Source organism: Cheilinus undulatus, linkage group 6 (genome assembly GCF_018320785.1).
Source record: "Cheilinus undulatus linkage group 6, ASM1832078v1, whole genome shotgun sequence".
Taxonomy (NCBI): domain Eukaryota; kingdom Metazoa; phylum Chordata; class Actinopteri; order Labriformes; family Labridae; genus Cheilinus; species Cheilinus undulatus.
Genome location: NC_054870.1, coordinates 43,603,970 through 43,815,846, shown reverse-complemented (window position 1 = coordinate 43,815,846; position 211,877 = coordinate 43,603,970). Strand labels below are relative to the sequence as shown.

The 211,877-nt window shown below is 40.4% G+C and overlaps 3 protein-coding genes and 1 long non-coding RNA gene across 6 annotated transcripts; 3 read left to right on the top strand and 1 right to left on the bottom strand.

Annotated features, from left to right (window-relative positions):
* Positions 1-13,995: 13,995 nt before the first annotated feature.
* Positions 13,996-168,750, top strand: mcu (mitochondrial calcium uniporter). 2 transcript variants are annotated; one of them, XM_041789271.1, is made up of 9 exons: positions 13,996-14,181; positions 87,554-87,664; positions 149,866-149,929; positions 154,210-154,380; positions 154,742-154,846; positions 154,994-155,154; positions 158,086-158,289; positions 160,233-160,349; positions 160,517-168,750. In XM_041789271.1, exons 1-9 carry the CDS (start codon positions 14,065-14,067, stop codon positions 160,595-160,597), a joined length of 1,131 nt encoding a protein of 376 aa, XP_041645205.1. In that variant the 5' UTR covers positions 13,996-14,064; the 3' UTR covers positions 160,598-168,750. The 2 variants fall into 2 exon arrangements, with proteins under 2 accessions (XP_041645205.1, XP_041645204.1); XM_041789270.1 differs by having other exon boundaries at positions 13,997-14,181; positions 87,551-87,664.
* Positions 168,751-175,656: 6,906 nt separating this feature from the next.
* Positions 175,657-194,432, top strand: oit3 (oncoprotein induced transcript 3). Its single transcript, XM_041789619.1, has 9 exons — positions 175,657-175,791; positions 180,616-180,990; positions 181,777-181,887; positions 184,014-184,136; positions 185,360-185,482; positions 186,221-186,381; positions 188,884-189,296; positions 192,165-192,264; positions 192,396-194,432. The coding sequence occupies exons 1-9, from the start codon at positions 175,704-175,706 to the stop codon at positions 192,552-192,554; spliced, it is 1,653 nt and encodes a 550-aa protein (XP_041645553.1). The 5' UTR covers positions 175,657-175,703; the 3' UTR covers positions 192,555-194,432.
* On the top strand, positions 189,896-190,653 carry LOC121511088. The gene is made up of 2 exons (XR_005992021.1): positions 189,896-189,949; positions 190,586-190,653. It is a non-coding gene; the product is annotated as an uncharacterized LOC121511088 (long non-coding RNA).
* Positions 194,433-194,443: 11 nt separating the features above from the next.
* On the bottom strand, positions 194,444-203,192 carry pla2g12b (phospholipase A2, group XIIB). Of its 2 annotated transcripts, none has more exons than XM_041789620.1 (4): positions 202,415-203,192; positions 199,180-199,268; positions 198,908-199,073; positions 194,444-197,043 (listed from the first exon to the last, which is right to left on the bottom strand). In XM_041789620.1, the coding sequence occupies exons 1-4, from the start codon at positions 203,082-203,084 to the stop codon at positions 196,925-196,927; spliced, it is 1,044 nt and encodes a 347-aa protein (XP_041645554.1). In that variant the 5' UTR covers positions 203,085-203,192; the 3' UTR covers positions 194,444-196,924. The 2 variants fall into 2 exon arrangements, with proteins under 2 accessions (XP_041645554.1, XP_041645555.1); XM_041789621.1 differs by having other exon boundaries at positions 199,192-199,268.
* Between the last annotated feature and the right edge of the window lie 8,685 nt (positions 203,193-211,877).

Sequence of the window (211,877 nt, the reverse complement as noted above, 5' to 3'; positions counted from 1 at the left end):
AATTGGACCAGGAGATAGAAAGTCTTTTACTGTCATTCATGCATGTCTTAACCGGCTCCAGCGTAAAAATGAATCAAAAGTAAATGACTCTCCTCCCAGCAGTCTGCCAGTTTTAATTGTCACCTCAACACATATTTGCTGGACTGATTGCATAATTCAAGAGGGAAATCTGAGGAGCTGCTGAGTCGGCTGGGGAAGTTTGATTGAAGACTGCAGGTCGCCAGAACTTGTCACATACCATGAAAGTTCAGGTCAGATTTCTGCTTAATGTGACTTTGCATTAATGTAAATGAGGCTACGATTAAAGAAAAGGAAAACAGAATATCAAGCTGACCAAAAGTGATGAGCTCAGCCCAAACAGAAGTGCTAGAAATATCCACGTTTAGACATCACGACTGGGAAATCAGTGTGGAAATATCTGTTTCTTACATTAAATGTTTAATCTTTATTCCAACCTGTATGACTGAAATGCTCTGAAAGGGAAAAAAACCTCCCTGACAGATCTCTAACCAATTAATTTTTCATTCACTGCCACTGACAACATTAAAGAATCCTCATTATCCTCATATTTTCCATATTCCTTGCCTCAGAGTATATTTTAAGTTATTCATAAAGTGTTTATCACTCCCATAGCACTAGCCACAGGACGGATTTGCTGTGTGAGTTATATTTCTTCGCTCTTGGCTAAGTGAAATGACTGCACACACCTAGGAACACAATAAATCTCAGGTAATAAGTCAACACATCCATGCAATCAGAGCAGTAAATGCACATTCTGTCCAAAAAGCCTGAGGGAGTAGTGTCTGAGCCTCCTCCTCCACACACTGTTTAACATCCTATTCAACACATTTTTAATGTTTTCCAACTTTGGTTGATGAATCTCTCAGAATACAAATTCACCAAATCGTGCATTACTCTGCTGTATCATATCATCAAAATCTTTTCACATTTTAATGGCTGTGACACATTTGCATAATACCAGGAGGTCAAGGCAGCTCTAGATGGATGCATAAGCCATTAATGAGCACAAATGGAACCAAAAGTTTCTCATTTGAGGATTTGTGATAAAGTAGAAGAACATGGTTTGATACTTTGTTAAACAGAGAGCATCTTGAGAAGTGAATCTGCAATTCTTTTTCAATATATTGCTTAAAGCAACACTCTTCATGTTACCTCATAGTTTTAGTCTTAAAATCGATTGATCAGTGCAGTGACCTGGAACACCAGATAAGACTGTTTCACATATCCACTGCATAGGATATATTCACATTTATTTTGGAAACCTCCATTAAAAACCGTTTGGGAAGGGTAGCATGCAGGGCTCTGGAAGTAACCTGATCCTGGCAGACAGGTGCTACGAATGGCAGAGCTTGTTGAAGAAGATCCATGCCGAGGCTGGTTGTTAGAAGTGCAAAATCATCCTACTGCCAAGAGAAGCTTTCAATGTGGCCCTGTGTTTGTTTTAATGAGGAAATGTGGCCCAGTTCTGATAAAACAGCTCCTATACTAAAGCTACATCTGAGCTACTCGCTGAACCAAAGGCAAAGGCAAACAACTGCTGACTGTTGTCTTGCTGTCTCATTCAAAACTCTATTAATCACAAATGGTGCACTTCCTGGTTTTTAGTAATCAGCTACAGATGTAGCATGAAGTGTCCCAATGCAAGCACGCTAGCCTCAGCATAAACTGGTCTTTTCCCTTGGACCAGCTAGGAGTTGTTGCCACGCTGGAACTGGTATTTCTGGCCCAGATCCAGGTCTTCAGAAAAGACAAAGTACTGCTGCTATATTTAGCACTGGCTTTTAACCAGCCCCGGGAATGAGTTGGTGGAAAAACATATCAGAGACCTATAGTGGGCACCAAAGCACACCAAACCAAATTACATACAGTTGTTAATAACATTGACAAATACAATACTGCATAGAAAGGTTGGAGGTGATCCTTAGTTCTCTGCTACAATTTCCTGGGAGCTTGTTTGCTGTTTGAAAGTTGCATCAAAAAGTCAGTACACCAGAGTAGCACTCCCTAATAAAGCTCTACCAGAGCTTTGTTAATCATTATAAGAGCAATACCTGTCCTGTGTTACAATCTGTGTATTTAACCATCAGAAACATAGATTGCACCTACTATCTCCCAGTAACTCTTCCTGTTACGCATCGCTATCTATACTCATCTCTTTGTTCTTCCTCCAGAATCTTTTGTTGAACTGATTTTTTATTCCTCCTAGCCCTTGCTCTCTCTTTCTTTCATTCTTTATCTCTTCCTCCTTTTTTAATAAGGGAGACTACTTAACTGTGCCTGCCGCCCTCCAATGCAGAGTTCATTAATGTAAGCAATTTATCACAAGAACCCTACAATATGTAATTGTCAGCTATTGAAAATTCTTATTAGATTTGAATAGCTGCACAACAGTAATAACGTCAGCATAGCCAGGGTTTCCACAATGGGGGCGCATACTTCTTTAATTTAAAGTCATTTATCTTGTTCCAAAAGATTATGGCAGCCTTTCATTATTATCATGAAATTGCACAACACCGTGGTCTTTAAACTGACCAGAAGACAAACCAGTTTGGAAGACAGACGCTACCCTCTGTAAATACACACCCAAGGTGCACACAATTTCACAACACATGCTTAAATGTCAGCCTTTGCATGTCTGAAAGGTCTAGCTAGGAGTTCGCTCATGACAAAGGTGTCTGTGAAACTATGCATGGGGTGTTTGGTTGCAGTTTCAGGTTTGGTTTCTTGGCCTGTTTAAAGTTACTCATGGGTCAACTAACAGTCAGGTTAACCTTGAGTGAAACAGCATGTCTTCCTCTGACTCAAGTTTCTACCTTTGACTTTTGCCCCCTCCATTAGTCCAACTTAATTCAGGCTGAAGGTTAAACAGCCCATGTTTATCATGCAGCTTTCATGTTAATGCACCAAGCAATCTACATATTAGCGATACATGCAGATTACACCCGTCATGTAACTGCTGCAGTGCAAAGGTGGAGCAAAAGATGAGACAGGCCTGTAGCAGAGCCTCCTCAGCGTTACCGTTTTTAGTACATAACCACAGTGTTGCTACCACTGTGACTCGTGTTTAGTTTAAGAGGGTGTCCACATCTTGAGTGCTACATTAAGAACACACTTGTAAATCCCTAGAGGAGGGCTGGCTTTACAGGGACTACAGCAGTTTCTGTGCACCGGAGACAAGTCCCCGATGAGCTGCTTGCAGAATGAAAACTACAGTGAAACTTGATCCACAAGCTGTATCTCTGTATAATGCTGAGTGATGGCTCAGGTGAGGACCTGCAGACAAAAGCAGGCTCCTGTTACAGCAGTCATATTGCTGTGTGGTGTCTGTGAGCTGATGTGTGTGTAATGTAAGCAGGAAAAGAAAGGCAGCATACACTACCTAATTAGGTCTGTGTTTACATTATTGGTGGTGTGATGAAATAGAAGCTACACACCCACGCTTGCTTGCTCTGAGCATTACCTTTTCAAAGAGCAATGGGAGGGGCTCTCTAATGCTGCTAGGAGACATTTCAGTCATGCACAGACCTGCACTAACACACATATGTGTACACAAGCATGCATACACACCTCTTTTTGTACTTTCATGACTGTGCATTGCTGATCTGGGTGTTTTAAGCATTTCTGTCTCTCATTTAGATTTATTTTTTTCAAGTTGGTGGACAAATGTGAAAAAAATGATTAGTACCGGCAAGAGAGAGATTATGTTTGAATAACTTAAATCTAGATTTGTTTGAATTTTTCATACTCATATTGAATTCCTTGAATTCAAAAGGATTTATGAAACTGGAATTTATGAGGCACAACTTTAAATGAAAAATCAGCATCCGTGAAAACTGAGCTGCACCACATTTAAAACAGCGGTGCCAGCAGTGTTTGATTTAAAGTCGTCATATAATCGGCACAATATGTGGGTAGATTTGTCCGCTTTTGTTTAATACTTTTTAGGATTCATGAAAGCGTTCTAGTTCTGTCATTTATGTTCTGGCTCTATCACCATACCTCTGTGTCCGTGGGTTCTTTCCGGCCCCTGTGCCTTGTAGTTTCATCTGGATCTTTGGCGTGGAAAACCTGCTGTTATGGACCCATCTGACTCCAACTGCTCCTCTCTTTTCTCCTCTTCTTCTTATCATACTACTATAATTAGAGACATGCCTTTCTGTCTTGATTTGCACGCCACACCATTGCTCCAGTTGTCCTTTGTACCTCTCAGAAGATTTCTTGGGTGTACTTGTTTGAAACTGCTGCCATAAAAAAAATGAAAAATATGTACAGATTTTCAAAAAAATCCAAACATTTTTCAATTTGCCCCCCTTCCTGTCCCCGTACCCCATGACATCACCTCCCCTGTATAACACATACACATACTTCAGCACAGTGCTGAAGAGGAGATGGCCTTTCCTCTCACAGGTACATTTTTTCATTATTGTTCCTGCCCTGAACAAACTTTGTTCAAACAAAGCTTAGGTTAGCAGCAATGTAGCAATTTCTTCTTGCTTTTGTGAATCCTAGGTGACATATTTATTATTACCTCCACCAAGGAGGTTACGTGATCAGCAGGGTTTGCTTGTTAGTTAGTTTGTTAGTTAGATTGTTAGCAACATAACTCAAAAAGTCATGGACAGATTTTGATGAAATTTTCAGGAAATGTCAGAAATGGCATAAAGAAGAACTGATTAGATTTTGGGAGTGATCCGGTTCACGGTCTGGATCCAGGAATTTTTTGGAAGAATTCTTTACTATTAAGAGTTAGGGCTGATGGCGGAGGTCTGCGCTCTCCTAGTGCTTTAATATTCATATTCTATTATTATTAATTCCATTATTATTATCATTATTATTATTGGTTAGACCTGCCCTCTTTGTAAAGTATCTTGAAATAAATTCGAATTGGTGCTACATAAACAAAGATTGATTTATCAATGTCTAATGACGAGTCGTCACCAATTACAAACTTTTGCTCACACACTGGCCTCTTCATTAGGTACACCTTGCTAGTATCAGGTTGATACATTGCTAAGCCGATTGACTGGCTTCAGGCAGATCCATTTTGCAAAGCTTCAGTCTTTGTTTGTGCACAGTCTGAGAAACGACCTGACCAATTAGTATAATTTGAGGAGAACAAGGTGGAAGCCATAGGTGTTTACTTGTATTCAGGTCAGACGTATTCCGATTCAACACTTGGCCATGTCCACTTTGGCCCTGTACTGCTCTGGCCTCCTGAGGGCCATCATCCAGATATCATCCCAGCTGACCCCTCCTCATCTAGTATGTGTCGAGTTGTATCAGGCCTCAGAAAGTGAACCAGGTGCCCTTAGAAGTACAGCTGCCACTCCCGTATCCAGCAGCTGACCCTTCTCATCCACACTCTTCTCAGACCGTCAGTAGTAGACATACAGTCTTGCCAATGATACCAAAAATGCGCTGAAGAGAAGCCGTCACAAAGGAGTCCAGCCGGCACCTTTGGACAAGGTCAACGCCTAGGTCTCATGAGAGTATGCCAGACCAGGAAGACCAAAGACTGAAAGACTCTGACTTTCAACTGCATGCTCAGGTACTGTGAGTGCAGTCAGCGAACCCATCACCGCAAGTGTGAGGCCAAGTCAGCATTTGCAGCCTTGCGGTTAAAGGATTGAAGGATTAAACTGCTAAGATATAGTAGTGGAGCTGCTCTAGTTGTAGTACAAATCAGTTAACAATTTGAAGAGATTGGCTTGGATCTAGCTGTAGTGACAGTTCTGAACAGTTCTTTTTAAAAGGATAGTAAAGCTCTTCTTGGTAGAAAAGACATTTTTGTGCTTTTCTATGACTAGCTTTGGCATGAGTTTGATTTACCAACTGGCTTCACTGACTGTAAACATTGATAGCGGCTACCTGTAAAGCCCTTGACATACGATGAGTCAGTTATTGTTGCCTTTCTATCTTCCTGAACTAGTTTGTCCATTCTGTGACCTCTGCCTTTGACAAAGCAATTTAGCCTAGACAACTACTGCTCACTGGATAAGCCATTCTCAGTAAACCCTAGAGAAAGGTATACATATAAATCCCATTAGATCAGCAGTTTGGGAAATATTCTGACCAGCTCATCTGGTACCATCAACCATAGCACATTCAAAGTCATTCAAATTGTATTTCTTTCCCATTCTGAAGCTCGGTTTGAACATCAGCAGATCGTTTTGACCATGTCCTACATGCCTAAATGCACTGCTGCTGCCATGTAGTTGGCTCACTAGATATTTGTGTTAATAAGAAGTTGAAAGGTGTACCTAATTAAATGGCCTGTCTGATGCACAAATAATAGATAGTAACCACATCAATGAGCTGATTACCTTGATTTCACAAGGTAAACACAATGCAGAGGACAAAAAAATCTCATGTAACCTAGTGAACAGTGGGCTTTGTTTTCACTTTACTGCAGTGTCTTTTGTTTACATTGCTGACACACCATGTGCAAACACACACAGTCAATGTACACTCACAGCCTCACTGTAAAAAACACTGTTTAGTAGTATTTGGCCCAACACAAAGATTCTCTTTGTGAATCGATGCAGCCTGCAGGCCTTGAGCAGGTCCTTGTCCATGGCTGAGAATTTGCATTTAAATTGCATCGCCCACACAGCCTGATGCTCTGCACCTGAAGAAGAACAGAAGAAACTGGGATGAATCATGAAACAATGACATATTACTACTATTTCACAAACAAACAGAAGACAGGCCGATCAACAACAAAAGGACTGAATCTGTGTTTGCTTTTTGTCTTATTTCTTATTTATCTCTTTCTCATTCTCTGCAGTTTGAGCTGAAGCAGGTTTATTAGATGAACTACTTTAGGGAGAGTTTGCTCATTTGTAAAAACTTAGGTTGTCAACATTTTTCATACTTCAGTACCTTTCAATGCCACGTTTTTAATGAACATTCACCTTGAAAAGTTCCAAAGCTTTGACGAACTGCATGAACCTCATTAGACGGTGCTTAGGAGAGGAATGGATCCATCAGATAGTGCTGCATCCTGTCTAAATTGCAAAAAAACATGTATCATACAAATATTTGTACATTTTTAGCCCATGCACAGAAGTTTGCTCTCAGTTTCTGAGAACTGTAAACAAGAATTGACCTTACATTAGTTGCAGAGGTTTTTTCTTTTATTATTATTATTATTTATTTTTTATTTTTTTTGCTGCCATGATATCAAAACAGGTCATCATATCATTTGCTTTTTTCCAGCTGTTGACCAAGATAAGAGGGGAGAGGGGGTGATATACCTTCTGGTGCCATAATGTTTTAAGGAAAAGCAGCAAAGTTGTCCCTGGCCACTGGAAAACCTTGAAAGTGTTCTCTAGGGCAGTGTTTTTTATTATTTTTTTGCCCAAGGCACACCTAAGATCAAGTCAAAATTTCAAGGCACACCAAAACCATATCTTTACAAAACAGCCTCTTAAATGTTACAGTAAATGAAGTGTATAGCGTAAGTTCAGGCAGGCCACAGAGTCGAGCACTGCAATATAACTGAGATCAGCTTGTCTCAGACAAGCCCTCATCAGCTGACAGCAAGCTAATGCATTCTAAACACACTGTAGGCAAATAGCACTCATGCTGCCATATTTAAACTGCTCTTGCCTGGCTATGCTTCTGCAAGCTTCTTTTAACAGCCTTCCTCCACCCCAGCTCCTCCTTTATTCTGCCTCTGACTTTATCAGTGTCATAACTGCTAATAAAGAAAAACTATTCATAGCCACACATCATATGTGTTTCTTGAACTTAACTGAACTTAAGTTACTGTATAGTTGTTGTAATTACTTATGGTTGTACATACTGTATTCCCACGGCACACCAAGACTTGGCTCAAGACACACTGGTGTGCCATTTAAGAAACCACTGCTCTAGGGTGCCCTTTCAAAGAACACAACATGGTAAAGTGCTCTCATGGGTACCCCTTTAAAGCACAAAATGTGGTAAAATACCCTCCAAGGGACCCTCTACACAGACAAATTATGATTAAGTGCCTTCTAGGGTGTCCTTCCAGTAGACAAAATGTACTAAAATGCCCTGTATGATGCCCATTCAGTGGGCATAATGGGTTGAAGTGCCCTTGTGGGAACCATTTCAGGGGACAAAAGGTGGTAAAGTGCCTATGTGATAACATGCCCTCACACAGATCCTGTCCACAGACAAAATACAATAAAGTTCCATCCAGGGTACTCTTCCAGTGAACAAAATATGACAAAGTGCCCTTGATTGTGCCTTTACAGTGGATGAGATGGGGTTAAGTTTCCTTTAGGATGCGCTTCGAGTGGAAAATTTTATGATAAAGTGCTTTCCATGGGACTCTTTCCACAGAAAAAAGGATAAAGAAAATGGAGAAATGCAATAATATGCTGTAAGATCCTCAGTATTACCTTCATTCTAACTGAGCTCCTTAAGTGTAATATGATTAAATAAATGGTATAATTTAATTTATTTAATTATTAATATCATTATTATGATCCATTTCCCTTTTCCTCTTATATATTTACCCTTTTTTAATTGATTTATGTATTTATTTATTGTTTATTTATTTATTTAATTATTTTTTGGGGAAGCATGCAAAAAACTGTATATGTCATCAGTGAATTTTATTTGTATATTTTGCTATTGCTAGTAAAACAATCTTTATAAAAAAGAAGAATGGTATAATAAATAATCCTTTTTTATTACTGAGATGTTGTCAGTATAATCACATAAACAGAGACATTTAATCTTAATTAACTTTTCACTGTAAATGAATGACAACTTTTTGGGTGCTGGTGCCAGCTGTACACAGGAGGGGGTCCTTAATTTCTCCAGTCCCTCAAACATCTTCCATAATGCTTTATTATTGTGACAACCCAAGAATAAACAAAACCTATTCATTATCTGGCTTCTACTTTGACCGGCACAGGTGTGGCGGACTGTATTATACGACAGGCTTGGTCAAAGATTAAGAAAAACATGTCACCGTGCATTCCCCTAAAGGGTGTCTCCTTGACATTGATTGACCAAACAGACCCATTAGCCCTGGCATTACCTGCATTTGTAGTGGTTGACTGATCCTGAAGAAAACAAATCACCTCATTCTTGGCCTGTGGCCCCTGTACTCTGCCATTTGGGGACAGAAGCTGAGAAATGCATAAAAGTGCTTGCACATCAAGAAGTAGCCTTTGCCATTTAAAAGTCACTGAAGATCACTTCAATTAGATTTGATCCTGTAGGGACATCATCACAAGAGTGAATGGAGGGCGAGCTAATATTAGATGCAGTTCTAGAGGAGTAGATGGTGTGGACAGGAAGTCTGCCAAGATGTAGCACATTACAGAGACATTCAGACAAGTCATACTGAGCCTGTCCCCTCCAAGATGGCTGGAAATCCTTTAAGTGTAAGTCAGTTCAATGAGGGCCGGGTTTGGCTGTAGCTGTTGTGTAAGTGGATATGTGCGGACACAGATGAGTAAGCACACTGTGTATATAAAAACCATAAAAACCTGTCCGATAATAAAGAAAAATCAACAATATAAAAAAATGGTCAGGGTGGCACACTCTAGGATGAAAGCACTAGAAGAACATGTCTCCATTAGTCCACCAGAATTAGACAATTCTCATCTGGATTGCCAGGGGTTCAAGCTCCTGCAGTCACTAGTAAATACACAAATATATACAAATAGCTACTTGTCAATTAGTAAGCTATAGCACAAGATTAATGGATATTACAATTTCCACTATTAAAACTTAATAATAAACTAGCTCAAAATTGCAATTTCAGCTGAAATTGCGTGGGGATGCTGAGAGCTGAATTGTGGAAGAACTGCTGAAAATAACCAAAAGCACAAAAATAGCTGAAAATAGCATAAAAATAGCATAAAATGGCATACAAGTAACTGAAAATGGCATTTAATAGCTAAAAAAAGGATTTAAAAAATAGCTGAAAGTAGCCTCAAAAAGCTGAAAATAGCATGAAAACAGCTGAAAATAGTACAAGTATACCTGAAAGTAGCCTTGAAATAGCTGAAAATTGCATAAAAATAGCTGAAAAGAGCCTTAAAGTAGCTGAAAATGACATTCAATGGCTGGAAAGCATAGTAGTAGCTTGATTAAGCATGAAAATAGCTGATTTTGGCCTAAAAGTAGCTAAAAATTGCATTCAATGACTGAAAAAGCATAGAAATAGCTAAAAAATAACATGAAAATAGCTATATTTCAAAAATGATAAAAGTTAGAAATAAGAAAAGTCATAGAAGTCGAATGACGAGGAGATAGCCAGCACGGAAGAAGAATAATAAACCAAATGGCCGACGCAAATATCAATAGTGTGGATGCTCAGCATCCCCACTAATCAATCTTGCCTTAGAAATGTTTCATATTGGTTTCAAGAGTTTTTACAAATATATCACAAGGGTTTATCATACTTTAACTGAGAAAATCAAAATAATTTTAAAGTATTTAGGCTTGCTTGTATTTAAGTACACAAGCTTGCCCCGGGAACGCATGATGCAAAGACACGGATTAAATGCAAAATTCTGCAAGAGTCTAAGCAGAGGGTGCCCATGTTAAACAAAGTTAGTCCCAGTGGTAACTCATAAAGACTCATTTAAAGAGAATTTCAATCACAGCAGTAAATAAGTGTCAAATAGAAGCATTCATACTCATACACATTGATGAACTCACGCAAGCCCCATCATTAGTTGTGATGGCAGATGAGAAGGTTTGGATTCATACTGAAGACTTTTTATAATGATTTAGTTCTTTAATTATTTTAGGTCTGTGTTAAAAGCAGGTGAAACTAAATAATCTGTGCAACCTAATACTGTACTAGAAGTACAGGCCTGTTTTATCTCCCATTGGGTTACTATCTCCTGTCATACACCTGTGTGGCTTACCACAACTATCTTACACTCTCCCACAGAGATATTATTAATAGAGGTTGTAATGGAGATAGTGGTGATAAGAAGCCCTGGAATCCTTTAGTCTTCTGTCTCTGTTTTCAGATTACTTCAGGAACATTTTAAAATATGGTACACAGAAGTTGGCATAGTTAAACAAATCAGTGACTCTACCTTGTGGTAACTAGGGCATGCATTGAGAGATAGGGTTGGCTACTCAAAATGTTGTTAAGTTAAATGGGCAGATAGTATTTCCCCATCAAATTTGATAAAGACACTGCTAACTCTTAGCTGAATTTGATCATAGCAGGTAGCTTCTAATTACTAAACTATTACTTAATGATATTTATTGTTTGCTTATTTTGAGTCCCATAAAATGTCCATGGTTGACTAGGAGTTAGTTATTCATAAGTTACCAGGTAAGTATGTAGGTTTAGTGTAGGTTTAATTACCAGCTGTATGGCTTTTCCACTATGACTTTGGCTGCACTGATCCAAACCAAGCCATGCTGATCGTCTTTTCCATCACCAGTTTGGTCTTGCAGGGCTACGCTGAGCTGCATTGAGCCACCCCCAATATACCCAAATGCACATGTGCCTCAGTGACATCAGACCAGTTCGTGATCACTCAGGGACGCGTAACGGATGTGTTGTAGTAGTTACCGCTGCACATTGAAACACCTACTGAGTAGAAGAAAAAACTTTGAAGTAAACTTTTACAATGTTTACTGAACCGAAACTATTTAACATCATCAACTCAAAATGCTGCATCATCAACACTAGACGAGCCAAACAAACTCAAACAGGTCTCTTGGTTGGGGTGGAAAAGCAAAATCCCCTGCTGCACAGGACTTCCATGCTGAAACAAACCAAGAAAAGCCCCATTAGTCACTCATGCTGTGCTAAATTTTCTTTCAAAAACTGATGCTGAAGCTGGAAATAACATTAGTAAGAGATGGTCATTCAGGTAGCCGACTTAAGTTCCTCTAAGTTTCCTTTTTATTCCAGATGACATATTAAACCATCATTATAGAATTTCTGTAATCAGATCATTTGGAATGCATCATTTGTCAACTAGTGGCAATGCCAATTTGGTGTAGGTCAACTAGCAGTGAGACAGTCACTTGTTACCCTGATGCTAGGACCATTCGGGGTGAGCTAATTAGCACATAGTGAGTGATTGATTACCTGGTAACCATGCCAATGTGGTGTTGGTTAACTAGCAGTTAGTCAGTGGTCAGTTACCTAGTAAGTAGTACACTTCCAATTTGTTATGGTTAATTTAAAAGTCAGTCAGCCATTAGCTGTCAAGTAACTATGCCCATTCAGTGTGGGTGAATTAGCATTGAGTCACTGATAACCAAGTATCTATGCTAGTTAGGTGTGGATTCACTAGCAGTGAAGTGAATCAGTAATTATACAGTCACTATGCCAATTTCATGCTGTTTAATTAGCAATCAGTTATTATTACCTAGTAACTATGCCAATTTAGGGTGAGTTAATAAGTAGTTAATGTGTCATTGCTTACCTACTATCCATACCAATTTTGTGCAGGTTAATTAGCAGTCAATGAATAACCAATTACTCAGTAACTATGCCCATTCAGTGTGGGTTATGAGCTATTAATGAGTCATCAAATTCATAGCCATCACACTGATTTGCTGTGGGTTAACTAGCAAATTGTGAGTGATCAGTTACTTGGTAACTCTGCCAATTAGTTGTGGTTTAACTAGCAGTAAGTAGTTCATTTCATAGTACTATGCCAGTTTGGTGAGGGTTAGTTAGTGTGTCGGGGGTTGATGTTTCGTCATTACCAGGTTAATTATGCCAATTTGTTATGGTTTGAAAGTTGTTAATGGGGTTATCAAATACACAGTCACCATGCAGATTTATTACAAGTAAACTGGCAGTTATTGAGTCATTTATGACCCAGTAACTATTCCATCTCAATGTAGGTTATCTAGAAGTTTATGAGCCATTTATAACCCAATAACCAGGTCAGTTTGATACAGGTTAACTGGCAGTTACTGAGTCATTGATTACCCAATAATAGTCACTTGATAACCCAGTGATAACCCAATAACCAGGTCAATTTGATGCAGGTTAACTAGCAGTTACTGGGTCATTCATAACCCACTAACTATACCAATTTGGTGCAGAGGTTAATTAGAGGTTACTAAGTCGTCAATTACCCAGTAACTATGACATTTTAGGGTGGAATAATCAGTTGTTAGTGAATGATTAGTTATGTAGTCATCATGCAGATTTGTTTCAGGTAAACTGGCATTTATTGAGCCATTGATAACCCAGTAACTAGGCCAATTAGATGCGGGTTAACTGACATTCATTGAGTCATTTATAACCCTTTAAACCAGGCCATTTCAATGCACGTTAACGCTCAGTTTTTTTAGTCACTGACAACCTTAAGCTTTTTGATGCAGGTTAACTCAGTTACTGAGTCAGTTTTTTTTAATCCAGTAATAAACTTATTGTAAGTTTGCTAATGTGGTGTGGAGATTAACTAACAGTTAGGTCCATTCAATGCTTAGTAACTATGCCACTTTGAGTATCTACTTACCCTAACAGGTAGTTCCCTGGTTCACCAACAGTCAGTAACTCAGCCTTTAAATCAGAGTGTGCCAATCTGGTGTAGGGTAGAGAGCAGTTAGTAGCTTGTGCGTCTTTAGTAGGCCAGTTTGGTGCAGGTTAATATAGCAGTAAGTCTTTCATTCATGATCAGTTTTTGTGTAGCTTGCCTTATTGTAAGCCGAAGCCCATTACCAGATAAATGTGATTACACTGAATTAATTTAACGACTCCCCTATCTAATACACCATGTCTCCTGTGATCACACATGATGTGTACTGTACCCTTTGTGCACACTTGTAGTGCATTTATGACATGATAATCACATCTTAGTGACCTTCAGTACAGTAAGAGTGATTGGTGTTGCGTCAAATGCCATGCAGCGCTTGCATGTTTTGAATTAGCCTGCACTAAAGTGGTCTATCTTTGCATACTGGTGCAACACTGGGCATGTGTACTGAAGCCGTATAGTCCAGCCCCGCAACCCGCCCACCACCCTCCCTCTTCCCTTCGGTGCGTCTCGGTCCGCCCGCAGCAGTCTCTCTCCTTCCCGGCGAGCTTTCACTACAGAGATGGCTGCGAAAGTGTGCAGATCAGTGCTGCTGTTGTCCCGGAGCAGCGGAGCGGTGGCCGGCAGCCTCCCCGCACTTGTTGTCTCTTCACAGCGACACCATCAGCACATAAGACCGGTAAGTCCCAGGACGAGTGCGCACAGGGTGGAGAGGTGTGTATGTGTAGGACCGGGCAGGCAGGCTGGACCAGAGAGAGAAAGCGGCGGTGGCGGCTGGCTGCGCTGGCTAAGGAAGTAAAGCTAACTAGCCTCAAGATTTCCCCTTCATGTTTTTTCTCCTGATTGCTCTTCACTGAAAGCTCAAGCACGAGATGAGTCATGATATGTTTGTGTCCCATCCCGTGTGGTGCTGTGGTTATTTTAATCCACGGTGGGACGGAGAGCTTTGACAGAAGAAGCACTGCAGGTTTTTTTTGGAGCGCATGCTGAAGCCCATCAACACCCCACTGGCTCTGCCCCACCAGCCTTCAGACACTCTGCTCTGCTTTCACATAATGCCCCATATCTCACGTTTTCTCCAATGCCCTTCAACTTTGCACGCGTATTATTCCAGCCTTTGAAGGTGTAGGCTAATTCCTGCAGTTTCTTGGGATTGGTTGGTGTGCTTGCCGTCGGCTAAGGATGGGTGTCTTATTTTTTGCTCTGTTGCAATGAGGATGTTTGGTGTGCGAGCTGCTTTAAAGGTTGCAGCTTCAGGAAGGTCTGGCTGTCATTACAGGACTTATGGTTCCTCTCATCTCTTTGCTTCTATGTAGGGCTGGGCAATATGGATCAGAAATCACATCTTGATATCCTTTAGGCTGAGTGCACAATACATATCTTGGCATACAAATAAATGACCTATTCTGAAAAAATATAATATTAAATAAAATAATAACTCCATATTTAAACAAACGTTTTAATTAGATTAAATTGTGGCTTATAGGAATATTAGCATTAGTGGTTCATACTGTAAACAACCCTTATACTTAGCATTAAGTCAAGGTAAACTTTATTTATATAGCGTAAGGGGTAAGGCATACAAGATATAGCACCGGTGGTTAATGTTTTCTCAAGACACATTATAATAAGAGCAGCTTTCAGCTACTCATATTTATTAAAGGTAGAAATGCTCCAGTTAGGGTCTTGAGTGCACCATTACCTCATTATCGTGTTAAAAATAGCCTTGTTACCCCAAGAAAAAGAGATAAATGAGTTAAAATACTGAGAAACAATCGAAATGTACCCACTATGACAGTCAGAGTAATATTGAATGAATGAATGTATGCCCAGTCCACTACTAGACTGTGGCTCAGTAGGGATACTCCTGCAGTTGTTAGGTTGTGGGTTCAGTCCCCAGCTCCTGCAGTCACATTCCGATGTGTCCTCGGGGGATACACTAAATCCCAGTTTGCTCCCACTGCTTCGTCAGTGACATGTAAATGTGTATGGATGTGTTTAATTGGGATAAGAATCAGTGAGTGAACGGAGTGAATGGGTAGCCCTCTGAGTAATCAGACGACTAGAAAAGTGATATACAAGCACAAGTCCATTTACCATTTAATGGCTTCACCAGTTTGTGGAGATTTTGGCACCCATTCTTGGTCCGGGCACACATATTGGATCCCCTGAAAACAGATCCATGACCCACTTTTGGGTCCCGGCCCACCAGTTGAGAACAGCTGCTTTAGAGGAAAGCTGACAGGGTTCCTAATGAATAATTAAATGCACAGTGTTAATTAAGGGATGCATGATATTATCAGCATGATATTGGTATTGGCAGTTGGGGTCAACTAGTTATCCACCTGAACGATTATTGATATTTGGCATTTTGCCAATTATCTGTACCAGCATTTTATTTTACCGATAATCAATAAAGTTAGTTAGTCAAAAGGTGTATTACTTTGGTTCAATAGTAAAGTGTGTCTTCCCTTCTGGCTTTATTTCCACTGTCCAGTCCTACTAAACAACATAATCTGATTGGCTAGATGCCATTTAAGTACTAGCCAATCACTTTAGCTTGGGTGCCACTGACACAGTAAGTGTATGGCACCACTTCCTGTTCCCAGCTTCTGCTGTGTTGCTTTATGCCGTTTCGTAAACTGATTTTGATGGGGCTTAATTGTCAACTTTCTTCCATTTTTTGATCTGATTTGCCATATTATGTACATTTTACATGTCATAATAAATGCATTTCTGTTCTAAATATCGGTTATCAGTCTAAAGAACTGCTAATTATTGGTTTTGGCCCTGGAAAACCAATGTCAGTTGACCCCTAAGCAGCAGATATCAAATTTTAGATTTTGATTTCTGTTGATATTGACAGCCGATATATTGGGGATACATATCTGCAGTATAAATCATATAGCAACCTTAGATGTTGGCAAAATGTACAACTGGTGCTACACCCTCAAGGGGACCCATAGTGAGCCCTGATCCCTTTAAATGAAGTCCCAAATATAAAACCACTTCTACACTGTCTGGTTCCCTGCTTCTCTCTCTGCACAGCAGACACCAGGTGTTTTTTTCAATAAAAAAAGGTGTCTGTATATCAATTTTGGCTAAAACAAGTTTGGAAATGTTGGGATATTTGCAAAAATCCAATATGTGCATTCCTACTGATATTAACTGCAGATATCTCAGCCATACGTAAGGACAGGATGTACAAGTGCACCATAATCCTGCACCTTATGAGGCAAAGTTTTTGGAGTTTTAAGCAGCATCATGTGTTTTTTTGATAGAGGTGTCTGATAAAATGAGTTTGGCAATGTCAGCCTATCGAATATTGGCAGAAATCCAATATTGTGCATCTTTGATTTAAGTCCACCAATAGCAGAGCACCAAGCAACATTTAGAAAAGTATAGCTGCAAGAAAGAATCACCTTTTCAGTCAGCAGAAACTTCAAGCAGAGTCATGTTGGACAGCCATCTGCTGGAACTGACAAGGGTGTGAAGGGATAAAGGGAGATACAGAAAGAGAAAGATGGGTAGGAATGAATGAACAAGATGGCAAATGTAGCCTGGTATGGCAAGATAAACCATAGCGATATAAACAGTTTGTCTTGACCTATATCTCTTGTGAAAATATGGATATATCTTAAATCTTGATGTACTGCCCAGCCCTACTGTGCAGCAGCAGCTGTGTGCTGCAGCAGCAGAAACTCAGAATAATGAATGCCTGAGCTAGAGCAGGAAAGAAACTACACTTGTGCTGGTGTAAGAGAGAGATTCAATCACTGTTTATTCATGCACACACGCACACATATGAGACTTCACAGAAACATGGAAGCCCACACTCAGATGATGTCAGACTCTCCAGCCAGCCTTCCTGCCTTCCTGCCATTCCTCCCCTCCCTTGCGGGTGTTTCCCCATTCAGCTGGGAGATCCTCGGTTTTCCTTTAAGCTGATGCAGCTCTTTTAACTGTAAAAGCAGCTTCAGATATGCTCACAACAACAGCAGGAAGGATATGTGTTTACAAAACTGTCACTACGGTGCAATAGTTGAACGTCTTGTTCCTGCTCTTGTGCTGAAACGGAGGCTTTACAGCAGGCGGCTGCTGGAGGAGGAGGTGAGGCACAGGGTGGACTTGAATACGGAAGAATGAGGAAGTCATTGCAGCCCGGGAGAGAACAGCCCCTTCACTGTAGCCTGCTGTGATATTTTCTTTTTTAGCCACACGAGTCGACTCACTCCTGTTCTGTCTTTTTAGTTCCCGTGTGATCTCTCCTTCTTGTGTTTTTCTGTTCCTCTCTTACAAACAACCTGCCACATGCCTAGTGAAATGAAATGAGGCCTTTCTTCCCCCGAAGCCGACCGGCCTGGAGGTTAAGTAGCTGTCAGAATTGACTCTGTTGGTCCACACCGGCCCCTGGTGCCATCGCCCACTGTGAACCATTACAATAGAACACATTTACCCCCGTGGAGAGGTGATATTCTCCCCTCCTCTGGATAAGTAGACCTATTTAAACCTTAAGTGATTTTACAGATGGAGTTGGGTTCTCTGTATATTGGTGGAGTCTGCTCTAATAACTTCTCATTTTCCCTCAGTCTGCTCAGGTTGTAGTTTTGTTTGCCTGTCATATTGTGTCTTCATCCATCGAAGCGTTGCTGCTGCAGCTCCCAACGCGGGCCTGTCACCGTGTGACAGCCGAGCTCCTGATTTCATTTGTGAGTCCTTCACTGCAGTGTGGAAACTCTGTTTCTACACTTGTGTCTATAAAGCTGCAGTGGGACTCATACTATTTATGAACGGAGATGTTTCAAAACCGTTTTCTCTTTCAGATAGTGGTTGTTATGAGCCCATCCTATCCTGGAAAGATAAAAATATATTGAATCATTCCAGTAATACAGTTGTAGTATTAGCAATACAAGCAGACATGCATGAGGGTGGGACACAATAGAAATAACAGTTCTTCTATGCTGGGGCCAAATTTTTTTTTTATCTTGCACTCAGAGCAGATACCGATGCCAGTTTGACTCACATCATCTCTACCTTATGACTCCTTATGTTGCTGCCTGTGATATGAATGAAGGTGACATGAATAGATGCAAGTTGGCAAAAGAAGTTGAAGACAGTAATAATGTTGGAAAGCAGGGAAAAGAAGTGAAGAGGAGAAGCATGATACGGGGTAAAACAGACACTGGATTACAGCAAATACATGCATTAATAAGAAAGAGAAAAGCACTGAGTTGTTTACTTTTCAAAAAGGACAAAAGTCGTGCACTGACATGTCTACAGATGCCATGGTTCGCAACGTTATGCAGTTCTTTAGAGCTTACTCCCTCGGTCAGGGAGCAGGCGCACAGCTCACTGGCGGCTACGTCACATGTTATGTTGCTCTGACTGACCTGTAAAGATGTGACAGACATAACGTTCAACCAATCAATCCAATAAGACTCTATGCCACATATCACAGAATCCCTGTATCATGATTGGATCATTATTACGAGGTGCATGTATTGTATTGTGAGTTACCCTGCAGTCCCCACCTCTAATATATGAGATACTATCTGGTGTATACAACAAAGATTTAATTAGGGATGTGCAGGTTGTAAAAATCAGGGCTGATGCCAATACCAGTGTTTGAAATAACAATTTAGCAAATGCCCATGTCTTTTTCATTACATCTTTTGCTGCAACACTCTGTCAATGTCAACATTTCCCTCATATTTTACCATGAAAACAGGTCAGAGTTTGTCCAACAGGCCACATCTTCTGCCCAGAAATCTCTTCTCTAAGTCAGTAGTTAGGTGTGCTAAATGCAGGCCTTCAACTGATTTTACAAAACAGATGAACATCTGCCACTGACATCTGCTCTTGTCTGCATTATTTACCTATAGCTGATGTTTGTCAAATGTGCCCACATCAGCTGATACTGATGTCAAACCCATGTGACTGTGCATCTCTACTTTAAAGAAGAGTTGCTGTTGCTCCTAAACGCTTCCACTTTCTGATATTATCACTTTCAGTTGACTGTGGAATATCAAGCAGGGATGAAATTTTATGAGCTGTCATATTGCAAAGGTGGCAGCCTGTCACAGCTAGGGTGGGGTATTCTTTGGATTCTATCTGATACCAGTGCTAAATCGTTACTTTTTTAAAGGTGCCATTGCCTAATCAGTGCCTGAACCTATACTTCTGAGAGAAAGTGTGTTGAAATTCAGCAGGAGAATAAAAGTTGTCCAGGTATTGTAAATGATTTGCAGAAATGTTCTTTAGAAGATGCCAGTTGAATATGGGATAAGAAAAGTGGCTTTCATTGTGGGTGACATTGGTGAGGCAGGGTATTTAAATGGAGTATTGACATCTGTGTTGTCGTGCAGTCTGGTAGGTATCGGTCATGCTAGTACCCGTACCGGACTTTGATACTCATCCCTAATTCCAGTACCACGTTTGAGGTCACTGAGTTTTTCAGAATGACGATTTTGTATCACAAATGTTTTTATATGGAGACTGCATGGCAAAGTGCTTGATTTTCTACACCTGCGGCAACTAATCTGATTGAAACACCTGAATTCAATAATAGGTGTGACCAAATACTTTTGTCCATATAGTGTAGGTGCAAGCATGTGGAGTCATCACCATCACCCGTATGTGATTGCAAAGTTACTCCCATTCATATGTATTGTAAACGGAGACACTTTTTAACAGCTTTTCTCCCTCATTAGGTCACAATCCTGTGTTTAAAAAAGAAAATGGGGGTTGCTGTTTAGTAAATAAACTTTGTAGAGGGCTACTTTGATTGAAAAGCCAACAAGAGGACAAGTGGAGGTGGGCAGCACATCTCCTGGACTGTGAGTCTGGCTCTGAACACTCACCTCATGCTGGGAGATCAGCTACTGTACTGTAGCATGAACATGCACAAACTCCATACAGCTAAAAAAGATGGTGCTAGAAGAGCCACACAGCTGCATGGAGTCGCACGTTATGGACCTTAAACAAAATGGAAATTAGAAATTTTTACACCAGGACAGTTTGAAATGTTATTCCTGTGAGAGACTCCAAAATAATGACTGCAGCTTATATATCAGGGTGACTGATATTCCAGATTTTACGGTAGATATTTATTTTAGAGAAAGAGTTCTGTCTTTTGCTTGCTATGATATGATTATCATGGTATTGCCGGCTGTCAGTGCACACTGTTGTTGCTTGTTAACATCAAATACAAATTTGCCTGGAACATACTGATACTTTGGGTTAGCATAAATGCTATCAAATCAATGCACAAGGGTTCACGGCTGTCTTTATTATTCCTGTGAAGGGTAGTTTGCTTTACAGTCAGCAGTGGAACAAAACATTTAGCGAACACATCTGTCAATTAGGCCACTAACAACAATTAACAACATAAATAATAAAAATGACAATGAATACCATAAACAAGCTCACAATTATTCAGTCATTTAAAAAGCCAGTGGCACAGACGGCTGTCCTCGTCAGGCTGTGTGGGGAGGATTAGAGCAATAATGGATCATTAATTTCATTCATTCATGTATTTATCCAAATCCTCAGGAAACACATTAAGGGAGTGCCCCCATTTACAATGCTGCTATGGCTCAGACAACAATAAAACAGGCAGATACAAACAGAAGCATCAACACCTGTACTAGTATTCATCCAACTTCTGTTACTATTTTCCCTTTTTAGACTGACTCTTCTGATGAGTACAGAAACTGTAGGGAAGGGGCAAGAGATTTAAAATCAGGAGAGCCATAGTCTGAGTTGTAACATGTCCTGGTTCAGTGGTGTTCAGATTTTTTTTGCCCAAGGCACAACTAAAAGTCAAGCCAAAACCCTGCAAGCACACTATGTTCATGTACATGCAAAATAACCTCTTTATCACTAGTTCCAGTGTCTTGGTAGTTGTGCAGTTGTAGTGTGGTTGTACACATTACCATACAAATGACCTTGTCTGCCTGAAGGCAAATCATTGGGGAACCACAGCCTTGGTCTGTTTGGTTGCAAAATAATCCATGTGCATGCAAAAAGAGACATCAAGCAATGTGCAACAGTGGAACCTCTGTCTGTAATCTGATGATAATCTACCATTTTTTAATATTTATGAATAGACATTTACATTGAATGTAGCTAACAATTCAGTTTGAGATGTCGTCTTCCTGCTTGGAGTCAGTTTTTGCCTCTCTAGTTGCTAGTCTGCCTGAGGGCTTGAAAAGGAAGTTTTGGTCACAGAAGTCCTTTATGTCTGGTATAAGCAGCTCCCCCCCCCCAATATGTAGGCTTTATATATGTCTATGGCTATCACAATACCAGATACTGGTCAAAATCAAGTGGTATTTATTCCTGTTTGAATACTAAAGCAACAAAAGTCATAGGCCCACAATACTCAGAAATGTGTTGTCTTTAATGATCAAAAACTGCAAGTAAACATTGCAAAGGAGTTTGCTTTTAGCTTTTGATGGATTCAGTCATGTCCTGCTGAAGTCTTATGAAATAGATGGAGAGTCTTTACAAAGGTACTGCACTTTTCTCTTGGTTGTGTGCAATCACATGATCCTGAACGCCCGCTGAGAGGCAGGTAGTGGGGGATAGATGAGAAAATATAGTACTTTAGAGCTGTAAGTGGACCTTTATCTGATAATTATCATCAGAAAATTTCTACATACATTGAGTATGACCCCTACACTTACAGAAAAGTGATTTTTTTCACAAAGTTTAACTGATTTACCAGGCGTGGAGGCGATCTGTTTATCACAAATGACTCAGTCCTGCCATCATCTAGCAGATGAGGGGAGATGAGAGTTTTGAGCAGTCTTTTACTGAGCTGAAAAGCTAGCTAAGCCCCTTTTAATCCTCATTTTGTCACAAATATGCTTTAACTGAAACAGTGATGTACATCAGTTGTATAAAACCTTGTAGGGTAAGTGGCTGAGTAATGATGTGCTGTCGACAAACGAGCCAAAACGACTTTTTAACGTGAGCCACGGTAGCTAGCTCCCATTTGAGTGGCAGTTTCCTTTTCTCCATCCTTTGTTGTTATGTAATCCACTTCTAAAAAGCCAAACTGTGACTAAATGAAGAGCCGTTTTGGAGCCTCAGCTCCACTGAGCTGAGCCAAATGATCTGAACCTCTTAAAAGAGATGGATTTCTTGTCACAAGGATCAAGGCTGGACGGACAGGTGAGGAAAAACTGGCAAGATCAGGTTTTATGAGCTTAAACCATGGCAAAGATGTACTGAACCAAACCAGACCATACACCAGTGTGGTGTGGTGTGGTGTGATACCGCTCAGCCAGGCTTTAAATGGAGGCTTTTTAAAGTCCTACCTGCTGCCGTTTCTCTATACTTTTGTTTGTCTGAATATTTCACTATCAGGACACAAAAGAGGCTTATAAATAAAGAATGTTTTTATTTTTGCACTTTGAATGCTTGGCATAGTGGTAAAAAGCTCCAAACATGGACTTTTTGGTAACTTTGTCTGTGCAAAAACCACTCCTTGCCCCCCATCTGTAGTTCTCCGCTGCTGTGAAACGTCATCTGCAAAGAATGTATAACATCCTTCATAAAGTTGATGGAAAAAGTATAATTTGTGAACATGCAGTATCAAAGACCATCAGAGTCAGTGATGGTTTGCTATTTAACATGAATATAAAGAGCTTTTAAATGCAGTGAGTAGCTAAATTCCAAGAAGTGAGATGACTAACAGCTCTCAATGCTTCTTCTATAAAACACTGCAGTCATGACTGTTGAACTCCTCAGAGACTAAAAGCCGACGCTGGGCTCCAAGGCTCACATTTAACCTGCGACGGATTACTATTGAATCAGCTGTCATATAAAATGCTGCCGTGTTGACGTGCGGCTTGGGAGTTGAGTCATTGGGAACAAACAGTCCTTGTAAAAGGGTTATAAATTTAAGTTGAAGAGAGCTTTTCTATACAATGAGCACATTTGGCAAAGTTTTCCATACGTTGTGACGGAAATAGGATTTGAAGACTGAAGTTTCAGGGAAAGCTTTCTTTTTATTTCCATTTAAGCCGACATGTTCATTAAAGCTGAGCCGTCAGTGGCTGTGGTGTGAGGGGCCGAGGGGTCGAGGCCCACCCCTGGCTTTTAATCCAATCAGTGTAGGAGTAAACTAATTTATCCGTGCTGCCTTCACAGGCTCAGTGCTGAAGTTATCCGGATTAGAGCGATAAAGGAGTGACTGTCAGTCTGTAGCTTTGGTCTGCTCCAAAGGTGATAAGATGGTTGAATGATTGATCAACCTGTCCTCCCTGTCACTTTCATTGATGCGAGTCAGCCCTTTATGGACAGAGTGGTGTCTGAGGCTGTTTGTGATGGCACATTTACATGAAAATGAGCGTTTTCTAAGGACGGACAAACACTGATGTGAAATGATGAATTGAAGGTCCCATACGGTGTTGTTCATGTGGTCGGGACTAATTAATGATTTCATTCTTCACCTTGGAGTGTGACGACTGACGGGCGTATGGTCCTCTCCTGCATGGAGAATAACTGATGGCGTTTTGGCGCCAGGGCTGGATCGGCTGTTGATGACATTAGAGGTTTATGTTGACAAACTGGCTGCCTGTCTGTTCATCTTATCTGGTTCCTCAGCTGGAGATGAATCTTAATAGTCTTTGGTCGACACAGCTGCACCGCTCCATCTCTTCAGTGATATTGGATTACTATCTGAAGACTGAGGTTATTTTAATGGGCTTGAAGTGCAATTTAGAGGGTTTTTTTCAGTGGGTGAGAAAATTGATCGGAGTTTTCCTGCAGGGTTTCATACAGACTTGGAAGGTGAATTCATAAGATAGAGTTTCAGCCAAAGGTTTGGTTGCAAAATGATCGATTTGTTGTCTTGATATTTCACTGAGTCAATCAATACATCATCCTATGTTCATGCTACCTGTCTCTGTGTTCAGATAATTTCCACATTAGCACACTAGCTTGGGTAAAGATGCTTCTATAGCACTCTGTTTATGAGGGTAACATGAAGGTTTAATTCAATGAGGTAATTATGAGCTCAGTGGAGAAATTAAAGCTATTAATTAAAGTAAGGAAAACATTAAAGAGGACCCTGTGTCAGAGCTGAAAGCTCTCAATTTTCAGTAGATCAGCAACACCAGAGCCTCAACAGTTACTGCATCCAGATCCAAAGACAGTAAATCATTTTAGTCTTCTTTTAGGGTTTTTTTTGTCTTATTTTGAAAGGACAGCCCAGGAGAGACAGGAAATATCAGGAGAAAGAGTGAGGGAAGACAGCACCAAACAGCACCAGGATCTAGAATCAATCCCAGACCACTTAAGGACTCTCACCTCTGTATGCAAGAGCCTACACTACAAATTTAGCCAAACCAGCACCTCAGGACACCAAAGCAAGTCCTAGACACCCAGTACTGTGTTAGTAGTAGGGCAGGATATCACTGCTGAGTGCTTGATTCAATTCAGTGCTGATTCAAAAGATTTGATTTGATTCGATTCATGTTTCGATACAATTTGTTATCGATTCATGTAGGGATGTATAACCTGACATGCTAGATAGACTGTTTCACATATCCATCGCATGGATATATTTCGTATTCATCTGGGAAAGCTTCCATAGAAAGCATTTGGTAAGGGCAGGACTTTAAAAAAATTCTCGAAGATGATTGGACAAATGTTCTGTTTTTCACATTGATGACGAGCCAATCAGAGCGACAGGACAAAATAAGGTTGTATGTCCTCTCTGCCAAGAGGAGCTTACAGTGAGGCTCTTTGCTCTTGTTTTGATAAAATAGATGTGATCGAGATCTGATTAAGCTGCTGCTTCACTAATGCTGCATCCAAGCTGATTGCTCCACCATGGTATATAGACCCACACTACTAATCCCCCTTACCTGTAACTATTGCAAACTCGTGCCAAAGCAGGTCAGCAAACATGCGAAAACATCTCTTCTTTCATGAAAAGCCTTCAATGCTGTTCTTTGCTCCTTATTATATAAAGAAATGTGGGCCAGTTTTGATCAAACTGGTGCTATACTGAAGCTACAACCATGTACCTTGGCTCACCTTGCCCTCGTCTCACAGTACAACAAAAGCCCACTGGTAGCTTGAGCTTCTTCTCAAGTGAAGCTGGACCAAAGTGTGTTCAGTACAAATGTTGTTGATTGGAGCTTTTCAAGATGTATTTGCCTGAACACAGACAGGAAGTCTGGCCAATCCATAAGCTTTGCAAGGCTATTAGGGATGGTTCAGTTACTATACCCATTTTTGTTTCAATATAAAAGACAATATCAGAGAACTAGAGCTGTAAATAGTACCAGGCACATTATTCAAAATTTGCGTTTTAAAGGTGCTTTTTGGGATAGATATGATACAGTCAGTATTATTTTCAGGTGTGATGCTATCGGAAAGTTCCAGAGTTGAAAAAGCTACATCTATTTCATAAGACAGGTTGATAGAAGAGGAACAAATCCATCCAGAGACTGCAGGCTCACTCCTGCACACTGCCTCCATTGCACAAATATGTTGGAAGCACTTTGGTGCTGAAATGCTGCCAGTGTATTTATGGAGTTTAGACAGCATACAGGAGTTTGTCTGCAAGTTCTGGTAACCAAAAACAAGAAATCTCTCAATTTCAGGTAAGTAGGACTTCTGTTGTTGTTGTTGGGGTATTGGAATAGATATCAGTATTGTTTGATGATTGCTAATACCAAATTTCAAAAAGACAGTTCACTCATAAATCTGGACATCACAGAGCAGATATCAGGGCTGAATCGGTCTAGTGTGATCAACAGATTTTGAACTACATAGGTATTTGAGAGTCCTTGCCTTATATGCAGTAGCACTACACAATAGAAGTAGAACACCTCTAAACATGTTTCACACGTCATAATCTGCAAATTGGTTTTCTTAGTGGTCTACTTTAGCCCACTCTGACTGCTGTCTTCCTCTCTGTTTGAAGAATTAGTTTTAGACAGCGGGTTGCAGAGCAGTGAACAGGAACCTGTGGAGAGACACCCAATCTTGTACGGCCAGACAGTCACGTTAGCTCACTCCGCTCCAGTAGTGACCTATCTTAGTTAGAGCGACGTCTGATACAGAAAAAGTGCCTCTGCCTGGATGGATGTTCCCCTCTGAAGGCACAGACTGAAGTCTTGCATTGCCACATGATTTGTGGCCCCTCCTGTTTATGTAGTTTGTATCAGGCGCAGTTTTCCAGAATGAGGCCATGTTGCTGCAGCATTATCTCCTTTGTTGTGTTGGTAAAGCAGGCTGTCCCTTTGTGAAACTGTTTGCTCTCATTTGTTTGTGTGTGGGCTGAGGATCAGGGTGAAAGGTATGGTGGAGCTGCGGTTAATCACTGGATCATCAAAGAGCGCAGGATATTAAAGCTTTTATTCCTGGAAACTCCACATTAGAGTAGAAGAGCAGTTTGAGGATGTCTGCAGCACTGGTAAAAAACACTTCCAGATTAAAAAGAATAGTCTGGGGATATTTTCTTTTACTATCTTTTCTTTAGATAACAGGGGGACAACTTAGGGAAAGCCCACAGCCGTGTTGTTGTGAATGAAAACAATCTGCCACGTGTTTGTTCAGTGCACCAGTGATATGATCTGTGAACATTTCATTGGTCAGATTGCCTCATTTTGCAATTTATTGGAGAGGAATCTTTTAGTGTGAGTACAATAGAGATCATGTAGTTGTTAATACTAAAATGGCAATGTTTTAGCAGTCACTGATGTATATTACACCCTTTATTTACCTGTTATAAACCTGCTGTGGCTCACTCACCTATTCTGAGTCTCTTCCACAGTTCGGACATCGTCATGCTGTCTTGAGTTTGCACTTCAATGCACTGTGAGTGTGGAGCATCATCAGGACCAGTCCAGGAAAATCATTTTGCAATGTGTAGTAAATGGAGCATGCAGACCCTCCCTTCCTTGAACACTCTTAAAGTTCATCTTTTTTGGTTAACAGTGAATTGAATATTTCAATTTACACATCATGAATGAAAACGTGAGCCTAGCTCAATCTGATGCAGTTAAATGGGTGGGTTCGGGAGGTTAAGAGAGCTGAAGACCAGTGTTTTCAGAAGCACATTCACAGTATGTATCCTGACTGTCAATCCCTGGCAAGGAGCACTTTCAGGATACATTTCAAAGTAAAAGCATGATCAGTTCCTTCGGAAAATAAAACTACTTTTCAATCACTTCTTCTATTCTGAAGTTTTTTTAGGGCAGTTATTGCAAAGTTGTACAGACCTTTTCATAAATCACAAAGGTTGTTTGAATATTTCATATATTCATTGCATAGGCTATAATTCACATTTTTGTCAAAGCTTTTGGGAAGGGCAGGACATTTCAAAAAATTATCTGGAGGAAAGTTCTGTCTTTTTTTACAGGCCACTTTGAAGGACAAGACAAAATGAAGTAGTGCTCGTGTGCAGCTCTGGAAAGTCATGTGAGCTCTGCAGGCAGTAGCTGTCGTAGTTTATGAACAGTGGATCTTGTTGGTTGTGGTCCAGTTCTGATAAAACTGATGCTATGCTATAGCTACATCCAAGCAAATTGCTACAACGGCATCAGCTATTGCTAACAGCTTCCAGTACAACTAAACCCCCCCCGTAGCTACCGCCATGTCTCCTCAAATGATACTGATTGGTCCGTCTGTTCTCAGACCAGGCACAATCATTTCATATTGGATTTTTGCAAGATGATTTGCCTGATAACAGACATAGAATCTGGCCAATCCATCTGCTTACAATGTTAAATCATTTGTCTTTGGGTGTTGATTAAAATGAGGGAAATTGATGCTTTCTTATAGCATTGGTGCCCACATAGAGTCTGAGAACTCCTTGGGGGTGGCAGAGATTTTGGGGGCACAAGGCTCTGTCTTCTTTGAGGAGGTCAAAATTAGATGTACTAGGTCTATTTTGTTTAGATTTGAACAAAAAAATGTCATGTTTATTTTTGACATCCGTGAATCATCTTTTGCTCGTGTGGGTCCTGGAAGACCTCAGCTTCTCTAAGATGCTGTTGTAGATTTTGACTGACTGACATTGACTTTAAAATTTTATCAACAAAAAGTTAGACATGATGGAAGAACAGCCTTGAGTAAAGTTCTAGTGATAAAACTATTGATAAACTCCTACAGTGCTGTTGCCTGACTGTCAAACAGCAGTACCATGATCATACCAAAATGCAAAAATCTTAGTCTTATAATAATTAAAGATATTTAATCTTCCACAAACTGTATTCATAAGAATAAATGAGCATATAAAAAGCAGGACTGCTTGTTAAACCCGGCTGTAAACATGTTTCTGCTTGTGACATTTAAACATGGAGTTTAATGTCCTTGGCTTTTGGATCCATCCTCATTTGGACATTTAATAATCTGCAAATTTTGCACCTCCGCTTTGGCTTCATTTTTAACTCTGGAGATTGTCACTTGGCCAAAGCCTAATTAAGAAAAAAGGCACAGACTACCATGATTTAAAAATTTCCACTGCAACATAGAATTGGTTAGCACTCTTGATGTTCAGTGCTTTAAGCCTCATCTCTAAAATTCCTGTTTTCTGAAACTACTGTACCCTAAAGGGACTTTAATAAAGGAGCTGGAGCTTTATTTATTTGGATCATGCAGATATTATGCACTGAGGTCCTTCCAGGGTCCCAGTCACTGGTGTGAAATTACACCTAATATCTAGTTTTCACATGTGACAAACCCGTTGCAGTACCTTTTCTCGGGTGAAAATGAAATGGATTGTCTCGCCATCAAACAAAATGACATGTGTGTGTTGTCATATTTTCACAGTGATAAAATGCTGATGGCTTTAGTGGCCGTGTTCCTGACAGAGCTCCTGTCAGCTCAGGTGGAGATCACCCTGGCGAGCGGGAGGTAGAGTGATGTCCAATGTCTGCTCTGGTCCTGGAGCTGCATGGCTCACCTGGCAGACACTTGCCACTGAAACTCAGATTGGTGCATTTGTTCAGCTTCACCCTTCTTTTTTTGACATTTCTCTGCAGAAACTCCATCGTCCCTGTTGCTTTATTCATCGCAGTCAGATTGACAGATCTGTGAGAGAGCTGAGCTAAAGCTGGAGAATGGTTTCATCAGTTTGGAGTTTACTTTTGTTCAAATGAGGAGGACAAATATTTGGTGATAAGGACCAAAGAAATAACATTATTACAGCCTTTAAACGCTCATTCAGTTATAGCTATATCTGACAGCTTTCTTTTTTTGTTAGTTACTTAGATCTTCTGACACTCCTGGTTTGACTATGGTTCTAAATGTGATGGCTGCACAAAAATTGTAGGCACAGTTTTTTCTCATTGTCTAATATGCACCCAAACTCCAGACAAGGTTCCAGTAGCTGAACATATTTGCACAGCCCAGCCTGGGGTGAGTGATAGCTCTGACCAGGCCACCTCACCCTGTTACTTCTTCGTCGTCCTCTTGCTAAGCTCTCTCCTAGGACTCGTAACCAAGGTCACAAAATGACCAAATTTGTCTAAAAAGGAATTAAAAAGTAAAAAGAAATATCAAAACATCCGTCTTTCCACTTTTCTTCTTTTGGAGTGTGCATGTACAGAGTCTGTGTCTGTTAAAGTTAGCAGTAAGTACGACAAATTAAAGGATGTCTTAGTGTTGGCATGGTGGCTGGTTAAAGCTAGCATGGATGGGGGTGGCTCTTAGACACTGGAGATCACTGTTCAACCCTCTGAAGGCGTCGTAGGACTGGCAAAACAAAACAACAGTGTGAAGTGCTGGCTTTTCGCTGCCCATCTGTCTTCACAGTTGACTTCTGAGGTCAAGTATTTGGGGCGTAAGGGCCAACTTTTTCAGCACTGAAGGAGCCTACAACCTCATTTTCAGAATGCTTCTGTAACATTTCTAAAAATAGCTGTGTGTTTCATATTTCCATGTTTCAAAGAAATATCACACAGAAAACACTTAAAAAACTGTAAAACTATGACTGACAATGTTACTCAACTACCTTTTTTCTATGAGAAAGACTAGACTAGCTAAAAACAGATCTTTAATGGCAAACATGCTGAGGAAAAGTAAGTGTAGTTCTTGTCAAGGAGACTAAAACAAGACTGAAAAGTATTTTAGTTTTTGTTGAACATCCAAAATCCATTATTTTACCACTGTGGGTAAATCCTTCGAAGCATAACACATCTGTTACTCTTGTGCCTCTGCTGTTGAAAGCAGGGATCTCAGGTTTTGTAGGTTAAATAGAACACTCAAGTATGATACAGCACCAGATTCAGGCAAGGGGATTAAAAGTTCGACTAAAGGTGAAGCCTAAGCCATAAAGCCCTATTTCATTGATTAAAACTGGACTGAAAGGTATTTTTTAGTTATGTTGACTAAAATTAGACTAAGGTTAAAATGGCTAAAATGGGACTTGAACTAAAAGTCATTATAATCTAAAGACTTAGGCCCTGATTACACAACGTTTTTTAGGTGAAATCACAAAACTAATATTGGGTTTTGGCTGTCCATCAACATGAGAACGGCGTTTTGGGTGCTTGAAAACTGAGATTCTGAAACGAGCTCCAGAGTTGATAGGCAAAACGCAACTTTCTGAAAACGCACATACGCACTACAGTTGCAATTGCATGCGTGTGTTTTGGTTGATTGCAAAATCACACCGCCATCTACTGGTCTGGCATGCACACTACAGTGTTTTTGGCATTTCCTTTGGTCTTATGTGCACAGAAAATTTTCAAAACATTGCTGTCTGCACAAGGAACTATTCGAAAACAAAGAGGAAACCGAAGCAGAATGTTGCCGTGGAAACTTTGCCCAAGACCAAGACACCACTGTGCAGCCCCATAAGTGTTTGTGTGCTTAATAAAGGCCGCCTCAGATGACACTCCACACACCACACCACTTTTATCCCCTTTTGTTCCCTAAAACGAATATGTAAATTTCATTTTTTTTATTTATGTTATTACATGCATACCTTAAGTTCTATCTGAAGGAGAACCAGTCCATATTGTCCTCCTCTTGACACATCCATAACTGTTCTCCATAATCCAATCCATGATTGTTTCTTATTTTCCTTTTTCACAAGCAAAAGACCGCTACAATCACTTAGAGCGCTTCTGTTGTAGAGTGACTGACACTCTTTGACCCACCCCTCTGTCAACCTGTGAACTCACACTCAGCCACGGAGACAGTGGTGACGTCAGCATATGGTGAGCGCTCAGGATCACTCCCTCCCCAGGACCCACACAGAAAAACATAATGCACTGCAATCAAACAAAACATTTCCTAAATAAGATCCCAAATAAAATCTTTTCTTACCAAAAGGCCATTGTATAAACTATCTTGTACTTTTTTTTAATCTGAGCAAATCTAATTATGACAGCGCTAGAGCAAACAGCGCCTCATATCCCCCTGAGATCTTTCACTTCCTCCATCGACGTGCCTGGGAACTATTGCCCTTGATAATGCATCTTTTCACCGATCAATTACCTAGAATATTAAGTAGAATAGAGAATTTTTTTGAGAAGCAGTTTTGTTTCATTAGCACCTCTGCTGTGTCACCTTACACTGCTGCTTACTTCTTCTGTTCTTTAATAGCAGTTAGCAGTTAGCTTTCATATGTACAGCAGTATCTGGTATTAGTGCGGTATTAAAACCAGAAATAGGCAAAAATAATGGACCTAATATAGTTTTAAATTAAGCTAAAATTTGCTTGAATCTTCATTGTTTTATAAGCTATCATTTTAAAATCACTGATCCAGTCTTCTTGTAAAGAAAGTTTATTCTCGGTGACTCAGCTTTGTTATTTTTTTAACTGTTAGAGTTTATCATTGTACATAACCTTTATCTTAGGTGGCACAGACACAAATAATATAATACACTTGAAAGTACTCCAGAGAAATGCTTGCATAAAAACTTGACTCATGTCAATGTATGCACAGGCCGACTTGTTTTTTTATTCAGGGCTCAGAGGGTTAATCGCTCCAATAGCCGTCTCCTGTTACAACAACATGCAAAGCAGCTTCTACTGATCTGCAGGTATTTTTACACATCCTAAATGAACATCTGTTTAGTTTGTCACCCTATGAATGCATGATTTTTTCAAAACAAGGTCTCTGCAGCTAATGTGTGTGCACGTAGAGAAAACCTCCCTCAGCTTCTCCCTCCCAGGCTCTGCTCCATCTCCAGACATATGCTGGAGCCTGTCCTCTTTCCCCTGTGCTTTCTTCTGCTAATTTCCCCCGTGCTGTCTGAGTCCATCACATTATAGCACCTGCTCAGCTCCGTTACCTTTCTCGCGCTCACCAGCTGTTTGCACTGCGGTTAAAAGAACTGTCCTGGAAGGTGGAAAGGTTCTGTATTAGACCCCTATTGAAGCGTCCCACCTCTCCCATCTGTCTCCCTATACAGTGCAGCTAATATGGAGCTCTTATAGAACACAAGGCCACATGCTTCATAAGCTGTTCTTCATTACGGTGATGCTTTGGCTGTAATGGATGAGTCTGTTGTGATGGACAAAGTCCTCATTAGTACTGTGGAGGGTTTTCACCCTTGAGGTGGTAAATGACTGGTGAACCTCCGCTGTTGGCAAAGACTAATTAGCTGCTTCCCATGTTTCTGTGTGGCCCAGCGTGCCTCCAGTCAAGTCTGAAAAGCACATTAAAGCAGGCCAATGTGTGTAATGTGATGATGGATGGAAGGGACGCTTGGTTACCCCCTCTCATCTCTTGGTGGCGTCCCCTGCCAAGAGGGCAGGTGAGACTGCTGCTCCAACCTGAAGGTCATTGGCAGCCAGGCCTCTTGTGCTATTAGATATGGGAATGGGCACATTATTGTGACAGCAGAACTAATCTGTGGCAATGCATGGGTCCAAATGAGCAGTGTGAATTACCCTGAGCAGATTTAGCTTGTATAAGGCTCAGGCATGCCCAAATCTGTCAGAGAATGTCTGGCAGTTCTGTGGCTACGTTTCAGATTCAGGTGTTTTTTTTTTAATGTCGTTGTGTGCGGGTCAGTGGGTTTGACTCCTCCACGCCTAAACCAGCATGGCAACAGCTGTGTAATCATACCCACCCATGCTTCAGATTATGACATTTTCTGTCAATAGCCAGTCTGTTGTGCTTTCTTCGGTCATCTTTAGCATATTTAATCCCGCTGTTTGAGTCCAGTAAGTCGGCTATTTGTGTAGCTGTGAGCCTCTTTGAACTTGAAAACATGTTTTATTCATTTTCTAACATCTTGATTTACATAAAACCTTGGGAACTTAAAAATCAAACAGGAACCCCAAAGTACAATAGATGAACTGTTTTAAGAGTCGGTTATATCTGCAGGCTAGGGAGCATAAGAAATAGGACACCCTTGATTTTAAATGGACTTGATGTGAGTGGAAACCTGAGAATTCTGGTGTATCCTTGATAGAGGTGTGTCACTGCAGGCTAACCAAAAATTAACACCAACCCAAGACTACTTAAATTGAGATTTTATCACCTCTTTAGGGCTTTTATGGTCTTTTGAAGGCAACATTTTGCCCTTTTTGGTGTTGCAAGTTTTTTTTTTTTTTTTTAGGTAAAAGTGACCAAAGATAGAGACAGGTTAAATAAGAGGGATGCTCTAGGTTATTAACCCCTCTGTGAATAAAGTGGAGGCTATAATTTGGACCATCTCTCTGGTTAAAAGTAAGAAAACACCAAGGAAACATTCCAAATTGACCATGTTAGTGGTTATATGCACTGCTAAACACCCAAAAACAAAATCTAACCTTTTTAATTACCTTTGATACAGTACATTAAATTTCTCATTTGCAAAAAAACGTGACGCACTTAGATCTTATTTTTTTAGAATGCAATGACACAGATTTATCTGCTTTTATAATCTGGTTTCAGGGATGCACAATATTTGATTTTTGCCGATCCAACATGTCAGTTATTCAAAACGCATTTTAGCCGATACTGAAATCAATACTGATGTATAAATGTAGTTAGGACCTAAAAATCAGTTTTTAAAAGTGAAAGAAATGTGGATAAATAAAGAGCTGACAAAAGTTAGTTGGTCCTGCCAAAACCTCCACAAACTAATTGGTATATACAGCTGATATTTACAGCTAATATATGTACACTACCACTCTGAAGTTTTTGATCACTGGCAAATTTCTTTGTTTTCCAAAAAAACACATTTTACAAACAGTTATCATCAACTGTCAGTCCTCTGCATCAGTCTCCTAGTATGGCTGCTAATCCAAGTTAATCATGTTGCACAGCTAAAAACCATTTTATTATTAAGGGAGCAGAAAGATTGGACACTGGAAGACCAGAAGAAGGTGTTGTGCATGGATGAGTCCAAGTTTGAGGTCTTTGGATCAAACAGTAGAACATTTATGAGATGCAGAACAAAAGAAAAGATGCAAGAACAGTGCTTAAAACGATCAGTTAAGCAAGGTGGAGGCAGAGTGATGGTCTAGGGTGCTTTGATGGAGGTAGAATAGGAGATTTGCAAAGAGTGGAAGGGACCTAGGGAAGGAAAACTATCACAAGATTTTGCAATGCCATGCCGTACCCTCTGGACAGCACTTGTTTGGTGCCAATTTCATCCTACAACAGGATAATGACCCAGAACACACCTCCAAAATGTCTATGAAATATTCAAAGAATAAGCAGTCAGCCAGGATTCAGACTGTGATGAAGTGGCCGGCACAGTCTTCGGATCTGAACCCTATTGAGCTGTTGTGGGGGCAGCTTGGGGTGAAATCTCATCAGATTACCTTGAAAAATTGAAAACTAGAATTCCTAAGGTCTGCACAGCTGTGACTACTAAAAAAAAGGTGTTTTTTCTATGAAGGCAAAGTTTAAAGAACATTTTTCATTTAAATCGTGATTTCTAGCATGTCCAGTTCATTTGCTGTATTTGCTTTTTAGACTAATTTCACGAGTGTTTTCATGGAAAACAAGATAAAGGAAAAAAATCCTTGTAATATTGTGGCAATTCTCTGTTAATTAGGTTGTATTTTACCCTAAGCCTAACCCTTAACCCCTAATCCTATGCCTACCCCAACCCTTGAAACACTAAAACTTACTTGAAAATTATTCTGGAAGACCTCACTTAAATTTAGAGGGCCAAAATAAAGAAATTACCTGAGAATTATCAAGCAAGCCATATAGAAAAATAACATCTTATTGCTAAAAAACTTGGTAAAATACCACCTCATCAACAGAAAATTGACACAACATTACAAGGCTTAGGGTTAGGCTAAAATACCACATAATTACCAGAGAATTGCTATGATATTACAAATAGAAGCAGTGCATACTGGCATGTGTTGAAAGACAGAAGAGTTTGGTATACTGTGCCAATGTTGGTTCACTGCTCTTAGAAAAGGCTAATCCGTTGGCATTTTACCTAGTAATGACTTGAAATATGGTAATATTAAGGACATCTTTATCTTGTAATAATGGATTTGTTATCAAGTAAATCCTTGTAATATTATGGCAATTACCTGGTAATTAGGTGGTAATTTACCCTAACCCCAATGCCTAACCCTAACTGTAACCCTACCCGTACCCTAACCCCCTAACCCTAACACTAAAATCACTTGAAAATTATTCAGGATGGACTCATTTTTATTTAGTGGGCCAAAATACAGAAATTACCCCTGGAAATTATCATGTTATTGCTTAGAAATTACTTGGTAAAATACCACCTCATTACCAGAGAACTGCCACAATATTATGAGGTTAGGTGTTAGAATTAGGGGGTTAGGGGAAAATACCACCTTATTGCCTGAGAATTGCCACAATATTAAGAGGAATTACTTGATGACTAGGTAAATGCTTCCTTAATATTACCAATGTATGACTTTGTGAAATGCCAACTTTTTACTTGGTAATCAGCACATTATTCTTAAGAAATAACTTGATAATTAATACTGCTATAAAATTACTAGGTAATTAGGGCACACTGAAATAAAGGACTACCATGCATCGGTATTTTTTCTAGTCATTTTGAGCATTTGGATACCAAATGGTAATCCCTAATGCTTTGTGAAGACAGTTTGATATCTCATAGCTCAGACCAGAGTGGTCCGGGATGGCGTCTTCTTGATTGGTTTGGCTGTGTAGAAGCAGTGCATACTGGCACACACCAAAGACCCCTTCAACTGACGTGATCTGCAGTATTCTGATGGTAAACAACAGGATGGCTTTATTAAATTCACTCCAATTCATTCTTATTGCCAGTGGCTTTATTGCACATAGAATACTACGCCACAGTAGGGGAGTCATGGAAATGATGGATGGATTGCTGTTTGCGTAAGAAGCAGGCAAGAATTCCAGTGCATGATGATGCATAGTATGGACATGTACTAAGTGCAGTCACTTGCCAAAAACAGATCGTTAATCCAAGATAACACATTGTCGAAACCAGTGTTTTTCAGCTGTTATAGCCCAAGGACTAGTGCTGCACAGTTTGGTAATGATGTGGTGAATGATTGAATATCAAGGAAAATGCAGAGAATAATGATAGGTTTGAAGTGTGAATGTTCTCGACTCAGAACATTCAAATATTAAGTGGCACTAAAAATACAGAGCCTGAAGTTTTAATGGCACTGCTTTTAAATAACTGAATATTTTCCAACAAATGACAGTTTGTTTGTTTTTTTTTCCAAAAAAGATACTTCTACAAAGTGCAGTAGTGTAACTATTGTAAACTGAAAGGCCTTTCTGCAGGAATTTTTGTAAACCATTCAAGGCCTACTTAATGCAAAAATAGTTGCAGCCTTTTATGTGATTATGAATTTGCACAGCTTGACATTGTTGCAATTAGATTAGTTGTGCAGCTCTACCCAGGACTCGCCTCCATCTACTTAATGAGAAATTTTGACCCAAATTCCTGATATTTTTCAACCAATTAGATTTCTGGAATGACAAATAGGGCAGTTTGGACCTCAGACAGTTCAAAACATGACAGAACAAAGACACAGAGCAAATAAAACGTTTTTGAAAGCATCTCATAGACACGTGACCCAATAAGACCAACTTTTGGGTCCAAACCCACCAGTTTAGAACCTCTGGTCTAGAGAACCTCTTAGCAACACATTACCCTGCAGATAAATGAGTGTTTCTTGTTAGCTCTGTGAGTCATCAGCGCTTCTTGCAGGGAAGTGTCCACATGCCTGTGATGAATATGGTTATACTTTTTTATGCATTTATACCAGTTTACCTGTACCACTCCTCTGAGATGCCATCCATCTTCTACGCTAATTTATGTCTGGTTAAAGAGCAAGGAGAGTATGTCCATTATCAGGAGCTACAGCACCATCTATTGGCAGCTCATTGTGTTACAGCTTAGACACAACATTTGACTGCTTTTTGACTGTGCATTAACAAATAATTTAATGATTTCTTTTGAATTCTTTGTTTAGAAATCATTCAGAAAACAGAACCCTGTGGGATCGCTGCGGATCCAAAGTGGTTGCTCATGCACTGTTAACAATATCTCAGGAACCATTTGACAAATGTCAGTGGAGTGAATTGGGATTGGAAGCTTACCCTTTTGCCAATCTAAGGATGCATTCTGGCATTTATTTCCCTTCCAGAACATTTTTAATCCAGGTGCAAAGAGCATTGATTATTCAGAGCTTTCATACTACAAATCCACATTGTTAAATCTATAATAATATGACTATGGCTGTGTCTGAATACACACACTCATTCCCTACTCCCTATCTGGGTGTGATTTGTATTAAGTTCTATGAAATTCCAATTTCTCCTTTAACTTGGTCTTTCTGGCTTGTAATTTTTTAACATTCATCTGACATCTTTTCAGCACACATACTCTGACAGCTGAGATTCTATAGGCATTTCAGCATAAAAAATACAGGCAAAGCAAAAGCAGCAGAAATTAGCTTGGGGTTCCAAAGTAGACAAATCATGCACATCCATATTGGATACTGGGTACCTGCCTTCTGAGAGAGACATCCAATGGTCAATCACAGGGATGATGCATTAAAGTACATTGCTCTTGTCTATGTAGTACAAAACTAACATCATTGTGTTGTTACAACTTAAAGTAGTGACTGAGACCACAAACTTATTTACGCCATTTTCCTGTCTGGTTTCACACCTTCCCCTGCAGTTGCCCCCTGCTGGCTAGTAGATAGAATGCAGATTTAAGGCACTCCTCCATTGGCTGCAGTGAAGCCAAGAGATTAAGTCCACCTCTTTTGTAGTTGGTGCTCACCTCTTTTTATGGAACAAAAAAGGATAAGATGCACACTTCCCTGTCACAAAGTGACCCCTCCTTGTTTCCCCATGATTGAACTGTGCCCTGCTAAATATCAAACTCCCTAATATGCGGCTAATTAGAGAGTGGGGCGGAGAGGCTGGCCTCTTCTTCAAGAAGTATTGATTGTTTATAAGAGTTCATGGTGAATTAATACAAGTGGCTGAGTAGGACAGATGCTGGCTGTGTGCAGAGACACTGAGTGGGTAGAGACAATTCAACCTTTGATAAATAAGAGTGTCATTTTCAAAATGTTGAATGTCGGCTTCAGGAACAAACGTGTGCGTCGATATTTCCTAAAACATTCACGTAAATGTCTCCCTGTGTCTGAGACAGAAGACCACAACATGAATGGATGGTTCTCTCATTAAAAATCTCTAGGCATGCGGATATATAAATGTACTGGGGAAAGAAGGCTCAGTAAGGCTATACTGTGTATCCTAATAAAAGTAAGAGCTCCTATCATTCCCATGATAGTGCTGCTCTCTCTGAACCCATTCTGCGCTGCATTCCTGTCATGCCCCCACTTATCTACATTGCTTGGCTTTATTGAATGGAAAACAATATGATATCTCTGACAGATCCATAAATTACAATTGTGCAGTGAAAAGCAGAAAACAATCATATCACGGCGGAGCAGAAAGAGGCGAGTCATCGCTGTTAGACAGCATGCAGCAGAAGAGACGGATGTGGTTGAACAGCGTGGCAGCTTCTAATTAGAATTGGTAACATTGTGTATGAATGAAGACTGTTTTACTGATGGAATAAAGGCTGGGATGCTGTTCAGAGAAATGCTGGGATTGTGTGATGTGAGGATTCCCTCGGCCTCAGGCTCACCTCTTTCAGCAAAGAGAATCTGGGTGAGAAGGGCTGAAGCTCATTACAGCTTTCTCCTTTTCACTGCTGGCACAACTGAGGGGAGGATTACTGCATCTGTGCAAACACAGAGGACCATTAGGCTGCTTTAAATTAGTTGAAAGTAAAGATGCTCAATCTAGGAGAAGAACAGAGCTGCTGTCATCTTTACCCTACAAAATAATGAGCCATTGTCTTTGAAGAAAACATCAATATCGTATCTTTCAGATATGGGGCTGGTTAATGGATCAAGTATTAAGGTATGCTGATGTATTTTCAAAGGAGATGTAGGGAAGGGCTGGTAAATTAATCAAGTTTTAATTTTGAGTAATTTTGGCCTCCCATGATCATGAAAACAAGATAATTGAGATTAAATGATTTCTGTGCTGCATGCCATGTTATAGTTTTTCACTGGGGCTGGAGCCTATCCCAACTGTCATCGGGGGAGAGGCAGGGTACACCCTGGACTGGTCAACTGTCAGTCACAATGCTGACAGAGACACTCAACCAGGCATGTCCACACTCAATTAAGAATCACCAATTAACCTGTCGAGCATGTCTTTGTTGTTGGGTGGAAGCTGGAAAACTCCTGAATGCACAGGGAGAACATGCGAACTCCGCATAGAACAGATTCTTTATAAACTTTGCACCAAAAAATAAGTAGTTTTGTGTTTGGTCGATTATTTCTTTGTTGTAACAGTGCTTGGCAATAAATCTTATACTGTTGGAAAGCCTGTTTAAATGGTGCCACATTTGTGAGGAACATGCATTTGTGGGATGAGCAGCAGAGCTTATTATGTGGGTTGCACCCATAAAAAACGTGCCGAATCTTCTCTGAAGTTATTCTGCTGTTGATTCTTGTTTGGTGTTTGGTGGATTTGATGATTGAAGTCTGAAAATGGCAATTTAACATTTTTTTTTATTCAACAAATAGGGGCCTCAGTAGCGTGTGGAATAACCATACTCACCCAGAACAGCCTGGCTCCTCCTCCTCATGCTGATCACCAGCCTGGTCACACAATGCTGTGGGGTGGCATCCCAACCAGCATTTGTCGCAAGTCAGCCAATGTGGTTGTGTTCTTCAATGGGGTTGAGATCAGGAGGGCTTGTTGGCCATTCCATCCTCTCTACTCCCAAATCCTGGAGGTAGTCTCTGATAAACCCCGCTCTGTGGGGGCGAGTGTTGACATCTTGGAGGACAGAGTTCGGTCCAGGACTATGGCGTTATAGGATTGCCACTGGTTGCAGAATCTCATCTTGAGATCTCGCTGCACTGAGATTGCCTTGACAGATGACAAGCTTTTTTTTTTTTTTCCAGTGAGGGAGATGCTGCCAGACCCCATCACACTGCCTCCACCAAAAGATGTTACTCTATCGGTGCAGCAATCAGCATGGTGTTCTTCACGTCTTCTCTACACTTTGATCCAACCTGAACACTTTGCTGAACATAACAGGTGCTAATTGAGCACCTGGTAGTCAGCCTCTGGGGGTACCAGGAGCTCAAAAATCAGTAGCAACAGCAGAGTAAGCTGTTTGGAATTGGCAGAGATTATTTACATACATATTTAAATACTTAGCTCTGCTGCTCATCTGACAAAAACATGTTCCTCACAAATGTGGCACCATTTAAAATGGAAATAAACAGGCTTCCCAACAGCATAAGATTTATAGCCAAGAAGCATTGTTACAACAAAGAAATACTTTACCAAACAAAAATTTCCTTATTTTGTGCTGGTTTAGAAAAGATTTTTGAAGTGTTCCCATTCTGCACTTTCAAATCTTGAAATGTGATCTTTTGGTCTATATTGCCCAGCCCCTCTCTGGTATGATAGTGGGGCATTAAGGGTTTCTGACAGCTGATTTTCACATAATTGCTCTGTGAATAATTCATGCTTGTATACAAGTCACTTAGAAACTCCGTTGGAGGAATAAGTAATCCATTATGAGCATACTAAGAGCATCATTCTGCTTCATTAGGTTTACGGTTTAACTGAAAATGATTATTTCCTACAGTTTTTGAAATTAAACAAATAGAAACAGACTTTAAAGGTTGACCCCTGAAAATTTTCACATGCTCTGGTGGTCTAATCGCTTGTGTCTTGGTTCCTGCAGGATCGATGCGCTGCTTTAATGGCGGGTGTTTGGCATTTTCAAGTCTTTTCCACCTTTTTAGACTCGATCTAAGAGAACAGGCTACTCTGTCTCTGACTCCCCTCTCCTGCAGTGACATCTTCATGCATATCATAGTTTATCTGTGCACTGTAACACATTAGTGTCAGGTTACCAGGGAAACAAGGGCCTCTGCAATAATGGTTAAACAGGATGTATAAGGGTGTGACACCATCCTTGTGTTAAGGTCACTGTGGCTGTTGGAAGTGGGTTTATATACGTGTGACTCCATGTTGGTTTAGTGAAGCAGGAGCCAAGTAGGCTGCTGTTTGTTTCTTTTTTAGCTTTGGCCAACTTTGCTCTTTTTATCCCTGGATGATCGTCATGCATTAGTCACGGCATCACAACAGAGCTGTTTAAGTATACTGCCAGCTTTAAATGTTTTGTGCTTTTACAGAAGTGACAAGCATGCAGATTTAAGCTCCTATTAAAATTCTCACGAGATTGAACAGTTTTTTATTTTATATTATTTACAGGCTTTTATGTCTTTATTTAGAAAGGACAGTGGATTGAGTCTGAAACTGGAAAAAAGAGAGAGAATGAAATACAGGAAAGGAGTCACAGGCCAGATTTGCACTCAGGCTGCCGAATTGGAGGACAACAGCCTCTGTACATGGGGCGCACAGTAGGTAAAGTTTTCCTGCCAGGGAGCTGTCAATCTAAATGATAACAAAAGATGACAGTGATTGTTGCAGGGAATCATGGGAATGGCTTCCTGTTACACCAACCCAGAGAACTTCAAGTGGACCTAGTCCACACAAACTGGGTAGGCTTGGGTGGTGGATGGCACAGCTAACAACAGAGATTAATCATGGTTAATTAAAAGCAAATCCTGGCCCACTTTCTGACATACCCATGCCAATTTTACAGCATGTTTCCCCCTCCTGACCAAAGTCAGCAAAGGCTCCATTATCTGATGGTTCTAAAGATTTTCTTCACAGATCTTCCAGTTGTGTGCGGTGTATTAAGAATGATCTTTCCCTACTCCAAACGGCTCGGAAGATGATTGGAGCTGCTCCAACATAAGGTTGTAAATATCAATTAAGGATGTTCCCAGGCCGCTATTTCCCCATTGAGCTAAACACGCATTTAAATTGCATTCGACCGACTAGTCTAAAGTGGGTATAATGCCCAGAAAACTGTCAAATTTATCTCAGGTTCATTCTGTCAATAAGTATATGATGTGAGGCAGCTGTATTGAGTAGAGCAGTGTGGCTTAAGTTAGCAGCTAGCTCCACCAGCTTTCGTCGTCTTTGCAGTTTTATATCATGCTTAAAGTGGTTACTCATCACTTTGACTGAGTAGTTATAATTGAGTATAACCCTCAACAGCATTCATACAACCTTATTTCCATTTTATAGTTTAAAACACTGCCCTATGATGCTGTTCCTATGACGTGCTAAATGCCACAGTGGCTACAAGTGGCAGGAGACTTCATTACAGAGAGCATTTGAATGTTGAAATTACATTCGTGGTAACTTATATTTTTGAGAGCAGGAGATTTTCACCCTCCCACAGACGTAACACAAACAAATGTAAAAGTTATTGTATTTATTGGAACTTTGCAGTGGGCAAGTGGAAAAACAGCAGATTTGTTTTGCATTTGTTTGTGGGCAGTTAAAAACAAAACATATCAAACATGGTCAGTATTTAAGATCAGAAATCCTATCATGTGTAGGGCAGGGATGGAAAGTAAATAATTACATTTACTCAAAGTACTGTAACTGAGTATTTTTTGAGGTACTTGTACTCTTTTGAGTACATTTTGACAGAAGTACTTTTACTTCTACTTGAGTATTTTTTTAAACAGTTACTGTACTTTTACTTGAATACATGTACTTTTCCACCTCTGTTGACTACACAGTAGCACATAGTGTTGTGTAGTGTTGATATATTCAGGGTTAAACGTTTCTGAATTGATTTTAACTCCATTCCGAGAGAAATAGTCTTCAGTGGTGGAGTTATTTGACAGGATAGATACAAGAACTTTATTTATCCCTGAAGGGAAATTCAATGGTGACAGTGTTGATCGACCAGCGTCAGTTCAACTCTGTCATTTGATCTGAGCTCCGCCCACTGCAATTTCAAATCTGGGGGGATATGTGGGCAGAGTTCCCCATCATATCCCCCCATCCCTGCTTGTTTTTCTTTTTTGAAATGTTTCTTGTGGATTGTTGTTTTTGCTGTGACACATGCGCACCATGAAGTTATCCAACGTCTCAGAGTCTGACTTTAGCTTTCCTAAACGTCATATAGTGTGTGTTCTTCTTCACCTTGCTTCTTTTTTAAATTATTATTCTTTTTTTTTCAAACATTTATTTTCAGGACTTTTAGTACCTTTAATGATAGAGGAGGACAGTGGATAGAATCGGAAACAGGGATGAGAGAGTGGGGAGACATGCAGGAAAGGGTCACAGGCTGGATTTGAACCCCGGCCTCTCGTGTACATGGGGCACACCTTAAACCACCAGGCCATCTGCACCACTTCTTTTTATTTTCTTGTCAGAGGAGACCGACCTTGCGACAGAGTTACTGCAGCTCTGTAATATTCTACAATATTTAACACTTTTAAAAGTGTAGTTTAACTTTATGTTGTTCTGACCAATAAAGAAGCATTAAAGGCACTTGATTTAACCCTGTATGAGTTTCATTAACACTGTCAGTTTTGCCATAATTTCTACTTTATTATAGAGTTGTGACTACCTGATGAGTCTATTGTTGCTCTTGCCACAAAAGAAAGATCCCATTTTACTGTACAACTCCTCAGTAGATGCTCAGGACTTAAAGTAAACTTTGAATTAGATACTTTTTATTTTCACCTCTCATGATTAGATAAGAACCAGAGTTACTTTGTTTTCTTTGTATTCAAGAACAGCTTATTATTGATCACCCAGTTTGTTACACAGTGCAGATTGCATTGTAATGATATAGTCAATTGGTCTAGGTTGTGGGCTATTTAATATTGTGTTGAATTGTCTGCGGGGATTATAATCAATAGTTTATTTAACACAGTGGGTAGATGATGATAATTATTAATTGGAAAAACAACCATGCAAATACACAGATTTTTCCTTTATTGGTTAAGGAACTCTCTGTCTTTTCTTTCAGTTTCTGCTTTGACACCATAAGCTAAGTTGTTTGAAATAATAATGTATAATTATGTATCATTACTTCAGATGAAGCAAATACTCAGAACTACTTTCTTTAGTAAATCACTTATACTGTTTTGAAATCACTCTGCCCAGCAGCTCTGTCTGGAGTGTAGTTCCGGCTTTGGATTTGCCTCTAAAACATCTCTGTCCCGTAATGTTCCATGATTATTTCATAGCGTGGTGAATGTGCAGGTCACAACTTGTCCTCGAGAGCGTTTTGGAGTTGTTGGATTGTGTATTTGATGAGTTTGATGAGGGAAAGCCAGAATTACCATAAGACTCCATAGTGCTGGCAGAGCAGCTCCCATCTCAGCCCAGCCGATCTAAAAATAGCTTGCACCGACAATTAAAGGTAACAAACCTATTGCTAAGACTATAGGGGATTATGGCAATGGGCGAATTTGCCAAAATGTTGAAGTATCCCTTTAAAAAAAGTGCATGGTCAAGCACAAAAGGTGCACTAGAATTTCAATGGTATGGTTGCAAGAAGGGAAAAGGATGCAAGGATGCTTAAGAGACATGGTCAAAAAATGTAATCATGATAAAGATAATTTACATCAATTAGTATATGTAAATCTATGAGGTAAAGCATTGTACCACAGTGAGATTTCTTAGTTTTTAAATAACGCTGCTGTTTTGTGTTGGTGGTCTCACTGCATACCACACAGTATAAAAATAAAGCAGCACAGAGCATGAATGAGACAGAATGGCAGCTTCCAGCAGTTTCTGCTCCTCTACGCTGCAGACTTTGATGGAACGTTCTGTGTGTCCAACAACACACGTCATAAGAACAAGAAAGGCATCGAGATGGCTGAAAAGAGCAGAAATAGCAATGTTTGTTCATGCATCTTTCATTGTAACACATTTTTAACATAACCAAAGTTCGTACAGAGGTTGCACATGTAAGTTGTTAAGCAGGTTTAGAAGATGTAATTCTGCTGCAGCAAAACAAGTGGAACAAAGCTACACACACAGAAATGAGGAAAAACTTAATCCGGGAGCTGAAAATGTATGAAACAACAGTTAGGGTAGAAATTTAAGGGTAATAATACAGACTGTGCGGTTGTTATGATCTAACAGCTGGCTGCATTAAATTGCTCCTTAATGATGCTGTGGGTTTGCACCCTCCATCATAAACAAAATAACAATCTTGCTGAGGTTGAGAAAGGTTTTCCGAACTCACAAATAGTTGTTGTTGCCTGGCAGCTGTTTGGACATCGCTGATTCTGAAAGGTCACGACAGGAGAAGAGCTGTCTGCCACCCACTAACTACACAGCACCCTGCAGAGAAACAGGCTCTTCTGCTTTCTCCACTGTTGTATTCCCTCCAGGAGCTTCAGCACCCAAATCCTCCACCCTCCCAAATGTCACTACTTCTGTTTTGTCACCTCACTTCACCGACACCATGCCGCTTCTCACCAAAAATAAGCTGCCTCGTGTCAGCCTCATTACACACCGGCCGAAGTCAAGAAGGGAGATTGATCAGGCTCCGAGCTCATTCGTTGAGTCAATGAGGCCCACTAAAGCAGGTCTCTGTGTTTCGGCCCAGTGCCCGGTCTGTTTGCTCTGTAATTACCCAGATTGTCGCAGTGCCATGCTAGAAACAAGCGCACACAGGGGAGACACCAGGGAGGAAACAAAGATGCACACCTCTGTCCAACAATGGCCTCCCAGTCCCATTGTTTATCTGAAATGATGAGCAGACACATGAATATCACCCATGCAAGCTTGTATTTAGCGAACCTGAAGTCGTGTGCAAGTAAATTAACCGTTTACTGTTCATGTCAGAGTTATATAAACCTGCCTGTTCACATAGAGTGTTTTTTAGAATTCATGAAATACTCTATGTAGGATGTGCTGCATGCTATTTTATAGTATACAATGTACATATTTTTTTTACAGATGTATATTTTTGGGCTTTTTGCCTCTATTTAGATGAGAGGACACTGAATAGAGTTGGAAACAAGGATGAGAGAGTGAGGCAAAGACATTTGAGATAGTAGCCACAGGGAAAGTAGACACCTGTGTGCACCTTAAACCACTATGCTATCCATGCCTCACTTTAAGATATTTTTAACCTTGCAAAGCAGATTGATTTGCCAGTCTGTCATCAGGTAGATCCAATCTGAAACAATCATGCCAGGTCTGAGAACCTACCAACCAATTAGCGTCATTTTACATGAGTGGAGCGGTAGCCACTGGTACGGTTTAGTTGTGCTGGAAGCTGAAGCAATAGCTGCCGTCTGTGTAGCACTTTGGCTCGCATGTAGCTATAGTATAGCAGCAGATTTGTCAGAACTGGGTCACATTTCTTTATTAAAAAAAGGACAGAGGCTAAACCAAAAACTTCTCCTGGAAGAGATTTTTTGCACTTGGCATGAGTGTCATCCACCAAACAAGCTCCACTGTTCATAACCTACAGCAGCACCTGAACGTGAGTCTTTACAAATAAATCATAAAGTGCTACATGTAATCTCCAGATTCAATTCAGAAATTTGGGGGAAAATTTCAACTTTACAGAGTCATTCAAAACTGTTTAGGATGACACAGACTAGCCTGGTGAGCCTAGCTGTTGTTGTGGTGTTGCTGTAGTGTTTTACCTTTTTTATTGCACACCTTGCATGACTCTCATGCAGCTCCTGACTTTCTGGTGTTTGAAGAAACCATTATTAATCCATTATCACAGCATGTCACAGCATTTATTGCCATATTGATTTGGTAAAATTTGTATCAATACATGTATCGGCAAGGAGCGTGTGACCAAATATTGACATATCGATTTTTTTTGAGCACAGGCCTACTTGAGATGGTTTTTGCCCTTGATATATTCAGGATATCCTTAAGTCAGGGTGGGTTTTGATGCAAAGCTTGAAGCTTGAGAAGAACTGGAAAAATGGATGGATGAATGGAAGGGCAACCAGTAAGCATAACACCTCCGGTCCTGGCTCACCTGCATGGAGGCGTCAAAACATAATTCTGTCTGCAGTTTGTTACACTTAGGTTGCTGATGCAAGTAAGCTGCATATCAGGTTGCATATCAACCTCATGTGAGGTTGTCAAAATTGATAAAACTTTATTACCCTGATAGCCTGTTTTAAAACAAGATCTCAGTTATTGTTATAGTGGTACATAACATGAAAGACTAATGAAGCTTTACAGGGCTTATATTTGTAACTGAACCCAGATACAAGAGCAAGTTTTTAAAGTCTTTTTTGCCAGTTTTATAAAGACACAACAGTTACGTTGATGTCTTGTACAGGCGAACAGAGAGCAGAGGAGGATATGCTGACTAAATGGTCAACATATCAGTACAATTTAAACAGTATACAGGAGGTCACCTGCAGTTTTTGGTCTGTAAAGCAGGAAAAAGTACCTTTGAACTTTGATTTTTATTGCAATAGTATACAACAGGCATCAGTATCTCTGATTTTTACTCAAAGTTGAACATTCTGGTGCAACTATACCATATATACAGAGAGGTTTTAGACTTTTTCCTTTGGCTTGGAAGCACGTTTTCCATTATCTTCTACTTTTAAAGAAGCTTTGCTCTTAGCTTTGGCTTGTGTCTCTTTTAATTAACTCCTGTATCAGCAGCAGTGGATCAATGGTTGCAGACACACGTGAAAAAGGCACAAGAGCTGCGTCGAGGTCGTATGGACATGAGCAGGGGGTCAAGTATGTGATGGCTGCAGTGGGGGTTAAGACCGTCTTCTGCCGCATCAGCACTTTGAAGCCTCATCCACACTTGTCATTTTAATGGTATTCTATATATCCTCTGTGGACTCAAGGTTCTGACCACATAATCCTATTAGAAAGATATTGTATAAATGTTTCCAGGCCGGGGAAATATGGTCATATTATCATATCACAGTGTAGAGTATATAGGAGCCAGGAAGGTTAAGGTTAAGCATGTCTGTTTACTGACTATTCTGCACTTTATTTGATTTAGATTTCACTTTATAAACACAGTGAGACTTAAAGAGATTAAAATGAGCTTAACATAACATTTACTTCTGCTACAGTGTGAATGTATAGTTTAGGGGTGGAACAAAATATTGATATTTTATGTTAAAAAATGCGATCTAAAAGGATTCCCCTTCCACTTTGACTCACTGCAAATTGATGATATATCACTGTTTCAATTGAAAGCGTATTTGTGACAAAATAAGCTTTATTTTATAAGTTAAAGGGGCTCAGCTAGCCACTTAGCACAGTAAAAGACACCCCTAGACTCTTGTTTACTTTTATGTGGCTAAGCGACGCTTGAAATGTTTCAAAATACCAGTTTAATAAATCATTTTTTGTAGTGGCAGAGATTTTATATACATTATGCAAACATTCAATCTTTTTTAATGGTTTACAGAAATCCTTTTTGTAGTTTTTGTGTTTTTCTTAATCAAAATGAGTGACGTGACAATGATAATGCCCTTGAACAAAGCAAATGACATCACTTTTGCAGTACGAGCAAAAATAGTTTGCTCATTCTATCTAAAACTGATGAAGCCTAGCGTTACTTCACGAAAGTCATACCCCAGCTGCATTCAGCTGGTAGCAAGCCTCACCTCCTCCACCCCAGCCACCTCCTTAATAGCTTAAAGCTTGTTGCACCCCCATATTCATATTCATGCTACTATGGATTAATTGCTTGGGAAATAATTTTATTGTTTTCAATACACGTGGTCTTATTTATGGAAGAATGTATTGCTTGAATTAGTGGAAAAATAAATAAAATTAACCCAGAAATAATCACAGTCGCAATATTTTGGAAAAAAAATCGCAATTAGATTATTTTTGCAAATCATTCAGCCCTATTTCCCATTCATTCTTAATGGCTATCCCCCACTTCTTGCCCCCCATCTGGCATTTGTGCATCATTGAAATTGCATGACTGCAAACAACCTATTGCAAACTTTGTTCTGGTGGTGACATGATCATGTTAATCATCAGCCTGTGCAAGACAGAGAGTTGCAACCCTAGCTCCAAGTGTTGTCCTTCACTCTTAGATTAGGATGGGAGCTGTTAAATGTGTCATGAAAAACAAGCCTCCACACGTAGATCACCTGATGTGATCGCAGAATATTAAGTGGCACGTGTCGAAATGTAGGTAATGTTATCTTAGCATTGTAGCATCTACATGTATGGCTAATTATGTCAAAAGAGTAGAAAACACTAAACAAAGCTATGGAATCAGATGGGTTGGGACAGAACACTGTGAGAGGAAAAGTGAAAGTGCATTCAGAAAATATTCAGACCCCCTTCACTTTATTTAACTTTGTCATGTTGCAACCTGATTTTACAAATGAAAAAATATCTTTTTTTCTAATTAATCTACACTCAGTATCTCATCATGACAAAGTGAAAACAGATTTTTTTTTTGCAAATTTATGGAAATAAAAAAATAATAATATCACACTGACATTAGCATTCAGACCCTTTACTCAACAACATTTGCACACCTGGATTGAGGGATTTCCTGCCATTCTTCTTTGCAAGTCCTCTAAAGCTACTCCTGTATTGTCTTGGCTGTGTGCTTAGGGTCATTGTTATGTTGGAAGGTGAACCTTCAGCCCAGTTCTCAATCCTGAGTGTTGTGGAACAGGTTTTCAGTAAGAATATCTCTGTACTTTGCACCATTCAGCTATGGTCTCCCAGTCTCCCAGTCCCTGCTGCTGAAAAACCCCCACAGCATGATGCTGCCACCACCATGTTTCACTGTTGGGATGGTATTGAACAAGGGATGAGTGGTGCCTCGTTTCCACCAGACATAACATTAAGAACTGAGGCCAAACAGTTCAATTTTGGTTTAATCAGCCCAGAGAATTTTGTTTCTCACAGTGTGACAGTCCTTTCCAATTCATGTCCAATCAGTTTAATTTTTCACAGGTGGACTCCAATCAAGGTGTAAATACATCTCAGCAAAGATCCAGAGAAATGGGAGGAACCAGAGCTAAACTTTAAAGGTTGTTGCAAAGGATCTGAATAATTATATCAATGTGATTTTTTCAGTTTTTTAAAATTTTTGATAATATACAAAAAAAAGCAATACCTGTACTTTTATTCAAGCATTTCAGCCACTTAAAAAGTGTGATACCAGACAGTGTAGCTTTAGTTTCAGAATGATTCCATGTAATGGGTGCAACAATACTAAAAGCTGGCCTTCCCTGATTTAGTGTAGAGCAGACCAGCCCTCTGATTTACACCATCGCCCATGAAGATGTGACTGAAGACACTGTGTTGAAGAGATCCCTACCTCCTTAATAATGTCATAACAAACCCCTATTTACTGCTGCCAAATTGATATTGTCTCCCAAGTATGCATGTTGTCATTTGATCCAGCTTTACAGTGAGCTAGTCCATCATGGCCTGCTCTAAAACACTGTGTCATGCTTCCTAAAGTGGTGCTCTGTCTTCTTGTAAAGTCAGTGAGGACTTGGAAGGGACGTTGTGAGACAGATAATATCTTGTCTGTGCTCAAAGGCACCTCCGGGAAGCAGGCAGTTAGTAAATTGCTTATGTAAATAGTTGGGCTGAAATAATCCTTTGTTGATGAAGGCTATGACGCGAGGCTCTGACATGGAGGATGTCCGACTTCTTTCATTGTTTTTAGGAGGAAAAGTAGCTCCTAAAGTCTCAATTCACAGCAGTATGAGTGTGTGGATTTAATAAGGGATATCCAATTATAACAGCCGCAGCATATAAATAGTATGATAGGGTTTAAATTAAATGACGGCAACTCGTGGGCTCATTAGTGGTCATTGAGAGTGAGTGTCTTTGTTAATGAGAGCTGACAGCCATAATTGGTGTTCTCGGTCATTGAGTTAACTAAATGCTGTTTGTAGGAGCTCATCTTTATGGTGCAACTGCAGCAGGGAATAAATAAACATGTCATTTATATAGGCTAATGCTAATTAGCATCATCAGACGTAAAAGAGAGGACTTGTCCTTTAGCAACATTTTCAGACTTTTACTTTAGAGGTGCTGAGATGAATGATGTTTTCAGATTGATGCTACGCTGCAGGAGTGTCAAGCTTTTCAGTGTTTGTTAGCAATGACATGAGCAATGTGTGTTTTCATTTTTATACTGTTGGAACCCCTTTTTATATCATATATTCTTGATATAGTCCATTCTCTATTGAAAAATCTTCCTCTGCTGTTTATGACACTTCCCCGACTTCTCCGGGTGTCCCTGCAGCTGTCTTTACTTGCACTGCCTGTCATGATCTCATTGGCTGAGTAATTGGGAAGACATGCATACTCCATACATAAAGGCCCTAGCCAGGATTCAAACCAGGAACCTTCTAGCTGTGAGGCAACAGGGCTAACCTGTGCACCGAACCGTGCAGCCATCAATATCAGTATTGTCTACAATGAGTTTGTAAAAATCGGCCAAACTTCCAATATTGTGCATCCCTAAAATCCAGGACTTAATTTTGCTTTTTTCCCTGGTGAACCAAATCTGTAGCAAACTGAACCCAAAAGCGAGATACTGTATTCAAGATACAGGTAATCAAGGGGAATGAAGATGTCATATCAGCTCCATGCTGATGCAGTCCTATCCTGTTATAAAAATGTATTTAGTTTTTAAGTGTATTGTTTTTGAAATTTGACAGTAATGACTCAATGTAGTACATTAAAGCTTGTAAGCATGGAGGTTCAAAAGTGATAATAAATGGCATAAATGCATGACAAGTGGAAGAAATGGGCAAAAGGCAGCAAAAAAGTGGTAAAAAATGGGCAAAAAATTGGTTAAAAATTGCAAAAATGGGTAAAAAGTGTCAGAAATCATTATAAGCAGTATTGAGAAACGGTAGAAAATGGTGACAGGTTATAAAAAATGTGCAAAAAGTTACAAAAAGGTGGTAAATATGGGTTAAATGTGGTAAAAAATAGGTAAAATATTGCAAGAATGGGCAAAAAGTGGCAGAAAATAGAAAAACTAAACAAAAAGTGGCAAAAATCATTAAAAGTAGTATTGAGAAGTGTTATAAAATGGTGACAAGTGGCAAAATTGTGCAAAAAGTTGCAAAAAGATGCTAAAAATATGGTAAAAAATGGCAAAAATAGGCCAAAAGTGGCAGAAAATTGGTTATAAATGTGCAACTGAGGTGGCAAAAATGGGTGACAAGCGATAAAAAATGGAAAATTGCAACAATTGGCAAAAAATGGCAGAAAATGGAAAAACTCAACAAAAAGTGGATAAGTGCAAAAGGTTGCATGAATGTGGTAAAAAATGGGCAAAAAGTGGCAACTTAAAAAGGTGTAATGTTGATTACAAGAGGTAAAAAAAAGAAGTGGGAGAAAAGGCAAAAAATGTAGGTGAAAAATGGGCAGAAAGTGGCAAACAAAATGGGAAAACTTGAATAAAAGTTGCAAAAATCATTATAAAAGCTAAAAGAAGTGGCAAAATGTGAAAAAAGTTGCAAAAAGGTGGTAAAAATGTGCAAAAAACGGCAAACATTAAAAGGGGCAAAATGACACGAGTGCCATATAAACACACTGATTGTAACATGGGTCATTTGACCCACTTATGGAAGAGTATAGGGTCCAGTCACTCGTGCATTTAAGGGTTAAATCCACACACTTGCAGCATTGCAGGCTGGGAAAAAGGATTCTTTCCCCAATGGGACATCCTGCCCCCAACCGACATGATTTCACCGGGTTATTATGATCATTTTTTAGTATATTAATTTTTGTTACTCCTTAATTTTTTCCTATTATTGTGACTGTAAAGCTACCTGCTTTTATTCTGGTTATTTTATGTAATTCTTGATTATTTCCCTTATATTCAACTGTGAATGTGAAAGTAGAGAGGAGGTTGGTTATGCTGTCTCTCTTTCTTCACACAACTTTGGTCCAACTCTCCAAAGAGAAAACAAAAGCAGCAATTTAAAAAATAACTACAAAAAAGTCTGCCTTGTTAGACTTGAGCATGCATCCATGCCCTAACACCTCTCTTGTGATTGATTGTTCTGGAAGAAGCTGTTGACCTGTAAATCGCCTGTGGTTTTTTCTCTGTACTCCTCACACGGAGGTCAAAAATCATCAGACCACAAACTCCAGCGACCTTCTGCAGGAGTGGGCTGGCGATGCCCTCCGTCCTCCCACGGCTGTCTGGCTGTGATGTTTGTGTGAATACACCCGGCAGGCCTTACATCAGCTTGGAACGCGCACAAGCTTCTCACAACTTCACACATGAAACCTGCCTCTGTTGTGACACGGGGGATTGTTTGTCAGCAGTTTGTACGAGCGCCTCTTCAGAGCTTTGATTTGAAATGAAGCAGAGAGACGGGCAGCGTGGAGGTACTAAACATTTCTCACTATACTCTTACTCATCCTCTGCCGGCCAGCTAGTGCTCCACTGGTCTATAAATAGGAGGGAGGAGATGCTGGAGTGGAGACTCTTTTGAATACATTTCCATAGAGACGCAGTCTTTGGACTTGGCTTTTATGATGAGAGAGAAGTTTTGGATTTCTGGGCTAGTTTGGTTAAAAGTGTGTATTTACATTCCCTTTCCAGTGGTGGGGAAAGTGTTGCCATAGCAGTGAAAAGATGACTCCTCTCTGCTCCCTGCTGCAGCAGAATCCGTATTTAGCTTTGGAAACAACATGTAATAGTCTCCTGTTAATCCTTGTAAACTTTACATGTCTACTTTTCCTTGAACCACACATGCATGCAGAGTTTATGCAAAGCAAACAAAGCACTGTGCCTTCTCCTGCATGCAAATATCGGTGTTGACAGACTCACAAATGCAGATTACATTTTTGTTGCTAGGTCTCTGATGTTTGGTTTTGCGTTGTGGTTGAATCTCATGACCTGCTGGCAGCCTGCATGAGGCATGTGAATGCATCCACCTCCCTGTCTTTTTGCACCATTACATTTCTAATTAAAGAAGGCCACATGTCCAGCATTTGGCAGCTGTATTGAATTATTTGAATGTTTTTGCTTCAGCTGTTTCCTACTTCTGCTCATGTGTACCCAAGTAAATCTCTAGTGTATTGATCTTTGTGTGGGTGGAGCTGTTAGACAATCCTCTGGCATTTGACTTGTAAAAAAATTGTTTTTTTTCCTCTTTGCATGGAGACTGAGAGCAAGAAAGTGCAGCCAAGTGCTAAAGTGCTTAATGGCTCAGTAACTGGTTTATGTATGATGGTTCAGTGTGAAAACAGAGCTGAGAACAACAAACTGAGAAAAGGACTGACTTTACTCTCTATTAAGTCATTGCTATGGATTTACATTTCAAGTAAAATTGCTATTCAAAGGTCATTGTGCAATTATTAAAAAGATACAATTCTCACAGATGGACTGGAATATTAATCTTGGTTTGTTAGCTTAATGCTAACACACAATGGAAATCACCATCAGGAGGCTAACGGATTTAGCATTCCGGTTGCACTAAGAACAGTCTTTTCTAACTTGGCAAAACTATGTAAAAACAGACTATTTAAGTAATGGTCAATGCAAACATGTAGAGTAAAAGAGGTAATTTCTGAAGTCAGTTTGTAGCATGTGTACAGTCTGTAACACTAGTTGTGTCACATGACACAAATGTTTTTCTTTTTTGTTATTCTAGCAAACAGCATTCAAATGCACTACAGCCACCATCTTTAACTACTACCACAATACGACCAAGAGCTGATAACAGTAATGAAAAATATTTGGTTTAAAACTGAGACATGACACTTCAGAGAAGAATCGTGCACAGAGAGAAATGCCTGCACGTTTATACAACACCACAGCAAAACCTGTGATAATTTCTTATTGAGGCATGGAGTAAGTGAGCAGGCATATCTCTCTTTCTCTCTGCAAACTGGAGGATTTGACATACAGAGATATGACCTGATGAATGTTAGAGATCGATACTAAATCAACAAGGTCTGGTATTGATTTTTTTCAGTTATAAATTAAGGCTGCAACTCACGACTAGTTTGTTAATTGTCCTGAATGATTTAATGAGAAATCAGATGCTCTTTGCACAATTACTTAATGGCTCTAATTTGATGATCAGCATTTAAAATCAACCTTTCATACTCTGTATTTTCATTATTTTATATCTTGTTTAAAGGGGACATATTATGCAAAAATCACTTTTTCAGGCTTTTCTAACAAAAATATGTGCCTCTGGCCTGTCCACAATCCCCTGAATCCAAGTACCAGAAAAATCCATTCTCTTCTCTTCTCGCACTGAAACAAGTCATTCTCAGATTTTACCCTCATGACCTCACATGGGGAGTAAGCACCCCAAGGTTCGATTGGCCCTCCCTGCTTGGAAGAAAGTTCCATCCTCCACTCATGATCTTCCTCTCAGCTTCCAGCTGAGATGCTGGATAGGTCAGTGAGTTACTCTGCTGACTTTGACCTGGGAGTTTGGTGGTTCAAATCCCAGTCAGGGCCGTAGCTTTGGATAAAAGTGTCTGTAACATTGTAACATCAGAAGTGCCACATCCATTTCCTGAGAGGAGTGTGGTCAGGGGCGGAGTCAGACAGTCATTAACATTTAAAGCCACAGACACAGAAACGACTCACTCTGAGAAGGGCTGAAAAAGAGGTGTTTTAGACATGCAAAAATCCAATACAGGAGTGTTTTTTCAGCAACAAACTTCACAGGCATGTTTTAGGGACCTCTGAGACCAATATAAACTTGTCTTCAAAGGGCAAAATCTGTCCCCTTTAACCGTTGCTTCACACTGTCTCTTTCATAAAATAGGCTGTGGAAAAGGAAGGTCGGTGTTAAATCCCCAGATCCTGCTGCCACTGCAGCCGAGGCACAGCGGAGACGTTTTAATGCAAATCAAGGAGAAGTGATGGACTTTTCTGATGGCAGTAGCCATTGTTTTTTACATTGTTTTAAGTAAAAATCTAACTGTAGACGGACAGTGCCGCTATTCTCTCTCTCTCTCTCTCTCTCTCTCTCTCTCTCTCGGCGATCAGTAAACACAGAATGATTCATGCTTATCATCAAAAAGAGAGACTTTTCCTACATAGAAATTAAGGAACAGTCTACTGATGATTGATTTATGGGTCTCTAGCAGAAAATGAATGCAATCATATTTTTGGATTGGGCAATAAGAACTGCATGCTTGACTAGTGCCAGTTAATAAATCAAAGACTGATTCTGTCATGGACTAAATGTTTCAAACTTCTCCAGCATTTTATTTTTAACAAGTCTTGAATATACAGTATTTGCCTATGAGAAGGGGAAAGGATTCAACTTTTATTAGTAGGTCCAGACAAAATTATAATCTGTTGGACCATAGTCTGAGTTGCCTGAAAATTTATGACTTAAGGGCGAGATATGAAGCAGAAGGGGTAAATCCCTCTGGCAAATCGCAGCCTGCAAACCGCTTGGACGTTAGTGTTGCACGCTCCAGAGCAGGACCATTCTCGGTGTAGCTTGGAGCACCCCAAACTGGTGATAAGTAAATCAGCACAGATCGGGTTGGCTTGGTGCTGCCAAAAGTCACAGTGGAAAAGCCGCACTGGTGGCAGGGGGCTGTGTTGCAGTTTAGACAAAGCTTCTGATCAGGACTGCTGAGGTGAGCCGTGTACATCCTTACTCCTAACCTCATATCCTCCACTCTCATCACTGTTTCCATGTCTAGCTACTGTTTAGTTCTCTCCATTAATGCATGAAAAGTCCCCAAATTAACCTTTTTAAAAGCACTTCTTGGTTCTTTCCACTAGTGATAGTGTTCCCTTACATACAGCTGTGGAGACCAATGGATTGTTTTCCCCTCTGTCAGCTCCAAAGCGTAATTGTGCTCGGTCTCTGTGCGGAAAAACCCCACTGATGCAAATATCTCTGACCCTGTTATTTCTGTCTCTGTCTTCATGTTCATCTGCAGCAGCTTCATTACTCTCCTGTTTCTCTCAGAGAGAGGACAATTATCTGCTCATCAGAGAAAGGTTACTGAGTCTTTCTTCCAAACAGGCGCTGCATAGAGAGAAAGTGCTTGTCATTCAGACGGACCGTAGGTATCAGGCCCATTATTACTCTGGGAAAATAGTTAAGCAGCCAGGAGGCAGAGGAGCCAAGCCTAGCATCACAGCAGATCAGAGATATACCTCCAGCTGAGCTTCCACCTCTGACTGCCAGAGCCTGTGCCGACCCGGGTCGAGAGGGGAACCCTGGGGAGATCCCAACCAGGATGTGAACTGGATGGGAAGAAAACAGGCTGAAGTGGGAGAGGGGAGGATGTGGGAGTTGAAGAAGAGGTTAGGAGTATTTCCTTTTATTTGGAAATAGAAACAATTGCAGTGCTTTTTTGTTTTAAGCCTTAGGCAGCATTTGGAAGTAACACAGTTGAGCTGTCTTGTAAATCCAGGTATTTTTCACCTGCATTAGGAGATGTGAGAAGCTCTTCTTAACAGAAATAAAGGATGAAGAGTAGGGCTGGGTAATATACCGGGTCTTTAAGATAGGGGCAAAAGTATTTTACAGTTTCAAGCTTTCTAAGTTGATTTAATAATCTCTACCCAATTTAATTATTCCCGTTCCACTCACTCTGTTTTGATTTCTTTTCTCTTCTGTCTCTTCCTAATATTTTAAATGCTCTTACGTCTCTGTCCTATGCTCTCTTTTTATGTAGTTGGGTTCCTGTGTTGCCTGGATTTGTCTAGGTTACTCTGGGTTTTTAGTTTTATTTTGGGTTTTATGGTGTTTTTCGGAGTAGATATGTTCTCAGGTGTTATAATATGTCTGCTGGGTTATTCTGATGTTGGAGTTTTGTCTGTCTTGATGTGTTCTTATAATTGTGTTGTGATGCTTTGCCTTAATTTTGATCCTGCTTATTGTCAAAGCACTTTGTAAACCTCTGTTTTTAAAGGTGCAGTACAAAAAAGTTATTATTTTTATCATTATTAAAAGTATTCGGTTAACTGACCATTACAACAACAGGGACTGTAATGGTGTAGTATTCAAATACATAAAATTTAATATGGCCCCCTTTGGCTGCTGTAACAGCCTCCACTCTTCTTGGAAAGCTTTCCACAAGATTTTGGAGTGTTTCTGTAGGAATTTGTGCCCATTTGTTCTGTAGAGCATTTATGAGGTCAGGCCCTGATGTTGGACAAGAAGGCCTGGCGAACAATCTCCGTTCCAGTTTATCCTAGAGGTGCTCAGCGGGGTTGAGGTCAGGGTTCTGTGTGGGCCAATCAAGATTTCCAAACCAAACTCATCAAACCATGTCTTTATCAGGGGTGGGAGAAATAATCAATACAGCATAGTATCGCAATATTTTGTCTAGTGATATATCGAATTATCTCGTACACCAAGTGAACTGAAGTCTACGATAATGGAAAAATAAAATCAATGGTTTGGACTATTGTTTGTCCAGTGAGGTGGGCAGAGGTGGTGGTCACAGAGCAGGAGAAAGGACAACAAACATGGCAGCACCAGGGGAAGGACATTAGGCATGCAAGCAGGACACAAACAACATGGACATGACACATGAGCTATGCAAGAAGTGCTACATGAAAATAAAATACTGTGAAAATATGACAAACATGAGGGCAAGACTAATTCTAAATCAGCTAAACAGTTGAAAAAATGGTATATATCGCAATATATGGTATTGCAATACTCACTGTATTGCAAAATGTTTAAAAGCGCAATAATATCAAATCGTGATAATATATTGTGGGGCCACTATACTAGTGTATAGTCTTTGCTCTGGGGCACAGTCATGTTGGAATTTTAATTTCACATTTCACATTCAATTTTACATCTCACAATTAGGACTCAAACTTTGGATTTTGACTTTTCATTTCGTACCTTGAGCTTTTCAACTCATAATTTTGACTTCTCATATAATATTTTGAGCTTTAAGATTCATAATTCTAATTTGTTAGTTCATATTTTGACCTTTTTGACCAGTTCTTTTGTATTTTAGATCATATTTTCAACTCAGAACTTTGACTAATCCCATAGTTTGACCTTTTGGGCTCACATTGTAAAATCTTAAATCATATTTTGACTTTTAATTTCATGATTACAATTTTTTTTCATATTTTGACCCTTTAAACTCATGATTTTGCCTTTCTTTCTAATATATATATATATATATGCCTTTAAAAAACAGAATTTTTCAATTTCAATTTCATGTTTTGACCTTTTTGAACTGCTAAACTTACTTTTCTCTGACTGTGAGCCTTCAAACTTATCTTTTTAACCTTTTAAATGTCAAAATCATTTATCATCAGTATCATATCATATTTAGTTACTGGTCAAATGAGGTTGACAGTCTCTGGTTAAAAAGGTGACCCTGATAGGCTCTCAGGATGGACCTGAATCCAGACTCCGTCCCCTGCTGTGATTGAGTTTGACACCCCTGACATAGTTTATATTTCTTATGATATTGTGCATTCCTAGCTGTGAGTTGTGATTCCTATCTGGCTCTGTCTTCACTCCTCCATCTTTCCGGTAATCGCCATATTCATCTTGAGTGATTGGTAATGAGGCTGATTGGAGTTGGATTAAATTACATCATTTTTAGTCCACACTGCCCAACCCTAGTCAGAAATGTCTACTTTTTGGGAAATAGCACAATTAGTGTTTTTTTTTTTTTTTCTGCAGCCTTAGGCAACATTTTGAAGTAACACAGTAGAGCTGTCTTGTAAATCCAAGTGTTTTAGACCTGCATTAGTAGACGTGAGAAGCTCTCCTTAACAGAAATCAAGGCTGCAGAGTGCACTCTACTCACAGAGGTTTGATTTTTCTGAGAGGTAAATAGACCGGTCCCTGCAGCTTTCCAAAGGTCCTGATGCTGCTGTTGCCTGGGAAACACTTTGCTCACTGAATTTGTCCCTTTTTCCAACAGAGAATCGAAGGTTATCCGTTTATTGTCTCCTCTTTGCTCTGCCTCTTCATTCCTGATGTCTTCTTATGTAAAAGGATCCAGTAAAACATTTCTCCATGCAGTCATGTTTTTAGTAAAAAGCCTTCACAACTCGGCAGTCCGGCTCCGGCACCGCCTGGCTCTCTTCACTTCCTTCCGTTCAGATTGCTCTTTGAAATAAATGTAACGCTACGATGAGCAGGCTGTGACAGTTTTCATTCCCATCTTGAATTATTGAATCGCCTATGAGGCTTTCCCTCAAATTAATGCTTCCTTTGATGCAAAATTGAATATAGATCCTTATTCTGTCAAATGTAATTTGAAGAGTGTTTCTCCTTCCCACTTTTAGTATTATTTCATCACAAAGAGCCCAGGGGAAAATGCATGAGGTCTCATTTCTGCAGACTGGTGCTTTATTGCTGTTTGCCTCATATATCTCCATCTGAACCCTGTGTTCATCTTCCATCCTACGCAGCAGAACACAGTTTGTATGTCTAAGGCAGTGGGAGTGTCAGAGACGGTCAGGTTCAGCAAGTCTGTTCACTCACAGAACAAACTGAGCGGGATTCATTGATCACAATAAGGGCTGCTGGGCTTCCCAGCTTCTGGTGAAGAAAAGAAAAGAAAAGGCAGCCACTGTTGGATTGCAATAACAGAGCTTCAGTTAGAAAAATAACATCATTATGCAGATTTGGAGAAAGTCAGCCGGCAAGTTTTGTCTCTCATGAGGAGAAAAAGAAATGACTTTTATAAAGCTTGCTTGCTGATCAATCTTTACTGATGCATTTTAGTGAGTCAGGAAATCTGAGCGACAATTGGCTTTCATGACACAGCTTCAAGCTGATTGTTTGTTCAAGTTGAAATTTTTAATCTTGAATGGATTTTTCAGTTGCTCATTTATGCAAATATTTGTTCAGAGAGATGAATGAGATCTTGTGAGAGGATTGTGTTTGCCGCTGCTACCACTTGGTATTAATTTCCATTTCTGTATGAGTTTTGGATTTAATTACTGACATTGTTTTTTTTTAAATTTTGTGTCATTTGTATTTTGTCTGAATAAAGACTGTGGAATGGTTGATTTGAAAAACCACAATCAGGGCGCCGGCTTAGCTCAGTTGGTAGAGCAGGTGTCCTGCAATGGTGACAGTCCTCAATGCTCTTGCTAGCGCTGCACAATTTGGTAAAAATGTGCAGTTGTACTGGTCTGATTTGTAATTATGATGTAATTTAAATGAGGAATGGCTATTAAATAAGGAGGATAGACCAAGTGGTTGGGTATTCATGCGCAACTGCTGTAAGATTCTATTAAGTGACATCTTTAGTTCACTGCTAGCTACTGACTGAAGTGTACATGTTTTTGCTAAGGTATTGGAAAATGATTGGCTTAAAAGTTGACCAATGCATTAACTTGAATCTCTTAGTGAAGTTGAACAAAACCGCAGCAAAACTGTTGGTACATTCACTGAGGTGTATGGGGAACATGGGGAGTATGTCACATGCACGTGTGTCTCAATTAGGGCTGGGCAATTAATAGAAAATTAGATTAAATCGCAATATCACAATATAGTCACTGATGTTCTCTGTAGCTACTTTCACACTCCCTCTCTTTTCCGTGTCTGTTACGCCTTAGTTCCACAACGCTGTTCTGTATGAAAGTGACCGCTCCGCAATGGGGGGGGTCGATCTCGCCCCACGAGTGTGTGTTGCTGTCTCCATAAACAGGAGATTTAAAAACCAGCGCGGTTTAATCGAGCAGCATTTCATCGGAGAAAACAACAGGGGGATAAAACAAAGAATAATGTGGATTAACTTGAGAGACTGCGAGGTTAGAGAGCTGATCACACTCTGTACAGGAGAGGAGAGAGCAGACACATCTCTGCTCACAGCAGCGTCTGAAAAGTTCCATGATGTGTTCAAGCGAGCTCGGTACTCTGAAGTTTCCGACCTCCGACGTAAATACATGTGCTGTGACACTGCTTAAAGTCGGACCTCCAACTCAGAAACATGGGGGAAAAAAGTCTATTGGATCTAATCGATCAAAATGAATGTTCATGTTATTTTTCCAGTATTTCATTTAGAAAATACAAAGTTTTGAACTGAGAAATCCAGAGTTTTGAGTTTCATTGAAAGCAGCAGCTCAGGCAGCGGCTGCCATCTGATTACGGGACGCCGGGGTGTGTGAGAGCTCGGGCATGCACGACTCTGTTACACCTTTGTGTGAATTGCTTGGAACAGAGACGGGCATTCCTTTTCGCCTTTATTTTGGAATCTCTGTGTAAAAACGGCTTGTGGTGGCAAGTTCTGGCGCCACATGCGTCATCGTCCACCGTATCAGTTAATAGAACAATTCAGCTGTAGTTGGTTTTAACCTGTGTAAGTATGAAACACAATATGTAGACTGAATATTTTGAGCTCTAATGTTGTGATTGGACCCTAATTGATCAGCAATACTTCCAAATATCCATAGGTTTACATCTGAAGAAATGTGGTTTTAGGGTTTTAGTCACTCTTTCTGGACAGTTACGGGGTTAAAACAATGATGAGTTCATGTGAGGTAGAAATAAAAATAGCTACATGCTTACAATGGTTTCATATACTACAAATATGTGTATTAGTCTTGGTTTGTTCTTTCATCTTTGTCTAATTTAAACTGTAAAGATATGATCTGTGATCTGTAAAGCAGCCTTAATCCTGAGCCTTCAGATTGATTGCTTTTATCTAAAACCAAACGTCAGGGTAGAGAGCAATATGCTTCTCGTTTGATTATTTCTACTCTACTCTGGGTGTAACATTTCCCCTGGCTGTATCTTCCTAAATCAGATATTTAGATGTTAATATGCTCATAAGAGTCAAGTTTGCTAATTGTGTGGGCTGGGAGCTGCAGCATTAACCACCACTTGACTCGCTGGCCCGTCCTCTCACCCATGTCCCTCTCCAACGGACTCCTGTTTGCTTCACTGCAGCAAAACATCAGGAAGTAACTGCACTGACCTGCTAAAATATGGCTGGCCCTACTTAAGAGCTGCTCTATGTTAGATATTATTCATGCAAACTCGACACTTTGTGCTGCTCCTTCACATTTAAAGTTTTCCATCAGCAGCCACTGTGATGCTTTTATTGCCAAGCAGCTGCTGGAACAGACAGATATCGCCTTCGGCATTCATGATGCTGATGCACATCTAGATTCACTTTTTGTTGTTGGGAGGGATCTGAAGGTTTTGTGTTATCATGCATTGAAGTATTGGTGGCAGAAAACACAGGCCTATCTCATTTATTTCGCTTATTTTTCTCTCCAATGCTCTAACTTTTCAACCAAAGCTTTTCTATTATCTGTTTATTTTCTTCATCCTCTGCACCTCCAGAGAGAATACCCAACAAAACATTCATGCATGTGCGAGCATAAATGTCAAATAGTAGCCCTGTTTTTAAAAACACTGCTTTTGTTTGACTTGACCTGCATGCACTGTTCCCTTTCTTTCTCGTGTGTTGTTGTGGTTTATCCTTTGTCTTGCAAAGTAGTAGTAAAGACATGATGATTCAAGAATCGAGGCAGCCACAGCTGTCTCATTTTGGCTGAGTTGTGGATGATTATCGCTGTTTGGTTCAGAGTGAAATCTTTTAAAGAAGTCACGATCAAGATATTATTTTCATTTCAGAGCAACATCCTGACACACAATGAAGGCCACTTTGTCTTAGCTCAATTGACAACCTTAGCTGGGTTACTTGCACAAAGAAAGCAACAAAACGTGAACTCCAAAAAGTCTAAATTCTGCCACATTAACCAGATATCACTGGACGTCAGTGAGTCATTTTGTCCATGCGCCCCTACATATTTCTTCATGGATAACGGTGTTAAACAGTGCAGAAGAAGCATTTTGAAACTGTCCCAGAGCTCAGAGTCCTGGTTTCAGACCACACTAGTGTAGCAGTGCAGCACTCATTTAAATGATCAGTCTTAAAGTCAACACATTCACAGATCAAAACACTGGGAAGAATAGCTTCACTCTGTCAGTGTGCACCTAAGATTCTGTTTTGAAATGAAAATAATTAAATTTAAAATGCACAATCAAAATTATAAAAATGATCAAAAGTTGATTGTCTTTTTCAAATGGACAGGATAGCTGAAGTGAGACTGGAGATATGTGGGGGGAGAGTGGGGGCAGACATGCACCAAACATGCAACAGGATCAGGATCTGATCCCTGCAACATGTAGTGCTGCACAATTACATGACCACCTACTTTTTCACAGCTGTTACTTTCAACAGTAGCAGCTGATAGCTGAAATTCACAGGTTACACCAGGAGTTTAGTTACTCCTTGAATGTACAGTAAATTGCTTTATCTGCATGTAGCAGACCATGACTTCGTCATCTCTAAGTCGTCACAGAAGCTGTTCAACATTCAGGACATGGTTGGTATGTCACCCATGTTGCCTTGGAGGTATATTTGGGACTGCGCCTTAAATTTCACAGCTGACGTTCACAGACTGGATGCACTTTAATGTATTCAGCAGATAAGTAGAGTCAGTGCCTTTACATTTGCATTTACTGTAGCGACTGTTGGTGTGACTTTGTGACTAGAACAACTCAGACTTTCAGATCAGGTTGTATCAATTCTTATCTCAACATGTGTACCTGAGACTTGTCACAGATTTTTAAACTTCTGTATAACACCAGAAAATTCAAATGCTCTCTATAGCCTAGGCACAGGCACCTAATAAAGGGTCATTTCTTGTTTTTAGTCTTGAAAAATTGCAGGCAGACTCCTACACCAAGCTTAAGTCGCACAAATACTTTTGCAGCTTTTTGGCACTGAAACATCACAAATATTTTTGATGGTATTGATCTTTAAAATAAAGATTGTTTAACTTTGTAAGACATGGAATTGGAAGAATTGATCTATCAAAATTTTGGAGAATGTAGTGTACCTGATGTGGTGTTTAATAAATCATCAGACACATTTGTAATGTCTGCCTCCTTTCATATTTTTCAGTCACCCCCTGCCTGCAGCATGTCTTAAGACAAACCAGCTAAGTCCTCAGTCTCCCCGGAGACAGATGACAGGGCCATAAAGATGTGACTGATGATCGTCTTGAGTTACACTTAGGCTCAACTTAAAGTTGAAGCTGAGCTGCAGTGAAGTCGCTCTCTAAACTGTCTGTTAGAGAGCCAAAACAAGTTACCATAGATGTCTTTGGTAAATCCTCTATTTGTCTGTATGGACTGAGTTTGTCCAGACTCAGGGCAGGAGTTTCTGGTCAATTTCTGACCAGTTGACCCTCCAGACTGAGGGGTGGGGATCTACTTAGCGACTACTGTCAGTGCTGTTATTCATCCAATATTATCTGGAATTATGAGGTTTTTTTTCATCAGTTATTAAATAGTGCTGCACAATTGGGTCATAATGTGCGATTGTAATTTTACTGGGCGATGGTGGGACGATATAATCCTAGAATGGTACCTTGAGTCTGCTTGCCTGGTTATCAATAAAAATGCAGAGAATAATGATAGTTTTTAAGTATGTATTACTCAAAACATATACATTTTAAATTGCCTGAAACAATACATAACCTGAAGTTGAATATTTTCCAAAAAATACAAGTTTTTCCCTTTTTGAAAATGTAGATAACTGCCCAGTAAAATCAGCCTGATATTGGTACCTGCAGGTATTCCCTCAAAAAAAAGAAAAGGAAAAAAGATTACTTGTATCAGCAGGTATCAAAATTTCTGTTGATATTTACAACCGATATGTGGGCTGATAATATCGACTGTAAATATTCAAAGTTTAAAATAAGTTAGTGGAGTTTTAGGCTGGACAGACAACAGACCTGTGTCAGTTCTGTCTCTGAGCTCTGATATGCATTGTCAGCTGTGAGGCCTTCCATAAAGAGGTGTGTGCCTTTCCAAATCATGTCCAGTCAGTTTGATTTTCCACAGGTGGATTCCAATCAAGGTGTAGAAAAATCTCAGCAAAGATCAAGAAATGGGAGACGCCTGAGCTAAATTTTAAGTGTTGTTGTAAAGGGTCTGAATTAGGGCTGGGCAATTAATTGCATCACGTGTCAACATGTGTGTAAATCAATGTGTCACAATACCAGCTGATACTTTTTTTGCAGCAGCAGAGATTTTTTTTTCACTTTGTCATCATGGGGTACTGAGTGTAGATTACTGAGAAAAAAAAGTATTTTTTTCTGTCTGCATCATCAGACTGCAACATTACAAAACTGGAAAAAGTGAAGGTGGTCTAACTACTTGAATACACTGTACAGGGTTGCCAGGTCTGCGGTTTCCAGTGGAACGAGGCTACTTTTTACGTTCTGCTGCAAGTAGATTTTTTTGTCCGAGGGTTAAGCGGACTCATTTTTTATGTCTTGTGTATGTGTATTTAACAGAATCAACGACTTTATTTACAACAAATCAACCAGCAGAGATGCTGGAAAACATAGAACATGGCACACAACTACAGATTGGCTGTGTCTCACTGGCACATAGACACACACGCCACACATAGAAGCTGCACACCGGCATGCACACGAGCAATAGCATATATGTGGTGTGGGAGAGGTTTTACTGGCTTATGTTGATCTTCAGCGTTGGGCTTGGTTCTGGGTTGGTTCTTATCGCCCATTGGGCTAGATTTGTCACCCAGCCCTGACAACCCTGACACTGGGTTCTTAAATGTATTGAGAGCGTCTTGGAAAAGGTCTAAAAGGACTAGATTAGATGTCAGATTTTCTGTATATACCCTGTGTGATTAATCGACGCTCAGATTTGGTTTTTGATTGTGGATCACCTGAACTAAAAAACATCAAGAATTAGTTTGACTGTCTTGTACTTCTGATGCAGCCTACCAAGGGATCTGAATTTAATGGTTAGGCCAGCTAACCGTGTGCATCCCTAGTTTAGGCAGAACATTTGTTTTGTTTTTGGCCTGAACTGATATAAAAAATATTAAGAATTAGGTTAACCAACGATATTCTGGTGGAGAATACATAGAGAGAGGTGTTCAGTCATTTAGCCCACTAACTGCACGTGTCCTTATAAGCGCTGACTCATTCTTAGACCAACAATCTGTGAACAATGGAAAAATCATCACAGCTTCATCTGCAGGTTATGCAAATTAAACCAAGTGATTTGGGAGCCTGCCAATAAGACGTACTATTCTAAATCCACGTACAACATTTGGCTTAATTTCTGAGTGTTCTACCTCATTATGGAAACAGTGAATGTTGATCTTGACTACTTAAAGGATTGCAAATGTGCCCTTTTTTCTATTCCAGTGTTATAATTTACCACGGCTATTCATATCGTGTTGTGTCAGTAGGTGGTTCTTGCTATTTGTGGTTTTCACAGATGCTCAGTATGAGTGCTTTGTAATGATTACGCACACTGAGAGAGAGAGTCGTGCAGACATGCAGAGAAACGCACTCAGACAGATTTCTCTCTGGCACCGTCACTCCTCTCGCTCTCTCACGTGCATCAGCTTCCTCCCCCTCACGCCCACACTTCCTCTCTCTATGCTGCTGATCGTTAACTTCATTGCTATTGGCTTGTAGGATATCTTTTGTATGATATAAAGCAAACAGCACATTCCACACTACAGAGTTTTGTTTTTGCATCAGTTCCCAGAGTGTTACAGCAGTCTGTTTCTTTTGTCCTTTTCATACTCTTCATCTTCAGTTTGTTGTTTTTACAGGACCTACAGCCCTGCCTTTAAAAGCTTGACGTAAGAGCGAGGGCTTTAAAAGTGTGATAAAGCTGGTGATGTTTGTTCTGACATTTCCAGGCCATTCAAGCTCTCTAACAGTACCAGCATTGTTATGGTGCTGCTCTCTCAGCCCCTCTCAGCTTTATTTGGGTAACACCTGAGGCAATAAATCAGCAAATATTTTTATGGAAGATATATTTTTCCCCAGCCTGCATCGCCCTCTCTCTCTCTCTCTCCTCCTCCTCCTTCGTTTGTCTGCTCTCTTGCTCTTAAAGTCCCCGGGACACCTGGGGATGAAGCAGCTTTGTCGTCGTGCTCCATTATGAATGAAGGCACTTCGCAGCCCGCCCATTCATCTCTGCTGCGGCAGGAGAGGCTGAGCTGTCAGCCCTGCTCTCTGCACACTCCGCCTTCATGACCCTGTTTGCGTCTATGTGTGTATCCCATGTTAACAGTGAATAATTGGCACAGAAGTGTTTGCATCATGTATGTGTGGGTGAGCGTGTACAGCGTGTTTCTCACTTGATTAATGGTGCAGGCAGACATTGACCGTGCAGCCCTCGCCCCTTCTGTCTGTCTCGTATTGGCTTGTAGGAATCCTGCAGTGAGGCTCTGGTGATTTCTTTGCCCTGCAGCAAAGCAAACACAATCACACACGTGTACAGTCAGCAGAGAATATACCCTTTTTTTTCTTGAGGATTCAGTTTTTTCCATCCCTGTACCACCTCTGATACCAGGATCTGCCACACAGCTGATTGAAAGCAGAGAAGATACCACATGAGACTCATGTATAATTAAACAGCTCCATACTACAAACCCTGCCCTGATGTGAAATGCTGTCATTTCTGTGTTGCCTGCCTCAGAGAGTGACTGATGGACAACCTTTAGTCAGCCATGTAGCTTAAAATTCATTAATCAAAGGAGAATTCAAAGTAAAAGTCATGAATTTCAAATATATAAGATTAATAACATCACTATCATTTGTTTTTTTTTGCTTAAGAACATTCAGTACATAGTTTTTATTAACTTCTTGCCAATTATAAGACACTTTTTGATTAGCTTTAATCACCTGCATGCACATTATTGCACACTATTGGCTACTATTTGGCTGTGGATAAATGCATTTTGTTTTTAATTTACACTATATGGACAAAATTGTTTGGCCACACCTGTTAATTATTGAATCCAGGTGTTTCAGTCAGACCTGTTGCCACAGGTATATAAAATCAAGCACCTAGCTATGAAGTCTACATTTGCAAAAAATGTATAATCCTAAATGGGTCATTCTTAAGAGCTCAGTGATTTTATGCATGGTACTTTGATGGATGCCACCTTTGCAATTACACAGAATTTTTGTGAATATCCATCCCTGCTGGATATTCCACGGTCAACTCAGCCTCAAAGCCTCGAAGCAGAAGAACATGTCAAATCAGAGTGGGGGTAAACGATTGCTAAAGTGCATGGTGGTAAAAATTCTTCCCATGGCATTAATGTAAGCCCACAATCAGGGAGAGCTGCAGGCCTCACATCACCAGGTCTGATGCCAAGCATCAGATGAGTGATGTAAAGCACACCAATACTGGCCTATGGAGCAATGGAAACAAGTTCTATGGAGTGATGAATCACGCTTCTCCGTTAGGGAGTCAGATGGCGAATGCCAAAAGAAGGTTGCCTGCCTGACTTCACTGTGCCAACTGTGAGGTTTGGTGGAGGAGAGAGAATAGTATGGGGCTGTTTTTCAGGGTTTGGGCTAGGCACCTTATCTCCAGATAAGGGCAATCTTTATGCTTCAGCACACCAAGACATTCTGGACAAGGCTGCTCTTCCAAGTTAATAATGGTCAGGTGTTTGGATACTTTGGTCTGTACAACTGTACCATTAGGCATAGGCTGATCTTGAGGGTAGCAGAAAGCTAGCCTTAGCTTTAGCTTTGTCTGTCTATATCAATATGGTCTGAAAACATGGCTATCTCTCTCCTGGCTACATCTAAGGGTTAGATGTACCCATTGCAAATGATTGGGATTGAGAGTGCTGGACTACTACTACTTGTATTTGAAAAACTCTTTCCCAGTGCTGACCTCAGCAAAAAAGGGACAAAAGAAATCACAATCTTGCGCAGTGAAAAGCCGTTCAGGACCAATACATTATTTCAATCTTCATTTTATCCTGATTTTTTTTAAACAAGATTGAAAGTTGACTTTGTGTGTGAAAACACATGCTAGCATGTCCCGATTACTATCATAAATCAATGTCTTCCCCCCTCCTCTTATCCCCACATGTTCACCTCATGTCCTTGGGAGAAGAGGTCGAGGGTTTGATCCTCTCTGGATATGAACATGATGATGATGTTGTTAGTCTGAGTCCTTCACATCCCCTCCGCTAACCTGGACAGGTTATACCTCCGTCTCCTTGATCTCCTGTCTTATACATCTGCCTCTCATCCAGGGAACCCCTTTTTTATAAGTGGATCAATTCTCCTTAGCTTTAAAGACTTTGATTGGAGAGCGGTCACTCGGCAGCCCCTCACCCCTCTCTTTACCCCGTGTGCAGGCTCTGGGTAACAGAGTGTGCTTAATGTGTTGGAAATTTCATTTAGCTCTCTTCTTCCTCCTCCTCCTCTCTCCTATCTCTCTCTCTCCATCTCTCTCCTCGGTGACTGGTGATTGCCTGCAGCCTCCCCGCTCACCAGCATCCTCCCTCCCCCTCCACATCTCCCTGGGGCTGACCGCCTTTCACTACAAGAGAGGGAGATGCAAGGAGGGTGAATGAGCAAGACAGGAAGAAGAATGGAGAGAGGAAGATAAGGCAAAGTGGAGAGATGACCTGATCACTTAAACTGAACAATAAATGTTGATCACTTTGGTGCAGAGTCATTGAGAAGTTGCAGCTCTGCTGACAATAGGACTTTGGGAAAAAAGCACACAGACTCTTATAGTCAACATGCAATATTAAATAGATGTGCATTTGAACAAACGAAGACAAGATGTTGGTAAAAACATCAGACATGCTTCTGCATCAGCTCGTTTATTGCCTGCATGAGCTGGTTAACTCACTAAACTGGGAACAAATATCACTCCCAATCAGTTCTTCCCATTAATTATGCCTCAAGCAGCTTCTGCATTCACTGCACCGATAAGATCTTCTGCGTGATAACGCACCCTCATGAATACACCAACACACATTACTGCTGTCAGTGTCTTGACATCCACTGCTCAGTCATGGGGTTTCTTTTTAGAGGCTTGTTAAATCTTTGTAGAGGTTCCAGTGTTAATTCGTTCTCATTAAAAGCTTCCTTTTCTGCCTTTTACTATGCACAAGGTGGCCTTACTGTCAGCTTAAAGCGTCACGTGATATGGACATAGATTTGCTGAATTACCAGTCACAGGAATGCATCTACTGACTTAAATTTGACACAAGCAAGGACAGCTGATGTAAATAGACCAGCAGGGCTAAGCCTTTCCTCTCTGATACAATAAAGATTATTCTTCAAATAACTCACAACAGATTCTTTTAAGTTTTGGTGGAACCTACAGAAGCAACCGGGCCTAAAAGTTACAAAACTTTTTAATATCTATAAACACATAACATGGACAACAATCTTTGGCCACACCTGTTAATTATAGAATTCAGGGGTTTCAATCAGACCTGCTGCCACAGGTGTATAAAATGAACGGAGCTATGCAGCCTCCATTTGTGATGCACAGTGGGTTGTTCAGAAGAACTTGATGACTTCAGTTAGAAAGTGGAAGCATTTAGGAACAGCAGCTACTCAGCCACGAAGTGAAAAAACATGTAAAATCACAGAGTGGGGTCAACAACTGCTAAGGCGTATGTTATGTAAAAGTCACCAATGTTCTGCTGATTCCATAGCTGAAGAGTTCTGACTTTCACATGCATTATTGTAAGGACAAAGATTGCACAACAGGACATTCATGAAAAGGGTTTCCATGGCTAAGCAGCTGCGTGCAAGCCTCATCATCATCACGTCCAATGCCGAGTGTTGGATGGACTGTGGAGCAGTGGAAATGTGTTTTGTGGACTGTTTGGCAGTGAGATGGGTGAGTCTGAATCTTCAGTGAAGGGCAGTCTAAATTCTTCAACCTACCAAGACATTTTGGGCAACGCTTCTCTTCCAATTTTGTGGCAACAGTTTAGGGAAGGCCCTTTCATATTCCAGCATGACTCTTCCCTAGTGCACAAATCAAGGACTATAAAGACATGGTTTGATGAGTCTGGTGTGGAAGAACTTGACTGGACTGCTCAGAGCTCTGACTTTAGCCCCATCAAGAACCTTTGGGATGAACTGGAATGGAGATTGCTCGCCAAGCCTTCTTGTCCAACATCAGTGCCTGACCTCATAAATGCTCTACAGAATGAATGGGCACAAATTCCCACAGAAATACTCAAAATTCTAGTGGAAAGCCTTCCAAGAACAGTGGAGGCTGTTATACCTGTAAAATGGGAGGCAACTCCATGTTGAAGGACATGCTTTGAATACAATGTCATTACAGTCCATGTTGGTGTAATGGTCAGGTGGCTGAATACTTTTTTCCACATTGTGTGTTTTATTTTCTTCAGAAGCCCAAGCACTGCAACATACTGTTTAATTATTTTTCTGTAGTGTAAAAAAGTGATGATAGATTACTTTTAAGGATGCTGGGAGAAAAATGTCCCAGCCACAGCTGGACATTAAGTATCTGCAAGCCTAGTAAGCATGGCACGGATTCCTTCGTGCCATCCTAAGCCTCTTCAAAATCGGTCTTGTTTCTTCCTCCCTTATTCTACATAGCAATGAAATCCATGGCTAACATCAGCAGAGTTTCAGCATAACAAAGGAGAGCAATGCTTTTGGTGAGTCAAATGTCAGTCAATCGAAACAGATTTTGAGGTTAGATTTATTTCAAATAGAATGGAATATCTTCATTGTCATTGCAGCATGCATAGCAACACTGATTTTGCAACTCTCTGTAAATGTAACACTGAGAAATATAAATAGCTGTCATAAAAAGATGCCGTATAAATAAATCAAGACAGGAAATTTAAACAAAACAGTAGCAGAAGAGGCAGATCGGTCTGACTTGCAAACATGCAAGTGATGCAAAAAGGATATAATACAGACACAAAATAAAGCAGTGTTTCTTTGTAGGACTGCACTATAAATTTGAATTTTGCTTTGCCTTTAAACACTTTGCAAAAGTCTGATTTATTGCAATGAATTAGAAAAACTGTTTTCTGTAATTGGGCTCTTGTTTAAAAACTCAGCATGTGTACATCTTGAGTGTTGGATGTTGCTTTCACACCATTTGATTCAGTCAGAAGAAGCTCAAACTACCCCCAGATTTATCGGTGCCAATGAAACAGTTCTTTTAGGAGAAACATGCTGCATAAACAAGCACGAATCACAGCAGATGGACTCTAAAAACTGTGAGTTTTGGGTAATATGCACTCTGTTATATTTGTTTACTCACCCCTCTTCATACTAGTGAAGCTGCATGTTTTACTGTTATTGTGCAGACCTTCTGCTTGTCTCAGACACTCCTCAGTGGTCACAAAGACCGTGAGCTGACCTGCTGCTGACATCTCTTCAGCTTAATTCGAGTTGATTAACTTATTTTTATTTTAGGACATGCTTGACAGCAATCATGTTCCATCCTTATAATGCTTTTATAAAACATGTGTGACTTTTATATTGCACTGGTATTGGAGGGGTGCTTGCATCAGCCCATGCTGAAGCCTATGCATCATAAGAAATGGTTTGTGTAGGGACATCTCTATGAATATGGTGTGTTGAAGTCCTTTTAGGAATTATTTTAGACTTTGGATGGTTTTCTTATTTGTAAATGTGGCACTCAGTATTCTCTCTTCCTGCCTTCACACTTATTTTCAGTCTGGTGCATTTATTTGTTGGAATTTCACCCTGCAGTGACTTTATTAGCTGAGCTGTCGAGGGTATACATACAAGACATTACCAACTGTTTCCTTGTAGTGAATTATTCTCAAAATTAAATTGTTGAGGCTAATCGGCTCTGGGGTAGACGGAGCTGAAAACACACAGTGTGATGGCGCCTTCACACAGCACACCCACAGGCCTGTTTGACTGCGCAGTCTTACACCGAGGCCCACTTAACTTAGCATCTGCGACATCTAAGATTAACCATTAGCCGATCTGAGCTGTGAGATGTCTTGCATAAGGGGACATCTGAGCATGCTGGCTGCTTGCTGATGAGCCGTTTCCAGTAATTAAAGCTGCTCCGGATCACATCGGTTCAAACACGGGAATGTGCAGAGCTGGCAGAATGCTGGAGTCTGGCCTTGGCGAGGAGCTCATGTAAACACCTCGCTACGTGTTACTGCAGCTCAGGCAGCGCTCAGATGTCAAGCACCGCAGACTGACAACATGTGAAGCATGACGGATAAAGAGTTTGTGTGATTGGGGCTACCTGAGAGGACTGAGAGCGAGGCATCAGACAGACTTCAGGTTTTGATATGTGTGTGATCAGTGGTCCCCAAGCTGCAGGGAGCTCATAAGACAGCGTGCCATAAGTCAATCTGTAAATCAATACCAGCAGACTGTGGTTGCTAATTTTCTCCCTGTGACAAGGAGTGTAAAACAGGACTGTCTCTCAGGGTCCTTAAAGTGTCACATGTGATGCAGGTGAACTTTGTTCAGATGAATGGTATGAAGAATTGCCACTAAATGTAGGTTTTTAACTCTATTTTTTTTCTATAAACATATTTTCCCAGCAGTTTCTTCAGTATTCTCTCACCCACTCTTAAAGGGCATTGTTGCAGGTGAAGACTATCACTACTTCTGCAGACTGAGAGCCAGGTACACTATCACCTCAATGTCCTCCATTGCTGTTGTAACAGTATTATAACTGTATATTATATAACAATTCAAAGAATTTCTGTGGTTGATCATGATTAAGCTCACCTTTTGTGGCATTTTAAAATCCACTGTTTCATTTTGGATTGTTGTACTGTCTTAAACTAAGGGTAATTGACTGTAAAGCCTGTGATGAAAAACATTCAGTAGATCTTAACTGATTAGGATTAATGCATTCATGCTGACAGCCCTAAATTACATACAAGTATCTGGTACCAAAACTGAGTAGAGTCAACAGAATCAAGCTGGTACCATGAAATAGAAATGCAGCTTCAAAGCAGGACAGTCTGGCTGAGGCAGCGGCTTTTGGACGCCCCCTCATGCAGACATCTGCTGTAAGACAATGCCTCTGACAGGATGGAAATAAACGCTAAAATTTTCAAAATGAAATTGGTTTAAACCCCCAGGTAACCTTGCAGAGCAGATGGATACGCCTGTTTCTGTGTTTCTCACTTGCGAATCCATCTTGCAAGGCTCCCATCTGAACCGTTTGGGCCTGGTTAGAAAGTGACAGGACCAATCAGCATTGAGAGGCAGTACTTTCAGGCGCGGCAGAATCGTGACGTATTGAAGCAGCAAGAAGAAGGAAGAGAGATGCTGCTAAAGCACAAGTTATATCAGAACTTGACGACATTTCTTCATTAAAAGAAAAACAAAGAACAGCATTGAGTTATTTTCTTTGCTCCGATTGGCCTGTAAAGATGTGACATAATGTTCATCCAATAACCCTCCGAGTTTTTTTCAAAGGCTCTGCCCTTTCCCAAATGCTATCTATGGAAGGTTTAACAGATGGATGTGTGAAACAATCCATCTGGCGTGTCAAGTTACAGTTAGGGGTCAAAAGTTTTGAACGCCTGCCTTCTACAACCTAACTTCAAAAAATATTGAAATACCCCTTTAAGCCAGTTTTATTGACGTTGTTCTCAGCAGTCTGTAATTCTTTCCAAACACTGAAAATTTTTGTGCTTGATTCCAATTGAACTGATATTTCAGTCTGCTGAGTCAGCTTTCTATAATGGTTATCTTTTCGTCGCAGTCTTCTTTTCTCTACAGTCAAAAATGTGAAATACTTCATACGGAGTAAAGATTGATATATATTTAACAAGTTTGTTTTAGTCACTGTAAGCATTTTGTGTACAGCAATTCCTCGAGTGAATTAGAAGTTGATCGTTTTCTCTCGTCAGCGCTGAATGCTTGAAATTGAGCCCTAGAGCTGGCTCCATCACAACACTGAATGAGTTTCACTTGAACTGCAGCTTTGTGAACTAAGTCTCTTTGCGTGTTTGTTGCGTGTTGTGTTTTATCTACAAAGAAGAGGTGTCGTCAGGTGGTGCCTTTTTTCTATCAGGGGGATAAGCAGAGGCGCGTGTGGCCTGTGTATGTGTTGCATGATCCTGCTCGCTGTGTTGGAGTTGGTATCTAGAGAGAGCAGCTGCTGTCCTTTGAGGCAATCTAATCAACAGAAATAGACGGGGCATCCCCTCCCTGGGCTGCAGGCCCGCCAGGGCTGAGAGGTCGCAGCAACTTCGTTCTTCTTTCTATTTTCAGACAGAACAAATTGTCTCATTTCAGATCGCATTGATGCTTCTGGGAATTGATAATTTTCTTGCAAAGCATTCTTTTTTATCTGCCAGCTTTGTAGTCTTTGAATCTTTGATGTGTTTTCATAACCTTTTAGTAAAGTGACGTACATTTCATAATATGTTTTTGTGAAGTGTTGGAGTGCAGATGAGAGTAGACTAGTAGAGGGGACTAAAAGAGCAAATGAAATAAAGTTCATTTTCAAATAAATAAAAAGAGATTTGAAATGTATGGGTCTGCGGTAGTGTGATATTGTGAGAGATTATAATCTGTCGATTTATCCAAGAATGCAGAGAGACAATAGGACTGTATCTCCCATCTCCAGTTGTCCATCCATCCTTTTCCACTTCTCTGGGGCCGTGATGTTGTGGCAGAAAGCTAAACAAGCTGACCCAGATGTGCCTCTCCCAAGCGACTCTTTCTAGTTCCTCATGGGGGATCCACAGGCATTCTCAAGACAGATGGACTACAGTGCCAGTACCTATAAAAAAGTATTTACCCCCTTGGATGTTTTACTCTATGATTGATTTTAAAAATCAATCATGGTCAAAATAATTTAGCATTTTTGAAAAAAAAATACAAACAAAACATTTGAATCACTCCTGGATTAAAAATGTTGATATAAGGATTTAGCAAAATGTCAGCAGAGGATTTGAATGGTGAATTTTCTTCTGGAAGCTGAAACGTGGAAAGAGTGGTCAAGCACTGTTGAGTTTTATTTGAGAAATATTCCAAATGCATCTCTATACACCACCTTTTACATTTCATTGTAGCTCTACTGTAATTGCACAACATTTGAGCAGTATAATGCAAAGAAGAGTAAGCTCTACAAAGCTCTTTTCAAGCAAAATCAGTGCGTAAGTAATTTGCCATTATAATTTGCTTGTGTGTGCTGTAGAGGTGGGCAGTAAACTGGTCAATACTGTCACGATAAAGTCTCTGCCACAGAATGGATTTTTTTTTTTTTTTGTTACTGGTTTAAATGCATGTGTTGTAGTGCACACACAAGGCATGACCTATCCCCAATGTTAGCATAGAAAAGTGATATGTGACAGACAGCAGCTCAGTCCAGTTATCAGCATGTTTTGCTTAGCATTACCAACAGCCAGGACACTAACTTAACATCACTAAATCATGCCATCATAATAAATGTGCAGCACAGTTAACAGTTAAAACATGCATTCTTTCCTCTCCAAGTCTGATGTGTGCAATAACAGCAACATACAGCGAGTGTGCTCGTTTTGCAGAGCATCTCTTTTAGCCTGTCTGGGGCTTTACCACAAGCTGCAATTCAGTTATGCCGTCATGGTTAACATGCAGCACAGTTAACAGTTAAAACCTGGATTCTTTCCTCTCCAAGTCTGATGTCTGTAATAACAGCAATGTAGCAGGTGTACTTGCTTTGTAAAGCATCTCTGTCAGCCTGTGTGGGGCGTTAACACAAGCTGTGAGCTGCAATGGTTGACTCAGGTTGTCTTTAGTCCATAACTGCAGCCATTTATCTTACAACGGCTAAAACCAGTGATTCTTAACTATTGGGTCAGGACCAAAAAGTAGGTTACGGAGTTTTTTCCGGTGGGTTGTGCAGGTACGTCAGGAAAAAAAATGTGGCGAAGATGTATGTATGGATGCCCTGAGTGGACATCAAGTAAAGTCACACATGTATTTTTTAAGTTTTCCTATGATGACAAGTACATTTCATCATTTGTCCCATGATTTCTACATATTTATCTCCTTTTTTTGATAACAAAGCTGGGTTTCCTAAGATAATGAGGAAATTTCCAGAGAACCTACCAGATTTCTATTCTGTCTTGGGAAAATGGAGACGAATAAGATGCATAGATTCATGTCCTTCTGTAATGATGTCCTTTTTAAACATGTTTATGTGTTCTGTGACTTAGAAAATAGTATTACTGTAATATTATGCTTAGATGAGAGTTCAGTGTGCCATCACAGGCTTTAGTTTGGGGGAATTAGGGGGGTTGAAACACCTGAATATACATTCAAATGTGTCATTTCTTTTAATTTTTGTAATACCACAATACAATTGCACATTGTCGTCATCTCTCACGTCATGTCTTGTATTCTGATTAATGATGTTTGAATGGGAGCTTATTGATTCAAACAGATGTATTATTCTGTATAGCTGTTTAACAGCAGCTTGATTCACCGCCTCAGTAAAAATGATTCAGCCTGGTTGCCTGGCAGAGATCTAGCTTTTGTAAATATCCCTCATAACAGTGTCAAACAATGTTCCTCCTACACAGCAACAGACCTGAGGAGACTCTCCTGGCAGTTCATGGACACTTTTTCTGCTTGTCATGAATCGAGGCTCCTCCCTGGAGTCTGACGCCTGACTTGTCAAAGATAAGAAAAGGAAATAATCCTGCTGCAACATGCTATCTAAGTACCAAGGTCCATCTTAATAATGAGGATTCTGAAGTTGTTTAAAGGTCTACGTCAAACATTATTTTGAAATGTGCGTAGCATGTTACATAAACTGTCCTCAAAAGTTATTTCAAGATTGAATTCTGTGCTTATAAAACTGAGAGCTGTAGGCAAAAATAATGTCATTGAATGTGTTCATCACAGCACCTGACCAGGAGAGTTAATGTTTGAGCTTGATGAGTCCTCAGCCTCTGCATGTCTGCATACTGAGAAGTCAAATCACACTTTAATCTTCTGCACAGTATCTTTATTTTCAAGGAGCTGCAGAGCTAATTTACCAGATAGCTTTACGTAAAAATAAAATCGGCGTCCGTCACCACTGTTGCATGATACAAGGTCTTTCCTCGCTTGTCAAATGTAATTTAGTGATGCTGTGCGTCGTTAGAGGGAGAGCTAATTGCGTGTGTAATAACATGTAGAGAGGGACGGTATCATGCAGACATCCATTCAGAGATGGGAGCTCTGATAGGGCATGGCAGATGAGAGATTGAGAGAATTACTGCTAAACCAAAGCTTGTCATGCAAAGGCCTCTTTTTAATGGCTGTTCCACTGATTACTATTGATTATAAATGTATACCATACATTCACTGGGAGTACAGAGGCTTAGTGGTTTGTCCTTACAGCTGACACGTGGTAGCTTTGGTCTCTGGATTGAACTCTCCTTCATGCCTGTTTTAGGTCTCCTGCTGAAGTCCAAAAACATGCAGATTTGAAAAACTGGCACACAACTGTTGCATAGTTGTGTACCAGTGTTAGGGATGTTACTCCTCTGATACAGTGATTCTCAATTGCTCGAGCGTCAAGACCACTACCACCGCCTTGATGAGAAATCACATCCCAAATTTCTGAAAATGTCAAACATTTACATTTGTTTCATTAAAAAGGATGTAATTTGTAAAAAAAAAAAAAAAAAAGAAATACATGTTTTTTATGGATGAGGAGGAATAATGCCAGTTTTGTGCAAAAATGAACTGATTTTAAAAACATTAACTCCTGTCCTCCTGCCCACTCAGCTGGTAAGACTTCGCTTCCCTTATCCTCTTACTAAGCTTTCTCTTGAGGGAATAGAGGGAGATAGGGCCTCAGCCCAACCTGATTTGAGTGACCGCCTCCGTTGTCCTCTTACTAAGCTTTCTCTTGTAGGAGTAGGGGGAGGTAGAGCATCAGCCCATTACGACAAAATTGACTGCCTCCCTCGTCCTCCCTCTTTCTTTTGAGGGAGTAGGAGGAGGCAGAGTCCTTCCCAACCTTTCGGGAGTTACTCTGCCTCCAATAGCCTATTAAGATTTTTTTAAATTTTAAATCTTATTATGTTGTACTGTATCATATGATATTGTGTCATATCACATTATGCCATATCGTGCCTTACCATATTGCGTCATATCGTATTGTATCCTATTGTAGTTTTTTCTCTTGGAAATGTATCCTTTCATAAGGGCACAAGGATAATCCTGTGTTTACTTAAAATTTAGTTGACTTCATTTTTCCATGATGATGCATATTTTTTTTCCTAAGGCTCTTGATGAATTAGCATATTATCATGGGAAAACCAGCTTTGTTTTCCCACGATGACAAGAAAAGTAAATTGATCGCTCAAAACAAAACAAAACAAAACCAAAAAAAAACCCAAGTAGAATTTACTTGTTATCACATGGAAACGAAGTAAATAAAAAGGCCTGATGTATGCCCACTTCAGGCTTCTGTACAGCACATTTGTGAACCACCAAAAAAAGCTCCACAACCCACTTTTGGGTCCCAACCAACCACTTTAAAGCCACTGCTCTAATAAAAATGTGGTTAGCCTGCTGAGTGCTACTACTACTACTAATGTGCTAAAAATAATAATGGGGAGAAGATGAAGCTTCTGGAATTTCTGAAAACATGCAAAACATCTAAAGAAAATATCAAAGTGACTTTATTTGAAATTATATTTTAATGTTGTGTTTTCATGAACGATATGCTCTTACAGCATTAAGACTGATTGCATTGTAATTCTTTTCTGCAAAATATGACACTCCATTCAGGATACAGTCTTCTGTAGTTGTCACCAGGCAACAAGCAGGCACTCCAGGAAGTCAGCCAAGAAATAGTACAACACTTTATCCTTGTAATCTCTATTTACACATTCTACATAGAGGTGTGGAGTCTGTACTCAGGGGTTGTGATTTTCACACTGTTGAGTTCCAAACTCAGCATCACAACAAACAAAAACAACATTAAAAAGTTGTTTCTTCTTCTCCTCTTGAGGACAGATGTGATAAAGCTTGGCCAAATCTACATGTTTTATCATTTTGGGTTAATGTTGCTAATGTGAACAGGAGTAAAATTCAGTATCAGCAGATATCGTCTTAAAAAAGTTAATTATCAGTAATGACAGATATAAGAATTTAAGGTTCCATTTAAAGATGGTATTTCTTCCATACATATCAGCTGTATCAGATATGGCCCTTATATTAAGGCAAAATATAGAATTGTACCATCAGATTTGGGTTATTTTTTACTTTTGTTGATGCTCCAAATGTTTTTTCTATTGGTAAAAGCCCTGGACTGCAGGCAGGCCAGTTCAGTACTCACACTCTTTTACTGTGAAGCCATGCTCTTGTGATGGATGTGGTATGTAGTTCAGCATTGTCCTATTGAAATAGCCAAAGCCTTCCATGAAAGAGATATCTGAAGTGGAGCAGATTTTGCCTTAAAACCTCTATCTACTTTTCAGTATTAAGATAAGATAAGATAAGATAAGATATTCCTTTATTAGTCCCACAAGGGGAAATTCCAGCTGTGTAAGCTGCCCATGCCATAAGCACTAATGCAACCCCATACTGGCAGAGTCCGCAGGGTACGGCGTCCATGACTCCCCTCCCCAAATTCTAACGTGACCACAGAACAGTTTTCCATTTAGCCTCAGCCCATTTGAAATGAGCTTTGGCCCAGAGAAGCAATGGCATTTCTGGATTGTGTTCATATATGGATTTTTCTTTACGTGATACAGCCTTAACTTGTATTTGTGGATGGCACAGTGGACTGTGTTGACAGACAAAGATTTTTGGAAGTGTTCCTGAGTGTATGCAGTGATTTCCAGCACTAAATCATGCCTGTGTTTGATACAGTGCTACCAGTGGGCCTGATGATCATAAGCACCCAGTGCTGACCTTCATCCCTGTCTCTTTTGCACGTAGATTTCTCCAGATTCTCTGACTCTTTTGATACTATTATGTTGTAGATGGTGGGATATTCAAAATCTCATATGATGGACGCCCAGATGGCCTAGCAGTCTAAGGCGCGACCCATGTATGCAGGCGGCCCGGGTTTGAATCCGGCCTGTGGCCTGATACTGACCTGTTGCCAGTTAATCTAATTAGTTGCAAAATTCCCTTACAGCTGTTTTAACTCACTTTTTAGCCTTCATCTGATATGTTGGTTATGTCCTATTGTGGATAAAATATGGGTTTATGGTATTTTTCAGATTTTGCATTCTGCTTTTATTAACATATTACACAGTACCCCAACTTTTCTGGAATTGGGGTTGCATAAAAAAACGTGCAAATAAATGGAAATGCAAAAAAATTCCTCATTTTACATGTGAGCAGAATACTGTGTGCGACAGAGTCCATGTTTTTAAGTTTGTATAGTAGCTAGTCAGAGAGATTGGTGAACTAAAGCTATCATAACACAATATTTTTATGGAACTGCAGAATCAATTGTTGCACACATTTCAAAACCCCGTCCCTCAGTCTGAGTAAATCCACTCCTAACGCTTTCATTTTGACAGCTCTAAATGTTCTGCTGAATGTGGACGGTTTTTAAATGTAACCAGCATGCAGCCTGACCTTTCTGGCTTCTCTCGCTGAACACAAAGAGCGGACTCGTGGAGAGTCAAAGTACAGAGCAACTTGTACTGTTAAAGTGTGTGATCATGGCCCCCCCAGAGGCCACGCTCATGCCTCTAATATGAGTAGTTAATGGGTTGTTGAGTTGTTGAGTCAAGGTGCTCTCAGTGTTTGTAATGGACGATTCCACTTTATCTCCATCTTATCTTTCCTCAGCGCCAGGAGGCAGGGAACACCTGAGAGTGTGTGTGAACTTGAAGGTGAAAGTATTTTAGTCATCCCAGTCTACCATGACCCTCTGTCATGCACCTGCCTACACACACCCACACTCACACTCACACTGGCACACTCTGTAAAATATCGCCTTACCCAAACAAGCTCACAAATGCTCACATCCTGATCCAGAGACATCAAAGCAACCAAATTTTGTGCTTTTTCCTGCAGCATGATAACTTGTAAGCGGCCTTAAATCAGAGCTAGTGAATAAACGACTGGCTGCTAATCCTGGTTGGAGTTGGGAGCAGCTGCAGGCTGGTCAGCTCTTTTATCTCTGATTGACAGTCGCCGCAGCAAGGGCCGCCGTGCACTCGCTCCCCAGCGTACGCAGGAAGTTTGTCATGACAACTCGATGGTCTTGCATGCACGGCTTCGGCTACAAAATCTATGCATGCAAGACAGTAGAGTCCAGCAGGATGGGGGGTGTAATGGTCTCCTGTGAGGTTCCAAAACAAAGAAAAACGACCTCACAGATTCAGAGACAACACAACACATTACCCCTGAACCAAAATCTTTGCATTGGCTTCCAGTTTCTTATGGCACCGATTTTAAGTACTGTAAGTGGTTTATAAACTACTTAATGACCTTCATGAATACAAAATGTTTGATAAAATAGCATTAAATGTGCAGTGTCAAATATTTATCCTGCTAACATTTAGCAGAACACATTTACTGAAAATGAAACATGACATTTTTTAGGTCTAACCCAGGATTAAATAGGTAAATACCAATTTTGGAAGTAATTAAATGAACAGTGGCTTGTTTTAGCTTTGTAAGCTTTAGACAATGTAGCTAACATAAGCTAGCTGCATTGTTAATGTTACCCTTTTAAGCTGGTGTAACTATTTTAACTATGTAGCGAATGTAGCTAATGTAGTTAAGTAAGCTTTAGCTGATGTAGCATAAGCTAATGTAGTTCCATTAGTTTTATCTTTAGCTATGTTAGCTACATAGCTATTTTACAAGAATAAAATATGGGCTTATGAAATTAACATTAACTACATAGCTAACTTGGCTATGTAACTACTGTAGCTAAGTTAGCTTTAGGTGATGTGGCATAAGCTAATGTAGTTTTAGCTGTGTAAGCTACGTAGCTATTTCAAATGATTAAATATAGGTTTATGAAATGTACATTAGCTCTGTAGCTAATGTATCTTCATTAACTTTAGCCTTCGCTTTGTTCGCTGCTTTAGAATGTTTTTTATGGAGGATGAGCTCTTTTTCCTGTAAGCAGACTGTTTAATTCAGATTTATAAAGTGTTTGGTAATTAGGTTTTTGCAGGTCAGGTTTTTGACTTTTAACTTTTGGTATCATACCCTTCACCTTAAACCTTACTCTAATCCTAATCAGAAATGTAATCTGATTTTATTTTGAAAGTTTTAGCCCAAATCACCGTCCAGATAGTGCTGCAGTCTGCTGCCAGGCTGTCTTAAAGTTAACCCCAGAAGTGAGCAGTGCAATTTAGAATCTGTTACATGTCACTTTTATTCCCCAATTTTACACACTGTACCTTGAAGTAGGAACCTTATGATGCATTTTTACAACTGTACCAGTTTAAGTTGGCTCCTCAGTGTAAGAGAGTTAGCCATAACACTGCTGGTATGAAACTGCCTTAATGTCCAACACAACAACAAACTGACATTGAGGCGTTAGCATGCCTGGTCACCAATGTGCAGCTCTGCAAGGAGGCTAGTTTCGTTCCAGAGACGGCTGCAAGCGGTGTGACAAAACACTACCTAAAAGTAAAGAATATCAGGACATGGATTTCCTGGAATAATCCAAAAAAAGGCAGGAATTTATGCCTGTGCATGGATTGATTTTAATATTTTGTACCTGGAGGGGCTGGATGTGTCCTAATCTACTGACCTTGGCACTTAACAGCCCATGAAAAAGAGGAAGTTGCAGCTGTGTTTATATGTCAATAGTAACTCTTTTCTCTCACTTGTTGCAACCCCTTTTATGCTGTCACTCGATTACAGGGATGTTGTATGCATGCATGGTTTCAACGCCTAATATCTCTGGATCTTAAATCTTGCACAAAAATGGGGTTCATTGTTGATTTTTAGACCCTAACTTATCAATGTACTCTGTATGCTCCAGTTGGCTGACAGTTGGTCACTTGTAGACAAAATCATGAGCATTTTATGCAATACTTGAGCTGATTCCCTCGTTCTTGTGCAATTTGATCTATTTGAACAATGAAAGCCACCAAAAGTTTTTTTGTCCTGCAATCCAGCCACACAACTCATTCTTGTTGTCAAAGTGAGTGCTGAAACGGGGAAAAAGAGTTTCAGGCGTGCTGTTACTGCAGCTGGGCATCCTCTGCAGGAGGAGTTGGGTTTGGTGGAGCTTGTTTCTCTAAATCTTTAAAGTAGACTGAAGCCAACGGAGGATAAAGATGCTTTGACCGGTGTCTGTCTGTTCTGTGACCCTGGATATGTTGACATGTTTTTTTTTTTGTAAGCTTTTGTGAGTTATACTTTCACTTTGTTGCCACTGGCCTTTGCCAGAACACTGTTGTTAGAGAGATTCTACACCTAATAAGGTTTCTCTGGTTGAATATTACTTCCATAAATTTAGATATACAATATAAGATTAAACCTGCAAGTCATTATGAAGTCTTTCGCATGTGGAGTGAGCTGGTGGGTGAACATAGCAGACAATTGTCGATGGTTTTCACAGTGAGCAAGTGGGCTTGATTACGAAGTGTCACTGCACATTTTTATACACAGATTTTGTGTTTCTCTCCCATTACATTTGCCTGAACAGCCAACGATACAAAAGACTTTTCCTGCATGCTCCACCTGTATGCAAACCTTGGCCTGAACCAACCTGCATTACAACCAAGCAAACACCTGAGCTGTGTTTGTAGTTATTCTCTTGTTGCTTTGGATCCTGGAGAAAGACAAAAGTGTCCACTGTGGATAGTTCAGCATAGTCCTCTCATTGAGGGCTCTGCCTACATTGTTGCTGATAAGCTAGGAGCATGAACTCCCAGCTACAGGGAAGGAAGATGGTGCTCTTGCTGTCAGCCCTACCAGTCCACACCTTTCTGCATGACCTTTTGAGGATGTTTTTGATGTTTTGATGTAGCATGATGCTACGTCAGTGTTTATGTCCCTCAGCTATCTACAATTCCCTTTATTTCTGCTTCTTTATAACCTGCGTCATTGACAAACTTTAAATCCTTTCATACTGCATAGTTTTTGGTAGCTCTAAAGTCCCCTGGAAATAGGCTGACGTCATCCATGTGGACCACATGAATATTCATCGCCTAAATTAGCCATGTACTGCCTGTATATGAACAACCCAGGTACCAAAGCAGAAGTGGGTCATAGTAAAATTACTTTGACTTTATATTAAAGGATTTTTGCACTGAATCTTAGAAGTAACACCCAATATAGCATGGAATTATTCTCTATTGACTTATTTGGTAATTTGGCAAATTGGTAATTTTTCAGCTGGACTTTTGATGTTCTATTTGCCGGATTTCAATCGGTGGAACCAGCCAGATACCGGTATATGGCTGATGAAAACTCTGCCTTCCACCTGTGTAATTTACATTGCCTACTCTGTTTCCATAAGAGACTCAAACCAACATTTTCATGGCCCTTTTTTGTCTTTTTGAATGTCTTAAAGACTTCACAAATGCACTCTGTTCTGTTTAATGTTGCTTTATTGTTTTGAGTGTATAATTTCCACTTTTGTCATTCCCTTGTTCATGTAAAGCCCTCTGACGCTTCTGTGTTGGGATTGTCCCGTACATAGAAAGGTGTCTCAGCTGTATACTTCTGTTGTATTGCACACAAAAAAGGAAATTGTCCTGGTCTGTGGTGGGAATAGAAACAAAACTACCACTTTCATGCCTCATTATTTTTAAGCCTCTTTGTAGCTCTGTAGTCAAGGTCCTGATGGAGGCTGTTGTGACAATAGCATGACACTTCTTGTATTTTCTATCCATGTTATGATGATTCCCAAATACTTTGTTTCCACTTTGGGCCAAAGATGACGCTCTCTAACTTGGCGTTTCCGTCTGTTTGTGTCTCTTCCTCAGCAGGAGTTACTGTCTGCTTCGTTCTCCCGTCAGACTGTGAGGAGAGCACATGGCCTACGGTCAGCAGCCCACTCCACACTCTTCAGCCAGCCTCCCACTGCCCTGTCTCCACAGGTTAGTATCTGCTTGCATGTGTGTGAGTGTCTTGAGGAGGAATCCTGTTGTGTGCATGTGCCTGGCTCATCAATGTGGACTACACATGAATCAAGAGCTCCTTCTAGCTGATATATTGACAGCAGTGAGCATCAGCAGCGCCAGCACTTTTCTGATGCCTTCATCACCATATTGCAGATTTTAAAGTCCTCTGGAAAGGTCAATCAGTATATTGACGCCTCAACGAGGCCAAGATTTCAAGTTGTTTGAGATCAATAATGGCCTACTGGAAACTGGCACTCAGTGTAACCGGTGTTATTTATCCTTAGAAAGTTAGTACTGTATTTTAGAGGCAGGATTGTATGAGGTTTTCTAGCCACAGCAGATGCCAGTCAGTTCAGACCGTCTGGGCACAATTGGAAAAATGATCTGCCATAGACCGACGAATAAGCTCTGCTCAGCTTTTACCACCCCTGTTAAAAATGTACTGCCATTTTGTTTTTCCAACAACCACTGGAAAGTATCAATAGTGGTATTGATAAGGACTGGGATCAATAAGAAGCATGGGTAAGGGTATCAAAAATTAACCATCCCTACTACCGCCAGTTAAAAATAATACATAAAAGAGAACCCTAGCAATATATAGTCAGGACTTGTAGTTGAGTTTTCACTATTGAACCAAACCCATACCAGCCTGCAGAGCATGTGAGCGGAGTGGAGCGATGAGATATCCCGCTCCTCGCTCACAGAGCTGTTCCTCGCGCCCGCTCATCTGCTCAGAGGGGATTCACGCCACTCTGCTAATTATCACTCCACCTTCCACTCAAATTTCTACCCGCTCTACTCAAATCACTCACCACTCACACAACAAAAACACGGAAGCGCATTGCATTCACTGGATAGGAGAGAAATTAGACACCTTATCTCGTAAAAGATCAAGAAAAAAGATACGTCTGTAAATCCTCTCACAGTGGCAATGAAGGCGCTATCGCGGTTAATCTGTTATTACCATCTTCTCGGTTTCTCCGCATCCTTTCTGAAATACTTGGTAAAGTCCATGGTGGAGAGTTGTCGTCCAGTTGCCTACAGAAAACATTGTGGACGTCTGAGCAGCTAATTATACACAGATGCATTCTGGGTGAGACATGCTTCAGACGCATGGTGTGAGCGGTACCGGAGCGAAATTGGAGCGGGATGGCGCGCAAGATAAGGTGCTAGTCCAGCTTTTTTTAAAAAACCGCTCCACGCTCCGGCCAAAATCCTTCCGCTTGCGCTCCCTGCTCGCTCCTGCTCCGCTCACATGCTCTGTCAGCCTGTGAATCAATATAACTGCGGTACAAACTTGTGATGCACCAACGCGTCAGTGGAACATCGGCTGATCAGGAATAAAGCCAGAAGGACTGCAGCAAGGCATCTCAACCCGATGGAATAACAGGCCACTTTTAACCTTCCAACTCTGGTGGATCGCCAGTGATCCCAAACATTATCTCATGGGTTGTTTACAATATCTCAGCAACCATAAGACGGATCTCTATGGAGTAAACTGTGCAAACTAATCTGATATTTACCTTTTTGCCGATCTACAGAATGCCCCTGGAGTTTATATCCCTTTCAGAACTTTTTTTAATTCAGGTGCAAAACACTATGTTTTTTCAAAGCCTTGATACTATAATTAACTGGTAAATCCAAGATAATGTTACTATTTATTTTGGAGTTTTTTGCCAAGGAAAAACTTAGCATTGTAGCTTTTAGTCCTCCATTTTGACATAATAAGTAAAAGACAACAACTTCCTGTCTGCCTGTTGGCAATTCATGATACTCCGGTTTCTTCTTCTATTGTTTTCTTGGCGGCGACGACCAATCAGGGCAAGATCAACAAGAGACAAGATAGTTGTCTGCCAGTTTGGCAAGACATAAAACAAAGCCCACTATGGCCCAAATATTCAAAGAGGTATTTGTGCTCACTAAAATGGGATTCATACATATTTTACACACTGGAATACCATGTGTGCAAAATATCAATGGGTTTTACAGAGATAAATGACAGTGATAGTTGCTTTTAGGTGTCTGTTAGAACATTTTTTTCTCCTGATAGGCAAGGCCTGTATAGGAGCTAAATGGAGATGTAAAAAGATTTGGTTTATTTTTGATCTAGGTGGGGTTTGTATTGAGTTCTATGAAATTCGTTTCATTTCTGTTCTGTTACTTGGTCTCTCTGGTTATATAACTTTCGATACCTTCATCTGGCATCCTGGCAGCACATCTATTATGATAGTCCAGGTTGTCGTGAAAAAATTGATGTCTATAACTTTGATTGTGCTTAAAAGAGTTGAGAGTCTAAGGGCATTTTGGCATAAAATATGCAGGTGGACCAAAAACAGAAAAAACTGTCTTTGGGTTCCAAGGGTTAATATGGTGCAAAGCCTCTTGAAACTAAAATGCACTATTCAGAAAGATATGCTGTGGACTTCGATCTTCCCACAACTTTAACCTTAACAACTGCTTCTCTTCATTTGATAAGCTGACAGGAGTAGTCAGCACATTAGATTCATTAGCTGCTGATGTGATCCTCTCGGTAAGAGCCCTAAAACTAGTTTCTACACACAGACTGCCGCTGATAGTGGTGTTTAAAAACAACAAATACTACTTTATTAGAGGCTGTCAGCAAAAGATTTGAACAAATCCACTTTTCTGCGTCACTGCCTTATTAGATCCCCGGTATAAGGACAACTGAAGATACTAATGCGCGTGATCTTAGCTTGATGCACAATTGATTGCCGTGTCCTCTGCTGGAGACTAGTTCAGCCACCTGGGCTGCTACACATCCTGGATAAGAGGACAAACACACTGAGCTGAACCAAGGCAGAGAGGCTAATCTGTGGAAAACAAAAAGTAGGCTAAGCAACAGCCATTTGCAAATAAAGAAAAGTATCTTTCTTTGTGAAGTAAGTTTAAATAAAAAGTATTGTGGATTTCTATGGTTGAATCTGTCCCCTCTGAAGAAATGAGGAACAGAATTGTGCTGTTGTTCAATAATAAAAATATTAGTATATTAATAGGAGTAATGAAGAAGTTAAACATCACAACAATCAACTACTTAAAAAAACATCAGCATTAGTATCGGCCAAACATCGTTATCGGCACTGACCCTGATTTTCACAATCGTAGCATCACTAGTACAAACTGAACCATCATCTCTGTGAAGAAACAGACCTCTCCTTTGGCTGCTACACTAACTATTTGCATGCACCTCATACAACCCTGCTTGAAAAGTACCAAACTCTCTCATTAGGCAGATTTCATCACCAGCTTCTTTTCCAAGTGATGGTTATTTTATTCCATTTTAATCCTTTAGATGCTGAAAAACACTTAAGAAAAAAAAATTGCTGCACATGTTTTCCAGTTGGCAGCATCAATCTAGATGTATTTTTGGATTGGTATTGACTACTAAAACTCCTGTCATCCTAATCCAAATAATCCTCCCCCATTTGTCTGTGTTTTGACTATGAATAATCTGTTGTTGTTTCTATTATCTCCAGTTAAATAGTGATTAGCATGTGAGGTCTCTTTATCAGAGAATCCTTTGAAGTTTGATGAGGTCACTGGGAGACATCCTTTTGATACAGCCATTAACAGAAATCTATTCAAATGTATTCAAACTCCCTCAGTTCAAAGCGTCCTCTCCACCTGTGAGCTTCTTTCTGATTCAGTGGTGTTGACCTTAAGCGCCGTGTTCGGCCGTGTGAAGCCTGTTTCACATAAAGCCTTAACACAGGCTGAAAATCCATGCTTTGACGAGTATATGTTTGGATTTTCAATTTTTTTTTTATTTTTTACATATAACATCTGAGAAGTGGCCTTTATTTCTAAAGGACATGTCTTCTTGATATGACAGCAAACTTATAAAAATGTCCAACCATGTTATTTCACTACAGCATGGCTCTTCATGTGTGGAAGAGGAACTTCAAACCAATGGAAATCCACAATGGCTTTCCAGTCCTGTAATTAAATCTTGTTTACATAAGAGAAAGCAACTAAAAGTATTAGACAGATGCTCAATCTTAATTCAGAGTGTTGTCATTTTAGTCTCTTAAGCCCTTCTGATATTAAGTGTGAATTAGGCCTGATTAACCCTCGGTTCGATGAATCAATCATGTGATATTCACATAGCAGCTTTTGGGCTTTGTTAGTGTCACATGTGAGTGTTTCTCCTTTGGAGACAAATGGCTTAGTCCAAACCCTAAAAAAGCCCTCGTACCATTATCCCTCCTCCACCAAACTTTACAGTTGGCACAATGTAATCGGGCAGGTAATGTTCTCCTGGCATCTGCCAAACCAACACTCACCCATCCAACTGATTCATCACTCCATAGAACACATTTCCACTGCTCAACAGTCTGGTGTCGGTCAGGAAAGCGTTGGCGACTTTTACGAACCATGCCCCTTTGCAGTTTTTGACCCCACTCTGTGATATTACTTGGTCTTCTGCTTCGTGACTGAGCTGCTGTTGTTCCTTAACACTTCCACTGCGGAATATCCAGCAGGGAGGAAATTTCACATACCTTCTTATTTCAAAGGTTGCATCCATCACAGTAATACACTTGAAGTCAGTGAGCCCTTCAACCCATTTTGTACCAGAAATACTTGCAAATGACAACTGCATGTCTAGGTGCTTGATTTTATACACCTTTGGCAATGGGTCTGATTGAAACACCTGAATTCTATAATTAATCAGGTGTGGCTAAATACTTTTGTCCCTATAGTGTCCCATATATGAGCAATGGAGAAATATCATGGGTTTTAAACATCTAGCAGTCCAGCATTAACATTTTAGTCTCAGGTGAAAACTAAACTTAATTTTTTAAAAAGTTTGTTCAACAAAGATCCATGAATCACTAGTGTCAGTGTCATCTTCCTAATCAAAAAAAAGGTAGCTGACTAACATTTTTAGTCATAGTTTTAGTTGGCGGCATTAACACTTTTCAAGTTTACCATTTTTGTTACATACCAAACAGTCAACAAGTTATAGAGTGGCAAACTGCTGTCCCTCTGATGTATTCAACTCCAGCTGAAACAACATACACTGTGTCTCCTCATCTGTCCTGATCAGGGGCTGATGCACTCGTCATATTCATAACCCTAGTTGTGTTTTCTTCTTTGCCTTCTTCTATACTTTCACGCCATATCTAGGTCAAAGGCTACTGCTGAAACCTTGGTGGGTGCAGACAACAACTGGGCCAGTTCAGGGTTGGTTTTAGTCAAAATTAAGACAATAAATTACCTTTTTAACAATATACACAGGGATGCTGATGGCCTTGTGGCGAGGTCATACTGAAAATGTGGAGGCTAGTCATTCAAATGTGTGACACATGCTAAAGTCATATATGTGACTCTTTCCTCACATATCATTTCACATTAAATCTCCTAATTTCTGCTTTATCCACTTCCTTATCAAAATAAAAGCATAAAAGCAATCTTGCTTTTAGCCATAGAGATTTCAATCAACATATCAGTTTGAAGAAGATGATGAAAATATTGATTATTAATGACTCAAGGGAAATTCCATTAATTCCGTTAATTTAATTATATCCACAGATGCTTCAGGAATGGTTAAAGCAGAAAGATGATTATCTTATGAAAGTTTATTTCCATTCTTATTTCTTAATGTTTGACTCTCCACTTTGATTTCATAAATGGTTATTTTTTTCTAATTAAAGCCAAATGTCCAGAGGCTTTAATAGCTCTGTGTCTGTGGAAAAACTGTCAGAAATAAAGATAAATGCCACGGGGGGGATTGATTTTTTTTTGTACATCAGCACAGTCAGATTGAAGTCACATAAGTTATCATAATTTACTTAATAGAGCTGCAGATGTTTAATACTCTGTCATCTGTCTGCTGCTCACAGGACTTTCAGACAGACACGACTTATCAGACAAACTTTGAGATGAGTCTGTGTTATTGTCTCTGCTCAGCTCAGGAGCATGACATCAATGCCAAATTAAATTCTTCCTCGGCTCTAAATTTGATTGACTGTTGCCATCTGTTGTTTGGATCACGTTGTGAGTTTCTCGTGGTGTTTTTCCTGTGGTGTTGTGTTGCTCTCATCAGATTGCTCAAAGTGCTTTAGCGTCTGCTGTTTTCCTCAGTGCTTGGTGGTCGTCCATCTTTGTAAAAATGACACACTGAGCTTAAGCTATCTAATTCTTTAATTTAATTCTTTTGAGGAACTCACCATAAATTTAATGCTGATTAAAGTGAAGTTTGTTTCATGATCTTGTTGCCTTACTTTTTTGCCACCTTTGTTACATGTCAAAACAACCATAGAAATACTCGGATGATGGCAAGTATTTGCCACAAAGTTATTGTACAACATCAATAATTAACCAAGTGTAATTATGATAAATAGGGATAGAAGATCACAAGGGATAAATTTCAAAGACGTCTTTTGAAGATGTACCAAGGGTGCTATTGCAGTAATCGAGTCTGGATGTGATGAAGCTGTGGTTAAAGTTTTACCTGCAGGGAAGGAGAGTAGTGGAGGGATGCAGGCTGTTTTAAGGTGAAAGAAGGCAGTTTTAGTAAGTTGGTATAACGTGCTGATGAAATGGGCCAATGATCAGGATTTCTGATTTACGGTAGTTTAGTGAGAGAACACTTTTGTTCATCCAGGTTTTTATTTCAGAGGGGCAGTTTGTTAAAGTGTAGTTTGGTGATGGAGGTGGTGGAGACATAAAGTTGCATGGCTGATGATATTAGCTGGTATATAATGCATAGGAGGGGACAGCTCCCCTGACACAGGGTGTCAGGGGAGCTGTCATTAATATAAAAGAGGTTCTTTGCAGATCCTTCATACTTAAAAATAAAGCACTTGGCCTTAACCATTCACCTTGTATCCTAGGGAAATTTTGTTTTTACACTTCATCTAAAACGGTTTTGTATATTTTTACTTTTCTCTTTAAGTTTCTTGCAATATAACAATATTGGTCACTAACCCTCAAATTCCACATACTCCATCTGTGCAGGGATCTGCACACAAAGCATGATCTGGAACAAGTCGCTCCCTTTTCTAGTCTGTCTTTGTATTTCCACCGCTCATGTTGTGGTCCATCTCTGGTGCGTGCCAGAAGCGCCACTCCATGCTACTCTGCACCACTCCACAGATCAACCCACACAGGAACTACTAGTAGACTGTACACAGCATGTGATATATTTCAAGCTTGTTACTCGACTGTCTAACAGACAAATATAATGTCACTACAGTAAAGTGTTACTTGGTTTGCGTTTCACTGGTCAGAGTCATTGTTTATAGTAATTTAAGTCAACAAAAGGTCTTTATAATGCTCCTTGAAAATATAAGTTTTTAAAGTCTAAGACAGTTAGAATGGCCACCACAGGGCCTGTCAGTTTGTTGGGCATCCAGAATAATGTTCAGTCCATTGTAACTCTACCAACTGAAATGATGCATGTGATGGACTGATTATACCAGAGCAGCTGCTCAGAGAATGGAAGAGATGAATCATTTTCAGTCATTGAGGGAGACTGATTTAGCCAATGAGGATTCTCGAAATGTTCCCAAAAGTAAAAAAAAAAAAAAAGTAAGCAAATAGGTTAAGGACAACAGAACACATTTCTCTAGTTTCCAGGAGAAATCCTTTGATCAACGTAACTGTGTGAATTCAATTCAAGACTGGGTCCACATTTATTAAGAAATGAGGGAGGATTCAGTGTGTTCCTAGATGATATTAGTTGAGGTTTATTGAAACTCTGACGCACTTTCTTCAGCACAAGGTGCCATATCAGTGTCCTTCCAGCAGAACATGATGAACAGACATGAGATCCAGCAGCCGGGACTTGTTGGCGCTGCCACTTTGTCCTTCATCTCCTCTCTGACTTGGCTTTGTCTGACCATAACTCTTAGCACTTGGTATTCCTGTGAGTAAAGTCCAGCTAGAATTCAATAAAGCAGACGCGTTATGTTAAAAAGATCAGCTCAAGGTTAAGTGTGTATATTTTTCACCAGGAAATGCGCTTGGCCCACCAACAAGCTTGAACGGGATGAAAATTTTATGATGAGAACAGGATATTTGTTCCTTGAGTGCTTGCAATCCTCCTGCTGGATATCAGTGCATTAGCTCGTCTTCTCTTCTTTCTCTGTGTGTATTTGTGTGTGTTTTTGTGCATTGTGTGCTTTGTTTGTGTTGTTGCTTTTGTATTTATGTCATTGTGCTTCATGAAATTGAGAAGGCAGGTTTGGTGTATACAGGATGAGGCTGAAAGATGAGCAGAGGCTTCCCCCGGATAGTGTTTACGTTTTACTGCAGCAGGCCGGCTGCTCGGCGGGACTCGGTGAGCTGTTGGGGGAAGGTCCATGAACGAGAGCAGAGGAAATGTATATGTTACTTATGCTGCTGGGAAGTCTAAACATCAGCTGTGGGGTGGACATGCAAGGATTTTTCACAGGCTGGAACAACGTAGCTGAGAGGGTGCACATCGATAGTCCCCAGTGTCCGTCTCCCTGCCACGTTGCCTCCAGAGGGAAAGCTGTTTGTTCAGAGGGAAGGGGAGGGAGGAGACACAGGATGCCCAGAAGGTACTGTTTGCCATGCCAGGGCTTGTTGTCTCCACAGGTAGGGCCAAAGATTATGATGTCAAAGCTGCAGGAGAACACCACTACATCTGCAGGACTGAAGTCTCACTTTGGTGCTCTTTTAAAACTGTAATGAAGCCTCTTGCCCCTATTAGCTGTTGTAGCTTCAGTTGGCACGGCAGTGTTCTGAAGTAGAAAAACAAAATAAAGTTGTATGTAGGCTGTTAAATGGTATACCATAACTACTCAACCAAAGTGATAAGTAACCACAATATTAACCCCGCAATATTAACCTGCAAAGAGGAACGAAGGATGACAGAGCTAGTTGCTAACTTTAGCCACACACACATCACATATCTGCTGACACAATGACCTTGTGATGATTTGACTGTTTTCAGAGCCTTTTATCCATTTAAGACTTTTCGGTTAAACACAATTTTAATGTGCGTTTAGTTGAATAGAGAAATTGCAGCCTAGGAACATTCCTTTGTACCAGAATTTTCTTGGTGCCACTCGCTGCACGAATATGGCTATGGTGCAAGTGAATGATTGAGTATTAAGCAGGCTGGGAGGATGAGCAAGTTTTACTTGGATCTCCAAAAGATGGCAGTGTGAGCAAGGTAGATAGGCACAGTGTCAGTGTCAGTGGTGAAGTAGATAGTTGTCAGCTGGCTCAGGTCATTCATTTTGTTTTATGCAGTGCAAGCCTCAGCAGCCAGTGGAAGCACATCCACTGTCAACAAAAACAGCTAGTTAGCATCTGTAACAGGTCCACCTACCTGTACAGGTGATCAGAACAGGCTACCAAAGTCTCACAATAGAGACTGCTACTGGGCCAAAGGAGCTGACCCTGACCACAAACCAATGGACTTGTTTATCCTGCATGCTAAAGGTGATACAAAACAATGTCATGAAAACAAGCCAACATATGATAGATCACCAAGCGTCTCAGCAACAAACAAACTAATTTCTCTAAAGAGTACAAAACACTAAAAGGTAGCATATGAGTATAGAGTTACCCTGATGATGGATTAACTATCACAAAGTTGCTCTGGCAACCGCTCAGCAGTCACAGATTTGCTCTGGTGACCATTCAACAGTCACAGAGTTGCTTTGAAGAACATTCAACAGTCTCAGAGTTACTCTGGTGATCATTCCACAGTCACAGAGTTACTCTGGTGATCATTCCACAGTCACAGAGTTACTCTGGTGACCATTCCACAGTCACAGAGTTACTCTGGTGACCATTCAACAGTCACAGAGTTGCTTTGAAGAACATTCAACAGTCTCAGAGTTACTCTGGTGATCATTCCACAGTCACAGACTTACTCTGGTGATCATTCAACAGTCACAGAGTTACTCTGGTGACCATTCAACAGTCACAGAGTTAGATTAAACAGTCACACTCCCTCCATGAACTTATCAGTGCGCAAGACGGTATCAAGCCGCTTTCAGTTAGCAGAAAGCCTTGGTCAAATACAAAGATAAAATGTGATTTGGCCACTGAAGCAACATTTAAATGCAAAAGCCCTGTTCATAGATTTATAGAATATTGTGCAGAGCAAGTCTTTTAAACACAACACTTTAAGTCATTAATGTTTTCAAATCAAATATTTTTAACAATCACATTTGATTCAAATAAAATCTCACAGCAGATTAGCCACTTGCCCTGATGTACACTGAATTAGGTGTTTAACTCTGTGGGTTTCCTTGTTCTGCATAAGCGTGCTGTTTTCGACCAAATAAATATAGAATACCGAATAACTGATTATACAAGAAGGGTTTGATATTAAGTAACTAAAACTTTATTCAAATGTATTTTTTAAACTTAAGCTTTTTAATAAACTGTAATATCCAAAATGACCTGTCCCTTTTGGATTTCCTGTTCCTTATTCATCAGGTACCATGTATCAAACCATTGTTGTTTAATTTTCCTGTGCTATGATACTAAACCTGGTACTGGTATCGTAGTTAAAACTTTGGTAATGTAACAACACTAGTCTCTAACTGTCTGCAGCATCTTGCCTTTATGTTCACTCCTTTCCTAATATATTCCTCTTTTGTCTGTAGATTTCCGTCTCCATCTCTCCTGCATTGCTGCAGTACACCACTTGTTCTTGGCTTGCCCTCCCTTCCTCTCCACCCTCCCCTCCTCTTTGGCATTCATCAGTTTAGCTGCAGATTCCCGCGAGGCCTGATGGGTCACGGCTACGCACACAAACACACGCTCTCACATACAGAGCTGTCCTCAGTAGCACCATTCATGTATGGACCTCTCGACCCATCTGCGACTCGGCTCCAGCAGATGGGGGGACGAGGCAATTTGGAGAAGTTGTCAAATGTCACAGCATCACATGAAGAGTGAAATCTAAATCTGTTTGTAAGCTCGCCAATCCATGTAAACAAAGGTGTAAAAGTACTCAGTGGTAGAGATGTTGTGATTTTTCCTCCAGCATTCATGTTGTGCAGCATCCATCTGTGCACCTATGGACATTTAAGCCCATAGGCTGCAACCTAGAGGCATAAGAAAGCAATAGTCTTGTCAACAAAAGCCTTACTGAAAGTCAGTGGTGCCATTTTCTCAATTCATTTGCAGGATGCATTAACAGTATGATGCACAATCATAGGAGGGTTCAAATTCCACTTCCACTGTTCTTGTAACACACTCAAGGATTCATACTCTTATCCACAGGCAAACTGTGTTTGCACGTATGCAAACAAAATAAAGGCGTTAATGTGATCAAGGAAATTTTGGTTTAGTGAACAGCTTTTGGCTTTCTGTGGCGGGTTCAGTATATCAGGAAAATAGCACTCAATGATACCTCCACCCTTACCTCCGTACCTAGGGCATAGTTCCCCAATTAGTTTATCCTAAGGGCCAAATTGCACAATAAATATCAAGCCAATGGCCAAAACACTGGGTTTTTATTCCAACTGCAAAATTAAAGTTACTGTAGATATTATTGCTGCTTCAACTACCAAGATTTTGTATGTAAGTAGAGGTGGTATTCAGCTCTCTCAAATCCTGTATTAGGGTCATACAAAAAAAAGACGAAGCAAAATCATAAAAAGATGCAGGTTCAGATAGATAGAGCAGAACTTTTTCATGATTGCATGATGATTAGTGTTGTTAAAAATGTTAATTATTGTCTTTATATTAATCAGAGGGGGAAAAGTGTTAAAAGTTTGTGTTAAACTATTGCAGTCTGTCATTACACAACCACCTTTAGCATCATAAATACAATGAGAACACAGGCCAAAAAGTCAATTTGGTGTGTCAATTTGCTCTTGATCTTTATTATTTTATTTGTCAGGTTTCCCATGCCACTCAGAAGCATATTATTTCATCATCCGTCAGTTCGTTTCTTTACTATTATTAAATCTACCAGTAACGCAGCCCTTCTCATATTACTGGTATGAAGAAGGTGAGAATTAGTTTCCATTCATTCTGTAGAGCATTTACGAGGTCAGGCACTGATGTTGGACGAGAAAGCCTAGCATGCAATCTCCATTCCAGTTCATCCCAAAGATGCTATGGGGTTGACATCAGGACTCTTGCGCAGGCCAGTCAAGCTGTTGCCACAAAGTTGGTAGCATAGCATTGTCCAAAATGTCTTGGTATGCCAAAGCATTAAGATTGTCCTTCACTGGAGATGAGGGGTTTTACTTTGGGTGGCTAAAATTCAGGTATGCGCAGCTCCGGTAGTAACCCGACCGGCGCTGCTGTAGTTTACAAACAGTGGAGCTTGTTGGTGGATTAAACTCATGATGAGGCCAGTTGGGGGGTGTGCAAAAATAACTGCCAAGAGAAGCTTTCTTTTGCTCTTGTGTTGATAAAGATATATTCTCATGAAAATGCTGGTAGTCACCCGGTACAACTAAACCCCGCCCATAACTGCCGCCTCATTCTCCTCAGATGGCGCTGATTGGTGAGGCCCATTTACAGACCTGGCACAATCATTTCAGATTGGAGCTTTGCAAGCTGGATCTGCCTGATGGAAGACATTGAATCTAGCCTATCCATCTGCTTTGCAAGGTTACAATTTACCACATTCATTTATACAGCTACCGGCTTAACTGAACACAGCATGCAGCCATAGCAAGCCATGGTAAAGAGCCATAGATATGATGTATGATGGACTGTTGTTTTTATAACAGACAGGCAAATGAGTGCCAAAGTATGTTCACTTTGTATTCAAATGCCCACTGCAAAATTTAAACAGGGCCTGTAATGAACATAGATACTACTTTCTATGCCTTAGTTTGCACCCAGATTGTGCACTATTAAATGAGCCTTCAGGCTTTGACATGCCCTAAGATTAACCCTCTTAATCTCATGATACAGATTATGAATAAGGCCAAAGAAATCTGAGCCGAATTATGTTTTTGTAAAATATTGAAGACTTTCAGGATGTCTGCTGATAAAGTTGTAATATAAAGTAGTTCAGTGGAGGTAGTGTTGTGACTGCAGTCTGCAGGACTCCTCTTGTGAGAGAGTCACACTCGACAGGCACTTTGAACCTGCTTCCTGATTCATGTCTTCAACCAGCCACCTCTGTGTCAAAAGGATCTCTCCTTTTCCTCAGAAAGCATCTGCTCTGACTTGTAATGTTCCTCCTGAAGGCAGAGAAGGCATTGATCAGTAGGAAAATAACATTGTTTAGTCACTTCAAGCGTTTAATGCACTTTCCTCTCTCTCTCGTTGGGGTGAATTTGTCAGTAATCTACGCCGACCTGAGTGATCAAACACTGTCCAATCTTTGAGTTCAGAGTGAGATGCAGGGAGCCTGATGTAGAGGCCTGTGCCAGTGTGCTGTGGAGTTAAGAAAAGGCCAATTATTAAAACAGTGGAGGCTCTTTTCTCTCTAGGAGGCAGGTGTGTCTTGAAGAGAGCCGTGAAGGTTTGTTAGCCTATTTAAATGATGCATCGCACCATCCAGGCTAACACCCTTTTCCTCCATAACAAACAGTCCCCCTTTAACTGTTTTAGAGTGCATCTCTCTTACTCTCTCTGCATGCCCTTTCCCATCTCTTCCCCTCCTTTTATGGCATCAAGTCAGCAAGCATTTGTACCGTCCATTTCCTCTGATTGGCCATAAACTGAGAGGACTTGCTAGTCCAAACTCGTAGCTCATCACTGAGGCAGCGTGGGTCAGAGGGGGATTCTGTTTGAATGTTGTCACAAGTATTTGCAGTCAACACTCATTTTAAATGCTGGCTTGTTTTTGGTTGTGTAATGTTGCCATGGAGGAAAACATGCAGGGGAGTCAGAGGGGTTCTGCTCAAACATGCTCTCAGTGTTTTTATATATCCTCTCATATACTGCTCTTCTTTTTTCCAGAGTTTTCTTCATTTAGACCAGAACGATAGGGCTCCCAAGGGAACTACACAAAGTGGAAAGAAAGATATTGTGTGGAGAGATTTGTTGCAGTTTAAGGGAAAAAAACCACACACTTACAAAAAAATGACTCATTGTTGAATTCCATTTGATGTACACTTCTTTGGGATGTTAAAATCTTTAATTGGAAGGTAACATCAATAAAACTCATACAGTATTCATCAACTCACATAGCATTACTCATTTTTGGATTTGTTTGACAGTCTGTAATTATTGCAGGTGAGCTGCATGTGTGGATGCATAATGATGATTATATAACCACATAGTAAACAGTACAGACTAAGCAACCAAACAGAAAAAAAGGTCAGAGGTCTAATCCAGAATAAAGTACACTGTTAGACAAAAGTACTTGGAGTTGGCTCCAGTTTGCAGCTGTAACAGCCTCCACTCCTCCTGGAAGGCTTTCCACAAGATTTTGAAGTGTTTCTGTGGGATTTTGTGCCCATTCATTCTAGAGTTCATGTATGAGGCCAAGCGCTGATGTTGGATAAGAAGGGCTGGCTTGCAATGGTCATTCAAAAGGTGCTGGATGGGGTTGAGGTCAAGGCTCTGTGCAGGCCCGTCTAGTTATTTCACAGCAATCAAAGGGGGTCTGGCTGCAGACTGTTGGTCTCTTGAGGGGCACTCTCATAGGTCGTTTATCTGGGACACAATATACCTCAGAAAGGAAGTGTGGTAGTCTGCTGGTATGACATATTTCCAGTTTTAGATTTTTTTTTATCTGCCTAAGGCCGGCCACACACTACACGATTTTTAAATCTGAAACAATTTTAAAACTGTGTGAGACCACCGATATTAGGATAATTTACAAAGATTTTTCATCTTTAATCCTCTGAACGCTCACACTAGACAACTCAGCCAGACTGTCAGATCACTGGAGACTACACACCTGCCGACCTGCCTATGACCTCGTTGATCACATGACTTCAGGAAAGAGCAAACAAACACGGATGTCTGTTGATGCCATCTTGCTGTCCCTCCACAACAGGCTGCCCTGGCATGCATTACAGGTGAAGCAAAAATCATAAAAGAAGGGAGAGACTCGGGATGAAATCTTGGCTGGAATTAAGGTACAGTTGTGTTTATGGTTGTGAGCAGTGAAAGTACGTATGATCTGTCTGTGACACTACCCAGTCTGCTCACTCTCATTGGTTGTTGTGGGTACTTTGTCAGAGGCATTGCGACCTAGACTTGTAAATATCAAACGTGTTTGATGGCTGGCCTTGTTCATAAACAAAATCTGGCAGTTATAATTTGTAATTGAATTATGTGTAGACCTGTTTAAGAAGTGGTTACATGAGTATATATGTTAGCTTTAGCTAAAGCTAACATGGCAATGCTATGTAAGCTACATAATTAATGTATCTACATAAGCTACATGTTGCTAAGTTAACATTAGCGGCATAGATAACATATCTATGTAGCTTACACAGGAGGGCATAGCTTTGCTATGTTAGCTAAGAGCTCCATTTTCTACATAGCTAAGTTAGCTTAAGTGACATGAGCCTTAGCAAATGAAGCTAAAGTGAACTTAGCTATGTAGAAAACATAGCTTATGTAGCTCACATAGCTGCTTCGATAACTTAGCTTTTGCAATGTTTGGTATGTTATCTACGTAGCTGACGCAACTAATGGAGCTATGTAAGCTGTGGAGGATGAGCTTTTTCCTGTAAGCAGACTGCTCAGCTTTATTTAACATTTTGTAAGGCATACCCCAACCCTAATTGGAAGGCTAAACCAATTTTATTTTTTACAATTTTAGCATTTATTCCCTGAGATATACAGTATCTTAGATGAACGGTGTTGTTCTGGTTTGTTGCCACAAAGTTGGAAGCATAGCATTGTCCAAAATGTCTTGGTATGCTGAAGCATTAAGACTCAATCAAGATAAGGGGCCTAGTCCAAACCCTGAAAAACAGCCCCATACCATTATCCCTCCTCCACCAAACACGCAGTTGGCACAGGTATCAGGCAGGTAATGTATCTAGCACTCGCCTGCCCCAGACTCACCCATCTGAGTGTCAAACAGAGGAGCATGATTTGTCACTCCACAAAAAATGTTTCCACTTCTCCACAGTCCAGTGTCTGTGTGCTTTACATGACTCCATCCGATGCTTGGTATTGGACTTGGTGATGAGACGCTTGCAGCAGTTTCTTAGCCATGGAAACCCATGCCCTGAAGCTCCCACCACACAGTTTTTGTACTTACATCAATGCCAGTGGAATCAGCAGAGCATTGTTTTGTTGAGTTGCTCTCATTCCTAGATGCTTCCACTTTCTCATAAGATCTCATACAGTCTTCAGAATGACCCATTTTGTATCATAAATGTTTACAAATGGAAACAGCATAACTAGGTGCTGGATTTTTTACACCTGCAGAAACAGGTCTGATTGACACACCTGATTTTAATAATTAAAAGATGTAGCCGAATACTTTTGTCCATATAGTGTATATGAAATTCATCCATAAAACACAAACATTGTTTCACTGTTTAGTAAAAGTTATGGAGTGTAGTTTTTTTCTTGAAATGACTCCACATCTCAAACCAACAAGTGAGCAGCAGAGGTGGACAGGGCATGATGGTCCTTCACTGCAGCTTGGCCACACTTTAATACTTGCCTGTACTCACGTGGGAATGTTGCAAGGAACAACTGTTTCTGGTTATTTCAGCATGCATTTCCTGGCACAGATTTCCTAAAATGGGTCTGAAAATAAGCTTTAAAAAGTGAAGCTCAGGGTTTAGCCCACAGCTAACTCACTGACCCCTTCATAAGAGCTGCACTTTCACAACTTTTAACACGATTAGTCCTCCAATAGAAGTGAGAAAGAAAAAATAATTTCCTCAGTGTCAGACTTTGTAATCCCTGGGTTTGACTCACTGCTCTTTTTTTGTTCTTAGCAGGAAGGAGATTTAGACCCGGCTGACAGTTTTTACACCCTATGCCCTATCACACACAAACACACCCACTGAAGTCACTGCATCTGAGTTGTGAAACTTTTCTTTTTCCCTTCCTAATCCTCATAATGCTTAAGGCCGCTCACGATTGTTGTGCTCCATCCTGACTCTCCCAGGGGGGCAGGAGGAAGAGGGAGCTAAATCTGCACTTTCAGACCTTTTTTATTTTCTTTATCTCTCATGGATAAAGGAGAAGACAAAAGATGAGGAGGAATAAATGAGTCTCACGTCAGTGACCGTCCTCTGTTTATTTGCTTTTCTTACTTTAAAATTGCAGCAGCCATGTTGACAGATGGATTTTCTAAAGTTCAGCTAGCACAAACATTTCTAAAGCTCCGCTGCACATAAACAGCTAAGAAACACCAGCAGACGTGTTTGGCTTTAATGAGTTCAGCTGATAATTAGGATGTTTCTAAGACTACTCTGATGTTTGTTATGAAGGGTGACATGTCGTTTATGAGCTGATGAAAACAAAAAACTTGAATCAGTCACACGGTTCAGTGATGCTGAGAGAAAAACACAGCAAAACTTCCATGATATGTACAGTGCCTAAAAAGTATTCACTCCCTCAGTTGTTTGACCTTTGTATTAATTTTATAAATCAATCATGGTCAATATAATTTGCATTTTTTGACCAAAAAGTCAAAGTGTAAGCAGATTTTTACAAAGTCATTTCAATCAAATATAAATATGTAATGTAAAATACATTATTGCATAAATATTCACCCCCTTTAAAGTGACTGGCCTAATTCATTAGAGGTCCAGTCAACTGCCGTAGTAGTCTCACAGTTAGTGAAATGGGGATTGACTGAATAGTGAATGTGTCTCAAGTCATTAAAGACAGTAGTGTATTATAAAGACACCTGTGTTTGGAAGGTCCCTTCCATTCATGGCTACCATTACACCATGAAGACAAAAGAACACTCCAAGCAACGCAGAGAAAAATGTATTGAGAAGTATTAGTTGGGAGATACATACACAAAAAAAAATTCTCCTGGAGACAGTTAAATCCATCATCAAGAAATAGAGAAAATATGATACATGTGTAAATCTGCCTAGCTCATGCCATCCTCACAAACTGAGTGACCATGCAAGAAGGAGACTAGTGAGAGAGGCTGCCAAGACACTTATGACTACTCTGAAGGAGTTACACTCTTCAACAGCTGAGATGGGAGAGACTCTGCATAAAACAAATGCTGTTGGTTCTTCACCAGTTAAAGTCTTATGGGAGAGCGGCAAAGAGAAAGACACTGTTGAAAAAATCTCAGATTAAATCTTGACTAGAGTTCACCAGAAGAAATGTGGGAGACTCCATGGTCAAGTGGAAGTAAGTTCTTCGGTCTGATGAGACCAAAATGATGCTTTTTGGCCATCAGACAAGATGTTTGGCGGACACCAAACAATACACATCACCACAAACACACCATCCCCACTGTGAAGCATAGTGGTGGCAGCATCATGCGGTGGGGGTGCTTATAGGCAGCCGGACCTGGAAGACGTATAAAGGTAGAAGGAGAATGATTTTGCAAATATAGGAAAATCCTGGAGAACAATATCATTTAGTCTGCAAGAGAACTATGGCTTTGGAAATCATTTATTTTCCAGCAGGACAATGGTCCAAAGCATAAAGCGAGAGCTACACAGAAATGGTTAAAAGACAACAAGGTGAAAGTTCTGGAGTGGTGAGTCAGAGCCCAGGTCTTAACCCAATAGAGGATTTGTGGCTGAACTTAAAAGGGCTGTTCACGCCTGATCCCATGCAACCTGACAGTGATTGAGCAGTTTTGCAAAGAAGCATGGAGTAAAATTGCAGTGTCCAGTTGTGCAAGTCTGATTGTGACCTATCCACACAGACTCAGTGCTGTAATTGCAGCCAAAGTGAATCTACTAAATACTGACCTGAGGGGGGCAAAAATTCAGAGTCACTCATTTTACATTACATGTTCTGATTTAATTGACATTACTTTGTAGAAACCTACTTTTTTCACTTTGACATTGAAGAGGGTTTTTTATAAATCTTTTGTCACGTACTCAAATTATATCATCCATGAGTGATATATAAATCCAGTCAAAGTGTATAACATGCAAGGGATGAATACTTTTCATGGCACTGTAGATTCAGTTCAGCTTGGTAAAGCTGCCTGTTAAACTCCGTCTTCATTTTACCAGATTAAATTATCGATTTATCCTTGCATGTCGGCTTGTTTTCACAAACTAAATTGCAGCAGAAGGGGATCCCACTTTATATTGATGTTCTTTGTTCTGTTTACATTCTCCGGCGGAGGGTCTGCAGGGCAAAAGCAAATAAAAGCAGCCTGGATATTGCTGAATATTTGTAAACAAAGCAGTGAGGTTGAAATTTAAAGGATGGGAGCGGGTGGGGATTGCGAGACTCCAACTGTTTGTGGGTCCCAAATGAAATATCACCACATGAAAAAGCTGCTTTTAAAAGAGAAGTCAACATGATACAGCATATATAAATTTCCTGCAGGTACTTTACTTCAAACTGTTTGTTTTCCTTGGGTTTCAAACAGAATCAGATCAGAAATCATGCCAGTCTGCATGCTTTCCTGAGTGTACCTTCAGGGGATTTTCTGTCAGTATTTAATGGTTCTGCAGTTAACTTTTACTTTATATTGGAAATACAGAAGCAAAGACCATCAACTAAGTGTGGCTGCAGAGTACTGGACATCACTCACTGATGCTTGTGTAATCCTCAATCAATCACACTGCGATAAATGAGTCCATTTACCCAGACTTACGTAAGTATGCTGGTCATGAGCCCTGTCTTGGTTGTAGTGATATGATTTTTGTTTTTGCAACCCCAGATGCTTTCCCCAGATGATTTAGTTCTGTTGGCTTCTTCAGCCACTGACCTCCAGCAGGCATTTGGGCAGTGTGCAGCTGAGTGCAAAGCGTCTGGAGTGAGGGTCAGCACTTCTAAGTCCAAGGTCATGGTTCTCTGCTGAAAAATAGTGGGTTGCTCTCTCCGGGTGGGGAGTGAGTCTCTGCTTCAAGTGAGGGAGTTCAAGTGTCTCAAGGTCTTGTTCATGAGTGAGTGAAGAATGGACAGGGAGATTGACAGGCGCATTAGTGCAGCATCAGCAGTACTGCAGGCTTTGTACTGGACCGCCGTGGTGAAGATGGAGCTGAGTCAAAAGGCAATGCTGTCAATTTACTGGTCGATCCTTGAGTCAACCCTCACCTACGCACCTAAGCTTTGGGTCGATCCTACAGGAAGTGATCATGGATGGTCGACATGAGATTTCTCGGGAGGATGGCTGGGCTCAGCCTTAGAAACAGGGTTTAAGGCTTTGACATCTCAGAGCTGCTGATCCTTTGCATTGAAAGGATCCAGTTGAGGTGGTATCTGACACTGATGCCTCCTACACACTGAACCTTACTTTCAAAATTAATGCAAACTGATTGCCTTAAAAAACTAAGTTAAATAAGTTATTTCCCTCTGTACAGCAAACTAAATATTGTTTTGCATTTACAAAAGCTTTTATAGTGTTTTGCACTTGCACTTGAGTTGCAGATATTTAAGTAAACTCACTACAAAACAGTATTTGTTAAGTAGCAAGTACTTAGCCATTTTTTAAGTTAATGCAATTCAGTGTAAGTTTTACATTTAGGTTAACTTACTTGTCTCATCTAATGTAAGTTTCACTTCAGTCTTTCTTGAATTCTATCATTCATGGCACTTGGAGTATTCTAACTTTTGTGACTTCGAGCTGCAGTGAATGAAAGGTGCACACTGAATCAGGAAGGGCTTTCTGTTATGTTCAGAACCCCGGCTCTGTCATATTTTTTGTCTCCGACTAAAATTGCAAGTAGTCCTCAAGGATTCTGGCCATTCAGAACAACCCTGGGACATTTTCTTTCAAAAGCAGTATGTGACCAGTAACCTGCTTTTACTGCAATAAAACATCTAAAATCAGAAACACTGTGGTAAAGCTTTATGTCTGCACTTAAGTGGGACCTGAGACACATTTTTCTCTCTGAATCTGACCCAAGATCAAGATAGTAGAAACTGAGCCTGACTGTAAACCAAAATAATTGTTACCATGTTGTCACAGCCTGGGTGTGTACACATATTACACGTGACTGGACTGTGGAAGTGACTGCAAAAAGGCATTCTTTTTGTGTTTAAGTTGTTTAAACAAACATAATGAAAATGTGAGCTTTTCCTTGCACACATGCAGTCAGTTGCTCTGCACCTTTAACACATAAACAACAACAGCACTTAGCCTCACATTAGCACCTTTAGCTCTAAGTTAGCCCGTTAGTATGTTAGCTGCTTCCGTAGTTTAGCAGCTAACAACAGGCAAATACCATCCTCCACTGAAAACACCAACAAATCACTAACCAGTGCTCCATAAACTAGAGACCATGTTGAAACCCCATATTAAAACTGAACTTGAGTCTTACTGTTAATTGTTCCATAAACTGATGATCTCAACTGTAACCTCCACTAAAACATTAAGTAGTCCTCAAGAAAGACAAAAGCATCCACTGTGGGAAGTTCACTGCTGCCCCCTCTCATCAATGTCTCTTCCCACAGCTGAACTAAGTTCACTGCTACAGCTGATTAGCTAGAAAGCCACAAGCTAGCACTCCCGGCTTCAGGGAAGTGAGACGGTGCTCTCGCCACCAGCCCAAATGATCTATACCTTCCTGATTTTGTGTGGAACACAGTTGAACTTCATAAACCCACTACAACACTCTGCTCAGCCCAAGCCCATCCTTGTCACAGCGCTGCATAGGTGTTTATGTTGATTAGCTATCTACAGTTCCTTTTGTTTTGACTTTTTTTAGTGCTTGCAGAGATGATTAACTCAAAATCCTTCAATACCACTGAGATCCTTGCATAGTTTTCAGTAGCTCTAAACTCCTACTGTGGTAAGTGTTGTTTGATGTCATCCACATTGATCACGTGAATAATCAATGTCTAAAGTCGCCGTGTGCTGTTTTATGTAGATAAACGACCCCAGCACCACACAGGAAGTAGATTGTAGTAAAATTACATTGATTTTATATTAAAGGATTCTTGTGACATAACTGCTTGGTAGCATTATATGTAATTTTTCACCATTTACTTATTTTGTAATTGGCATATTTTTCAGCCAGACATTTTGGCTGATAATATTCTAATCTGTCAGACAAGAATATGAACACCAGTTAAACTGGCCAAACCCCCCAAAATACTGGCTAATACTGGCTTCTCATTTGGGTCTCAAACTGAAAAAGTTAGGGAACTCCTGCTGGGATTCCTGAACCTTTATAAGCATGCAAAGCAATGTGCAAAAGAGAAGGATTAATCTGTCAAAAACAGCATCAAAAGCTCACAAACTGACTAAAGATACACTGGTTATATTTGACTTCCAACACATTTGTGTGATTTAGATAGTGGGTAGGAGCTTGCTGCAATTGTTGACCATTAAAATAAGAAAATGCCCAATATAGGACTTCTATTTTTTGCCGTGGTACCCAAACTATTGTTGATATTGTTGGATTTTTTTGTTATAGAATCATATCAAAGCTTAAAGGTCCAGCAGTTATATGATTGTGTTTCATCCTTTGAAACTCTTTTGCAGTTTAAAGTAAATACATTTTCCTGTAGATACATTTTAGTGGCAATTCAATATTTTTTGCATCAAAAAGGTGTTTTTTTTGTCAGAGTCAAGAATCCCTGAAGGATTTTTCTCTCTGATGATGATGCCTGTGCTTTTAACATCTTTGATTTGTCTCCTATCTTGCAAATTGATGAGGCTGGTAATTAATTTCTATTATCAAGCACTTTCCACAAATTACATTCCATTAAATGATGTTTATCTGAATCTGTCTGCACTTCATTTATACTTCAGATTTGTACAAATGTTTTTGAGCCTGAAAACATCCACAGGGATTGAAGGTGTTGTTTTATAGTTAAAAGATTAACCTCATTCACTGTAATCTTAACAGAAGAATTTCCTTTCAACCTGAGGTTGCTAGGAGCAGGTAAATACTCTTATGTAAATGTAATGTGTTGTACAGACACTAATGCAGGCGTCTATGTGGCAGGAATCTGAATATGAATGACTTCTTCTCTGCATCTTTTAACATAGGTTGAAAACAGCATAACAGGGATAATCACCCTGTCAGAATAAAGTATTTACAGTAGTGCTACCATGCTGCATTAGAGCTTTAACCACATAATACAACCAAAAATTAAATAACAAACAATCCATATTGAGTTTTAAAGTGTTTAAAGTTGTTTATGTTGGGGCATTAAAGGTGTTTCCTCAGTTAGATAACAAGCGATCACGCTGAGAACAACATGCTGCGTGTGGCAGCTTTCCAGAGGTGATGTTAAGAGACGGACTGAGCACGCTCAAGCTGCTGAATGCTTCGTTTTTGGTCTTTGGTTGCTGCTTAGCATTTACCCCCTCCAAAATGAATAAAGCAAAGCCTTTTAACATGCACTCCTGGTCATTTCAAGAAGAATTCGATCAGACTGTACCTGAAAACTTTGTAATTTGTCTGTTCACACAAGCACTTCATGTCAGAGACTTTCACACAGGAGTTTGTGTTTTTCAAAGTGCTGTATTGTTTGCATTCGTGTTCTAAAATAGATAAATCCATGTCCTTATATGGTTAAAGCTAATGCATATTTTTTTCCTATCAAGCCCTTTTTATGCCACTGTGTGCCAACACAGATGGATAGTTGGAGTAAGAAAGACTGACAGTAGAAGACAAGACATACAGAAGGAGGGGATGCAGGATGGTCCTCTCTACCACCACAGTACATTCACATGCGGGAAACAGTGTTAGATACATGCTAAAAACACATAACACATAAATGCTTTGACATTAAAGACATTAAACAAATACAAAAACATAAGTATGATTATATCACAGATTGCACTGTCATCAGTAATGGCATGCGTTGCACTGTTATTTAGAAGAGGATGCATTCTAGATGAATGGGTATAGTTTAGGGGATATTTGATAAACTGCTAAGTTTATACTCATTATTTAATATTTTGCAGTTCAGATATAACACTGCATGGTTGCATCAAAAGCTGACCTTGTTTAGCTCACATAGCACTCAAATGTGCATAAAAGTACTCCTGGTAGTCATTAGAATCATTGTAATCAACCTGATTTTGTTGCTTACACTCATTAGAGATGGGCAGGGAACAAGGAAAGAGGGAGATGAAAAAGTACCAGGAGTTTTCGACAGGAAGATTTCCTTAAGTTTCTTTTACTTTCCCCTACAACCGAACTTGCTAGCTTGCTTTGTGTTACAGTCACGCGCATATGTTTGAGGCATGTAGGGTACTCAGTGTGCCGCAACCTGGGGCTGTATAGGGGAAGAGGACGGTCAGAGTCGAGCTTGGCATGTGTTGACATGGTGTCATGTGTGGCTCAGCAGTCAAGGTCAAGCTCAACTGCATCTCTTTTGTCCAGGCCTTTTTAAACTTGGTAATATGTCCAGACACTCCGGGTGGTTTTTGGGCCCTTGGGACATCCTCAGCATGACCAGGGGCTCATGGCAGATGGTATCCTAGGCCATGCTTACTCACCACATTCATGTGGACTATTTTTTCAAGAGATTATTTTCCAATGCCCCTGGTGAAGGACATCGGAGCATGACCAGAGTTCTGTCAGTCCTCCTTCCCGCCTGATGATGCCCGCAAGCAGCTTTTTCACCACATCTACTCCTTACTTCAGCCTCATTTTTTGCCCCAGATTTCCTGCAGAGTATATCTGTGTTTGAAATGTGTTATGCTCTGGCACAGAAGCAAAAGTATTCAGCTCAAAGCTCTTCAATCATAAGCTTCTGTTTGTCAGTTCCCAAATAAAAGCACCAGATATTATACCTGAAATTCACAGGGCAGGCAATTAAATTTTTAACAGACGCAGTATGGGCGGTGAGTGTGCAATGTCTGACCAGCTGTTAGGACAGTATTAGATTTTGTTCTTAGCTACATTTCAGCCATGGTTTCCAGTTTTTTGTCACATTTACTCCACATTTAATAGCAGTCCTATAGAGGTTAACTTTACATATATTTCAACATGAAAAGATGTTTGCTTAAAGGCTCCAGATTCATTTAAATTATCTTTGAACCATCCACAGGAGGCGAGCAAAGCCGCAGCAGTGGGTCCGCTATGGGAGGCAACTTGACGGTTTTACTTGGGTGCCCTTGCTTAGACTTGTCCGCCAAAATCCGAATCCTGCAGGGAGAGAGAGGGAAACAGGCAGGAACAATAGTAGTGGGGGGTCGAACTGTGGCGGAGGAGGAGGCCCTTGAGAAATAAATTCAAACATGAGGGAAATCGAGGAGGAAAGGCGGTGCAATGAGCAGAATTCAGATGATGAGGATTAAGATACAGTGAATGGGAGCAAGAGGACACAGAGATATAGAGACAGAGTTTTCATAAGAGCATTAGGGGCGCCGACTGGCTCACTTTAATTTCAGGTCATGATGTCATTGAGGGGAGATGAAAGGGCAGAGATGGGAGGGACGAGATGAGAGCACAGGGACGCTCTTTAACAAAGTCATCGCCAGCTTTGCCGTCTGATCCGGCGTTCATATCAGCTGAATTAATTAGACGCTGCTCTGTAATGTCATTTTGAGTGTGCTCCCTGTGAGTCAGGGACCGTCACAACACATGCAGACAGTAGGATATGAGCCGCCATCCTGGACCCTCTGCGTGGCTGTGTGCTTATTTGAATACGGCGGCTTTCATTCCCCCAGCACTGCAGGTGGGCACAATGACAGGCTGTTCACACACTGTGGCACACTTTCTGCAGACTGTCCAACACCCGTGTGAGAACGAGCCTCTCTGCCCAAAGGCACAGGACCCATGAATATTTGATGCTTGTTGTGAATGGCCTGGAGTGAAGTTTTTGTTGTTCTTAACACATTTACAAATGTCAGCCAACAGAAAAAAATTCTGGACTTAACATTTTAATTAATAGAATTATCTCCCTCTAATGTTGTCAAATGAAGCAGTGTGGTCTGTAGTCTTGTGCACGTAATATGACAAACTAGATCTCTAATCAGTGGTTTCCAACCTTTTTTTCCTTGGAGCCCCCCTGACTTGCAAAGCCCCTCCATGGCTCACATGAATAAAGGCGATAGATTGCTGTCAAGAATCACTTTTAATTGCTTCATTGATAAAACCCCAAGAAAATCTGCACACATTCTTACAAGATTATTTTCTTGGCTTTTTTTGCATTAATTTAGATAGGATAACTAAACGGTGGCAGGAAATATAGGGAGTTGGAGGAAGACATGCATCACACATGCATAAGAATGGGAATTGATCCTGGGACCAGTGCATTGAGAAATAAAGCCTGCTCCACCCACTGAGCTAAACCGGCACCCATGTTAGCTATTTCTGAATATGATGATTTTAATTGATATGTGCAAATCTAAGTTTGACAGTCCCAGAGGTGACAAAGCAATGATCGAGGTAATTCTATTATTGTTATAAACATGGACATAGGATCAGTGACGTCAACCACTGGTACTGAAGCCGACTTTTGAAGCCAAACGATGTGGGTCATCATATTGGAAAAGTTGTTCAAAAACTAGCTTTTGGGTACTTTTACGTGTCACCGTGTGCATTATAGACCAATTGGTAAACAAAATATCAATAACTGAACAGATGGAATTAAGCTAAATCATCTAAAAAGCTTTAAAACCTGTTACTGATGCAGAAAGAAAGACGGGTAGAGTTAGCATGTGACTGCCAGAGTTTCTAAGCTTTTCAAACTTTGACAGTGAATCAATAAAAAATCATCTTTGGCAACATTAACAATGTAATCATTTTATTTTGAACTGCCTACAGTGTCAGAGCACGTCGTCAAACCTTGAGCTGATTATGAGTGTTGGAAATGACAAACGCTTTTGTAGTGTGACACAATTAACGATGTGTCCGAGATGCCAGAATTTTCTTGCATAGTCTTCTAGTCTAACACCCTTACTTGACTACGACGACGTTCAGTCCGGACACCTACCAACAAAAGAGTATTTCCTCTTATCCTTGTACCATCATTTACCAGAGTGACAGTGAAGTTCTCTCTTCCCCTCAGGAGTTTAAGCGTTAATACAATGAAGCTGAAGCAAAGCTAAATGGGCTGATTTTCCTGATGTCACATTCATACCTCAAGTTCCACACCATCCTCTTCTTGATAAATCTGGAAAAGTCCATAACTATTTCCTGTTTGTTTGTTTTTTTTCTTTTTGTCAAGCAAAGGACCGTTAGCATCACATGTATGATATGATTCACTCTCTTTGACCTGCCCCCCCGATGACCTGTGAACTTGCACATTCTCAGAGACAGTGGTGATGTCAGCATAAGATGAGCGGTCGGGATCACTCTAGTAGTGTGGCCAGGCTGTCTGCCTAGACAGGACAAGAGTCTGTCTTATAGTCTGGCATGTTACCATCATCAAAGTCCAAAAGAAGTGTAGTTTGAGCCGGCCTTTAGGTAGTCTTTTATTTTTTTATGTGTTTAAGCAGTAAAAAAAGCTTCTCTAATGAGAGTTTGGTTTCATAAGAAACTACTTATTTTAAGTGATCGTGGGAAAAACAGCAAATACAAGACAACTAGAATGTGATTTTTATAAAAGAAATACCAATCTTCTATTATTTACCAATTATTTTGATAACAAACTTAACCTCCACCACAAATGATACATACATATTTGCTAAAATGCAGAAAATTAATTGTTGGATTTTTAAAATTTCATGAAAGAGGACCTCCAGACTCCCCCTCCTTTTATTTTTTATTAATCATTGAGATTGAATAACCCCTGTACTTTTGTAAACCACCAGTCCAAGTCTTAAAACCTCAGGTTTACCATTGTGCATAGCCCACCATAATTTCACAGGTACCCCCTGGCTGACTTGTTGTTTTCCTTTTCAATGATTAGAATAATTTTTTCTGGGGTGCAGATGGCCTATTGGTTGAGTCACGCCCCATGTGCACAGGCAGCCCTGCGTTCAAGTTTGGCTCATGGCCTTTTCACCACATGCCATTTCCCACTCTATCATCCCTGCTTCCAGCTCTGTCCACTGTCCTAGCTCTCAAACAAAGGCAAAAAGCCAAAAAAATTTTAGATAAATAATAATAATAACCAATTTACAAAATATTGATAGAATGGAGGCTTTAAATGTGCAAGAAATCATCAAAGTTCGGAATTTATGACTTTAAACTTCTTTGCTGAATACCATTTCACATTTCATAAACAATGCATTGAATCAGAAAATTCAGTCCTGGTTGGTGTAATGAGAAATCTCGCATGCCTTTCATTTTCTCAGTGAGAAAACGTGGTTTGAATTTCTCTCAATCTTAAATATGTTTTTAATTTGATTTAAAGTGTTGAGGTCAGTGACAAAAGCGCGTGAGTGATGCAGCGTGAAGCAGTGTGATACTTATAATGATAGTAATACAGCACCTATCTCAGCACTCAAAGATAAAACAATACAATAAAATGGACAAGATGGTATCATTATAGCAATTCTAATTGCGATGTCACCATTGGTGCAGATTTTGAACAGATGCTTTTGGACACAAGCAAAAAACTGAACTCATTGTGGCTTATTTTGAGTCATTTTGGCCAGACACAGCCTTCGAACAGTCTGCCATTGTTTAAGTAATAGTCAGTAGGAACAGATGTATGAGTAATTTGTTGTGGCCATGTTGCACACCCATGCTTGTGCATGAGCAATCATACCCTGCAGCAACCCACCTCTTCCATCTATGCTAAGGCCAGGAAAATGTACTGTGCTTGAGCGTGGTACAGTGCACTCACACTAGCCAAACAAACTAGACCGCTGGAGGTTGAATGGCAGATTGAGTGTGCCCTGACAGTGTGTTTTGTTTTCTATGATGTGGCACAAGTAAAGGTTTCACTGGCTTTTCAAACTGTCCCACTTTAACATGTCTAAAGCTTTATTTATGTTGCAGGAATAAACTCCTCTTAAACAGACTGGAGTTTTTTTAGGTACATCTGTCAGTGTCTGAAGTCGGCGTCCTAAGTCACTGAAAGCGGGCCACCATGAATACTTATTACTCCAGTCTGACACAGATCTGTTCATATTGATTTTATGCTGCTGTGGGGAACATTTATACTGCTGCACACGTAAACATTTCTACACTTCTCACTCCTTTCTCCAACCAGGAGCCACTGACTCAGCTGCATTTATCACAGTCTTTGAGGGTGGATTTTTCTTTATCATTCATGCATATGGAAGAGGTTATGATGTAAAACACTGTCCAACCACTGCCGAAACCAGGCTGATAGTGTTGGCCTTCTTGTACATTATGTCTCCCCAATGAAACTCCTAATCTTCCAGCACAGGGCTGAGCAGTGAAAATTGGAAATGGCTAAATTGGGACTAGTCATCCCAGAAAAAAACATCCAATCCAAATAATTTTTTTCTATGTCATGTTGCCCACATCTTGCAGCAGTTAACAAGGATGTCATGATCGTAGTCAGGAGAAATTGAGGCCATAAATCAAAGCGTTTGCAACATGAGGAAAGCTGTGTGTTCCTCTGCTCTGAATGACTCAGTTGTTGTGCTGCAGCAGCTCCTCCAGCCGTGTCTGCTCCTCTCTGCGTCTGTGTGGCATTCATTAGCCCAGTTTTTTGCTCTGCCATGTCTGCATGCCATATGTCCATGTGGACCGCGGTGGACTGAAAGTCAGACAGACTCGCTGACGCAGCCAAGAGGGCAGAGAGTCACACCTCTGTGGACGCACTTTTCCACGCTCTCTCTCCCCATCTCCATGAATCGTGCAGATTGATGATTAATTCTCGAGCGTGCCTGGATCAAACATTGGAATTTTCTCACAAATTTAACCTTGCTTTCATAGACCTTCACATTTTGAGTAATGTTCAAGGCATGGAAGGGCATAAAGATGCTCGGAGAAAGAGAGAGAGAGAGAGAGAGAGAGAGAGCTGTCAAAATTCCTCAAAAGAAGCATTCCCAGGCCCTGCTCCATAAATAACAGCTGCTGCTGCTGGAGGAATTCATAGATGTCTGTGAGACGCTCTTCACTGCCCTGAGTGTCACCCCACATGACAGCAGAGACAGAAGCATGCCAGGTCAGCTTTGCATCATGGGAATATTGGTGAAACATGCACTCTAGTTGCTGTTTTTTGACCGTTTATGGCAAAAGTGGTTGTTTCTTATTGGTCTCAGTTCATTTCACATTTATTTAGTGAAAAAATTTCCTCAATTTTTTTAAAACCCTAATTCCAAAAAAGTTGGGGCACAGTGTAAAATGTAAATAAAAACAGAATTTAATGATTTGAAACTTTAAAAAGCCAATTTTTTTTGACAATTGATCACAAGCAACATATCAGATGTTATAAGTTTGAATTTGATGGCATCCCCTCTTCTTTTTGCAGCTGTCTGTAAACGTCTGGGGAGTGAGGAGACCAGTTGCTGGAGTTTTGGGAGAGGACTGTTGTCCCATTCTTGTCTGATGTATTATAGCTGCTCAACAGACCTGAGTCTTAGGCTGAATCCCAATTCTCCCCTTAACCCTCAGTCTCAAAATGCGCATTCCCGCAAAGTGCGAGGGCTCTCCCAATTCTTCCAAGAGTTGAGTTGAGGGGCGAGTTTGAGGGCCTTATATCCCTCAATTTTGGTATTGAGGGTTATCACTCAAAGAAAGATGGCGGCGAATGCGGGGAAGAAATCAAGCTACAAATTCAATATCTTTGTTAATAGAAATCTAAAATTTACGAAAACCACCCCAGTATCTTAGTTTAATGTTATTTTATGGATTATTTGCTTTTTTGTAGCGTAACATTTACTTTTATTTTTACGATCGTAAGCTGGTAACCATGCTGTTGCAGACAAGCCTACGAGTAACAACTGGTGTTTCGCGTTAGCTAATGGCCGTGTTATACAGTGACCTTCAGCTGAACATGTCCATGGTTGTGGTGTTTATACATGTTATTTGGTTGAATATTAACACATTGTCATTCTTCTTCTTCTTCCTCTGAATCGACAGTCTATGCAGTTCTGGCACATTACTGCCCTCTACAGTCTGAAATTGTAACTGCTATTAAGGTGTGTCCCCTTTCTAAGTCACGAGATGGCCCTTACACTTGGTTTTGAGGGGCGAGTTAAGACTGAGGTTTGAGCTTGAGGGTAAGATTGAGGGTTAAAGGGAGAATTGGGATTCAGGCTTAGGTGTGGTTGTTTCGTTTTTTGATGCTGCAAATGCTTTCTATTAGTAAACTAGAAAAGCACTCGGAGAGCGCAGACCTACGCCATTAGGCCTATCTCCCAACAGTACAGAATCCTTCAAAAAATTCCTGAAACCAGACAGTGATCCGGATCACTCCCAAAATCTAATCATTTCTTCAATATGCCATTTCTGACATTTCCTGAAAATTTTATCAAAATCCGTCCTCAACTTTTTGAGTTATGTTGCCAACAAACTAACTAACAAATGAACAAACCCTCACGATCACGTAACCTTTTTGTGAAGCCATGCTGTTGTGATGGGTGTGGTATGTAGTTTAGCATTGTCTTGCTCAAGTGTGCAAGGCCTGGATGGGAGCATATGTTGCTCTTAAACTTCTATATACACTTCAGCATTGATAGTAACTTTCCAGATGTGTGAGCTGAAACCATCAGGGATGCAGGCTTCTAAATTGTATGACAATAACAAGCTGGATGGTCCCTCTCCTCTTAAGTCCTCAGGACATAGTGTCTGTGGCTTCCAAAGAGAATTTCAAATTTTGATTCATCTGGCCACAGAACAGTTTTCCATTTTGCCTAAGTCCATTCTAAATGACAGAGAGGACAGCAGCATTTCTGGGTCGTGTTCACATATGACTTCTTCTTTGCATGCCCCAGCTTTAATTTGCATTTGTGGATGGCACGGCAAACTATATTGACAAACAACTTCTGGAAGAATTCCTGTGCCCATGCAGTGATTTCCAGTTCAGAATCATGTCTGTTTTTAATGCAGCGCCACCTGAGGGCCGCCTGAGGATCACAAGCATCCAGTATTGACCTTTGACCTTGTCCTGTGCACACAGAGAATTCTCCTGATTCTCTGAATCTCTAGAAGATATTATGTACTCTAGATGGTGGGATATTTGATGTGTCTGCATCTTAAAATTGAAGAATAGTTTTCAGAAAATGTTTCACAATGTTTAGATGCAGTTTTTAGCAGATAGGTGAATGTCTGCCTCTTTACTTCTGGGACTCTGCCGCTCTAAAATTCTGTTGATTAACTTCATTATTTGCATAAGCTTCTTCTGCTGTTTTTCATTAGAATGACTTACTTTTCCAGCCTTTTGTTGCCCTGTCCCTTCTTTTTTGAGATGTGTTGCTACTATCAAAATCATAATGAGCTAATATTTTTCATGAAATGGTAAAATATCTCAGTTCCAACACCTGTTATGTTATTTATCTTCTATTGTAATTCAAATATGGGTTTATGAGGTTTTGCAGATCATTTCATTCTGCTTTGATTTACATTTTACACAGCGCCCCAACTTTTTTTGAATGGGGGTTGATGTGAAATGGCATTCTTATCATTTAAATAACTGTGATGTGATCCATTTGTAATTACCCCCAGTTACCCCAGTCCTTTATAGATGTTCTGTGCTTGCATTAAAGTTCAGGAAATCACCACTCTTCTGTCCATTAAAAACAGATCTTCAAATTTCACTTCACTTTAGTCCCCACTGCAAAGCTTTAAAGAAATGCCAGGAAATGAAAAACCCCTAGAACTCACAGATTAGATTGATAATCGACCAACTGCCTTGAAATTTAAATTTGACATTTTCCTGCATGTTTTGTCTCTGCTGACATTTAATTAGTCTGACCCTCAAATGAAGGAGCGGCTCAAAGCTTTTGGCCTCATGCACCTTTCTCAAAAACTGAAGATTTGAGCTTAACTGGAGGGTTTATAAAAGATTATGAAAATGAAGCAATAAGGCAAATTTGGGGGATCATACATGCCTGTAATGTGGATGAATTAATGGATTAGTTTTCAGATTAGTTCAGTGAATAAATAGTGGAGTCTTCCAAAGAGCTGAGGCCAAGATGCGCCCGGATGACAGATGCATGGTGGCATCATGTGAAAGGCCAGGTATGAGAGTTTGCCAATGCCTGCCATTTATGCTGGAGCCAGGCCTGCCTGCAGGAATGATTAGACCAGATTAATTTCAATTGGCCTGTGCACAATGCTAAGGTTTTTTTTTTTAATGATCATAACATTTGAAGAAAAAGGAGTTTACATTTTGAAACCGACTCTTTATTGAAGCAACCATCAATAAAATGTGTTTTTGTCACTGTAAGAGGTGAGGATGATTTAGGACCCTCTCCACCCCCATGGACAACTTTGGCTGGAGCTGCAACTCCCTGCTTCTTCTGCACCTCATAATATTGCACTACTGTCTTATGTACAAGAGGAGAAAAGTACTTATGTGGGCACAGACGTACCTAGTTAATAAAGCTGATTCTGATTCACTCCAATAATCCTCTTTCTCATCGATCACTGTTTGATATCCAGGGATTATTTTTAGGAGTGTCAGTGCTGATGGATGTGCCTAAGAATTTCCACATTTTAGGATTTATTCTGTCTTGTAATTATCCAATTACACCCTTATTAAAATCCCAGGTACATTTCAAACTAAAAGTGCTGCAGGCTAATTCTACATATTCAATTCTTGTAAATTTACTAAAGTGTGAGCAAGTATAGACTGCAAAAGAGGAAGAAATGGACATAAATTGCAGCCACCAGAGTATCTGACTGTCTCCATGGCAACATTGAACGTCCCTGAGAGCATTATTGGAGCAGTCGTTCCAAAACTTAAATCCTCAAGCTAAAATTACTTTGGGTGAAAATTGAAGTTCTTTTCGGAGGGGAAGACAGCAAATCTCATGAGCCCCGTCATTCATTCCTGCAAACGGGTGCAATTCTTGTGCAAATAAATAAGTAAATGACATGCATGACTTTTTTCAGATCAACTTCTCTTTTGTAACACAACTTTTTGCAGGGTGCAGAGCCATGCTGTGATGTTAAATTCATTTGTGTGTACATAATCTTATTTAAAGTAATGCGATGAGGACAAAACTGTGTAAACTTTGATACAATTTACACCCCTTTGACTTGTTTTTAACTTTATGATGCACCCTGATACTATAATCATTTAAATTCACTTTTCTCTCATTAAACTACACTCAGTTCCCATCATGGCAAAGTTAAAGCAGAAGTTTAGATTTTTTTGCAAATGTATTAAAAAGAAAGAACTTAAAATATCACATCGAAGCACATTGAAGCACCTTTTTACAACCTCAAGTGTTTTGGAATATGATGCAACACACATGGATTTTGGGATTTACTCCCAGTCTTCTTTGCAAATCCTCTCAAGCTCAGTCAGGTTGGGTGGGGACCATCAGGAGACAGCCATTTTCTTGTCTCTTCAGAGATGTCTGCTAGGGTTCTAGTCAGGTCTCTGGCTGGGCCACTCTAGGACATTCACAGAGTTGTCTCTCAGCTACTCCTGTGTTGTCCTAGCTGTGTGCTCAGGGTCATTGTCATGGTGGAAGTTGAGGTCTGCCCCTGCAGCTGAAAAACACCCCCACACATGATGCTACCACTACTATGCCACACTGTTATGGAGGGTATTGGGGAGGTGTAGAGCAGTGCCTGGTTTCCTACAGACATAATGTTTAGAACTGAGGCCCTTCTCAGTTTTGCCAGCTCTTAGAAGAGTCCTGGTCGTGCCAAACTTGTTCCTTTTTAGAATTATAGAGGCCACTGTTCTCAGAACAGATGTTTTGAAGCATCTCCTTTTCTTTTTTTTTCATAAATTTTCAAATAAAAAACATGCTTTCACTTTGTCATGATGGGGTGCTGAGTGTGGTGAGCTTTGTCTCGGTGTCTTAAAATGTCATGTTTTAGCCCTTTGGTTCCCAACCTGTAATCTGAAAAAGCTCAACAATATAAACTTCTTTATAATCTGAATATCACTGGCTAGATTTAAGCAATGTATTCTGACAGAGTAAATGTGTGAATTCACCTTGACCAGATGAGTCAGACTGTACATAGCTTGTGTTTCTGAGTGTGTGATGTCACATAACTTGGGGGGCTCAGATTAAGTGAAGCAGGAGATGAAGCAGCTGAGTGAAAAGTGGAGCATCTTGCAGCCTTCAGCATCACAGATGAGAGATAAATTGGTGATGACCCAGTGCTAATGCACGTGCTCTGAACATGAATTTTATTCATTGTTGGTTTTGAAAAGCGATTGTGAAAAGGGTTTGTTTTTTTTTTTGGTCACAGGATTTTCTTGAAAAGTTGAGTTTTGTGCCTCCTGAATGCAGCAGTGATCCCTCACACCTTGAAAGGCTGGCATCTGACAGACTTTTCCTCAGGCCAAACTTTAGTCTAAACCTCAGCAGAGGATCTCTGGTTTTCTGTTGCCTTGAGCAGCTTCAGCACAAACAATGTTGTGATGGCCACAGAGGAGCCCTGGGGTGTGTTAGACAAAACAGAGGGGGGGATTTTACCTCTAAACAACAGCTTTCATTATGGTTTATCAATCCAGACATGGATGGACCTTTTGGTGCATAAAGCTCTGCTTTCATTTCGAGAAAAAATAGAACCATAGTAGAGCGTAGTACAAATTAAGAGCTTAATTTTTAGTGGCGCTGCTGTGATGTGCTGATTGATTCATTAAACAACAGCTGAATAATTATTCTGATTTTAAGCAGAGCCTAAATGTTTCACATGTCTGGACAGCTCACAGAGCTGGACAGTTTGACCTGGGAAGTAAAAGTCCCATTAATTTTCTCCATAGTGGGTTGGATTATAAGCCATAATGTCCCAACAGTTCATTATAGACTCAGCAAAAAATCTTCTCAGCCCGTGAACCCTAAAAATGAAGGTGCAAGAGACCGGGGACCCCCACTGTACCTGAAGGTGGTTGAACTCAGCCATAAACAATCAAGAACAGTCATGTGCAGACAAGGCTGCCCATAAGGGGGGTAAAGGGGGGAGCTTTCTGGGGCCTAGCCAGACGGGGAAACTGGAGGTCAGCAAAATTATGGTCTATTATAAAGTTAAGTTGTGGTATCCATATTTTAGATCTAACCTGAACAACTCTTGTCAAATAAATAAATATTTATATTCCTTTTGCCGTAGTAAATGGCCTTCTTAAAAATGTAAATCCCTTTTCTAATTAACAGAACTAAAATGGGTCAAATGGCTAAAAATGGTGGAAAAGATGGTGAAATGGGATTTTTTTAAACAAGCAGAAGTAGGTTAGAAGTGGTAAAGATGAGATAAAAGTAGCAAAAATAAGCAAAAAATGGCAAAAATTTGAGTTAAAGATGCATAAACGGGCATACAAATCAGTAGAAGGGGATTCAAAAGTGGCTGGAATTGGTTCAAAGTGGCAAAAATTGGTCTAAAATATTAAAACTGACAGGCAAAAACTGGTCAGCTGAGGCAGAAAAATAGGCAGAAATGGGTTTAAACTGACAAAAATGGCCATAAAAAGAGGTTCATAGTGGCAATGATGGGTGAACAGAGGCAACAGAGGCAGAAAGTGGAAAAAAACTGGTCTAGAAGTGGTTAAAACAGGCAGAATAAAGTGCTGGAAAAGGTTTAAAATGAACAAAAATGGGCTTTATGTTGGAAAAAAAGTGGTAAAATTGGCCAAATTGATGGGGAAAGGTGATTCTAACAGGTTAAAATTTGGCAGAATTGGTGTTTAGTGGCAAATGTGTAAATTAAAAGATATTCTTACTTATTTATTTGTTTTTTAAGCATCTGGATACCACCTCTAAGTGTTTTGCAACCCCTAAGGGGGTCCTGACCCCCATGTTGAGAACTACAGCTGTGGAAGACTAAAGTTAGTTTGATATTGTCAGAAATAAAACTTGAATATACTCAATTTTGGGGAAAAGAACTATATTACCCACAATCCTTCAGTGTCACAGCAGCATCTCATTTCACTTTAAGCCACATTCACCTAGAAAATCAAGATAGATATCTTATTTTCAAGGTGTGAAATAAAGAAAATAACACCTGGATTGCTTGTTAAATGATTAAAAAAAGAGCTGAGAAAATTGTAGTTAAGTGCCTGGAAAGGAAATGTACTTCCTGAATTCGTAAACACATCTCATTTCCAAACAAAGGTGAAATTCTCCCTGATGTTGGCAGATTATTTAGTCCAAGTGTATTACATTTTATTACCTGAAATAAGATATTTATCTTTTCCTGTCAGTTGAGTGTGGCTTACACTAAGTAAAGCTTTATTTTTCTTTACATCAGACAAATACACCTGCTTATATTTGAGTTTTTTTGCAGCGAGCAGCCCTATTTGTTAGTACACTTGTGCTGCTAGAGGATGAAGAAAGGCAGGGTAATGTGAGGTAAACTGTGCTTATTCAGCACTATTGATTGGTGTGAGATGCATGTGATGTGGAGGGGCTGCAGACCTGAACCTTTTCACACTCTTGATTCTTAATCAGGGCTGCAGGGATCAGCGGTCATATCAGAGCCTGAGCAGAAAGAGTGTGTGAACTGTGCAGGAATTTATCCATCCCTTTGGTGCATCTATCACGATAAAGGAAGAAGAATTGAGGACAGGCAGGAGGAAAGTAAATGGGGAGAAAGGAGAAGCTCCTTCTTGATCATCTGTGTTGCAGAAATGGAGGGACTGAGTGACCTTCACTGAATTCAGCACTCCCAGAAGCTCTTACACTGGCCCTAAACTACACTTTTAAAACAATAATGCTGTCACCAAAATAAGTCTAAGATAAGTCTTGCTGAAGTCACTACACAGTCCTTTTGTCTTACCTTCTTAGCCCAGTAAGAGTCTGGTTCTGCTCAAGGGTTTTTGCAAGTTTTAACTTGAAACTTTTGCCGAATGTGACCAACTATTCACAGCAAAATAAAAGAGTAGTGTTGGAGTTGGAGCTGTTGAATAAAAATGGTCACATAACATAGCAGAGAGTACAGAGAAGACCTGCTCTTTTCATTGAGTGTCCGTAGAGGACTGTTTGGTGCTATGTAAATAAAGATTAACAGGATGATTAAGCTCTGATTTCCTGATCACGTTCCGTCAGGTGGCTATTACATCGTCTCCTAACTGCAAGCAGTAACAAAATTAGCCTGACTACACTGAATTGCAGTATCCAGAAAGCCTGGGAGCCACTCAGTGCAATGCAGTGCATCACCCATGCAGGCATGGACAAGGAAAAAGAAAAGAGGGAGATGACAAGACATCAGGAGCATCAAACAGAAGGACTTTCCTGGTTTTCTTTCATTGTTTCACCCAAGAAAGCTTGCTCTTTTGTCTTATTAAGTGGAGATATTTTTGCATCAATAATGTTTGACATGTGTTCTGACCTGTGTCAACACAGAGGCAAAACTATTCAGCTCACAGCTGTCAAAGCTCGTTGCTACAAAAGACCACCCTTCTATTTCACGGTTTTCAAAATAAAAGAGCTGGATGACTGTTTTTTTAAAAAAAGGGGACAACTGGAATTCACATGGCAGAGGATTAAATTGCATTGTGGACAATGCTGCATGATACAACACAGTGTCTGACTCTTGAATGCTGTAAAGGCATAGTGTTTAACCCAGTTGAGTAGTCATACGCCAGTCTTCTTTGGGGGTAGGAATTGCAGAGTATTTCACAATATGTTATGGGATATAGCTTTGGTTACCTGACTTACCAGATAGACTGTTTCATAAATCAGTTGTGTAGGTATATTTCATATTTATCTGAGAAAGCTCCCATATGAAGAGTTAGGGAAAGGCAGGACTTTTTAAAAAGATCTTAGAAGATGATTGGACAAGCTTTCTGTCATAATGGGCCAATCAGAGCGGCAAGACAAAATGGGATGATGGGCATGCACAGCTCGGGTACTATCTTGACCCTACCCTGTGCTTGCTGGGCAGCCAAGGTCGAGCTCAACAGCGTTTCTTTTGTCTGGGCCTTTACCCTCACGTTAATACACCTGGCGACCGTCGGCGGTTGGACATCCACAACATGACCAAGGGCTCTAGGCTGCCCTACTACCCGCCCCATCAGTACCCTACGCCTAGGATGTGCCCTAAAAGTATGCAAGGACATCCAGAGCACTACCAGGGTTGTGTCGATCCTCCTTCCTGTACGATGGTGCCCTCAGCTGGGCTTACTCACCAACTCAACTTTTTTGCCCAAACATGCCTTAAAGTTCTTCACAGTGCTGTATGTCAACATCAAGTTAAAAGTTCACCTTTGTCATTCATATACTAAACCCTTTCTCTATTTAAACAACAGAACCATTCAAAAAAATGGGGTAAAATGGGAACAATTGTATTAGAAATTGGCTGCAAACCCTATTTTGGGGGGTTTTATTCTAAAAATTATTTTACTATGTGCTAACAAAAAAACTTCAGTCTGCTCAGGTGGGTATGAGACAGATTTTTCCATTCTGATATTCATTTTAGCATCTAAATTTTCCAAAAGTACTCTTTATCTGTAGTGATTTGTTGTCCAGCTTAGGTCCTTGGTATTTATGCCTAGGTGTAACCTGTTGTTAAAGTTGCCCACATATACTGCTGAAATTGCCTCTGCAAATGAATGTGGAGCTAACATTAGACTTCTAGTGTTTCAATCGATACTGAGACAACACCACTGCTTGCTCAAATGTCTTTGAATGGTCTGTAGGGTCTCAATTTCTTTTAAGGTAGAAAAGCCAATGAGACGAAGTCAAGAGATAAGAGAGAGAGAGAGAAACTAAGAGGGAACAAGGAGAAGCTCCTTCATCCCGTCTGCTACAGAAGGTGAAGGGCTGAGTGTTGCGTGACCTGCACTGAAATTAACCCTGACACAAGCAGCTAGTGCCATCTGGTGCATGAGCAATCAAAGAGGGGTCTTACTGTGCGCTGCAAGACCGACCCCACTCACACATGCACAGATACATTACGTATGCAAACACTTTAATGAATTTCTGCAGCGCCCTGATCTTAAAAGTGACCTGACGAGGTCGGAAAACGTGTCTGCAGCTGGATTGCATTCGCTTTCTTCTAAGCTGAGGCGTGAAAGCCTGCACTGCTGATTAATAATGCATGGAGTTCCAGTGTTGTTGGTCCCAAGGAGTGGTGAGAGGGTGATGGCTGGTGGTGTCAGTGTGGGTATGAGGGTCTGATGGGCTCTTCTGAAAGAGCACACGTGTCATTAAGGCAGATTCATTCACAGCCAAGATGTTATCCTTTGGATTAGAAAGCCATGAGCTGGCATTAATTAACCAAGCATGTCCAGGCTCTGAAAGGCAATTTATTGAAATGGAATGAGAGATTAAGCAGGAATTATTTATATCTTGCTGTAACTGGTGTGGGGTTTTTGATGTTTGGAATAGCCTAATCAGGGGAAGGTTGTTTTCACTATCAACTCTGCATTGCAGTGGGGAGGTCAAACTCCAGCATTTGTGGGTCTCTCTCTGCTCCATCAAGGTTCCCCTTCTCCATGTGTGAGCAGAGACTACTTACTATTGTGGCATCCAAGAATCTGACTGCAGATTTCATATCTGTTAATGGCTTTTACCAGACGAGGAACACAAGCTGGAGAAAGAAGCAGCATTTTCTTTGGTTACATAAGCTCGTCGGCGCTGAGGTGGAAAAAAATGACAGAGTGATTACTGTCACAGTGTACTCACATCCACTTTCTTCTGTTGCATCTGCCGAGAGTTCGTCTTATCTCGCCGTATTTGTGCTTTTGTCTGTATTTCTGAGGGGACAGAGATTGTGGGTGTGTGCGTGCATGAGGGGATTGTGAGTGCCTCGGAGCGGGCACAGCTGTGCTTTTTCAACTTGTTAACCCCACGGTAAGACAGGTGTGGGCTGTAAGGAGCTGAGTGGGCAGGAAGATGCCAGCAGAGCAGAACAGAGGGAGGAGGTGGCACGCCGCTCCTGCAAGATATAAAAAACTGGACATAATATGACCTCTGGATACTGTATCAGCAGTGGAAATGGGGTAACTGGTAGATACACTATATGGACAAAAATATTCGACCACCTGACAGGGACTGTAATGACATTGTATTCATACCAAATCCAGACTCACCCATCTGACTGCCAAACAATAAGTTGCTTAACAGAGCACGTTCCCACTGCTTCACAGTCCAGTGTTGGTGTGCTTTACCCCTAAATTCCACCAGATGTATTTTCAGTGAGTCTCTGCTCCATCACATCAAAGAAGCTGATAGTTTCGGTTTCGTCACTGAGAGTGCTTCCGCCAGCTCCGCTGCAGAGGACTTCTTTTTTTTTTTGCCAGATTCCATAGCACATCCATTTAGCTCAGAGAAGATGATAAGAAGCAGGAAGTTTCCCTGAAACAAAATTAATATACCCAATTAAATTTCAGAATAAAACACTCCTTGTTGATGCCAGATAAATGCCCACAGTAGAAGCACAAAAATCCAAATCAAAGGACAAAAAAAAAAGCAAATCCAAGTAAGTCCACCCTTCACCAGCTCAGAACAACAGCTTCAAGCATCTTCTCTTACAGCCAGTCATGATTCTGTAATTACCGCGTGAAGCCCTTAGTTTGTAGGCGAGCAGTGCTGCTCTGTGCTGTGCACTGAAAACACAGTTAGTGTGCGTGGTGACTGACGGCAGGATAGCAGTCATACTGCAGCACTGCCGTGACGGACCTAGTGGATGTCCTGGGTTACACCACTTATCCAATGCATGGCATTGGTCTTGATGGTGTGGGGCTTGCACGCTGCTGCTCGACCATGGAAACCCATTCACAAAGCTCCCACTACACAGTTTTTGTACTTGCATCAATGCAGGTGGAAGTGCAGGACTCTTCAGCTATGGAATTGAGAGTTGGCAGCTTTTGCACAACATTCGCATTAGTAGTTGTTGACCCCGCTCTGTGATTTATGTGGTCTTCGGCTTTGTGCTGTTGCTGTTGTTCCTAAACGCTTCCGCTGCATGGCTAGTTTCTTGATATTATACACCTGGGTATAAAAGAGGTCTGAAACACTTGAATTTGATAATTACGAGGTGTGGCCAAATACTTTTCACCATATAGTGTGTTGGTTTACAGACAATCATCTTAAGATTACTGTGGCTGGAGCTGGTTTATCAGTGCGGACAAAGTTTCACCTGTTAATGGCCGTCAACAACATTTTTTATGTTTCTACCATATCCTGCTGATTCATGATTGGTGGATCCTGCTTGAGCAAATGTCCTACAAACAGAAACCAGACAACTTTACACAGTGAAAATCATGACCCCTGAAACAAATTCTACATCTCTATGTGGAATCTGTAAATGGTGATTTGCTGGCACTTCAGGTCTCTGATTTAATTTCCATCACAGCGTGCTTCTCTCAGCCACAGACACCAGAGTATTAATTCCAAAGTTGCAATCACTTATTTTAATGAAAAATACCCCAATCAATCAGGGCATCTCTAAAAACCTTTAAATCAACACTGAAACTGCAAATAATTTCTCCAAAGATTAATGACTCATGAATGTAATCATTGGTATCATGACTCAGAGGAATATGGAGTATACCTATTAAGAATTTTAATGTACACAGTTCTGATTGCAATAATAAACATAGGGCCAAAGGGATGTTTAAGAAAATATGATGTGTTTGCAAATTTGAACTGCCTTCCTCCCTTTAAAGGTTGTAAAAAAATATGCTTGTGCCTAATGAAATAAAAAAGAAATCTAAAAAATGGTGATTTAATACAATTTAGCTGATAGTTAATTATTTCTAAGAGAAAATAACACATCATTGAAAATGAGAGTGAGAATTCTAAATGGTCACAGTCAGCAGTCTCTTAATGTGCTATAAAAGAGTAATAAAGCAGACACAGAAGAACACAGCAGACTTCTCTTTGTGTTAATGAATGAGAGCATCCACACACATTCAGTCCAGCTGCTGATGAGAGAAGAGATGTAGTGCTTTTTCACTTCGATACATCATAAACCTAATTCTCCTGCTAACATTGCAGTTGTTAGAGTCAGCACAGTTGAAGCTGGTATTTGTGATGCACTTGCTTTTTGCTTTTTTAAGTGTCTTGTGTTTTCCACTGCTTATTTAAAGAGAAGATTTTGTGGAGTGATTCAAATTTATCCTCTTTCTGTGATTTTTGTTCCAATTTATTCTTTTCAGTTTTGTATCCAACCATTTCACGCAGGGGTTGAATACAAGCAGCAAACTTCAGCTCTAAAAAACAAAGCTAAAACAAGTGTTAAAAAGAGTATTTCCTCCAGAGGCCTCTTGTGCCTGGCTCCAAAAACAAGTAGTGCCTCATGTTAAGATTCCCAACTTTTCCAGCCAAGATGTTTAAGAGGTCCGACTCACAGGATGATCATGCAAACTGCTGAGCTTTTCTCCTTCAGTTTTCTGGATCCAGCACTCATTTACTGATGTCCATATCTTACTTAAACATTTATTATTGCAGTTACATATTTGTTGCTTCTTTATTCTGTAACCACTATGCCATTTCATGCTGTTAAATGCGGTACATTTGATGAACTGTTTACTCCAAACTAGGGACAACAGTTTCACATCAGCTTCATGCTCTGTGATGAAACAATGTTAAACTGCATTGTGCCTCAAATAAAATCAGTTCAATTCTTTATTCTTTTAAGATTCATACCTTTGGATAAAGATTTTAAATGTCAATAGCCTGTTAGAAAGAACAGTTTGGTCTCTTTAGTCATTTTCCTCATTTATGGGAGCTATAGGTTGTTTGCAGTCATGTGATCCTAATGGTGCAGAAATGCCTGTCCTCCAATTTCCTCATACATTGGCTGTGGTCCAATCTGTCGGGGAATCACACTGCTGAGCAAATCGCCCCTTTTCTTGTGAATCGGTACTCCGGTCCGGCACTGGAACCTCCCTGAAGTGCAACTCCACTCGGCTTTGTTGGAAATACTCTATTTCTGACACTGGTGGCTGCCAAACTGCATCAATTCCAGCAGAACAGATCCAAACAGCCGGAAAACATGCAAAGTATCCGGTCTCCTTCAAAGTATAATACAATGCATAGACTCCTGATTGTAACTCATCACTTTATCAACGTTACATCTCATCCTGTGGTGAGAGCAAAAAGGTCATCCAGAGGTCAGCAGGTCATAGACCGGCGCCATTGATGAGGAAAAGTTAATGCTTGAGTAAAAAACAAAACAAAACAAAACATCATCTTGCAGGAAATCACCTGTTTTTTTAAGCAGACATTAACCTTTTAACTTCATAATGTACTCACTCCTGGCGGAAGCAATAAAATCATGGAATCAAGTCGTAGTGAATGACAAATCAACCCCAAAAAGGCAAAATAATCTGCTGTTGACAAGCTATTCCTTTATGAACTTGCAGTTTCCCCCCCTGATCTCTGCCCTCTTGTCTCAAGCTGTGTTTTGTTGCAAGCTCTAGACACGCTTCCAATGTGTGAGGCTGCTCGCCTTTGGTCGGAGCAAAACTGCAAGCTCTGCAGCCGTTGTATGTGGAAATTGCTGATGATGGTGGGCAGGAAGTGGGAGACATCTATGAGGAATGAATAGGAACAGAGGGAAGTTAGTACTTTAAAGCTCTAAATCGACCTGTGACCTGCAATTATCATAAGAAACTTTCTACATATACTGAGTGCAATCCCAACACTTTTCAAAAAGGTGATTTTTACCCCAGTTTAACTGACTTACCTGGAGTAGAATAAATACATATCACAAATAACTCAGTCCTGCAGACCTCCTGGTGTCTGGCATTTTCTTGCCAGATGAAAGGAGGCAAGAGTCCTGATGAGTTTTGCACTAAGCTAAGAGACTAGCTGGGCATCTGTAGCAAATAAATTAAATTGCTTTTAATTGATATGGTGGTAAACTATCGACTGAATAAACCTTGCAGGGTAAGTGACTGAGTAATGATGTTTCATTCATGAACAAGTTTTGTCCGTCCCCGTTGAGCAGAGACAGATGTATCTCAGAATGGTTGACCAATCGGCCCGGCTGAGCTGGTGTGTTGCATGCTGAAAGGGAAGTCAGTGCATACCCTCTATGGATACTGAATGGGTGGAATGGGTGTTTAGGACTTCTGTTTTTGTCTCCATGAGATCAAAACAGAGGGTACTGACAACTTCGCTCACCATACCTAGCTTGTTAGCTTTTTCAGTGGTTGAGAAGCAATGATTTGTCTGTGGTTGTTTATAAAGATAGTCAGTGCTAATGGGGGCGTATATCCATAGTGAAACAGCAGGTTGCAGGATTCATCTGGACACTGAGGATAACCCGTTCAAGCAGGCCACCAGGTTTGCCCAGAGGCGGTGTGGTCACTTTTCCCTGCATCAAAGCTCAGTTTTTAAAAGCTGTGTTTTTTTGTTGCCCCTGCTCCTGTATTCCTAGTCAATATGGTGCCAATAAGCAGCAACTTCTCTTCACTCCACAATCTCTCTAAGTGTCATTAGTCTGATAGGCTGACAACAAACACAAAGGTTGACAAGCTCATTCACCAGCTAATGAATTAGCAACAAGCAGTGGCTGTGATAACCTGGCGTTTGATAGCGCCTTTGTTCCTCATTAGTGCCACACATGTTGACACATCATTCCTTCTCTTTAAAAATATCATAAGAGCTGATTCATGGAGCTCAAAGGGTTCCGAAAGATACTCCACAAACCGACAGTGACTTTGTCTGTTATTCATGCTATGGTTATCTCTTTTTAATGAAGGCATGATGCTTTCACTGCATTCGTCCTGTCCTCCAGACTGCATCCATATTGATCTATATCAGTGTGTGGTGTTATTCTCCATACTGTGACCTCCCACTGACCCCATCATATGCTCCTCTTCCAGCTCGGCCTGCCATAGCACCATAATGGATCACCGCGGCTTTCCTTGACCCCTACATTTATCAAAGGACTGGGTCACTTTGAAATTGATCTCAGCTCCTTTGAAAGTAAATCTTTCCTTACTTTACGGCTTCTTCCAGTAAGAGGACTTTGAATTAAAGAGAAAAGATTGAGAGCAGGCTTCATAAGCAGGCATAATATTAAAAGATAATGTAGATGCGAGTGTGCAGTGATGCCTTAAATAAGATAGAGTAGTAGCTCTATTGACATGCGTGAGGTGTATGCAATCCCATGTATTCATGAATGATTTCATGAGTGACTTTGTGTGACCACCCAGCTTATCTGATGTGTAGCAGCAGTGCAGGACAACACATTACCTCATAGATGGATGCAGTCATTGTGTAGATAAATGGCATAGGTTTTCACTCCCCCCTGAAGGATGCCATGAAATATGTCAGCGACTTCATTCTTTCTTCAGCATTGGGTGTCTGCAACATACAGTCTGATTCTATGCCACAGAACTTCCCCGCAGTGTCTGGAGATAAAAAAGATGTGTTCACAGTAGACATTGTTAAACTGCTGAGTCATTTTGTGTTGAGATGCAGTCAGAACAACCAGCTAAAGCTGCAATCCACATATTTTTTAATCCCAACCATGGTTAGAATAGAAGCCAAGTATGATAACACCAGGAAAGAGTGCCAGTGGGAACAAGGAGGGATTACAGAGCAGCTCGACTAATTTGAGAGAATAGATTTTACAATTTGAGAGAGGAATATATATCCATACAGTATACTGAGTCAGCTCTAAGCATTAGATGGGAGGGCTTTTGGAGAGTAGAGCAAGCAAAAGGAGAGGATATGAAAATATACACGCACTGACCACTTCATTAGGTTTACCTGTTCAACTGCTTTATAACACAATCAGCCAATCGGATGGCAGCAATACATTTAGGCATGTAGACTCAGTCAAGATGATCAGCGGGAGCAGTAACCTTGCAAAGCAGATGGATTGGCCAGACTCCATGTCTGTCATCAGGCAAATCCATCTTGAAAACTCCAGTCTAAAAACAGACTCGAACAGTTTGAGGAGAATGAGGCAGTGGTAACAGACAGGGTTTAGTTGTACCAGAAGCCGATAGTAATGGCTGCCACCGGTGTAGTGATTCGCTCATATGTAGCTGTAGTACAGTGGCAGTTTTATCTTATCTGGGCCACATTTCTTTATTCAACCAAGAGCAAACACCACCAGAAGCTTCTCTCAGATAATAAAATGTTTTTGCGCTTCTCCTGACCAACCTCGGAATGAGTTTTATCCACGAACAAGCCCCACCAGTTATTAACTGTCTATCAAGCTCAGGTTATACCTGGAGCTGTGCATGCTGACTACCTCATTTTGTCTGATTGGCCCATTATGAATGTGACAGACAGACTGTTTGTCCAAGCACCTTCCAAGATTTTTTTGAAAAGTCCTGTCTTTTCAAAACACTTTTTTGGGAGGTTACAATGGATTTTTGGTTTTCAGGTTAACTGAGCATCAGAATAGGCAAGAAAGGGGATTTAACCCATGTCTTCATTGGTTTGCTTTTAAGGAGGATATGAGCTATGCATAAAGGGCATGGCTGGTATGACTGCTAGCTAGTGCATTCTAGCTATTTTTCGGGAAGCTTTTGTCAGTTTTCTAGGTGAACTGAGACTTAGTTTGGGACAGTGTTTTCAATAGAGCCACCCCTGGTACAAAAGCTTCAGTAATCAAATGGATGACATCACTCAGACTTCATCCATTTGGTTATTGAAGCTTCATCCAATACTTTAAACAGTTTATGGTGCAGCTGATACTGATTTCCAATCAGATATGCAGCCCAGAGTTGATTCAGCTCTTTTATTTTTGACTTTCTGAACCAAATAAAGGCCCGTGGCTTCTTGTGGGTACAACTTTTGCAACCCTAATTTTGGTCCAAAGGAGTGCAACTGGAATTGATTGTGGTTCTCAAAGATGTGTCACCTCTACAGTTCAGAACCTGAAGCTTCTTCAGAACTTTGAAACAAGATTTGGATAACCATAACCTGGATGAATGAGAACCTGCACAAACAGCTCTTATAACGGGACACTAGCCTACCTGAGTAAATGGGAAATGGACAAGTACTTTTCTACTCTGGCTGCTACATGGAGAATCCATCAGTGTTAACTAATCCCATTCATATGCATCCATACATTTTACACACTACTTATGCAGCAATGGGAGCAATGGGGGGCTAAATGTCTTGCCCCAAGACGCATCGACATGTGACTGAAGGAGCTTTGGCTCCACCTACTGAGCCACAGTTGCCCCAAGTGTACATGGCTGTCTCCTCTTTCCCTCATGGACTGGCAGGGCTAACTGTTGGACTAGGACAGGGTTGTCCAAACTATGGCCTGGGGACCAAATACGGCCTGCAGTCCAATTCTGATTGGGCCGCTACCACACTAATATTGTAAACAAACATCTCAGCAGGAAGAATTAATTGATGTGTTTTTTGTGACTAAACTGAGACAGTACTGTACAAAAATATTGGCAATCAAAGTAATATTTCGTTTTTTTAAATTCCCTGATGAATTTCAGCAACAAATAGCAGCACCAATAATACCCCAGTTGGCCCCAGTCGGCCCTCATCAGCTGAGGGCCAGCTGATTTGCTCTAAACATGTTGTTGGCTCTCATGCAAGCTTATTTAAACTTCTCTTGCTTGGCCACGCTCAGCTGCTCTCTCTGCAAGCTGCTCTTGCAACCTTCCCCCATCCCAGCTCCTCCTTCATTATGCTTCTGAATTAATCAATGTCATATACTTGTTCTTGTGGATATTAAAGTGGTCCTTATATTTTTGTGTGTCTGGCCCTCAGTGGAAAAAGTTTGGACACCCCTGGACTAGAAGGAGATCACAATAAAAACAAAAAAAGCATTCGAAACAATTTTGCCCCTCCGACCAATACATGAGCTGAAAGAAGTGCTGTCCATCAATGTAAACAGAGCTAAGAGCAACAAACCCAGAAGGGGTTTGACTTCACTACTCACTAATCAAGATATTCCAAAAAGCTCAAACTATTACAGTTTTTACACATTTTTTAACTAGTAAGACATCTACTTTTTATTTAATGCTGAGTGAAAACTGCAGCACCCAGACTCTGGAGCATGATGGGTCGTGATGCTGAAGGGGTGTCTGAGTTCATAAGACAAGGCTGTGGGGCTACATACAAATAAAGGTCGAGATCCACTGATGTGCTGCATACACGGAGGATGTTTGTGTAGTCAAATAGAAAATTAGCATAATAAGACATCACACGTCTTGTCACTTGCAGAGGGCTCTTAAAATAACCTACTTTCTTTTGTTTTTTTCCTCTCTGAACACTTGAATCAGGGTTCTCTATCCACCCATGAAGCCGCTCTTCTCTGCTTTTTTATGAAGCTTAACAATCTGTGCTGGAGGAGAATGAGCTTAATAAATCTTGCAAATTTCCCCACATACATACATACTGAAATGAGAACAAGAATGTCATTATGCTGCTTGAATTCAACATGGCAGAGGGAAGCGACTGCACAGAGTGGAGATATTGATATTGCAGCACTTTGTCTGTGTAAGGATGTGTGTCGATTCTCTCCTGCGGCTTTTACACAGAACAAATGTGCCCTTTTTTTCCTTCATTCCCTGAAATGGAAAGTCTTTGTAAGACCGTTGTAACATCAAACTGTTTAAGGATGATGAATCTCCTGCAGATGAGGGCTGGGCAATATGGACCAAATAGGTATCTTGACATTTTTTTGCTGAATGGCGATATATGATGTATATCTAACAAATGGTTTTCACAGTTCCACAGTAATAAGCTTTGCATTTTTTTGTTTCCAATTCTAAAAAAAGGACATAAACTGCATCATTGCTGTATATTGTGACTGTCAAAAGTAATCTATACTCAGAAATATATCTCAAAACAGTACAATCTCCATTAGTATAGTGATTGGTGATTGCAAAAAGTACAGAAACTTAATGATCTTCAGTCGTATTATTGACCAAAAAGGAGGGGGCAGCATTTGGAAAAGTGGATTAAACTGGTAAGGTTTTATCCATTTCCACCGACTTTTCCAAATTTGGCCAATAAAGATGCTCAAGATAAGCTTGTTAAACAATGAAAACATCCAATCCCATGATAGTCAGCTCCAGAATGACTTATCGGTCAAGCAACTGAAGCTAGTAAGTTCCTGGTAAATGGCTATTTATCTTTAAGCTGAATGTAAACAATCCTGAATGGTTAGAAACGATAGCATCTCATAGAAACAGCATGGTTCAGCACTATTGTGATCTAGAATATAAAGATAAAGTTGTATGTAGGCTGTGTCAGGTGTTAATGTGCAAATATGATCCAAATTCCCCTAGACTGGTTTCCAGTCTCTAGTGGTGGTTGTGTTTACTTTATGGCAGGAGTTATTTGTTTCTGTCACGATATTGAACACACATTCAAAAACATGGACAGTGATTTTCATATAAATTGCAGCTAAAATGACTGTCTGAGCAAAACGTGCATCACAGTCACCTACAAAAAGTAAATGTACGATAAGATTTAAACAGTTCAGTTGGACTCAATCTTACAAAAGTAATCCTAAAAGAATTGAATGACAGCCACACATCCAAGTGAGCCATGGCGATGTCGTCAATGGCATCCAACCATAAAGTATTAGCCAACCACGTCAGCAGAAGTGTAACCTTTTGGCATGTGCCGATCTAAAACAACTGGTTACCTTGTCAGGAAATACAGTTTTCTTGACATTATGGCTATTAAACACTATATTGTAACCCTGTGATACTCATTAACAATAAAGTCTTCAACTGTAAACCACAGAGGATGGAACCTTGCAAAGCACATGGATTGGCCAGATTCCATGTCTGAAAACGGACCTGACCAATCAGTGTCATTTCAGGAGAAAGAGGCAGTAGCTATAGGTGGGGTGAAGTTGTACAGAGAGAGGGTAGCAATGGCTGCTGCCGGTGTAGCATTTAGTTCAGATGTAGATATAGCATAGCAGGAATTTCATCAGAACTGGAACACATTTCTTTAACTATTGAAAAGCAAGGAGCAACACTGAAAGTTTTTCATGATGAAAAAAGATGTTTTCACTCTTCTCTGACCTGCTTCGGCATGAGTTTGCGATGGTTGCAGGCCGGGTTTAGTTTTACTGTAAGCTGGTATATACAATGCTTGCCACCAGTGTAGCAATTAGCTTGGATGTAGCTATAGCGGCAGTTTGATCAGAACTGGCCCATCTTTCTTTATCCAAACAAGAGCAAACAACAACACTGAAAGCTTCTTTATGCAAAGATGTTTTTGCACTTCTCCTGACCGGCCTCTGCATGAGTTTTAACCACCAACAAGCTCCACTGTTTATGAACTTGGAATGTGACACACCAAACATTCGTTCAATCACCTTTCGAGAATGTTTTGAAAAGTCCTTCCCAAATGCTTTGTGTGGGAGGCTTCCCGGATGAACGTGAAATATATATTCATGCAGTGCGTATATTAAACAAACAAATCCGTTGGTCCCCACCCAGACTTTGGGACTGAGGAGTTTAGACAGTGTGCAGGAGTTTGCCTGTAAGTATTGATCATTAAAACACTGTTAGCGGCTCTTTTCGCATTTTTTCTTTTAATCCACATAAACTTTATCGATCGTGAAGTTTTTTTCCTACCATATATCTAATTTAAAAGTACATCTCAAAATTTTAAAACCCCCATATATTGTCCAGCCTTACTGCAGATCAATATGCTACTTTCCCTTGTGTTGTAGAGGAGCAGGGACGGGCTCGGTATGAAAAGCACAGCCTGTGCTGCAGCTCTGGAGCCTCATATTTTCCTGAGTGTATTAAATTTATTTCATCTCCCCCTGTATGTACTGTTTAATCATCTAGGTGTGTTCCCCGCTGCAAGCAAAGCGAGGCTCTAAATTGATGAGTTTTTTTACTTTAATTGAGGGAAAATGCACATATGTGGTCTGATGAAATGCAGCGGAAGTTAAAGCGCAGTGCAGATGAGATTTGAGCTGAGATCAAAACGGGCTCATCAGGATTCAGCGTGAGTAAGATGGAGATGGAGGGAGGGAGGGAGGGAGAGAGAGAGGGAGAGTGAAGGCAGGGGCAACCCCCCTTTCTAGACGAGGGATTCCTTTACTGCAGTAATCAGCAGCCCCCCACCCCCACCCCCCTCCCTCCTCTACCATCGATGCTTTCTTTCTCCCTTTCTCCCTCTTTCTCTCTCTGTAGCCACCATCCCTGCTACACCACACAGCGTCACGTTTCAGTGGGGAGGGATTGTCTGCTGCAGGGTACAGTATATGCAGCACATGGTTAGAAATGCACTCGTGACTCACACACTTTTACTCCAGCCTTCATTTATCTCGATCGCTCCCCTGCTGCTCCTCCATTTATCCTCCATCCTTTCTTCTCCTCCACTCCTCTTTCTCTCCAAGCTCATCCATCCATCCCTCCATCCTCGTCTCCCTCTCTCTCTTAGCTGTATGACATTGATTCCAAGGTTGCTGTGCTATTGACTGCTGCTTCGCTGTTAAATATTTCAGGCAGCGTTTCAGTGGCTGTGTGCCGGAGGAGAGGAGGGGAGTGAAAAGGGGACGTGGGGGTGCTGCTCTTCAACTACCGCTGACAGCCGGTCTGGCCAACAGATGGGTGAACAAACACACATGAACGCTCATGCCACCTGCAAAGGTGCATTCACGTGTTCATGTCCCCCCACAGATGGATCTCCACCAGCGCCGTATCTGCATATGTCTGTGATGCTGCCCTGTGACAGAGCGCGTGGGTCGCTCCTGCCCGTTGTGTTGTTGTATCTCCGTGAAATCTTTCCTCCTGGCTTCAAGCAGCTGAAGTTAATGAATGAGCCAAGAAGTGCTGGATGGCTCTCTGCAGACTGTGCAGTTATTCCAGACTAGCCAAAACGCCTTCTCAGCATGTCATCTGATCAGAAGACTAATCGCTGTTTGGGCTCCGCTTAGAACCACGGGACAGCAATCAGCATTATTATTTGGACACATAAACACACATTTCACCACAGTACTACTGCAGCATTGAGTTCTCTATAGCCATGGTAGCGGTGTCAGAAACTACAGCCCCAGTTCCAAAAAAAGTTGGGCGGCTGTGTGAATTGTAAATCAAAACGGAATGATTTGTAAAGCTCATGAACCTGTGTTTGATTCACAACAGAACATAAAACAAAGCTGAAGTTAAAACTGAGACATTACCATGTTGCGACAAACATGACCTCATTTTGAATTTGCATCCCCTCTTCTTTTAGCAACCTTCTGTAAACATCTGGGAAATGAGGAGACCAACTGCGGAAGTTTTTGGAGAGGAATGTTGTCCCATTCCTGTCTGATGTGGGATTCTAGCAGCTCAAAAGTCCTGGGTCTTCTTTGCCAGATTTTTATTTTATGATGTGAAAGGTCTGGACTACAGGCAGGCCACTTCAATACCCAGGCTCTTCTACTGTGAAGTCATGCCGTTGTGATCGATGTGGTATGTGGTTTAGAATTGTCTAGCTGAAAAGGATATCTGGATTTGAGCATATGTTGCTCTAAAACCTCGGTATACTTTTCAGCATTGATAGTTCCTTTCCAGGTGTGTGAGCTGCCCATGCCATAGGCCCTAATTCAACAACAAACCATCAGATATGTGGGCTGTGTGCTGATAACAAGCTGATTGGTCCCCCTCCTCTTAAGTCTGCAAGAATGTCCCTTCTGATGACCACAGAACAGTTTTCCATTTTGCCTCTGGCCATTTTAAACGAGGGACTCTGCCTCTCTAAATGCTCCTTTAATACCGCTAAAAGGGTACTGTAGATGGTGACATAAAAAAGTAATTGTACATTTTAATTAAATTTTTTCCCAATTTTTAGGTGCAGTCTGGTCAGATTGGTGAACCTCTCCCCATCTTTACTTCTGAGAGACTCTTTCTCTCTAAAATGCTCCTTTTATACCCAGTCATGTTCCTGACCTGTTGCCAATTAACCTAATTAGTTGCAAAATGCTCCTCCAGCTGTTTTACATCATTTCCCAACCTTTTGTTGCCCCATTCCTTTTTTTGAGATGTGTTGCTGCCATCAAATACAAAATGAGCTGATATTTTTAATGAAATGGTAAAATATTTTAACCTGGCATGCCAGATAGATTTGTTTCACACATCCATCTGGTAAACCACTCATAGGCAGCTATGGGAAAGGGCAGTCTTTGAAAAAAAAATTGGAGGGTGATTGGATGAACATTCTGTCTGTCACAGCTTTAGGGGCCAATCAGAACAACAAAACGTGACGTAGCCGAATAACTCCATAAAGAGCTGCATAACGCAAACCATGGCAACTTTAGACACAACTTTTGTTGTTTTTGGAAAGAAAACAACTCACTGCTGTTCTTTGTTCTTCTTTGAAAGAAGAAATGTCATCAAGTTCTGATAAAAGTTAAGCTTTAGCAGTATCCACGCTAATCTCTTCTGCCATAACTGCACCAGTCTCTTGTTGCTGCTTGCTTAAATCACGACTCCGCCGCACCTGAAAGTACTGCACCTTGTTGCTGATTGGTCCTGTCACTTTGTAACCAGGCCCAAAAGGTTCAGACAGGAGCTTTGCATGATGGATTCGCCAGTGAGAAACAGTGGGAAACGGCCAAATCCATCTGCTTTGCAAGGTTGAAAATGTCTCAGTTTCAATTGTATATGCTCTGTTGTGAGTAAAATCTGGGTTTATAAGATTTGCAGATCATTGCATTCGTTTTTCTTTTTTTTTTTTTTTTTTTTTTTTTGTATTTTACACAGTGCCCCAACTTTTTTTAGAGTTGGGGTTGTATTTTCACAGCTCTGATGCCCAGACCAAAACCTGTAAAAATGGGTGTAGCCTGTGATGATCCAGTTACTTCTGCTTTGACAGTCAGCTGATACCAGGGTTCTGGGTATCTGTCTATAAATCTACCCCATAAACATTTGCTCAGAGTACTGAATACTGAGTTGCTACTTTTGCAACGTGGGAGGCTTGTACAGTAAAATATGATGTTTTCTTATAGTGCAGTTGGTGACTAAAAACAAGAACTACCCAATACTGGTGTTCCAGGGCTCCTCCTCTTGATACCAAGATAGGTTATTATAGTGTTTGATTGCTCACTAGGAAATGCTTGGCCAGTACAACAGACTTTAGGCATCTATAAAAGGAGGATTCATACACAAATGGATGATATGATCCCTCCGGCTCTGTCCACTTTAGTTTAGGATCTATACTTTGCTAAATGTGCAGCCATCCGATCCGTTTGTCAGCTCTTAGCTTACTCACTGTCAGAGTTCTGCATCACTGCTGCAGTGGGAGTGGGAGCAGTTTCTCTCCAAAGAGAGATTTCAGTCATTCTTATCTTCTTCGCTGTTACCTGGGTTTATAAACATAAGAAAGAAAGTTAAGGTTTCCAGAAGTTTTTATTTTCCCTGAGGACTTTAGGAAGAAGGAAACATCAAAACAGTGAAGACTCAGCTCGGCCTCCATCTGTGGACCCTCACTGAGCCTCTAAGTGGTGCAGTCAGTGTTGCATTGCACGCCTGAGGACAATACCTCCAGGAAAACAGAGGCAGTCGTCGAGATCCAGCTGACAACACGCTGCTTAGCACCTCATCACTAATTAATGTCAATCCCCAACAATGCTGAGGGAGGCGAGTGGTGGGTAGCTGTCATTGTTTGTGTAAATCTAAACATTTATCCCGTCCGCATCGCCTCTTCTTGTACGTGCAGCGCTTCTCTTGTTTGGACGCTCTGACTAGAAGCTGGATTAGACATCAGCAGGGATGTGATTGGCAGACGAGTTCTCTGATTGACAGCGGGGACATTTAGTCAGGAGGGTTTGACTGGCGGCTGTGTTTGTCAGATCGATGCTGGGATAACAGGTCGTCCCTTCGATGCACGCTCTCAGGGAAAATATTTTCAGCCTGCCATAGTTTGTTTTGACCGGCGAGTTCAGACAGCCATCGGCTATACTGTAAAACTCACTGAAACTACCTAATTTTAACTTTGTCAAGAAAAAGTTATGAAAATACCAGAAAAATCTGATCCAAGGCTATCAAACAAGATTCACGGACTCCCCAAGTCTCTTCCTGTGTCTCTGGGCGCTCTCATGAGGCGTACAGTAGAAGAGGTGATTGCATTTTAAGCTTCCTCTCTTAGCGTCTGTCTTAGGGAGTTAGCCAGGATATTTGTTCTGCTGAGCAATGATCAAATCTAGTTTCTTAGCTGTAATCTTGCCTCTTGAAGCCGATCACTTGCTGGTGTTTTGAATAGAACTGTTTTGCCGGGTAGATCTCTAAGCTTCTCTTGAGCTCAGTGCTGCAAATCCAGGAAGTGTCAGTCTGCAGTGACAGCACACACACTCACTCAATACACACACATATTAACACACTCACACTGCTGCTCACTATCTCGCCCCTTTGAAACCGTCAGTGTGAAGCCATAAAGCAGAAGTTGTGTGAATCTCTGCTGGTGTGGTTTGCCTCGGTGAGGGTCAGAGAAGGCTTGCATAATCATAAATCTGATACTACAGCAGTTGAACCGGAGTGAGTGACGGTCATGAATCAGAGTGACTTGCTGGATGTGGAGGTCAGTTTGATAGCCAAGACCTGGTGAAACTCTGTCGCCTGACGGGAAAGACTGAACATTCTTTATGTGGACAAAAGTATTCAGCCACCTGACAGGGACTGAGATGACAGTGTATTTCAACACATGTACTTTAAATATGGAGTTGGTCCACCTTTAGGAGCTATTACAGCCTCCACTCTTCTTGGGAGGCTTTCCACAAGATTTTGGAGTGTTTCTGTGGAAATATGTGCCTATTCATTCTGGAGAGCATTTACGAGGGCAAGCACTGATGTTGGACGAGACAGCCTGGCTCACAATCTCCGTTCCAGTTCATGGAAGGTGCTCCATAGGGTTGAGGTCAGGGCTCTGTGTAGGCCAGTCACGTTCTTCCACACCAAACTCATCAAACCATGTCTTTATAGTCTTTGCTTTGTGCACAGTCATGCTGGAATAGAAAAGGGCCTTCCCAAAACTGTTGCCACCAAGTTGGAAGCGTAACAAGATGGAGATTGTCCTTCATTGGAGATGAAGGGCCTAGCCCAAACCCTAAAAAACAAACCCCCATGCCATTATCCCTCTTTCACCAAACTTCACAGTCGGCACAGTGCAGGTAACCTTCTCCTGGCCTCCGCCTAACCCAGACTCACCCATCTGACTGCCAAACAGTAAGGCGTGATTCGTCACTCCACAGAATATGTCCCACTGCTCCACAGTCCAGCGTTGATGTGCTTTACACCACTCCATCTAAGGCTTGGCATTGGACTTGGTGATGTGAGGCATGCAGGTAGCTGCTTGGCCATGGAACCCATCCATGAAGCTCCTGCTGCACAGTTTTTGTGCTTACATTAATACCAGTTCAGAACTCTTCAGCTATGGATCAGCTGAGTGTTTGCGACTTTTATGCACCATGCACCTTAGTAAGCTTAGTAAACTACTTTCAGCTAAAAGTAAAGAAAAGAAGGGAAACTGTGACCTCTGTGACCTGTTAAACCCCTATTTCTTATGATATATGCACCAGATACAACTGAGTTAATACTCTGAGATTATTCAACTTATTTGCACTGTTTAGTCCACTGGTTCCCAAATGTTGAGCCAAGGCATGCTAGAGTACCTCAAGGCAAGTCTAGGTGTGCTATACTTGAGTACTACAACTGTACAACTAAAGATACCATAACAAGTGTTGGAGGGGCTTTTTGCAAGGTTTGCACTGAGGTTTTTGCTTGATCTGTAGCGAAAAAAACACTGCTTCAGCCCATTGAATTGGCTAAATACTGTTCTTTGGGAGGTTTTTGTACTACTAAGTCAGTAAAAACATGTTTGCAGCTGAACAGAGCTTACTTTAGTGATCCATTTGTAGGGTTTAACTGTCAACTATTGGACATCCCATTGCACTACAAAACGGAGCACACTGATCAGCTGATACAACAAAAGAATACATGATCATCTCACTCAGTATTTGGCAGCAAGTAATTTTAAATTTACTGTAACGTTTTACTTTGCTATGGACAACAAACAGGCTGCACGGTGGCCTAGGGGTTAGTCGTGTTGTCTCACAGCAAAAGGTTCCGGGTTTGAGTCCCGGTTGGACAGTGCTCTGAGTTTGCATGCATGGGTTTCCTCCAGGTACTCCAGCCTCCTCGTACAGATGAAAAACATGCTCGTTAGGTTAAGTAGTAACTCTAAATTGCTCGTAGGTGTTAGTGTGCCTGGTTGTTTGTCTCTCTATGTCAGCTCTGGGACTGGCTGCCTTTCGCTTAATGAAAGCTGGGATTGGCTCCAGCCCCCCTGTGCCCCTGAATGGGATAAGCAGTGTGGATGGATGGATGGCAAAGCATTTAATGACCGATTTTACTTACAATCTTAAGATGGTAGGACTTCTACTTTTTAAATCAGACAACTCAGATGCACACGTCCACTATTGTCCTAATGAGATGCTCATATCTGTGTAAAGTAATTGCCTCCATAGTCCAGCAAACATTCTTTTTCAAACTTAGTTGAAAATATTTATTTTCACTAAGATTATTGTGGTTGTGTAATGAGACTCTGAGGTTATATATCATATTTGCATATTTTTCTATTTTAATCCAAATTGCCAGAGGCTTTAATAAACACAAGCACATTATCGCATATTCCCTGAATCCATGCACCACTTATTAAATATGATGATCAGTCAGCAGACACACAGCGATGTTTGTGCTGCAGTGGAAGCAGATTTTGTTTGTGCATGTGAGCATAGCTAAAACTTTAAATCAGAAGCTCTGTTTTCCCCCCCAGGCTCTTTTTCTTTCTTTCTTTCCTGCTTGATATCTCATCCTCTCTCTCATTCGCTCGATGTGTGAGGAGATCTGACAGCCAATCTCCTGCCTTTTAAGGCTGGGTTGCAGAAAACGTGATGAGCTCTGTAATGCGGCGCGTATGGGCACTCCTACTTTGCTTGGATAATGGTACACTGTAGCGGTGAGAGAGAGAAAAAAACGAGGGTTTCCCCAAGCTCTGCTCCACTGTTCCTCCTCCCCTCCTCCCTCCCTCCTTCACTCGCTCACTCTCTCCCTGGTTCTCTCACTCCAGTCTGTGACACAAGTGCAGATTTCATACTGAACCACATTGTTGTTATTCAGGCTGCATTTGGCTGCCTTCTTTCTGTGTCTCCCACTGTGGTGTTTTCCTCCAAAGTAGAGTTTTTTTTATGCTAGGATACTGTGGTACTTTGATGTGTGAGGCTGTGTGAGGGTTTTTATGCGTCATCTCATTGTGGAGTATTTCCATGACCAGGAAGCTGCAGTTAGATCTATTAATGTGCTCTCGCTGGGCGTGGCTCCACTCTGCATAGGGAAACATTTGTAGAAACTGGAACAAGGAAGCCATTTTGTAAGAAAATACTCAGTCAGGCTTGAAAATAAGAACTCTTGAGATGTATACGACATAGAGCAGTGTCCCACATAGGGCTGGGAAATATATTGACATTTTAGGATATATTGTTATGGTGTCTTGCCTTGTTTGTATTAATGTGTTGATGTTGAAAAAACTATATATTTAAATGGCAGGCCTAGTGCTTGGAAACAGTCGCGCCAACCTTGACTCGAGGTTAGAACCACTCAAGGCAAACTCACCCAAGGCAATGCCCAAGCATGTTCAAGCCACAAAATCCAGTTCCTTTGACCAGTGTGAGTGCGCATTACTGTGCTCAGGCATGGTACACTTCCTTGGCCCATGCACAGTACAATTGCTCAAAAACCATTTAATGTGGCTGAATTAAAACTATTTCACAAAAAGGGGTGGGCAAAAATCCCTCCACAGCAATGTGAAAGACTCATTACCGGTTATCTGAACTGCTTACTTGCAGTTGTTGCCACCAAGTGTGGCACAACAAGGTACTATGTTTAGGGGGCAATTACTTTTCACCTAGGATGAGGTAGGTTGGATGTCAAGGCAATGCCTAAGCCCTTTCAAGCCCCACAGTTAATTTTCTTCTACCAGTGTGAGTGCTCATTACTGTGCTCAGGCATGGTACACTTCCTTGGCTCAGGCACAGATGGAAGAAGTACACATTGGCTGAAAAGAAGCTGTCAGAGTCAGCGCTGGAGGGGCACAAACTACCATTCATAATGGTGAAATCCATTCTTATGTTGTACATCAATAGTCAGTGTCACTTCAGAACATGCTGCAAAGTTTATATTTCACGCATGCAAAGCACTGTACCACCTCCTATATAAAAGCAGCGTCTGTCTATTTCATTTTCCCTCCTTATCATCTGTGCGTCTTTGTGTGCACTGCTATGCATGCTTTGGCGCATCATCATTTTAAATGAATTTCAACATCACTGAACCTTTTAAATAATCAGGAAACCCAAGCCATTATGTTCTTAGAATATGTTTTTAACTTTAAAGTAGCAGCAGTGGGTGTTGGTAATGAGTCTCCTTAGAACAGATTTCTTTCTACTGCGTTGTGCATATTTGAACCAGGTTGCTTAAAATGCAACTATCTCTCCCACCGAATCAATAGTGCTGAAATACAGCTGAAGTTCTGCAGAGTAGGTGAAGTGGGACTGGGGGGAAGTGGTATTAAGGGACAAGACCTGCGAAAGCCCCCCCACATGACTGCACCACCGTATGGTGTGCTGAAGGTCTTATGAGTAAAACCAATTATTATGTGAAAGTTAAACAACATGGTTCGTTCAAATGTGTCTCTGTCTATGTATTGTATATCTTGTTAGGAGGTGAAATCTGTTTTTTTTTTTTGTTTGTTTGTTTTTTTGCACTGTTTGCACTGTATTTGAGTTGATATATTTTTCCTTTTTATTAGACTACTTACACTAGTAGGATGTCCCAGTACACCACAGGCTAAGTAGATTGACAAACTGTTAGACCAGCTGATACATCAGAATTAGGGCTGTTAAACAATTAACATTTGTAACTGTGATTAATCTCAGGATTCTGTGGTTGATTGCTATTGATGGCATCCTTTTGGCGCATTTTATAATTCCCCAATTTTACATTCAAAACTGGTTTTGGCTCATTTGGGATTTTTCTACTGTCTTAAACTAAGAGTAGCTGACCAGTGGTGGACTTATTTTACACAAGCAGCAACCTTTAGTCCTAAAAAAATGATGCCAATGCGGAAGTGCAAAAAATTGCTATACCGCGAGTGTCCACTTGAGGCTGGCTGCAGGAACACTGGAAGTTCCGTCTGCACACATGTTAAACAGCCGGTTTTGACACACAAAATAAACTGGTTTACAGCCTGGTTCAAAACACCAAACGAGTCTCATTAGCTAGTGTCTTATTGTGCTCCCAATGTACGGGGGGTGAATTTTTTTGTACCACGATCATTTGGATTATATTTAGGATGAAAGCTGATTGGTGCGTCTCATTTGATTGACAGATAGCTCAGCAGGCAGAGGCTCCCTTTCTGTCAACCGGAATGCTAGCTAGCAGGCTGACAGGAAGTCACGCTTAGTGGGCGGGCGTTAGGTTGATCCAAAGTTCGGTTGAGACCGCGATTTCAATACGGAAGCCTCCATGAATGGGCTTCAAGAACCATTTTAGCCTGCCTATTGTAAGCAGACGACTGACGTCACAAGGGGTTTGTCCAATTCTTTCTACAGTCTATGATTTTACATCACTGTGGCCACAGGGAGGTGCTGTAGGGGCTTAACAAAGTTAATAGGGACAATAAAGCAGTCAGTGAGCTAATTATGGATCTTAATTAATCTTGATTAATGTGATTAATCTATACAGTCTCAATTAAAACAAAATTCCTGATTAGTATTGTATCCATGATCATCTGATCTCCCTCATAAGTGATCTAAGATCACCTACAAAAAACATGATCAGGTTATCCCTAGTAAAAATTAAATGATATTGATTGCTGTTCCAACCAAAAATAGGCCTGGACGCCCCATATTGGGTCATTTATTGTTTTTAATGATGAAAAATAGTACCATCACTGAAATGAATTAGACTTCATTTAATTTTGATACAAATTTGATTGTAGAAACTTGTAACTACCTGGACAAACAGAAATGTTGACAATGTTTTTGCACAATTGCATCAGTGTGTAAAATTTTGTCTGCAATTTTGATGATGAAAAAAGTGCTCAGTCTATGAAATGTATTTTTGTAGCAATGGTATCAAACATTTCTTAAAAAATTAAAGTATATCATGTATCCCCATTTAGCTAAAAAAAAAAACATGTTCAATGTCCACATTGGCTTTTATTAGTCTTTTCCTAAGGGAATTGAAATGATAGAAGACAAAAACCTGTGTGTGAGTGGAATAACCAGATTTTCTTCCTCTCTCCCTGTCTGCAGGTTTGGAGGGGCGCCCCCTCATGGCACGGCCAGAGACTGTTGTGTACCTCCCCTGCTCCAGAGGGTAAGTCTTCACCTCCCCTCACCTTCATTCACTTTATTCCTGACCATATGAGCTGTATCTGGGGTTTCCCTCTTTTAAAGAAAAGCCCTTCTTTCAGCTTCTGTCCCCAGTCTGAGACTAATGAGTTCTGCACCTAGAGGAATTCTGCATTGATCAGTCGACGGAAGCTCATTTGGAGTAAACAGCCAGTAGTCATTAATATGGAATCTGTCCTGGGCTAGCATCTGCTTGTGAGCGTGAGAGTGCAGGAGAGATTTAGAGCATGAACAGAAGGAGGTAGAGGAAGACGGAGGCTGAGAGAAGCAGGCGGCAGCAGCAGAACATAATGATTTGATTTTAAACTGAGCTTCATTAGCTAAGCTACATAGCCTTGCATTAGCATTGATCTCCCTTGAACCTTTCCATATTTTCTCATGACTGCAAATTATATTGAAAACATCGGGGCTGTGTGTAATGGGCCAACGCAGAAAGTTCACAATTTTGCAGTAGAGGGAATTTCACATAATATTCAAAATGATTTGCAAATAACCTATGAGAAGCTTTTAGTGCGTCGCTGTGAAACCTTTTACTCAGATCATGTGTGAGCAAATGCTTTCAGGTTAACCATCTCATTTTCACAGTTTGCTTATGTTTGCTGTCGCTCAGTAGAGTAAGTCTGAAAGATTAGGGAGTTTGATCAGTATGTCAAAGTGCATATCGGCAAGTGAACCCCAAATGTGCTTCTGCTGCATAGCCAGCATTTGTGAATGTATCTGAATGTATGCTAGGCTTCTAGAGTACTGTTGGGCACTGCTGATGGGAGGCTCTGCCATCAGTCAGTACGTTTACATGCAGGTAGAAAAGTTGAATTATTGTGTCAGTCAGATCTAAACTTGTAATGAAATTCATATATCTATTGTACAGGATTTATTTCATATCCATCTGGGGAAAAACCCACAGATGTGTCTATGATGGGCAGAACCTTTCAAGAACATTTCATAGGATGACTGCATAGGTGTCTGTCTGTCACATAAAGCAATACAACATCTGATGTAGCGCAGATGGCCCAGTGGTTAGGCTGCTTTGTTCTTCTCAAATGACACTAATTGGTCCGGTTGTTCTCTGGCCAGGACCAAACTTTCGAGCTTAATGCTTTGCATGAATCCCCTTGATGACGAAAATTTAAATCTGGCTAACCCGTCAGCTTTGCAAGGTTATAAAACTGGACCTTTGCACCGATGTACAAAAGGGGGGTCCTTGACACACTAGGCACAGGGTCTGAGCCTTGTCCTGGCACTGCTGGGTGCATTCCCACCCCTGCTCTCTCACCATATTTCCTGTCTCTCTTCAGCTAGTTTGGGAAGAACACTTTTAGGTTTCCGACACCTTTTGCATGGAACAGTCTGCAGACTGATTTTAAGGTGCAATACTTGGTGACTGAATGTTTTTACATCCTACATCTTGCATTGAAACTTCTGAATGGGAGAGTGGCAAAGAGAAAGCCTCTGTTGAAGAAAAATCAGATTAAATCTCCACTTGAGTTCACCTAAAAGCATGTGGGAGACTCCATAGTCAAGTGGAAGAAAGTTCTTCAATCTAATGCAGGGGTGTCCAAACTTTTTCCACTGAGGTCCACATACAAAAAATCTGAAGTATGGTGGAGCCACTTTCAAATGCCTCTCCTTTATGATATCAAAGTAAGTCAATCAAGTCCAAATTAGGTAAAGATTTTAAGTCACAAAAACATGCACATCAATTTATTGTCATGCCAAAATGTTTGTTTACAGAATTACCATGGTAGTTGATCCATAACATTTTCACATACTATAATTTCTTTGCGTTTTCTTATTAATAGAAGAGTATAGTTTTGTGTTACCTTTCCGGGTGAGCCCCCATTGTGACACAAAAATATTCTTGTCTGTCAATAAGACAACAGAGGTGAAATTTACAGTCAAGCACGAGCGTCATGTTGTAATGTGGGCCATTTTTCATTTGTTTTAGAGTTTGCTGCGGGCCAATTAAAAATGGCCCCTGGACCATAGGTTGGACACCCCTGGTCTAATGAGACCAAAATGGTGCTCTTTGGCCATCAGGCAAGACATTATGTTTGGCAGACACCAAACACCATTCCCACTGTGATGCATGGTGGTGGCAGCATCATGCTGTGGGGATGCTTCTCAGCAGCTGGCAAGGAAGGCTTGTAAATGTAGAGGGTAAATGCAGCAAAATATAGTTAAATCCTGGAGGACAATCTTATTTAGTCTGCAAGAGAATTACAACATGAAAGGAAATTTATTTTCAAGCAAAACAATGACCCGAAGCATAAAGTGAAAGCTGGACAGAAATGGTTTAAAGACAACAAGGTGAATGCTCTGGAGTGTCCGAGTCAGAGCCCAGACCTCAATCTAGTTGAGGATTTGTGGCTGGACTTGAAAAGGGCTGTTAATGTATGATCCCTGTGCAACCTGACAGAGCTTGAGCAGTTTGGCAAAGAAGAATGGAGTCAAATTGCAGCATCGAGTTGTGCAAGCATATTTAAGATCCACTAAATACTGGCTTAATGGGGGTGAATATTAATGCAGTCAGTCATTTTACATTACAAATTTTTATTTAACTGACATCACTTTTTAGAAATCTGTTTTCACTTTGACATTTAAAGGTTTTTGTGTTTTTTTGGCTGTCCATGAAAGATATATAAAATCAATAAAAGGGTAAAACTTCCAAGGAGATTAATTTTCTGTAGCTCTTGTGGCATTTTGACACCACTTCTCAATGTAGAAATCACTTCCTGCCTCCATCTGGAGTTCTGTGGATATTGTGACACCATCTTCAAGCAAATATACTCCAATGAGGGCAGCTGTGATTTCGGCTTGGCTGTGTATGTGAATGTATGGAGTGGGTGAAAGGACGAATGTTATGCGTACAGTGCTTAAGTGCTGTAAAAGTCCAAGTCATTTTCCAAATGAGTCTATTTATCTCCCTGGTTTTGATACTGTAAAAAGTGAACACTCCACATTGATTGACTACTTATCCAAAGCACTGTACGTGTCCACGATAACAGGATAGTTGGGGAAAAGAAGCAGCTGCATGAGGAGAAAAGCTTGGCTTCCTCTGGAAAGGTTTCAAATTGTCAGAGTTAACGACAAAGATGGTGTGAAGTGAAATGTCTGCACCGCTGCGTCTTTGGACACAGACAAGAGGAGCATCTTGAAACAGCGCCCGGCCAGTGCAGCGCGTGCCAGCCGATGATCCTCCATTTCTTGGTACGAGCCCAAGCAGAGATGTGCTGATTCACTGCAGTGGTCCTGTGCAGGAGGTTGTTGGGTGCAGCTTGGATCACCTCTGCTGTAGGCCTGCAGCCCTCTGCACTGATTCACAGCTCTGTGTCATCAGAGGCCTCTCAGCATGGTAACGGTGTAAGCTGTGTTGGCTCATTAAAACCAAACCAAATGCACTCATTATGGCAGTGCAAGAATAACAAAGTGTCACTGAGCAGAAGTTGGGCTCAGATGTTTGCTACAATAATGACAACTCTCTCAATGGTTCTCAGCGAGCACAGATGAGCCCCCACTCTAAATCACTGTGAATTTCTAAGTATATTGGCAGCAAATACTTCAAGCTCCAGGTGAAAAGAGTTGGTCCAATTTTCTTCTTTTCTGCAGTTTTGAAGGAATAACAAAGAGTGAAGAAATTGTGCTGTCTGAAGGTGTTTTTTGATCATCAGCCTAACCACACAGCTTCATTTAGAGGTGTTTTCAGCCTCTCTGTGGGAATAAGAAACATCAATAGTTGGCATCAACAATCAGCAGTACAGTTCAGTGAAGTAAAGGTTAGTAGTATTATGGTGTATTGATTTTCAGGGCCTGGCGCTTGAAAAGTGGGCTACTTTGGCAGAGTAACAGCGGACTTTTGTGTCTACATCTTTCAGCCTCTGAATACTTTTCTGTCTGTATAAGAACACTCAGAAGACTGGGCTTTAGTCAAGAGCTGAAAATTAGCAAACTTTTGGAATATGGAGGTGTGCACTCAAGATTAAGAGGTAATTCTTGTTCTAACAATGAGATCCCATTAGATTATACACACTCAAAGAAAAATACTCAAACTAAACTTTAAATCACTGAAAAAGTTAAAGGCATCAACTCCACTGTTCTGCTTCGAATGCCCAGTTTCTTCAGTCCGATGGAACTGTCTTATAAAAGTTTGTTTCCACACTTAATTTTAGACCTTCAGGTGCTGTTTTTACACTTTTGCATATGTAACATTTGTCTCATTACCACTTTTGTGTCTGTCTCCCCTCCCAGAGGTGACGGTGGTGTATCAGAACGGGCTGCCGGTGATCTCAGTCAGTTTGCCGTCCAGGCGAGAGCGCTGTCAGTTCACTCTAAAGCCTCTCAGCGACAGCGTGGGAGTCTTTCTGCAACAGCTCCAGGCAGAGGATAGAGGCATCGACCGGGTAGCTATCTACTCCACAGGTATGTTCATGAAAAGCACAAGAATACTGCACATGCACTTGAACTGCATCCATTTAGCACTGCATGTTAAACATATTCATATCCCCAAGTGTGCTCATATATAGCTATGTCTCTGTAGCTCAGCTGCCTGCCCAGAGAAACTGATGTTTCAGCCCTCTCTCTTCTCAGAGGCTTTATTATATGAGAACAACTGGTGCTTGAAATCTTACTCATAGCATTTAAGTGCATCTGCTTTTACCTCTCATGATAATGAGACAGCAACAAGCCTGATTATCAGAAGAAGTCAAGGGTATTTGAAGTGGGAATCCATCAGCGCTCCATCTCTCTCAATGCCTCTCTTTCCGTTTGTCTCTCCATGCAGATGGAGCGAGAGTTGCCTCCTCCACAGGCATAGACATCCTGCTGCTGGATGACTTCAAGCTCGTTATTAACGACACCACGCACCTCGTGCGACCACCAAGGAGAGGTGAGGACAGGCAGAGGAAAGGCAGACTCTCTGAGTCATAATCTCACACATGATGTTGCTACAAATGGGAGAAAAATGGTTTTATGGCCAACGAGTGGATCGTTATAAAGTCTGTCTTTGTTTATCTGCTATCTTTTGTGTTTTTAGAGCTGTTGCCTCATGAGGAAGCAGAGCGGCTGAATGATGTCAAGTATCTAGTGCAGCAGCTATACACGACTCTGCGCATCGAGGAGCACCAACTTGGCAAAGAACGAGAGCTGATTGCACGACTGGAGGACCTCAACTCTCAACTCCGCCCCCTGGAAAAGGTCCACCAGAGATATCCATTAATTTTTAACCAAATGCAGAAGATGAAGTAAACACAGCTCAGAAATTTGCCTGTCATTTTTTTGTTTGCACTTCATCCAGTTTTGGCCAACGTGACTTAAAAAGCAACTTTTTATGTTACAAAATTTCTGCTATTAAAATGTAACTTGTTACATCACTTCACACTGGAAAAGGTAATGCATTTTGGCGTTAACAACAACTAAAATCCATTTTGATGTGTTTCATGTTGCAGTGTTGTTCAAATGGCATTTAGCCAACTGTAGGTCTACCAATGAATGCATCAACTCTACTGTCATTCTGAACAGACAGAATAATCTTTACAGCTTTTTGATGTGCTCACAATCTGACAATGAACTGCACAGACTAATGCAGTCTAAGGCTGGCCACGCACTAGATTATTAACAAATCCTAAATGATTTTTAAACATGGGGGACCACTGACATAAGGACAGCATCAAATTATTTTTTATCTGAAGCGTGTTTAGGCTCTTTAAAGAAGCAGGTGGAGGTCGGCCTAAAACTATCCCAGACTAAGAAGAGAGAGGCTGTGATTCCTCAGATAGCTGTTATTGTTAATGTAGGCTAATTATAATTAAGGGGGAGTATACAGTGATAAAGCACAGTTTTACGTCTGAGATAAACTGCTCTCTTGCCCAGGCTATAAAACAAATTGTTTTTTAGAATTTCTAATCTGAGTAGCTTCTTGCTAACATATCAGTTGTTATTCTTATTTTTAGAGCGCTGGATGAGTTCTTGTCTTTTAAAGCCTCCAGTCGTGCTTCTGCACACCTTTTATACATGAGGCACAGTAGCAGATTAGATTGATTATTTCAGTCTCCTGACATGCCAATTGATTGTTTCTAATGTAAAGTTTTTTTTTCTTGTGTTCCTGCATGGTCCGCTCTATAACACACTCCAGGTTTATACATTTACATTATTTGGGGTAGAACACTCCTCTTCTGATAAATCCTTAACTCAGCCACACTGAAGCTCAACCTTTACTGTATTTTCTCTCGGTTGTATCATTTTTTCTGATTCATGATTTTCCAGGTAATATTACGGTGTACAAAACTGCAACAAAATTTTTGATTATTGAGGGGAACCTCACTTTTTTATTTCGAAAATAAATCAATAAAGAAATGCTGGTTAATTAGATATAACAAATAATGTGGAAATCAGCTGAAAGGTAGCATCGCTCAACATTATTTCAAAAGAAATATGGACTGTCAGAGGTTTGGTTTAATGTTAAATATGTTTTAAAGCCAGATACTGCCTGATTTATGCTGCACAGCAAGTCCAAACTGACATGGAGACTTGCGTACCTAAACTCAGGCCTGGTGTAGGATTTAAGCCTATCATATGCTCACCTCCATACTGATGAATGCCAATCTGTGAGTGGAGGTGAGCATGCATCCATTTTTCTACCTTATGCATGTTTAATGATAAATGAGGACCAATTTGAGTAAAAACATGCACTTGTGTCAGTTGTTTGCCAAAACACTGCTAAATCTGGCCAAAATGAAGAAGTGCTTTGGAGCTGAAAGGGCCGACTCTTTTTGATGCAGTCAAGCTGAATGATCAGGTCAGTAAAAAAGCTGAAATTTCCATGACTACTACAACACAAACTAAATCTGTGATCACAGTAAAACTTCACCATTTACAGTTACAGTAGGTATATTAGAGTGGATCCTCTTATTGCAGACTAAAAGAACCACTTTGCCTCACTTTACTGCTTTTAGGTTTTCATTTGTTGAATATTAAGCCTGGAATTTGAGTGGTTGTTCCTGATTTCTGCTGTCAGTCCCCTCATTAAAAGACCACGCAGGTTAATTCACATTGATCCTATTGTGCTATTTGCTTTTCTGACGCACGTCTGGGAATTTTGCTGAAATCCACATTTAGAAAGAGGACTTCCTTTTTGATTGAATCTACTGTGCATAATTTTTGAAGCCAAGAGTTGCCTTTATTGCTTAGACTTTTAAAGGCCCATCAGTGATCCTCTTTTGTAAGGATCATCAGTCAATCAATTAAAGTTTTGTTTGTATAGCACCAATTCATAACCGAAGTTATTTTAAGACACTTTACAAAGAGGGCAGACCGCACCCTCTGTTGTGCCTATTGTAATAGACCAACGTTAATCATAAATATAATAATAAAGACTACCCTATTGTAATAAAGACAAGAGTTGAATTATTATTGATAATGATAGCAGTGGAGTTTTATTGTTCTTGGGTTTAATGAAACTCTTCTAGTAATAGTTAGAGATGTAAGAATGATGTTAAAGGTGATCACTGATCAATGCTCGCTGAAATTCTAGCATTAGCAAAAATAATGGAGGTGAAAAGATAACCATTTATTGTAAACCATCAGGCTTTGTTTCAATACAACAGTTAAAATTTACTGATTAAAAGATATATCTGGGACTACTAAGTAAACCAAAACTCTGATTTGTTATCCCCGACTTGGACAATGGTCTAAAATCACGTCTCACCTGCTGTCCGCCCCAGAAATCAATTTCATTATTGCCCTCTTTCACACGATTATCAATACAAATTTGCTTCTTTTGTATCAGAGCAAGAGCTGGAACACTAAATCAATAAATCAATCAAAAGAAAATGAATCACCAATTTTGTGAATTAAACAGCTTTTCCAACCATTCCTAGGCGGAGGTGTCAAATATCCAGATACAGCTTATTAACTGTGGAGGTTTGCCCCTTTTTATCAGTTATGACAGTAAATCAGACATTTTCAGTTTTTAATGTTGATTTGAAAGAGGGCAAAATTTTAGACTCTAAGATTGGGATGAGGTTTTTGCCATTTTATAAAAGATTTCTGGTGAAATTAAGCAGCAGATGATTAAAAATGTCAGTGGCAGCTCTAGTTCTAACAGCTCTCTGCTTTTCTTCTGTGCAGGTGAAGGAGGAGTTGAGTAGGAAGGCAGAGCGGCGCACCACCTGGCTGATGTGGGCTGGCATGGCGTACATGGCCACCCAGTTTGGCATCCTGGCTCGGCTCACCTGGTGGGAGTACTCCTGGGATATCATGGAGCCCGTCACATATTTTATCACTTACGGCACAGCCATGGCCATGTACGCCTACTACGTGCTTACACGCCAGGTATGAGATGGCAAATTTATCAGCAAATATACACTCATTCATTTTCCAGTATTAAATGCAGACCTCAAGGAACTGGGTTATCTAACAAAACTAGAACTGCCACATGCTGGTTATTTGCTTCTCTGAGGTATAAAGATGCTGAACAGTGGGGGAATAGTAGTGGATCAAGAGGAAAAGCAGGGGGGTTTTCTGTGGTTGTATTAATCTTATGAGCAAGGGGAAAATTTGTAGAGTCCCTAAGATATTGTGTTTAGAATGATTCTCTTAATGGAGGAACAAATGGACAACCTGAAAACACCTCAGGCCTCTGCTGTTTTCAGCATGGAGGTATAACCAGCGTTACTGTCCGGAGAAAAGGAGACAAATAAGTTGAGATCTTAAGAAAGCAACTGAAATTTACTTACCACAGAAAACATTGTTAATTTAAATGTGGATGTACAGCCCTATGAAGAGCTTAAAGCATGTTTGGGGCAAAATATTAGGCTAAAAAAAAAGTGTGTACTGGTGAGTAAGGCCTCGTGAGGGCACCATCAGGTGAGAAGGATTGACACAACCTTGGTACTCTGGATGTCCTTGTATATTACCAAGGGCCTGGGAAAATAATCTTTAGAAATTATAACAAAGTCCACACCTTTAGGGCACAGTAAGTGGTGGATGTGGTGAGTAAGAGCGGCCCCAGTTTTGCTGTGTATGTCCCAATTGCCAGTCAGGTGGGGGGAAACCACAAGGGTTGAAACAGCCTGGAAAAAAGAAATGCCGTCAGGCTTGACCATTTCACTCTGCTGTGACTGAAGACGATGCATCATTTCCTCAGCAAAGACTCCCCAGGTCACTCACTTTTAAAGTGATTTATTACTAAAGCTACTGTGGAATAAAAATTATGATATTGATCATCTGTATAGTCAGGCTGTGTGATTCCTGCTCATCACTAAATCCTTTGTCATCACCATCGTAGTGCACATTTAAATGCAAAAATGCTCTGCTAGCTCAGTCTTTGTATTACTACATCTGCTGAGACTAAATTTCTATGGATGAGTTAGCTTCTACAGCCTTGAATTTCTCATGTATTAGTTAAGCGCTGCGTGTCCTGCTTACATGCACCGCTGATGGAGGAGACAAGAATGTTTATCAGGCTGAAGTTTTCATGTGAAAAGAGATTAAATCATTTTCAAAATTCACAGCATGACTTTATCCAATAAAATATTCGACCTCAAGTTCTGCTTGCAGCATCCTGAAACCAGCTGTTTGCAACTTGACAGGGTGAATTGCAGGCAACGTTATCAGACAGCCTGATTGGAGCTTCAGTAGCTCTGTTCAGACAGCTGCTACTGTCGCCAGTGACGCTCTATTACTATCTTGTCATTTTGCAAATCTGTATTCTGAGTTCTGTCAGTAAGCTGGTAAAAAAACATCATCCAAGAGCATGATGTGCTCTCGAATAAAAGACAGTAGCTTTGAGATGAACCACCAAGATGCTGTTATCAACAGAATCGAAGGCCTTAGAGAAGCAATCGCAGTCTAAAGCTTCAGGGATGTCATGACATCTTTCAGCTGATAGCTGATCATTAAAAAAAAATTATCAGGTTAATTTCATTATTATTATTTACCTTTAGTCTTGCAAACACATTGGTCATATCTGTGATACTTTTTCTTGCCTCTTACTGTGTATAGTGGACAATTTTTTGCCATTTTAAAGGTTGACCTTGTGACCCTGTGGCCTTTCAGAATAAAGTCTGATATTTATGAGTCGTTATTTGGTTTTAACTCAAAACAACTGATAAATACTGCACTAAATAAATGCATTTTTCAAGAGTAGAGCTTGATTTTCCTCCCTTTGGGCTTCATTTAGAGTTAGATTTCTCACTTGTGTGGTTCTGAAAAAAAAATGGAAAGCAGAACATGAGTAACATCCTCTCAATCTGTCTGTTTTCTATAACCTGCAGGAGTATGTTTACCCCGACGCTAGAGACAGACAGTATCTGCTGTTCTTCCACAAGGGGGTGAAAAGGACACGCTTCGACATTGAGAAATACAACAAGCTGAAGGATGATATCGCTGAGGTACAGTCACTGGGTTATATAACGTTATATAACATAGAATGAGCACTGCAGTCAGAGTGGGGCTTCACACATTTACAGTTTAATAAATGGATTTGTAACAGCTGTAACGCAGACCTACATTCATTCTATTCCCCTCCTCTCTCTTTTTCCTAATCCGACCTCTCCAGGTGGAGTTGGATCTGAAGCGTCTTCGGGACCCGCTCCAGCTTCAGCTCCCAGTTAAGCAGCTCACCGACAGTAACAATTGATGGGAAAAGTGACCTCCTCCTCCTCCTCTCTTGGCTCCTACAACTCCCTCTCCCGCTTTCCTCTTTCCGTCCAACACCCTTCTCCCTCTCCTCCTACCACCAAACAAAGTCCTTAAATCCCTCCTTCCCTAATCCCTCCTTCCCATCCCTTTCTCGACTGTGGGAGTTAGATTTTTCTTTCTTTTCTTTTTAGTTTTTTTCCTTTTTTTTCTTTTTACTTTCCTGACTGAAAACTCCAGTTGGAATTGCAAGTGAAACCGCTTTCAGACAACGCAGAAGGATGGTGAGGATACTGGGAACTGTAAAACTCACAGCTGAGGGATGGTGGAGATGAAAATAAAGGACAATGATGATGATGATGATGATGATATCAAAGTGGGCTCTGTGGATATGCCTCAAGTCTCCGGGGGGGACGGCTCAAACAGGAATTATTAGTCGTCTCGACACTCCAGAAGAGAGGACACACAGAGGGGTGGGTACTGTGGAGTGTCTGAGGGATTTTAAGGGCATGCTGGGACACCGACCCTGGCCACTCAGCAGGTCGACCTGCAGTAAAGTCCTTCTTCCTCATGCAGTCAAACTGTTGACACCCATGTCTGCTGTGTTCTTGGTCGGGGCGGGCTCTATATCACGCGATAAAGTTTACAAAGAAGAACTGCAGTCACACCATCAGGAGGACCTCATCTTCCTGTGGCTGAACTGTGCTGCCTCCCTCTCCTTAGGCCACGCCTCCTCCAGGTGACGGACAGCTGTCCCTCCCAGTGTGACCTTTATCAGGAGTCTGTCCGGACTCGCAGGATGTAGGCATGGTGACGCCTCCTTTCCTCTTCCTGTTGATATCCCGTAGCGGCCCGGTCTGTCTGCGCAAGTATGAGAGTACTACCGACAACAACATCACTGTGTGTTCTTTTATTCCAAAAAAAATATTTTGGCACTTTTTATTTTGAAAGCCATAGTATATTTGTTATGAAAAGAATATAAATATATATATGTATACAATCAAATAAACAGATGACCAGAGGCTAGTTTATTCAGTGGGGGGAGGAAGTCTCTACACTAATATCCTTTTATCAAAAATGCCCACTTTTCCATACATTAACACACAAAAGAGCTTTACATTTTACACATTTATTAGGTGACACAACTAACTCCAAATATTTTCATTATAATTAGAGATGCATTGATCACGACAAACAGGGCCAACACAGAAAATAATGTTAGACATAATCTGTCTGCATCCCGACTTGGATACTGATGTTTGTCCTTGACTTCTTCATAATTCTTCAGTTTATTTAGGTTGTTGTTAGTAGATACATACAGCATATCATTGACTTTTCACAGAAATAGGGTTAAGGCATATTCATACTATGAATATTGTTGCCCTGTGCCATGCTGAAACACTCATGTCCTCTAGCCTGCATTTCCATTGCTCCAAGCCCAAGCAGGCCACAGCATGAATACATCAACATGGTGTATTATGACAGTTTGCATATGCACTCTCACAGAGTTGGCACAATGGAGAAACACATGGACAATATGAGTTTCTGGCTTGTTTGGAGTTGTTTTGGCCAGCTACGGCTCTGTAAAAGCTGTTTCAGACTGGGTGCGTGGAGGCTACGTTGCAGCTGTGTCATAGCTTGATTTTCATTTCAGTGTGCACATTAGCATATCAAGGTTTTCAGACAGCCAGGTAGAGCATGTTTTTCACTCAAAAATACAGGAAGTTAACTAATATGGAGCTGTATTTACCTCCCTGATGAAGGCCACAAGCCACAAGTGAGAGTCAATTAAAGTTATTCTCTACATACAAAAAGTACAATTACACTTCCAGTTTGTAGTTTTTGATTAAAAGCCTAGTTCCCAAGTTGGGATTGACTGAGGTAAAAGCTATGAAGAAGTCAGTGCAGTGGCAGCACAGAGATGTTGCCAACGAATCGAGAGGGGTCTGGCTGCAGACTTCCAAACACTCCATGCATCTCTGACAGCCACTCTCACTATCCATTCATCTAAGATGCCATATATCTCAGAACAGAAATACACACTGTCGAAATAAAATGGGATTAAACTTCCTTTTAGAGTTGAGGTAAGGGTTAAGGTAAGGGTTAGTTAAAGGTTAAAAACCTGACCTGCAAAACCTTACAAAACATCATATAAAGCCGAGTAAACGGTCTACTTACAGAAAAAAGCTCAGCTTCCATGAAACCATTCTAACGCAGCAAGCATAGCTTATGTAGCTCAGTTAGCTGCATAAGCTACGTAGATTATCATAGTCTATACATAGTTTAATCCTAGGTTAGACCTCTGACCTTTTTCTCTGTTTTATTTACGAAATGTTTCTTAGTCTGTAGTGTTTGAATTGTAGTTATTTCAAGAATGTAACAGCCAGACTTTTTTTGTGAATAAAGTTGAATTTAAAATAAATCTAAAACTGGAAATAGTTGTACCGGCAATTTACAGCACTTTTTGAAATATATGGCACCTCAGATAACACATCCAAGAGAGTGGCTGTCAGAGTTGAACGATCTGCAGCCAGACTGTCTTGCATGAATCTGGTATGAATGCCATGTTGGCATGAGTCGGAGTGGACATGCACAGCAGCTGTACATAGCAAACATGCACCCAGTCCTAACAATATGTCATGCTCATGCTGTGCACCCTCACTTGTGTGCATGCAAAAGTAATCACACCATGCTAAAACCCTCCTCTTCCATCTGTGCCAGGGTCAGAGAAGTGTACTGTGCTTGAGTGCGATATGGAGCACTCACACTGGTCAAACTAACTGGACTTTCATGGTTAAGCGTGCTTGGACATGGCACAGATTGCCTAGAGTGAGTGAGCCATTCAGACTCCCACACGGCTGACATTTTCTTTCATGTTTTGGTCTTTTCTCTGCCCAATAAAAAAAAACCTCTGAATCAGCAGTCAGATAGACTAGCTTGCAAGCTTTAAAGTGATGCCATACAACAGATATACATCTGTGCATGCCATGCTATTTGCCTATTGGCCAACACCTTGGAACAGGGCTGCTACTGGATAACTGTTCATCTGATGCATTGCTGCATCCCTAATTACACCTGCCATAACATCTGGTAAATAAGTCACACTTTTAATCCCTTTTATTCATCCAAAAAGTTCCCTGTGTCCAATATACATGTCTCACTGAAACACTCGTAGAAGTGTTAAAACATACACTGTCATGACCACCAAGTGCAGCTGCCACCATCACACATTGCACACAACCTTATGCATGAGAAAATTTGCTCATTTTCATTGTTTGTTGCAAGCGGCTACTTCACTCTGCAAAGCTGTATCATTAGGTAGCAGGAGTGCACATTAACGTAACACTGCAAATTCAGAATTTCGCAGTAAATCTTTAGAACTTTACAGACATCATCAGGTGATTGTCACAGATAGTTCTTAGGCAAATCATGAAACCAATGTGGATAACTCATGCTTTATCTATAATGTCATAAATTCAAACATTTCTGTAGACAAAACTGGCTCAGAGAGATATACGGGCATGTTTTAAATTAAACCCTCTGCTAGCGGAGAATTTGAGCAAACATTTTACCCTTTTATTCACTCATTCATACTTCATTGCTCTCCCAGTCTGTAAGATTTTCCTTCAAGAAGTAAAACAACTAATTTCAGGTTATCAAACACATCGCTTTCAGCTTTAGCAGCATGTGATGTGCATTTCAACTTCAGACTTCTTATACATCTTTAATAGATCTTAAACACAACAAAGCAAAGTCTACATCTAAAAAATCCTTCTTGCACTCACTCTCATGGTGAAATAAAGGCAGAGATTTCTCCCCCCACTGTTGCTGTATTGCCCCCCTGCTCCCCTGATGGCAGCGCAGGGTAGACTGCATGCTGTGGTATGCCCTCAGTAGAAATTTGTGAATGTGTAGGAGCATTATTGCGATTTTGTACTCAATTGGACTCTTTTCTTTGCCACATCTAGCTGAAGTCTCATCCCTCTGATCGGGTTAAATCAAAGGTTCTTGAAGCCATACGTTTATGTTCGTTTCATTTTGGGATGGTCACTGAAAAAAAGCTTTATCAGCAGTTTTTTGTTCAGGGTGAGGATTGGTGGGCCTCTCTCTGGTCACATTAACATCTCTTTAAAAGGGTCTCAGTGCCATCGATTTCCATTACTGCAGAGGGGAATCACACTAACATGACATCCGTAAAAATAGAATCTAGTTTGACATTGTGTGTGAGTGTAGACAGCAGGCTGAATCCTACTAAAGAGATCCTTGTGTTTAATTAAAATGCATGATTTTAGGTTGAATCAAAGGTAAGCCATGCAGATCTCAAGGCAGGGTTCAGCCTCATCTGTCTCTTTGTTTGTTGATGTGTGTTGTGTGTGCTATCACCAAGGGAAATGGTGCCTTTTGCATGATTGATGATGTTAACAGTGAAGCAATTTGGCCAGCAGTGATTGGGGGTGCACCAATACCATATAGGTGCTGATACCAAGCCTAAGTACTTTTACTCCTCATCATGAAACATTGCAAATATCAACACAATATCATTTACAGCATGATGTAAGCCCCTTATTATATAAACAGGCAGGTGAAGTTGCAATCATGGAAGCCTTTGGCAATCACCATCAGTCACTGCCTGACTGATGGTTGTGCTTTGGAAGCTGGGGATGATCCTCAGCAGGGCCCATAAGGGGGAAAAAGGGGGGCCTGCAGGAGCACTGTCATACCCTGCTCTTGTATAATCTGTCTCCACAAAGTGGTCTGGTTTGGTTTAGTACAGCTTTGCCCTGGTTTTGCACATTAAACTCTGATCTTGCCCCTGTTTCCTCAACTGATGTCCATCCAGTGTCGCTCGTTTCGACGGGAATTCCATCTCTTTCTAAGAGATCCGGACATTAGGTGGTCTAACTCCCAAATGGCTTTTCATTTGGTCACAACTTGGCTTTTTAAATGTAGATTAAATGACAAAGAATGGGGGAAAGGAAACTGGCAGTCAAACAGGAGCTAGCTGAAGTGGCTCACATTAAAGAGCCATTTCACAGCACAGGCTTGCTCGTGAATGGCCCATCTTTACTCAGTGGTAAAAATCCTTTTGTTTTTTTGTAAAGTGTAGGATCATATTCAACTGAGGTAGAAATATTCTGAAGATAATTATAGTGTACAGGTCCATTTAGAGCTTTAAAGTACTAACTTGCCTTTGTTTCCATTCAATTCCAATGACTGTCCCCCCACTTCCTGACCCCAACAGACATCGAGGATCACATGATTGCAAACAACCTATATGGGCTACCTAAAATCATTTTTTTACCTATGAATTATCATCAGTAAGCTAGAAGAAGTGCTGCTTTCTGTATGCACTTCAAATTTTTATCATATGTAGGCTGTATGGGTGTAGGTGTCAGCACAGTCCACAGGTCAGGATGTAAAGGAAAACTTTTAGGGAACAGGAGACATTGCTGTGTCTTTCCTCTGTCTGTAGCAGACACTATCATGAATGCATGCATTTTTCATGAGAGACTTGATAAAATATATTTGCTAACAAGTTAACAGGGAAAGAGGCTGTGACGGAGGGCAGGATGGAAAAATACACAGAAAGGCAGATACAGGCTCGTCTTCATCGTCAACCTCTGCACGCCAAGAGGTACTGTTGTGTTTCCAACTCCTTCAATCGTAAAAGGCCTTTGCACACTGGGTCCGTTTTTTCATTTGAATTTTCTGCAGATTAAAAAGAAAATTGAGCTCATTTTGTTCTGCTTATGTTTGCTCACTGATGCCAAAACATTTGTCTGGCTTTATTTTTTGGAACAGGTTCACTTCCATGCGAATTTTCACATTAGTCCAAGTCACTTAGATGGGTGATTTGGTGCTGTATGAAGCTCTGTGTCAGGATGGATGGACCCATAGTAGGGATGCAGGATAATAGATTATTATCAATATCTAATATGCTGATATTTACATTGACATTTCATTTAAGCTGATACAGATATCCATACCAATATTTTAACATGTTTTCAGACCTAAAACTCAGTCATTTGAACACATTTTGAAGTTTAAGGGTGAATAAAGAAACTAAATTTAGTCCTAAAATCACACTTTAAAGTAAAAGGAATGATGATTAATAAAAAAAAGACCAAAATTTAAAGTCAATATTGCTAATATCCACAGCCAAAATATTGGATGTAAAATATTGGCAGAAATGTTGATATCTGACGATATTGATATCATGCCGATAATATTGTGCATCACGGTCTTAAACAATTTGCCACATTCTAGCAATTTTATTGCAATGAATTCAAATTTAACCTAACAGACTCTGTGTGCAAAGTCTGAGTGCATGGCATTTTTCCGTTAGGGAACCAAAAAAGGCGCATCCAAACATGACGGGCTCATTGTGCAGAGACCTTAACTGCTGTAAAACAATCAGAAAATAGCATCTTCTCTCTCTGTATCACTTCTCTCTAATAACAACGTGGGCACTTGGGGGCTCTCATATGATCACCAATTGTGTAGATCTGATTTTGTTTTTTCTCCAAAATTCAGCACTGTCAGTACTATCGGACATAAAAATAACAGTTATGGTATTGTTGACAGCATGTGGTATGACAAAAGTATTCAAATAGGAAGATTTTCACAACTCTACTTCATTAGGTACAACTGTTGAACTGCTATGAACTCAGATTTCTAATCAGCCAATCACATGGCACGTTCAGGGTCACTTAAATGGTCTTTCCTCCACATTTTCATGCTCAGTTTATCCTTAGGATCATTTTGACCATGTCTACATGCCTAAATGCATCAGTTGCTGCTGTATGATTGGCTGATTACCATTAATAGGCAGTTAAACAGGTGTACCTAATAAAGTGACCACACTTGTACTTTTGCTTACTCTGAAAAAAGTGGTATCAGTGCATCCCTGGCAGCAGCAATGATAAGATCCTTGCAGAAGTTTTTCTCTAACTTAAATTGAAAGCTTCACATTAAAAAGGCTTTAATTTCCATGTTTAAAGTGGAAAGCCTGGAAATCTGCCGAGTGTGCGTGCACTTGGGGCAAAGTTCAGATCACCATATTCATGAATCCTATGCCCCTAATCACTGCCTTGTCAATAGCGCTAAAAATCAATTCCGCCCACATGTCACTTCATAGCCGTCATCGTTTTCCCTGAACAGGCCAACTTCCACACACAAAGTGACGGCGGTGTTTCCTTGGAGATGTACCGTGGGAGGTGAGAGGCCTCTGTCTGCGGTCCAATCCTCCCCTCTGCTGTTTCCACACCACACTTCTCTCCATCATCACCTACTCCTTTTTTTAGTCGCGCCATCCACCGTTTACTGCCTTTGTTCTTTTTCTCATTTTATTTTCTAAAAACAAAATATATCAAATATAGGGAAACTTTATTATAAAGAGGGTGTTGCATGAATGTATGTTTACATGAGAAATTATGTGAAAATAAAAAAGATGATTTATCAGAAAAAATAAATAAAAACTGCAAAGATAATTTAAGAACGTTGTTTGTAGAGATTCCTAGTTATAAAGGGGCAGTGGACAGGGCTGCATCTTTAGGATCCGCCCTGCCGAATCTGACTTTAATCCCAGCCAACCAACTGCTCAAACCTCATCAAACCTCACTCCCATCTTCACCTTAATTTCCCCATAAACCCCCGTCCTTCAGCAGCATTTATACCCCCAATAAAAACACCCTCCATCCTCGGTGCAAAGGAGGAAACCTCTTGACTTCAGTTTCTATCGTCCTGGATTTTTGTCCGCAGGAGAACTGTCAAGCTTATCGGGGAACACCTCCCTTCCTTTGTCCCTCCTCTCTCCTGTCATTTTCATCCACCCTCAGCCTTTCTTTCTCCAAAAATCACATGATTCTTCTGTTTTTGAATGTGTGTTCTGTTTTAAATACATCGTTTGTGTGCATTTACAATAAGATATGTTTAAAATGCCTAAAGAGTGAAGCAGAATATAGGATTGAAATGATCTTGTACTCCATTCTGACCTCTTATTTTATTGAGTTTTTCTTGTCTATTTTTCTTCTGTTGACATATGATGCTGTAATGTTGGCAAAAAAGAAAAATGTAAAATCCTGTACCATTTATGAAATATGTATAAAAGAGATGTAATTCAATTATCAATAAAATCCTTATCCAGTTTTTGGAGCCGCTGGTCTAATGGGGTTTTGTTGTTGTTCTCCTGGCAGTGAAGGTTCAGTGATTAATGAGCATTTACCCGAAGGAGCTTCACAAGGTCCTGACCACCTCCTCGGTTCTCCTTGGCCTCTGGCTTATCCTGTACAGGACATCCTATGAGATAGGCCTGCGAGGATGAGCTCCTTGTTTACAAAATAAGTCAGAATGTGCGTACTATTCAGGTCTAATAAGGGAATACAAATCCAAGCATTTCAAAAAAGGTAACAGGAAAGGGAACGCTCTGATCTTTTCCATAAACCTTTCAAAGAGAGGTTTTAAGGGAACTCAATACCTTTAGAACATGGTTTGATCATTTGAACAAAGAAAATAGTTTTTCTTGTGTTTCAAGGGCTAAAAGGAGCACACTGGAACAATGAAACTTCTTACACTACATGACCAAAAAAAAACCTTCACAAAAACTTGAAGAGTCCGCACTCAGATGTGTGCTTTTAGACATATTTTGCTGTCTTCCTCAGCATTGTGAACAGAAAGCAGAAGAACACCTTATATGCAGGAAGCGTGTTAAGCAGTGCATGTACAACCTTCACAATAAAACTGTTAAGCCTTCCTGGAAAGCGCAAAACTGCTCAGGAATATACAGTAACTTACATAAATCAGACTTTCACTTTTCTCAATTTTGTTATGTTGCAGCTGAAAGCTGCAGTAAAAAAAATCACTTTTGTTTTCACTGATCTACACTCAGTACCCTATCATGACAAAGTGAAAACAGAATTTTAGAAATTTTTGCAAATTTATTAAAAATAAAAAGCCGAAATATCACGTCAGAAGTATTCAGACCCTTTGCAACAACACTTGAAATGTTGCTCAGGTTCCCTCTATTTCTCCTGATCGTTGCTGAGATGTTTCTACACCTTGATTGAGTCCACCTGTGGTAAATTGAATTGGACACAATTTGGAAAGGCACACGCCTCTCTATAGACACGCCTCACAGCTGACAATCCATATCAGAGCAAAAACCATGAGGTCAAAGGAACAGCCTGCAGATTGTTGCAAGGCACGGATCTGGGGAAGGCTACAAAAAAGTTTCTTCTGCACTGAAGGTTCCCAAGAGCACATTGGCCTCCATAATTCTCAAATGGAAGAAGTTTGGCAAAACCAGGGCTCTTCCAGGAGATGATCATCCAGCCAAACTGAGCAATCAGGGGAGACGGGCCTTAAGCTGGGCATACACAGTGCCGTTTTAAGCCGACTCTCTGACAGAGTGGTGGAAAGGCAACTTATACTGTGTGACTAAATTGCTTATGACGCTTGATCATCGCCCATGATTTAAGTGCTAACAGTAGACTGTCTGATGGTCATGCACAACCTGAGTGCTCACACTGTATGAGTGAAGATGGACTGTGAAAAAAATCTGTGGAGTTTATTTTGAAAAAGTCTCACATACTGAGGTTGAAGATATATCTAGTCATATCTTCTCTCCTGCTATAACACACACATATACAGCATCGTCATCCATGTCAGCTGGAGGTCCATGGGTGGAGATATTTCCTGCTTGTTTATTTCCTTTATTATGTTGGGTTGCATTAGAAAGTCATTCCTGCTGTTGTCATGATGATTTAAGACATCTGACAGACAAAGGAAAAAAATATCCCCAAGGTTAAGAATTCTTTTGATGACTCCACTTATCACAGTAGTCATATGAATGAAATATTTGGCATGCCAGAACCCATCCGACCAGTCGGGAACAGCTGGTTGAGACACAGTCAGGGCCACTCGTATGCTGCATGATGAATGACGCAAGACCCGACTGAAAGATAGCGTGACTTCAAAGCCAGTCATGCAACTCAGAATTTATGTCTGGATCGGATGAAATTCACACAGTGGAAGCCGTGCTTTAATAAGAGAGGTGACCAAGAACCTAATTTTCTCCCTGACTGAGGTCCAGAGATCCTGTGAGGAGATGGGACAAAGTTCCAGAGGGGCAACCATCACTGCAGCTCTCCCTTGGAGTTTTCAAAAAAGCACCTGAAGGACCCCTTGCTGTGAGAAACAAGATTCTCTGATCTAATGAAACCAAGATTGAACTGTTTGGTCTTACTTCTAAAGGTTATGCGTGGAGGGAACCAGGCACCACTCATCACCTGCCTAATACCATCTCAGCAGCCAAGCATGGTAGTGGCAGCATCATGCTGTGGGGGTGTTTTTCAGCAGCAGGGACTGGGAGACTGGTCAGGGTAAAGGGAAAGCTGAATGGAGCAAAATGTCCTCAATGAAAACCTCAAGACATCAGACTGGGCCAAAGGTTTACCTTCCAACATGGTGATGACAAGACAACACGAGTGGCTCTGTGACAATGTCCTGGAGTGGCCCACCCAGAGCCCTTACTTGAACCCTATTAAACATCTCTGTCTGACTGAGGTGCTTCAGCTAAGCTCTGAGTAAAGGGTCTGATTATTATGACAATGTGATATTTTAGTTTTTTTCTTTGATTAAGTTGCAAAAATTCCCTTTGTCATGATGGATGAGTGTCGATTAGGTACTAAGTCCATGTAAAGTTAGCACATCTAAAAACATCAAAATAAGTCTCAAAATATTCAAAAGAAAATGCAATTGTCAAAAAGCACAAAATGTTGTGTCCTGAATATAAACACCTCTCTCTAGTGGCCAAGTAAAAAATTGTACTCACAGCTGGTTGTGCTACAAACAGTTTATGTGATAATAAAGAAGGACAATCATATGGTTTCTCTATTACAGGAAGCTTGCGTATATGATTGTCTGTTCCTTAAAACACCAGTGAGAACATTATAAAGAAGTATCTCCCAGGGAATAGATCCACTTAAAGACTATCAGTTTAGTCTCACTTACCTGCAAGACACCAGAAAAATCTGATGTATTTTCCCTCCCTCCCTTTTGAGTGTTGGTGTGTGATGCATGTGTGTTCTGGTGTGAGTGGGCGTGCTTGCCACTGCAGCAGGAGCTGATTCACTGATTGCATCCACCTGCAGTGATTGGCGTGGAAGTTCCTCAGGCACAGCGACCATTCAGAGGGAAGCGCGCTGAGGAGGACCACACATATGAAGCTGGCAGACTTCCATTCAAGCAGCAAGCTGTCGCTAGCCATGCTTATGTACCTCTGTGTGAATGCTCGTTACTTTGTGATTTGTACTTTGCTGAGGCACTAGACTTGTGGATTAGTTACTTACTAGAAATGAGTTACTGTTTTAGAGCACATTGCACTCACACTTAGATTTCTTTGTTAGTCACATTAGATTTTGGGTGCTGTTTAGTTATTGTGTTTCTTTTTCTTAGAGTAGTTTAGCCAGGTTATTGTTTCTTTTCTTTTCTCTAAAACTCTAGGTGACATTCTATTTTTGTTCTCCTTTTCCACATTTCTTCAGCACTCATTAGTTCTTATTTGTTCTCTCACCCATTTTTGTTAAAATTCTTACTTTTGATCATAAATACCTTTAATTTAACCTTATAACATCTGGTTTTATGTTACATCCCTTTTCCCTAAATAAGCTGGTTGTAACATAAATGGGAGCTCATCCGGGATCTGTACCTGGGGCCTCTCACAAAACATGCAATATTCGCCTTTTAAATCCAAAGCAGAAGAGCCCTGCTGCTCAACAGCAAATATAACAAAATTACAAAATATCAAAACTAGAGGAATGCCGAAGCACTACACAACACATCAGAAAAAAACATCCCAGTAGAAGCTCCTCATTGAGACTTTTGGCTGCTCCATTTGTAGGTACTGTGTCCAAAATGCTTCCCCTTGGAGCACAGGTTTTTCTCTATCCATCCCACTCTTGACCTCCTTAATACCTTGAAATCCCATAGTATAAGACCTTGTATTAAAAAGGAAAGGTACATTTATGTAGTGATCCAAAGGTAGGCTATATATTTAAAAATCCTCCTATCTTTGCCCCTGAAAGAGCAAGTTACATCAGGGAGAGTCTTAGAGCAGAAGACTACAAACAACCTGAAAATGTCTTATCTAATTTAACAGGCGATAATTTTCCTTGTTCTAGCTGTGTACAGTGTAATGCTACGTTAAAGGAGGCTTCTTCTCTCACTCGCACTTGGGTGAGAAAATTCTATTAAAATAGGATTACAAAACACCCTTGTGGACTTTGCTAAATGGGCAAGACCCCCAGAGAATTAAAAAACAGCATAGTAGCTAGGCATTTTAACACAAGGGGCATGAGGTGTGAACATTGAGATTTTAAGACTTGTACATGCCTTGCCTGGACAAAAAGTACATATCTGATTGCTGACTAGTTCAGGTTTTAGTAAGAAGTGTGCAAAACTATCAAAGAATTATGGATGCTCCTTGGACCTAAACGCTAGACAGTTTTACAACCTTAACAGATTTTAAAAACACAAGAGACCTCAGACATAAAGACAGTTAAAAACTGATAATTCTCTAGTGGTCATCGGCTACTGGGTCAGGACCCAGAAGTAGATAGCGAAGCTGTTTGTAGTTCGTCAGAAATGTTTGCTTTAAAAAAAAAAAAAAAAAATGGTGTTAAGTCCATGATCTATAGACATCTTTGGTACACATACCTCCATTGAATCAGTTATGATTGCTTTCTTGAGATCTTGATTTTTTTGTTTCCTTTTTTCAGTAAAAAACACCAGATGTTTCAAGATAAGAAGTAAATATCTCATGATATTTAGAAAACAAAAATCTAAATGTCATAGCAACGGCGTAAAATCCAATGTATGCATTTCCTCCATAAGGCCTCTGTACTTGTGCTTTTCAAAAATGTTTTCTTTCTTCTGTCTCTGCTCAGATACACCTAAAGATCCAAATTACAACTGTTTTTATAAAATATACACTAGATGGAAAAAAAGATTCAGCCACCTGACCACCATCAACAGGGACTGTAATGACCCTACTTTCAAATACATGCACTTTAATATAGAGTTGCCCTCCTCTTGCAGCCATAACGGCTCCCTCTTGGATTTCAATCAAGCACCCATGCAGTCTCCATCTGCAAACATTTATGACACAATATGGGTCATTTTAAAGAGCTCAGTCGCTTAAAGGGTGGTACTGTGATGGATGCCACCTTTGCAATTAGACGATTTGTGAAATTTCATCCCTGCGGGATATTCCACGATCAGCAGTAAGTGATATTATTATAAAGCTGAAGCGTTTAGGAACAACAGCAACTCAGCCACCGAGCAGAAGACCATCACAGTGCGAGGCAATGACTACTGAGGCACATGGTCCGTAAAAATCGCCAACATTCTCCGGATTCCATAGCTTAAGAGTTTCGAAATTCCACTGGCATTAATGTAAGCACAAAAACTGTGTGGCAGGAGCTTCATGAATGGGTTTCCATTGTCATGCAGCTGCATGCAAGCCTCACATCACCAAGTCCAATGCCAAGGGTCAGATGGAGAGGTGTAAAGCACACTGACACTGTACTGTGGAGCTGCACTGTGCCAACTGTGAAGTTTGGTGGAGGAGGGATAATGGTTTAGGGCTGTTTATCAGGGTTTGGGCTAGGCCCCTTATTTCCAGTGAAGGCCAATCTTTATGCTTCAGCATACCAAGGCATTTTGGGCAATGCTATGCTTCCAACTTTGTGGCAACAGTTTGGGGAAGGCCCTTTTCTAATATGACTGTGTCCAAGTGCATAAAGCAAGGACTATTAAAATATGGTTTCATGGGTCTGGTGTGGAAGAACCTGACAAGCCCACACAGAGCCCTGACCCTAACCCCACTGAACACCTTTGGGATGAGCTGGAAAGGAGATTGCGAGCCAAGCTTTCTTGTCCAACATCAGTGCCTGACCTCATAAATGCTCTACAGAATGAATGAGCACAAATTCCCACAAAAACACTCCAAAATGTTGTGGAAAGCCTTCCAAGAAGAGTGGAGGCTGTTACAGCAGCAAAGTGATCAACTCTTACTAAACTACATGTATTTAAATACAATATCATTACAGTCACCGTTGGTGTAATGGTCTGAATACTGATGCCCACACCAGTACAACTAAAAGAGACCATATCATTATATTAACAATTAAATTCTTCATTTTCACACCAGTGGAATTACTGATTAGAAGCACAACTGCCCACCTAAAACAAATCAAACTGCTGTGAATACAAATTGGAAGTTAACTCAAAATCCAAAATTTAAAACTTAATTTACTTCGGTTAGAACAGGCTCATAAATGCAAATTAAAAAAGGCAGGACCCTTTAAACTTTGGCTTCATACTGAGTTATAATGTTATACTGTTATAAAGAGCTGATTGGATCCTCCTGTGCCACTGATACTGGTGTCCAGGAGGGCTACTCAGGTCCTATTTCCAGCAGTAATCACAAAAGACGAACAACATGATCCACCTCATTTCTCCTAACAGCCTCCACGATTAATGTCTCCACTGATTTAATTACATATGAGACACAGCATTAGGTTTCTCTGGCTGGTTCCTAAGTGAAAAGGACAAAGTTTGAGACAGTTTCTTCATGGCATACTGGTCCAGTAATAATCTTTGGGAGATTTTTACATTCCTGGCACAGTGTGTCCTCTGTGAGGGTCTGAGGATAGAGACCATGGCGCTGCCTTGAAGTGAGAGCGGCTTCATCACGACACTAAGAAGATTAACCAGATGGGTTTAATGCTGCTGCAGATTAGATCATTTTTAAAGGCCCTAAAATCCAAAAGGGTGAAAATGAAAAGCATGTACAAGCAAGAAAAAGAGCAGAGGATATGATATGTTTGGGTTGTTTTAATCTGACGTGTGAGAGAGTGATTTTATAGAGTGTGAAACAATAGGAGGATGGTCGTGTCCTAAAGGGAGAAGAAGTCAGAAGGTCAAGGCGAGAGAGAAACACAACAATAAGACACAAACTGATAAGAGGTGCTTCTTATAAACGTGCTTCCCTTAGGGATGAACCAGAGGAGCTTCAGCTGATTTCACACTCAGTCCTGTGTTGATTTATGACTTCTACAACACTGAGAAGTCACATCATGATTCTTTTGACGCTCGCCAGTCTGTTGCAGGAGGTGTTTGTGGCTGCAGGTGTAGGTGAGTCTGACATTTCTTACATTTTCTCCAAAAACAAGCAGATGTATCTGAATTATGGTTATATTTGATTTATGGGGCAGCAGAACCTTTATGTATGACCTGTCCAATTCTTTCAGAACAAAGGCTGCAATATTCTGTTTTACTGCTCACAAACTATGCAAGCCCAAAACTTAGCAAAGTGGAAGTTTCTTCTCCGTGTTGGACTCAGCTGCCAGTGTTTGTCAGTCTTTTTCACCCCTAAGCCTAACGCTTGGTGTTGGATCTCAAATATATCACCTTCCCCACTGCCTTACCCTGAACCTAACCACTTAGGTTTTAATGCCTAAGCCTAACCTTAGACATACAGACTTCCAGTTGAGACTTCCAGTATGGACTGGATGTATGTTGGCCATCTTGTCTGCATCAAGGTACTCTTGCAGAGTTTTAACTTGTTTTAATACCTTGTACTCTTAATATTTGTATTTTAATGTCTCTTACTCCTCTTATTGTATTGATTTCCTATTAACCATGATCTTAAATTCTTATGTAGGCTGATCTTATTGGTTTTTGCTTTTACCCTCTTGATAATTAACCGTGCAGAGCAGATGGATTCGTTCACCAGTAAGAAACAAGGAAATTTGGGCCCGGTTAGAAAGTGACAGGACCAATCAGAGTCAAGGGGCAGTACTTTCAGGCGCGGTGGAGTTGTGACGTAAGCAAGCAGAGACAAGAGGCCTGTGCAATTATGATGGAAGAGATTAGCGTGGATGCTGCCAGCGCCAGTTTTATCAGAACTTGACGACATTTCTTTGTTAAAAGAAGAACAAAGAACAGCAGTGAGTTGTTTTCTTTTCAAAAACGACAAAAGTCATGTACTGATGTGTATAGTCGCCATGGTTCCTGTTACGCAGTTCTCTAGGTTTACTCTTCTGTAGGGGGGCACTTGGTAGCAGCTACGTCACATGTTTTGTTGCGTTGATTGGCCCGTAAAGATGTGACAGTCAGAACGTTCATCCAATCACCCTCTGAGTTTTTTTTCAAAGGCTCTGCCCTTTCCCAAATGCTGTCTATGAGAAGTTATCCATCTGGCGTGTCAGATTAACCTATTCATTTATCAGTGCAGTTCCTTGTGTTGGACCCTACAGGGCATCGTCTGTATATTTATGGATATACAGACATCAGTCTCATACGTGTGAGGAAATGAGGCGTAAACGGGAATAACGCAAGCTGGAGCTTGATAGGTAGCTGGGTGTGTCGTTGCCGGGTGTCATGTGAAGGAAGGGTAACTTTGCAAATGTCTGTCTGTACACTTTGGGGAAAAGGGATTCAGCTGGACATAAACCTCACCTGCTAAGATGGCAGGGCTAAAGATTAAGGGTGTCAGCATCAATAGAAATTGGTAAATCTAATCCAGTATTTCCTCTGTAAAAATATAAAAGTAAAGAATGAATAAGTACGGTATTGAAGTCCTTCATTTAAGGTATGTCCAGACTTTTTAATCAGTTTATTTTATATCATAGTATTGATAGTGCATAAATATGAGTGATTCTTGTTTAAGTTCAACACTAAATACTAAAACTAACCTATAAATAGGTGATAAAATTAACAATGACTTTTGAATTTCTTAAAACATTGTGGAATCTCTGCAAAACATCTGGGCAATCGCAGCTCTGAGCAAATGTGACTCAATCTAGCATAAAGAGTGCATTTTCTGGGACTTTTTTCTCCAGGGGATTAAGACACGCTTTGTGAGTCAGCAAGCAGCTGTACATGGGACCAATGTCCCTGTTTCTGCTCATTACTATGATGAGAAACTAGTGTAACTTTGAGATCCACGAATACGTAATAAAGGAGAAAAAATCTCTCTATTATCAGCAATTTAATGATGAATGTAATTCCTGATAATGGACAGCTCCAATGATATCTAATGCCTCCACTTTGGTCTGCTACTAGAAGAAAAAGCAAGACAATTTCATCAAAGTCTTAAATAAAACTTTTCTTTTTGCAATCTAAAGATTGAAGCTGCGATAAAGTGGTTTACATAAGCCTGAGGGACTGACTAATATCTGAAAAATCAATACCTTTTTTTGTTATTATCACAAAGAAAATGTTAGTCACTAATCCAAGAAATGGAGCAATTCCACTTTCCATTAGAAGATACTTCTAGTCTGCTCTCTGTATATTGCTATTGCTTGAAATATTTTCATTGTTTATTTAACTTGGACAATGCTTGAAGTCTGTTGTGACAAGAGACAAGAAAACTCTGGCTACACAGGATGAGTTGATCATTGTGTTTCCTTTTTTAAAGCTTCTGTCAGTTTTGTGCTTCAAAAATAAACATGGAAATTGAAACGGTTGGCCCCTTGTTTACCGCAGATCTTCATAAGTGCAAAGGGACTCTGACTCTGGTCAGGCATGGCTCCACATTCCCTTTAACAGCCAAATTAAGTTATTCAAGCCCCATCTGGAAGATTTAACGCTCTCATTAGCATACAGCAGCATGAGTCAGCTCTGTCCTCTGCCCCTCCTGTGCTGCTCCAGCAAACAGTTGGTCATTCGTACGTCTCCAGAGCGGGTCGTTTAGGCTGTCAGTTGGCCGAGCGCTGAATTGATCCTCCTGCATTTACTGGAGCAGCAGGTAGTGAGAAGATGAACTGTTAGTTCAGGGATGGAAGGAGAAGATTAGGCTTGGTGGCATAATTGCAGACACAAAATCAGTCCCAAATCACAATTTTTATAGCATTTGTAAGATAAAGAAACTGACTGTATACAGGTTTCAGTCAGGACCACTTTTTCAAAAATATTTTTCTTTATTAGTTTTTCATTTGCACTCATTGCTGTTTTTCATATTTGGAGGTGTGGCTGTTCGGGGATCCCCCTGCCCTTCCTCTGTTAAAGGGGTCAGGCAGGAACATGTTCCTGCCTTTCCTGTCATCAAGACCGTAAATCAGGGGTGTCAAACTCAATCACAGCAGGGGCCGAAATCTGAATTAAGGTCTAACCCGAGGGCCTAACAAGGTTTAACCAAACAGTTCACCTCATTTCCCACAGTAATAAATTATGGGGGGGAAATTAGCACTGATGAGGAATGATTTTTGGATTTAAAAAGTCAAAATGATAAGTTAAAAGGCTCAAAATCTGAAATAAAAAATCAAACTTATTAGTTCAAAAGGTCATAACACAAATTTGATGTTAAAATAATGATTTTAAAAGGCAAATATATAATAAGAAAGTCAAAATCATGTCTTCAAGGCAAAAATATGACTTAAAATATAAAATAATGAGAAGAAGGCGGAAATTATAAAGTGAAAAGGTCAAAATATTAGATTAAAGTCAAAATTATAAATTGAAAAGCTCATAATATGAGATAAAAAGTCAATACAATAAAGTGAAAAGCTCAAAATGTGAGATAACAAGTCAAAATTATGAATTTGAAAAGCCAAAATTATTAGATAAAGTCAAAATTTTAAGCTGAAAAGGTCAAAATAAGAGACAAATAGTCAAAATAATAAATGTAAAAGGCCAAAATAAGTGATAAAGGTCAAATAATAGATTGAAGTCGTCATTGTGCAATGCAAAATTGAAAATATTAAACAAATGAATTTCTTTTCCCACATTTCTCTTTATGTAATTATTTTTACTCTTTATTTTCTTCACATTTTCATGACTTAAATGTTTTTGATATCAAGAGTAAGTATACATTTTTTACCTGCAGACTTCATGTTTTAGGGCCAGTCATAATAAGAATATGATATGATCTTGCGGGCCAGGTGTAACCGTACCACGGGCCGAATTTGGCCCCCGGGCTTTGAGTTTGACACCTGTGTCATAAATGCTCTATGAAATGAATGGGCACACATTCCTATAGAAGTACTCCAAAATCTTGTGGAAAGCCTCTGAGTAAGAGTGGAGGCCTTTACAGCTGCAAACGGAGGACCAACTCTGTATTAAAGTACATGTGTTGGAATACACTGTCATTTCAGTCCCTGTCAGGTGGCTGAATACTTTTGTCCATACATGGTAGATACATACAAAGGTAATTGGACTTATTGGTAGGCCTCTGGTTGGGCTGCAGTGACATGTATGGCTCCAGTAAAGCGTTATTGCACTAGATGTCAGCTGTCAGCTTTCACGGCTCCGTCCTGTCACTGAAGATGCTTTACTGCTGAGCTGATCTGCCTCCCGCTGTTAGATCACTTCTGCTGATTCTCAGTGATTAACACAAACCCTTGCTCTTGCCCAGTTTGCCCACTCCCATCATCCCTCACGTCTTTTCTCTTTGTTTTACGTCTGCCTCTTAATTACACTGTTGAGAGGGCATGAAAAAGGGGAAAGACTATTGATTGTTTAGCTGCTCTTAGTGTATTCTGCTCATTCAGTCGTTCTCCTGACTCTGCAGAGCTGGCAGTAGTGAGAAGAGTCACCACTGACAGAGCACGTTGGATAAAGGGCTCTTTGTGAATGGCTTGTTGGCTTTTAGTAGAATTAGAATTGACTCTCTGTTACCATTTATCTTGATGCTCCAAAGGTTTGCTTCATGGTAACAAGTTTGCTCAAGTGGCTGGTATGGATTTGCAGAGGATATAGTGTTTTTCTATGGAGCAGAAAGCAGAACCTTTCCCAGAGTTATTTATAATATTATTCTCAAGCAACATCTGTGCTAAAGAGTCTCTTGAAGAGAAAAAAATTAACATGGTGACTTACTCAAGTCTTTTCTGCTGCCATAAACAACTCAATACATGACATAGTACACTTCTCCATGTGACCCTTAAAACAGATTTTTTTTTTCCCAGCATTTGACTAAATACTGTCAATCTTTGCCCTCCATCCTCTTTCCTTCCTAAGCCCTGGACCCCTGCTCAGCCTACATCAGCCTAAATGAACCCTGGAGGAACACTGACTACCACGTCAACCAGTCCTTGGGCGTTCCCCTGTGTGACAGCCACGTGTCTGGAGAATGGTACCGCTTCACCGGCATGGCAGGAGACGCCATGCCCACCTTCTGCATCTCTGAGAATCACTGTGGCACCCACGCCCCCATCTGGCTCAAAGGCAGCCACCCCCAACTCGACGAGGGCATCGTCAGCCTGCCCGTCTGTGCCAGCTTCAACGGAAACTGCTGCCAGTGGAACGCCACCGTGGATGTGAAGGCCTGCACTGGTGGATACTTTGTGTACCGTCTACCAAGACCCTCCGTCTGCTTCCATGTTTATTGTGGCTGTGAGTGAAAATTCCCTTATATATTTAAAGGCCTCGACTTACAGAGATATTTCAGTATTTCTGACATTGGGTTGTATAAGACACTTGGCAGTACCGACCAACATGTTCAAGTTTTACGACCAGAAATCCTGATGTATGTGGTGAACACGGAGGACATTTGAGCAGATACAGGCAGACTTATGAAACAACATGGAGGAATAGCCAGTGAGGAGGCTGACTGAAGGAGAACACAAAAACAGAGCCATGGTAACGACAGTTAGCAGCTTAGATGGCGCTGCTAAATGGGAAGCATAAAGTTGGATGGATGTCTGAAATGGAGGAGAAACTTGTTTGTTAGTGGCAATAAAACAATTGACTGACAAAGGAAGGAAGCTAGACTGAAATTGCAAACAAAATGAACTTGGCATGTAGCTAATGGCTTCCCACCGTAGCCTTTTCTCTCTAAAGTCACTTGTAAACCTTGCAGAATCTTATAACCACCAAAGGTTCTTCCCGTTTTATACCATGGTCTTGGTGAATACTCGCTTCTGATTGGCTCTGGAAATTCCATTGGTGTCAATTAATTTCTGATATATGGACACCTTTTCGAACTTCTCCAGCAGTCCTGGTCAAAAAATCTTTTCACTGTTCCAAATTAATGCGCTGCACGTCGGACGGTTCACGCCTCCGCGTCGTCCATTAATCCCTGATAATTGGACACCTCGTTGGGCATTAACCCTTACATAACTCTCCCATTAAGGTTTATGTTGCAATAACTCTTAAATTCATGTTTATCTCTTTGTACAGATTTCTACGACATCTGTGATGAGGTAGACTGCACAGGTCCACAGTGTCCGGAGTCTGACTGCCGCTGTGCAGCTGGAACCATCCTGGGACCGGACAGACAGACGTGTCTGGGTGAGACGGAGGGTGGAGGGAGGAAGAGAGAGGACTGATAAGTTGTGTAACAAACAGTGATTACCAAAACAACATGAAAGACAGAAAGGCAGGAAATACCTTTTCAAAAACAAGAGAAATTAGTCAGAGTGGATTTGCATTGTCTTCACTCACAGTTTTTACACACTCATATTTTTGGAGCAGCTTTTTTTATGCAAATCTTTGTCAAACACTCTCATTAAATGCCATAATGGGATGTAAAGAGTATGACAAAGACAACAAAATCCAATACTATAAAGAGCTTTATTTCCCTCATAATTTAAACCATCAGTATGTGTTTCATAATGACAGTTTCTACTGCTGCCCTTGTTCCCCTCTCATTCATGGTGAGCTGAGTTTAGTTTCATTGTGTGAAAATGTCATCTTTACCTCAAACAGAAACAATAACACCATCTAAAGGCCTGCACAGGAACACTGAAACATTATTGTCATTTTATACAAAGCAGAGGAAGTAAAACGAGTACTTTTAAAGGGCAAATACATAAAAAAAAAAATCATAAATATATGCAAATATGTCTTCACATTTATTCAATTGCTGTTTGCATTTGTGCCTCTCCAATCGTTTAATCTATAGCTTTGGCTATTCAGACTGATCATCTAATATTTTTGGCATTCTTTCTTGGCCTACTTACCCTTTGAATAATTTGAATGATTTGCCAGGTAACTACAGCATTTTAGCCATTTTACTTTTTGTTAAAGCTGCTTTTAGGATACTTTACTTGGTTATGGAATAAAAATGAAATACTGATGTCTCTGTTTGAGCTACAAAAGCAAATGAAAATGCAACAATCAGTTGTTTCAGTGCCTAAAACCACTGCTGTGGGGTAGATAGCAGAAGTATTGTTTAACAGAAACAGACCTTTAGGATTCCCTTTAAGACCTGCTTCAGCATGAGTTTGCTGTCGTTACATGCAGCAGTGTGACTTAAACATGACTAAATGTTTGTCCTGGACTGCTAGACATCCAAACTTCCTGATAGTTCTGCATACAATTTGTGAAAACACATGCAATGATTGGGTAGAGAGCATTCAAAGTTTAATAATATTTTCTTCAATTCATTTTAAAGTAATTAAAATTTTGATAGTGCATTAAATATGAGTGTTTAACATTCATATCAGTTCTATAATGTGGCTGGAGATATTTGTTTTGTCTTAAAGTTAAAACTAAAGTGTATCTTTTCTTTATTGACTAAAACAGGACGACATGTTATTGAGTTTTTGTCGACTTAAACTTGACTAAGAATATAAAGATTAAAAAATTACTAAAATGTGATCAAAACGGAAAGGCCTTTTAATCTAAATACTAAGTCTTAATTCAGAATTAACACTGCCATAGACATTATCAATACTATCAATACCTCTAATAGTTTGCTGGCAAAAATACACAACGATATTATAATTCAATAAGGAGGTCAGAGATCTACATCCTTCCTTCCCTTTGCATCTCATAACCCCAACTTCTAAATTGTTCATAACTTTGACTTTTTTTTACTTCTTATAAATGAAAATAATTTTTTCAATGTAGTCTACATAAAAACAGATCATAAAATAAGAAAGAGGAGTGCACAGCTCTGGAAAAAAAAGCTATGATGGTGATATGAAACTTGAAGGACTGCCTTTGTTTTTTGCTGACTCAACCTCTAAACTGCTGGAAGTATGAGTTTGTGCACAAGTGTGTGCGTGCACTGAAAGGTACAGCTAATGATGGGTGACAGGCATGCAGTGTGAACCCAGCCGACCTGAAACCGGCCATTATCTCATTATTCACCCATCAACCAAATCTGGCTCTCCCTGTCTCAGAAAGAACTCCTTCACTTCACCTTTTCTCCTTCTCTGTCCTCGCTCACTCTTACAATCAAAATTTTGTCCTTACTTTTTAATTCCTCCCTTAATATTTATTTACAGGTCCTCTCAGTAATATAAACACACTTTTAAAGTCCTTTAAAGAGGATTTATCACCCTGTTCCCTGGAACTCTAAGTGAATTACCTCCAGGTTATAAACTCCACCCATCCTGTACTAAGTCGATTAAAAACAAGACCTGTCTGATATAAAACTGACCAAAGTGTGCCTTGTGTCCTCTGTTCAGATGTCAATGAATGTGAGAAGGGTAATGGAGGCTGTGCAGAGGTTTGTGTGAACACCAAAGGCTCCAGACGCTGTGACTGCGGGCCTGGACGTGTGCTAGACACAGATGGACTGAACTGCAGAGGTACGCTTGTTGTTTTATAAATCAATCATGGTCAATATCATTTGACTTTTATGACAAAAAAAATCACTGAAAAAACTGTTTAATGTCAAAGTGACAACACATTCCTACAAATCAACTTCACACAAATAAAAATATGTAAAGTAAGTAAGTGACTGCATAAATATTCACCCCCATCAAATCAGAATTTAGTAGATGCACCTTTGGCTGCAATCACAGCACTGAGTCTATGTGGATAGGCCCTAATCAGGCTTGCACATCTGGACACTGTGATTTTACTCCATTCTTCCTTGCAAACATGCTCAAGCTCTGTCAGGTTACACAACAATTGGGCTTGAACAGCCCTTTTCAAGTACAGCCACAAATTTTCTTTTGGATTGAGGCCTGGGCTCTGATTTAGTCACTCTAGAACATTCACCTTGTTGTCTTTCAACCATCTCTGTGCAGCTTTTGCTGTATGCTTCAGGTCACTGTCTTGCTGGAACATAAATCTTCTCCCAAGCTGTAGTTCTCTTCCAGACTGAATAAGATTGACCTCAAGAATTTTCATGTAATTTGCAGTAATTATGCTTCCTTCAAAAGCTTTCCAGGCCAGCTGCTGAAAAGCATCCCAACAGCATGATGCTGCCATCACCATGCTGAACAGTGGGAATGGTGTGTTTGTAGTGATGTGCAGTGTTTGATGTCTGCCAAACAAAGTGTCTTCATGGTGTAATGGTAGCTAGGAATACTGATCAACAAGTGACAGGATCTTTCAGGCACACGTCTTTAGACTACAATCACTTAAGACACATTAACTGCACTCAGGTGATCCCAATGTCTCTAATTGTGGGACTACTAGCACCAACTGGCTTGACCTCTGTTGGATTAGGTCAGTCACTTTAAAGGGGGGAATATTTATGGAGTCACTTATTTCAACTTACATGTTTTTGTTCAATTGACATTACTGTTTAGAAATCTGTTTTCATTTTGACATCAAAGAGGTTTTGTTGTAATAGTCTTAGACAAAAAAAGCCAAATTATATTGACCATGATTAATTTATAAAATCAATGAAAGGGTAAAACATCAAGGGGGTGAATACTTTTTATAGGCACTGTATGAAACAGTTTACCTGGTATGTCAGGTTAGAGATACACCTGAGCTCTGATATTCATGTGACACAGCAGGGACTGTCGTTCAGAGATGATTCACACACGGACACACACGGTGGTCTTTTTCTTTGCAGAGATAGCTGGCTGTCATGTTAACAATGGAGGCTGCAGTCACAGCTGCTCCTCGCTGCCAGGCTCCTATCAGTGCCACTGTCCCAGAGGGCTGGAGCTGGGAGAGGATAAACGCACATGTCAGGGTGAGTATCAGTGTGGTTTAGTGATTCTGTACGAGCTCAGTTACATTAAAGAAAAAGGAAAATGCTAGAAGATGGATGAGACAGCTTGGTTAGTTAAGACAACACATCTGGAAACATGTTGTACATGGTAAAGGTTAGACCATGAAGCATGTCTTCAGGCTGTGATATTTTAGCCTCTTTATGCAGCTAAGTTATTTGTTTTTAGACATATTAGCAGTGGCTTATCTTGGAATGTGAATTGTTTCAGCTCTGTAGCCATATCTCTAGATCCATGACCATCAACCAGAGGATTATTAAATTTATAAGTATGGTTAGCTTTAACATTGTAGCTATTAAAGCTACAATATGTAGCTTTCCAAATGCTAAATGTTGTTTCTAAATGCTAAATGTAGTCAGATATATTGTTTAACACCATTATAAAACATGCAGGAGTGCATGTACAAAATGACCCACTGACATCTTTCCATCTTGGCTAATGACAGCATTTACAAAGTGTTTCAGGAACTCACATTTAAAAGCTTTCTCTGTATAATTATTCCAGTTCAGGGTAACAATAAGCTAAGAGATTTCTCAAGAAACTGTTCTCTGTTCTTCTATATTGTTTAGATATTAACCTACTTTTATTTTAAAAGAGTCACTGGCTTAATTTCATGCTATCCCATGTGGTTGTTTCCACACACTGTTTCATGTTAATGGGATAATGAGAATATGCTGTATCTTTGCCTCCCTTTCCGTCAGTGCCAGTCCAGTGTGATTCCAGCTCCATTGTTGTGTCGGTCCCTAAAGACCTCGTTGGAGGACTGGAGCTCACCTTGTCCAACTCATCCTGCAGAGGCGTTTCCAACGGCACACACATCAATCTCAGCTTCAGCCTCAAGACCTGTGGCACAGTGGTGGAGGTGGGATACGTTTTGACAGTTCTAATAGGCTCATGCGCTCATGGTTTACTGATAGGCTTTATTGTTACATCATCAGTGCGGAGAGCCAAGTTTCCCAGGTGTTTGAATATCTACAGTCTATGTTTGACACAATTCAAGCCTGCTTGTTTCACCTTAGACTGGTTTTAACAGAGACATAACCGAGGTCATGCTCCTCTCCAACAAAAAAGATGCTGCCATCTGTTTTAACATGTCTGCTCGATGCCCCCCTACTGAGACTGTGGCAACATACAAATACTCAAACGTCATATTGAGAGGCCCTTTCTCTTAAATCTCTATATAGGTTATTAAAAATAAAGGAAGTGAAATTAATAATGATCATCTTTTTGGGAACAAATCATTTCTTTAATGTCTTTTAATGTCATGAAAACACCGTCAGGCCAGGTCTGGAAGCATTTGCTAATTCGGCACTTTGCCGTGTCACCCTTGGCCTTGTACCGCTCTAGTCTCATAATTGCCATCATCCAGGCCTGTGCCAGGCTCATGCCCATCTCTCCAGCTATCTTCCTTGCTAACCTCACCACGATGCACAGAGGTCCAGTCTGATCCATGCATTGTCATCGTTACAACCGTCACTGTCCTCATACTTACATGGAGTGGACATTGAAAAGTTAATTCACTAGAGGTCACAGTCTCTCATGGAGCTACAGAACTTGGCTCTGTCCATCCCATAGACTATAGAAAGAATGGTACATCCTCTGCCTAGCTGTGCTCTTGTAGTTGTCTGTCTCTGTGCCCATGTATTTTTTTGCAGTTCCTAACAAATCACTCAATATTTGGTGGTATTTCCTTAGAAAACTCTATCAAGTTAAGTAATTTTTTATATGATTCTTCTTTGTTGCAATGGCTTGAACTGCTGGCTAAATTGCTCAAAACTTCCCCCATGATTGTGGATGGTATTGCAACATTTGGTCAATATCTGTAAGGTTTGAGAGAATGGACGAATAAGGACTAAATGTGTGCAGATTATGGACAGAAAGGTCCATCCCTATTCATATTTGTTTCAAAAGTAGAGGATAAATTAGCCTTTAGACTCATTGTCTTGCCAATGATACCTAAAAATGTGCCTTAGGAAGTTTTTTCAGCTGGCATTTCTGGCCATAAGTCAGTGTCCAGGCCTCACAAGAGTATAGTAAGACCTGGAGGACCAAGGACAGAAAGACTCTGTCTTTCATCAGCATGCTCACATAATGTGAGCACCACCTTGCCCAAACCCATTGCTCCATGCACAAGGCCAAGTCTGCAGTTGATCTCAGCCTCGCAATTAGCAGATAGCTGCCTCACAACCTTCATGCTCTCACCGTCTACAGACACAGATTTGATGGCAGCATCCAAGCCATCCCTGAATCCCTGGATCTTTGTTTTGGCCCAGGAGACGCACAGTCTCAGTGGTTCAGCCTCCTCACTCAGCAAGCTAAGAGCCCCCACAAGGACATCAACAGTCTCCACATGGTTCACAGCATCATCTGCAGAGTCCAGATCAGTGGTCCATACAGGTACTGAAGAGGGTAGGAGCTAAGACACACCTCTGCCTCGGCCCAGAATCAACTGGGAGGAGGTCAGAGATGGAACAACCACACTTCAAGCATTCTCTGTACCAGAATATAGGGCAGATTATCAGCTGGAGGAGCGAACATGGAAGCCCATGGAATTCCAGAATCCTCCAGAGGCCATCCCTGCTCACTGAGTTGAATGCCTTCCAGGGGTCAACATAGGCTGCATTGATTTCCCCTCTAAAAATACTGAATATCAATATTGGAGTGCCAATCAGAATGGAAATCAGTCCTACAAACATGTCGATATGAACTCTGAGAGACAGATGGGGAATAGAGGTTTGCCCAAAGAGAAGCTTTGCTTTGCTCCAAAATGTGGCATCTTATGGACATGTGCTCTTAAAATTTAATTTCATGCCTTTAAGTAACATTTTATGCCATCAATCTGCAAGCAGAGGTAAATGAGTCAATTGTTGTGTATGGGATGTTCGTGGTTTGAGTTCTCGCTGCTTTCTTCACTAAAAAAACAAAACAAACAATATAAAAACTTGGTATAGGGGGGAATAAAGTTTCCAATCTGGAGAAGGAGTTTCTCAACAATTGGTGTGACTGTATGGCCAGCTCCCCTAAGATTCACTGGCCTTCTCCTACTCAGCCCTCTATGTCTGGATTATTTTAAAGCAGGAACTAAAACTGTCAGCTTTATCCCCTAGGAGATTCTAACATGCTTTTACAAAGCTCTGTGCCTGTGAACAAAATTTTAAAGTCTGATGCTCACTTGCACATTCTTTTCCCTGTTTTTTGATGATATTCTTCTCTATCAAAGTATTCTTTTGTTTCACAGTAATTTCATGTGTTTTATTGCTGTTTTCTATTCTTCTTGAATGAATGAACCTGTCATCATGAATGTTAACTGAAATTTTGAAAAGCTATCGGCGCTCTGTAAGTGAACTGACCTTTCAACCCCAAGGTGACAGACGACAAGATTGTTGGGACCAACCTGGTGACCGGCCTCCCCAGGAGCAGCCCGGGCAGCAGCAGAGACGTGATCGTCCGCACCAGTAAGTTAGTCCTGCCCGTCACCTGTGAGTTCCCCCGAGAGTACCAGGTGTCAGACGGATACCAGGCCAGTCTGCGCAGTTCAGCCCTGGAGCTGGCGAGCCACAGCGAGGGAGTCTTCCCCTTCGCCCTGGAGCTCTTCAAGAGTGCAGAGTTCTCTGAGCCATACCAAACCCCACCCCAGCTACGCCTGCACGACTCTCTGTTCTTCGGGGTGGAGCCAAAGGACAGGGTGGATGGTCTGTCTGCTCTGGTGGAGAGCTGCTTCGCTACACCGGGGCCCAAAGCTGACCAGGCCCTTAAATATTACCTCATCAAAGATGGGTGAGTACAGCTCAGTACTTCTTGATGGTCAATAGAATATAGGGAGAGAATTATTCTACATTACATACTAAACAGTTGTTGCATTTCACAGTATTATAGTCAAATTTGAGTGGATTTATAGACCAGTACTTTGACTTTTACTTAAGTACATTTTAAGCAAAGTAACTGTTCTTTTATTTGAATACAATAGTCTCAGCATGTAATTGACCTGAACCCCACCTGATCCACAGTGTTATTGGTTGTTATTTTTGTATCTTTTCCTGCCAAGTTTCCACAACCTGCCAGTTCCCCTCTGGTGACCCCCTCAGACGTTAGAACCCCAACTTTGGACTAAATACAGGAGCATGACCTGTGGAGACATTTTATCTATCTATAGCTTGCATTATTTATGATTATTATTATTATATTATTGTTGAGACAATCTAGGGACATTCTGATTTTATGTTTGTCATGGTTAATTTATTTGGCAGTCATTTATGTCTTTCCTGCTAAAGAGTGGCTGCAGGATCAAGCCAGACTCCTCAGTGCAGGTATAGAGGGGGAGGGGTAGAGCTGAGGTAATAAGAAGGCTCAGAATCAGGTGTGTCACCCTTTTGCCACACAGACACAGAGTGTGTTGGAATCACTGCATGGAGACCTCAGAGACGCCAGTGGTGAGGAAATTTTTAATTTAATCACACTAAACAATATAACAACTTTAATTTGGTGACTGAAAGGCTAAAATGATTTGTGTACTGTTAATTTAAGCCCTGCTATTTCAAATGTAGAGTTAAACACTGGCATAGACACTGGTGATTTGAGGTCTGATTTATCTTAGGATTTATCTTTGATTCTGTTTCGTTGTTTAAACTTATAAAGGCAATCTGATTGAGATCATTTGATCTGATTTGATCTGATTTGGTTTAAATATTGACCATTTATTGATTGATTGATTTGAAAATAGACCACTAAAACATTAACATCAAGTCAATATATTTTAATCATTAAAGTAGTTACAATAGTTCACATGTATAATTCTGAGTTAAATTTATGAAGTAATTTAAATATTTAAGCATAAAGAATGAACTTGAATGAATTGGTCAAATAATTTAAGTTTAAAAACTGTTCAAGACTTATTGGGGCAAGGTTAAAGTGATTTAAATAATTTAAGGAATTTAAAGAATCAAGAAAGTCAATTGATATATTTGCAGTTGATCCTTCGTTCAAAATGTATTTAAAATGGACATTAATAAGGCCATTGATTTGAATCCTTTTAATGACAGCCTGATTCTTTATCTATTTTTTTTGAGGTTATCAACCTGCTACTGCCACTGCTACTTCAACTGTTGTGACCAATAAATGGAGTAACATGAAGCAAGCTGAGTTGTGTCCAGCGTTCTCTGTTGATCTCCAGGCCTCAAGCGAGTAGGGGCAGGCAATGATACCAGGAAAAAGGGAAAATTAACTCGACAATTATTATATAGTCACTTATTTAGTGACTTGTCAGAAATCTTGGATTCTTATTAGAAATCTTGAACAACTGGAAATATTCATCAATGGATTGTCAAATCTCATAAACCCATAATTTATTAACAATAAAAAAATAACATATCAGATATTAAAAATGTGACATTTTACCATTTCATGAAAAACATTAGCTCATGTTGAATTTGATGGCGGCAACACATCTCAAAAAAGTAGGGACGGGGCCATGCTGTTGTGAAGGATGCTGCATGTGCACTTGTTAATGGCATGGCCAACTTTGTTGACAGACAATGAATTCTGGAAGTGTTCCTGAGTCCATGCTGTAATTTCCAGTGCAGGATCATGCCTGTCTTTAGTGCAGTATCGCCTGAGGGCCTGAAAACCATCTGCATCCAATATTTACCTTCTTCCTTATCCCTTTTGCACAGAGATTACTCCAGATTCTCTGAATCTTTTGATAATATAATATAAAATTGATAGTAGGACATTCTAGGTCTTTGAAATTTTATGTTTAGGAAAATTTTTCTGAAATTATTTTACAATTTTAGATGCAGTTTATGCAGATTTCTGAACCTCTGCCCATCCTTACTTCTGAGAGACTCTGCCTCTCTAATATGCCCTTTAAAACCCATCATGTTAGTTGCAAAATGGTCCTCCATCTGTTTTTCATTAGTACCACTTACTTTCATTACAGTTTGTTGTCCTGTCCCTACCTTTTCAATGATCTATTGTGAATTAAAGTTGGGTTTATTGTTGCATTCTGTTTATTACATTTGACACAGCACCTTGGCTTTTAGGAATTGGACATATATAGCTTTGGTTGTAATGTAGCAGAATAGTATTGTCATGGTCTGTTCCATTACCCACAGTTAAAACTGCATAATGAACTTTTCTTTCAAAATGTTGTCATATTAATTCCATTTAGTCCGGCAACAATAAAAGCCCTCTTAATAAATGGTTAAAGCATCAAACCCAGCTGCTGTCTCCTCACCCCTCTAACATCAGCTGTTTGACAGTTATAGGACAGGAAATCTCTTCTCTCTTAAGGAAATGTCAAATGAAAAATGTCACGGGCCTCGCTCTTATAAGTGTGGAAAGAAGACAAGAATATCCTGAAAGAAAATCGAAACTCAGAACCGCCTCATTATGCAAGGAGCTCTCTCTCCTGCCAACTGGTTCACCTCTGAAATCCCAGTGAGATTTTATTTTACCACTCAGCGGACACTAAACATGCCTTAAATCTATTTTAGCGAATTTCCTGTTTAAGAAACAAGTGTTTGAGAAGCGTGGGGTGGCTAACCTTAATGAAGAGGCTTGTTAGAAATAAACACAGATCTCCAAGCGCTGTGTAAAGATACCAAATGCCTCCATAACTCTGTTTTTCTTTCTTGGCTTCACATTTAGGTGTATCTCTGATGAAACCGTGACTCAGTACTCATCAAAGGACCAGCTCTCCAAGCACTACCAGGTCCCCGTCTTCAAGTTCATTGGCAAGGACAATCGAGTGAGTAACAGAGGCATGCTGGGAGCCAGCTGGCAGTGTAGTGGGCAACTGTAGCACTGTACTGTAAAGACTGTGTGAATGACTATACTCTGTGATGTTATTCTACTATATCTCTCTCTCTCTATTTGTAGCAAGTGTTCCTGCACTGCCAGGTGTTGGTGTGTGGAGCAGGAGACTCCCGCTGTGTTCAGCGCTGTCGTGGACGGGCTCGCAGAGAGATTCAGACCGGTGAACTCCAGGACAAGCAAACTCTGAGCGGAGGCCCCATCTTCATCCTGCCTGAGCCATGATGCTGACATAAAGCCAGGGATGCCATGAGAAGAGCCAGCAGCCATGATTACAAAATATTCTTGCAGAGGAACATTTAGGTTAACGCTTAAAATAACAGAAACCTTTAAAGTCCATGTAAAGAAAAAGTCAGAAACATGTATGAAATGCTGGAAAAAGCAGCTGTTATGTGAAAAGACTGAGAACTGTTAAACTGAATCAGGGATTAGGCTGGCTTCCCACTAGATGATTTTAGGCCTGATTTTGCCAAACCATCAAGGGGGCACTCAAGACTTATGACAACTGATCCAAATGATCCTCCCTGTTGATTTAGAGCTGGATGTTCTAAAATTATTAATAGTGAACATGTTTTTATGTACAATTTAAGATCAGACTGCCTCCAAAGGAATACCCGCAATAGTCAAAGAAAGCAAGCAGACCTGGACATGTTACCAACAGATTGATTCACATTTTTAAAGCTAACATGGCAGAAAACATGAACATAACTGAGCACGAAGCCAAGTGGAATACTGGAAAAGAGGACAAAATTGCGACAACCTTGCAACGCTAATGGATTGGCTTATTTCACCTCTGTCACAATTGAAATCAATTTGGCAAAGCTTCAATCTGAAATGTTTGCGGTTGGAGAATGATCCAATCAGTATCATTTGAGGAGAATGAGGCAGTTGCTACTGGTGAGGTTTAGTTGTGCTGCAAGCTAGTGATTACAAGAAATTAGCTTAAATGAAATGCACATGCTGGATTCCTCCACCAGGGGACTCTCAACACAAACAATAACACAATATTATGAGTTTACATGTTCTCCCCGTGCATGTGCGGGTTCTCTCTGAGTGCTCTGGCTTCCTCCCACCACCAAAGACATGCCCGTTAGGCTAATTGGTGACTCTAAATTGGCTGTAGGTGCAAGTGTGAGTGTGCCTGGTTGTTTGTCTCTATATGTCAGCCTTGTGATTAACAGGTGACCAGTCCAGGGTGTACCCTGTCTCTCACTCGATGACAACTGGGATAGGCTTAACCCCCCCCTAACAGTTATAGAAATATAGAAAGTTGATGGATGCATTTCTCATAATGAGGGAGTAATGCACTAGCATTGCTTCCAGTGCAACCAGAAAGTGTGTGTATTTCTCCCTCATTATGAGAAATTTATGAATGAAAACGAAACACTTGTTTTTTATTTGTACATACACTTGGAGGTTCTGTTTTTATGGCACAGACTCTTCAATTTGAAACAAGAAGTATGTAATACTGAGAACCAGGCCACAGAGATGGTAGCGTAAGCAGTGCCGGTCTTAACTTGCTGGAAATGTCAAGTGTGGAGGGTTCATGGTACAGAGGTGAGTTTGAGCAATTGAACTCACATTACAATTAAAGAAATAAAGAATTTCTCTGTCTTCAAAAATTTTAGGATAAATTAAATACTTCAGGACCTCAGTTAAAAACATGTATAACATAGGAATGTTGACTTTTTACATTAATATAGATATTTGAGTTCAAAACTTCAGAACTGGATAACATCTCATTATGAAAAGAGCAACAAAGCACTGAAAGCTTTCCATGGTCGAAATTATGTTTTTGCTTTTCTCCTGACCAGCTTTGGCAGGTGTTTAATTTACCGGCTGGCTCCACTGTTAATGAACGACAATAACGTCTGCCTGTCAAGCTGTTGTTTCTGTTCTTTCCTAACAACATCTACAGGGCATTACCCAGATGGATGTGAATTAAATCAACTGCTATGGATCTATGAAAGTCTATCTGGCATACCAGGTTAAACTTGCAAAATTATGGTAATAAAATGGGTGCATAAATAATGTCTCAGGAAGGGCATATCACAGTGCTTTTGTTTTTCACAGCTTGTTTTCTGAAGTCACATTTGATTGGGGGGTGGGGGGGGTGGGTTAATTTCTTTGGAATTTCCATTGTTAAAAGGTACAGAGGGCATGTAACCCGATGGACTGTTTCATATATCCATTGCACATTCATGTTGGAAACCTCCCATAGAAAGTGTTTGGGAAGGGCAGGACTTTTGAAAAACTCCTCAGAAGGTGATTGGATGTTCCATCTGTCACATTCATCGTAGGCCAATCATAGTGACAAGACAAAATGAGGTAGTAGACATATAAAGCTCCGGTTTTAACCTGATCTTAACAGGCTGGTGCTGCCATACTTTCTGGAGAAGTGTAAAAACATCTCTGCCAAGAGAAGCTTTCAGTGTGGCTCTTTGCTCTTGCTTTAAGAAAGAAATGTGGCCAAGGTCTGATAAAACTGGCGCTATACTATTGCAGGCTACATGCTACACTGACAGCATTCATTGTCACCCTTTCTTAGTACGACTAAACTTACTGACCCGTTCTCCTCAAATGACACTGAGTGGTCAGGTCTGAATCGTTTCAGACTAGAGCTTTTCAAGATGGATTTTCCAGATGACGGACATGGAATCAGGCCAATCTATCTGCTTTGCAATGTTAGAAAGCATGTGGTCCTGCAGTCTGACTGAATCATCAAATGTGTGTGTTTGGAGGATTACAAAATTCTCCCACATTTTCAAAATAGGTTAGAGTGTTGAAATCATTCAGTGCGTAGCCACTTATCAGCCAATAGAAAGTATTTCATTATTTTTTGGTTAAGGCTCTGTTGGATGGGGCCAAATTAGGATATCCATGATGCACTGGGGTCCCTTATATAACTCTGCCCCCTATTGCTGCAATAATGAGAGCTTTGGCATCTTCAGTTTTCCTGCTGAGTCATGAGTTACTGCATGTTTCAGACCAACAGTTCACATTTTTCTTGCAAGCTGTGTTTTCATTAAACAAGTGCATTTTATTCAGAGTTTGAGAGAGGCACATCTAAACTGATTCTGAAATGAAATCATATGTTTTTATGTCTTTTTCAAGCTTAAATTTGGCTAGGTTGTCAATAACTCAGTCTTCTGCTATATAATCTTAAAAAGCATTTATGTTTTTTTTCTTCTAGGAGATACTGATGTGACTTTTTGGAAGTTATTCACATATTGTAAAATTAGTTGGTAGCAAATTGATTCAATAGACAGGATAGGGTAAATGGACACCATTTAAATTACTCAATGAGGTTTTATAAATGTTAAGTTATATTTACTAATGCTGTGGTAACGCTAGACTTATGTTTCATAGTTTGATCTTAATGTGAAATCTAAAACTCTTGAAATAACTGCCTTTGTAATTCCAGTGTTTAAAACTACAACGGCATGTAAGTGAAAATAACCATTTCAGTTTATTTATTCACAGAGTGGTTGGTTGTGTGGAAGCCCTTGGAAAGTCCCTTTAATATGCACATGCATGCAACTGTACAGAAAATATACACTCTTATATTACTATTTATGTTCCAGTGTCAGTCACTGCGCTGGAAAACACTTGAATTCTACTTAATACATCCAAGTTTGTGCATCTCTGCCACTCTGCCTGGCAGAGCAATTTCCTGACATTAAAGTGAATGACATTTCTATTAGAAATCATTCAGAGGGGCCACAGTCCATTTGTAACAACTCCAGCATGAAGGATGCTTTTCTAGGTCACACTTTCAAGCCATTTCTCAGGCTCGATTACAGCTCAAAGATTTAGTGAATTTATAAAACTGCTTAATAATTCACGCTATTTCACACTGACTTGAAATATACAAGTGGATCCTCAATAGATGAATTCTGACTTATTTGCTAAGGCTAATCTATGGGTGCTAAGCACGTCAGACATTTGAGTGCCGCAGAGGAAGACGTGTCAGCAATGTGTTGTCTCTGGAAAACATGCACACTCTTCATTAACCTAACAATTGATCTAAGAATTAGCGATGCATTCATTCATAAAAAATAACAAAGACTCGCTGAAAAATAACTTAAATCAAACATTAATGTAGATGCTGTAATAGGCATTGCAGGATTAAGTTTTAAGAGGACTATCTTGATAAATTGCCGCAATATGAACCATGCACACCAGAGTAATTATTGCCTATGCATTACAGAGGAAATTAATGTGACTACAATATCCTTCCCATCAGGCACTTTGTCTGGAGTCATCAAAGTAATTAACAATAAAGGAGTCATAGAGGAGAGGCCTAAAAACAGCCCAAAACGAAACAGTGTGGAGAGTGGAAGAGAGGGTGTTTAGGTGACTGATTAAAGTTTTGAAAGTCATATTCACATCAATATATATGCCGTAACTTTCTATTAATAAGAGGAGAAACCGCTCATTTACATTCCCCATTTGTCGTCTTGAATTTCTTTTCAGAGAGCCCTTGTGAAGTTTCTCTCCACTGACAGAGTCTATAAATATGCAGTCTAATCTGTGTAAATACTGTGGAAAGGTAGGTCTGTTCAAGCATCCAGGAGTTGCTCCATAGAGTTCTGTCACAGTTCATCCCTCTCCTCTCCCACGCAGACGCACGCTGCCCTCTGGCTGTTCATGTAAGGCCTACAACCAAGAGTCCACACTGTGTTGAAGAGAGTGTCAGCCATGGATTCACAGGCTAAGAGGAATAGATAGAGCAAAAAAAAAATGATAAGGGAGGCAGAATGGCAAGTATCTGGTATGTTAAAAACTTTTCTTTGTTGAAACTTTGTTGATGTTATTGTAGTGCAAAGGCAAGAACAGGAGAGAGTCGTGAAGAAAAATCTACATAGGTAGGTTTGATAATGCTTTAAATCAACATTTCTACAGGCAATTTTTAGACCAAAATATCTTATCACACTTATTTCAGCCAAATTCAACTGAAAAGTCCAGAGAAATATCCTATTTAAATAAATATCAAGCAAAAATAAGGACTGATTTACTTGTAGTAAATTTTCATATTTAAGTGACATCACAGGAAATGGAGTGATGTTGCACTGATTATTATCACTGCTGTGATTCAGTCATCAGCACAAGGCTACAGGCAAAATCACTCCCATGTGTGATATTGCTGCATACAACAGTTATACAAGCAGGAAAAAGTACAACTCCAATTCCAAAAAAAGGTTGGGGCGCTGTGTAAAATGTAATTAAAACAAAATGCAATGATCTGCAAATCTCATAAACCTACATTTTACTCACGATGGAACAAAAGCAACATATCAGATGGTGAAACTGAGACATTTTACCATTTCATGAAAAATATCAGCTCATGTTGAATTTGATAGCAGCAACACATCTCAAAAAAGTGGGGACAAGGCCATGTTTACCATTATGTAGCATCCCCTCTACTTTTGTCAACAGTCCGTAAATGTCTGGGAAGGGACATTTACACTTGCCATTACACAGACCAATTGCTGGAGATTTGGGAGAGGATTGTTGTCTGATCATATTTTACCCCTTTAAGACAAGTTTATATTGGTCTCAGAGGTCCCCAAAACATGCCTGTAAAGTTCGTTGCTGAATAAACACTCCAGAATTGGAATTTTTTATGTCTAAAAACCCCTCTGTTTCAGCCCTGCTCAGAATGAGCTGTTGCTGTGTCTGTGGCTTTTAATGTTAATGTGCTGTCTGACTCCGCCCCTCTCAGGAAATGGTTATGGCTTATTGGATGTGGCTCTCCTGATCCTGCTACACCTGAAAAAGTGTAATTTGCACAATATGTGACCTTTAACTTGTGTTTTTGGATGGCACAGAGAACTTTGTGTTCCTGAGCCTATGCAGTAATTTTTAGTACAGAATCATGCCTGTTTTGTTTCAGTGTCACCCTAGGGCCTGAAGATCCCCAGTATCCTATAATGACCTTTGGCCTTGTCCCTCGCTCTCAGAGATCTCTCCGGATTCTCAGAATTTTTTGAGGATATTATGTACTCTGGGTTGGGAGATATTCAGTGTCTTTACAATTTTATATTGACAAAAATTTTTCCTGAAATTATTCCACAAATCTTGAACATATTCTTAGCAGATTGCTGAACCTCTACCCATTTTTGCTTCTGAGAGACTCTGCCTCTCCAAAATGCTCCTTTTATACCCAGTCATGTTACTGACCTGTTGCCAATTAACCTAACAAGTTGCAAATTGCTCCTCCAGCTGTTTCTTTTATTAGTACCACTTACTTTTCCAGCCTTCTGTAGCCCTGCCCCTGCTTTTTTGAGATGTATTGCTGTCATTAAATTAAAAATGAGCTTATATTCTTCATGAAATGGTAAAATATCACATTATCAACATCTGATATGTTTTTTATGTTCCACTGTGAATAAAGTATAGGTTTGTGAGAGTTATATTGCATTTCGTTTTTAAGTTTGGCAGTGTCCTAACTTTTTTGGCATGGGAGTTGGAGTCATCAGTTTTCTGTGCTCTACATCAGCAAACATGGTATGCCTTTTTGTGAAATTAAAACACTGAGTTGTTGCTCACAGTAGTTTAAAGATCAAATATCTTACCCTCTACTTTGGACACAAAGCCCAGACTCTTGTTGACGTCAGAGCAGATGCTATGCAGACAGGAGCGAAACCTTGAGTCACAGTCGTACTTGCTCATCCCGCAAGTGTCGTAGCACAGGTCGAGCTCGTTGCAGCAATTTGTCATAGCAGGGATCCCCAAGTCAAGCTGTAGAGAGAAAACTAGATCATGTCAGTATAACCATTATTCACCTTTTTGTTATGGTTTTAGTGAGGTTGATTAAAAGGGCATATATTTTCACCAGTTCACCTACAACTGAATTCACCTGGAATCCAACCAGAGAGGAGCTGCAGCCGTTTGGCTCAGGGAGCTGGTAGCCGGGACGAGGCTGAGGAATTTCTCCTGGAAAAGAAAAAACTTCTTTAAATCGAGTGAAGTCCTGTTATTTAAAAATAATTTCATCACGCTTTCTTAGTCAAGAACCTACATAACAGTATATCTGTGTTACTGCATGTGTATCATTACACAGATAAGATGTGACTTCTGTTTGAGAACATCTGCATTGATTGTGTAACTGTAAGTACATCTGCCTTCCAGACTGATAACCGTGATGTGTTCAGGTTTCAGTATCAGCTGCTTGATGACCTGGCAATGTGACTCAGATAAAGAAACATGTAGCTGATAAACTGATGGCAGAAGGACTGACTTAAGCCTTGACTTAAGTAAAAGACAAACACAAATACGTGGAAATGCAATAGGATATCAGGCAAACACAGCTGATGGATTGACTGGAAAATAGTGCAACAGTTGAGCAATATAGGAAGTGGGTGTAGCAGCGTTACTTGCCATCATTAGCACTTATTAATTACAACTCTGCAAATACACTTTATAATATTTCCTTCTACTTTTTCAATGGGACTAATTCTTTATGTAACAATGAGTGCTAGTGTTACATGGTATAGGAAAGTGACATATTGATAACTTTTCTGTGATATAAAAAACCACAGGAAGTTTTTCCAAACAAATGCAACAGGTTTAAATATGGGAAAGTAGCCTAACTTTTCAATCTCCCAGTCAGAATTTCATTATCTTTGAGTCTTTATTTATGTTTGGCCTGCACTGCAAAATGCAAAATGTTCCTCCAGTTGTTTATTATTTGTCTTATTGTATTTTGGTAGGACAGCTGAAGAGCTGCAAGAAATAATGAGAGAAACTGTTAGGGTATACATGAACCATACAGCACCAGGATCTGGGTTTTTAGCTGCAACCAGTGTGTGGAGGTCGCTAGCCCCTTTTTTATGGGCATCCTCTCTATCAACTGAGCTAAACTAGAGCCCGAATTAAGCTTACAATTACTCTGGGGGTCACTGATATCTAGCTTGATTTTCATTCAATCGTGAAAAAGTATAAATGTGTAGATGTTGAGTTAGGAAACGTTGCCTGTTTGCATGAAATAATGCATATTTATTGCAATTAATTAAGACTTCCAGAGGTTGTCAGAGTAAATGTGTAATATGTAATCAATTAAGCTGGGTGTACAATTAGTGCACATTTTTTTCACCATGGAAACTCACAGACAGTTCAGTGGACAATTCAAACATCATCTGCACATTGTGTTCTCAAACATTTACCTTTTTAACATTACCATATGTCCTTCTTAGTCTATAAAAAGATCCTTTTCTGTGGTTAAGTTAATGTCATAGTCTTAAATCCACCTAATGTCAAAATAAAATCAGGTGTGTATCCAAACAGGAAGTCAGTTATCCTTAGTTTAAGACACAAAAACCAAAGAAGAAATGAAAAATATTTTACTTTTAAATAGTGAAAATAATTTATTACATTTCTGATGGCAGAAAAGAAATAAAAACTACTTTACAGAATATTTTTCCTGAAATATTCAGCGATTGTATTTCTTATTTTATCTATCACATTTTAAAGAAACTTTAGCTCATTTTCCCAAAAAGCTTAAAAAGTCTTCCCCAGAGAGTTCTGGCACTCTTCTCGCTGACTTTCCCTCTAACTCAAAAACAAACAAAAAACAAAAACAAAGGAACATTGGACTTCCCACGACTACCCGGTAATATTTCAGGAATTTTCAGTGGAAACAATAGGGGATTTGGGGTATTTTCCTGAAAAGAATTTTGGATTTCATCTGGTATTTTTTTTAATTTTTTTTTGCATACAAAAAAAAAACCCTGTGCAGACAAAAAAAGTGATGGGTAATTCATTCTTGCATTGGTTTACAAAATTAAAGTATTAAACATAAAAAAAGCTGAAGAAGGAAAAAAAAATAAAATAGAAATAAAAACAGACAGACATAGGACAAAGACAAAACAAAACTGTCACAACAAATGATCTTCAAGTAAACAGATGGTTAGGTTATAGTATTTCAGGATGTGTTTGTTTTGGTAATTTTCCTTTTCAAAATTTCCACATAAAGATTCCCAAATGTTCAGTTTTTGGAAGAATAATAATTCGGGGGAATTTTACTGGAAGGTTTTTTGGATTTTTCTTCCTAAGATTTCCCCCAGAAATATTCTATCATACTTTCCAGGATTTTTTCTTCTTTTTATGACACGTCTTATGTTTGTTCTGTTACACTTTTTGTCTTAGATACAAAAGCACCACCTTGATTGACCGACAAATAAATCTGAAATTTTGGTCATAATTTGTCATGGTGGAACCTGTGGTTGGTCCCAAAGCTAGACCAGATGAGAACCACTGGTTTGAAGCAATAACATTGGGATTTACTGTACAGCCTGAATGAGGGCCCTCTGCTGGGGCTCCTGCTGTATGTTGAACTCCATGTCCTGTTGCTAGTCTGCATTACGCTGTCCCTGCGTGAAACTGATTTGTAATGAGCATCACTAAAATACATTAATATAGCCTATATATAAACTTGGTAAAAGCAATATTTGCCCATGTTATTTATTTGTAAGAATCTCCAGAACTAATATCAAACTTTTCTTATGGATATTGTTTTTTTGTTGAGAATTGAAGGCTTTCCCAGCTTATATCATATCTGTACTGTTGATCTTTGACAGCCAACAGTTAGATACATTTTTAATGTTTTGGTATTTTTCAGTATGGTATTTTTGAAGCTTAATACTAGAGTGGCTGTCAAAAAGCAAATATACTTCTGTTGTCATCAGAATACAGATTTCTGAGCTGCTTTTATAGGTGGATTAAATATTATGAAATGAACTTAATCATGAAAAAAATAACTTGTTATGGATTGGAAAGGAAATAAAGGGAAGTAAAAAGATAAATGCTTGTTAATGCAAGGTCCAGGTAACTTTTAACTTGTAAACTGGGTTGTCTGTGAGTTTTGTAAAGTGAAATGAGACATTAAAACAATCACTGTGGCTGAAGGGAGATGCTGCAATGGTTTAGCCAAAGTGTGCTGACTGTAAAGCATGCAGTTAAATACCTTTAAGAAAATATACAAAGGCACCAACTGTGGATCTTTGTTAATCACAATAAATGTGATGAATCTTGACAGCTTGAAAGCAAACAATAGCATGTTAATTCAAGGTATTTTCTCTTACCGTATCTGCAGCGGTACTGACACACACCATTGTGCCCCCCCACCAGCTCCACCAAGGAGTCAAAGTAGCCATGCATGGTTTGGAAACTATTTCTAATGGAGTTGATGCCCCAGCTGCTGCTCTCTTCATGACCTGAGGGTCTGCTCAGGGCCTGTTTTGTTGGGACCGGTTTGATTTCATTGTCCTCCTCCTCCTCATCAGCAGGTTTCTCTTGTTTGACAGCTTCCTCAGCAAGTTCCACTTTGGTTACAGCGTCATCAGATGTGGGTTCCTCCTGGGTTATGACGTCTTCATTAGGGGGTTGCTCCTTGATGACTGCTTCACCAGTTGGCTCATCCACTGCTGGGTTGTCTACAGCAGGGGCATCATTGCTTTTTGCCTCTAGCTCCTCTGCTGCTACACTGTCTGTTTCAGGGACGTCAGCTTCAGGTTTATCCGCCAACACATCGTTGTCTGGGAGGGAGTTATCTGCTGGATCCACAGCTGGTGGGTCATCCACTTGGACATCTGCAGGAGCTACACCTTCTGCAGCTGCATCTAAATCTGCTGCTGTGTCAGTGAGAGCTAGGGCCTCCTCCTCCTCCTCTGCCCGAGCCTGGTAGTGGCCTAACGTGGCACACATACCCACAGACACACAGAGGAGAAGCAGGAGGACAGTCCGGAGCAGCATGGTGTTGTTGACAGGCTGACAGAAGCACAGAGAGTGAGCGACAACAACACACTCTGCTTGTACTGACTCTGCCAGCCACAGTGCAGACTTTGACCCGTGATTAGGTTCGAGCAGACAGCGAGGCAGTCTGTCATGATGGGGGCAAAAGTCAACTCTGTGTCAATCAAAAGAGAGGTTAAATAATTTCCCTAATCCTCTCAGTCTCAGTTTCTTGAACACATTAAATTAGTAACTTCATCACAGTTTTATCCACAAAGATGTAATTAGATTTTTATTTCTCAAAAGTCAAATAGAGCCTGAGCCTGGAGGGAAATGTCTTTAAATTCACTTTAGCATTCAGCATGTCTAAGGTTGACATTTCATTCATGACCTTTATGAAGACATCACAAACTTCAAATCATCTTCACTCTGTTTTTCATAAAGGTCAAAGACTGAAACTTCAGCACAGAAGTGCAAACGCATTGTGTCATTCATTCAGCATGCTTCTGCTGCCCTCTTGTGTTTGAAGTGTATTGTGCAATCAGTTCTAGGGAAAAGGATTTTGAGCATAGTATTTTTTTCCAACCTTAAGTTTGGAGTGGCTCATGCTGACATATACTCAGATGCTTTGAACAACTGAAACTGTAGAGTGGGAATTTATGTACTTTGGTTATTTAAAACAGAAAATCTGATGTCTTCTATTGCTGAGCACGTAGATTTTGTTAAAGTTTTAGGACTTTTTAGATACAATTGACCGATATAATAGCTGAAATCGTGACATTTTATAACACAAGATTTAAAATATTCAAAGTACTTCACATTTTACGACCTTCTTAACTTTTTTAACTTTTAAACTTGTACGCTTATATTTGCCTATTCCATGTTTTAATTGTAACTGATTTGTAATGGATCATTTTTTGTTCTTATTTTTTCTGCTGACAGAGGTGGTTGTTTTAACCCATGATCCAGAGCAGGGGTTCTCAACCTTTTCAGCCTGCGACCCCCAAAATAGAGGTACCAGAGACCAGGGACCCCCACTGTACCTGAAGGTGGTTGAACACACCCATGAACATTCAAGAATAGTCGTGTCCAGACAAGGCCGTCCATAAGGGGAGGAAAAAGGGGAGAGCTTTCTGGCGCCGAGCCAAACTGGGGGCCCATGGGGGTCAGCAAAACCATGATCCCTTACATGGTTAAACTGTGATAACCATATTTTATATCTAACCTGATGAAATAACCACTCTAATTTAAGAAACAAATATATTTTTTAAACATCTGTGTAGTAAATAGCCTTCTCAAATATATTAATGGGCATAAATAAAGTTAAAAGGGAGTGAAAAAGTGGCTGAAATGGCTTTAAATTGGCAAAAATATGTGGAAATTTGGTAAAATTGGATGAAAAATTGATGTAAACTGGGAAAAAAGTATAACTGAGAAAGAGAAAATAGGCAGACATTGGCAGAAATTGGTTAAACTAGCAAAAATGGGCATATCAGATAGTGAAAAGTGGATAGAATGGGAAAAAATCGGTGTAAAAAGTGGTAAAAAAAAAAGGTGGTTAATAGTGGCAATGATGAGTCAACAGATGCAACATTAGGCTTACATGGCAAGAATCGGTTTAGAAGTGGCAAAAACAGGCAGAAAAAAGTGGTGGAAAGAGTTTAAAATGGACAAAAATAGGTGTTAAATGGCAATAGTTAAATAGTAATTAGTAGTTAAATGTGCTAAAATTGATGGGAAAATTGATTAAAATGGGTTATAACTTAAAAAATATTGTAGGTTTTTTAGGGATCTGGGGACCCCGTAACAGTGTCTCGCGACCCCCATGGGGGTCCCAACCCCAAGGTTGAGAACCACTGATCTAGAGTATCAGTTACATCAAATATTTTTAAATGTAACCAACTGAAGGGTTACAACTATGTAGTAGATGTTTCTCAAAGCTCTGACCTTACTCAAGTCCTCCACGGATCTGAGCTTTATAGCAGAGTGGCTAAATGGAAGCCTCGGGTCATTGAAAAACACGAGCCTGCTTGGAGTTTGCCAAAAACTCCACGAGGAAACCAAGCGGCCTTTCATGTATTTTTCACTGAGGTGAGGCTTCTATCCAGCCACTCTGCCATAAAGCTCAGATCAGGGGAGGGCAGCAGTGATGGTTGTCCTTCTGGAGCTTTGTCCCATCTCCACACAGGATCTCTGGAGCTCAGTCAGAGTGACCATTGGGTTCTTCATCACCGCTCTTAGAAGGCCCCTCTCCTCCGATTGCTCAGCTTGGCCAGACAACCAGCTCTTGGAAGAGCCCTGGTTGTGCCAAACTTCTTCCATTTAAGAATTATGGAAGTCGCTGTGCTCTTTAGAACCTTCAGTGCAACAGACTTTTTTTGTAGACTTTCCCAGATCTGTGTCTGAGCTCTGCAGGCAGTTCCTTTAAGCTCATGGCTTGGTTTTTGCTCTGATATGCATTGTCAGCTGTGAGCCCTTCTATAGAGAGGTGAGTGCCTTTCCAGATCAAGGAATACTTCAGCCAATGTGATATTTCAGTTTTCTATTTTTTATAAATTTGCAAAAACTTCTAAAATTCAGTTTTCACTTTGTCAGTTTGGGGTACTGAGTGTAGATTAATGAGAATATTTTTTTTTTTCGACTGTAGCATCAGGTTGAAACATAAAAAAATTGAAAAGAGTGAAGAGGGTCCAAATACTTTCTGAATGTACTTATTCTCTTGTGCGTTCATATTAAAACACCTCTCTTAACAGTGGATCCTCTGGTTTGATTGGTGATGTTTTCACTCTGTTTGTAGATCATTGTGTATATCTTCCCACAACATCCTGGAGGTAAAAGCATTAGAGAGTCAGATAGGAAGGGTCAAAGGTCTATCCATAACAACATGTGTGTTATATATAAAGTAACATATACCGTCTAGTGGCCTTGCTTGCTTTCTCTCTGTCCAGCACCATGTTGATGTTGTTCTCCAGATCCTTCAGGTAAAAACAGAGTAAAAACAGTAACCTACTTTTACACAGCAGGGAAAGCATTTAAATCAGCAATGCTTGAAAAATGATGATATGGTGGGAGGAAGGTCAAACTCCCTTGCCTTGTTGGCAGCCTTCAAGCAGTGATTTGAAGCTATCAGTGTCATTATCTCTGTCTGAAAGTGAACAGGAAAAATAGCTGAACCGTGGCCACTGTGGCATTTTAAGCAATCACAAAAACACTCCCCAATTAAAAATCTGAAAGATATGAAAAGTATAATGTGATGCTTAATTTAATGTGTAATTCTAGAGGCTTGTCTCTCAGCACCTTGATGTCTTTGGTATGTTTCTCGATGGCCATGCTGGCAGCAGCTGGCACTAATTTCTCCTTAATCTCTTCCTCCAGCTGTTGGATCTCCTTCCAGATGTTCAATACCTGAAGCCGCTTGGATTGGACACTGTCAGTGCAGTTGATGGCTGTCGGCGAGAGCCCCAGCTCTGACAGAGATAGATCTGTTTAAACAGAAGAATCAACACAGAAGTGATAATGATGTTACAACTGACTAATGTGCATGGCTGTGATGTTTCACCTCCAATATGAATGTCACTGACGTGTAAAGGGGAGACAGAGGCAAGTTTATGAAGAGGCTTACTTCCATTACAGCTGTCCTCTGGGTCTGTGACTGATAGAACTTTGTGTAATTCCTCTTTGACACTGTTAAATAAAAGGGAAAACGTGCTTAAAAGTGATTAAAAATATCAACTTTTTATTTCTTGAGGGAGATCTTTGGGGTACCGTTTCTTCTCTTCTAGAGCGTCTCTGACCTCCTGTTCAAGCATGCAGACTTCTTTTTCAGCATCTTCTAGCTCTGCTTCTCTGACTTTGCCACTGACAAGATCCTTGACTGAATCATCCAGAGACTGTAACAGAAAAACAAATAACCAAACATTAAAAGGACTAGTATACAGTGCATTCAAAAAGTGTTCAGACCCCCTTCACTTTTTCTAATTTTGTTATATTGCAGCCTGATGCTTCAATTGTTTAAATTAATCTTTATTCTCATTAATCTACACTCAGTGCCCCACAATGACAAAGTCAAAACAGGGTAAAGGAATTTTTTTGAAAATTTCAATTTCAAACCAATATAAAACTGAAATATCACATTGGCATGAGTACTCAGACCGTTTGCAACTACACTTGAAATTTAGCTTGGTCCCTCCCATTTCTCTTGATCGTTGCTGAGATGTTTCTACACCTTGACCGGACTCCAGCTGTGGTAAATTAAGGTGATTGGCCATGAACTGGAAAGGCACACAGCTTTTAATAGAAGGCGTCAAAAACCAAACCATGAGGTCAAAGGAATTGCCTGCAGAGCTCAGAGACAGGATTGTTGCAAGGCACAGATGTGGGGTAGGCAACAAAACAATTTTTTCTGCACTGAAGGTTCCCAAGAGCACAATGGCTATAATTCTCAAATGGAAGAAGTTTGGCACAACCACCACTCCTCTAAGACATGGCTGACCAGCCAAACTGAGCAATCAGGGTAGAACGGCCTTAGTAAGAGAGATGACCAAGAACCCAGTGGTCACTCTAACTGACCTCCAGAGATCCTGTGTGGAGATGGGACAAAGCAACGACCAAGCAAAGTATGTGCTTAACATTTCTAAAATAAAGTATTCAAAAACTAGGAGAGTATGCAATTTATTATGTATTTAATCAAAACTGATGACGTGTGGAAGTGTAAGCACTGTGAGTACATTTTTCCACCACAGCTCTCATTAGGGAGGCCTCCAGGGAAGTTTAAGGCTGTGCCTTACACAGAAAGAGCTAACTGTGAGCCTAAATGTCCCAGAAGACTGTTAAGGATGGATTGTTAAAGAACAAATTCATGTTGATTAGGCAAGACCAGTAGATGAATCTGTGTGCACTGAGAAAGTAAAACTCTGTTGTTTGGGATTTAAGGGACACAGTAATCTCTGAACCACTGAGCAACCATTGTTTATCATTGTCTGCTAGAGGTGCTATACCTCTGGGAACAAAGGTGAATTTTTCTTTAGTTGTAGTGAAGTTGAGTTGGAAGCACGGACGAGACATGCAGTAAAGGGCCTCAGGCTGGATTCAAACCCGGGCCGTCCGTGTACATTGGACGCACCTTTAACCACAAGGCCACCTGGACCCCTGAAGGCTGTTATTCCTATCTCCATATTATCCTAAAAGTAGAGTCGTCTACCAACAGACTGAACAATAAATAAGACACAGCGATATTTCTCACACTCACTTCAGCAGTATAAGTCTGAAAAAGAGACTAATATTAATGATAAGTGATTTTCTCACAGTTAAGGGGAATTAAGTTTGCTGAAATAACATTATGATGCAGAGTGATAAAAGTTAAAAAGTCAAGCTTTGTTGGGTCACTCCTTAATATTATAAATCATATACAGTACCTATCGAAAGTATTCAACCCCTTGGATGTTTTACACTTTCATTGATTTTAAAAATCAATTATGGTCAATATGATTAGGCTTTTTTGACAAAAGCAATTACAAAAAACATTAATGTCGAAGTGAAAACAGGTTTCTACAAACTAATGTCAATTGTACAAAAATGTGTAATTTCAAATAAGTGACTGCATAAATATTCATCCCCCTCAAGTCAGTATTTAGTAAATGCACCTTTGGATGCAACCACAGCACTGAGTCTGTGTGGATAGGTCTCAATCAGGCTTGCACATCTGGACACTGCAATTTTGCTCCATTCTTCTTTGCTAAACTGCTCAAGCTCTGTCAGGTTGTACAGAGATCAGGTGTAAACAGTCCTTTTCAAGCCCAGCCACAAATTCTCTATTGGTTTGAAGTCTTAGCTTAGACTCGGCTACTCAAGAATGTTCCTCTCTTCATCTTTAAACCATCTTTGTGTAGCTTTTGCTGTATGCTTCAGGTCATTGCCTTGCTGGAAAATTAATCTTCTCCCACGCCATAGTTCTCTTGTGGACCTAATAAGATTGTCCTCCAGGATTTTCCTATATTTTGCCACTTTAATTTCCCACTCTGCCTTTACAAGCCTTCCAGGGCTAGCTGCCGAGAAACATCCCTGCAGCATGAAACTGCCACCACTGTGCTTCACAGTTTCGGGATCTGCAGTGTTTGGTGTTCATCAAACATAACGTCTTGTCTGATAGCCAAGCCATATTGATCTCATCGGATCAAAGAATTTTCTTCCACTTGACCACAGTCTTGGTGATGGATTTAACTGAACTCAGGGGGATGTTCAGTGCCTTGGAATTTTTTTTTGTATCCACCCCCTGACTTATACATTTCAATAACATTTTCTCTGAGATGCTTGGAGTGTTCTTTTGTCATCATGGTGTAATGGTAACCAGGAATACTGATCAACCAATGACTGGACCTACCAGACACAGGTGCCTTTATACTACAATCACTTGAGACACATTCACTGCACTCAGGTGATCCTCATTTCACTAATAGTGAGTACTAGCACCAATTGGCTGGGCCTCTGTTGAATAAGGTCAGTTGCTGTCAGGGGATGAATATTTATGCAATCACTCATTTTTAGCAAAATCATATTGACTGGCATGATTGATCTTTAAAATAAATAAAATGGTAAAACTACTTTTTATAGACACTGTAGTCACTGTAAGATCCACTGCAATTTTAAGCACTCTGATATGATTTTTTACAAGGTGAGGGTGTTTTACCGTGTTACATGTTTGAGAAGCCATCAGGTGGTTGACAAACAAATCATACTCCGTCTGAAAAAACAGAACACATTATCTCAATCACTGTATGTTTGTTAATTCTTACTGTAAATGCCATTAAAAACTGCACTGAAGTAATCCTAATATATACTTCAATATTTATCACATGGTATGTCAAAAAAACAGTTTGAGCAGCTGAAACTTCATCACACTACAGCTGATAGTGAAATGAAGACTTTAAATAAGAAACAATGTCTTGAACATAGAATAATAAGCTATTCTATGTGCACAACAATGCAATAGGAACATTCTAGCTTTACTTGTACTGTTGACTTTTACATTTTTAATAAGATTCCTGCTATGAGAATTTGAGTCTTACCTTTCAACTATTACAACATAAAAACATCAATGATAATCTAATTCTGATGCTGCAGATAAATAGCACAAGCAGTTGCACAACGCTTAGACATTTTTATGAATGAGCAGTGATCCAACAGCTGCCCTCCGTTGACCCACTCCCCAGCGAATCATGACCAGGTTCCAGTCGTTGCTCTACTTCCGCCTGCCTCACCAGGGACTCGCTCTCTCTTGGCTCTAATACGTCTGAAAGCACATGCTAAAAATGTGCTAGTGGGTACAGAGGAAATGGAAAAACCTTAATTTCCCTCAGGATGCGTCCAAATACTGGCGAGCCTTCACATACATCATCAAAGACGTCACTGAACACGGTGAGGCGGTCTCTGTTGGGCCGGCTCTGCACTGACAACTTCTGCAGCTCCTGGGTATGACATGAACACACACATATACACACAAATGCACAATGTTAAGATGTTCGTGAAAGTCTGTGCGTGTCTTTATCCATGTACCTTCTGCAAGAGTGTTTAGAGGACATTTTATAATTTCCATCTCATGAAAAATGAAAATATTAGTATGCCCAACATTTAAAAAAACGGTGCAGTTACAAAACTGGTTTTATGATGTCATGATTTCTGTAATTGTTTTTACCCTTTTGAGTTTCCTCTCATGCATTTCAGCAATGTTTCTTCCAGCCCAGAGATCCTGCTTGACTATGACTTGACTCTTTAACAGTGGATTTATCTTTAGCTGACCCTCATTTTTCTGGCCCTCCTTGTCCAAATGGCTTGAGTACATTTGCAGTTCCCCCGCTGGATCAGGTGGAGAGTTTTCATGGCAAAAGGTTGTCTGCTGCACAGGCAAAGAGTTAGAGGGCAAGCAAACAATCTCAGGAAGGCTAATGCCTTCCTCTCTTTTATTTGCATCTGAGGAGAAACTGTTAACCAGATCTTCCCTTGACATTGAGACCTTTGACTGCACTAAAACTGGGCATGCTGAGGGATATTCTTCCACTTCTTTTTTCTTTACATTAGTCACTGGCTTTGTCTGTTTCTGCTTGCTTGTCAGAGTGTTCTGCAGATCTTCTTGGCTCTGAGATGCCCTCCAGAAAGACTTCTTCACCTCCTTTTGAGGCTGGCTCTGGTTCAGGCTGCAGGGCCCCTGGCGACCAGAGGAATAGGTCATGATATCGGCCTTGTGACCAGCTTCGCCAGCCAGCAGCCGTCTGGGGATTTCTCTGCCAAAAGCCTCCTCCTTTGGATTGGAACAACTGGACATGCCTATGAATATACAGAACAATCACACTGCTAATAAGCATAAAAAGTTGCTAACCAAAGCCCAATAACTCAACCACAACAGAAAAAGGAGCATAAATGCTGTGACAATATATAATATGGTGCATTATTGCCAAAATAATGCACTGTTGTATTCACTCAGTTTAAGAAAATGCAAATATGCATGATAGCTTTACTAGACACTGCTGTAGAAATAGGGTTCTGTTTGACTTTTTTGAGTAACCCATATTTTGCCTGTTATGTTGAAGAAATGTGATTTTTCTATCAACATAGCTGTGAAAAAGCAATTGAATACTATAGGAGGTGTAAGTAGGGCACAAACAAATGCAGGCTAAAATGTAACATGGACCTTTTAGGGTGTTAAACATTGTTAAGTCTAATGTGTTTCTGATCATCTGACCACAAGACCAGAAGGATGTCACATATTTCTTTAATATACTTGTTTTTTGTTACTGAGTTGTATGCAAAAGTCACCCAATT

Excerpts from the sequence above, each read along its gene's own strand:
- oit3 (XM_041789619.1), top strand. The coding sequence starts at position 175,704 with ATGACTTCTACAACACTGAGAAGTCACATCATGATTCTTTTGACGCTC. Across the intron at positions 184,137-185,359 it reads AGATGGACTGAACTGCAGAG|AGATAGCTGGCTGTCATGTT; the intron begins GTACGCTTGTTG and ends TTTTCTTTGCAG. Across the intron at positions 192,265-192,395 it reads TCATTGGCAAGGACAATCGA|CAAGTGTTCCTGCACTGCCA; the intron begins GTGAGTAACAGA and ends CTCTATTTGTAG.
- pla2g12b (XM_041789620.1), bottom strand. The coding sequence starts at position 203,084 with ATGCTGCTCCGGACTGTCCTCCTGCTTCTCCTCTGTGTGTCTGTGGGT. Across the intron at positions 199,269-202,414 it reads TCAGTACCGCTGCAGATACG|GAGAAATTCCTCAGCCTCGT; the intron begins GTAAGAGAAAAT and ends TTTCTTTTCCAG. Across the intron at positions 199,074-199,179 it reads GATTCCAGGTGAATTCAGTT|CTTGACTTGGGGATCCCTGC; the intron begins GTAGGTGAACTG and ends TTCTCTCTACAG.
- mcu (XM_041789270.1), top strand. The coding sequence starts at position 14,065 with ATGGCTGCGAAAGTGTGCAGATCAGTGCTGCTGTTGTCCCGGAGCAGC. Across the intron at positions 149,930-154,209 it reads TACCTCCCCTGCTCCAGAGG|AGGTGACGGTGGTGTATCAG; the intron begins GTAAGTCTTCAC and ends CTCCCCTCCCAG. Across the intron at positions 160,350-160,516 it reads TGAAGGATGATATCGCTGAG|GTGGAGTTGGATCTGAAGCG; the intron begins GTACAGTCACTG and ends CGACCTCTCCAG.